General features: G+C 35.8%; 2 protein-coding genes across 6 annotated transcripts; one reads left to right on the forward strand and one right to left on the reverse strand.

Annotated features, from left to right (window-relative positions):
• Nucleotides 1–2,121: 2,121 nt before the first annotated feature.
• On the reverse strand, nucleotides 2,122–213,736 carry LOC149803284 (diacylglycerol kinase epsilon-like). Of its 4 annotated transcripts, XM_089952969.1 has the most exons (12): nucleotides 213,584–213,736; nucleotides 209,206–209,260; nucleotides 205,321–205,610; nucleotides 195,452–196,117; nucleotides 191,237–191,380; nucleotides 188,365–188,510; nucleotides 172,662–172,716; nucleotides 154,261–154,374; nucleotides 105,714–105,785; nucleotides 99,244–99,383; nucleotides 38,213–38,324; nucleotides 22,471–27,180 (listed from the first exon to the last, which is right to left on the reverse strand). In XM_089952969.1, the coding sequence occupies exons 4-12, from the start codon at nucleotides 196,115–196,117 to the stop codon at nucleotides 27,058–27,060; spliced, it is 1,572 nt and encodes a 523-aa protein (XP_089809095.1). In that variant the 5' UTR covers nucleotides 205,321–205,610; nucleotides 209,206–209,260; nucleotides 213,584–213,736; the 3' UTR covers nucleotides 22,471–27,057. The 4 variants fall into 4 exon arrangements, with proteins under 4 accessions (XP_089809097.1, XP_089809095.1, XP_089809094.1 ...); XM_089952971.1 differs by lacking the exons at nucleotides 22,471–27,180; nucleotides 209,206–209,260 and adding an exon at nucleotides 2,122–2,249; XM_089952968.1 differs by lacking the exon at nucleotides 209,206–209,260.
• A 7,239-nt stretch (nucleotides 213,737–220,975) lies between these two features.
• Nucleotides 220,976–229,264, forward strand: LOC149803285 (small COPII coat GTPase SAR1A-like). Of its 2 annotated transcripts, none has more exons than XM_089952973.1 (6): nucleotides 220,976–221,298; nucleotides 221,950–222,066; nucleotides 222,675–222,740; nucleotides 223,372–223,475; nucleotides 225,883–226,014; nucleotides 226,563–229,264. In XM_089952973.1, exons 2-6 carry the CDS (start codon nucleotides 222,012–222,014, stop codon nucleotides 226,680–226,682), a joined length of 477 nt encoding a protein of 158 aa, XP_089809099.1. In that variant the 5' UTR covers nucleotides 220,976–221,298; nucleotides 221,950–222,011; the 3' UTR covers nucleotides 226,683–229,264. The 2 variants fall into 2 exon arrangements, with proteins under 2 accessions (XP_089809099.1, XP_089809098.1); XM_089952972.1 differs by lacking the exon at nucleotides 220,976–221,298 and adding an exon at nucleotides 221,521–221,724.
• The last annotated feature ends 59,094 nt before the right edge of the window (nucleotides 229,265–288,358 follow it).

The following is a 288,358-nucleotide window of genomic DNA, read 5'->3' on the forward strand; positions in this document are numbered from 1 at the left end:
TCCATATTTCAAGATAGCTATCAAACAAAACTTGCGAACTTTCAAGAATGTGCTGTTCTTTTGCTAAACGTTTCGCAATCTTCTGAGGGAGGAGTTAATTGATTTGACATCCAAACCAGTCGGATCATTAAATACTCCTCGGGTGGTAAACTCTGGAAATTTTCAGATGAAATACGCAAATTGAAACCGAGACGAAGCCTCTTTCAAGTTTCAAAATGGTTTCAATCATTTGGGCCAGTTTGAAGATTTATTAACAATTATTGTCAGCCATGATCAGAAGGGGAACTTGCCAAGAAGCTGCACGGTACAAAAGTATGTGCAAGAAAACACATAAATAATATAAAATAGCTTTAAACACTCAACTTTGTCAGAATATTTTGTTTTACACCTGGCTCTGATGGTGTTTAAGTTTGGTTTGGTTTGCCATCTCTCTCTCTCTTGTAACCCCTAAATACACAGTGACCTTATGTTACAATAACTCTAGTCCCTGTTAGTGTCGATACGAATTTATGTTATGCATGAATTAATGTCATGTCTCGAAAGAACGCAAATTTTAGTATAAGTTGTAATACTTGTCATAATTAACAATCGCAAAAGCCATGAAATTTTGCAGATCATTGCATGTCGACTATTACTACCGTGCGAAATCCATTTCCGGCTGGAACTTACGAGCAAAGTTTAAGTTTAAAAGAATATCGGTTCAATGTGAAGGTCATGATGCAAGAAAAAAATCCAAATGATTAGAATTATTCAAGTCAGTGTGATGTGATGTGATTTGGATTTTTAACGTAGCTTTAACAATTTTTCAGTCATATCGCTACGATGTCTGCAATGTGGCAGTTTATAGTGATGTTTAGCACTGGGGCATCATGCCGCAGACATGTAGCATGATGTCCCACCCAGTCACATTATCCTGACACTGGGCCGACCAGTCCTAACACTAACTTCTTAATGCTGAGCGCCAAGCGAGGGAGCTGTTAGTACCATTTTTGTAAGTCTTTGGTATGACTCAGCCGGGGATCGAACCCACGTCCTCCCGCATCCGAGGCGGACGCTTATTCAAGTCAGATTATAGGTGATAATTAATTATCATGTAAAGAAAAACTATAGAAATAATTTTATATTTTGGACTAAAGTACGTTACTGATGATAAACTTTTAGAATTGGTGATATACTGTACAGGTATAACTGATAGCATTATAGGTATACTGATAGTATTATAGGTATACCATACAGGTATAACTTATAGCATTGGATGAATACTGTGCATGTATAACTGTTAGTATTGTTTAAATACTATACAGGTGTAACCGTTAGTATTGGTGGTATACTGTACAGGTATAACGATACTGGTAGTATATTATACCGGTAAAATTGTCATACAATCACAGAAAACCTCTGCCTAATGAAGAAAACTAATTTTAAACGTTAGCACCAAAGACGGTTACGTACCCGTCCGGATAAACATCTAGTGCTTATGAATTCATCCCAGGGGACTAATCATCCTGATAATTCAAATGAATACAGATTTGTATCATCACTGTCCTTTTTAATGATCAGTGATAGCAGTGGCTCGAAATCACGATTAAGCTTCTGCTGCTTATCGTTCATCAACATTCCCATTTGACCCGAACGATCTGGTGGCCTAAGTGGTTAGAGCGAAAGCCTCGGATGCGGGACGTCGCGGGTTCGAACACCAGTCAAGTCATACCAAAGACTTATAAAAATGGTACTAGCAACTGCCTCGCGTGGTGCTCAGCCTCAAGAGGTTATTATTAGGACTTGTCGACCCGATATGAGGTTAATGTGACTAGGTTTGGACATGATGCTACATGTCTGTGGCATAATGCCCCAGCGCTAGACAGCACTATAAACTGACACACGACAGAAATCGCTAAAAGTTGTTAAAGCTACGTTCGAAATCCAAATCTCTCTCTCTCTCTTTCACACACACACACACACACACACACACACAGATGTTTGACCCCACGTGAATCTACTTCCAGTTATGGTAAACAAGTATGATCCAAACTCGCGCATATTTAAGATGTGACTTTTAGGTCTATCAGACCGGGTAGTCGAAGACCTCTGCCCGATGGTATTTGACGACTTTTTCCTGTTAATCGAAGGCCGCTTTTTATGCAACAGCCAATCACTTTTTCAGCACCATCCCAGATGCGTTTCCGACTGTTCCTAACACCGCAGCTTTTGCAACCGTTGAACCGCTACAGACAACAACGTTGGAATCGCTGCAAAGAATGGAAATGTTTCAGCGATATTTTGCATTTGTATTACCTGAGAGTTGGATAATTTTAATGTCACCGAAGTGTTATTGTGTTTGGCCGCGTTATGCTGAGCGAGTTGTGTTTAGGACAGCCACACAGGGACATATACAATTAATGTTTGCCTGAGAAATAGGCATTGTGACCCAACAATCATTTTTAATTGCGTTTCTTCTTCTTCTTCTTCGCAGGCTGATGTTCACTAAGGCCGACCTTCGCTTCGTGACAGGGCATTTATGCTATGTAACATATTCAAGATTGTCTTTGAGAACATCCTATGAATTTTTCACTGGTGCATCGATGACGCTCATTCGGCCACCAACACCCTTCAATAACTGTCTTGTTGAAAGTATCACAGCATAATATATGTCATTAGATACAGCTGCATGAAAATAATTGTCAACGACGGACTGTCTGAACAACTCCAAGTGTTTCAGTGAAAATAATAAATCGGGTACATTGACGAAAGTCTTGTTGGGAAATGTGCAGACTCGTATCGATCTTTTGATAGCGGTCAATATACGAAGCACAATATGATATGCACGTTGCACGTGCAATATGAGGAGTGTCTGGTGCATAGTTAAGCAGAATTTCTTCAGAGGGTTCATGATGACCGTTTAATCGCAAAGAAACGTCAGTCACTCCTAAGGTGTAAAATATAATCTTACTATTGGTTTGACCATTATCTCGATTTTGAAACGCAACACCTATATGTGCTGGTGCAGTAAGGCCATGTTGAGTGCTTATTTGCCAAGTATCCCGCAATAACAGTTGGTGGGTGCAAACGAAAGCATTGACGTGGTTCCCGACTGCATAAACGATAACAAATGAGATTCTGTTGTCAGTGTAAGGTGACTGTATGTTTAGCTCCAAAAATAACTCTAAAGGTGTGTTACATCTGATTAAAATTGTTACTGCACGAGTTTGCGACATTTTGCCTATACCATTTTTACCTACCAATGCCTTGTATTCTGAGTTATTAGGAATATTTTGTTGGAGCAGGTGATTAGGCATTTTATTATCTCATTGTCAATTTCAACCCCAACGTTGCTAGCTTGTTTGCTTGTTTTCTGTAACAGGCTCTGCTGAGTGCTTGTAATATTACATTCCTGTACCTATAATCTTTTCCTTTCTAAGCAATTATTTTAATTTGTCTGCGTCTGATTGCCGTCTTTCTTTTACGGCGATGTTGGTTGTTGCGGCTCATGAATTACAACTATCAATGGCACACCATCAGTCGTAAGCTAAACTTTTCTTCCAGCAACGTTTGGATATCTTTTCAAGCCTCTTTGTAGCTTCCCGCAGTAGAAGAGTTAGATATTTCGTTCTCTCAAAATAGACTAAATATCTGGGTTCTCCCTTCTTTTTCTCTCACTATTTTGTGTTAAATTGAATTATTGCACATGTTGCTGTTTTTAACATACGTACTATATGTTTTGCTTTTTCCCTCAGCCATCTGCTCTACCCCAGAAAGAGCTGGAGTCAGATCTTGATCAATCTGGTTCATCAAAGTCTTCTGCGCTGTTCGACCCTCGATTATTACTGCTTCTTGTTATTTCAGAGTTTTGATAATTTTATCTTGTCTATCATTGTGCGCTGTCGTAGCCTTTTATATGCCTTTTTGTTACGGGCTTACATAATGTTTGTGCTACTTCTCGGTGAATTTTCTGTTCGCTTCTGCGAGGATGCGATTATGTAATAGTTGCTGCTGCTCCACGTACCTATCATAATTTCAGCTTTATTTTCTGGTGCTTTTGCTTGTACAAATGGCATGGTATACAAAGTGTTTGCTTAAAATACTGCTCCAGACACAAATGGTGTCTCAACACTTGGTTTGGATGTAACGTTTCCTGCGCCAGGGTTGTCAAAGATATCGTAGCATTTAATCTGGCATATAAAATTCACTATAACCATGACGATACATTTCAGGAATGTGTTCTGCATTTCTTTGAAAAGTCATAAAATCATGTTTGCTGCCGCCAGTTGCATGGACAATGATCACGTGAAACAGAATCCATGTCGTGGTTGTTCAAACCAAAAGAAAAAAACATCTGCTGTTATCTCTGTTGTGAAGTTTTCTGTCGTATTCTTAGTAAAAGCATTGTTTGTCGCGAGAGCACTTAAGAAAGATGGTGTCTACAAGCAGACTATACGAGGCTACAACTGAGACATCTAAACCTGACTTTACTTGTGGAAGATAATAATCATGTAGCTTGTCAACGTCTCTGTTGAACGGGAACTTAATTCCAGGGGCAAACTTTTATTGTTTACGACAGCGTAAGCGTCTGGACTGTATATAAAGCCGTCTATGGTTATTCTAATTGCAGTCATTGACTTTTCCGTTTATGGTGATCTCTATGTATCTTTTAATGATTAGCTTAAATAGTGTTCCCCATAGACATGGCAACGTTGTTTTGTTGTTTGACAAGTTTTATTCTGGCAATGCCCTTTGGTTTTGTAAACGAAGAAGACTCCAAGAATAGTAGTCAGCTCTGAGCCGCCAATCGTGGTTGGCAGAAATGACCACCATTCCAATGACTTTTGTTTCTAGTGTGCTTTCACAAATGACTCCAATATGGATTTCAGATCCATTATTATACAAAGAGGTTGTGTCCAGTTAAAGGTTCTAAGTAAACAGTGTGTGTGTGTGTGTGTGTGTGTGTGTGTGTGTGTGTGTGTGTGATTTGGATTTTTAACGTAGCCTTAAAAAAAATTTCAGCCATATCGCTACGATTCCGCAGTGTAACAGTTTATAGTGATGTCTAGCACTGGGCATGATTCCGCAGATATGTAGAATCATGTCCCACGTAATCACATTATACAAACAACAGGCCGACCAGTCCTAACACTAACCTCTTAATGCTGAGAGCCAAGCGAGGCAGCTGTTAGTACCATTTTTTATAAGTCTTTGGTAGGACTCTGCAGTGGTTCGAACCCGCGACCTCCCGCATCCGAGACTGACACTTTAACCGAAGCAGTCTCTAAGTAATCAGAGAATGTAGTACATATGTTTGTATTCAAATCTGATATGTTATTTAAACATAAAATACAGCACTTATCTTACTGCGTTGTGATGTAAATATAAAGTACAACACTAGTTTTATGTAAACATAGGTTATAATACCAGTTCTATGGAAACATAAAATATAGATCTCTCGAAGTTAATAGTATGTGAAAACACCGGGTCTGGTCACAAGGGTTGGTTCCACAGTAGAGGGCCCGAACGTTTTTGCCGTAGTAAAATTTGCAGCCAGTTAGTTGGGGCCTTATGAATGTCTTCCTCAAACTGGAGACAAACATGGAGGTCTCATTTACGGGCTACACAAGCTGACAACTTCAGAAAAGCGAGGTCCAAGACTGGGATGCATACTCCTTGCGTTCATACCTATGTTTTCACATTTCACCAACTACTCATTATGTAGTACCAACTCTGTGTTTACCCGCCTTATCCCGTTTTCGGACCTTGGCGGCTTGCGTCTGTGGTCATGTCTTATAAAGTAAATATATATCAATAATGGGCGTTGGCTATGGTCTCGACAGGGTTTGATGTCCGAAGGATATGTTACCGGGAATTAGTCAGCAGCAGTTTATGTCGAAACCACATTGGTGAAAAGTGATACATGGTAGTCAATTCTCCGACGGCAGCGGCGTCAACAGTTTCTTAAGGCTTTAGGTTAAAAATTGTCATTTGCATATATTTTCTAACACCCTTGATGGATTCTCATCATACCTGTTATGAATCATAATGAAACTAAGGTGGTGTATTATGCTAAAAAATTCTAGCCCTTCTGTGATATTAGAGTCAAGGTCTCACACATAGGAGATAAGGCTTTTCCTTGTTCTTATTTCCTAAACCCCTTGGTGGATGTTCTTTATACACGTGATAAATGATTTTAAAGCTAGATAAACAATTCTGCGACGAGCTTGCACCTCCGTTTGACCTTGGGGTCATGGACACAATTTTACAGCAACCCTTTAATCGTGGCCTCCACATGTAGGAAATCTTTTTTTACCTCATCAAGTGAGGATTCCTTTCAAAGTGTTGGCGCATTTAATGATACGATATGATGACTCAATTCTTCAAACAAACTGATTTTTTTGCATAAATTGTGAAAACTTCATAAAAATTACTTCTGTACTAAAACGCAAAATCGTCTTCACGAATAAAGTGTGTTTGCGTGAAAAATCACTAGTTAAGTATAAAGTAGAACGTAAACATCTTTGTGAAAAGTTATCTTTTCTTAACAAAGTGCAGTCTTCATAAATATATCACTGTCTGTATACGTTGAAACGAATTGACACACCGGAAACAGTTAATCATTTGTGAAAACGTGCTATCTTCAGGAAGAATGTAAAATAGTGTCGATGCATGTCTAAGCACTGTTCTAAGCTGCCTTTGTATGTCGATATAAACCATTCACGAAACAAGTTACCTTTTGTTTTACTCTTTCTTGAGGGGGCCCCGAGTGGCCAAGTGGTCTAAAGCGCTCTTCGTTACGGATCACTGCCATCTCACCTCTGTCTGCGGCGGTTCGAGTCTAGGATTCAGCCAATGTGGGTATGTGAGAAAGCTTGTCAGTAGCTTCTCGTGGGTCGGTGGTTCTTTCCGGTGTTTTCCCGGGTTCTTCCTCCACCATTAATACTGGCCGCCATGTATAGCCTATCGTGTGCTGAGAAATGGCGTTAAACCCCACAACAACAACAACAACAACTCTTTCTTGAAAAAGCACCTTTCATCGTCGAGGCAACAGTATCGATCAGTAAGTATCGATTAGTATCGACGCAACAGTATCGATTAGTAAGTTAAGTTGAGAAATATAAAGTTCAGTCTTTATGAAAATGGTAATTTTTTCACGAAAAATGTAAGAAATTACAGGAAGACGTAATTGTTTGTCTGAAAGGAAAAGAACTCATCAAAACAAGTTTCTTCGTCTATGCATTTGTCTCTCTTTTTTTTTGGCATCCATGTAACTTAAGGTCAGCTTTTCTTGGAGTTACCTTCGAACATCCAGAGGCAACACGGACACTGTTGGCTTAGTATTAGAATCAGTCTTAAAGAGTACGGACTTTCATACGTCTCCCTGGCCTAAAATGCATGGCTCCAACATTTCTTTAAAATTCAATCATATAAATCATTTTTCCTTTCAAGGAAAAGCTTTCAATTTTTACAGCTATATTGTACACGAAAACTATTGTCAAAACTGAAAATTGTTTCGCAGTTTTTATATCCCGAAGTTTTGAAGGATGAAGGTTGAAACAGGTTGGTCACTAGAAAGGAGTATGTAGTATGCGCTATCCATGAATAATTGATGGACGATTAGGTAGAATTTGCCGACTTTTAAATCCTTAACAAACGAACTTCATTGTTGTCATTAATCGGCATACTTTTACCTTTTGATCTGGATTCCATCTCATCAATACTTTGATAAGGAGTTGATGATCATTGTTGCATAGATATATAATGATATGTAAATTGTAATGTCTTTAATTTAGATTGCATCCACCGTGTGTAATACATTGGTACTAAGTTACATTATTGCAATCTATTACTTGTACCTCTTGCATTTCTCCTTCAATTATATGGAATATGTTTGGCAGGTTGCAACTTTTTTTTTTCTAGTTTTCTAAATATCATTTAGGCAGCCTTAGCTGGTGTAACCTTTCTGCAAACAGTTTCTGCAATACTTTGTAAATGCTCAAAGAATTTTAAATAAAATCTGTAGACTATCGATTCATGATCTTTGTGTATATATTTAATGTGAACACAAAATACTGATGGCATATATTTTGCAGTTTCTATTGTCCAAGATTAATTTAGTGACTTATGTGTTCCAGTGATACGTCACTTTGGCATACATATCAAGAGATGGAAATATTGCACCATCTTTTTTGAGGGTCGGACTTAGGGTTTTAAGTACTGAAAATTTATTGTAAAGAAATATTTTAAAACGAATTTGAGATATTTGAACTTTCAGCTGTTTAGACTTTTGTTGCAAATATTGTAATTCTTAAATAAGTATTGAATAATTTCACTTGTCATAACTATAGTTTATACGCTGTAAATTAAACAGGTAATATTTTAAAGATATTGAATTGCATTTCGAATTCCTAACAGTCTGACATACATTAAAATTTTGGTATGCAAATGTGTCGGTTGTATGAAAGCCAAACAAGTTGAACCATACTTTGCATGTAGTACTGTCTTTGCTTGCTTCCACTGGTGTTACATCTGTTGACAAGTGAAATGTGTTTTATATCGTACTTTGAGCTTAGAAAACAATGCCTTAACATTTTCTATTGTAAACTTCTTCCCCTCCATGGAACTGTACCTTCTATGGTAATTGTTCTTTAAAGATACTTTTAAATGCATCGTGTATGTCTGCCAACATTGAAAAATAACGTCATTTACATAAACTATTCTGCAGTGGAACCATATTTCTCAATCACGTATGGAATAGATGGGTAGGTAGGTTGTTAAGTCATTCGTTTTCAAAATGCATTATGTTTACTGTCATCTTGTTGAATCTGTTGATACATGCGAATGACATTAGTATAGGTACACAAGACTTTCTTGCTCATAGTACAAATACGTCATAATTCTTTATTTTTAAAAATAATTATTTCATTTTTAAGTAGGGATGTTTGTAATAAATTCATAGAATAATTTCATGATTTTAACAGCAAGGCAGCAATGTCGATATGCAAATTTTTAAAATTTATTTTCCAGTTTGGAAAGTCTAAAGATAAACAACATGCAAGAGAAAGATAAAATTAATTCACTCATTTCTGTCACTTATAAAGGTATCCCTATGTGCTTGTTGAGGTAAAAAAAAAAACAAAAAAAACAAAACAAACAAAACAGGTGATTTATAGATAACGTTCCAATATCACAACATATTGTTATCGAGCCAAGCACAACCACTGAAAGTGTAAAATACTAAACAGCTTTTAATTTCACATTTGATAATAAAGGTACCTGGACGTTTCGCCCCATGGACGTTTCGGCCCAAGACATCTCGCCCCACTTCAATGGACATTTCGCCCCACATGGTACATGGACGTTTCGGCCCAAGACATTTCGCCCCACTTCAATGGACATTTCTCCCCACATGGTACATGGACGTTTCGGCCCAGGACATTTCGCCCCACATTAATGGAAATATCGGACATTTATAGAAATTCATCAGCATTACACCACGTTCTTCATTTTACTTTAAAATGATCAAAAATATAATTAAGTGTCCCTTGTGATCTGAATTCTTTGGCATTATTCTATATAGTTAAAGAGACGGGAGAAGTACAATTAAATGAAGTATCAATCATACAAAACAATATGGTTTATTTTTGTCGTTTAAATATAATACACCATTCACCCAAATACCAAATTAAATTTAAAATAAAAATCCCAAATTAAATTTAAAATAATAAAACAATGACAAATTATCATTGGATGGATTGTATCCAATAAGAAAATATAATAATAAAACATGGATAATTTGATTTAGTGGCTGTCCCTTATTTTAGCCAAGGTCAACTTGAAATTATGGGGAGGGATTTTGAGTAAGGTGACAAAAACCGGACTAGGATGAACAACCCTATAGATTACACTAAGGATATACATAAATACCTCGACAAAATTTTGAAATTTTTTGTTCAAAAATCTTTTATAAAGTAAACAAACGACATACCTTTGGGGAAAACATACGCATATAAAACAACTTTATTTGTTTTTATAAGTAGGGGTGCATCTGTCTGGTGCCATAAGGAACAAAAAAGTTCTTGCGTTCACTATTGCTCCCAGCAAGTGTTAATAGGACTTAATTACAGACAGGTAACTTCTTTGATCTTCATATTTAAATAATCTACTAAATGTGGTATCAAGGTAATTAAGCTGCAGCCAGGGTTTTGAGTAAGTCGTGTAAGCTTTTATGAAAAGGAAATTACAATTTAGCACAGATGTTATGGCGTTCACTAATAACAAAAACAATGACATAAATAAACAACGTTTGATCTGAATATATCAAAATCTGAGTTTTAGGATAAAAATTATGATTCTTCAAGTGCATTGTCCGACAGATCGTTTAGTATAGAAGCTCGTGCTGGTGTTTGCATGGAAATTTATCAGTGGCTCTATAAATTGCAGTCTTTCCTTTTCTTGGTACTAGTTGTTTTAATATCACGTAAATCAATAGATAGAACAATGTCTTCGTGCATTTACTGCAGAAAACCAGTTACCCGTCGTCAGCAAGCCATAGATTGCGATATTTGCGGCCTACGGCAACACAAAGCATGTAGAAATACTGGTAAGTTTATTTATTTATTCATTTCTACGTCATATTACGATCATTCCGTAATTGAACGGGCATAACAAAATAAATACATTTCTTATAATAATTTTATGTATCTAGTGACCCTTTCTCGCATGTTGTTTTTGTTTCAGTATATCCAATGTCTTTCAAAATAAATCTTATCATAAGACGTCGATAGAATTAACTAAATGATACTAAGACATGGTTTCTATTTACAGGTTTATCAAGCTACAAGTAGGTCTCCTTAGACGTAAAAATTTATCTTTTCAGTTTGTGTGTGACCTGTGCAGTTCTAAACCACAGGTAAGATTTCATTACAAACAAAATATTTTAAGAATAAAGACATGCTACAGTAGCTGGTTCAGTCCAGTCATTTGTTGTTGACTTCGAAAAGGGTCTTTGGCAAGGGATCAGAGCGGCTTTTGAAACCCCGCAAATACACGGTTGCGCATTTCATTTTGGACAGGCCCTTTGGAGAAAGGTTCAGGAATTGGGATTACAGGTAAACACATTTCAGTCCACTCCTTTGAGCTGCCATGTTAATATTCATTAGTCTAGTTACGATGTCTTTAGACTTTGGATAGCTAGTTCAAAACAAGTTTCGAAATGCTGAAAATCACTTATAACTCAAAACGTTTTTGGGAAATTCAATATCTTGAGAAGTCAAAATCTTAATTAGTTAAGAAAATGTTTAAATCTGTTCATCCCAAATTTTTAAAATGTTCTTCACAAATAATTGTATTTTCGTTTCCAATTATAGCGGGTCTATCAGGAACACGACATTATGTACAAACTGCTGTGAAAGGTTTTCGCGCTCCTCCTATTACCAGCAGACGACATACTACCGTCATTTGCAGAATTACAACGAAGAGTTGATCAAGAGGCAGTGAATGTGTAGTCATTCCTACGATATGTGGAAGACAAGACACCTATTTTGCGGGCGACCACAAGTCTTTAATCATCGTAGTTTTTATGTTTCGCGAAAGGAATAAACCTAACTCCATATATACGATCTTGATATTGACTGTTAGAATTACAAAGCCCCCTTTTAAGTTGTGTCTAATTTACGCTCGCTGATTGGGTAAACGAACAGCATGATTGATAAGTGGCGATATGCCAATTTCCTACAAACGGCAAAAAAAGCGAAAATAAAAGTACGGCCGTATAGAAAATGATCACTGTAAACGATCGATTAATTTTCTGAGCAGTCATATTACATGAAGAAAAAAAGGAAAATATTGTTTGATATAACTGCACGCTGAATGTAATTAAAATGGATGAGAGTGATGGGATTATGGGGCATGAAATTAAATCTTAACGGTAGGCCCCTGAAGTAAAATGAAGACAATGGTGTAATGCTTGTGAATTTCTATAAATGTCTGATATTTCCATTGATGTGAGGCGAAATGTCCTGGGCCGAAACGTCCATGGGGCGAAACGTCCATATACCATATGGGGCGAAATGTCCATTGAAATGGGGCGAAATGTCCATTAAAGTGGGGCGAAATGTCCTGGGCCGAAACGTCCATGGGGCGAAACGTCCATAATCCGATAATAAACTACTGTAATGAGAAGGAAAAAAAAAACATGGATAGTAATTTTCGTTTCATATAAGCTAATTTTCGTTTCGTTAAAGTTTATGTTTGATTTTAAATGTTAGTGGGGTTTGTAGCATCGTCTAGAGGCTTAGTTTCTGGGGCACGTGATTCCGCCTGGGTATATATAAATGCCAACTTTGTCTGCAGTGGCTGTTTATTATGAAGCGGTATCTAGCGAAGATGTCCCCTTGCAAGTAAAGCAAGTACATTTTAACGTAGTTCGCCGGACAGGAAAGGGCTAGGTCGGGGAATTTAAAAAATTCAGGGACAAGGTCTTTCGTCGACCAGGATACAGTTGCTACAAGGCTCGTCAAAGAAACGCGGAAATCTTGCGACAATACACACAGTCAAAGATTCTTCGATTCACTTGGCGACCAAGGCGACGACTCTGCAACCAAGTCAGCGACCCAGTCGGCGACTTGGCGACCAAGTGGGTAGGGGCGGATCGAGGTACTGAGTACTGTCTTTATAAAACAACAACGTTGCCACTGCTAATAAAGAGATGAAACAACGATACGTGGATGTAAATATCAGAGAGATGCCGCCACCACAACACAACTTTGCTATATGGGGTCAATCCAATGAATATCAAAATGCGAAGGAGAGAAAAAATAATGTCATAACAAGTGGCCGATTTTGACTTTCTTTATTATGACCGGGCATTACTTTGATAAACCCGATGCTCACATCATAATGGTGCGCCAGTCTAGATCGTACCTCTTTATCTTAACTGGATACAGAGGCATATGAGGTAAAATAAAAATACTGGTAAATGAACAGCTGTGTACTTTCACATCATTAACTCATTCCGTTAAAGAAGGTTTCAAGAATTTTTCACTTATACAGTACCAAAGTCATTATTTGCCAGAGATGAAATTCAGCTCAAAGGACTCAGCATAAACCCGGAAGAGTATTTGTGCGTCTTTGGTTTATATCTAAGTGATGGGTTGTGAGCGCGGTGAAGAGATTGAGGAGTTTGAAGACGGGTGTTGGACCGTCTGACAGCGGATGCTAATACTGATAGCAATTTCGTGACACATGTCAATGGATATCTTCTTCAGAGTGGTGTTACCAGATCCTCGTATACGCACAAATATAATCTCCGCGAATGTAAGATAGAAATGGGCCGTTGTAACAACCGTGATGCAATACTTCCAACTCGAAGCCATTTTGAAGCCATATCATTGGCAAAAGGCAAGAACCGGGCGCTGCCACAAAACACGCCAAGATTGTTTCTACAACGATTAAGTAGATCACTGACAAATCCACCCTGGTTGCATTGCCCGTTGATTATGTTTCACCAGTATTGACGCAGACAAGAAAAGACAAATATTGACGGTCCGCGTAACATTTTTTTGGGCAAGGACGAAAACGATATTTTCAGAAACTATTCAATGGCGTAATTAGTTGGTTTTTATAGCAACATAATGCAAGGCCACAAACAAGTACATTCGCCAGATATTTAAATATTCCACCTAAAGATATTTTCTATGATTGTATGGCAGCTGTATCAGTAAGAATAATTGGGTTAGAACTACGTGTGTATGGTGCACATGTAGAAGACCAGCCTGTCGAGCAATTATACTTAGAGGTCATATTATCAATAGCAGAATTATGATAGACCAACATTGTTACGCCTGAAGAACGTAATCGAAATGGAACAGCATTTGAGAGATGAAATCATTAAAAGAACCTCGCTACTCATTGATGCTATTTGTGGACTCGACGCAGCAATAGCCATTGGCCTTGGTGATGTTGGAATTGTAACCATGGCAATCACCTTAAGCATACCAATCAGAATTGTTATCAGAGCTATATAAACAGCAACCGGTGTCTCGGCTGGTGTGAAATAATTTCGATACGATTACATTCACGAATACGTATTTATTCAGAACTTCTCACGGTGGCACAAAGTTGTCTCAGTAAGATAAAACAGTTAGTATAGGTGAGTTCGAAATGGTACTGGTAGAAATGGAAAAGAACCGACGTCTTCTCGCACAGATATGGAACTGTAACCAAAAACATGTCATTGAGACAGTAAAAATAGAGTAGCTATTTGCTAGGATATATTTATCAGTCTGCCAGCACATTTGTCATTGCACTGGCCTTACTGCGGAGAAATTTCACTAGTGTGCACATTCATGAATGCTCAGTACGGGTTTAATCGTACCCTTGTTTGTGATTTATGGGTAAAGTCTTGAAATACAGACGACGTTGACGTATCTCAGTAAGCCTGGTCCAAAAAACGCTCATTATGACATTACTCAAACATTTTTTCTCTGTCTTTGTGTCTCTATATCTCCAGTTTCATTTCATGGGGACAGTCATATATGATGATTTGGAGGATCGGGCTGTCCCCGAGGACAATATTCTTAAATTTCTTAAGGGGTATTGGGAGAGTTGTCACTGATTGGTCTCTTCCGTCAAACAGATGAGATGTTGCTTTGATCGCTTCAATTACACGTTTGAATTTAACCCTATTGAACCCCAAAACGAAAGGAAAGGCTATGAGATCCGGGTGTATTTCAAGCTTAAGATTTAGCAAAATAACCCGTAATAAATTTATGAAACATCCGTAGTTTCGTATGACGTGCAATTTGAACCTACCGGTACTCAAGTTCTTTGCACAGAGCTGATACGGCTCATGTCATTCTCCCAAACATCTCAGGACCTCAGTCCAATTACACGGTCATGTTCGCTATGACTATATGAGATAAGGCGTGCCAAATTAATACATATTTCTTTCAACAAATCAAGCAAGACTCACACCTATACTATTCGAGTAGTTTGGACCTGTAGTCGAAAAGATTGTCCGCTACAGCATGGTTCATTTCATGGAGAAATATAACTGCAACACTATCTGTATCTGTGTCTGTGGGCATGTTTCCTCTGATATCACATTTTGGAATAAGCAAAACCGTAAACGCGGGTGATTGTTTATTTCGCTCGCATGGATTGGAAGTGTTGATCAAAGCGGGAAATTCTTAAGTTGCAATCGGCTCTAATCGAGCATTTAGAAACGATGTCTCAACTCACTTAGTGTAACAGAGATAATCACCGATTCATGGTAAAGAAAAACGGAAAAGTACTATTTTATTCTAGACAATAACTATAATAAGCGTCCGAATGTAAATCCTCACTTCTTTAAGATGGCGTAGACTTCTACAATAACGGAATCCCTTCTAAAGGCCGTGGAATATTGTTAAGATTTAACGCGAGTCGGTAAATGAACAACACAAATTTCCAACACGTTGACCATTATATATATATATATATATATATATATATATATATATATATATATATATATATATATATATATATATATATATATATATATAAAATTTTAGAATAAATAGAGATAAACAGTTTTATTAATATTTATATTTTATTATGTATAATGCACATTTACAAAAGATATAAAATAAATCAAAAATGATTTTTTAAATATCAAATATTAATATATATCTTGATATATTATTGATGAAAAATGAAAGTGCATTTTTAAATTAATTCTCAATACATCATGATTTATTATTTATAAAATACTTGATCATATGTATTATGCACACCATAATTTTTTATTATATAAATGAGTTCGGATGAAATATTGAAAATTTGTCAATAATAAATCAAGATCTAATATATTATTATTTTTTTGTTTTGATTTGTTTTTAATTTTCAGATTTATTTATTTTATATCTTTTTAAATGTGCATTATACATAATAAAAATAAAAATATTAATAAAACTGTTTATCTCTATTTATTCATAAATTTTAGAGATAGTTGTCAATAAAGAAATATGTATCTATAAAATCCAGTTTTGTATTTTTATGTATTAAAATATAAATCTGTGTCAATTATTCGTTAAAGAATAAGACAATTAGCATAAAAATGTAAGTTATGACGTCATCTTGTTTATGTCATTGATCACTTAGAAACATAATATATTTAATGACGTAAGCAATGATATTGAATTCAGTTTGAATTCTGTCTGGTAAAGCAATAAAGCGAAACCGGTCACATTCTACGTGTTGGTGTTGTTTATATATATCTCTGTCATAAAACTTCACTCAACATTTCCACTAATGAATATATTTTTTAAACTTTTTGAAAATACTAGAAATTTTACTCGAAATTTAAAATGCAGCGTTCATTTTAATAAATCAATGCTGCTAATTTAGATATTTAGAAAAACGATAAATTGTTCTTGTTTTATGACAAAATAACCACCACATAAAAAATTATATTACACAATAGTCAGTGAATGAAGAAACAAAAATAGGGCATATGCAGTGCTCATCTCACTACATCGTAAACATAGATTAGATCTTATTAAGATGCATGTCGATAATTTCACAATTACATCATCCATGTCATTCAATCAATCGAAGACCGCTTTCTGGCTCATTCAAGTAGGTGATTGACTCATCCTTCTAGCCTGCTATTTTTGTTCTAAACCTAAATAGTTATGACCAGTAACATGTTAAAATGTATCCCCAACATTTTCTAAGATTGATTTTGAGGAATTATATGATGACGAAATTATACACTTGTAAAGCAAGCTGAAGGATATGATCCGAGTTAACCCAATGTTTTCACCTAACGGAACCCTGTGTCAAACCTGTTGTAGTCCGTTTGTTGAAATTATCAATATTATAGTATCTTTAATGACTGCTTTTATATTTACGTTATAAGCTCTAAGCATGAATAAAGTACAAATATAACTAAATTGTAACAACAATATGAATAACTTGTCGTTGACTATGTCTCGTAAGACTTTTGTCCCTACAGAACATTAAGATCTCATAAAATGCGAAACATTACCTGATGGATATAACGTTGTCAATAAAATAACTAGCTGACATATGTATCGATAGCAATGGTAGTAAGTGGCCCGAATGTTATTCAACCAACTCGTAAAAGAGCATAGCTTATACATGATTTAAGATGAAATAAAAAAGGAATAAGCGGCTCCGTTTCATTCCACACTTGTGCCGGTTGCTGAAAAACTCCAGACGCAGAATGACCATATGCCGATAATGGGTTTCATGTTCATTCATTCCCTGCGTGATGGCGCAAGATGAAAAGTTACAAGAACGTAAGATCATCTATCGGCTACAATATGTTGCTGATACATTGCACTGAAGCGAGAAAAACTTTCGTGGTCAACTTCTTTTCTTCTTCCAAAAACAAATGTTTCCGTTCAGACGTATCACATACCTGTTGCTAATCTGTCCACTAAAATGGGATCCTTGTGTAAACGATAAACAGATTTATTATCGGAAGACTGGAAACCTTTACCCTTTCACTTACACAACGCCTGTATGTTAGGACCTTTTTTCAAGACTTTCTTGAACCATCAATCAGCAACAATAAAAAAGGAAACATCGCGGAGCTAAAGAAACATTGCCCTTATACGTGGAAGGTTCTGAAAGTAATTTTCATTAGTCCCCATTTTCAAAATGACATATCATAGATGGCGCAATCTCATTTTCACTGAAGGCTCATATTTTGTGTATAAGGCAGTCAAAAGACTGAATGAAGTCATCTTCTGACACATAGCTTATCCCATTAATCATGTCCTGATACATGCTAACGAGTTTCCCTGAATTTCTTATCAGCTGTTTCTGTGGATTTTTTTTAAACACGGCTCTTTTCTACAAGTTGCATCATTTCAGATGTATCACTTCATCTTAGTAGAGAGATACATTCGGTCTTTAAACGATTCTGGTATTAAATAAGATGAAAATGGATAACTGGTAGATGATTAAACAGGACTTAAAATATCAAATTTTAAATAAATGGCTGTAAAAAGAGTAATTTACATGAATAGTACTTAAATTAAAAAAAGGAACAAATGGAAGAAAAGTGACATAAGATAAAATGCTAAATTAGTTTTGGAAGTAACTCTCTATGTTGTTTTATTTAATTGTGTGTTTCAAAAATCATTGCATTTTAACTGTCAACTTGCCTAGATATCACGAAAGATTTCCCATCGCGCAGTCCGTTATTTGAATTACCGACTAATTTTAATTAAACTTTATTTCTTGTCAATTTTTTCTGCAAACAGACGTAAACAAATATATTCAAAACAAGTCTAATATCTTCAAAGGTATCAATACATCTTGGTAGGTAGAAATACAAACCTTGAATGAGAGAGATGGAATATGATCATCGGTAGATAGATAGAATATTGCACAAACAATAAGTTGGACGTTGAAAGTTGTTTTTCTCCAAAGTCATATAGACAAATAGTAATAATTGAACCAACTAAATTCCAGCTCCAGTTTAAGTTGATCTTTTTCATTACGTGCTGTGTAAATAATATTTTTTACAGAAACAATTTTCTTTGTTAGCGCCATAGTGAATCTGAGCTTGGACCTTTTGATCCCCAAATAAATAAAAAAATGTCTTTCTCGCCCTGAAAGCAAGCTATCCGCAAAGTGTGATCAATGTATATTTTCTAAAACTAAACTTATCATGTGGAAAACATGTCTGTCCTCATTTTCACTCAATGTGAACTCAACCTTTGGTCTTTGATTAAAAAATTAATAGGTGTCTTTCTTACTCCAAATACAATCACTTGTTTTGTGTGTTGAAAGAACGTGGCATAGAACAGTTATTATGTATCAACTAATTTTATTCTTTGTGTCACAGTGACCTTGACTTTAGACCTTCCAACTTCCAATTCAACTAGTGTTTCCATTTCCGTACGTTTTTATCTTATGGATCATTTTCATGAGACTGACGGCAAAATCGTAAGGGTTGGCAGGTCTGCAATATTACCAATGTGAAAAAATAATCGAAGCAGAGAACAGCTGCAAGATGAAATGACCAAAAGAACCGCATTGATAGTGAAATGCAGATGTGCATGTTTGGTTGTAGATGGTATTTGTGGGCTTAATGTGACAGGAATCGCAGCCATAACAATCATCATAGGTGTACCAATGGCAGTTACTGTCAGGCTGTGTCGATATCAACAGGTGTCTCTGGTGCAGCTAGCAAAATTGATTTTAGCATGATTACATTCATGAATAAGTGTCTTTTTAGAAATGCTTTCAGTTACACAAAGTAGTCTCAGCATGATTACCAGTAGTGAACCATATTTAGTCACTACTGAGGATAAAATGATTAGTGCAGCTGAGTTGAAACTGTCTTGACGGAAATGGAAAATCACCAACCAGTCTGAGCACAAATTAGAAACTGTGTGGTTGCAGATTTACAGACAATAAAATTCTAGTCAAAACATCAACAACAAAAGAAAAAACAAATACAAAAACCAATTTGTCTTTGGCTATTTTGCAAGTTACTGATGTCACTACATCTATCTTGTTTGACCCTGGCTGTTTGTTTGGCTACTTAACTTTCATGGATTGTTAATATTTGCTATCCTAATAATCCACAGGTTGCACAAAGTATGTGGGTTGCTTGCTAAATAAGCAAAAGTCATGGGGGACTGAGGCTGTGACCTATATCACGAATAAAAAGGCAAAACACACAGAATGACACTACTGAAATAATTGAAAGACCCAGGTAAATTATTGATATTCAGCCCCCTGCTGTGGATCCATTTTGAGCTCCATCCCTGTTATGAAGATTGTCCACATAAATCTGTTGTAAGCTATAAATTTGTGTGCAAAGCAAAATACATTCATTATTAATAGGGGACAATATTATTACTGTATTCGGTATTTCATTAGTTACCAATATAATTGGCACTCACTTGTCCTGCATGAATAATAAGGAGCTCTTCCTTGCTCACACTAACTTGGTAATGCATCACTGGTTATACATATGAAACAACACCTATACTAAGCAAGAGAATGATGTTAAAAGCCTCCAACAAAATGGTTTTTTTTCGCCCTAAATGAACTGATATCCATTGAAGTTTAATCCATTTAGTTCAAATAGTAGCCATAGGTTTGATTAATATACAGAGTAAGTATTTTATGTAATTGCTACATATCCACAGTACTATTACCTGAACTAATTTTGAAAGTTAACATTACAGATGGAAAAATGTCAAGTTTTTGTACAGCATTCCGAAAATGAAGCTGCTGAGTACTGGTTTCCATCAGGATATGGAAAAACAATGATTTTAATGAAGTCAAATAAAAATTAAATTTTAGGCTACAAGGTCATAATTTTTTTTTAAAGTTACTATCTTTTAGAGGTAAATACACAGATGTAATTAATAAAGTTAAACATTTTTCTTTTAATATGAGCAGTTTGAACATGGTATGAAACAAATAGTAAAAGAAGAGTGTCTTGTAGGGACTGAAGCTCTAATGGCTGAAAATAATTTCCAGGAAACCAAAATAAGACCATTTCATCCTGATTGTATTCAGTGATAACAAGGTTTTCAAATTAGCTGCCATTGTGGACAAAATAGATGTCAGATTGGCAACCTTTTCACATAGGATCAACATGACATCCTAAGAAGATTTTCAAAATGGGCGCCATAGTGGCCAAAATTGATATCTGATTAGCACCATTTCTATCAAGTACAAACTAAAAATAAGAATTTGTTAGGTGAAAGGACAATGCTGATATGAACAGCCATCATAGAGATCAGTGATAACAAGATGGCCATTCTGGAAGCCATATTAGAAGTCGGATTGGCACTATTTTCATTAATGAACAACTAGACATGATAAGATGTCTTTCAGTGAAAACCCCATTCTTGCTTATATGACCTTTTATTTATGAGAAAAAGTAATAACATAATTTTCAAGATGGCTATTGTGGCAAGCATACTGAATGTCTGAATGGCTCCATTTTCAATCAAGACCAACTAGACGTCATTAGAAGCTGTATAGTAAAGACTCCATGTTGATATGACCATCCATTCATGAGGAGTAGCGATAATTTTTTTTCAAGATGGAGACTGTGACAGTTTTACTGACAATCAGACTGGTACTATTGTCATTTAGGACCTTCTAGACATCATAAAAGGTGAAAACCCCATGTCAATATAACTGTCAGTTCAGGAGTAGTGATGTGTGTGTGTGTGATTAGGATTTTTACTGTAGCTTTAACAATGTTTCAGTCATAGCACTATGGTGTCTGCAGTGTGGCAGTTTATAACCTCTTAATGCTGAGCGCCAAGCGAGGTAGCTGCAAGCACCATTTTTGTAAGTCTTTGGTATGACTTGGCCGGGGATCAAACCCACAACCTCCTGCTTCTGAGACGGACGCTCTAACCACTAAGCCACCAGAGCAGTCGAGGAGGTGTAGTGATAGCAAGATTTAATATTTATTAGATCAATTTCAATTAGGACTAACTGGACATCATAACAAGTCTTTTAGTTAAAACCTCATGCTGTTATGACCATCCATGCAGGAGGATTAGTGATAACAAAATTTTCAAAACTGGCCTCTTTTGTGGCCATAATTGGATTTCTGAGTGGCAGTTTTTATTTAGAACCAACTAGGCCATGGGATGAATGTGAGTGTAAAGTTTCATGGCAATTCTCCAAGTAGTTAAGAATGAGTAGCTATAACTTGAGCTAATGGATTGATATATCATGGACATATGACAATCTCATAAGCTCATCTGATCTATGACCAGCAAACTAAAAATATGGCCCTATTTAGGCAAGTGGATTTTGAGTCAGGTCAAGTGATTTTTTTTGCTTATTCCAATTGCCCAGGAGCTGTGTCGGAGAAAAAATTTCTTAAGCATAGATGTCTGCAGGATTATTTTTACCAAGAACTATTAATAGTGGTTCTGCCGATCTGGTGCATTAGTTGAAAACAGGTTTCTACTTCATTGCAATGGGAGCCACATCATGCTAGAAAACTATCTCTAGACAGTTAGGATGGAGTATGTCATAAAGGACAATACAACTATATTATCAAAACTTCCTGGACAAGTTAAATATATGTTTTCCACTGAGTTCTATTGAATGTACACAACTGTTTGGATAACAATGGTGGACATAATTTGGGTATATTAGATTTTAAGAAGTATTTCCACCAAGTATAATTTACTGAAATATTCTTTAAGACTGGTAAATTTTGTATGCATATAAGGTAAAAAAAGGTAACTTTAATGGTAAAAGCCAGACTTTTAATGCAGAGATTCAACTTGCAAACACACTCTCAAAGAGATTCAACTTGCAAACACACTCTCAAAGAGATTCAACTTGCAAACACACTCTCAGAGAGATTCAACTTGCAAACACACTCTCAAAGAGATTCAACTTGCAAACACACTCTCAGAGAGATTCAACTTGCAAACACACTCTCAAAGAGGGAGAAATGATTAAAACAAATTATTTTTATTTTGTATTTTATAGTCTCTGTAATAGGTTGACCATTGGGTCAGGGAACAATCCCAATGTCACCTTACATCTGACATAGTCTATAAGCAATAAATATAGTGTAGGAATTTTTTTTATAAAAAACCCCCCAAAAACCCCAAAACAAAACAAAAAAAAACAAAACACACACACACACACACAACACACACATATATGCAAGCACACATTCATATATTACACAATCTCTTATTAGACAATTTCAAATATACATCGTCAAGGTGACACGCTGTACACTGTAACATGATACTATTAAACATGCATTTTAATTAAACACTTCATTCTTAGTTACTGTGGAATAATGGTTCCCACTGTTCCCAAATCAACAAAAATGCTTCTTTCCTTTCAGATTTAATTGCAATACATTTTTCCAGAATATAGTGGTCTTTAACAAAATATTTCAAATCATCTGGTCAGGCATATTGCCTTTAATTTTACATATATAGATGTAGTATTTGGCTAAAAGAAAGCAAATATAAAAAGGTTGTTCATATATTCCATCTCTACTTGTATCTCCCAGCTTAACAGGCTTTGCACTTGGCACAGTATCCATATTCACTTTATTCTGAATTCAAAGGGACACATCATTCCACAGCTTGATTATCACATTACACTCCCATTGCAAATTTGTTTCCAGGGCATTTTTACAAAAAGTACATTTATCAGTACTGGACAATTTTATTTTATACAGAAAAAGTAATGCAAAATTGAAAACATTGAAATTTTGAGTTTCTTGTTATTTTAAAAACTTTTGTAAATTTGATTCCATTTATTTTCATAAGTTGGTTTAACACCCTTGCTTAAAAGTAAATTGTAATAGTCTTTACATCGTTTATTGTTATGAAATACAATTTCTAAATGGAAATAGATAAATTGTCTGACCAGTGTCATTTAACCTAACTGTAACTTTTTACACAAGGACTTTACACACTGAGTTATCCTTAAAAGGCAAGGAAATCAGTATTGAAAATATATCTAGCTATAGAAAATGGGTACCTTGTTCACCCTTATAAAGGAGTTCATCCATAAACTTTTTTTCATAACATCTCCTGTCCATGTTTTCTTTTTCTCTAGTAACAGCCTCCGTGCCAGTAAAACATCATACCAAAAAGCATTTGTTGTCTTTTTGGATAAGGTCATCACATTTTCATCTCCTAAAAGGAACAGGTATCTAATCTTGCATTTTTCATATTTGAATAAACTGACCATTTTATAGTGAGGTAGGAGAACTCTATGAATCCATGTTAATTTCAAAGCTAATGCAAATTTATCAATTTCTGTCATTGCCAAGCCACCTTTAGAGAAAGTCTGAATCATAAGCTCTCTTTTAACTTTGTTCACTTTTGACTTCCATATAAAGGTGAATGATTTTATAAAATGTAATTCTTTAATAAAATTTTGTAGAGGATATGGTAATGAGATGAACAAATGATTAAGCTTTGGAATAATTAAGGTTTTCAGAACTGTTATTTACTAACTGGTGTTAAGATATCACTTTTCCCAATGATTTAAACAAGTTGTAATCATTTGTGTTGTATTTTCAAAATTCATTTCTACCATTTTATCAAAATCCACCAATTTTTTATATCCAATGATTTAAATTCAGTCACCCACTGTAACTTTAACCTGTGATAAAACGTGTCTGCATTGTACTTTTTGTTTCCTATCCAAACTGCTTATGTTTTGGCAATATTAAGTTCTAGTCTTGAAATTCTTGCAAAGATGTTTAATACTTCAGTAGAGGATTCCAAGGATTCAAAAGAGCTATCAAGAATTAAAGTAGTGATAATGTCATCTGCAAACTGTGACAGTAAATATTCTGCTTCTCATAACTTGATATGTTTAATTTTTTTAATTATTTTTTAATAGTACAGACAGTATTTCTGCACATAATAAGAAGAGACTTGGGGATATTTGATCACCCTGTTGACAACCTCTGGAAATTTTGAAAAAATTCTTAAAGAAAGCCATTTTGTAAAACTGCTGATGAGATATTGCAATAAAGAGTTTAAGTCCAGTGCTTTATACTTAGTCCAAAATTTAAAAAAAGTAAGAACATTAGGAATAAATTTCCATGAAACAAAATCAAATGCTTTTTCAGAATCAATTAATAATGATATACTTGGAATTTTTAAGTCTTCTGTAGTGTGCATAATATCATATACAATCTTTGCATTTTCAGCAAAGTATCTTCCTTTCACAAAACCAGTTTGATCCTCAGGTATTACTTCATTCAGTACTGACCTAATTCTTTTGGCAATACATCCTGATGCTAGTTTGTATAGATCATTAAGTAGACAAATCAGATGCCAGTTCCTCAGGTACTGCTTGTGTTTATCCTCCTTAGGTATGCAAGTTATAATGCCTTGTCTCAAAACAGTTGAGAATAATCCAGTTTCATATGCTTCACTAAATATTCTAACTACAAGTTCCCCAATGTCAATCCAATAGATTTTTAAAAATTCAGTTGTGAAGCCATCTGATCCCAGGCTTTTGCTATTTTCATACTTTTTAAACAATCAAATATATATTTTGTTTGGCTAACTTTGCCTTCCAATCTTAAATATTGCTCTTGGTGAAGCCTAGGAATTTGAGAATGTCCTCTAAGTCTACTCCTGTACTCTATTTCCTCAATATACAGGTTATTATAATATTCTTTTACTTCCCCCAGAATATCAAATTGACCAGCAATAATTTCATTTTCATCTGTAATTAATTTTGTAATTGTTTTCGTTTTCCTCGTGGCAAAAGTATCTAGTTGGTTTCTCACTCTCTTCTATCCATTTTACTCTGGATCTAATAATATTTCCAAGAAGCTTTTCTTTTCTCAAACTTTTAAGCTCTTTCTTTTTAGACTCCAATGGGATGCCATGGAACATTCTCTATGGACTATATTTGCTGTACAAGTTCTATTTCCTGTTTTAATTTACATTTCTGTTTATATGAAGCATATGAAATAGTTTTTCCACAGATTTCCATCAACAATGTATCTAGAAGTAGTCAGTCTTAGATATAATTCAATACATTGTCAATATTTCCATTATAATCAGTTACAGCATAATGTAATTTTAATCTTTTTATGCCAATTTGTATTTTTTATCACTATAGTTTTTTTTTAAAACAATAAACTGTTATTAAATTTCCACAAACCTTTTCTGCTTATGAAATTACCTGAATTAAAATACAATGTTACCATTAAGTGGTCAGACCTATGAAAGAAAATTACCTTGCACGACTCTGCAATTACATGCATCTAAAGCAAAAAACAGTATCAGGTTTTGAAATTCAGAAGTCTGAATAGATTATACAGAAAAAATTTATACTGAGCGACTAAAACATTTTCACACTCCTACTAAAAATTTACTGTAATTTTCAATAGCTCTTTCTAAGAACAAGGTATATCTGTACACATCTTTATACATTTATCAGACACAAATTTGCCATTTATAGGACCAAGTGATGATATAAAAATGCAATACATAAATTATTAAATGGGATATAAACATGAATATGATTAATGCTCTAAAAATGAACATAATCTCTTACGTTCTACTTTATTTAAGATATAGACTTTCACCAAAAAAACTTTCATGAAAGTGAAACCCAAAGTGAGACTCATTATCAGCATTATTATTTGATACCAACAGCATCAATTTGTTTTTATGTTTATACAACCCTATTTGGGATACCATCCAAATTCATTTAAAAGTCGAGTCTAACTACATTCAACATCTGCCATAGCATAATGCACTGGTTTTATATTGTTTGTTCTATTGGTAACTCTTAACAAAATGCATGGACACAAATCTGCCAGTGCATTATGCAACAGCAGATCTGGATCTGTGCAGTTTGCAATTGGACTGAACATGTGAGCATATGGTATGTTCTCCCATCATTCTCATCCATTTAGGAAATTATCCATTCTCACATCATGTCTTCGTGTGATCTTTTATTTGTCACAAGGCAGCCTGTTTTAAAGTGCTAGCTAGTCTGAGCTCGGAAATAGTGGTACTTGTGATTTCATTTGTGAAGCCTCAAGTCCTTCAAAGGCAGCCCTGGTTTTCTTGTAAACAAATGTTTACCCATACAAGTCAAATAATTTATGTTATTTACCACTGTGTTCCAAGCTTGTGTTTCAAAATATGTCACTGATAAAGGTTATGCCCATTATCTCATGTACAGTGATGCCTCAAGATAGTGGTCTGTTGATGACAATTTTGAATATCATTATGTGGCAATATGTTTCACCAAAATTGTTAGTCAGGAAAGGTGATAATGTTTTTCCATCACAAAGCGACATCTTCTGTAAGAGACTCCCTTTTTATTCAGCCTGCCTTTAATTTAGCAAGTAAAAAACTTTAACACTGAACTTAATCTAAAAATATTTAACAATGACCGTAATCAAGGGTGTGGACATACATTTGGACATACAGACAGACAGGCATGCAAACAGATACAATGTGACTGTATGTCTAGCTTACATAAAAGCAGAGTCAAAAAATACTGCAGTCAATATGCAAATACAATGATGATGGTGATCTTTCAGCTAATGACACGTTCCAACATGGTGGCTTTTCCACGATGGGTGATGGTTATTTCTGCAGGATGCTGTTCCCATGGTTCCCCATCCACCTGCATTGGGGCATTACCACCAAATAAATTAATCTGTAAAAAAATTTTTTTTTTTAAAAAACACCATTAAAATTCCTATCCTAGAATTCTCTTTATCTACTGAAATTGAAGCAACCAACCTGAGTTTGTAACTGTGGTTATTTGAAGTGTTGACCTGACAATTAGTATAAGCATTTCAATATATGTTTTCTGATTCCCTTTCATGATAAAGTCTGAGACAAAACAAAAAATATCATCAGGTGCTACAAAAATAAACAAAGATACTGCAAACTGTTAGTTCTAACCTCTCTTCTTCTGCATGAACAGGATATGTAAGAAAGTCAATACATGTACTACCATTCACTGTTGTGAATAAATGTCATCAATAAGAAAGTCAATACTACCATTTGTTGTCGTGAAAGGATGTCCTCAGTAAGAAAGTAAATACTACCATTCATTCTTGTGAATAGATGTCTTCAATAAGAAAGTCAGTACATGTACTACTTACTATTCATTGTTGTGAATAGATGTCCTCAGTAAAATAGTCAATACTACCATTGATTGTTGTGAAGAGATGACCTCAGGAAGAAAGTCAATATTACCATTCACTGTTGTGATTATATTTCCTCAATAGGTAAGTCAATACTACCATTCATTGTTGTGAATAGATGTCCTCAATAAGGAAATCAATCCATATACTACTATTCATTGCTGTGAATAAATGTCCTCAGCAAAATAGTCAATACTACCATTCATTGTTGTGAATAAATGTCATCAGTAAGAAAGTTAATATTACAGTTAATTGTTGTGATTAGATGTCCTCAGTAAGATAGTCAATACTACCACTCATTATTGTGAACAAATGTCCTCAGTAAGATAGTCAATTCATTGCTGTGAATAGAGGTCCTCAACAAGATTACTCTGTTCAAGATTCATGACTATAAAAGCAACTAGGTCTAATAACTACTGCAGCTTAGTGCAACAAGAGTACCATGTGAAGGCATTAGTACAGTATGGTTGACTTGGGATGTTTCTGTGACCTTGACTTTTGATTAAAATATGCAGTCTTAAACTGAACTTAATGCAAAGAAACCATTATTTTCTTATTAGACTGCCCATGACTTTGACCTTATATACCTGCATACATACAATTCTTAACTATTCTAAGTGCAAACCATCCACAATGCACAGTCAAGAAACTTTTGAACAAAATTTTGTCTGCCATAAAAACTCAGTAAAAATCTTCAATGACATCAATGAATCAATAGGTTTCTTTATTACTGTAAGAGCAAGCCATTCACAAAGTATAGCCAAGAAACTTACCCTATAATAAAAATTATTCTTTAAAACTCATTCTTCTTTGAGCCATTATCTGCTAGGATAATAAGGATGCCTATGCTCCTTGCCTAACTGATTTTGATTCTTTGAATAAAGTAACAACACTACTGAGCCATATTAACTATGGGCCACTCAGTGATTTTTCTTCCCTCATTAATTTGAGAGGAGAGGTTACTCAGCTAACAGGACAATTTTTATAATTCGGAGAATTTTATCACTGTGGTTTCATCTCCCTCCATTAGAACTGTAGCCATAAAAGAGGTAGGCAACTTCCATGGTGTATATATGTACAGTAAAACCTTTCCTGAGCACTTTCTATTATGAGTGACCACCTCTCATTTACAACCACAATCATTATGCAAAGATCAATTTTATTAAATAAATGTACTGTTATGAGTGACCACCTGCAATTGTGACTCGCAATTATAATTATAATATTTATGACAAAATAATGGGATTTGATTCTGCTATAAATGACCGCATCATAAAAACAGAGGTAAACACTACTGACCTTTATTAATCCCTTATAACCATTACCACTCAGGATGGTCTGCAAGCAAAGTGAATGTTGTTCTAAACAACACTGCTATGAATAACAGCATTGCAAGAACAGAGAAAAACACACTGACCATTTTATTTGATCTGTGGTAAACATGATGACTTAGGAGGGTTTGTTCCAAACAAACAAAAGCTGAGCCTGGCTGCTGGTTTTCTAAAACTTAAGCATTGTATGCTATAGACTGTAAACCAGACTAAAGTACAAGTCACTAACCACCAATATAGTGCTGATATCATGTAAATTCCAATTATGATCAACCATTTCTTCCGCAAAGAGAGCAATCAATGAAGTACACAGCCAATTCAACAGTTCATATTGTTTCTTTATTGTTGGCAAAACCGGAGAACCCCAATAATGTCATATTTCAAAATCTTATTGAAGGGCTTCATGGTAGTGTTCATGTATACTTAAGTTACTGGAATCAATCTGTAATGCTTGGGGTGAATGAGGTCTTTGTCTTTAACAAGTGATTGTCAGCTTCAAGAGTTTACTGTCATCATCAATGTTGTGTGTTGTTAGTTGCATTTTTTTGATGTTACAGTTATTAAAATCCACACACCAAGCCATCATTCACTGTAATGCAGCTTGTTACACCCTTTGTTTACCAAGATCATCCCTTTATGCCATTTGTGAACTAAGCCTTTGGCTTTTGGCTCCCAATAAGTTTATTGTGTTTCTGGATGGTCATTGTTGTTGTTGTAGGGTTTAATGCCATTTTTCAGCACAAGATAGGCTATACATGGCAGCCAGTATTAATCGTGGAGGAAGAACCCGAGAAAATCCCGAAAAGAGCCACCGACCCACGAGAAGCTACTGGCAAACTTTCTCACATACCCACATTGGCTGAATCCGAGACTCAAACCCATGCAGACAGAGGTGAGATGGCAGTGATCTGTAATGGAGAGTGCTTTAGACCACTCAGTGTTTCTGGATGGGTTAATTCCATTGTTTTAATATTAAAAAAATTCATTGGTATGTACTGTTATGTATATTTAATTTATATAGTGAACTTAACCTTTGCCCATGATTCTAAGTTGTAAAAAGAATGTTTACATAGCATTTGAATTCAAGACCAGTTTCGTTTAGAATTAGACTAGGTTTTTCTGTTGGATTGCTTCAATTTCTTCTACTACTTAGGTAAAGTGAAAATGTGTACAATAAGTATTTTATAAATAATTAATTCCTGCTTTATCAGGACACTAAAAACAGAACAAAAATGCCACATGTTTTAGAAGATGTTAAGACACTAGGAGAAAAAAACAAAAGTTGAATGAGAATGATTTTAAAAAAGGAATAATGCTTATGAAAGTAAGAAGCATAAAGTAACATTTCAGTGGACATGGACAAAACATTTAATTCATGATGGAGAGAACAACATTTTGTGGCATAACTGGATATGGATGCAGAGAATGAATCTAGTCGTCCTGCAGTGATGATCTACTAGTTCTTCTGCTACAAAGAAATTTCTGTTCAATTCTAGAACTAGTCAACACAGAGCAATAAGTGATAAAACAATGTAATTTCTTGCCTTTCTGAATTTCTTTAATAATTTTTCCAAATCTGTTCAGTTCTCCCTCATTATAAGTCACCTCAGTATGAGGCATTCCCTTTTCTTTTTGCAGACATGTTCATGGTTTCCATCCATTTCATTGTTTAATGACCGCTCTGGTGGCCTAGTGGTTAAAGCATCCACCTTGGATGTGGGAGGTCATGGGTTCAATCCCCGGTCGAGTCATACCAAAGACTTACAAAAATGGTGCTAATAGCTGCCTGACTTGGTGCTCAGCATTAAGAGGTTAGTGTTAGGACTCATCTGCCTGGTATCAGGATAATGTGATTGGGTGGGACATCATGTTACATGTCTGTGGCATGATGCCCCAGTGCTAGACGTTAGTATAAACTGTCACACTGCAGACACCGTAGTGATATGACTGAATTTTTTTTAAAGCTACGTTAAAAATCCAAATCACACACACACACACACACACACACACACACACACACACACACACTCATTGTTTAATATTATGTATAAAATACCGTCATATAAGCTGATCTCACCTAACATGTGACCCATGTTTATGGCTGAGATGAACAATGTTTTAGTGAAGAGTAATATGTTTGATCACTGTGTTAGATTAATCATATATATGACTCCCCCATTATTCTGGAATCATGCCTGTACAAACAATGGTTGTTAAGAATATATATGGATGTTATTTTTCACCATGACCCTTTCAACACATTAGCGCTCCGAATAAAAGCAAAATGAAAACTGTAATTTATATTCCATTTAATCATTTGTCTTTTAAATGTCATTGGGCTACATAAGTCTGATAAGACTTTGGCTGGTTAATTGGATTAGTGGCTCACCCATCCATAATGAATTCAATATGGCTGAGAAGCCACAATCAGAGACACAGAAATGGACAGTAATTAATTGCTAACAGAAGTTCATTTTTGTCTTTATTGGATGGCAAGGGGAGAATTATATGTGACTAAATACGTGACAGTTAAAATATCGGTGATGCAATTAAACTTTACAGATTCAGCGGTAACCAATAAAAGACTTGGTCAAAATATTTGCCAGTGGTGGTGTTAGTGATTGCTACAGTGATCAACTGCTGCTGGTGATTTTGGTGATTGCTACAGTGATCAATTGCCAGTGGTGATTTTGGTGATTGCTACAGTAATAAATTGCCAGTTGTGGTTTTGGTGATTGCTACAGTGATCAATTACGACTGGTGATTTTGGTGATTGCTACAGTGATCAATTGCCAGTGTTGATTTTGGTGATTGCTACAGTGATCAATTGCCAGTGGTGATTTTGGTGATTGTTACAGTGATCAATTGCCAGTGGTGGTTTTGGTGTCGCTACTGTGATCAATTGCCAGTGGTGATTCTGGTGATTGTTACAGTGATCAATTGCCAGTGGTGGTTTTGGTGACTGCTACAGTAATAAATTGCCAGTTGTGGTTTTGGTGATTGCTACAGTGATCAATTACGACTGGTGATTTTGGTGATTGCTACAGTGATCAATTGCCAGTGTTAATTTTGGTGATTGCTACAGTGATCAATTGCCAGTGGTGATTTTGGTGATTGTTACAGTGATCAATTGCCAGTGGTGGTTTTGGTGCGCTACTGTGATCAATTGCCAGTGGTGATTCTGGTGATTGTTACAGTGATCAATTGCCAGTGGTGGTTTTGGTGATTGCTACAATAATCAAGTGCCAGTGGTGATTTTGGTGATTGCTACAGTGATCAATTGCTAGTGGTGGTTTTGGTGACTGCTACAGTGATCAATTGCCAGTGGTGGTTTTGGTGATTGCTAGAGTGAACTTGCAGCAATCATGAAATCCAAAAACATTTGAACCTAATGAATAAAATTGTTAATTCATATCATGCTCACTGCAATGGAAAATGCATAAAGAAAATGAGTTGGACTCAAAAAGATCTGATCTCCACATAAATTACTTTTCAAGCAACTAGAATCAAGCCCACCCAAAATATGTTATGGAAAGACAACTTCCTAACCACTGGGATAAAAACACATCTCCATGTGATAGACAAAATTTAATTTCTTATATTATTTTTGGGTGGTATCTGCCTCTGAAATGCTGAACTGCCTGAAATTGTTATTATTTGGCATTTGTCTGTTTTCTGTTTGCTTTTACAATATCTTAACTTATAAAAGCTAAGCAAAAAAACTGCAATCCTGTCTGACACCAAATAAATACTACTGCAAGTGTCATGTAAGGCAAAGACCTTGATGTTTGTTCAATTATCCAATCTCTATTTCTTTCTGCTAATTGAAGCCCTAACTAATTTACCATGGTTCATACATACTCTTGACATCTCAAACACTTATAACAGCTTTGTCAATTAGTTTTTAAACTGGCAGTGGATTTTTATACCAGACTGAAAAACCACAAGTCAAGTTATGCCAGACTTTTAACAGTTTATGCAAGACTGGTACACCTGCTATGTTCTCTAACTTCTTAACATTTGCCAAACATATGATCAAATTATTTAAGTAACAGTCAGCCTGTTCTTCAGCTCAAATTTATGGCATGATGGAAAGAAACAAGACATGTCAGAAGACAACATGTCTGTTTTGTTAATATGCATTGTATCAACCAAAATAAAGTAATAGGAAATAAAAAGATAAAAAAGTAAAAAGTAAAAATGAATGACATTTGAAGAAAAAGTCTGTGTGCTGATAATTTGAAATACAAGTTTTCCAACTTGAAAAGCTGTATAAGTACAATGAAGGATCTGTTATCTTCCCTTTAAACTTATAGGTGGCAGCATGGAATAAAGTGGTCCATGATTATTTCTGGTTTACTTCCTGCTTAAGAAACAAGCAATAAAAAGACAGCATCTTCATTTTGCTTACAAAATGTTTCAATTGTATTGATTATGGACATTATCAGCGGCAAGAAATGAGTTAAAAAATATAAGGAGCAAAGTTATCTGGGCAGAAAGAAGGAGCTAATCAAGAGATAAGCAAATATTGGACATAATTGTTCATATTGTTCCTGAAAAAGGAAAAAATCATATTTTCTCGTTTCTTCATAAGAATGAAATATTCACCATTTTCAAGCAATTAACTTTGTGATTCTTTTCTGAAATTATTTTTCAACAGATTTATATCAATTATGGACCATTCAGGAATTTTTTTCTGAATAATTTTTTAGATAGTTATTTGGTGGGGTAATTTAGTAAAAAATTTAGACTTTCTTTGAAATGATTTCAGATGTTTAGTTTGGAAATAAACAAGATTCTCATTGAATATTTTTTATGTTAAACATATATTTGATATATTTATAATGGTAAAATCATATCTGTATTATATTAAACTGTTTTTGTTCTTTTTATTGTCAGGTTTGAGGCCTATGACAATATGTGTTCAATCATGTTGCCCTAGACAAGTGTTTTCATGCGTCATATAAATGAAACAGTTGGCTATTTTACTGCTCCCTCCTCCAGAAAATAAATTTTGGTTAAAACAGACAGAGTATTATTATCTTTATTATGATGACTGTGCTTCTTATTTAAATCTGTTAGTAAAGCCCATACATAAGAGAGGGAGATGCACAGAGGGTGTGTGTGTGTGTGTGTCAGTGTGTGTGTGCATGTGTGTGTGTGTGTGTGTGTGTGTGTGTGTGTGTATGTGTGTGTGTGTGTGTGTGTATGAGTGTGTGTGATGATACATGTCAGATTTGCTGGAAGTGAAATGTTCTATTTTTTTTTTATTCAGACAACCTGTACCCAAATATTACTTGGGAGGGACAAAAGGAGAGGTATTATTATCATGGTCTAAATAAAGCTGTATTGGTGAGTTAAATTCAATTTTGCAATGACAGTTTGCAATAAGATTTATAAGTTTAGATTTGAATTTTTCGCTACAGAACATATATAATATTTTAAAATGGAATTGTTTCTGAGTAACACACACACACACACACACACACACACACACACACACACACACAAAAACATGTTCATGCATGCACACACACACACTCACTCACACATAAAAAATCTGTTCAATGATGTATTAATCATTTATTTATATGAAGCCTGGCTCTGTTCGATGAGGTAATCATAAATTTATACTGAGTCTATCTACCTCTTCATGATCATTTTATTTCACATTTGTTCACCTAATATATGACATTTTTACATTTTTTAATAAAGGTTTGAATACAAATCTGTTTTCTGGTCAACAATACGTTATTCTGGCTAATGAAAAGGTCTGAGGATAACCTAATATCAGGACTCGGTTTTTCTTTGGCTCCACCTATCAGAAAGATAATTGGCTACAATCTCTCATTGGAATCCATTTAAAGCATCCTTTGTGCTGATACGACTAATCTAACATAGATTACCAGGTAAATTTTCATAATTGTCAATAAGAGGATTAGGTATAGTATCAATAAGAGAATCCGATACAGTATCAATAAGAGGATTAGATACATTATCAACAAGAGGATTAGATACAGTATCAATACAAGGATTATATACAGTATCAATAAGAGGATTAGACACAGCATCAAAAAGAGGATTAGATACACTATCAATAAGAGGATTAGATACAGTATCAATACAAGGATTATATACAGTATAATAAGAGGATTAGATACAGCATCAATAAGAGGAATAGATACGCTATGAATAAGAGGATTATATACGCTATCAATAAGAGGATTATATATACTATCAATAAGAGGATTAGATACAGCATCAATAAGAGGATTAGATACACTATCAATATGAGGTTCAGATACAGTATCAATAAGAGGATTAGATACAGTATCAATAAGAGGTTTATATACAGTATCAATAAGAGAATTAGATACACTATCAATAAGAGGATTAGACACAGTATCAATAAGAGGATTAGATACAGTATCAATAAAATGATTAGATACAGTATCAATAAAAGGATTAGATACACTATCAATAAGAGGATTATATACAGTATTAATAAGAGGATTAGATACACTATCAATAAGAGGTTTAGATACAGTATCAATAAGAGAATTAGATACAGTATCAATACGAAGATTAGATACACTATCAATAAGAGGGTTAGATACAGTATCAATAAGAGGATTAGATACAGTATCAATAAGAGAATTATATACAGAATCAATAAAAGGATTAGATACACTATCAATAAGAGGATTAGATAGTAAATAGAAGGATTAGATACAGAATTAATAAGAGGATTAGATATAGTATCAATAAAATGATTAGATACAGTATCAATAAAAGGATTAGATACACTATCAATAAGAGGATAAAATACATTATCAATAAGAGGATTAGATACAGTATCAATAAGAGGATTAGATACAGTATCAATAAAATGATTAGATACAGTATGAATAAAAGGATTAGATACAGTATCAATAAAATGATTAGATACAGTATCAATAAAAGGATTAGATACACTATCAATAAAAGGATTAGATACAGTATCAATAAAAGGATTAGATACAGTATCAATAAAAGGATTAGATACACTATCAATAAAATGATTAGATACACTATCAATAAAAGGATTAGATACAGTATCAATAAAAGGATTAGACACAGTATCAATAAAAGGATTAGATACAGTATCAATAAAAGGATTAGATACACTATCAATAAAAGGATTAGATACAGTATCAATGAAATGATTAGATACACTATCAATAAAAGGATTAGATACAGTCTCAATAAAAGGATTCGATCAGTGATTGTCAAACTGTGTGCGAGATTTGCAGGTGTGCCGTGGGAGTTTTAAAAAATATCATAAACTGCTAGTGTTTTGAAACCTTGAACATATCAAAAAATTAAATAGTAAATAAATGTCACAAAATTTAAAAAGTAACATATATAAAAACGCAAACTCTGTCAGTCTGTCATTCATTGGTTCCTTTCATAACGCGAATATGAATATGGATGGGTGATCAATCCATTCGGAAACAATGAAACTACAAATCTTACAACTGAAGAAGAACAGCTCATTGATTTAAAAACACTATAAATTTTTTCAGTCAACATTTCCCGAAAAGAGCCTGGATGAATTTTGGATCTCAATCAAGAAGTCATATCCTGCAATCAGTTCAAAAGGAATCAAAGTAATTCTGCCATTTGTGTCTTCATGGTTTTGAGAGTTTGGATTTTCAGCATTGACTGAAATCAAATTGAAAAAGAGAGAGAGACTTCTTAAAATCAATGATGAAATGCGTACTTGTTTGTCGTCTTTGGAGCCTTGCTTCAACCTGATTTGCTCTTGAAAGCAGGCACATCCTTCACATTAAATTTAAAATTAATTATATATGTAAAAATAAATAAGTTCTTCACCACAAAAATTGTTAAATCTTTTCAGGTGTGCCGTGAAAGTTTTTTGATCATTTTGGTGTGCCGCAAGACAAAAAAGTTTGAGAAACACTGGATTAGATACACTATCAATAAAAGGATTAGATACAGTATCAATAAGAGGATTATATACATTACCATTAAGAGGATTAGATACAGTATCAATAAGAGGATTAAAGTATCAATAAGAGGATTATATACAGAAATTCCAGGCTTTTATTTAAAAGAAAACTTGCAGCTACTTTTAGTAAACACAAACAAAGTACAAGAATGGGCTTCCAATACAAAATGGGAATGACAATTACTTAAAACTGGCAAATCAAAAGAAAGGATCTGCAATGATAACTTGATAAACTATTCAAGCCATCAGATAGCATGGTGCTGGCCATGCTTGTAAATTGAATGATTGGTCCAAGTTACTGCATATGAGCTTAAATGGTCAAGTAGGCAGAACTTTCACTAATATTATCAAATGGTCTCAAACAACATGAAAAACAACAACTGAACACCTACCTACACGATGACCATGGGCTGAATAGATCTTAGATCTAAGAGTTATATAGTTACTGTCAGCAGACATTATATGATCAATCAGAGATCAAACTTCAAATGTCATTCCCTGTCAAGCAGACTCCAAGGCCAACCACTCAATCAGATCTTGAGATGGTGCAAGATTATGTGATGCCTTCTAAACTCTGAGCCAGGGGAAATCTATGCTTTTAAAGTAATGAAATAGTTTTAGTCTAGTCTCGCAATCTAGAAAACCAAGTCACATTTATTCAACTTTCGCTGATACCACCTCCACTTTAGTCTGACACAATCAATGGGTTAATTTACTGGTGATATGATAAACTTAAGATTAATTCATCCACTAAAAGGAGTAATTCAACATATTAATAGGTGAATTTGTGTGTGTGTGTGTGTGTGTGTGTGTGTGTGTGTGCATGTGTAATTTTGGATTTTTAACATAGCTTTAAAAAAAAAATCAGTCATATCACTATGATGTCTGCAGTGTGACAGTTTAAAGTGATGTCTAGCACTGGGCCATCATGACACAAACATATAGCATGATGTCCCACCCAGTCCCATTATTCTGACACCAATCCTAACACTAAATCTCTTAACGCTGAGCATCTTGTGAGGCAGCTGCTAGTACCCTTTTTATAAGTCTTTAGTATGGCAAACCTGCAACCACCTGCAACCAAGGTGGACGCTCCAACCACTAGCCCACCTGAGTAGTCATTGTGAAATTTTGTACTGGACAAACAAGAATAATTAGATAGCATTGCATTATAATAGTGATGTAAATTCATACCTTCACAGTTTTTGCTTGTCCAAGACAGACAGGTGAGCTTAGACCCACCTGTAACTGTGCAATATGAAAAGATGAGTAGATGGCTGCCACCTCCAGTAGTCCATCGTCATACCTGGAAGGGAAATATGATCTAATGAAGGAACCTAATGCATGCAAATCTTGAGTTTGGGAGCCCAGGTCATTAATTAGCCTCCTATTCACCCTTGTGCTACTTTTTTATTATTATCCACGAGTACTGTATCATATTAAAGATGCTAAATAACAATGAGTGTAACAGTGACCCACTGAGGGTAATTCAGGCTTTGCCTATTGGAAAAACGAATCGATAATTCTCTACATATACACTATTAAACTGTGCATAATACACACAAAACTGAAATGATTACAGACCCAGATCTATTATCACATAAATCTATCAAGTTTGCATTAACTCATTACAGACAAACTATAGATTCACCAACTATTGAATTGTCTGCCATTTTCTGAACACAAATAAGGGGAGATTACATAGTCAATTTTCACTGAAGGAATTAAAATGTAAAGGATGTCAGAAATAAATAAACAACCACCACTGCACATACTACTTAACTGACTGGCAATAGTAAGGGTGATTGTGTGTGTGTGTGTGTGTGTGTGTGTGTGTGTGTGTGTGTGGCTTTATGGACACTTTTAAGACATTATTTATTGACTTTATCATGCCACAAAAATGGGAGCTAAGAGCTTTTCCAAGGACACACCAAGGCATCTGACCAGGCTGGTCTACACACCAAGGCATCTGACCTGGCTGGTCTACACACCAAGGCATCTGACCTGGCTGGTCTACACACCAAGGCATCTGACCTGGCTGGTCTACACACCAAGGCATCTGACCTGGCTGGTCTACACAACAAGGCATCTGACCTGGCTGGTCTACACAACAAGGCATCTGACCTGGCTGGTCTACACAACAAGGCATCTGACCTGGCTGGTCTACACAACAAGGCATCTGACCTGGTTGGTCTAGGTGGGTGTGGATGAGATTTGGTGTTAAGAGTACATACATTACAGATGATACAGTAAGCTGTAGACTTGTAATAACTTTATAAAGATGTTTTACAGTAATTACAAAGCAATCAGTAGACTTAGGAATAACTTTATATAGTAAAGCTGTTTTACAGTAATTGGTGGCGCTATACAGTTTCGCATTTTGCATAGGGTTTAAGATTTTAAAGAAAAAGAATTTCCCTGGCTTTCCTCACTGGTTATACTGGCTATTTAAAAAAGACCTTGTATATCTTAGGTATAATTAAAAGATGTATGATTGACGGGTGTACTATGGGTTATAGAGTATACAGCTTGGCCTTACTTCAAATGTGAACCTTTCAAAAAAGTGCTAGCTCTACTTGGTCATTTTCACTTCCTGAAATTCAAAGGTAAATTGTATAAAAAAGAGCCGATAACTTTGTTTACATTTTACATATTTGGTAATTCATTCATTGCACATCCAGAAGCTAGTATTGTCTAGTCTGGCAAAATTCATTTTCCCTATTTTAATAGCTGCTATGTATAGTGTACTTTAGACTACTTCAGGCTGATTTTTTAACACAAGGGAGCAGTCATTTTAGTTAGCAGAGTGCTTAAATGATGTAAAATTTCCAAAAGTACAATATTTAAAGAAATATCATCCACATTACATTACTGTAGCATATAGGTATGCCAGCATTCTCTCCATTGTGCATGTTTTAAATGCAAACTACTTCACCTTACATACGTCACTCTCTCTAAAGTACATATTAATTGGTGAGCGCCCCCAATTACAGTAATCTGTAGATTTGTGCATAAATTTGTACAGCAAATATGTTTTACAGTAACTACAGAAAATACAATAAATTGTAAACTTTTGAATAACTTTTTATAGTAAACATGTTTTACAGTAATTACAGAGTAATCTGAGGACTTATGAATAACTTTATATATATCAAAGATGTTTTACAGTAATTACAGAGTAATCTGAGGACTTATGAATAACTTTATATATATATATATATATATTAAGGATGTTTTACAGTAATTATAGAGTAATCTGTAGACTTATGAATAACTTTATATACATTAAAGATCTTTTACAGCAATTACAGAGTAATCTGAAGATATATGAATAACTTTATATATATTAAAGATGTTTTACAGTAATTACAGAGTAATCTGTAGACTTATGAATAACTTTATATATATTAAAGATGTTTTACAGTAATTACAGAGTAATCTGTAGACTTATGAATAACTTTATATATATTAAAGATGTTTTACAGTAATTACAGAGTAATCTGTAGACTTATGAATAACTTTATATATATTAAAGATGTTTTACAGTAATTACAGAGTAATCTGTAGACTTATGAATAACTTTATATATATTAAAGATGTTTTACAGTAATTACAGAGTAATCTGTAGTCTTTTGAATAACTTTATATAGTAAAGATGTTTTACAGTAATTACAGAGTAATCTGTAGACTTATGAATAACTTTATATATATTAAATGTTTTACAGTAATTACAGAGTAATCTGTAGACTTGTGAAAAACCTTTTATAATGATAATGTTTTACAGTAGCTACAGACAATATGATAAACTGTAGACTTGTGAAAAAACTTATATAGTGAAGATATTTTTATGTTAATTGCTTAATTTCATTACTCTTTCAATTTCACAAGATATGGATGAAATTTGAGGACTCAGCTTGCTAGACATATCATGGTTACTGATGAACTATACCTCCAGAACCAATTTACTAACATTGAATATTCCATTATCATTTTTCAAATACCACTATCAGCAGGCCACTTGCTGAAATTGTGTGGTAACAGTCTCAACTTGACTGCTATGAACAATAATGATTTAAACTTTAAGATATTTGTGAGCAAAACAAGGCAACTGTGAACAATAACTAGGTAAAAACATGTGCATTACAAAGTCTTGTATTTTCTAAATGTGCCATAAAAACATTTTTATGGTTACATTTGAAATTTTTTAAGTAAAACTTATGTCTGTGAGAAAAACTAAGTGATTCCAGTGCCTGCACCTTACTCAAATTCTAGCCTGAAACTGATTTTGATGGTTCAATTCACCCTGTGATTTCATATCCTTATTCTTGAATTATAATCTGTCCAGAATTTAAACATATTTACCAATGCCATTATCTTTCAGTTGATCATTATTTTCAATTTTGGAGAAGTAAATCATACCTTGCATAGAACAATACAAAAGCAGAATCTTTAATATCATTTAATATAAAAAATGTTTTGAATAATCTGACTAGATGATGATTTTATTAAACTGCTATCCTTCAATCTTATCCCAATTAGTGGATAAAAAATTATGCACATTTTTACCATCATTGTGGTTGAAAGCCATTCCACAATACATATGACACAACTGCAGGATTACTTTGCTGATTTATCATTCAAGTTGATATAAGATGTGAAATATGACTGTATGCTGTCAAATAAAACCCTTTTCACACCCAAGCTGCCAAATAAAACCCTTTTCACACCCAAGCTGCCAAATAAAACCCTTTTCATACCCAAGCTGCCATATAAAACCCTTTTCACACCCAAACTGTCAAATAAAACCCTTTTCACACCTAAGCTGCCAAATAAAACCCTTTTCACACCCAATCTGTCAAATAAAACCCTTTTCACACCCAAGGTGCCAAATAAAACCATTTTCACACCCAAGCTGTCAAATAAAACCCTTTTCACACCCAAGCTGTCAAATAAAACCCTTTTCACACCCAAAGGTCTGGATCGCATTTAGAATAGGGTATGTTTCAAATAATTAATGGAATGAATACAATTCACTTCTTCATCATCCCAGACACAACAAGCGATTTACCTGAAAAGAGCTTTTGGTTACATAAAGAAGCCTCCTTTCTCTGTGCCTTTTACACACAGTACTTGACTAACAATAGGATGGCATTTTCAAGATTTTTAGTATTTTTATCAAACAAAGTTACTCATATAACACATTGTAAATACACCATTAAAATACTGTATATACTCACTTATAGATTGGGTAAAATTGCAAACAGCACAGACCCGGATATGCTGGTGAATAATGCATAATACATGTTGTTTGTTCCACTGATTACTTTTAACAGACTGCATAGATCCACATCTGCCAGTGCATTATGCGATGATAGATCTGAATCTATACAGTTTACAGTTAGACCTGCCTTATAAGCTAGAACATATGGTTGAGCTTATCCTAAAACACATACATCATCCTTAAGGTCGTATAAACTGTCTGATGTAAAGCCCAGTTCCATCAACAACTATGTTAACCCTTTTTAAAAAAATAAAATCATACAAAATCTGTCAGAATTTGTGATCTAACAAGTGAAGCAGTCTTCTCCATAAGGGGTTCACCCAACAAGCAATGTCAAGGGTCTTGCATGGGTAATGGGTAGATGTCAGCTGAAATAACTGATAGGAACATATGTCATGTCTCAAAATGACAGCAAATCAGTCCAAGAAATTTCAAGGCAGCTGACTGAAATCATGGTTAACTCAAACATAGAAGTCAGTAATAATGGAAACAACAGAGAAAAGTACATTTCAGATACAAATTTTACATTAGTCTATGGCACCATTTCTATGTAATCAAAAAAAAGACCCGTTTTGATCCATAATTGGGCAAATACCAAATTATATATGTACAGTATACGGAATTGGTCCAATCTGATTAAAGTCATATCTCTACAGTCCTATGTGAAGCTATGATGGACACCAATTAGAGGTCATGTTCTTTTTACCTTGTGTTTCACCAATCAAATCACAATTTTCATTCATATATGGCTTATATAAACTTTACAATAATAATAATAATAATAATAATAATAATGCAACAAATTCGTTAAGTTTTGTTAACATTTAATTGCACTTGATTCAGAGATAAGGACATTCATATCAAAAGAAATGAGATATAATTATTCCTGGACCCAATTTTGTCTACATTAGTCTTTAAGTTAAGTCTACACTTAAGATGAAATGATTGGTCAATAGGTCAATGATTGGTCAAGCTTAAATTAAAGTGAATCAAATCACTATATTATAAAGTTAAAGTTAAGATTTGATACCGAAGAGTTTCTTTTTAGGTTTATACATTTGTATCCTAGCTAGAGTATTTTTGTAAATTATTCAAATCATTAGTCTGAAAGTGCTCATTCTGCCCCACTCACCTCTTTAAGGTTCCTATCACCCATCTTAACTTCTACCTCCCCATGACATAGTTAGCCCATATGTGACCACTGCATGTTCATCAGTTTAAATTATGCCCACATGTGACCCAGTCATGGGATATAGAGTCTTTGACTGATGTCAGAGCCCCAAAAAAAGGGTAAAACCCCAGCCTTTGATATTGCTTATGCGTTTGGTTGCATACAGTACCAACTGATACTGCCAGGCAACTTACAATGGCAGCTGTTGTTTGGATCAGTAAACCAGTTCTCTGCATGAAAATTGTGGGTTGTTTTTATCGGACTTTAGCTTTTTGCAAATCCATGTTGTTCCTTATTTGTGCTTGTAACTGTCTGTGATTTTCCATTTCTGCCAGCATAGTCTCAAACTCGATCGCACTGATTCATTTTATCCTCGAATGCCACTGAGTACAATTTACTGATTCTATCGAGACTGCTCTGTATGGCTGCTAACAATTCAGAATATGTGTGTACTCATGAATGCAGTTGCATCAAAACTAATTCACAATAAAGCTAGTGTGATTTAAAGCCTATGCGATTCCTCAGCAGTCACAGGTGCAGAAAAAGTCACACTGAATTCTGGCTTTATGGATGAGATTGTAATCATTGAGGTAACACTCTCGGCTGTATTTTCAACTATCTGTTGCATAGTAGCATATATTTCATGTAGCACATGCACCATCTCAGCTCAGAGCTCATCATAGGCGAATGAACTTCATCATATACATCATGAGTATCACTGGTGAGCAACTGCTTACAAATCAATGTGGCTTCATTAATAACTTTAGTTGCATTGTTGCCCACATGAACTGATCATACAAGTGTTTCCAATCAAACTGCAAGGTTTTAAGTGTCACATAATTCACCAAGGCTGCTTCCTTTCTTTTCTTCTTCTTCCTCTGTGGGTGCAGGAGTAGATGGAGGTGCTGGGGCAACATATCTTTCTCACCTTTGTTATTGTCTTAGTTCCTCATTTGGTGAGGACGTGAAATACCTTTCTTGATATAAAAGATCATTCAAATTGGGTTAGTCTTGGTGGTGGTGGTTGGCTCATATAATAACATTCCCATTCTTGATCAGCTTCCTGACATGGTAGATAAAGGATACTTTTGTTTGGGCTGGTATTTTCCATTTTGCCAGTTTAACTAGACCACATCCCTTTTTGCTTGTGTTTTCCATGCAATTTTTGCATCGAACTCTTCACTTAATGGTTCTACATGTCTTTGTTATAATTGTTGCTCCAGTGTGGGTGCAGTACATCTTTCTGGTAGCTCATTTCTTTCCAGTAAACTCCCTAAATATTATTTGAGGCAATTCAATATTCATGTAACTAGCATGTGTCTTTGATGGCTTTTTTATCACGTACTGTTCCCAGTTTGGTGGTCTATTAAGAGCAACTTTTACAGGATTTGTGAAGATCGCCTGGCGAGCTACTTCATTAAAGTATTGAAGCTGTGTTTTCAACTGCAACTTTTATTCAGTTGGCACGTCTGGTATCCTAGCAACTGCCTCTCTAACATCTTCATCAAGTTCCTCTGTGCGTTTGACCAGTACAATAACAGCTTATCCAATATCACCAAGGTCTTCTTTGACTTCCTCAATCACCTGTGGCAAATGCATGATAGTCTCTGCAGTTGTTCTTGTAGCTTTTTTATATCTTTGGTACATTTGATGCACATTATGAATTAGACCAGGTGCTTCTTCTGTTCCTAATAGCTCTGTGACTTGTTCCACAGTGGCCTGTGTGGCCATTTTAATATCCTCAGCATGTTCACCTATTTCCTTTGTGCATTTAATCAGCAGTGCAAATGTCTGTACAAACCTGGCTGTGAAGTCATGCAGTCTGTCATGACTGTAACATATCTTTGACTTTTTTGCATCCTTCTATCACATTTTGAATCAATTCTCTCTGTTCTTGATCAGCTTTACATCGTTGCTTCCCAGACTCTGCTATGAAATCACTGCTGGTTGTTTTTTACTGTTAAATTGACACATCCAGACTCACTTGATATTTACCCTGACAAGTTCTGGTCAAAGCAATGGTAAAAAAAACTATATGGGTCTGAGGCTATCTGCACAAATATTTCACGAAATTTATCCCATATATGGTCAGTAGCACACCAAGTCCAATGAATATTTCCAAGACCATGTGCATCAATACTACAAAATATCATTAGCATAAGACAGTTGTCTTGGATTACTTTAGGTACACATGGTTATTGTTGAGTCAAATGGATGGCATCAGTGTTTTTCTTCCAGCATTGTAAAAATATCTGTGTAGGACCAACTTGATTTTCAAGCATCAAATCATTGTACACAACAAGATTGTTATTGTTTGCATCAAATCATGGATGGTAGGTGCTTTGTCAATGGTGGAAAAGAAATCAATGGTGGTAACACCACCGCTTTTTAATGCTTTATGAACATCCTTTAAAACATCATAATACGGATGATCATCAGCTGATGTTGCAATCAAGTACAACTGATCCCATATTAACAATCATAAAACCTATTCAAGAACAGTTGAGTTTTTCCTGATCTAGTGATTAGTGCACAAACTGAGTTTGAAAACAAGGTTCCGCCACCATGCTTAGATGGTTTAGGTGTTGCATGTGCAAAAAAGTCAATGACATTGAATGCTCTGCTTGTGCAGAAAAGTCAATGACGTTGACGCAGAGCTTTTCAAATCATTGATTTTTCTCAAATCTTTGCTCTTACCAAAAGCATCTGTGAATTTTCTTTTGCATGATGCCTTTGAATGAATACAGTGTTATTAATATGATCATGTCTTCATATTGTGTGCGATGCTGAGCCATCCAATGATATCCATTCCTGTCAACATGCTGACATGGATCTGCACCATGACTTAAATGTGATTAATCCAACTCTGGGAGAATAGATTGCAAGATAGGTCATTAAAGGAGGTATGAAAGCCAAGACTTCACTTGGAGGTTCCACCTCTCATAGACAAAGTCAACTTGGAGGCAGACACAGAAGTCCTTTCATTAAAAGTAAATTATACTGTAGAAATTATTTGCATGGACTAAGTAAACACCAAAATGAAAACAGCAAGAACTCACCCCTTCAAGGTGTTGTCTCATAGAATTAAAACATTCATTGATGTTTTAATGCAAAAAGGTAAGCAATGCTAAGATGAGTACTGATGATTGAAGAAATAAAATAATCAAATAATACTGAAAATTATTAAAAATAAACAAAAGGAAAAACTGGTATGTGACATGCTTTTCTGTGATACAAATAGCACAAGTCACATTATAAAAAATTAAAATTATTATCATTTATTATTGTAATAAAAAATAAGCAGAAAGTAAATGAGTCCACAGACCAAATTTGGCAAGGATAGGGATATTTTACTAAATACTACCCATGCAAGAAAATATTTCTCAGCAGTAATGGTTACACTAACATCTCTGTTGAGTAAGAACCTAGATGCAATGGTATACAAAATGTAACTGGTAAAAATACAAATAATGAGAGAGAGAGAGAGAGAAAGAGAGTGAGAGAGATAAATTTGTACGTAAAAATGCTTGATCAATGGTAATACCATATGATGAAAGTGAAGCACATAAGGAAAAATCTCAAACTGCAATGTTAATGCACAAAGCAAAGGCAATTTCTCTTCAGCATAAAATAAAACTGCTGTAATGTCTGCTGTAAGGACAGTGTGCATGGGCAATGTATGGGTTAGACCAGGGACATTCTGGTACACCATAACCTTCTAGTTCAATGTATGGGAGGATGAGATCTCATCATAAGGTCAAGGTCCAGAAAAGAGCCAGCCATTCAACAGCAACAGGTTATGTATTACTGACATTAAAACTTAAATCAAAATACTGAAGCACATAATATCACAGTGACCTAATTTTGTCTAAGTGGTGTAGTTCTCCTTCTGATGCATATATGAATAGCAAGTAAAACCTGTACAGAATAGTGATTCACAAAATTGGGCTAAACACACCAACTAAATGCAGATCACCTCAAAGTAGATTACAGGCCACTCTAACTTTTGTCCAAACCCTGATGATCTCATCAATGTGTCATCTACATACCAAGTAACATGACTTTTCAGTTAGAGCTATCTGAGAAACTGAGTCTACAAAGAGATCTTAAGTTTGATGATCTATCTGGCACTTAAGCACAACTGCCTTTAACAAAAGGCATGAATTGTCAGAATTTATTGAAACTACTGAGAGATATCAAGTGATGAATAACCTTTGTTTATTTTTGCTTTAAGCTCTTGACAAATCACAGTACTGTATTTGCTCATATAAAGGTTGAATCCAACTGCAAACTGCATAGAACCAGATCTGCTGTTGTATAATGTGCTGGCAGATCTGATCTATGCAGTTTGTAATCAGTAGAACAAACAACACAGACCCTGATATTTTGACGCATTATGCAATGTCAGACAAAGGTCTATGTACAGACCCTGATATTTTGATGCATTATGCATTGTCAGACAAAGGTCTATGTACAGACCATGATATGTTGATGCATTATGCAATGTCAGACAAAGGTCTATGTACAGACCCTGATATTTTGATGCATTATACAATGTCAGACAAAGGTCTATGTACAGACCATGATATGTTGATGCATTATGCAATGTCAAACAAAGGTCTATGTATAGACCCTGATATTTTGATGCATTATGCAATGTCAGACAAATGTCTATGTACAGACCCTGATATTCTGATGCATTATGCAATGTCAGACAAAGGTCTATGTACAGACCCTGATATCAGACAAAGGTATATGTACAGGCCCTGATATTTTGATGCATTATGCAATGACAGACAAATGTCTATGTACAGACCCTGATATTTTGATGCATTATGCAATGTCAGACAAAGGTCTATGTACAGACCATGATATGTTGATGCATTATGCAATGTCAGACAAAGGTCTATGTACAGACCATGATATCAGACAAAGGTCTATGTACAGACCCTGATATTTTGATGCATTATGCAATGTCAGACAAAGGTCTATGTACAGACCATGATATCAGACAAAGGTCTATGTACAGACCCTGATATGTTGATGCATTATGCAATGTCAGACAAAGGTCTATGTACAGACCATGATATCAGACAAAGGTCTATGTACAGACCATGATATCAGACAAAGGTCTATGTACAGACCCTGATATGTTGATGCATTATGCAATGTCAGACAAAGGTCTATGTTTTTGGAGTTGGACCTGGCTTATAAGTGAGTGCATCCAGTAACTTAATCTGCCATAAACCATTGCTTTAATTACCACTTTAACTTCCAAGTTTTGGCAGCTTTGTCCTTCAATATGTTAGTTTGCTGATACTCTGCTGAAAAGTCAGATTTGTAAGTGAGGTTCTGGTCTACACCTGCAACAATTGTTATATACCGGTACTCATGTACAAGTTGAATCCAACTGCAAACAACACTTACCCTTATTAGTCATTACATAATCCACCAGCAGATCAATGTCAATGTTGTTTGTTCTATTGATTACTCTGTAAACTTCACAAGCTTTGGTGTTTTTTAAAAGCAGCCACTTCTATTTAGGCACTATGGGATTGCAGACTACAGGTAAAAGAAACTTACCTCAGAAACTGAACAGCTTTACAATGTTCAAAATACACACCTCCAAAATAGAAAACCTGACAATGGAAGTCCTCCAATCAGCATGAGCAATTTTATGCTTTGCAAAAGTACACTTTAAAATACTTTTTATGAAAGAATTATGCTTAGTTTGAAATTACTACCAAGAGATAGATTGATTTCAGTAAGTAATGAAAATTAATAAAGTAAGGGGGCCATGCATTTGGAACTCCTAACATACATGCGTGACCTCAGAGTTGTTTGGCATAGGAATAATATCCAAATTTCTATAATAAATTGCCAGAAAGCAGAGTTGCTTAGTTAAAGGCTATGGCACAGTGATTACTGCTAACAAATTCCAAAGACCTAGATCTGCCAGCACATTATGTGACAGCAGGTCTAGTAGTTAGTGCAGTTGGACTTGACTTATATGCATGTACGTATGTGTGTGTGTCTGTATATATGTGTGTATATATATATATATATATATATATATATATATATATATATATATATATATATATATATATATATATATATAGTAGGTACACTGTATCATTCTAATAGTATATCAAAGATATAACATGCACATTATATATGTATTTTATTTATATCACATACAAATACACATACACATACACATACTACTTGCATTTCCAGCACAGATAAGACAGACTACAAGCAACTATGTATTGACAGAATGAGTGAACAGTGCACAGCCCTGTCCAGTGTGTTCACTACAAAATGTAGTTCTTTACCTTTTGCAAGGAATCACAATTTTGCAAATTAAAATGTTGCATCTTTTTTATCTTCTATTTTCATTCATATTGATTAAATAAATATAAGGCACTTATGACTTAAACATGAAAGATGGTTTTAAATGAAGAAAGTAGAGCACTACAAATAGATCAAAGTGAACTACTTAAATATTGAATGTAGCCATGCACATACCATCTAACATATTGAAATATAAACTAAGTGAAATGAGGAACCAACAAGAGGTAATTCAAACATTTAAATGTATTTACAGTTGATATAAGTTATTATTATGTTTTAATTAACATAGCTACCAAGAAAAAAAAATCTTTTCCATCCTCCTACTTTTCAGGTTTCCCCTTTCTGTAGGTTCATGTCACTACATTTTGCCGTCATTCATAGGCCCAGAGATATTGTTGCACAACACATGTATAAAATCCACCAAAATCAATTTTTTTTCATGGATTTTATAGTCCAGATAGTGAGAGAGATGTTGTAGAGGGGTTGAGGAGACATACCATAAAGATATTTAGTCATTGCTCATCCATATGTTTTCTTGGTCAATTACTGCAGCCTTACCAACCAACACAGTGAGACAGAAAGGCTCTGGGGGTGGGGTTGAGTGGCCTTCAGACATTTTGATATTAGATAATCTGTTTTTAGGCCCTTATTGATAGGTTTTATAAAACAGGAAGAAAAGAAAAGCCAACAAAGAATGAAACAGATTACAATATGTGTCTTCCTCACAGCTAATAAATGTATCATGCAGTCCTGACAGGCACATTGTGTCACTGGTATTGTGAACAATGTTTTATAAATCCCATGAAACATGAATAACTAATGATTATGAAGTCACAGGTTCTTGTAAATTACTTGGTGCAAATTCAGGTTTTTTTTTCTCCCTCTCACTCCACAGACTTCCTCACATTCTTTCTCTTAACCAAAAGAGATATCAAAGTGAAAGCAGAGAGTATATCACTACTGATTAAACAGTGGAAATTCATCATATATTTAGGTAATATGGAGTGTGTGTGATTTGGATTTTTAACGTAGCTTTAACAATTTTTCAGTCATATCGCTACGATGTCTGCAGTGTGGTAGTTTATAGTTATGTCTAGCGCTGGGGCATCATGTCGCAGACATGTAGCATGATGTCCCACCCAGTCACATTATCCTGACACCAGGCCAACCAGTCCTAACACTTACCTCTTAATGCAGGCAGCTGTTAAGTCTTTGGTATGACTCTCCCGCATCTGAGGTGGATGCTCTAACCACTAGGCCACTGGAGCGGTCTTAGATAATATGGAAGTAATATCCCACTGTTGAATTATAACCTTATGTTGAAAAAATATTTACATATGCGAATTAATGTGCCATGGGCAGATCACAATTTGGTATACCAACAGCAATTATATATCAAATTGCTTTTTACCAACGCTTTACAAGAAATGCTATTTTTAGTGTATGTGAGGGGTAAAAGTGTGCAGACAGATAAATAGCTAGATAGACAGACAGGTAGGTAGATAGATTGATAGATAGATAGATAAATAGATCAGACAGACAGGTAGGTAGATATAGATAGATAGATAGACAGACAGATAGGTAGGTAGGTAGATAGATAGAATTGTTATTTCCAGATTATGATGCTCATTTAATTAAGAAATTTTAAAAAATTGTCACAATTGCAAGTAGATGAAGCCATTGGATTTTCTTATTAATTCCAGAACTAGTATTCATAAAATTGAGGACTGAACAAATTATGCCAAATATAAAATAAAAGCAGAATCCTTGTTAAGTGCAAGACTACACTAATTCAGGAAAAAGTAGTTCTCCAAACACAGTTTATATTAAATGTAGCTCAACCTGATCACATGGTTTCATTCTGACCAATGGAATCCTTGTTGAATTTACCTACTTATGCTATTGCCTTGTGTTGCAATAACTTTTTCTTTTTCTTTTTTTATTATGTTATGGCTTGATCTGAAAAATAAACTGCACATTTGTTTTAACTGGTCAGAGACCTAGTGCTAAGCTGGTGATGACAAAATGTTAAGCTTATTGTAAATTTTCACACATAAACTTCCACCATTATCTGCAAAGTACAATTGTGAATCACTCTGATGTAGTCAGATTTGCTGACTTTGCTATAAATTTTAGCATGACTGTGAATCAGTCTTGTGTAAGAAATGTTATCAGTGTTGAATCAAATTTAGGAGACCATTTTTAAAATTGTAAACATTCAATTTATTGCAAAATGTAGATGCAAGGTACAATTATTTCAGTCATGTCTACCACTCATATCTACCAGTCATGTCTACCAGAGATGAAAATTATTTGGGAAAAGTGTCAAATTACACTGCAACTGAAGAATTCTATTTATTTTACATCAAACAGTTCTTATGCAACCTACATAAACAAGTAAGCAATGTCAAATGAAAAAGAAAGTCATTCAAAAAGAGAATTTTAGGAATGTCTGCAAAAGAAAGTTTGCAGCAAATAATTACTTCATTATTAGTGAAGGATTTATCCAAAATGGGTGGAAGGTTAGGATGGGGTTCATTTATATTTCTTCTAAGATAAGCAGTGGGACAAGTCCTACAGTGTTCTGAAAAGTAGGGAAGGATTTACCATCAAGCATTTGGGTTTACCATAAGAGAAGTAAGTATTGTGACAAAATTTTACTGTTTGTGTCCTGCAGCAAAGAAAGATCAAAATGTTAAAAACATGGGATGGCTGCTGGCAATGCAATCCTGTACTAAAAACAAAAAAAATACTTCTTTCTACCATATATCAAGTAAAAGCTGCTTTCAAGACCCCACCCTAGTCACTCATTAAGTAGAGTCAATTAAAAAGATAAAGCATCCTTTGAAAAAGTAAAGTAATTTCTAAAAATATGTTTTATAACTTAAAACTATAGATTTCAAAGTGATGTTGTAAAAATTTATCTCCATTTCAAGTTGTATTTGTGAAATGTATTGCAGTGTGTATCCATATAAAAGTAACAAAATATTATAAAATGGCCAGACAAACATTTTGGAGTTAAACAGGTGCCTATTGAGGTCTCAAGATCCTTATCTAAGGCAGCTGAAGACTTCTTTAACAACAATCCTTTTTAACATTTTGGGGGATTTCATGAGAATTAGGGGAAACAGGTTCACCATAACCTAAATAACAAATTGTCTGGGAAAATTAGTTCTCACAAAGTCCCAGAATAATAAATAACCAAGACATTCCCATGAAAAAAAGCTGAGCACAATACTTTAATCTTTCTGAGAGCAATTTTTGTCTTTCAAAAGAAATATCTTACCCAATTTCTCATGGCATGGAGACTACTGTAGATGGTCATATACATTAATGTACAAAATAATATGATACGTAATTGTGACATCAAGTCTCCAGGAGAATCTAGTTACTGAAAAATATAAATACTGTAAATTGAATTATTTCTAGAGAAATTCATAACTTCTGAGAAGTATACAGTAAAACATGTCCTAGCGTACACCTGATTTTAATAGACAATGATCACAATGGAGTACTGTTTATTACTATTATTCATATTATCTGATAATTTTATTTTAATTTTTTTAATCCAGATGCAAATGTCAAACTGCAACATTTGCAAATAGCTATGTAGGAATAACCAATATCTGCTTGCAAAGGTGTGATGGATTATGCAATAAGAGGCACATAAAATGCATGTTGGACACATGCAGAATGGATCACTCTATATTCTGTATCATATACTAATTTGAACAATCATAACATCAATATCTTAAAACCATTCTTCATGAAAATTTCAGGATATACTTAAAATTATTACCCATTCATACAGGGATAATAACTATTATACAACAAGTTCTGGACTGTTCCAGTGGTCTAGTAGTTAGAGCATCCACCTTAGATGTGGGAGGTCGCAGGTTTGTACCCCGGCCAAGTCATATCAAAGACTTATAAAAATGGTACCAGCAGCTGCCTCGCTAGGTGCAGCATTAAGAAGTTGGTGTTAGGACTGGTCGGCCTGGTGTCACGATAATGTAACTGGGTGGGACATCATGCTACACATCTGTGGCATGGTGACCCAGTGCAAGGCATCACTATAAACTGCCAAGCTGCAGATATTGAGGCTATATGACTGAAAAAATTGTTAAAGCAACGTTAAAAATCCGAATCACACACACAAATACACAAAGGTTCTGCTCATTAGTAAGTGTAGTCCCTTGAATGTCTGCTCTAGATCAAGTGGACAGCATGACTGACCCAGACCCTTGATTGTCTGCTCTATGTCAAGTGGACAGCATGACTGAGCCAGTGCCTTGATTGTCTGCTCTATGTCAAGTGGACAGCATGACTGAATCAGTCCCTTGAATGTCTGCTCTAGATCAAGTGGACAGCATGACTGAGCTGGTCACTTGACTGTATGCTCTAGATCAAGTGGACAGCATGACTGAGCCAGTCCCTTGATTGTCTGCTCCATATCAAGTGGACAGCATGACTGAGCCAGTGCCTTGATTGTCTGCTCTAGATCAAGTGGACAGCATGACTGAGCTGGTCACTTGACTGTATGCTCTAGATCAAGTGGACAGCATGACTGAGCCAGTCTCTTGATGGTGTGCTCTAGGTCAAGTGGACAGCTTGACTGAGCCAGTCCCTTGATTTTCTGCTCTAAATCAAGTGGACAGCATGACTGAGCTGGTCACTTGACTGTATGCTCTAGATCAAGTGGACAGCATGACTGAGCCAGTCTCTTGACTGTATGCTCTAGATCAAGTGGACAGCATGACTGAGCCAGTCCCTTGATTGTCTGCTCTAGATCAAGTGGACAGCATGACTGAGCTGGTCACTTGATTGTCTGCTCTAAATCAAGTGGACAACATGACTGAACTGGTCACTTGATTGTCTGGTCTAGAACAAATGGACAGCATGACTGAGCCAGTCCCTTGATTGTCTGTTCTAGATCAATTGGACAGAATGACTGAGCCAGTCCCTTGATTGTCTGCTCTAGGACAAGTGGACAGCATGACTGAGCCAGTCCCTTGATTGTCTGCTATGGATCAAGTGGACAGCATGACTGAGCCAGTCCCTTGATTGTCTGCTCTAAATCAAGTGGACAGCATGACTGAGCTGGTCACTAGATTGTCTGCTCTAAATCAAGTGGACAACATGATGAACTGGTCACTTGATTGTCTGGTCTAGAACAAATGGACAGCATGACTGAGCCAGTCCCTTGATTGTCTGTTCTAGATCAATTGGACAGAATGACTGAGCCAGTCCCTTGATTGTCTGCTCTAGGACAAGTGGACAGCATGATTGAGCCAGTCCCTTGATTGTCTGCTCTGGATCAAGTGGACAGCATGACTGAGCCAGTCCCTTGATTGCTCTAAATCAAGTGGACTGATTGTCTGCTCTAAATCAAGTGGACAGCATGACTGAGCTGGTCACTAGATTGTCTGCTCTAAATCAAGTGGACAACATGATGAACTGGTCACTTGATTGTCTGGTCTAGAACAAATGGACAGCATGACTGAGCCAGTCCCTTGATTGTCTGTTCTAGATCAATTGGACAGAATGACTGAGCCAGTCCCTTGATTGTCTGCTCTAGATAAAGTGGACAGCATGACTGAGCCAGTCCCTTGAATGTCTGCTCTAGATCAAGTGGACAGCATGACTGAATCAGTCCCTTGATTGTCTGCTTATGGTCAAGTGGACAGCATGATTGAGCCAGTCCCTTGATTGTCTGCTTATGGTCAAGTGGACAGCATGACTGAGCCAGTCCCTTGATTGTCTGCTCTAGATAAAGTGGACAGCATGACTGAGCCAGTCCCTTGAATGTCTGCTCTATATCAAGTGGACAGCATGACTGAATCAGTCCCTTGATTGTCTGCTTATGGTCAAGTGGACAGCATAACTGAGCCAGTCCCTTGATTGTCTGCTCTGGATCAAGTGGACAGCATGACTGAGCCAGTCCCTTGAATGTTGGCTCTATGTCAAGTGGACAGCATGACTGAGTCAATCTCTTGATTGGTTGCTCTAGGTCAAGTGGACAAGCATACCTGAGCCAGTCCCTTGATTATTTGATGTTGGTCAAGTGAAAAGAATTAGCCAGCTCATTGACTGTCTGCTCTAGGCCAAGTGGACAAGTATAACTCACCCAGTTCCTTCATGTTCACTCTAGGTCAAGTGGATAAGCATGACACGGCCAGTCCTTTGATTGTCAGTTTTAGGTCAAGTTGACAAGCATGATTGAGCCAGTCCCTTGACTATTTATTCCAGGTCAAGTGGACAAGCATGATTGAGTCAGTTCCTTAATTTTCTGCTCCAGGTTTAGTGGAACAGAACAGAACAAAGCAAAACTTTTAATAATAAAAATAAATCTCAGGCTACACATAGGTAGCATTTGAGAATACTACAACTGCTACAATATTGAAAGGCCACTTACATATAGAGATACAAATCACATCATAAAGTAACATGTACAATCATAGCAAGACTAAACATTCTGATGTTTGTGAGATCATTTGGGTACGTAAATGTAACATTGTTTTCATAGAGCACAATGTCTCTCATGGAGTGTACAAAAGTTGTAGGAGAAAGAAATTATGTTGTGAAGAATGGAAAATTTATGCTTCCACAGACAGCAGAAAGTTTAAGATATTGTTTTCATTATAACAGTAATAAACTAGGCAAGATTTTGGAGAATTGTGCAACTTTTGGTCCCAAGTAAGTTTTGTAACTTTCCAAAGGTTGGTTGCAGTAATAGAAACATACTCCATTCTTTGCGAAATTTGGGACCAATAACCAAATAATGGTATTTGTCCCCGGTGTAAATTTTATCACAGTATTGTGAATTAAATCCCAAACAGTCATAACAGCTCTGTCACAAGTCCAAATATAGAAGTTTCCAATTGAATTCCAGTGGTATTCCAAGCAAGTTCCAATACTTAAGGTTTTGATGTGCCTGAAGTCTCGGATATGCTAATGCTAATGTGCCAATGGTCTGGAGTGTGGTGATGTGCATAGACTTTTGATGTATCAAAATAATATAATCCAAAAATATCCTGGCACGAATTCATTATAATTCCAAATTAATGTTTCTGTCCACGACTGTTACTGATCAGCACTTTGTATTTGCAGTGAATAATAATTTGAATTAAGGATTCCACCCAATTGAAAAAATTTAACACAATAATAAGACTGATTCTACTTCAGGATGTTTTTTTGCAGTGAATAATAATTTGAATTAACCCTTTACTTCATATAGCATAACTACAAAGTGCAGCATGCTATAAATAGAACACCTGTTACCTATTCGACTCCATAGGCCTGCCTGTTATCTGTTAAGCAATGTAGTGTATGTTACGTTTAACAGCAATTTTAACCATTTGACATTTTTGGTACACATCTATTATGTGTGGAAAAATGTAAGAGTAAAGTCCGATTGTTATAGCTGTGTAATTATTTTTCATGGAAGAATTTTTTTATGTGCTTTAAAATCTTAAGAGAACTCATTCACTGTCATGCCAGTGAGGCCGCATGACCAACTGTAGCTGCCATTTCTTGTACTCGAAATTCACAAGTTTTTCATCTGTGTCTACATCACTAAGTCATCTGAATTTGATAATTTATAAAAACTAATTGCTGCCTACATCAATATCAGAGCCTTTATGTAAGTTATTGAATCTTTCATAGTTGTGATTCTAATCGTGAAAACTTTGTAAGTACTGAAGGAAATCCGTGACTGCCATTTTGGAGAGTGGAGATTATGATGAAGTTACTTTAAATAGCAGATATCGACCAGAGGATAAACATTGACCACGTGATCTGACATAATTGTCATTCACAGAAATGAATGTAGTATCTCATGGGGGGTTTTCCCCAAAGGTGGGGCTATGAAAAACCAGCTTAAAATGGCTGATGTTTACAGCAGGCGTCAAAAGGCGCTTCCATGTGAATGGAGTAGAGGTGTCAAAAGGCGCTTCCATGCGAATGGAGTAGAGGCGTCTAAGGGCGCTTGCATGAGGTAAAGGGTTAATGATTCCACTCAAGTGAAAAAATTTAACACAACAATAAGACTGATTCTACTTCAGGATGTTAAGGCAAGAATTAGCCATTTTTCAAGTAAACGACATTATAAAAATAACTAAGACAAACAAATACAACCAGGATAAGGGTCAAAAGTTCATTTCTAGAACATTCTAAATTGTCTGACAGCAAGATCAAGTCTATTATTGCGTGCGTGTGTTTTTTATTTTTAATTGAATTTTAAAAATTGAACCATGCATAGTCCAATAGTACAGAATCAGATGATCAATCAGACTTCATTTATAGACAAGAAAAACATTTCAATTGTACATGTGTATTTTTAATTATTTAACATGATAATAAACATTGTAATTGAAACTGCTTAAGTATTTAAGTTCCTCTGATTCTTGTTCCTGAACTCCTGGATTACAGTATAGTTAATAACACTAGAAACAGCAGAAAAAGGATTTTGTAAATTTCGTTTTCTTCACTTGTGAAAAAAATGCAAATAAATAAAAGTTAAATTCTAGCCCTGAAGGTACGGTTAAAGTTTTAAAAAGATCACTTAGGGAATGACAGCTATAGCTCTATGAATCTTTGAGTTATTTCAAGTAGCAGACAAGGATAGATCACAACCCCATCTTCTGATAATTTTCACTTTTAATCATTGCCAAATTACCACTAATGTTCTGCCAGAGAATGATGGCAAAAAATGGAGTGGTATTTTGTTGCCGTTGCTATGAATACATTTTGTACCTTTTAAAACATCTGCTTTTAGAGATATGACAAAAATATTTCAATTTAAATGCATTTTGTACTTGAAACTTTTTGTTGCAAAATCTCAACCAGTCTTATCAGCAAACCATTAGACTCTCCATGCATCTAGCTCCGACTGTCGCCTGCTCAAGTGCCAATTCCAATAATGTTCATTGCTATTTCATTCAAATAAAATGTGGGAATTTATATGATGTGAATAATGTCTGTCAACTGTCGTTCATTTGGAAATTAACAGTAGACAGAACAGTATATCCTGATCCATGAGAAAACTGTGACAGCAGATCTGGTTCTATGTTGTTTTCAGCTGGATGTATGTTTAATACACTAATAAATACTGTATTTAAAAGTGGAACTCTTTACACCAGGCATTTACTGTTTTAAAGTACTCTTAAAATAAAACTAAAACAAAATCTATGAATAATGACAATGAAAATGACAATGATGAAATTCTTAATTCTGTAATTATTCAGACAGAAATTATCAACTGTTTTAAAAGTCTTAGGAATAAACAAAACATGAATGTGTAAAATATAAAAATAATATCTTTATCCACTGGTCTGATTTTGGGTGCTTGGCATGAAGAAATTATTAGACCAGTATATAGGTGGACAGGTGACCCAAGCTCACCTGAAAATAATAGAACTATCATGATTTTGAGCTGCTTTAGTAAACTTTTTGAGTTTCTTCTTGAAAAAGGAGATGACATGAGATTTTTATGATGTTCATAATGATCCTTCAAAGGTGAAATCATGAACCAAACCAGATTCAGGCCATGCTATTCAACTATAGATCATATATTCTAACTTTACGCTTTTACTGAAATATTAAAAACTTGCCAGATGAAATTATTTTGTGCTTTTACTCATTTTAGTAGTGCTTCTGACAATGTTTGGAGGATAGGGCTGCAGATGAAGCTATTAGATAACTATGACAATGGAAAAATAGTAAAAATAATGTATCCAATGTATCATAAAATCAAATCTTGTGTCAGGTATGCAGGAGAGGTCCCTGCTTTCTTTCAGTGTAGTTTATTTATCACGAGTCCAAATGACTTAGAAACTATGCTAGAAAATGAGTGTACTAGTGTACAGTTGTTTTTATATAGCTTTATGCTGATGACACTGTAATGTTTGGTTCTGACAACAGATCTTTCCGACATAATTTAAATGTTTTTTTTAATGAATACTTGGAGCCATGGAAATTGAGTATCAATTTAGTAAAGACAAAGATTTTAAATTTTAGCATGCACAAAGATGATAAATATTGATTTACAACTGGCAATAACCTAAAAGATGCTGAATTTAAATATTTAAGTTATATTTTTGTTCTAAAAATTGTATGTTTGTTAAGTCAATTAAATACAACACTGATTAAGCTAGAATGGCTGTGCATTTACTTTACTGAAAAATCAGATACTTCGATCTTCATACAGACCTGCAATTACATCTTTTTGATCATGCTCTATTGCCCAATTTACTATATGGGTGTAATGTAATAGGATTCAAAAGTACCACAATAATTTAAAATATGGATATCAAATTTTTATGAGATGCTCAGAGGAAAATCACTCCCACTTACATTTTTATTCAAAACCAGGAAGGAAACCTATCTATATAATTATCATATCCCAAATGAAAGGAAGTAGTATAAAACTATGGATTTTGCCTTTTTATTACCCTTTGTGGCCTTTCCACCCACCCCTACCTCTACCCCCCCATGACAATTTAGCCCCACATGTGAAGGATGCCAGTTGACCACTTTTAATTTTGTCCACAAGGGTGCAAGCACCCCAAGCACACATGTGGCATAAGTGAACCAGTCGGGGGGGGGGGGGGGGGGGCAGGTAGAGTCTTGTCCAAATGGAAGTGCCCTGAAGGGTTTCCAAAAAAGGGTGAAACACCAGCCTTTGACATTATTCTTCTTCTGTGATTGTAGAAATGAAATCCCTCAGAGTGTACTTATTCAGGCAAGCATATGGTACTGATCATAAAAACACAATGAATAAATCTACTGCATACAGACAGGCTTGTATTACTATATCAACAAAAAGCTCTGTATTGATTTTTCTCCGCTGCTACGTATGCAATACCTCTATATCATGATTTTTGTACTGACAAAGAGAGAAATATTAAAGAAATATGTGGTGCTTTATATACCAATGTGAGTGGTAGCCAGGCCATTGACTCTCAAAGTATAATGAAGGAATTTTTGGAAGTCCTTAACAGTGGCATAAACCTGCCAAATGACTGGAATATGAAAAATATGACAGATAAACTATGACTGCTGCATCGTTTGAATGATTCATATTGGTTTATCAAAGAAGCATAGAAGATGTTGCATCCATTCTCTGAAACAAATTCAAGACACACTGTTAAGTTGGTTAATTTGGGAGTGACTCAGCAACTGCATCTCAAGTGAGTGACATTTTTGATGAGGTCAGTGATGAAGGAATTCAAGAGCAGGCTAATTAAACAAATGCTTTTTTTAAACAAATGGCATCCAAAGTCACTTCTCTTCAGTAGATTTATGGAAGGTATTATGAGGATGCAATAGAGGAGAGATGCAAAAATCAACAAAAAATTTCTGACACTACTGCCAAAATCAATGAGGCAAAAAGTATCAAAGAAATTTACAAGTGCTCCAGGACATTTAATGTCATTTGATTTCAATGTACAGAGTTTGGCTGCACTTGAGTTGGTGCAGCACTCTGTCATGACTGGTATATTCGAACATGTTTGGGCTGATGAGGTACTGGAATTGAACATATTAGGATTTGTAAATGACTTTGATGACACCAATGACAATAACAAGTTATTTTATGAGAAAGTATATTCTTAAATTTCGAGTTACCAGAGTCACATAATGGACTCTGTAAGGGTCATTATCCACCTAGCCTTGAACTTCATGTACCACCTGATCCAGGGGAAGAAATAAAAAAGCAGCAATCAGTCAATTGAAATGTGGGGCCCCGAGTGGCTGAGTGGACTAAAGCACTCTCCGTTATGGATCACTGCCATCTCACCTCTGTCCATGTGGGTTCGAGTCTCGGATTCGGCCAATGTGGGTATGTGAGAAAGCTTGCCAGCAGCTTCTCATGGGTCAGTGGTTCTTTCCGGGGGTTTTACCGGGTTCTTCCGACACCATTAATACTGGCCGCCATGTATAGCCTATTGTGTGCTCAAAAATGGCATTAAACCCAACAACAACAACAGAAATGTAGCAGTGTTTCTGCCAATCAGATAAAACTCGGAAGCTCCATTGTATTGGGATGCAACAAATGCAAAGCTGTCTGCTTTGGACAATACAAACTCTTTGGAAGAACATGCCATTATGAGTACTGTACATGCAGGTGTTACATGATGGCCCAGGTGCACGACCCTGCCTTAAATGTGACATCAGGGTCAAATCACATAATCAACTTTGCTGTTCACGAGTACTATGAAGCATGCTGAAACAAATCAAATTCACAAACACCTGTGGCTGCACAAGCACAGACAGACATAATAAAACAGAAATAAATGAAATAATAACCAGGACTGAAGCAGAATATACATACTAAAATGTATTAGAAAGGAAGACATACTTTAATTATCGAGACACATATTTGTACTGAATCCACCACCATCAGTTGCCACTGCAAAAACAACAATAACAATTACAAATAAAACAACAGTACAACAATGGATATGATTCCTGGATTCATAGTGGCGTTACGAAACGTTGGTCATGCTGGAGGGAAAGCAGGCAGTGTTGGTTCTTATTTGGTTATGCCACTTAGTGGTGAGAGTGATGGATTTAAAAATGATACTATATGGATCACAGTGGTGCTCATGTAATCCTGAATTGCAAAGACAGCATACCATCAGTGATTAAATTGGCAGAGGCACTGAAAAGATTCTTGAAACACTGGAGAAATATAATAATACAGGATCAGGATGAAGTCATAAAAGATGTGCACAAGTCAGGGTCCATCTTCCACTGTATCAGCTGTTTTGTGGATCCAGTTACATACCAACACCAGACTGGGTACTGCCAAGGTCACTTATAAGTATAAAAATATGTTGAGATGTTTTGAATAGGCAATTTTATCGGCATTATATTTGGGCAGAGATAACTAAGACCTGCCTTGAAAATATCAGCAACACCTGGGTGAACTAAACTTTGGTGATATCAAATTTCATGAGCAGGTTACTAAAGCCACACAAAACAAATCTGAAACAATTAATCCACGTATCACTGTTAATGCAAACTCAGATTGATTTGTTGTTGCTCAGTGTAATGAAAAAAACAAAATCAGAATCAGAATTGATATCACAATATGTATGGATAAAAAAATGACAGAGTAAGAACATGGGAAAGAAATATCCATGCGCACATTGTATGCATGTATTTACCGCACAAGAACTGCTCACCAGTCATGACTTTTAATGTGGTGGTATCAGTGAAAAACCACAATGAACAATTATGCCAAATCCTGGTAAAAACACTGTCACATTTAATGCAGTTCAACGAAAGATAAAGTCCCATATATTATCCATGAAGATTTTGAATGCCTGATTGTTTCAGTAGAAAACTCTGTACCCTGCACTGTAAACAAAGACACAAATGCATCCAATATTGATCATACAGTGCAAGTCACTGAACAAACCCCATGTGGGTTTTGTTATGTAGTAGTTCAATGTGATAGAATAACAAAGCTGCTAGTCCTTTATCATACCCAGAGTGTTAGTACATAAAACAGAGTTGAGGTATTTCTCAGATCAAATGAAGTTATGGCAAAACGGATTCAGCAACAGCTCTATTCACCAGCACAAATAATTATGATGGATGGTAACATTTGTGAGATTTCTGCAGCCACTCACTGCTTGATTTGTGAAAAAGAAGAGCAAAGCCCACCCTACGATGAAACTAAAAGTCCCAGTTCCAAAGTTCGTGATCATTGTCACTTCACTGGTGTGTACAGAGGTGCTGCATACAATGCATGCAATTTGCACCTGAGAATTTACCCCAACAAAACGAAAATCCCTGTGTGGTATGATGGCCATTTATAATAATGCAAGCAGTAGCCAGAGCATCAAAATCACCATTAAGCATGATCCCCAACAACATGCAAAAATACATGATGTTTCGGCTGGGATAATTGCCATTTACAGCTTCATAATAGTTCATGATTTTTGTGTGGACAAGTTAGTGAACAATCTGATGGCTAAAAATTTCAAAATCACTTGTCAATAATGTCGAACCAATACAGACCTGCTGATGAAAAAAGGTGTGTATCCATATGAGTACATGAACAACTGGAACAAATCTGATGAAACTCAGTTGTCACCAATCAAAGCATTTTATTGATTATTATCATGTGAAGGTATCTCAGAAGAAAATTATTATCAGTGATTATCTTGGTCTGTATCTGCACACAGACGTGTTGTTGCTCACTAATGTGTTTTGAGAAATTTCATGATACTGCCATGCACATGTACAAGCTCTATCTTATGTATTACTTCTTGTCACCGTGTATGGGTGTGGATGAATCCAACAGTTACATTATGTATCAAGATCCAAATAACTATTATGGATGGGCAATGATGCAACTAATTCTGGTTGATGGATTTTTTGGATTCTACACACACTGATCTACAAAAATATGTGCATGATCACATCATGAACAGTGATCATGGATACAGTTCTGGAATTGATCTGGAATATTCCAATCATTTACATGATGCACAAAATTATTATTCTCTGGCACCATAAACACTGTCAGTACCAAATACATGGTTTTCCCCATATCAGTGCTTGATAATTAATGAAGCTGGTCTCATATATACTGAATGCACCAAACTGGTACCAAATCATGGACCAAACACATTATGTATTACACATTCAAAATCTGCAGATGTACTTGTGATTGGGTATGCATGTAACCAAAGTCCATTGAGTGCTCAGATTATGTCAGCAATCTTGGATGGCACATTCAGATGAATACTGACCTATGCATAAAGGCCATCAAACTCATGAATAATGCCCTGTTTGGGAAAACAATTGAGAATCTGCACAAAGGAATCTGAGTCAAACTTGCCTGTGATAGTGAGCAAGACAAACTTCGAAGGCATAATGCAGACCCAGCCTTTGAATCCATAAAAATATTTGATGGTGGACTTATTGCCATTAAAAGTATAAAAAAAAATTAAAAAATAACCCTAACAAAACAAAACTATGTTGGTTTGTCTGTGCTGGACTTGTCAAAACTGCTCATGTACAAAGTTTAACATGACAAGATCAAACCATTTTATCAGGATTGGGTACAGATACTGTACACTGACACTGACTCTTTGCTGATAAAAATCATCACCTACGATGTGTATGTGGATGTGGCACAACCAAGTTTGATCAGTGAATTTGAACTTGCCAACCACCTTTTTATTGGTATTACTAAACAGTGGATGTTCTTTCGGATACTCACAGGTATCAAAGATGAATCCTTGGGTAAACCAATCAACTGCAACCTAAAATGTACAAAGTCAGTTCCTGTGCTGATCATTGGCCTTGCTGGACCAGGTAAAACTCAACTATTGATGAATATGGTTAACCTGGGATCAGTTGTATGTGACTGCACCAACAGCTGATGACCAACCATGTTGTGAGGTTTTAAAAGATGTTTAAAAAAGAGTTGAATAACAAAAGATCATTGAGAAGTGGTAACAACACTTCCATTGAAGTCTTTTCCATCATTGATGAAGCCTCTACCATTAGTGATTTAGATGCAAACAAAAACAATCCTGTGGTACATGATGATGTCATGCTTGAAAACCAAGTCAATTCTGCACAGATATTTTCATGAACCATGACAAAAAGATGAATAACATCTATCTGAATCAACAATATGACCATGTAACTAAAGTGATTTGTGACAACTGTAACATGCTGATATTTCATGGTATTGACATGCATGGTCTTGGAAATATTCTTTAGACTTGGTGTACCACTGACCACATGTGGGATGAATTTTGTTACATGTTTACAAGGATCACAAAGGACCCATATAGCTTTCTCACCACTGATTCAACTGGAACTTGTCAGAGTAAATACTGTGTGTCTCAAGTGGATGCGCCAATTTAGCAATAAAAACACAATTATATAAAAAATGTCTGGCAGTGATATCATAGAAGAATATGTGATGTTATAAAGCTGCTCAAAATGTGATAGAAGACCACAAGAGAGTCAAAGATATGTTACAGTAATGACAAACTTCACAAGACCTTACAGCAGGGTTCTGAACAAACATTTGCACCTCTTATTAAACCCAAAAATGAAATTGCAGAACATGCTGTGGATATTAAAAATGCTACAAAGACCATGGAACAAGTAGCAGTGCTCATGGGAACAGAAGAAGTACCTGGTTCAGTTAATAAGATAGCTAAACACACCAAGGATATAAGAAAAAGGCCATAAGACCAACTGCATAGATGATTACATGTTTGCCAGAGATGGTTGCTGAAGTCAAAGAAAGTGGTGGTGAGCTTAAAGAGGGATGCATCAAAGAACCACTTTCTCTACCACCCTGATACCAATGATGGAAACACTGAAACAAAATTTTAATAAAAAGGTTTCCAGTAGTTCTTTGAAGAGCCCATTCATGTAAGTTTGTATGTGTCTCCAAACTGGAAAAATGTAGTGATTAAAGCACCATCAGAGAAAATAAAAAAGACATGAGCCAAATGGGTATACAGAGAACTTACTGGGTCCAAAACAGCCTCTGGAGAAATATAATGACATACCCAATGTAGCTAAATTTGGAAGCCTTGATGAAGCAAAGTATATGATGGATGCTTTTATGAGAAACAGAAAAGAATCAATTTCTTGTGTTTTTTACAACTGAAACTGAGAAAGAGGAATGTATGGATTAAACAGCTGCACTTCACCCAAAATGTAAGCCTCCGCCAGTAAAAGTTACATGAAAAAAACAAGAACAACTCACACCTGCACCTGAATCTCCTGCACTGGAAAAACTGAATGGATAGATGAGCATTTTTAAATGTTGGCATAGGAACTGATATCAAGACAAACAACCCCAAAATAAGGAGAAGACCTTGGTGGATTGTGTCACACTAACAATCTTGCTGATTGATTGGAAATACTTGTGGGATCAGTTAGTGTGGGCAACACTGCACCTAAGTCATCAATGAAGTTACATCAATTTGTCAGTGATTGCTTACCAATGATCTTATGGACAGAGACATGTATCATCTGCTGATGCATGGACTTGTTAAAGATATTCATGATGTATACAACACCAATAATGAGTTCTAAAATGAATGAGACAGTGTGTATCTATGCATCAGTGCAACAGGTTGTTTTAAATACAACTCAGTGTTACTTTAATGATCACCATCTTATCCACAACAGCTGAATTCAGTGTAACCTTATCTGCACCTGTGACCAGTGGTTAATCACGCACACTTGAGATCACACTTGCTTCATTGTGAGTGTGTTACAGTTGGCCTAATATTCGATCCCAAAGATTTCATGGTCTGCCTGTGAATAACTCATTTGTGTTTTCAGCAGATGCTGCATGAACTGGTATACTACTGAACTTTCCTCTTGCATGTACGACATAAAATCATTCAATGAAGAATCAATTTGGTAACCAGTAAAGACTCCAAAATTTCTATACATGCTCATGAGCCCACACTCAGTTCTAAGACTCCAAAATTTCTATACATGCTCAGGAGCCCACACTTAGTTCTGTCATTGCAATAAAAATCTTAACTGTATGCGGTTGACACTGTATGGTTGTTAGTAAGATCCGTTTTAGGTTGGTTTGACAACATTCCAGGTGATGAGCAATTTTTATGAATGAGAGAGACATCATGTCAGCCTGACATTGTGAGAATGATTTCAACAACCTGGGTTAATTTAAATCATGATTCCATCAGTGGGCATTATGAAAGCACGTCTGAAATGACAGGCATACTTGTTCAGGGTTGTATAGTGTTGGGTTTCCACCAAACAGAGAACCATCCTGGTCACTTTGAGGCTGAATATGGCGACTAGTTACATAAGCATGATTTAAAAGCAATCACCAGAATCAATGCTGGATGCAATTAATATAGTAATTAATGAAGCCATTCGGCAAGGATTGTCAGATTCAACAATACAAATGTGGCAATGTGGACTGGATCTGGAAAGTAAGTGGAATTAAAGAAAATCAATCATGTGTAAGTGGAAACTAGAAGATTTGCCATGGCTCAGTTCAAAGATGTATTTGACTTAGCATTGGATATGGGAGTGCCTGTATCAGTAGACTGAAGTAAGAGAGATATTCAGTATTACTAAAATCCGGCTAGGGATCCCAATTAATTAAAAATACAATTACAAGTGAAGACACATCTAGGCTTTTACTTCCATGTGAGGCATTCTAGGAAGTTGAGGGAAAACTTAAACAGGCTGATGATGCTGATTACCATGCCAAGGTGGATTTATTAATAATGGCATCATGGCATTGTTCAACAGAGCATGTAATTCCATTGATGGAAAGGAAATCTAGTCAATTTTGGACAGCATTGACATGGCCATGATGATTCTTGGGCTCGCCAGATGCAGCAATGATTACACGAGAACTGCTGGCCCAACAACAATCTTTATGAAAGCTGTAACTAATAATACAAATCGTAGACAGTATACAATCAGGTGACCTTAAAAACATATTGCTGCTAATGATGATGCAGATGTAGAAGTGGTAGTCATTAGCAACAACCCAAATTTCAGCCTTGGATTTGAACTGTATTGATCACAACTCACTGGTGATTTACTGAGGTTTTCATGTGCAATTCCCCTCAGTCATGTCTTTGGATTTTGCAGAGAAGTTTGCAAGATTATATTTGGAGCTAAACACACTATCACTCTGTTTCATAAGAACAACTTCAGTGATGCAGTTTGGTGTGTATGTGGTGCTGATGGTAAAGCTGTATTAGAAACATTATGCCTGTGTTATCCTCTGAACTTTAGCAGAACAGCAAACTCTAGCAAAACTGCCAAACGCTACAACAACACAAAGAAGAAAGAAAGAGGGTAACACAGAATGAAGAAGGAGTAAAGAAGAAAATGGACATCGACTTTCAAATTGCCAATTTATATGAGGTTCTTCCTTTGGCTACTGAAGACCTCTTTCGATAAAAGCTCTATCCCCACAACCCTAACTCGATCCTTTGTATACCACCACAAAAGTGAAAGCTGAAAGTAAACACAGTGTGACCCAAACATGTACAGGGTGCCTGACACCCAGCTGATTGACAACATTTCAGAAAATCAAAAGTACACCAAGTACACCAAATTCCAACTTTAATTAAAAATAGTAATGAAATTACACAATTCAAAGGATTAGGAAAATTACACAAGTGGCTTACACACCATTTGAACAGATTTCTGTCCACTAGTACAACTGGACTTGATTTGATCTTATGCGCTTTGCCATTTCTGGGCGTACAGCTTTCCTGTGGCGTTTCTATCCCACAGGCTCCTTGTCTCCTTTCCTTGGCCGGACATGTTCATGAATTAAAAAGTGCGACATTTGCACATAAAAGTGGGACTGTAGTGGCTCCGTTCCTACAGTCCCACTCAACTGAAAATCTCAACCTTCGAGACTTAACCAGTCGCGAAAGCACTAGTTGCATAGGCGACTTAAATCCTTTAATTGATTGACTGACTGGGAACCAATTGAACATTGTAATTTCTCACACATCAGCCAGATGCCCACCCACCAACTGCTATTGTGGGACAATTTACTTGGCAAACAAGTACCCAACTTGGCCTTACTGCACCAAAACGTGTTTGTGGCATTTCAAAATGATGTACTTCAAGATAAATAGTCAAATCCAAAATAAAATGGCATTTGACACCTTGGTAGTGACTAAAGTTTAGTTGTGGCCTAATGGTCACCAGAAACCTTCTGAAGAAATCTGGCTTAACTAGCCAGAAGTCACTTCTCATATTGCACATGCATATCACAATGTATGGGTTATACACTGACCGACATCAAAACATCAACACTGGTCTGCATATTTTCCAAGACTTTTGTATGTTGTGCCGATATATTACTTTTCATTGGAAAAGTGACTGATATGCATTTTCTTGCATGTGCAGCTCCTGGTGGTGCTAATACAAATGTTACGCTGTGATACTTTCTGACAAGACTCTGTTGGTGGAAGGTGCTGGTGGCTGAATAAGGGTCATCAATGCACCTGTGGAAAATTCATAGAATTTATAATTAAACCTGTTATGTATTTTAATGTCCTGTCATGAAGTGAATGTCAGTCTTACTAAATTATAAACTTGCAGAAACACAAAACACAATAAAACACAATTGTGGGGTCACTCTGAAACTTTCTCCAGCAAAATTAACTGCAAATGTAGTCTTGTGGCTGACCCAAACACATCTCACTCAGATTAATGCAGCCAAACACAATAACATCTCAGAAACATTAAAATTATCCAAGATGATACAGATGCAAAAGATAGTCAGAATATTTCCATTCCTTGCAGCCATTCCAGTGTTGCTGACAGCAGCTCCAGTGTTAGCAAAACCTGCAACATTAGGGGCTGTCAGAACTGCATCAGGGGCTGTCAGAACTGCATTAGGGGCTGTAAGAACTGCATCAGAGGCTGTCAGAACTGCATCAAGAAAGGCAGCTGGAGGAAAAGCCTCTCATGGCCATGTAAATAAAGGAAGAGACTTTTGATTACCAATCATGAGGCAGAGGTCTTCAATTACCCAGTCTCAAGAAGGTCATGCTGTCCACTGACCAATCTTGATTTACTCACAATGGCCAAATCAATCAAATATTTTTGTGGTGTTTTATGCAAAATGAACTTGTCTTGATGGTGCCATGCACATGTGAAACTGAAATCATCAAATTGGATTCATCAACAGGCCCTGCACTCACTGGGTTGCATACACTGTATACCTCAACATAGTTTGTAATTTGAGTTATATCAACTTGCATCACCAGTTCAAATGAATAATTATTTATCCAAGCATGGCAAACAACTGCTGTTTTATTTGACTATATGAATGCAAACTCCATTGGATAGTCCCATAAGCAGTTATCTTGTCACTGATGCATTGTATGCACTGAAGCATTCACCAACATGTCAAGCACTTAATGATTTCACATGAAAGTACATTTAATATTATGCAAAAATGTTTGCTAACATTTATAGACATTATTCTGCCTAGTTGGATCTGAGCCGATCTGCAACTAAGGCAGATGTGTCATGCTGTTATCGGTGTCGATCCAGGTGAACCTGTGATTTTTGAAGATCAAACTAGTAAACTTTAAATGTCTAAGATACTACTGTCAAGTTGAACGGTGACTTTGTGGTAAAAAATCTCAATGAGCTCACTGACAACGTGGAATCAGAGATTCTGGTGTGTCAACTGCATTTATATATAAAAACTGTTGATACATCTAATACTGCCATAAGATAATACGTGCAAGAAGAAATTGCACTTGTGTCCATACCACATGTGGCAACATTTTGGAGCACAATTTTGAGAGTATCAATCAAAGAAGGAGAAAATCCAACTGAAATGACAACTTTAGAAAACAGACGACTTAATTTATCTTGATGGAAATAGTCTGACAGACCTAAAAGTCCCATCTTAAAGGTGAGTCTGGTCAAATGGGAATGTTCATAAATAGCAAGCAGCATTTTGGTACTGATTATGTACCATAAATATCATGAATTACCAGGCTGGACAGCATTCAAATAGAATTGTACACTGTTGTATTATCAAAATCATTACTTGCTGGACATGAAATTCAGTCAGAAGCACTCAGTGTTTATCCTGATGGGTTCTTAACCATCTTTGGTGTTTGTGTTTAAGATTGGATTTTATAATATTGATAAAATCCAGTGTTATCCAAAAATGGTGATGTGGATGCGGAATGAACCACTGGGATGTTGGGCCAACTGGCAGCGAATGTTAATACTGATAACAATTTTGATCCACTTCTCAAGGAATATTTGGGCCACAGTGGTGTTACCAAACCCTTGTATGAACTGTCATAAAATCTTGTTACGGGTCAAAAAGAAATTATCATCTGGAATCACCCTGATGTAGCACTAGCAACTTGAGGTCAGCTTGGAATCATCATACATGCATGTGAAAACCTCAAGCATTAACTCCAGGACTGTTTGTACAATGGCGACGTAGTATTCACTAATGTATCCATCCTCATTACATTCAGCAATAAATATTTTACTCCAACTGACAAAAAAAAAAAATCTTGACTTTCACTCAACAAGGATGCACTTGTTCACATAACAGTCATTGGGCAAAGACAATCGTTAAATGTAAAAGGTGCTGGCATAATTAGTGTTTTTGCAGGTGAAAAGGGCACTAAACAACTAGATCACATTTTAACAGGAAATTTAAATATTTCAGAGGCTGATATTTTCTGTAATTGTATTACAGTTGTACCATTAAAAAGGGGCAGTTTGTTAGAGGTGCTTCTGTGTATTGCACCTCCATGTGATGATGAGACCAGGCACGGTCTGCCTGTCATGCAAATAAAAAAGGTAATTGTATTATTAATACAAACTATGATGGATCCTCAATCTTACTTGAAACAATAACCAAACCAGAACAACTGCAAAATGAAATTACCAAGAGAATTATGCTGTTCATAAAATACAAACATGCTTGTTCGATTGTACATGCTATTTGTGGTCTTGCTGCAGCAGCTACTGTTGGTCTTGGTGTGACTGGAATCACAACAACATCAATTGGTATTATTGCTGGAGCTGTATCAATAGTAACTGTCTTTGATGGTATTAGCATATTAATTTTGATGCAACTGCATTTATGAGTACACATCTATTCCAAATTGTTAGCAGCTGCACAGAGCAGTCTCAGTATGATTAGTGAATTATATTCAGTGGCTAGTGAGATAAAATAATCAGTGTGGCTAAGTTTGAGACTTAAGGCAGAAATGGAAAAATCATTGACAGTTAAGAGAACAAATAAGAAACAGAAAAGAGAAAATGAAATTATAAAAAAACTTAATGCAGAGAACTGGTTTATCGATCAAAACAGCATCTGCCATTATGAGTTGCCAAGCAGTATCAATTGGTACCAGCTCCAAGTACTGGTAGTATCAAAAGCTGGGGTTTTGTCCATAAAGGAGTTCTTGGGACACTAATAATCCATACGAGACTCTACCCGATAACTGTTTCACATGTGTGCAAAATTAAAAGTGATAAACATGCATTGGTCACATATGGGCTAAATATGCCATGAGAGTAGAGTTGAGGCCTGTGGGGCAAAAAGCCAACTTTCATACTACTGAATTCATTTTAAACCCTTCTCATTCTAAAGTTCATGTTTCCCACCATGCTACAATTTTATTGCCATAAATATACAGTGCAGCTGTTATTTTTGTCTGGAATTTATTTCCCCAATATATGTTATCAGTCTTTTAACAAAAATATGAAAACTTCTTATGTGAAAGAAATGTTGGGAACATACAGTTCTTTCATATCAGAGGGCAGTTTGATTATGTTATTTGGGATTTGGATGCATTTACATCTATTGAAATAATAAGTAGATAATAAAGAATAACATCCAAAGGAAGCAATGCCATAAATACCATAAAAATATTGAAAGCTCAGAACTGCAAAAAAATTTCACCTTGGAAAATAACCTGCCAAACAGTATATTTTAAATGATGAATTATGCAGTATGCTATGTCTCGCCTGCTCCACAAAGGCATATTTCAAATATATATACAAAGCAAAGTCACTGCATCATGAAACATGTTCCTATCACCTTCTTTAGCCTGTAATGAGCACTACCTTCCATGATAAATACACACATTAAGTTTCATGACTGTACATGATATAGTTGCCACTACTTTCCATGATAAATACACACATTAAGTTTCATGACTGTACATGATATAGTTGCCACTACTTTCCATGATAAATACACACATTAAGTTTCATGACTGTACATGATATAGTTGCCACTACTTTCCATGATAAATACACAGATTAAGTTTCATGACTGTACATGATATAGTTGCCACTACTTTCCATGATAAATACACACATTAAGTTTCATGACTGTACATGATATAGTTTCCACTACCTTCCATGATAAATACACACATTAAATTTCATGACTAGACTGTACATGATATAGTTTCCATAGAAACTTTAAGCTAAATTCAACAAGAGTCACTTGATGAGACTGATGCTCAACTGGCCAAACACAAGTTCCAGGAATTCAAGATTCAGGAGAAGTAGCAATAACAAACCTGCACTAACAGACACAAGGATCATAGACAACAGGCCATAAGTTCTTCTGGTCAATGGCTAGTGAAGCTGGAAACTTAACAATAACAATGCTGCTAAGAAAGTGATATTTATGTCTTGCTGATGCGGGCAAGTCAAAGTGAACCTAGACAGTTTCCTCCCAAAATATGTGAACAAGTTCCAAGCAGGGATTGAAAGCCTACATTTGTGCTATCAAGTTCAAAAAGGCACAGATTCCAAAATGTAATTTATCAACTAGGCTGAAATTCTGTTTATAATGTTTGAGATTTAGTTTGCAGCAATGGAGAGATTTATATATTGCATGATGACATACAAAACAGCACAAATTTATCTTACCAGACGAGACAAATTTTTGGCACAGATTTTGTGATTAATCTGAGTTTAATTTATCAGTAATCATACAGAGCTAAAGTGTACAAATGTGGATGCATCTAACAGTCAGACTTCTCTTTATCATCAGCATTTATCGCATAGGAACACTACTCAGAAATTGTTGCACTGTTGCTTTGACAGCAATCAGCAAAATGTAAATCCATACTGCATCTAATCCCATCAGAACTTATTGCAGTGTGTTTAAACTTTATGGTCTTAAAATAGGTAACAACAAAGAGCAAAATGAACTAGTTTTGTATAATTGAAAATATAATTTATTTCCTAAAATACAAAATGAGAGAATTAAAAATAACTTACAGTATGGTGAATGAAATCCTAAAGTCCTAAATGCTCTATCAATTCCAAAAGGTATTCTGAATGAATGATGGTCAGTAATGTACTGATGTATCAACAGCAGAGAAGAATCACTATGATATAATCCCAAAATGTCTTTAAATGAATTTACAGTAATAAAATGACAGCTATTAAGTCCAAATGTCTTTGAATCAATTCACAGCAATCAAGTGACAGCTATTAAGTTTAAAAATGTCTTTGAATGAATTCACAGTAATCAAATGACAGCTGTTAAGTCCAAATGTCTTTGAATAAATTCACAGTAATCAAATGACAGCTGTTAGGTCCAAATGTCTTTGAATAAATTCACAGTAATCAAATGACAGCTGTTAGGTCCAAATGTCTTTGAATGAATTCACAGTAATCAAATGACAGCTATTAGGTCCAAATGTCTTTGAATGAATTCACAGTATTTCTGTGATAGCTATTAAGTCCAAACATCTTTGAATGAATTCACAGTAATCAGGTAATAGCAATTAGGTTCAAATGTCTTTGAATGAATTCTCAGTAACCAAGTAACAGCTATTAAGTCCAAATATCTTTGAATGAATTCACAGTAATCAAATGACACTATTAGGTCCAAATGTCTTTGAATGAACTCACAGTAATTCTGTGACAGCTAGTAAGTCCAAATGTCTTTGAATGAATTCACAGTAATCAAGTGACAGCTATGAAGTCCAAATGTCTCAATTCACATTATCTGTGACAGCTATTAAGTACAAATGTCTTTAACAGATTAACCCCTGATGATAAGTTTACATGGCAGGAGGTAGTAGCCTACTGCTGAGCTCTGTAGCGTCAAGGTCATGTATGATACACTAAAGTGGGTGGTATTATAGAAAGGCAGAGAGAAGTAGCTCTACAATTATACCAAATAATCTGGAAGTTCTAGTTGCATTACAAAATACAGAGGAAAAAATCTCATTTTTTGGACCCGATTTTTTCCAACCAAAATTAAATTCCCCTGTGGTCAGAATTTGATTTTGTGTCTGGATTTTAGACTTTTTGGTCTCAGATCTATGGCAGACCATTATAAGCTGCAAACAGACAGATGAATCTTTCCAAAAAGTAGGATAAGATGGGCATTTGGAATAAAGCGTGGTCTCAATACGAAAATAATGGGTCAGTTAAGATAAAAATAAATAAAAAAAGAACTCCAACTTTTACCCTTCTGCTCATGTGTGAGCCAAATAACCAAGGAAAAACAATGTTTCTAACACAACTAGGTATTAAGTTATTGGAAAATCACATGGAAGTTGATGTATTAGGATGTATTCAGAAATAGCTTTCAAAATGTGTTTCCTACTTGAATTTCAGGCGAAAACGACAAAAACCTCAAGGGGTTAATGTGTTAATGGGTACATTTTGATGACATCACCAAATTTGAATATTCCTTGCATATTTAACCACTTGTGCATCAACATTGCACATAAATTACAAATTTAGCCATTCCTAAAAAATCTCTGTTATCACATTAACCCCTGGCAACGAGTTTACATGGCAGGAGGTAGTAGCCTACTGCTGAGCTCTGTAGTGTCAAGGTCATGTAAGATACACTAAAGTGGGTGGTATTATAGAAAGTTAGACAGATGTAGCTCTACAATGATACCAAATAATCTGGAAGTTCTAGTTGCACTTCAAAATACAGAGCGAAAAACCTCATTTTTTGGACCTGATTTTGTTCCACCCAAAATTCGCCCATGGTCGGAATCCGATTTTGTGTCCAGATTTTAGACTTTTTGGTCTCAGATCTAAGGCAGACCAGTATGAACTGCAAACAGACAGATGAACCTTTGCAAAAAGTAGGATAAGATGGGCATTTGGAATAAAAAGTGGTGTCGATACGAAAATAATGGGTCTGTTAATCTATAAAAATAAAATTAAAAAAAAGAACTCCAACTTTTAACCTTCTGCTCATGCATAAGCCAAATAGCCAATTAAAAATGATGTTTCTAACACAACTAGGCATTAGGTTATTGTACTGGAAAATCATCTGGAAGTTGATGTATTAGGACGTGTTCAGAAATAGCTTTCAAAACTTGAATTTCAGGCGAAAATGACAAAAACCTCAAGGGGTTAATATGTTGAATGAATTCATAGCAGATCTGCGACAGCTATTAAGTCCAAATGTCTTTGAATGAATTCACAGTAGATCTGTGACAGCTATTAAGTCCAAATGTCTTTGAATGAATTCACAGCAATCAAGTTACAGCTCTTAAGTCCAAATGTCTTTGAATGAATTCACAGTAGATCTGTGATAGCTATTAAGTCCAAATGTCTTGGAATGAATTCAAAGTATTTCTTTGATAGCTATTATTATTATAAATATTAATTTTGAACACTAGTTCCAACAAATGATTAAATTAATTTGTAACAATACAAGTGAATAACTTCCAAGATTGGTGGTACATGTACTACTAAAAATGCCTAACTGTACATAATAATTGTTATATTTATGATGAATAAGCACTAGAGAGAATGCAATATGATTCTTGAATGAATCATTTTGGCATTACAAAATCACTCTATCAGTGAACAGATCAGCTGTTTTAACAATGACTAATAAGGACTTAGGTCAGCTTGGATTCTCACTAGAATTCATGTCCTTGTCAGATCACATGAAGTTTACTTGTACTAACAGTATGACTCAACTTGGAACTTTTATGAATGAATCTATGCACTAGATACACGACTCCTCTTTAAAGTGCAAATTATGAACATAGGATATCAGTATTACAATCAGGTTCTGGTATTCTTACTCATACAGGTACTGATCACTCTGGTGGCCTAGTGGTTAGCGATTTGACTGAAAAATTGTTAAAGCAATGTTAAAATTCCAAATCACACACACACACACACACAAGGGTACCCTATATACTAGAGGTGCACAGTTTTACCTGTATACCGGTTTACCATGGTATTTGTTCTTCTGGTGGTACATACCACTGTACTATTGACTGTACCAGTAATTTGGTAGTTTATGCCAATAATGAATGTACAGGAATTCCCAAGTAATCTCGTTATCAATTTGTCGATTATAATAATAGTACATTTTCATTTTTCATGACAAAATATATCCAACAATTAGTATTTTGTTTTACAAAAACATTTGTATTTGTAACAAATCAATTTGAATATTACAAATATAATTATATTTATTATCCTTTAATCCCATGTTTGACACATGTCACATGTACCAGCATGGTGGCCTAATGAGATATTGTGAAAGATATGGGAATCATTGTGAAAGATACATGTATTCAGGCTAAATCAAACTCTTGGAAAAATATCAGACTTATAAAAAGTTTACTGTAGGTTTCAGTGTCAGCACTTCATATCTTTTTGATCAACAAGCTCCCTAATATGAGAACAATGTCTTTCACAGGTGTCATTGTTGTTATTGTGGGGTTTAATGCCATTTTTCAGCAAACGATAGGCTATGCATGGCAGCCAGTATTAATGGTGGAGGAAGAACCCGGAAAAACCCCAGGAAGAACCACCAACCCACGAGAAGCTACTGGCAAGCTTTCTCACATATCCACATTGGCTGAATCCTAGACTCGAATGCACACAGACAGAGGTGAGATGGCAGTGATCTGTAATGGAGAGTGCTTTAGACCACTTGGCCACTCGGGGCCCCTTCACAGGTGTCAGCAATGGTGTAAGCTTGATCATTCCTTTTGAAGAAACTGAAAATCTACCAGTGTGAAGAACAATTAGATGGTTTACTTCTTACTTAAGTGAGAGAACACAATATGTTTACATAAATAATGTTCTGTCTGAACCTGGAACAATTAGATATGGAGTACCACAAGGCTCAATTCTAGGTCCATGACTATTTATTTATTAATGACTTACCACTTTTACTAAGAGACTCAATATCATCTACAGATCTCTATGCAGATGAGACAACATTGTCAGACATCCAAAACACAAAGCATGAACTCGAAATTTCTTTACAGAATGCCCTAAACAAACTGGAAAACTGGTGCACATGCAATGGCATGGTGGTAAATACTGGTAAAACTAAAATATTACTTATCTCAACACAGCAAAAAAGGACAAATCTTGATAGTGATGAACTATGTCTGACATGGAAGGATAAAAATTTGCAAATGGTCTGTCATGATAGACTACTTGGTGTTCTGGTAGATATTAACCTCCCATGGACTGAACATATCAAACATAACAGTAAAAAAGTCAATTCAAGTTTATGGCTTCTCAGTAGGATAAGACATTTTCTCCCTGAAAGGCACAGAAAACTATTTTATAACAGTTACATACAACCCTATTTAGACTACTGTAATACAGTATGGGGTAATTCAAATGATAAAAACATAGCAAAGCTGGCACATCTTCAAAAAAGAGCATTAGGGCTAATATCAATCCAGAAAGAAAGCAAGGACAATTAAGCTGGTAAGTTAAAAATATTACCTATTAAAGACCGAATCTGTTTGAGAAAAGCCAAAATAATGTATAGGATATCCTGTAATAGTGCTCCTGAATAATTACAATCACTATTCCAGTATAGGCTACCTGGTAATACTCCCCACCTGCGATCCATGTCTACCAAACAGTATAAAATTCCCAAACCAAATAAGAATTATTTTAAAAAAGTTTCCGATACTCTGGAATACTGTTCTGGAATACTATTCCAGTTGGGATTAGAAATGCCCACTCTATTTCCTTCTTCCAAACCCAGTATATCCAGTGGCTTCAGAGATGCAGCTAAAATAAATAAATTCCTTTGTATGAGGGCCTCAAGGTAGATTAGTTCTTAGCTAATTGTGTTAACCTCTTTAAATAAGGTCATTATTATTATTATTATTATTATTATTATTATTATTCCACTTTAATTACAGTTTTAGATTAAAACTTATACAATAATTAACATGCACATAGTAAATTCCTCTACTATAAGGTACTGGTCATTTCATTTGGGGGCAGAGGGAATGAAATGTTCTTTTGAGCTGTTTTATTTTCTCTTATCTCAAGATAATTATTTTTTTTTGTTCAAATAAAATAACAGATATAACATGGTGTTAATCTGCTATAAATCATAAGAAGATATTTTTTTTTCATCTATAAAGGTGAAAATAAGAAAAAGACATGTCAGACCCCTGTGCCAAAATATTAAATTGTTGGTCTTAATATGATTGTGGTACACCATGGTACATATCACGGTATGTTAAAAAATAGAGTGATACACATTTTTTTGTGGTAACTAGCTCTACCACATAATCACTTAAAAGTTGACTCCAACTACAAATTGCATAGACCCAGATCTGCAGTCACATAATGCACTAGCAGATTTGAGTATATGTAGTCTTTTAGGAGTAATCAATAGAATAACACAAGTCTTTACCTACTGGTGCATTGTGTGATGGCAGATCAGGGTCTGTGTTGTTTGCAGCTGGACCCTAACACATACAGTACTTGAAATCCACCAAGTGATCTGGTTTTGATTCATTGGTAAAGTCAGGGGCTGAACATTTTTCATTTTTGAGCACTGGATCCTGGACTTTAAACCCAATTTAATCTGGTGTAAGGTGGGATTGGATCGAGTAAATACACCAAAAGTGCAATTATGTTAATGAGATATTTAATTCATTTATTAATGCTTATGAATGATAAATGAATCTGACAAGTTACTCATTCACAACAAGTCCAACAATGGATATAACACAATGATGTGCATTGAGTCCAACAATGGATAAATGAAAATGAAATCATTCCTAAAACAGAATTTCAACAATTGAATAACAAACAATTTCATATGTCAATAGACATGATCAGCATATGAAACTTATAAACAAAAATACTGATATACGAGTCACCAGGTATGATCAATGTATGGAATTTACAAACAAATATGACCAATGTATGGTTCATCAACATATATGATGAATGTATCGTTGAGCAGCAGAGGGGGCGAACAGACCGACTTTGGGAGCATCCAAAAACCGAAATAAGGCTTCTAACTAAAAATATTTCGAGCTGAATATTTGCCTGAAATAAATGATTGAGGACTCCGGTTAATTAGAAAACTCGCGAGATTACAAAAAAAATGAACCAACTTGAGGTCATGCGCCCCTCTGCTGCTATAATTAAATCATTATGTTATAATAAAATGGTACATCCAGAATCTCATACTGCAAGGATAGTTCGAGAACGATTAGAAGCAATCAAAAAATTTCTTCCTGTTAGAGATTCATTCAGAAAAAACTACAAGCGCAGCAACAATCACAAGTTGAGTATGAAAAAGACACTGAAAAACTATTTAAACCCGTCACTACAGCTACTGAAAAAGCTTCAGCGGCTGTTGAAAAAATTATATGGGGGGATATTGAGGATGATGAGAAGAAAAAAAAGGGTATTCTTCCAGTATTAGAACAAACTGCAACGCAGACTGAAAAAATAGCAGCGAGAACTAAAACAACAAAAAGGATTTTACGAGACCTTCCAACTGACATAGCTGCAGCTCAACCTCCACCCGTTGGTGAAGAAATACTTGAAGGTATTGGAAAACTTCATACTGAGATAGGTGATATGAAAGATCATGAATTAATAAAACCACAAGAAGAGGAACACGATGAAAGGGAAATGATTATGTTGAGCAATAAATTTACCAAGGGGGGTATCAGATTCATAAAAGAAATTAGGGATATTGAAACGTTATCAAAACTTGCAGCAGAAAGTAAGGATAAAAAAGAACAACTTTTAAAACTCGAATATAGTTCTGCTCATATTAGTAATCACGAAATCTGGTATAAATGGATATATCGTATATATTACAATAAAGATAGAGTTTATTCCAATGATGAGGTATATAATGATTATCACAGAAAAATAGACATGTATCTTGCACAAAAAGAATCAAAAATATCACAATCTCTCAGAACAATAAGTGAGGAAGAAGAAGTATCGCCCTCAAGACTATTTAAGAAAACAACAGAAGAAAGATCACCCTTAAGACTATTTAAGAAAACAACAGAAAAAGGAGCAACGGGAAGTGGTCTGGGAAATAATTTTGTTTGTCCTGATAATATTCTCAATGACATATCACGGTTAGAAGTTCTCATAGGGGGAAAACGTGCTGGAAATAATTCACCAGAAATAACCAGTGAAGCAGCTGATATTTGTCAGCAATTATTTCAAGGTGGTATCATGGATATTGGTGTTTACCGAGAACTTATTGATGAGCTCGTTGATGATTAGTCACCGCGATTAGATAAATGGTAAATAAAATAGGATGATCGTACACAATAATCATCATAAATCCGTATCGGTCAGAACGGTAAACTCACGATTACGGAGATGGACTTGGTGATGTCATTCAGGGATTATTTACAAGGTTAGCCCCAAAAGCAGCGCCTATTGCAAAACAATTATCGATGAAAGCTATTGATATTGTTCGTGAAAAAGCTCCTGGTGCAATTGTCAATGTTGCTGGTAAGGTGTTCTCGGCGATCAAAGATAGACTAGCACGATTAATAAGACGAAAACAACAACCACCAGTGAAACTGGCAAGTACTGAAATTATGCCCGCAGACGTAAGTAAAATAATAAATCAAGCTGCAAATCAAAAACTAGCGGCGTTAGCAGATCATAACTCAGTGAATCGAGAAATAATATTTCAAGTTTGATATCCGGAAGTGGAATTTCCCGAAGTGGAACTTCCCGAGGTGGAATTTTCCGAACACGGTAATCAACATGTTAGACGAAAATAATTATAATAAAATGTTCAAGTGTATATCCGACACAGCATTTGACATGGAAGCACCTGTCCTTAAGGATGAATCGGTACGTGATTATCAATTTTATTTCTATGACGCATGAACAACAGATCAACGTGGAAGAATTGAACTACAAGTTCATGACACAAGTAGATATTTTCTACCCGCTGAGGCTTTTATTGAGGTAGAAGGTACAATTGTAAAAATGGATAATACTAATTACGGAAATGAAATAAAAATTGGTTTTGTCAACAACGGGATCATGGCATTATTTGATAGCGCCACGTATATGATTGATGGAAAAAATATTGAATCGATTGAGAAGGATGTCGACGTTGCTACAACAATAATAGGGTTGGCAAGATATTCTGATGATTATACAAGATCAGCAGGTCCCACAATGATGTTTATGAAAGATAATTCTGATAACCCTGAAAGCGATCAGTATAATATAAGACGACCAAGAAACAATGCCGATTACGCCGATGCTGATGTGTGGCCAGTAGTTCATGGTGCTAATGAAAATTTCAACTTGGGATTTGCAACACGTAGAAATATGTTGTCAGGAGACAATAGAAGTTTTTCATGTACAATTCCACTATCGCACATTTTTGGATTTTGTAGGAATGTTAAAAAGGATATTTTTGGAGCTAGACACACGGTTGTTCTTGCAAGAAAGAGTGATGATAACGATGCTCTGTGGAAACCTGCTGGTGATGTTGATAAAGTAGTATTATCGAAACTTTCACTGTGGATGCCGGTAATGACTCCAACGATCGCAGAAGAACAGAAATTGATTTCTTTCATGGACACAGGTGGTAAATCCTTGTTGTCATGGTTAACAACAAACACAGATAGTATGCAAACTAACGTTAACGGTCAGTTTACATGGCATATAGCATCACAACAAGGTGTTTCTGCACCACGGCATATTTTTTTTGCGTTTCAGAATCATAATCAATCAGGTGATCAAACTCGCTCTCATATGATATTTAACCAACTAGGTATCGCAAATATTTCCTTACGGATAAATGGACAACAAGAACCAACAGAAAATATACAACTAAATTATGGTCAAAATCATATAGGACGTGCATATCATCGTTTGATGTCATTCATGGGACATGATCAAAATGTAGATACTGGGCTGCAAATATCACAATATGATTTCAGAAAATTTTATCCAATTTATTATTTTTCACTGGAGCATCTTGATCTATCAAAACAATCTGTCATTGATATACATCTTAAAGCAGCGTTAAATACAAGTAATGTTAATTATAGAGCAATCGTGGTTATACTCAGCGATAAAGCCATGTTACTTGAAGGTGGTAGTGGTCGAATGAGGGTCATTGATGCACCAGTGGAAAATCTTCAATCACCATTTGGAGCATGGCAAGTATTTATCATAAAATGCCATATCATCACGTTAGTGTCAGTCTGACTCTGGTCAGATTAAAAACCTTCAATCAAATTCAGCAAAAAACTGCGGAATGAAAATATCACTAAAGCGAGATCAGATCACGGGTGGTCAAAATAAACTATCATTATCAGAAAGCCAGCTTAAACATTTCAACGGCACTAAACAATCAAAAACAGGTGTCGAATTTAATCTCTCTGCTGGTGTGGTTAAAGACTCAATTATTTTATTTTTCCACTTCTCGCGGCTATTCCAGCGTTAAATAGCTGCTGCCGCTCCAGCTGTAGCAAAAGCAGCCGCGTTAGGTGCTGTTGGAACAGCTGCTGGAATGGCTCTAAAGAAAGCAACAGGAAATGGATATAAAAAAAAGGGACGCGGCTTAAGATTGCCAGGATCTCGTTGGGGGAAAGGTCTAAGGCTTCCACGTTAGATGCTCCAGCATCAAATTTTGATTTACTTGATGCTGCTAAAAGAATAAAAATAAAAAATTTCAGAGGTGTTTTTATGTGAAATCAATTACCAAAACAACCAAACAAACTCGAAACAGGTATTATTAATCTCGACTCGAATTCAGGACCTGGTACTCCTTGGGTATCGTACGCGGTTGATCCACGTGGAATCGTTTATTTTGATTCATATGGGTTAGCTCCACCCAGTGAGTTTATCAAGTATGTTGCACCACTTCACGCAAGAACCTCTGGTTCCAGAGTTTGGTATTCAACGCTACCCACACAAACAATGACAGATCCGCCAATATGTGGCCATGAAGTAATTAATGTACTTAACGCTATATCAAAATCATCCAAACCACCACATAAAGTCATGAATGATTATACAAGCAACCGCTTCGTTGCGCGTAAAGCGTTTTAAACAGATCTTAGATTATAATGGTTGATATTTACGGAAGATCTTTTTCACGCGTTAAGAAAAAGTCCGATGACGTTGATCTGTCGAAGTACGCGACTAAAGATGACCTCGTTGATATTATGAACCTGGCTGGAGTTGACCCAGATGAGGTTGTTATTTTTCAGGACCGATACGGAAAACTAAAAACGAGCAATATCAAATGGAATGATATAATTCGACAAGTACTCGGTGCGGTTATGGATAATATACCTGTGTTTACTGACAGCGGCAGAATCAGGGATTCAAGTATATTGTTTACAACCATCAGAAATCAAATTACAGCAAGTGTTGCTAATCGCGTGAAAAACACTGGTGACACAATGATGGGTGAACTCAGCATGAATGGAAATAAGATAGTAGTTTTAAGAGATCCAACATCTGACGAAGACGCAGCAACAAAAAAATATGTCGACGTCAACTATGGCACCATTGACGGTAAATTATCCACGTTGCGGGCCGAGTATGATGTTCATGTAGGCGCTTTTGGAAGATTTCGAAGAAATTTTCAAAAAACCGATGAATCCATCGATAAATTCTTTGGCACTCCGCATGCCATTGACATAAAACTCGTTGATATCAAGACGAACATCGACATGATCAAACAAACACAGCAAAACATCGTAGTGGGCATTCATGAGATCGTTAATAAAACCAGTCTGATTAAAATCCCAGCCGGAATAACTCCCGGGCATATTACCAACATCGTATACATGGTATCATCGGGATGTGCAACATGGTCGCAGCAAAATAATACTTTCAAATATACCGCAAGAGTCACTGGCGTGTACAGGTTTTCTGTGTTTAGTGCTGCAAAATTTGAAATATTTACAACATATCCATGGCGTCATTCAACTGATAAGTTTTCCGGGGTTGTATCTGTTGTATTAAATAAAGGAACTGAAGAAATATTTACACTGGAAGTAGCTGATAAGAAATTAACCGCAACATCTTTCTTGTGGTGTTTGGAATTTGTAGCTGAAACACCTCAATTATATACTGCATAAAATATAATGAGTACCTCAATCAACGTTGCATTGCAACATTATAGGTACAATCAAGGGCGTGAATGGCAGACAGCATTGAAAGATCGAGTCGAACAATATACAGTAAAAATAAAAAAGTATCAACGACGATTAGTTATCATCGACGTTGTTGTTTATTCGGTATCTGCTGTTGTTGCTGGAGCTGGAATAATATTATCCGCAGTAACAATGATGGCACCAGTAGCTGTGACTATTTGTATTTCAGCAGCAACAACGATTGCGGGTGTACTTAATATCATTGCAAAAAAAATATGTACTTGCACGAATGAAAAATTATCCGATTACAAGATAAAATTACACATAGCAACTGTCGCATACTCTTATCTTCGTTGTTATCAGCGAGTCTCAGTGATGGAATTATATCCAATTTTGAGTTTTCAGAGATGATTAAAATATACAACTGCGCTGGTATTAAAGGTATGAGTATTAATAATGACAGAATTACTCCAGCAGATCGTGACGAACACAACCCCCCACAAGACCACGATGATCTCGGTAAGCTCGATTAATCCTGAATTTAACATCAATTTTCCAACTGCAATTCGCGCGAATGAAATTGCACTAGCGCAATTACGAGTATACTATAGTTGGCCAAATATCAGATCGAGATCATTTAATGGTACACCAGCAAATAATTCACTTGTATTTGCTAATAAAGACAAACCGATGGAACACCTGACTGGGTTGTTGTTGGAATACCAACTGGCAGTTATGAGATTGAACAAATCAATGATGAATTTGCTCATAGAATAAAATCAGTAACAGGAAAAGAAGCAAAAATATCGATTAATGTTCATGAGCCAACACTATCTTCTGCAATCGAAATAAACTCGCCTGATTATGCCATTGATATTTATCAGTCCACGATAAGATCCGTACTAGGTTGGCCTGATACTGCGCCAGAATATCATGGACCACCAGAACCAACTCGGGCTGATTTTACATCGACAAAAAGTTTTCATCATAATATTAAAATGAATTATACAAGTTTTTGGTGGAACATAGAAAAACGAGTATGGGATAAACGGGATCAATTTCATGTCAATAATATTGGTGAATACTATTGGCTTTTACACAACGCTGATAACGGTAATAACCTGTATAATTCATTTTATGATATAAATATCAATAATGTCATTAATATCATAAATTCAGACCATGAAGAACAACTAGATAATTTACGTGATCTTTTTCAAGAATATTTGTCTGATTTGACATCTGCGCATGAAGAAATTATTAAACGAATATAAATTTTAAATCATATAGCTGATACCATTGAATATTTTCATAATAGAATCATAAACCTGGTTTTTGAATCATTGGGCGATCATAGAAGGTTTTTCGCAACCAAATACAAAATACCTGAAGCTGACATTGTAACGTTTAAGTTCCCTGATTATAATCCAAATGGATTAAGAAAATCTGTCAATGATGTCATTGATAAGTTCTTTCCTAAAATACTTGATGCATGGAAAAAAAATAACCCCACCAGCAGCTGTTCTTAGATATAATAATGATCCACATGGCGGTGGCAGACAAGTATCTCCGGGAATCATTAAAATAACATCGACAATCGCGGTTAATCTAGTCTGTGATGTAATCGAAGGCAGTTATCAAATAGATCTTGGAAAATCAAATCAGGCTCAACAAGGATACATCCTATACACGTTCACACCAGAAGTTTCCCCTGGCGATTTGATCATGCAAGTACCAACCAATCCTGTTTATCTACGCACACATAATCAGTATTTGTCACAAATAAATTTCAAACTCACAGACCACATAGGATGATTAATTGACCTGCGTGGGGAGGAACTGATTGTCAATCTACATGTAAAATCATAGATTTCTGATCGTAGAAATACTTTTATCATAATAATAGATCTTTGATCAGAAATATTTTATTTTATTTTATCATAGATCTTTCATCTTAATAGTTTATTTTATTTTATCAGAAATATTTTATTTTATTTTATTTTATCAGAAATATTTTATTTTATCAGAAATATTTCAACATTTTTATTCAAATTTGTTATTTTTTCAGCTATTTTAGTCGATTTGTCAAGGAAAATTTGTCAAATTACAGTTTTTCGTCAGGTCAAACCTCGAGCGGTTTTCTAATTGATTTATCAATAAATCGTTAAAATCCTCATTTTTTTCGAAAATTACCTGAAAAATTAACAAAAATCACATGAAAAATCTCATTTTTTGAGCTAATTTTACTGATTTTTAACGATTTATCGATAAATCAATTAGAAAACCGCTCGAGGTTTGACCTGACGAAAAACTGTAATTTGACAAATTTTCCTTGACAAATCGACTAAAAATAACAAATGTTGAAATATTTTATTTTTTTCTGAAAATTTGATCATTTTACATAGTTCTGAGTACCAACTAGCCCATCAAAATTACGAAATTGATTGGTTTGCATGATTCTGAGTACCAACTAGCCTATCAAAATTACGAAATTGATTGGTTTGCATGATTCTGAGTATCAACTAGCCTATCAAAATTACGAAATTGATTGGTTTGCATGATTCTGAGTACCAACTAGCCTATCAATTTCAGAAAAAACAAAATATTTCAGAATAAATATATAATATTTCAGAAAAAATAAAATATAATCTCAGAATAATATTTCTGATCAAAGATCTACACATGGTCAGGCCAGTAATTTTCATTTTCACCAGAATTATTTTGTGCTACGTTTTCACAATCTAACATAATTTTTCTTAATATTCTTAAGCGAGTACTATTTGGTCTTTTTTTGCCTCGTACTCGTGGGATAACTCCAATTTAATTTTTTCTACTGCGGCAGAGAGAGGAACGAATTCCTTCACCTGATTATCTTCTACAGTAACTAGCAACTGAAACATCGCCGCCTGAATCCGTTTCATGAACTTGTATTCAGATGATAGTGTGTGTATTCCTTGGTTTTTACGTTCTTGTAAAATTTCAAAATCAGAAACTATTTTTTCAGGATTTAGTTCATTGGATATATTAATTTCATCTTTTTCCAAATTTTTAATAGCAACAATTACATCATTAATATTCTTGTAGTTCATTATTTAGCATATATATATTTAAAATAAAAAAAATATTTCCCCTATGATCTATTCGAGTGTTTTAGCAATTTCAGGAAGAGGTAAGGACAGTACAACCCAAGAACTCATAGCTTGCCACCACATTCTACCAAGTTCAATGGGCACACAAAATACTACCCTCTACGAGAGCCCCTAACCCATCAAACAACGGTCTAGAGGCCCAAGAGGGAGGACGGCACAAACATATATTATGAATGAACCTCTATTTGAGTCTTTTAGCAGGTTCAGTAAGTATGCAATGAATGAATGACAATCTTAATTAAGGACGGCACAAACATATATTATGAATGAACCTCTATTTGAGTCTTTTAGCAGGCTCATTAAGTATGAAATGAAATATATGTAATGAAATGAATATATGTAATGAGATGAAATGAGATGAGATGAGATTAAATGAAATGAATGAATGAAATGAAATGAGGCCATTTTCTACGCTCAACAGAACCCCCCCCCAATAATCAGCCCATGGGTGATACAAAACATGTATCAACCACCGGTGATATGTGGTTTGGAGGGTTCTGTTGAGCGTAGAGGGGCTGGCGGCGCCCCAATTCATTAGAAAAATCGCTAATATGCATAACCACCGACGGTTGTCAGTCATGGGATTCGATCCTACGGCCTCGAGCATCACGGCCAGATGCATTACCAATTGAGCTATCGAATTCATCTAACACTATAAGTTTCAAAGGTTATTATATAGCTATTGCATTTCTGAATAGATTGTAAATTTCTGTATTTCTGAAATAGATTGTAAATTTCTGTATTAAAACAGTGGTTCTGAAATAGATTGTAAATTTCTGTATTATAAACAGCGGTTCTGAAATAGATTGTAAATTTCTGCATTATAAACAGCGGTTATAAATAGATTGTAAATTTCTGCATTATAAACAGCGGTTATAAATAGATTGTAAATTTCTGTATTATAAACAGTGGTCATGAATAGATTGTAAATTTCTGTATTATAAACAGTGGTTATGAATAGATTGTAAATTTCTGCATTATAAACAGTGGTTATAAATAGATTGTAAATTTCTGTATTATAAACAGCGGTTCTGAAATAGATTGTAAATTTCTGTATTATAAACAGTGGTTCTGAATACTTGTGCATTAAAAACAGCGGTTTCTGCCAAGATCTTGCGCTAACAGCGTGTTTTGTATTACCACGGCACCACCACCTACAGATTGATTTAAATACTTGTGCAATTCTGAACAGATGGTAAATATCTGCATTAAAAACAGCGTGTTGTGCCTCGATTTTCTCATAACAGGTTTAAAAATAACTCGTGATGAAAAATATGTTTATTTTTAGTTAGAAACCATAAATATCTTTCTTTGGTATTAATTAACCAATTACGACCATAAAAATCGGAAATTTACGAAGAAAACTATATATTACAGAAGTAATCTCCCTTTTGCATAATTAAAAATTCGGTAGTATACGATTATACAATACTGGGTCCCCCCAAAAATATATATAATTCGAGGTAATGATGATAGTTTATCTCATTAACAATATTGGAAGGTGATTTTCTGCTTATATTTTTTTGAGAAAGTGGATTTGTATATATTTTCCGTGACAAAACGTACTGAAGGCATGCAGATATCAAAGTATTTTGAAGCCACGTTCATTGATTGAAATATAATTTCTTTGCCAGTTTCTGTATTTGTAGACTTTACCGCCCTCCTTGCAATTGTTTTACATCTCCCAGTATTACCATGTGTTAAGTTCTCGCTCTGTGTAACAGCTCGAAGATTGGATAAATTATTGTCAATTTTAACCCCACTGATATGATCGATTACAAGACCATCTTTGATCAACCCCTTGTGACACTTGTATGTGAAACGATGACAGAGATAAGTTTTCTTCCCAACAGTAAACAATAGATAACCATGATTATTAATAAAACCAACTGGTACTTTCATTGACAATTTCTGATCATACCATCAATATTTGATTCGTAGTTTGTTATTATAGGATGCTTTATAAACTCGTGGTTCATATTTTGCTCCATTATACAATAATATTATTTGTTTAAATCATAATTTGTCTGAAAACTTAGTTAGATAATCCTCCACGGATTTTATAGCTCCGTCATTGACGTTAATTTTTTTGTCATAATATCTTTTAAGCTCTCTGTATCGTTTACCACCACAACACGCACACAACTGTGTTTTTCCTCGCACTCCAGCACCACATTGCAGACATGGTATTGGTCCTAAGCTTCCACGATTAATGCACTGCATGTGTTGTCCGCAGAATTCCTTTTTACAGGATTTATTACAACAAGTCAATGAACCCAAAATGAGCCATTTGCATTGAGACATTGTATACATAATATTTTAATTTAAATATTTGTTTGAAATATAACATGAACTAATTCGATAGATTATCCCGAATAAAGCCCTTGAGCGGAGATAAATTTAATCTCGACAGAATATCTTCTAACCTACCGATGCAAGATCTAATTGATCCGAAAAACAATGGTTTGATTAATAAAATTCACGACGCCAAGAAAGAATTTCAAACGGATAGTGCATCTCATGTCTGGTCAACGTTCAAGATTATACGCAACAAAAATATCATTAACGCTATGATGAATGACAAACGAGCAGCAATTATCATTAACTATCTTGATAATCGCAAATATCTTTTCAGAATAAAATTTGTCGTGTTGACAGAAACAGATGATTGGATTATCCGTGATAAATATGATCCTGTCCATGGTAATAAAAAAATTGTCGTACTAAGTAGAGATTCCAAACCAGGTCTATTGACAGGTATTGACAAACCGTATTATGAACGAGCATATCCTGTGACAGTGGTTATTTATGGAATCTATGTGATAAATGAAAAACCTAGCATTGATAAACTAGCGCTGATGAAATTTTCAAAAATAAATTGTGTAGCTGAACGAGTAACAGAACATTTTACCATAGTGACTCGTGGAAATGGTCTAATGGATAAAAGACGTAAAATAATAAACATTTGGGAAGAAATGGTTAAAGATACCGGTGCGTCTATCAAAGATGTCGCTGAGTTAGGAAAAAAATTAAAATTTCCAATAACTGTAGCAACGATAACAGAAGAGATTTTGTATGAATCAAAATATAGATCAAAAGGAGCTTCGATCGAAAGTATTGATCATAACGCACATGCGTGGACTAACACAGTAACAATATTTCCACGAGATCGAACTGTTAAATGTTATCCCGGAGACATGTTTGATTTTATTAACGAAATAAGTAAAAACGATCTTGTGTCAGTATGGTTATTTCAGTCTTGCGTAGAAGAAAAAAATCAATTTGATCAGTTTGTGAGACCAAATGGCGTTATTTATCGAACAAATCCTCTTCACGAGAAAATGAAAAATCTTGCACTGCAATATACTGATGACAATTATTGAGCAACTGTTTTACTGTTCCGTCAGTTGCTGCTCATTTTGCTAGAAAGAAAAATTCGTGGAAACCAACTAGGTTTGATTTTCTTGATGACATAGTATCCAGTTGTGTCGAATATGGACACGGCGGATTGTGGAATACTAAATACAATCACAGAGATGTTATTTCAGTTGATATGGTTGCATGTTATCCTGAAGTTTTCTTGGATATGGAGATTGTTCTGTGTATTTTGAGCGATTCGGTCATCCGATGCACGAAATGATGCGAGTATCAATAAATGGACCATTACCGGATTTTGACCTAACTGGATTTGCTCGTATCAAGTCATTCGAAATGTCTAAAGGACTTCATCCAATTTGTTATGTTTGGTTTGGAAAACATTTTTCAGAAAAAATGTGGACACCAATAGTGTTATTACAGTATATGCTTGATTGTGCGATATTAATATCGCTGACGATCAGCAAAGCAATTATATCATACCGAAAACAAACCAAGGTTTGGTTACCACATTCGGATGAAACCGATTCAAAGGATCTTGGTAGAAAAATAATCAGCAAATTTACCCAAGGAGGAGCATATGATCACAGACGACATTGTACAAGACTGATCATGGACGATGCTGAGTTAGATTTCATAATCGCTGATACAATGAACAAGAACACGTTTATAAGTCGAGAAACAGTTTTCTTGTCAAATGGAAATAAACTAGGTACAATTGTGAGCTACATGGACGGTGAGTCACCTCAGTATACTCATTTAAGATCATCGATGTTAGCATATGTTTCAATAAATCTATTATCGATGATAAATAAGGTTTCCACACTAGCTGTCAGAGTTGCTACTGATTCGTTTTATATAAGTAAAAAACATTCAATACTGTTAGAAAGATTAAATATAGGCACTTATGCATCGTGGGGTTCGTGGAGAATAAAAAAGGAATATATACTCAATTATTCCAAATCCACTGATGTTGTGGTTAAAGATATTTACTGTAAAAAATATCAATTGTCGACAACTTCGTTGTTACCATTGATATACAATCCAATAACTAGACACAAAATGGTTTATCTAAACGGACCTGGCGGTTCTGGTAAAACCACTTGAGCTATCGAACTATTTCAGAATTCAGATATGATTGTGCTAACACCTACACATAGACTCATGCGAGAAATGAAACAACGAGGAGTACAATCATGTACTTATCACAGCTTTTTCCGATGGAAGGGTGATGCATGGACATCTTTAAGGATGGGCGAGAAATACATTCCAAGGATTATAATATGGGATGAAATATGCACTGTACCGCTAGAAACACTAAAAACGTTTCTTGATTGGTTATTAACAAGAAATACTGCTGTGATAATGTGCGGCGATCACGGTTAACCACCACCCGTAGCTGGACCATCTCCACATGGATGGCTGAAAAATTTCGTTGACCACTTCGAAGAAGTATCTAATGATCATAGAGCACTTGATGCAACGTTGAAGGAATTTAAAAAATTAATCAGACTACAACCGAATAAAATTCAGTGTGAAGTAATGCGCAAGATAATTTCAGAAACATCGTTGAAAGACTTTCTGCGCGCGTGGAGACCAAACGATTTGATAGTTGCAAGTAGAAAGATAGTTTGTGATACACTTCAGCGGGAGTTGTTTCAGTTACAACGAGAAAAGTTTCCAACGTTGCCAGTTCCATTATGTTATCGACCAGCAGATACGCAACGGCAAAATATTGACGTTGATATACCAGGACCCTTGACTCTGTCAAGGAGGAAACAGAATCTTGTACTAAATGATATTATCACAGTTGATGTTGATGTTGTTGAAGATGCTCTACGTGCTGATAAATCCCCGTGGACGCTTGGATACACAATGACAATTCATTCATCTCAGGGATTAAGTATTACTGATACAGTTGTTTGGATCGTTGATGATCGTATTGAATGGTCGAACTTGGTTTATCTTGCATTGTCTCAAGTTAGAAAAATATCTCAATTGAGACGAATCGTCATGGACTCATCGGTGATTAGTGATGACCTCGATTGTCGAGGCCCTGACAAATGTCAAAGCGACATAATAAGAAAAAAATTATCTGGCTATAAACAGTGTGATAAAAAAAACAAACGCGATTTTGATCTTGATGTTGATTTTATTAATGCGCTGAAACAACAACAGAATAATCATTGTGCAAGTTGTAATTGTATAATGTTATGGCGGTATCTGAAAAATAATCCAAAACAATTTACCGTAGATAGAAAAAATAACAATCTTGGTCATACACGAGAAAATATCATGTTGACCTGTCTTGAATGTAATCGACGTCAGGGTGCCAGCACCCTTGGAGCTAGTTAAGTGATTTGGGTGGTAATTGTGTGTTATCAGGAATTATCTGTAATTGTTCACGTACAAATCCACGTTGAGGAGCAGTTGAATCCAGTCTGTAGATTGCGGGTCTACCTGAGGATCTTGTCACAGTGGATATCTTATGTGTGGTAACACTCCAAATAGGATCAGTCGCTCTTTTTTTACCGCCTTCAAGTTCACCGGGCTCGTATAAATACCTGACAGTGATATTACCTAATAATGGTTGTGCTGAAAGATCACGTCGTTGTGTAGGTATGTATTTTTTTGTAATTGCATTAATAGGTTTCATGTTGGTCGTTCGAGTAATCTCATTATTTGACGCTGCTATCACATTTGGTAATCTTGCCACCCATTCACGACATCTCGTATCCTGAATCAATTCCTTCGCGTATTGATATCCAAATAACCGCTCAGCAAGTGTTCGATTAAATCGTTCAACAATTGCCTGATCACGATGAATCGCAGTATGTATTCGTCGTATTTTAGTATTATGTTGTTTCATCAATGATGATACTGGACCAAGAAATTCCTTGCCAGGATCAACTTGTAACAGCTGTGGCCACTGTAGACCACCTCGTTGATAAATTCGTTTAAAAGCATCGGCTACCTCAGATACTGTTTTCGTTGATAGCGGTTCTGCATCTTTATATCTACTTGCAACATCAACAACAGTTAGCGCGTATTTGTACGTTTTTTTACGCACAGTATCATGTGGTAAAAACAGAATATCAGCTTGATGAACCTCATTAGGAACACGGACACTGAAATGTGCAAATCGAATTTGCTTAGGACGCGGTAGATAAATTTGCCATATTGCCTGTTTGAATAACCACGCTTTAGCAGTAGAATGTTTAACCGCTGCTGCATCAGCGAGTTTACTAATTGCTGCTTTACCCTTCCAGTATCCAATTGGTGAATAATAAATCGATTCCATTTATATATTACCAGCGCCTAGTGCTAATTTACCTTTCATCGCGGATCTTACTAACCAATTAGCTAATTTTTCTTTGATATTTTTATTTTTTATAGAATCTAGCGCATGAATTAATTTCACATCTGCAATATGCCTATGTTGTAGATCATTGCTTTTATATGCAACATCATGAGCATGACATGCTTTATCAATAACGTTTATTGGTTCCTCGCCTGGTTTTGGTTGATCCTGATTATCAAGTCTAATATCGAGTCATTTACCAGGACCGCAATAATTATATCCTGGTAGGTGTTTTTCTCCTGGGTATTTGGCCCACGGAGTTCCGGGTAATTTTGTTAATTTTGCTGCAATATCACCTCCGCGTTGCTTTTCTTTTAACGCTGACTTTGCCCCTGAATTACCACCAGGAATAAATTTAAATTTTCTTGTACCACACCGCGTACACTTACCCATAACTGCTGATCTGTTATTTTTTGTGGTAATAGTTGTTAGTGCATCCGCCGGAGTACGCATCCTGCACTTCACACAATATAAATCCATGGATATTTTATACAGCATGGATATAATTGATTTCTCAGCGACAAGAAAACGAGAACCTGTCAAGCACCATCCTACGTTACCAAATTCAATTAGAATGATAATAATAGGACCATCTGGAAGTGGAAAGACACAGTTGTTACTCAGTCTTATAATGAGATGGTTAAAGTGGGATAAATTGTATTTGGTAGCCCCGTCAGTTGATGATCAACGATGTTATAATGTGCTTAAGGATTTTAATGAAAACGCGGATAACGATGTTATCGAGTTTATAACTGATATTGATGAAGCACCATCAGTTGATTCCATAGACGGATTTATTAATAATTTAGTTGTATACGATGATGTGATGCTGGACAAACAATCAAATCCAGCTAGGATTTTTTCTCGAGGTAGACATAAAAACACCAATGTTATTTATGTTACTCAATGATACACACAAATACCAAAAGTGATCAGAGATAACTGTAATATTTTAGTTGTGTTTAATGGAGTTGATACACACACGTTGCGAAATATTCATCAAACCTGGTGCAGCGGTGACATGGATATAATTAAATTCAGAAATTTCTTTTCACGAGCGCAAACTACTCCGCACGGGTTTATAACAATAAATCTGCACGATCCTAGAACAAGATATCGTATTGGACTTGATAAAATATTTGGATAAATTAATAGCAGCAGAGGGGCCATGACCTCAAGTTGGTTCATTTTTTTTGTAATCTCGCGAGTTTTCTAATTAACCGGAGTCCTCAATCATTTATTTCAAGCAAATATTCAGCTCGAAATATTTTTAGTTAGAAGCCTTATTTCGGTTTTTGGACGTTCCCAAAGTCGGTCTGTTCACCCCCCTCTGCTGCTCGTTGAATTTCACACATACGGTGACTCTCATATTTAGGTTCAAAACAGAATATCTAAGTTACAATAAAATTTCCCCATGAACAGCTCTATAGTTAAAGATTGCCTCCATAAAGTGGACAGCTTCTTAACAAAACTAGCCTGTATTGTGATGATACATCAAGAATTTGGGCTCTAAGTACATGGCTGTGGTCAACTCTGTGGCCAAAGAACATAAGGTTATTGCTTTTTATTCAACAGCATACTGAACTCATTTGTTTGTAATAGCTAAAACTACCAGTATATAGCCCTAGGTAATACTGTACTTGGAACAAAACCCATGCACATTTCAACATTTCATTCACATATTCAACAAAGCTATTTTAGTACACACAATTTCAGGACAGACAAGTCCAGTTCTATGGCACTACAGGTCCCAACATTTTACACAAGTCAAACTATGTCACACAGTATATATATATATATATATATATATATATATATATATATATATATATATATTCTCAGTACTTAGTTACTTATATCTTAGTTACTTACAGTGGTAAATATATATTCCTGTTAGAACCCACTATTTCGTTTCTCATTTATATCTATATCTTTATCTACATGATGCAAAAGATCACAGATGTGAGTCCCAGACCTCTGGGTCAAACAAATTTTCAACCCTTGTAAGTTTGCATTAGTGTTGCAATTGTTGCTGGATGCAAAACAAAAATAAGGTAAAATATAGTTCTTCTGTCATATAAATCTGCTGAAAAAAACCAGGAGTCCCTGTACAGCAGATTTAGTGTTAAAATGTAATAAAACTTCTTCCAGTGAATGTCAAAAGTATGCACAAGTTGCCACTATATTACACTTATCTATGTTCACATCTAAGTCCATCTTCCGCTTTTGTAAAACCCAATCCACACCCAAAAATTCAAAACATTTACAGGGATAGCACCCTAGTCTGAGAAACAAGATAGCTTAGTCAGCAGAGAGTTGGACATGATAACCTGCGGGTTGTTAATTAGAACCCTAGTGCAGATGGGCAGTTTCTTTACCCTCCCATGATATTATCCTCATATAAGGTGCATACATGTACCTATGTGAGGAGAACCTGTGATTGTAATCCGCATATATTACCTTGAGGCGCCATGCCTGAAAATAGTCATGTTGGGTAGAAGACTTCAACCTAGATCAGTAACCTAATAACACTGCTATTGTCATGCTACATGTATTCAGTACATATCTCCAAGACTGTCTGTCGTTCTAACAAATACAGGCACAGGTATGGTGCAGGAGCAACACATATACAACATGGGTATGATGCAAGTACACGTACTACTCAAGTACATGTACTACACAAGTACACGTACTACTCACGTACATGTACTACACAAGTACATACACATCAACATACATGTCTGTGTTCACATAAAACACGTCCATTTACAGCATCAATGTTCGTGTGGTAAAGAAACTGACCACTATTATCTGAATTGTACTGGGAACATTGACCAGACACATTGACCAGGCACAAGAGAATTAGTGGATTGCCTGGCTTGTGAGTTGGCTATTCAAACTCCATTTCTTCCTGGATTTCATGACAAAATATAGGAGGCATATTAATGGAAAATATTAGTATTTCAACAACTATACCTGAAACTGGTTTATGTACAGACATTGCCTTATTATATCCATCTCTAAAATACAGATAAAAATGAGACAATTTTAAAAAATATATATTTTAAAGTGCCAAGTCAAATTTATATCACATTAAACTTTGAGCACTATTTATCTGCCAGTCATTTTTAGCCCATCAGTTGGTGAAGTCAAAGTTGTTGGTAAACTGGTCTTTTACTTTTCAGTGGTAAATTTTGGGAATTTGATTTATATCTGTACTCATCTTTAAAGTGCCATATGTAAACTGAGAATGTGTTGATGCCAATACCAATACTGGATGAGGGTTTCTTTACTTTTAGTAGCAAATATGGAGTAGAGAAAAGTGACTATTGAGTTGAAAAAAGTTAGTATTGAGTTCACAAAAGTGAATATTAGGTTGAAAAAGTGAGTACTGAGTACAGAAGAGCAAGTACTGGGTTGTAAAAAATAAGTATTGGGTAGAAAAAAAATGGGTATGAAGTTGAAAAAGTGAGCATTGAGTTTATAAAGTGAATATTGAGTGGACAAAGCAAGTAGTGAATAGTAAAAAGTGAGTATCAAGGTGAAGAAACAATTATCTTTATTACACTATCACTATCAAACTGCAGAATAAGCAGGAGAGAAAACTCACCTGGCTGGTTGAAATATTTTCTGGTCCTCTTCCGCTCGAAGATCCCAGAGCCGGCAACCCCCTCCCCAACTGGCAATATTCAGTACCACTATGCTTTCTATTGGATCTGTCAGTGACACTGGCTTACCATCCAGTTCCAACTGCAACACAAGATGTGCAAAGCAGCAAAATACATTTATGATAATTCTGTTTTAACTAATTTTGGTTAAGGTTTTACTGCACTTATATTTTTCACAGTAATCATCTTAATATTCAAATGTATGTTGTAAGTATTTACCAACTGCAAGTGGAAGCATAATTTGTTATGTACAATGGACTGTGCATATAGCAGGAACAATATCCTGACAACTTTGGACTAAGTGCTTATAACTGAATTGCTTTGCATAACTTGAACAAACTGAAAAAATTTCTTTATGCACTTTTAGTTAAATTGTCTGTAAATTATGCAGACAGACTGATTATCAGATGGCCCTAAATGTGCAAATCAAGTGAAAGACTGATGGATGGATCTTTAGGCATGAATAATCTGTTCTGGACAATGTACTGACACTAAGCAATGGTGGTGGCTAAACACACAGTGTTATAATGGGTGTAACAACAATGGGAGGCAATAACTTACATAATACACAAACAGGAAAAATTTATTATAGATCTACCAATAACAGTTTATGGTAAAGAAAAAAAAATCATCTTTCCCACATTCTCCTTTGTTTTATTTGCAAAGAATGTTCAAAGACAGACAGATAGTACAGTTTATCACCAATCTTTATTCTTGATTGCTGAAATTTTAATCTTACTGAAACTGAACAATCTTATATGGCTTTATTTTTCTTCCATGATTTTTCCTGGCTGTCTGGTATTGAGGACTGGGGCCATCATTGTCGGACATTTTATCAATCGTTAATCAAATTTCTGGGAGTAAAGTGGTGAAATTATAAATAATGCCTGAGTTTGAAAATGTTTTTACACTGGGATGAGAGCTGGTATTTTCAATATGGTATGACTGTAGACAGATTAGATTGTGATTGGGACCCATTTCAAATGTGACTAAGGCCTATATTTGTCCCAATAAGGACTCATGATTAAATCCCTCATTATTAAATTGTTATATGATGAGAGCATTATAAGAACAAAATGATGCAAACAAGCTTCCAATGAATTCAGTGTGGTATGCCAATTCAAGCTGATATGCTGGAACACAATGAGGCAAACAAGCTTCCAATGAATTCAGTGTGGTATGCCAATTCAAGCTCATATGCTGGAACACAATGAGGCAAACAAGCTTCCATTGAACTCAGTGTGGTATGCCAATTCAAGCTGATATGCTGGAACACAATGAGGCAAACAAGCTTCCAGTGAACTCAGTGTGGTATGCCAATTCAAGCTGATATGCTGGAACACAATGACGCAAACAAGCTTCCAATGAATTCAGTGTGGTATGCCAATTCAAGCTGATATGCTGGAACACAATGAGGCAAACAAGCTTCCAATGGACTCACTGTAGTATGCCAATTCCAGCTGATATGCTGGATCAAAATGATGCAAACAAGCTTCCAGTGAACTCAGTGTGGTATGCCAATTCAAGCTGATATGATCCTGATATGTTCCTTCCCTTTCCAAACTGTAATATTTATTAATGATATCTCAGAAATATTTCTGGCTAGTTTCATGTTCCCGTCATTCAGCATAACATTGATTGCTATGTTGACAAAATGTAATATGCATTTTTAAAATAGCTCACTTTTTATCATTGGGCGCGGGGCTGGACTTGTTAGTGACTCTGACACTCATAAATACTGTTCTGTGGGGGGAGGCTGGACTTGTTAGTGACTCTGATACTCATAAATACTGTTCTGTGGGGGGAAATACAGGAGAATTATTCCAAAGGACTGTTTAGATGCTTGCAACATAAATGTTTCAGCCATGCAATCAAAATTAAATCATACAATAATAATACCTATGTTCTATTTAAGGGGGTGCTCAGTGTGTACTTTTGAGAGAGTGGCATATGTAAGGTGAAGTTGTTTGCATTTAAGACATGCACAATGGAGAGAATGTTGGCATACATGTATGCTGCATTAATGTAATTTGGATGATATTTCTTTGGATATTGTTTTTTTTGTAAATTGTACATGATCTATGCACGCTTAACTAAAATGACTGCTCGCTTGTATTAAAAAATCACCCTGAATTAGTCTAAATTACACTATCCATAGCAGCTATTAAAATAGGGAAAATGAACTTTGCCAGACTAGACAATACCAGCTTCTGAAAGTGTAATGAATGAATTACCAAATATATAAAACGTAAAAAAAGTTATCAGCTCTTTTTTATACAATTTACCTCTGAAGTTCAGGAAGTGAAAATGACCAAGTGGAGCAAACACTTTTCTGAAAGGTGCACATCTGGAGTAAGGACAAGCTGTATACTCTATAACCCAAATTACACCCAACAATCATACACCAAAATAAAGGGAATTTAAGGTTCCTTGAATTATACCCAAGATATACAAGGTCCTTTTAAAATAGCCAGTATAACCAGTGAGGAAAGCAGGGGAATTTTTTTTCTTTAAAATTCTAACCATTGCAAAATGCGAAACTGTAGAGTGCCAACTATGCTGGAACCAAATGATGTAAATAAGCTTCCAGTGAACTCAGTGTGGTATGCCAATTCAAGCTGATATGCTGGAACACAATGAGGCAAACAAGCTTCCAGTGAACTCAGTGTGGAATGCCAATTCAAGCTGATATGCTGGAACACAATGAGGCAAACAAGCTTCCAATGAACTCAGTGTGGTATGCCAATTCAAGCTGATATGCTGAAACCAATGAGGCAAACAAGCTTCCAGTGAACTCAGTGTGGAATGCCAATTCAAGCTGATATGCTGAAACCAAATGATCCAAACAAGCTTCCAATGAACTCAGTGTGGAATGCCAATTCAAGCTGATATGGTGGCGCTCACCAGATAATATGTACTTTTGAGAGAGTGACGTATGTAAGGTGAAGTAGTTCGCATTTAAAACATGCACAGTGGAGAGAATGTTTGCATACCTCTATGCTACATTAATGTAATGTGGATGATATTTCTTTTGGATATTGTACTTTTGGAAATTTTACATGATTTAAGCACACTGCTAACTAAAATGACTGCTCCCATGTGTTAAAAAATCAGTCTGAATTAGTCTAAAGTACACTATACATAGCAGCTATTAAAATAGGGAAAATGAATTTTGCCAGACTAGACAATACCAGCTTCTGAAAGTGCAATGAATGAATTACCAAATATATAAAATGTAAAAAAAGTTATCGGCTCTTTTTTATACAACTGACCTCTGAAGTTCAGGAAGTGAAAATGACCAAGTAGAGCTAGCACTTTTTTGAAAGGTGCACATTTAAAGTAAGGCCAAGCTGTATACTCTATAACCCATAGTACACCCATCAATCATACACCAAAATAAAGGGAATTAAAGGTTCTTTGCATTATACCTAAGATATACAAGGTCTTTTTTAAATAGCCAGTATAACCAGTGAGGAAAGCCGGGGACATTCTTTTTCTTTAAATTCCTAACCCTATGCAAAATGCGAAACTGTATAGCGCCACCTATGCTGGAACACAATGAGGCAAACAAGCTTCCAGTGAACTCAGTGTGGAATGCCAATTCAAGCTGATATGCTGGAACACAATGAGGCAAACAAGCTTCCAGTGAACTCAGTGTGGAATGCCAATTCAAGCTGATATGCTGAAACCAAATGATCCAAACAAGCTTCCAATGAACTCAGTGTGGTATGCCAATTCAAGCTGATATGCTGGAACACAATGAGGCAAACAAGCTTCCATTGAACTCAGTGTGGTATGCCAATTCAAGCTGATATGCTGAAACCAAATGATCCAAACAAGCTTCCAGTGAACTCAGTGTGGTATGCCAATTCAAGCTGATATGCTGAAACCAAATGATCCAAACAAGCTTCCAGTGAACTCAGTGTGGTATGCCAATTCAAGCTGATATGCTGAAACCAAATGATCCAAACAAGCTTCCAGTGAACTCAGTGTGGTATGCCAATTCAAGCTGATATGCTGGAACACAATGATGCAAACAAGCTTCCAGTGAACTCAATGTGGTATGCCAATTCAAGCTCATATATATATCAATTCAGATTGATATGCTGAAACGAAATGAAGCAAATAACCTTCCACTGAACTCAATGTGGTATGCCAATTCAAGCTATATATATATAGAAAGAGTGAGAGAGAGAAAGAGAGACTGACAGAGAGAGCAAGAGAGAGAGAGAAAGTGATTGAGTGATCCCGCTATAACATGATGGTTGGGGTCCAATTATTAGAACTCAACCGTGTTATGTGCCAAGCCATGTTATAACCAACCAAGTCAGTTAGCTGAAGAAAATGATGCATGTACCAAAAAATGTCAAAGAAATCCATGAATCAAGTATAGATCACATGTTATAAAATTCAAGTATCTTTCACTTCCCATTGGAAAACAAATAGCACATAAATAAATCTAAATCCCATTGTCAATATACATGCAATTAAATAATTCACTATGGCTATAGTTGTTTACATGTTACATGCACATGTACTTAAACTGGCCTAGATTCTGGTCATCTGGAGACATCTATCATCTTACCATGGCTACCCAGGGGACGAGGCCATTCATAGAGACATGACAATGTGAACAAATTAAAAAGTGAGTGGCCATATAACTAAGGTTGCAAAAGATTGGAAATTTAATTTGTGTTTTTTGCCACCATTGGTAGCGACTGTAAACAAACTTTTTTTCTGCAAAATGTAAACTTTTCAATTTTAGCTAGTATGGTAGCATGATTATTTGAGTATATCACAGCATACATTACTCAAACAAGACCTCAGCATCAGCAGATTATGATATAACAATGCACAGTTAAGACTGAGCAAATTTGAAGAAAAAAAAAAGATATTTTAATAGGTCTGTCCTGTTTCTTCCTGACAACAAATATTTAAACAAACCGAAGATACAGTCAGCTCCACTTAAATGCATATCACTTAAGTGCATAGCAAAACTATGGTCCAGTTTTTCCTTCATTAATATGCATAGTAATCAATATCGGATCATTGCTAACTTCAAGAAGCAATACTGATCACTAGTGTTGCATCAAGTTGTTAACATCATCGACAATGGAAGTGAAGGGCATGCTGCAGAAGTAGCAAAAAAACTGAGTTTACTGGATGCCTTGCATCTAGAGAATGAGGCATGGAATTGAATTTCAGGAGCAACCATCACCAACTTTTAATGACATGCAAGTTTTGTCAAAAGCACTGTGTCCACTGAAGATGTTACCGATGACGACAACGCTGAGGTTTTTATCCCACCCACTATGGCATTGGATGATTTCAATCACTATGTGACAGTGGATGAACACCTTCATACTGATGAAGAAAAAACAGATGCAGATATATGTTCACACGTCCAGCAAGAAGAAAAGGATTCAGACCCAGAAGATGTGGAGGACTCTACCAACGATTTGTCTACCCTGCCTCCAAACTTTGCTACTGTCATTAAAAGAGACTATTAGAGCATTTCTGGAAGCAAATGGGTGCGAATTGTATGACGGATTTTATAACTTGCAGACTATTGTCCACCAGATTGGCCATCCCAACTGTGTTCAAAAATCAATTAAGGACTTTTTTACCAAGTAACTTTCAAACTTTTTGCAATGACATTAATGTCTTTCTTTTTACGTAAACTTATTAAATGTACTTTACTGGGAACTAATTTCAGTAGTGACCCATATACTGTTTTGCTACCAAAGAGTAATACACAATGTCAATAATAATTTAGGAAAAAACAGTTTATAGTGTTTATCTGAATTTACATGCATTGTGGAATTAAATGTATATGTAGATATTTAATATACTGAAACACATTTATATAGCATATGGGCTTTGTATGACTTTCCATTTTACAAGAACATGTACATTGTAAAAAAACATGAATTCTGCTTAAATACATACTCTGTTTATATGCATAGCTTGGGTCCGGTCCTGAGGCTATGCATATAAGCGGAGTTGACTGCATTTCAATTTGTTTATACAGTTTGTGCTGTTACTACCTTTCAACTCAGAATGACTCAGAAATATGAGGAAAAAAAACTCTAGATATTTTTATATGTCTAAAGGATGACTGCCCTGTTACTTCTTGCTGACTTGGAACAATTCAAATTTTTTATCTTTTATATGTTGTTTTAATTGGGAGAATTTAACTCCTGTTTGGGACTGCTGGGTTTTCTACAAACAGACAGGAGACTCCTGCTTTAAGTGGGAGATATGGCATGTCTGATGATGACAAAAATCCAGGCATCCTCACATGAACTGCTATGCCAGTGTCAAGTTCCCCACATAAATCAGTGCTTCTGATTGCTATTTGAAAAAGAAAAAACTCTGATGGTGCAAAAGAAACATGCACATTCATTGTTACCTTTATCTTCTTATGTAAATCTTTACATTCTCTCTCCAGTACATCCTTGGTTCCATATGTAAGGTAACAAAGCTGGAAAACAAATTATAATGAAAAATAAAAAAAAAAGAAAGGTTTAAGAGTTTTATTCACAAGTGTCATGTACTCTTATTATTATCTGCATGTGCACAATATCACATATCTCACTGGCAATCAAATTTCTGTAAATTTAGCACAAAAGTGTACATGTGTGTATAGATGAGAATTAATTAATAGGTTGTCAAGCAAGTGTGTCTGCTACACACGAGTGCATATAACATCAATTGAATAACATCATTTTTTAGTGATGCAACTTAGTCAAGAGGGAATATGGACCTCATGTGTGCAGGAAAGGTGATGGGTGTAATTTACCTGCAGACCTGGGTTCGAATTTCATTAGAGTACGAAAAGTAATATATATATATATAGTTGTGATCTTCCTGTTGTTCTTTGGGCACCAGTTTTTATGGATTTCAGTTTTTACACATCACAAATTAAAAGACATGATGGACCTATATTCTTCTGTGTGAACCATGGTCACAACAAAATTTCAAACTGAAACAAAATTATCAAGTACATGTCTTGTATATATCAGCTTATAAACCTAGTTAAACTACAAATACCATAGACCCTGATCTACCATTGCATAGTGTGCCAGTGGATCAGGGTCTGAGTTGTTTCCTTTTTGCAGTTGTACTCAACTTACATGAGAGTACATACAGTACAATATGCATACTTCTGGCACTAAATATTCATGATGCATAAGTATATACTAGAAAGTTTATGGTGATAAACACTGAAAATATTTCTTCTACTCTTTCTACACTTTGTGTTCAAATTGCTGAAACACTGGCAATGCACGCAGTTGAATCCAACTTACATGTGAGTATATACAGTAGTTACTTCTGATGAATTTCTCTTCTCATATACAATATGTTGATGGCTCAATTTTGACTTGTATACTTTGTTGGAACTGCATCGAATGATTCATGTTGGAAGATGCCTTTTTTAAGTCATGTTCTCTGAGTGTTTTCCAGTTGTAGGACATACCTAGGCAGGTGCATGGATAGGAGTGCTATCAGTAACACAGAGAATAAATGAATAATGGGAACACCCTGTACTATGAAATACCAGGAAGCCAAAACATTTCCTTGTATCAAACTTTGAACAGATCTATTTTTCTCCTGGGTAAGTTAAGATTGCCCAAGATTTTAAAGTCATCATGTAAAAGGTCATGGTTACAAAATAAATCATTCAACTGTGACCTTTTGATCTTTGCAGCTCAAGGCAGCATGTATGAATAAAAATAAAACTTTCATGTGGGTCTTCAGATGAATAGGAAAAATAACATGCAGGGCCATGCCAATGTGTTTCTTTTGGTACAGTGATTTCTTATCTACAGTGGTGGGTGATTATTTTTGTGGTAAACAATAATGGACCAACTAACATCTTTGCTAGCCATGGTTCCAATATGTTAACCCTATTTACACCTTGGCATATTGAGTAGATATTTCTGTGCTTTGGGTCAGTGAATTTCACTGGATGCAGTGGCAAGCCACATGGTCAAAACTTGGCGGTGGCCATACTGCAAGCAACAACCTTGGCATGCACTTTAGTCTGATTACATGGTCTACATTCAAGGTCACTGACTCCCTTGAACTAGAGGTATATGTGAAGACTGACTGATTAACTGACTGACTGACTGCCTGAGTGACTGATACTGAAATGGAAGCAAAGAGCCTTACCAAGACACACACCACAGCAAAAAGCCTTACCAAGATACACACCACAGCAAATAGCTTTACCAAGATACACACCACAGCAAAGAGCCTTACCAAGACACACATCACAGCAGTCAAATAGGGTTAGTCATGCCAGCATAAAACTCATAACCCATCAATTGTGAACTCATAGCAATAACCAATGGACCATTGTGTTATTTACACATATTTTCCACCATGGAGTGTGTGTGTGTGTGCATGTGAGTGTGCATGTTTGTCTCTCAGGACAATATACATGCAGGTCCCACACCAAATTGCAATGTAAACAGAAACCAATCCAAAAAGTGAATATTTGAAAATTGTGAAAAATTCTACTAGTATTTATCTCTTCATTCCAAAATGCTATTTTTTTCCCCCTACAACAGAAATTCTAGGAGCTATTCCAAATTACTGCATGTGATGTGTGTGTGTGTGATTTGGATTTTTAACGTAGCTTTAACCATTTTTCAGTCATATCACTATGATGTCTGCAGTGTGACAGTTTATAGTGATGTCTAGCACTGAGGCATCATGCCACAGACATGTAGAATGATGTCCCAGCCAGTCACATTATCCTGACACCAGGCTGACCAGTCCTACCACTAACCTCTTAATGTTGAGCACCAAGCGAGGCAGCTGTTAGTACCATTTTTGTAGGTCATTGGTATCACTCGGCTGGGGTTCAAATCCACAACCTCTTACATCTGAAGCGGATGCTCTAACCACTGGGCCACCAAAGTGGTCCAAATTACTGCTATACCAATGATAACAATTTCACAGGCACATTTTGCAATGAGTACATATCTCATAACCCTTTTATGAAAAGAAATAAAAATAAACATCAAAGAAATAGAACAGTGGACCTCAGAAATGAGACCAAAATCATAAGCTGTTTCTTGTAACAAAATCATAAGCTGTTTCTTGTAACAAAATCATAAGCTGTTTCTTGTAACAAAATCATGAGCTGTTTCTTGTACCAAAATCATAGGCTGTTTCTTGTAACAAAATCATGAGTTGTTTCTTGTAACAAAATCATAAGCTGTTTCTTGTAACAAAATCATGAGCTGTTTCTTGTAACAAAATCATAAGCTATTTCTTGTAACAAAATTATGAGCTGTTTCTTGTACCAAAATCATAAGCTGTTTCTCATAACAAAATCATGAGCTGTTTCTCGTAACAAAATCATAAGCTGTTTCTTGTAACAAAATCATAAGCCGTTTCTTGTACCAAAATCATGATCTGTTTCTTGTACCAAAATCAAAAGCTGTTTCTTGTAACAAAGTCATAAGCTGTTTCTTGTACCAAGATCGTAATGTATTTCTTGCTAAATGATTGCTTCATATTAGGATAATAACACCAGTGTAATATTTCATTTCCCTAATAACTTCAAATGACATTGTTGCACTGATAAACTCAAGGACCTGGAATTTAAATTATTCAACACAGACTTTATATGTTCCAGATGTGCAACCCACCCTATCTCCTATGTTTCTAGAGAGAGGCCACTACTCTCTAATTAGCAGTTTCCAATACTGCTGTCACACTGACCTCCAAATGTTTAAAGCCATTTAATGTACATTATTTCATTTCAATTAAACATGCAAGCCTGATCAGTCCACACAATTCAATACAATAAATCTCACTCTATACTCAGTCTTTTAGCTCATTTGCCATAAAAAGTGAACCTATTCTTACATATGTATGGTATCAAATGTGAGAGGTGGATTGTACACTGAACATAGGAAAGCATAAACCATTTGCACTAAGTGCCAACATAGGGACCCTCCATGTCAAGAGGTGGTGGTGATGTGTGATCTCCCCCATTCCATATGGTTTTAGGTTATCATAATCTAGGAGACAATCCACCAGGTGTTATTGTCCCATCCAGTAAACAATAAAATATGAAATTAATGGATGGAATAACAGATCTGAGAAGAGATAAAGAATAGAACAACACAAGCCCCATTATGCAAAATACAACAATACATCCATTACATAAACAAAATGAAATCGAACATTACATGTGAATGAATCACTTTCTCTCAGAATTAAAATTATAAAAATTATGCAAAATTCAATTAACTGTTCTGTTATACTAAGAGAACAAAGATATGATCAAATGACTGATTGAACACAGATTGCCAGCATGACAGCATCACCCTGTTTCTTCCCTTCTCTCTCTCTCATTTCTAGCCTTTTTGGGTCATCAACCTCTGGGTTGCAGACTGTGCTCTTTTCCCACTGTGCAATACCATATGGAGCCATTCTCTTACTTCAAAATAAAATATAGTATCTGACCTAAATAGATGTCATTTTTTTCTTCTTCTGGGATGAACAATATTCCTGCTTTTCACCTCCAAAGAACTAGCTATGGTCATTTCACCCTTAATACACATTCTCAACCCTATTAATGTAAATTTATGTTCTGTCTAGCTTCTCTCACATTCCAAACGACCAAGACATAATCAGCCCTCTCAGATATTATTATTGGCCTGCTGTGGCTGTAAATTTACCAGCTGATCTATCTGTCAACACATGGTTCCTAATGCTGTAACACCATAACACCATCAATTCTCAGTTGGAAAGAATTCACAACTTTGCAAGTCATTGATTCATTGACAGATTTTCAGACATAGAAGAAAAAAAATCAATCCTCAGCATAAATTATACAAATAATTTAAGACAGATAACTTACAGAATGACACAATTTGTATCAGAAGAAATGTAAGAAATCTTACACTACATGTTTCTATTTGCATACAAACAACTGCATCCAAACTCAATATCAATGAAATATTGTATGACATTCTTACAAAACATGAATCATATTACATGCACAATTATTTCTGAACTCGAGGAAAACTGAAGCATGAATTTAAAATCAATTCAACAATACTTACAAACTTACATCAATGAACACTATGTGTCATTGAGACTAACCTTGCCCTTTTTCAAACCCTCACTCACTTATCATCAGAGAATTCCTTCTGTCTCTTCTCTGACTCCAGGACTTTCAAATTTCCAGACCCCTTTGTCCCTTGGCGACTCGTTTAATGAGAAGAGTACTCTCTACTGGAGTTAGAGCCCCTCAGTCTTCCCCATTGGCAAAAATTCTTAGACTGACTAATATTGGAAGGGAGATTATTTTAAAACCCTGAAATCCATCTGGGAACATACACATACTCATTTAGCTTACACAATCAGGATGACTACTTTAACTGCCAAACTTCCTAAGACTCCCACAAAAGTCAGAATAATCCATTCTAGTCTGCCTTAATTAATAACTAGTCTGAAAAATATCATTTTATGATACCTTTTTTAAATGGCCCCTAGCTTCCTAAAAATTTTCCCTTGGTTTGTCTCAACTCTTGTCATCTTACTGCTATCGCATTGCACTCTATCTAGCTCTAACTGTTAATCAAAGGATCCCTAATTAAAATTCAAGTCATGCCCCAGGCAGAACAGATTCCATCTCTCACAGTCAACAATTTATGGCGAGTCTAACCCATACATTAAACATAATGTTTACGTGTCACACTGAGCTTTTGGCAGCCGAGTGTGTCAATATGTGTTTTATCCAGATCAGTATTGTGATCTGTGAAGGGTGCTATCTGACTTTGGAAGAAAAATACAACTTTTATTTAATCTACCTTGAGAGAATAAATTTAAACAATTTATTTGCAGAAATGTTTTCTCCACTGCAAATATGCAAATACAGTTTGTCTCTGACATTTCACATATGACCATGTACACTGCTCAGCCATGTCAGCAATGGAAATTAAACCCAGGACTCCAAAAGGGCAAAGATCAAGTTATACCCCATCCAGCATACCAAATCACTTAGAAATACGGAGGGCAAACCAATGCTGGAGGAAACTTGCATGCATTGTAAAAACGATGATGACAGAAGTTAAAAATATATGTACTTTACCAACATCATTGTCATTTTTATTCAAAATGATACTGTGGGTTCCTTCCAAAATTGGTTTATCTCCATTAAAAGTTTTTGTGGTTTGGTATACAGAGTCTGTGATATGGTGTGTATATTTTGCTACTCAGTTTTGTTCCTGAGGAGACAGAAATTAGGTCACTTGCATTAAGACATCATAGATAGTTCCTGAATGACATCATCAGCAGCCATATTTGCGGTCTGCTGGCAGATTTACTGTTGAGTTTATAGGGAGTTTGGAAGTTGAAATAAATTTATTGAATCTCACAATACTGTTACTAAAAATACATAAATAAACAGAACGCAAATCAGGCTTTCTGTTAGTATCTATATTTGTAATTTATAAGTTGATTTTGCTTCAGTGTTACTTGTTAAAAATGATCAAAATTTGGTGGTCTCATATAGGAGAAACTGCCCGGTTGCCCATCGTCCAGGTAAAATGGGCAGACTATTGTATGCTAGTGACTTATCGGAAAGCATCTATTGTGTATTTTTTCATGTTTATATATTAAGAGACTTAATCAATACATACAGAAAATTTGAAAGTCTTTTGCAAATCTATAGCAAGATCAATAATAGGTATCTCACACAGATTTTGAACTTGAATCCTAAAAATCATAACTGCATTCAAGCTGTATGCTTCCATATTTACACAACTGTACCTTCACAATAAAATTTAGACAAATGTATATTCACAATAAAATTTAGACAATTGTATCTTCACAATCAAATTTACACAACTGTATCTTCACAATCAAATTTACACAACTATACCTTCACAATAAAATTTAGACAAATGTATATTCACAATAAAATTTAGACAACTGTATCTTCACAATCAAATTTACACAACTGTATCTTCACAATCAAATTTACACAACTGTATCTTCACAATCAAATTTACACAACTATACCTTCACAATCAAATTTACACAACTGTATCTTCACAATAAAATTTACACAATTGTATCTTCACAATCAAATTTACACAACTGTATCTTCACAATCAAATTTACACAACTATACCGTCACAATAAAATTTAGACAAATATATCTTCACAATAAAATTTACACAACTGTATCTTCACAATAAAATTTACACAACTGTATCTTCACAATCAAATTTACAAAACTATACCTTCACAATCAAATTTAGACAAATGTATCTTCACAATAAAATTTACACAACTGTATCTTCACAATCAAATTTACACAACTGTATCTTCACAATCAAATTTACACAACTGTATCTTCACAATCAAATTTACACAACTATACCTTCACAATCAAATTCAGACAAATGTATCTTCACAATAAAATTTAAACAACTGTATCTTCACAATCAAATTTACACAACTGTACCTTCACAATCAAATTTTGGTGATAATTTATTCCAGTTTGGTTTAGTATTTTATGGCACAGCAACTCAAGTAGGTTAAGTGCAGTGACATTTGGTTCAAAGTACCCTGCCTAAGGGAAAATCACAGCAGAGGACTGATCCAATGGTAGCATTTATACCCACACACTTTCAGTCATGAGCTTAGCACACTAATGACTAAGTTACCATGGCTTGTGCCTTCATTAGTCACATCTTACAACATGCAGGATGGTGCATTAAGCCTATTCTACATCCTTGAGCCTACAGGAACACTTTGGATGGAAAGTCTACATTTTCAAGCCTATTGTCTCTTAAATGTTTTAAGATACCTGTCTCCCCATATCCTAAAAAGCTATTAAGCTTAAATCTTAAACTATCTCAAAGTCCAAGAATGTTTGTCATTCTGTACAATTTACTATGATGAAGTAAAAATCATGGAACCTTTTGGGATAGTTGTAGCATTTGTTGACAGCAAACGGAATTTCACTTAACTTCATTTCACTATTATTACCTGATAAACTGGATGAAATGCTCAGCTTCCTGGCTAATAGTGACTTTTAATCCAATTATATATGTTGCCTAGCTATATTGTAAAAAAATTTTGATTGGTTTTTTAAATAAATTTCTTAAAATATAATGGTAACATACCAATTGTAATGAGTATGATTTTATTTTACTTAAAAAAATTAAAATTACAAATAAGATCTTGAACCAACAGATCTTCTACTGGGCAAAAAGAATTTCCAGGAATTCAAGATAATACCATTTCTTCCTTTAACACTGAAACCATCTACGATATTCTTCTGTGGTAACAAGATTTTCAAATTAGCTGCTGGAGTGGACATAATGGATATGAGATTGGCACCTCTTTTAATTTTTTGAACATCATCATAAGTCTTTTGGTGAAAACCCCGTGTTGTAATGATCATGCATTGAGGGAAGTAGTGACAGACAGATTTTCAAGACTGCCATCATGGAAGCCACAGTGAATATACAGCTGGACCAATTAGGTATCCTAGTAAATCTATGAGAGAAAACCCCATGTTGATATATCCATCTATTTAAGAGCAGAGTAGTAATATAACTGAGATAGCCACCATGGTGGCCAAACTGAGGGTTAGTCATTTTCATTTCAGACAAACTAGACTCAATGAAGCCCTTCTGATGAAAAATAACTTTCCATTTAACAGCAGTACTGAAAATAAGACTTTCAAGATGGTCACATATTCAACATCAGATTAACACCACTTAATTTAAAATCAACAAAACATTATAAGAAGTCTTTCACTGAAACTTCCATGCTGATATGACCATTCACTGAAAATTCCATGCTTGCTGATATGACCATTCACTGAAAATTCCATGCTGATATGACCATTCACTGAAAATTCCATGCTGATATGAACATTCACTGAAAATTCCATGCTGATATGACCATTCACTGAAAATTTCATGCTGATATGAACAGTCACTGAAAATTCCATGCTGATATGACCATTCATTCAGGAACAGTGATAACAAGACTTTCAAGTTCGCTGCTGTGGCAGCCAAATTCAAAACTGATCAGCACCATTTTTATTTAGGATTAACGAGACGTCATAAGAAGTTTTCTGGTGAAAACCTGATGACAATATGACTTTCCATTCAGGAGATGTGGTAATAACAAGGTTTACAAGATTGCTACTTAATGACAACCATGCTGGGTGTCATATCGACACCATTTTCATTTAAGACCAACTGGACATCATAAAGAAGACATCAATATGACCATCAATGTAGAAGGAGTAGCAATAATAAGATTTTCAAGATGGATGACAAATCAGTGTTATTTTCATTTCTGATCAACTAGACATCATAAAAAATCTTTCAGAAAACCCATGTTAGTTTGATCATTCAACAAGGAGAAGTAGCAATAAAATGATTTTCAATATGGCTGCTGTGGTGGCCATATTAGCCGTCTGAGCAGAACCAATTTTATTTAGGAACAACTTCAATGAAAGTGTTTGTAAAGTTTTATGGCACTCATCCAAGTAGTTTAGGAGGAGTTGCAATAACAAATGATTGATAAACAAAAGATCATCCCACAAGCTTTTTTGGTCAATGACCAGCAGAGCTAAATAAATACAAAAGTTGTATTTTATTATGAAATATACTTTTACTTAAGCCATAGAAAATGTTGAGAGAGAGATAGAGAGAGAAAGAGGTGTTTAATAAGTTTATGTGCTTTAATGTAAATATGTAAACAGTAGTGGGTCACCAGGTACTTTACTGGTAGTTCCAGAAAACTCTGTCACCCTCTATACATAAACCCATTATTATCGCTATTAACAACATAGATATATGATAAGTATTATATACAACAGATTCAAAGCTCTGGAGCTGAAGCTTCAGTTTAGAGATTATAGGTCAGGTTCAACTTTCAAAAAATGTCTCAACTTTAAGTAAAATCTTTGATAAAATTGTGTGTGCTGTTTATTTGTAAAGAAACAAGATAACTGCATTAAACCAATGTTAAGAAACAAGCTGGCAATTCATGGTCCTAATGCTGAGATACTGACCTTAAATCTGACTTTACAGAAAATTTATGAAGATGAGAAGATCCAAGATTATGGGGGTTAGTCAACTGATCAAAGTTAGACTCCAGTGCTCCAGTTACCAAATGAACATGACCAACCATCTCTGACACCAGTTTTTGAGGTTACTACAGCATCCTAGGAGACTAGAACTGCTCTCTTTCAATTTCTGTCTCACCCTTTTCAGTTACCATATATGCCTAATTTTTGGTGCATGCCAGTAAAACTTCCAAACTGTGCTAAGACATACTAAGTTTGCATTGTAAATCATGAGTGAAACAACCACTGTGGAATTATAATTTACCATAACAGTTAACCACTATCACATACCAATTCTTAAGAAGCAATTGGGGTAAAAAGAAAATGAAAAATTTATTAATATAAAGTTTTCTTGTAAAATATTGGGAAGCAATATTCATTTCATTCTGAAATGCATACATCTGAATCAAAGAATATCAGCATGGAGGCTTCATGAATTAGTTCTTCCCAGACATTTAATTTTTGTGCTTTTTTAGTAGCAGCTGAGCAAATGTTTTAGAGGATTAATGCATTCACCACATCATCCTTGATTACACAAATACACAAATGCTGCCCTAAGGAATATAGCCAAACATGCTGATTTCTAAACCCCAGTTTGCAATTGCATTTTTCCTACAATAGTGCATGTATGGTAGATCACAAATATTTAGCAGATGTTGTCTGGTGCAAGTTTCCCACAGAACTGAAAATTGCAAAACAACCAAACAAACCTATCTGTGTATGTATATATTTTTAATGGAAGCCTAGTGTGTCTAATTTGATGAATTTCCAACTAAAGTGGTTCCACTCTTGAGAAGTCCTTCAGGTCATCTTGCCCAGTACCAAAATAGCACATTTCGAAACATTCTGTCCCTCTCATGAGAGGTCAACCCTTTTTTAAAAGGGACACATATGCTGTGCAGAAATGGATGCATTATGAGAGGAAAAACAGTATTTAGAACCAGGTCATAACAAGTTATTTTGAAACATTATATTTCTTTTTTTTTTTTAATCAAACCCTTTAAATCTGACAGTATGAAGGTCTGATTACATCAAACTGTGTTTTTTTCTTCTATGTTTTAAAATTACATTTGTTTTCAAAGAAAACTTGAACTGTGTAAGTGTTATCATGGTGAATAAATAGCAAACAGCTAACAGAATTTCTTAATCAAAAATCTTATGCGGCTGGGAAAGAATCAGGTACAACAGTAAATTTAATGTCACAAGCCATAATTCTGTTACACCAATTACATATTAGAGTTGTTGTTGTTGTTGTTGTAGGGTTTAACACCATTTTTCAGCACACAATAGGCTATACATGGTGGCCAGTATTAATGGTGGAGGAAGAACCTGGAAAAAAACTGGAAAGAACCACCGACCCATGAGAAGCTACTGGCAAGCTTTCTCACATACCCACATTAGCCGAATCCGAGACTCGCACCCACGCAGACAGAGGTGAGATGGCAGTGATCCGTAATGGAGAGCGCTGTAGACCACTCAGCCACTTGGGGCCCCACATATTAGAGAGTGTGGTGGACTTTCACCCATGGCTTGTGACAATACTTTAAATCATAATTAGAGTTTTCATGAACATACATTTTGTATATATATATATAATTCAATAATTAATTTAAAAATTGTATGTTGTGAAGGCTGATTATAAAACACATTATATCCTTCTTTTAAACATGTGGTTATCATTTGGGATGAGTTAACTACAAAGTTAGAGAATTCAACTCATGCATTTAGGCTGGGATAGTGTAACAGAATGACTGATGGAAGTACAGATAGGTATCAGATATTCCTAATTCTTTGTTGTTTGTGGAATAAAAACAGATGAAGTCAATCAAAGCTTGGCATAACCAGTCATTTCCCATCAAACTGCAGTGACAGTACCAGGCAAAGGTGTGAAGTGGAGGTATCATTTCAATATATTCCAATTACATGATATTAATACATGACGGTGACATAATATGACAGTGACATTTCTCAACCTGCCATTCCCCATGACAGGCACTGTAGTGTTTTCTTGCCATTCACCATGACAGGCACTATTGTGTTTTCTTGCCATTCACCATGACAGGCACTGTTGTGTTTTCTTGCCATTCACCATGACAGGCACTGTTGTGTTTTCTTGCCATTCATCATGACAGGCACTGTTGTGCAGTAACAGATTAATAAATACACCATAAAAAAGACCATAATGCAAAGTAGATTTTGAATAGAAGACAAATGTCAGTGCTGAAAATAGCCACATAAAAGAATGAATGATGAAGAGATGTATGTGAATTTGCACATATAAATATAAAATAACAACCCCATATGTTTCAATTCCTAGTATACTTACATATATATATATATATATATATATATATATATATATATATATATATATATATATATATATATATATATATATATATATATATATATATATATAGCTTTACATATAAAGTAGAATTTTCCTTGTTCCTATTTTTTAAAAAATTATTCTCATGTGATGTAACATACTTTGTCTCCTAAAAGGCAAGTTCCTCCAGGGTTTGGGCCAGATAAAGGATTTTTACAACCACACCCTATGATGTAAAAAAGCAGATAAAATCAAGTCACAGGTGGCAGGATGGATACAACATAGTTTAACCTGTGATACAAAGAAATGCACATTAACTGTGGTTGATTGTATCAAAATAATATATTCTGTGCCCACAAAATATACATTAATTGATAATGCAAAGCTCTGACTAATCATTGTGAACCAGTGATTAACACCATGCAGTGATATATGCTGGAGGAATATATTTATTAGAACTGACTAATCACAGCAGTGTGTGCACTCACTAGATAATATTCTGATATGCAGGCAATTGGATATGATTAAAGGGATTATCTTTACCAATGTGAATGAGGGATAATAGTCAGTAATGTCCTTAAAGGTGGCAGCATCAGAACAAAGTGGCCCAACATTATTTCTGTTTTACTTTCTGCTTTAAAAACACAGAACCGATAGCATCTTCCTCTTGCTTTAAAAATGTTTCTGTCTTACAGATCATGAAAGTTATTGTCACTCACAGTTAAAAAAAACAAATGGGGGAACTAAGTTGTCTGGGTAAACAGGAGCTCTATGTGTGTGCATGTGTGTGTGTGTGTGATTTGGATTTTTAATGTACCTTTACAAATTTTCCAGTCAAATCACAACGATGTCTGCAGTGTGGCAGTTTATAGTAATGTCTAACACTGGGGCATCGTGCTGCAGACATGTAGCACCTTGTCTCACCAAAACACATCATCCCTACACCAGGCTGACCAGTCCTAACACTAACCTCATAATGCTGAGCACTAAGCAAGGCAACTGCAAGTACCAATTTTGTAAGTCTTTGGTATGACTCAGCCGGGGTTCGAACCCATGACCTGTATTCGAGGTGGACACTCTAACACTTATGCCACCGGAGCAGTCAAAAGAAAGTGCAAAAGAAAGTGTGTGTGTGTGTGTGCATGTGTGTGTGTGTGTGTTTGTGTGTGATTTGGATTTTTAATGTAGCTTTAAAAAAATTTCAGTCATATCGCTACAATGTCTGCAGTGTGACAGTTTATAGTGATGTCTAGCACTGCGGCATCATGCCACAGACATGTAGTATGATGTCCCAACCAGTCACATTATCCTGATACCAGGCCGACCAGTCCTAACACTAACCTAAATGCTGAATGCCAAGCAAGGCATCTGTCGCACCATTTTTGTAAGTCTTTGGTATGACTCGGCTGGGGACTGAACCCATGACCTCCTGCATCTGAGGCGGATGCTCTAACCACTAGGCCACAGAAGCAGTCCGTCAAAAGAAGGAGTTGATCAATCAGTAAGCAAATATTAAGCATAATCGGGGCCCCGAGTGGCCGAGTGGTCTAAAGCGCTCACCGTTACGGATCACTGCCATCTCACCTCTGTCTGCGTGAGTTTGAGTCTCAGCCTCGGCTAACGTTGGTACATGAGAAAGCTTGCCAGTAGCTTCTCGTTGGTCGGTGGTTCTTCCCGGGGTTTTCCAGGGTTCTTCCTCCACCAATTATACTGGCCGCCATGTATAGCCTATCTTGTGCTGAAAAATGGCGTTAAACCCTACAACAACATTAAGCATAATCAATGCTGACAATGGAAAATCATATACTCTCATATCTACATAAAAAAATGGAATGTGCATTATTTTCACACAATTACCTTTGTGATTCTTTTCCATAATTCTTTTTTAACATACACATTTCTCTAGAATTCTATAATCCAGGTAGCTTTCAATGATTTGTTGTTAATAATTCTTTAGATGTTTAGTGGGTGGGTGTAATTTAGTCTTTCAAAAAATTATTTTGGGGTTGTTTTTGCTTTTTCTAAGAATCTAATGTACACTTACCAAATACTGATACAAGTTTGAGATTGATAGCTTACTATAAAACACTGTTAAAAGTGACAGAGTGATCGTTTGCTATAAAACACTGATAAAAGTGACAGATTGATTGCTTGCTATAAAACATTGGTAAAAGTTAGAGTGACTGTTTACTATAAAACACTGAAAAAAGTGACAAAGTGATAGCTTGCTATAAAACATTGGTAAAAGTTAGAGTGATTGTTTGCTATAAAACACTGATAAAAGTGACAGAGTGATAGTTTGCTATTAAGCACTGATAGAAGTGACAAAGTGATGGCTTGCTATATAAAACACTGATAAAATTGACAAAGTGATAGCTTGCTATAAAACTGATAAAAGTGATAGTTTGCTATAAAACACTGATAAAACTGACAAAGTAATAGCTTGCTATAAAACACTGATAAAAATGATAAAGTGATGGCTTGCTATAAAACACTAATAAAAATGATAAAGTGATGGTTTGCTATAAAACACTGATAAAATTGATAGTGATAGTTTTCAATAAAACACTGATAAAAGTTTGAGAGTGATAGCTTGCTATAAAACACCGATAAAAGTGACAGTGATAGTTTTCTATAAAACACAATTAGAAGTGACAAGAGTGATAGATTGCTATAAAACACTGATAAAATGACAGTGATAGCTGGCTATAAAACACTGAAAGAAATGACAGTGATAGTTGGCTATAAAGCATTGATAAAAGTTACAGAGTTATAGCATGCCATAAAACACTGATAAAACTGACTGAGTGATAGCTTGCTATAAAACACTGATACAAGTGACATAGTGATAGCTTGCTATAAAACATTGGTAAAAGTTAGAGTGATTGTTTACTATAAAACACTGATAAAAGTGACAGAGTGATAGCGTGATATAAAACACTTATAAAAGTAACAGTGATAGCTTGCTACAAAACACTGACAAAAGTGACAGAACGACAGTTTGCAATAAAACACTGATAGAAGTGACAGTGTGATAGTTTGCTATAAAACCCAGGTAAAAGTGACAAAGTGATAGTTTGCAATAAAACAATGATAAAAGTAAGTGTGACAGTTTGCTATAAAACCCAGATAAAAGTGACAGTGATAGTTTGCTATAAAACACTAATAAAAGTGACAAAGTGATAGTTTGCTATAAAACCCTGATAAAAGTGACAGTGATAGTTTGTCATAAAACACTAATAAAAGTGACAGAGTGATAGTTTGCAATAAAACAATGATAAAAAAAACAGTGTGATAGTTTGCTATAAAACCCAGATAAAAGTGACAGTGATAGTTTGCAATAAAACAATGATAAAAGTAAGTGTGACAGTTTGCTATAAAACCCAGATAAAAGTGACAGTGACAGTTTGCTATAAAACACTAATAAAAGTGACAAAGTGATAGTTTGCTATAAAACACTGATAGAAGTCACTGATAGTTTGCTATAAAACACTGATAGAAGTGACTGATAGTTTGCTATAAAACACTGATAAAAGTGACAAAGTGATAGCTTGCTATATAAAACACTGATAAAATTGACAAAGTGATGGTTTGTTATAAAACACTGATAAAATTGACAAAGTGATAGCTTGTTATAAAACACTGATAAAACTGACAAAGTGATGGCTTGTTATAAAACACTGATAAAACTGACAAAGTGATGGCTTGTTATAAAACACTGATAAAATTGACAAAGTGATAGCTTGCTATAAAACACTGATAAAAGTGGCAGTGATAGCTTGCTATAAAACACTGATAAAAGTGGCAGTGATAGCTTGCTATAAAACACTGATAAAGTGATATAGTAATAGTTTGCTATCAAATATTGATAAAAGTGATACATATTCAAATGAAGAAGTCATGACTGCATACTTTCACTTTGTGTAAAAGAAAAGCATCACATTTTAATTCTGGAGTAGTAGACCATCTTCAAAGCTTTAATAAAAAAGTTAGTTTAATTGGAGAGATTATTTTTAGTGACATACATATTCAGAAGAAATAAAGTACATGCACTGTCAGCTTTGATATTCGGTCTTTTAATTTTTATTTCAGATACCAATAAATTTGTGTTTCTTGTTCAAATATATGTTTTTTTATTATGAGATGAACAAACAGTATCTTTTTTAATGACAATGGAATGTGCAATTTCATCAGGACTTCAAGTAATAAAAAGATATAAATTTTGTACAGAGATTTTTTTTGTTATTGATTTCTGAGTATATTGTTACAGAAGGCAGAACTCTGAGATTTTGAAAATAATTTTGGTAATTTTGGTATCTGAGTATAATTATTATTATTATGAAGGCCATGACTTCTTATTTGAAATGGGTGGATTGATTTGATATAAAGCCCATCCATATATATATATATATATATATATATATATATATATATATATATATATATGCTCTTAAATTCTTAATGAATTTTATTTTGATTTCATTTAATAGCATTTCAACACACTGCAGGTTATATAGAAAAGTTTTCCAGAGAGGATAAGGAAGAATCTGGGGCTTCTGTATCCTTTATAAACATTGTATATAAGAAATTGAAGTTAACAGCATTAAATTTTTATATATACTAGGTTGTAGAGGTAAGTGGTATTACTGGTATACCTATTTTCCACTGTATTTTTTTTCAGCAGAAAATATCACAGTACTTTTTCACTGTTCTGGTATGCTGGTTGTTTCTGTTAGTAAGGAATGTACAGAAATTGTTATGAATTACATTAACAAGCATGTTTTCATTATTCATGACAAAATAGTTTTAAAAAATTATTCATTTATTTCCAAAACAGTTTTATCTGTCACAATGTAATGCTGAATGTGACAAATATGCTTCTATTTATGATCCTTTATTTACATGTTTGACATGTGTCATGCATGTTAACATGGTGTCCAAATGGAATGTTGTGAAACATACTATTGACAAATCAAACTTTCATAAACACTTCTGATCAAAAAGATGAAAGACCCCATCATTTTCTTTATTAGCATATGGGGATGAGCTAAGTATACGTATTCCTTTGTAAGACTGAGAATCATTCTACAATTTTCAGAGGTGCACTTGTTTTCTATCTGATCTCCAGTAATTTTTAATGTCCACTAAATATTTTCTCATTCACCGAGTAAGTGTGTTTTATGTTTATGTTTGATGGCATCCCATTCAAACTTTCCCTGCCTATTATATGAATATTGTAACTAGAAGACTGTAGGCTTCGCTATCAAAACGTCTTATTCTTATCAATAGGCCCTTTAATTTCGTAAAGATGTTTTTCAGAGCATCTGCTAAACTGTAAGCTTAATCACCGCATTATAGATACAGTTTTTAGATTACAACTTATACAACAATTAACACAGCAAATTCATCTACTTAAAGGTACTGGTCATTTCATATTTATGGTGGGTGGGGGAAGGAGACTGATTTTCTTTTGAACTGAAATATTTCTTTATCTCAAGATAATTAATTTATTCCCAAAAATATCATGGATATACTTATATAATATCATGGATATAGTAATATAATAGCATGGATATTCTAATATAATATCATGGATATCCTAATATAATATCATGGATATAGTAATATAATATCATGGATATCCTAATATAATATCATGGATATAGTAATATAATATCATGGATATCCTAATATAATATCATGGATATCCTAATATAATATCATGGATATAGTAATATAATATCATGGATATCCTAATATAATATCATGGATATAGTAATATAATATCATGGATATCCTAATATAATATCATGGATATCCTAATATAATATCATGGATATACTACTATAATATCATGGATATACTAATATAATATCCTTTTTTTAAATTCTTTTTTTTTTATTAACCCCGTAATAGGTTGACCAATGGGTCGGGGAACCATCCCAAGGTCACCTTACAATCAAACATTTCTGGTTATCAGATAATTTAGGGATAATAAATATAATCTACAGAGAAAGAAAAAACACACACACTTATACACACATGCATATGGCACACAATCTAGGAGACATGGACTTTGTGATATTACAGTAATTTGTTCCTGTTTACCATCAAGTCAGATACAAGTTACATGTTCATTATTGAGGTCCATTTTTGAAGGAATTGGTCCTCTTTTTTATTTACCTTGGCAGTGTATTTTTCAATGTTCTTATGCATTGCAACTATTTGCTTAAAAGCAAAAATAGAAGGATTTTTCACATTGAATCTGCAAGTATAAATATAATATTTTGCCAAAATAAGCAGGAAATTACCCAAACTGTCCAGTTGTTCACTTCCTAAGAATGTTTCTTTTTTTAACAGATGTACAATATCTGGGCAAAAGGGTGCAAAATCTTCAATAAAACGGTAACAAAACTGTGAAATAATACTGCAGTAATAATATATTGGTCAGCTGAATGGGGATACAAATGTATATTTAGCCACTGCTCTAGTAATAGTGCTGGGGTTACAATATTTGTTAGAAATACTTTTGAATTTATAATTCATAGAGAAAGATGTGACAGTCAAGGGAGATTTATTATTTTAGATATTACAATTAATGGCAACAGAATAACCCTCGTGAATTTGTATGGTTATAATGATGATAATCCTAGCTTTCTTAGAAAGTTAAAGGAGATTTTATTTTTTGAGAACTCATCAACTATAATGTGTGGAGACTGGAATACTGTTCAAGACTAAGATTTGGATACTTATAATATTTTACATGACAAACACCAACACTCTAGGGCAGCGATTCAAGACCTGAAAAACAAATTGGAATTAATTGATCCCTGGCAAAATTCCAATCAAGACTTAAAGATGTATAGCTGGAGGCAAAAATCTCCCTTGAAACAAAGTAGATTAGATTACTTTCTTGTATCGGATGACATTCATATGAATACAGCTGATGTATGTATCTTACCAGGGTATAAGACTGATCATTCAGCTATTGTTTCGAGTGTGGCATTTTCAACATTTCCAAGGGGTAAAGGATATTGGAAATTTAATGCCCAACTGTTGAGGAACATTGAGTATACTGATTTGGTCAAAAAGTGTATAACTGACACTGTAAATGAATATTATGTAGGGGGAAATAAAGACGACTGTCTCCATGTTTCTCGTTCCTGTAATGACCAAATGTTCTTTGAAAACTATATGTTATTCTATTAGGAAAACAAAAGAGAAACGGGAAAAATTAAAGAAAATTGAGCAGGAAATAATAGAAATTCAGGGGGGATTGTCGAATAACATAGATGGGGAAACTCTGGAACATTTCGAGTGAAAAAAAAGCAGAATTAGAGGAATCTAGGAAAAGATACATAGAAGGTGTTATGTTAAGATCTAAAGCTAGATGGTATGAATTTGGAGAAAAAAGCACAAAGTACTTTTTAAATCTTGAAAAAATAAACTTTGTCAATAAGACAATAAAGGAAATTATTTTAGATGATGGGACACATATATCTGACCAAATAGATATTTTAGAAGCTCAAAAACAGTTTTATATGGAATTGTTCAAAAGTAGAATTGCTCAGCTTGATGACGAGGCTACTCAATAAACTCGAAATAGACTTTTTAATCACAATATTAAACTTAGTCAAGAGGAAAGAGAATCATGCGAGGGTCTGCTTACAATTAATGAATTCGGAATGTCTCTAAAACGGATGGAAAATGAAAAAGTTCTGGCTTGGATGGATTCACTGTAGAGTTCTATAAATTCTTTTGGAAGTCTCTTGGGGAATTTAAATGTAGATCAATAAATTATGGATATACTGTAGGAAAACTTTCAGATTTTCAGACTCAAGGAGTCATCACATGTCTACCAAAGGAAGAAAAAGACAGAAGATATTTTAAAAACTGGAGACCTATATCACTTTTAAATATTGACTATAAGATTGCTTTGGGAGCAATTGCAGCTTGGAATAAAAAGGTTCTTCCATCAATAATCAGTGATACTCAAAAAGAATATATGATGGGTAGATTCATTGGAGAAAACACCACAGGGCTCTCAAAACTCACTTATTTCGAGTGCAAGAACAAACTTAAAGACCTAATAATGTTTCCTACCTGAAATATTCTCAGTAGGTTTTTTATTTTTTAATGTTTTTCTAATTTCATGGTGTTTGTTTTTGCAATATTAATATTATATGTTTTTATCTTATAGGTGTTGTCTAATGTTGTAAAGCGCTTAGAGCTTCTAAAGATTAGGCGCTATACAAAGTCTTCATTATTATTATTATTATATGATATCATGGACCAACTTGAGAATGAAAACAGATATGGTTTATTATTGTTAATAGACTTCGAAAAAGCCTTTGACTCAATTAACTGGATCTTTGTGGAAGAAGCTTTACAATCTTTTAATTTTGGTGATTCCGTTTGTAAGTGGTTTAAACTGTTTTGTAATGACTCTAATAGTTGTGTTATAAATAATGGCCATATGTCATCTTTTTTAGACTTGAAAGAGGATGTTGTCAAGGAGATCCCCTTGCACCTTATTTGTTTATCATTGGGGTTGAGATTTTAGCTATAACTTTAAAGCAAAATGTGGATGTACGGGGAGTAATCTTTGACGCCAGAGAATATAAATTGGGTCAGTATGCCGATGACGCTTTTATTCTTCTTGATGCATCTCATTTTTCTCTTGAAGCAACTATGAATATCTTGCAAGGTTTTTTCCTATTATCTGGACTTAAATGTAACATAACTAATATAATATCATGGCCATACTAATATAATATCATGGATATACTAATATAATATTGTGTTATTTTGCTATAAATCTGAATTTTCCTCCAACTACTGACAGATGAAATTAAACAAAAAAGTGTCAGGCCCTTGCCCCAGAATATTAATTTGTTGGTAGTCATATAATTGCAGTATACCATGGTACATATCACACTACATTCAGAAATACCACGGTACACATTTCTTTGTGGTATCCATCTCCACTAGGGTGGTACTAAAGTTTGAACAGACAGTCCAAATTGATCTTCTGGATCACCTCAGAATAAAATAAGACATCATTTTATTTCATTTATATATGTAGTATGAATCAAGCATACTATGAGATAATACAAGAACTACAATTTGTTCTGGAAAATGATAAAATCAACGGAATGTCCAAATGTTGGGACCAGGTTTTTCTGTGGATCCACTTATTCGGAAGATGACTGGTTACAAACCCTCACTTTTTATTGCAGCCGATAGCAAGGTATGGTCAATTTATTTATTCTAAATGACAGACTGGTTACTGTCTAGTCATCTAAGTAGCTACAACACAGCAAAGCAGTCCATTGTTTATAGTCTGTCAGAAAAATGTGTTTTAAGGAAATAGTTTCAGATTGGTTTGAAAGCTGTCAGTTAATAATTTAATTACAATCAAGCAGTTTATTACTCCAAAATTCAAACTGAAAATCAAGTAGGAAATCAATGCCAATTTAGATGTATTACTCAATTCTCAATAGAACAAAATCCAAGAATATGCCAAATGCTCTTATTGGTTACAGCATTTATTAAAAGAAGACACAGCTAATGAACAAGTTTCATCCAAGGAATTTAAAGTAGTCATCATTTTTATTGATAAGATTTCTACTTTGTGCATGCAACTAACCATACATTAGATTTCCTTTCAAAGCATTATTGACATGTGTAAATTTTGTTAAGGAAAGAGAAAAAATGGGAAGAAAATTATTACTGAGAAACAGTGTATCTAGAATTTTACTCCTGCAAAAAGAAATTGTGGGGGGAGGCAGAATACATATGAACAGGGTTTTAACAATAGAACAAGTCAACTACTTTGCTTGCAGATTTCTCAAGTTTACAACAACAACACAATAAAAAAAACACTACTACTACTGCTAATAACAATAATAATAATAATGATAACAACAATTCATTACAAAATTAGGCCCCATTCTGTTCATATGTGTTTAAAGTGTCGTTTTGGAAGATAATTACCATGCTCTTTTTATCCTAGGGGAAACAATTGTTCTAGCACATTGTAAAGTGTCAAATTTTGAATTGTATTGAACCTTAAAGTTGAATGCGTTGAGCATTAAAATTTTATCACAATCAAACCAGAAAAGTCTTCAACCTTTCTTCATCCCCCCCTCCGTCAGTGTTAAAACTTGAAAGGCTAGAATTTATGACAGAGTGAGATTTGACCATGGCATTGATATATTGTCCTGAGAAAGAAAACATTTGAGATACCAACCATAGCCGCTTGATAGGAACCCATGTCAAGTTATCATTTTCAAAGGGAAATTGATATGCATCATAAGCTAAGATCTGACGAAAGAAATGATTATCTTGGGAAAAATTTTGAAACCGCTGCTTACAATTGGCCAGAGAAAATTAAGGCATACACTTTAGAAGTAATGTAAATTTAAACTGATGACTTTGGTCGAAATTCTTTAATCTGAAATACTGAAAGAGGAGTAGTTTGGCAATGAGGAAGCCTGAAAAGAATAGTGCTTTTCTCGTTAAACAAGAAAAGGGGACCAGGTGACTGTCTTGTAAGAAAAGACAGGGTTTAGTGCTAGGACACATAATTTCTGAAAGAGAACAGTATTAAGGTATTCAATTTTAATTTTCCTTGTAATTTTCTATTTTCATTTGTTTGTTTTATGCAAATGTGTTTGATATGACTAGGATTCATATTATGTATCGTTTATTCAATTTCATGGAAATCTGTTAATGCTAGCTTATTGATAGAATTGACGACTGCATGCTATCCAAGTTTTCATATGTGAAGGATTTCAAAGGGTTATATGAAATAATTTTCTTGGTCTGTTAGGACTTATCATGAGTTAATGATAATCACATATTTATATCTGATTTTGCAATGTTTAAATAATCTTGTAAGTTAGGGATTGTGGTGATCTAGAATTTTTTGAATTTTATGCAATAGTAATCGAGCATGTGGTAGCGTAGGCAAAGAGATATGGTAATGTTATATATACTGCTAATGTGTTAATTATGGCCTGTCGCTGTCAAGCGAGGCTTATGTTATATTGGATTAGTTCAGAATATAGGCAGTGTGGAAAGCTAGTATGCTTATGAGTAAAGTAAGTGAGGGTATTTTATGTACATGTAGAAAGTGGAACATACAGAGATTTAGGGGTAATTTTGTCTTTTAAGGAAACAGCTTTCTGGGGAGAGACGAGACAGTCAGAAGACAGAAGTCTGAAAAAAAAGGAGTGACAAATTCAGAATAAAGGACTAGGAAGTCCAGGAAGGGGTGAAGCATAGAGAATAGGAAGGCTCAAGGAAATAGGAAGACGATGATACACTGTAAAGGGAGAAAAGTGATGCAATCAGTCATAGACAATGCGCTCTTTTCACTACTCGTTATTATGATGAAATAAATCCAAATCAGACAATGCTATAAATTCTGGTGACATACTTACATTGAACAGGAGTTGCTGCTATTAATCATTATTGATTAAATTTGTTATTTTTCTTGTCTAAGGAGGCTCGTATTGCATTATTTCTTTCCAATATTCTTGCTCAGTTTTCCATTGAAATTCTATCTTTCCACTCCTACCGGGCTGTAATATCGATAGAGGTTATCCTCTAGATAATGCCAGCTAAATCCAATTAACCACCCCTCTTACAAAGAGGGCGATGTTACACATATTTTGATGTAACTGTACTAAGGGGAACTAGTCACAAGTGATAGGATTTTTCTTTTCCACATTTACTATAGACCTAATGCCTCCAATTCTACATGCTGACTTGCACTACTTTCTTTTCTTGGATTTAGGTTGCACACAAGACGCCGGGTGGGGATTTAAGCCATACACATGGCACCACCACGGTTCTGTGCATACATGCTCTTTGGGGCATTTGATTACTAGATAAGTGGAAATTGGCCCATACACTCGTCTTAGGGTCCAAGAAGGGTAGGGAAAAAGGGACTTAGCAAATGGCTCCTTGAGTAGACCTGAACACTCCCAATTGCCAGGGATGTACTTAAGATCAAATATCTGCCCACCTGTCTATTTCAGGGTTATCCTACTTACCAATTTAGTGTTAGCCACTTTCATAATCAAAGTCAAGCTTTTGAGTTGTACATCTTCCTGCACTTAAGATAATTAAGAAATTTTGAGTACAAAGTGTACATGACAGCATCATCAATAGTCAAAGTGTACATGACAGTATCATCAATGGAGTCAAAGTGTACATGACAGTATCAACAATTGAGTCAATGTGTACATGACAGTATCATCAATACAGTACAAAGTGTACAGGACAGTATCATCAATAGAGTCAGTGTGCATGACAGTATCGCCAATCGAGTCAAAGTGTACATGACAATGTCATCAATAGAGTCAAAGTTACTTTTTAATACTTTTGAGATCATGGCTGTAATTTGAGAATATTTTGGCCAGTGTACAAAAGAATCACATCTGAAAGTTCAATACAGAATTACACAATTAATTGTAAAATTTATCTTTATGAGCTAAATAATTCCAAATTAAACTGCAACTACCCAACTTTATTTTAAGCACTTTATATCTACTAAAAGAGATTCAAATTTCCCAACAACTGGTCACTAATTTAAATTTTAAAGTATTAAGTGAAACATGCTATCAATAATGACTTCTTTGTTTCCAATGCCTCAGCATGCACTATAACCTAACACCATTGCCCCTAAGTGGCTGCTGATAATATATGTACAGAACCCTAAATTTAACAGTAAATAAAGATATACTCCTCTATTATAGATATACCATTATTAAATTTATCAAGAGAATTTAGAAAAATTATACAGTAGACATGTCTTGAGAGACCACTGCTATCAGAGACCATCTGTCTTGAGAGACCAGGTTCTCCATGTACAGATTTATTGATTATATAGTATTATGACCTGTTATGAGAGACCACCTGTCATGAGAGACCATTAAGTTCTGGCAAAAAGGGTGGTCCTTCAGGAGAGCTTCCACTGTAAACAAATGTATCTTCTCTTCTAAAACTTATGTAAATACCACAGTACCTGAAATAACTATATTTAGCCTGATAATACTATATTAGAGACAACTTATTTTTGTTGAACCTATCCGGTCATGATGTTCAATGAGAAGGTCTTGAACTTTTTAATAGTGTTATACAGAAAATTTTAATTTTGCATTTTAAGGGTTTACCCTTTTTTGCCTTCATCTTTGTATTGTATGCCTTTTGGAATTTTTTTTTGGCATCATCTTTATCTTTCATCATTATCTCCACAGTGCATGCATATATGCATGTATTCACATTTTGTTGGAATGATTCGTGGGGCTCAGACAAAGATTTGGTCTCAATCAATTTTTGATTTAGCACTATATAGCTAGAATTATGCTATCATTATGCATATTTGATTTGTGTTGTGTGTTTAATTTTTGTCCATGATTCAGGGTTGTGGATGGAGTTTTTACATACCTGACTTTTTTCATGCCTTTAAACGTTAACAAGATCTTTACTAGAATCTGGGTTCAAGGCCTAAACTTATTTGCGAAATAGTGGGATTTTCCATTAGAATATTTACTGCAAAGGTCAAAGTGGGCATGTATATGAGGGGACTTGGTAAAAAAAATTTTTTATCAGTTTTAATAACAGTCTGTATCATCATCAGTTGTGTTTAGATATAATTTGAGAGGAATTTTTTTTCTCCAAATTATTTATTGGAATTGCTAAGTACTCACAGTTATTTTAAATAATACATTACTTTCATATTACTGTGAACTCCCTCAAAGACATTCTTGATTGCATCATTGTGGTACATCAGAACATTCAAGACTACTGGTACATGAGGACATTCAAGATTATTGGAATTCGTCTGGTACATTCTATACTTTTGGACTTGTAACATGACATTTAGGATTATTTGGGACTTACTTCACAATAATGTAAGTGTTTCTTAAATTTTCACCTTGTAGCTTCAAGAAATAAATAAAAATAACTTGCTGATTTGACTAAACTTGTTGGTTTTAATTTCTTTCTGTTACATAGTTTCAGACCAAGAGTCATAAGAGAAGCTGGAGGCTCATCTGGGATCTGAATTTCTTTTAAAACATTTCAGAGACATTAAAAATTGCCTTTAAAATTTAAATTGACTTTGTTCTGGAATTTTCCTTGACTCTGGTAAAGATTTTAATTTCACACATTTCAAAAATCTTTAGTGAGACCAGTAAGTACTCGCCTTGTCACCTAATGTTGAGAATGCTGTTTCAAATTCTATCCAGAAGGGGTTAGAGAGTATGGAAAATGGATAAGTTGCTTGAGCTTGCCAGACATTATGATCTGTCTGAAGCGAAAGCTTCTTTAATAAAGTAAGATATAAAGAATTTTTTATTCACTATTTGCTGACAAACACAATTTTGGATGATAAAGCTTTGGGTTTGATTAGTAAGTAATATTCTCAGCATGTTTTTTATAATTATTTTCTAATTTCATGGTGTTTGTTTTTGTAATCATATCATTATAAGTTTTTGATCTTATAGGTATTGTCTAATGTTGTAAAGCGCTTAGAGCTTCTAAAGATTAGGCGCTATACAAAGTCCTCATTATTATTATTATTATTATTATTAAGTGTATCCCATGTTTTGATAGGAAATTAATGGAATTACATATTTAAAAAAGCAGATGGAATTGGAATTAGCAAAGCTTCAGCTTCAGAAACAAATGATGGCATGCAGAGAGTCAGAGAAGAGAGAGAAATACAAAAGCAGACAGATGAAGAAGAGAAATAATCCAGATAGAGAGAGAAAAGGGAAGAGAGAAAAAGAATAATAGGAAATACCAATGCAAATGCAGAGAAAGGAAATGAAAAATAAATTAAATTAATCTGAACTGGCACATAGAACACACACACACACACACACGCACACTCAAGATTTGATTGGTAAAAAAATATTATGTTAGTACCCCCTTTTCTGGATAAAGAAGTTGATACATACTTTGTCCACTTTGAGAAAATTGATGATAGCTTGAAATGGCCAGGAGAACATTTGACTTTATTATTATAAAGTGTATTTATTGGCAAAGCTTGTGAAGTCTACACATCACTTTCAGTACAACAGAGTGCTGATTATGATGTGGTTCAGGAATATATGTTGAAGGATTATAAGTTGGCACCTGAGTCATATCAGCAAGCGTTTAGGAACTATAGAAAAGAAACAATTATTCTGTAAGTCCAGAAGAAAAAAGTTACTTATTGTTCTGCATTTCAGATCTAGAAATGTGTTAGCTGAATAAAATTGTTTTACCACAGTGACCTGTGTGAAAACTTGAATGGTAGGTATGTATGTACAGACAGACAAACATATGTATGGACTAGATTGATAAGGCTAAATTATTCTTCCCAGATTCATGATATAAAAAAAGCTTCCTCGAGATTTTAAATATCTCTTTACTTATTCTTAAATGTAAAATTCTTTAATATTTAATTTATTTATCATTTTATTGCTTTTCTCTGACTGGGCTTATATGTTGATGAATGCATAACGATCCAACATGCTGTTGGCAGGTCCGTCACGAATTCTGTTATTGCAGATTATGGTCATAAGTAACGTAAAATTCTTAATTCCAACAATTGATTTAATGCAAAGGTCCAAATCATGGACTATAATCGCCCTCATGTCACAATACTGATATTCTGAAGTAGGAATTATATGTGGGGTATAAATTTGTGTAGTTTTCAAAATACCATATATACTCACTTACAAGTCAAGTCCAACTGAAAAATGCACAGACCCAGATCTACCATTGCATACTGCATCAGCAAATCCAAGTCTATGCTGTTTGTTAATAGTTATCAATAGAACAAACAACACTGACCATGATCTGAAAACTAGATATATGATGGCAGATCAGTGTCTATGTTTTTTGCAGTTGGACTCAACTTATGAGTACATGGAGTTCTAAAACCATGAATTTTCAAGGCTCCATTAACACTGATTATGCCACAGAAACAAAAAGACATTATTTTCCAATCAACAAATGTGTGTGTGTGTGTGTGTGTGTGTGTGTGTGAGATCTGGATTTTTTAAAATTTTCAGTCATATCGCTAAAATGTCAGCAGTGTGGCAGTTTATTGTGATGTCTAGTACTGGGGCATCATGCCGCAGACATGTAGTATGATATCCCACCAAGTCACATTATCCTGACACTAGGCTCAACAGTCCTAAAACTAACCTCTTAATGGTGAGCACCAAGTGAGGCAGCTGCCAGTAACATATTTATAAGTCTTTGGTATGACTCAGCTGGGGTTTGAACCCATAACCTACTGCAACTAAGGCAGATGCTTATCCACTTAGGCCACTGGAGCAGTCCATCAACAAACATAAATAACAAAATTGTAACACTGAAAAACCACAAAAATAAATTCATATTATGTAGCAATTATTGGTTTTAATACGAAATGATTTCCCTAAAAAAATAAATTCAAAATTACAGTAGAAGCCATATGTAGTAAATTTATACAAATACATAGTTATGTGCTTGGTATGTATGTATGTATATCCATATATATATATATATATATATATATATATATATATATATATATATATATATATATATATATACACACACACATATACATATATATATACATATATAAAATACAAATTGTCATATGTGGTTTATTCTCATATTTTGACAAAGGGATAGATATTTTCCACACAGAAAAATAACATATGACAGTATTTTCAAAATAACTTCATCATGTTTTTGTGACCTTTCCTCAAAATCTTGATAAAATTAACTGCTTGGAAAGGGTAAACTTTCAAAGCATCACTAATATACAATGCTGCATTTCAAAACAAAACTGAATTCCACTAATAACTGCAGGCAGATAATTGGTTAGAATTTTAATCTCAATCATCAGATTCTGCTAATCAATTCAAAAACAATCAACAATAAATTATTTCAGATATATGACGTCTTGTGACCCCCACCAGGCTATTTTTTTTCCCTCATAATTTAAATATCCAATGAGCAGGAATATCAGAGAAATGAACTTTGATCAAATTCATTTACCAGAGCATAACTCACACTCAGCTAGTCAATTCATTAAAAGTGACCAATGCTCAACCAAATGGATTAATCAGAATAACACTATGATAAATTCAACCATTTTTAAAAAACGAAGAAAAAATTTAACTAAACAGTTTGCAGTTGAATAAGGCATCTTTAAACCAAACACACATACAAGGTTTTGAAGGATTTAGCTTGAGAAAAACATTGTAAAGAAAACTGTAAGAAAAGTTAAATTTGAAGAAAAGAAAAAAAGGTCTTATTTGACAAATTTAAATGCATGATGCCAATATGTGACTTAAAGATCAACTTTCGGAGAAAGGAATCAATATTTTTCCATATAAAAGATAACCCAACTTAAACATGTTGCTTTAAAGAATTTGTTTTAATGATTTGGGTTACTCTGACCACAGAATTTAAAAAAATGACTTTAAAGATGCTCATCTCTGTGGATAAGGTACTTTATAAGATTCCTATCTGAAACTTAAATAGCCACCACTGATCTATGTTGATAAGGTAATTTATAAGATTCCTCTCTGAAACTTAATTAACCACCACTAAGCTTAAAAGTATCAATTTTTCCAGAGATAAGTCAACCCATCAAACAAAATTATTTACAACTAGACTTGTCAGAACAAAGCAGGATTTAAAAAATTGACCTCACAAGTAGGAGGGAGATCAGGGAACACACTTGATCTGTCCCTCCTTGGATAAAGGTCATGAAATTCAGACAATTTGTGAGATTTTGACTCCCCTGAAGGACAAGAATAGTTACAGTTCTGGAACAGACACATCTTTCAATGAGAAATACTCTCCAGAATTGGAGAGCACAAATGCACATACTTGTTGCAGTCATTAAAATGTTCACAGACTGAACATGAAGGACAGTATAAAAACTCCAAAATTAAAGCAAGGCCATGGCTTACTGTCAGGCCCATGATCAAGTACACATCTGTCAGGCCCATGATCAAGTACACATCTGTCAGGCCCATGATCAAGTACACATCTGTCAGGCCCATGATCAAGTACATATTTGTCAGGCCCATGATCAAGTACACATCTGTCAGGCCCATGATCAAGTACACATCTGTCAAGCAGTGGATGAGTGTTTCCCAACTCTTATGGGCTTGACACTGAGGCACAGTAGTCCCTTGTAAACAAATCTCTCTAATGCACATTTTTAGATATTATCAAAATTATTTTTTAGACCCATGAAAACATATGTGCCCTTCAGCAGGTATGAAGAAAATAAAATCACTCTGGCAGAAATTGGTTATAATATTTTGATAACAGGCACTGCAACATTTCAGACTAATCTAAAATCACTCTGGCAGCAAGTGGTTATAATATGTTGATATGTTATGTATATCTGATTTAATATATATATATTAATTGTTTGTCAGATTTAAATTTTTATTTTTCTTATATGTTATTGTAATGTAAATGTATTCACTAGAGATGATACTTTTTCAGAAAATTGTTTGACCTTGACTGTTAGTTTACAAATAACAGGTGTTGATCTAAATTCTGACCTGGATTCAAAATTAGTATACAAAGTTCTATTTTATTTTAAAATGATTGGTTGTTGTCAAGGTCATGATGGGACTATGTGGGTTAAGAAGTAAACACTTTTTTTAATTTTTTCATTCTGGGAATAAAATCATTGGTCTAATCAAGGCCATATTCTATATATGTGATATAAACATGATCATGTCACCACCCCACCCCCCTATTTTGCAACTTGGGGGAATTTCAAAACTGCATCTTATGTTACAATATAATCTTTGTTTTGAGAGAGATTTCTCAGTTTTCAGGCTTTTACAGTTGGTATCAAGCTGTTTTCTTTGTTGTTGCCAGATTATGAGTTAATTATCTTCAGATCAGTTGGATTTCAAAAGGATTAATTCTTTGTTCTCTGGAAATATTTGAAGAGTGCTTACACAGATTTTGGAAAGACATTGTTTACAAATTTAATTTGGATTTCTACAAGGAACTGAAGATAAGCACAGTACTGACTACAGCATATGTCATCATCATCCATCTTGGATTTTACATCAGGATTCAAATTTGAAATTAGAACATTTATTACTAGGACTTTTGTAATTTAAGTCGTGGATTATTCTTAGATTATTTTTGGATTTGATTCTTGAAATCTTAAGTTCTTCTTTGTTCATTTTAACAGAATTTTCCAGGAAAATAACTTATTTGTTAAATTTTAAAAAGCTTGTTGTTTTCACTCTTTCTGTGTTACTGTTTATTCTAGCCTAAACACGTAACAGATAACAGACACTGCAACATTTCAGAATAATCTAAAATCACTCTGGCAGCAAGTGCTTATAATGTTTTGATAACAGACACTGCATCATTTCAGACTAATCTAAAATCACTCTGGCAGCAAGTGGTTATAATATTTTAATAACAGACACTGCATCATTTCAGGCTAATCTAAAATGACATCATGATATGTTATCACACATATTCCAAAACTTAAGGGCATATCTGTGTGATATCAAAATATGACATAGGTATCCCAAAACCTTCTAACAGTGACAACATGTAATTATTAATAATTCAAGAAAAGGGCAGAAATCAATAACAGTGGCAGTCAGAGGACTAAAAAACATTTCCCATTTCTTTTTACCTACATAGTGAGAAAGAGAGAGAGAGGTGGATCGTAATAGATGGATGGTAGTAGAAATGATGGATGGATAATTGGATGGATGAAATGGTAGAGAGACAGACTTTTTGTGTGGCATTATACAACACACCATAACACCTAGGTTACTTGTACCAAGCATTAAAGTATGTTTCCCTGAAGGACACACCATGGCAGCCAATGCAGGCTCTTGGATGGCAGGCAGGATTCACACAGATATACTCATTTACTGTTAATTCACCAACTTTTTTATATTTATGGATTGCTAGACACAACTTTATAGACACTATAAATAATTATCCATAGCCAATTTTTTTTCATAAGACCACAAAAATGTGTACCCCAAAAATAAACAAATTCACAGTATATAGATTGAATAGATAAATATTGAACAATATACATGTAAATGGATGGATAGAAGAACTGAAGGATGGATGGCATGACGAGAGTGGATGAATAGATGAACAAAAATAGAGAAACAGATGGGGAAAATAGAGACAGCTGGATAAATGGATGTGTGGATGGAAGAATGGATGTACCTATTGTACAAAAAAAGAACAAAAGAAAGAGATCTCAATTTTCTGAAAGAGAAAGACAGCAAATATATATAACATATATGTATATGTATTCATGAAAGGATTCAATTTTCCCAAAGTTACGGTCTGGCGTAAGACCCAAGGGCTGTATAGAAGAAAATTCTCTTTTGTAAAACAAGTAAGAAAGATTTGACCTTGATATGCATTATTCATATTTATCAGGGATATTAAACGATAAGAGGAAAATATTTCTAATTTTAAAAAATCCCCACAAAAAAGAATATTATTGTTGATCTTTTGCTTGAGCAGTAAGTATTCAACACTAACATAAACATTAACATTAGTGCTTTTTCTGACCATTCTCACTATGTGTTAGATATCTGGACAGTTGGGTTGGGTGATAGGTCCTCCCACTTAACATAATAAGTAGCCTATCCATCCACCCAACAGTAAAAGTATTTTACCTACCAATCAACCCAATATAACTGTCTGAATATCTTCCCTACCAATCTGTGTGTGTGTGTGTGTGTGTGTGTGAGATCTGGATTTTTAACGTAGCTTTAACAAGTTTTCGGTCATATCACTACAATGTCTGCAGTTTGGCAGTTTATAGTGATACCTAGCACTGGGGCATCATCTTGCAGACATGTAGCATGATGTCCAACCCAGTCACATTATCCTGACACCAGGCTGACCAGTCTTAACACTAACCTCAGCCAGGGATCAAACCCACAACGTCCTGCATCCAAGGTGGATGCTCTAACCACTAGGTCATTGGTGCGGTCCCTACCAATCTACCCAACATAACTGTATGAATATCTTACCTACCCAATCCACCCAACATCATAGCCCAAACTATTAAACTACTCATCCACCTACCATAACCATCCAAATATCTAACCCACCCCATGCACCCACTATAACCATCCAAATATCTAATCCACCCCATGCACCCAACATAACCATTCAAATATCTAACCCATCCCATCCACCCAATATAAATGTCCAATTATCTAATCTACACATCTACCGAACATTACTGTCTGTCACGTTATAAGTAAGGAACAATAGCCAGATTGCAACATGTATATGCTAGACCCTGAGGCTAATTATTCACTTCATAAATGTTGTGAGTGTCAGCTTTGCGAACAATGAGTGTCAAAGTGATGTGTACCCAGCTGGCCGGCCGGCTTATGTTACAATAGTGTAAGCCGACATCAAAAGGATGGGTGGGAAGCCTGTTTTGTACAACATGGCCAAAGGAACTTGTTACTGGCGCCTTATTTGGCTGCGTGCAATTCACAGGTAAGTGGCATGAATTGCCGGTCTTGGACTCAAGGGAACATCAAGTGGGGGTTGTAAATCCACCCTTGACAGACTGCCGGAAAGGGGGCAATGTCTGCTAATTATGTAGACCATGGGTGAATCGACATCCACTCGGAATTGAGCAAGGCGTGGCCACCATTGGAATCGCAAGTTTAAATCTAGTGTCTTGAAACTAAACGTCAGTAGTCACTAAACCATTTTGCGGGAATTACATAAGAAAGTTCTAAGCTACTCCGACGTCATTCGAAATTGGCGGGAAACATTGTTATTCTGGGAATTACAAAGAAGCTTCGGACAAGTCAGTGACTCATTTGCTCGATTGTCGCAATCTATTATGGCGAGGTAACATGTACTTTAAGTATGTGCAGTATGTATACTTCATTACTAGAATCATTAGTACGTAGAATTACCATTTGTAGGGTTTGATTCATTTGTAGTGTTTGATCTACATGCATATTTTGAGATATGAACAATGTTTATGCAAAGAATTAATATTGTAATTCACTATTTGGTTAATTTGTAGTAACCTTGTGCATTTATTCATGTGATATTCTAGATATGCATATGTTGAATTCAATTATAACTTTGTATAATGGTTGCAGTGTGCAACATTAGTTAATAGGGGTATTTGACTATTTGTATATACTTTGTAAGAGTATAATGTGTAAGGATATATCAGCGCATGGATATGTAAATATCTGTGTACACTTTGTAGAAGTGTAATGTACAGAAATGCATCTGATTATGTGATATTGTTCTGTATAAGATTGAGAATCTATATATACCGATGTATCGGGCAGTGGCAGATGCTTTATCTGCTCGGGAAATGGACGCACCCGCCCATCCATGAGTCTCCTGCTGCCTTGCAGGTCGGCTTTGGTTAGCCAAAGGCTAAGGGAGTAAACCCCAAAAGAAAATCCGGAGTGGAGACCCTAAGACAGCTGGACGATGTACTACATCCCCTTCTGGCAACTCCTTGGTCTGGAGAGGGATGGGCTCCACCAGACGACTTTTGCCCAAGACACACTGATAATGCTGGACAAATCTGAGCTTAAAATACCGGATCAGTCATCGCCCGGGTCAACAAGGACCGCGCCTGCCGTTGTCCACCAGGACGGAGGTGACAAGTGTGCTACTGGTACTATGCATACAATCAGAGCGAGAGACAACATTGCCATCGCCACCTGGAACATTAGAACTCTGGCACAAATTGGAAGACTCCAAGAGTTGACACATGAGCTGGAACACTACACATGGCACATTCTGGGACTATGTGAAGTTAGATGGAAGTCCCTAGAAGAACACCAAACTGAAGATGGGCATATATTATACTATAGTGGAGAGTGTGACAAGTCCATAAATGGAGTAGGCTTCCTTGTAAACAAAGCCATCAAGGGATCTTTGCTTGAATGCTGCCCCATATCTAGCAGAATCATTTCCATTCGTCTGAAAGCATCTCCCTTTAACATCACAATTATCCAAGTCTATGCTCCAACTATCAATCATGATGATGAAGAAATAGAGGAGTTTTACAACAAACTACAAGGTATTCTAAACATGGTCAGTAAGAAAGATATCCTCATCGTCCAAGGAGACTGGAATGCCAAAGTTGGCAAAGATGCTCTAAAAGACTGGGAAGTACATTGTGGACCTTCTTGCAATGAGCTTACCAATGAAAGAGGGAGATGGCTGCTCGAGTTCACAAGCTACAACAACTTGGTACTAGCCAACACCCTGGGACAACACAAAGCTTCACAATGCTGGACATGGCACTCACCAAATGGAACCCATCACAACCAGATCGACAACATACTGGTTCAAAACCGTTACCGATCTGGCATCAATAGAGCAAAAACAAGGACATTCCCAGGTGCTTATGTTGGGAGTGATCACGACCTCATGATTATGAACTTCCGAGTGAGGCTGAAGAAAATTAACAAGCCAAAGAACATCAGGCTCAAATTCAACCTTGAACAACTGAAGGACCCTAACATCTGCAAGTCATTCCAAGCCACAATTGGAGGAAAATTTGCTCCACTCCTTGTGATGGATGGTGATGTCAATGAGATGACAGACACCTTCAACACAGACATGACAGCAGCTGCCAAGAACATCATTGGTCTCCATCACCCGAAGAAAAATCCCTGGGTTACAGAAGAGATTCTGAAGTTGTGTGATGCCTGAAGAGAACTAAAAAACACCAGACACACAACAGGGGCACTGAAGTACCGAGAAATAAACAAGAATATCAGAAAAAACTTGAGCAAAGCAAAAGAAAATTGGATTGGACAAAAGTGCACAGAAATGAAGAACAGTCTGATAAAGAATAACAGCAAAAAGGCATTCCAAATTGTGAAAGACCTCACCAGACAGAAACAACCAAGAGTCAGTACCATTCAAGACAAAAATGGAAAATGCCTCACAGAAGCGAGTGACATTGCAGAAAGATGGACTGAGTATTGCAAAGAACTCTACAACCATCAGTCCACAGGAGACCCAGAGGTGCTTGAAGTTCCAAACTCCTCAAATGATGATGACTTCCCCATTCTCAAAGAAGAGGTGGAGTCAGCAATAAGAGCACTGAAGAATGGGAAGGCAGCTGGAGTAGACAACATCCCAGCTGAACTTATCAAGAATGGGGGAGAATCAGTGAAAGAGCTACTAACAAAAATCTGCAACAAGATCTGGCAGACAGGTGAATGGCCAACACAATGGACCCAGTCACTGATTATAACACTTCCCAAAAAAGGCAATCTCCAGCTGTGTCAAAATTACAGAACTACCAGTTTGATCAGCCATGCTAGTAAGGTAATGCTGAAGATCATCTTGAACAGACTGAAACCACAAGCAGAAGAAATAATCGCTGAAGAACAGGCCGGGTTCCGGAGTGGAAGAAGCACAACAGAACAAATATTCAATCTCAGGGTTCTGTATGAAAAGTACTCGCAACACCAACAAGACATCTATCATGTGTTCATAGATTTCAAAAAGGCCTTTGACAGAGTGTGAGGCATTGTGGGCCACATTGAAGAAGTATAACATGGGTCAAAAGTTAACCAATACCATCAAGCAGCTGTACGCCAAGGCTACCAGTGCAGTAATTGCCCAAGGTGCTGTGGGGGACTGGTTCCAGACAACAGTGGGAGTGTGTCATGGCTGTCTCCTGTCACCCATGCTTTTCAACATCTACTTAGAGCGCATCATGAGCGAAGCCCTGGAAAACCAATGTGGGACAGTCAGCATTGGAGGGCGTAACATCACCAACCTCCGCTTTGCAGACGACATTGATGGGCTGGCAGGCATTGAAGACGAGCTAGCCACCTTAGTGAAGAAACTGGATGAAACATCTTCCAGATTTGACATGGAGATAAGCGCTGAGAAGACAAAACTGATGACAAATAGTGGCAAACAAATCTTAGCCAAGATTAAAGTCAGAGGACCTGAACTGGAAACAGTGAGCCAGTTCAAATATCTTGGTTCCATAATCACTGAAGAGGGATCAAGAGCAGAAATTTTGTCAAGAGCAGCACAAACAATGGCAGCTATGTCAAAGCTAAGACCCATCTGGAGAGGCAAGAATATCTGTCTGAAAACTAAAATCAGACTATTGCGAGCTCTAGTCATCTCGGTCTTTTTGTACTCATGTGAGGCATGGACACTGACAGCAGAATTACAACAAAGAATCCAGTCACTTGAAATGAGATGCTACAGAACCATCCTTGGCATCTCTTACATGGACCACATCACAAATGAAGCAGTGTGTAACACCATCTGGCGCGAAGTAGGCCAATATGAGGACCTCCTCACCACCGTCAAAAAGAGAAAGCTGAAATGGTATGGCCATGTCACTAGAGCCAACAGTCTATCCACAACAGTCCTGCAGGGCAGCGTCCAGGGTGGCAGAAGGAGAGGTAGACAGAGAAAAAAGTGGACTGACAACATCACAGAATAGACCAGGAAAGGTTTTGCGGAGACACAGGCATTGACACATGATCGAGACAAGTGGAGGGAAATGGTCAGATGTTCAGCAGCACAGGGCCTCAACGACCACACTAGGTCATGAGACTGATGATGATGATGATATACCGATGTGATGAAATCTATTGATATATGCATGATAAGCAGTTGATACTGTGTATACCATACCAAAAAGTATGGGTATTTCGATGTGCACGAATGCGTAACCAAAGAAGGTACATGTAATGGCTTATCTGATGATAGATTGTTGTTTAGTGTGAGACTAGATAGCTAGAGGAATATACTAATGTCCTTGTGTGTGTTCGGACAGGAAGCTTTTAGGGACCGGAGGAGCTGTAGGAGACAGAGAAGGGAAATACCCTGGTGCAGTTGGCCCCCGAGTCTCTGGGAGACAAGAAAAGGAGAGAACGGAAGTGGAGGAAGTGGAAGGGTGAAGGACATGGTTGATGGACTGAAGTGGTACTGGGTACCAGTCAAGAAATACTACAGATGAGTAGAAACACAGGACAGGAGGAAAATCTATCACACTAAGTCATATGATGAAATAGGCCATCACTTGGTTGAGTGAAAGACAAGTGATAGGGTTTTGAATATTGAATTTCATTTGAGGAAGGACTATCTGTTATTGAATGGCATTAAATTTGTTGTTTATTTGACAACAACCTTTTGTGTATTCAGTAATTTAACTGTTGGCATCGCTGACTGGGAGATCGGAGCTTTGCATCTCTATCACTACTTCAATTTCTAACAAAAACGAGCCAGGGTGGATCTTCTGTAATAATTAAAGATAATACTGGGAACACCCCACCCCAACCTAAGGAAGTCTATGAGACCTTTACACTGTCCAAAAATACAAATATCTAACATGGAGTGGGAATGATAATAAGAAATTTGAACCTATCAACCCATTTTCATTTTATGGTATTTTTGTTGTAATCCATACTAACTTCTGAAAGAAAGCCTCTGAGATATAAAAGTGATGAGTTGATTTGTGTATGGGAAAATATGGCATGATCTTGAATGCCTAGACTTAATTTATCTCAAATACCATACATCAGAAAATTTCAGTTCTATTAGTTTTAAGTGATACAGTCAATTCAGTATATTAGTGACATAAACTCAAAGAGAGTACCTGATTCTTAATATTTTATTGCAAAATCTTAAATGTAGGTCTCATGTGTTCATTGATTGAGAAATGTAAAAATTCACTATTTATGCTGATTAGCCATACTGATCAGTATGACTACTTACAGGTTAAAAACAAAATGGAAGCAGAATGAAACTTACTTATGAATGATTATTCAAACAAATTTGTACTCTAAGACATATTTTATATTGTATACACATACATGTGCTTGATTTTGCTACAAAATATAACAGAGGGCATGTGTATGTTTACTTTCCCTATAATAGTGTTTCCCTTTACCCTCATTTGCACTTCAGAGACCCCCAAATTTTTAATTTGACCCCAAGTTTTGATACCAAAGTTTTATTTTTACTAAGTCTGACCCCCAGTTTTGACATCAAGGAGATTTTTGACTCTTAGTCTTGCACCCCTACGGGATACACTGCCTATAAATATTTTTTTTAAGATGCTTTTTTTCCCCATGCTTATTTTCCCTGAATGCTTAAATTCCCTGTGAGTTTATATTCTTGATACACTTATTTTCCCTATACTTAATTTTGCTACATGTTTCTTTTCCTTATATACTTATTTTCCCTATGCTTAGTTTTCCTATATACTTATTTTCTCTGTATGCTTAATTTCCCTATATGCTTATTTTACATATGCTTATTATTCCTATATGCTTATTTTTCTACATATGTATACTTATTTTCCTGTTGTGCCTATCTTCCCTGTATACTTAACTTCCCTATATGCTTATTTTCTAAATATGTTTGTTCATTTGATTATCTTCCTTACATGCTTAATTTCCCTATAATTATTCTTATTATGAACTTATTATCCAGATTTGATAATATTTATCATGTTTTCCAAAAAATATTTTGAAGAATATAGTTTTCTTGCTAAATTAACTCAAATTAAGTTATTTAAAATATTCAAACCTTATATATGTTCCACAAATATGCTTTTGGCACTACATAAACTGATCTCCTCCACCTGAAATCTTATTTATCCAATAATTGTTCGTGATCCATAATGAGATCAGATAACAAAATTTTATTCTATTTAATCTTATAATCTCAATGGATTGCCTTGAAAAGTTTCAGTTTAGAAATGCATCAACTGTCAGAAAAGTATCAATTTAAATTTTAGCTTAGCTTTTTAAATGTCTTTTTATTCTTATGTCCAAAATATTGTCTAAAATCTGTATTAAAAATGATCCAGATTAAAACAATCTTTATAACTTTAAAAGGTTTTTTCTGTTATGCACATAACCAAATTGAATTACACTAAAGAAGGCTCAACTTGGTACCTTCAGTTCAGGGAACTTCAATCAGGTCAGTTGATAGTGTCAGACTAATCCAAGGGTTGCAGGTTCAATAAACACTCAGGCTAGAGCAGGTCAGCTGCCTCAGTTTGTCCTCAGAATAGGTTGTTGTTGTTGTTGTTCTAGGGTTGAACACCATTTTTCAGCACAAGATAGGCTATACATGGTGGCCAGTATAACTGGTGGAGGAAGAACCCTGGAAAACCCAGGGAAGAACCACCAACCCATGAGAAGCTACTGGCAGGCTTTCCCATGTACCCATGCTAGCCAAGCCTTGGACTCGAACCCACGCAGACAGAGGTGAGATGGCAGTGATCCAGAACGGTGAGCACTTTAGACCACTCGGTGCTCCCTGGGAATAGGTAATTTGCTCCTATTTCCTTGGCACGAAAGTGATGGTTTAAACAACAACAGCCTCCCAATCACTAAATTATTAAATGGTTTTAAAATTAACTCTCTACTGGAGACTTCAAAAATAAAAATCTGAATGCTGAAGAACACTGTACCAAAATTTAGAAAGAATTTGAACTTGCACTTGTACAAATAAATAAATAATGCAAAGAAATAGAGACTATAACTAAAAGACCCCAAAAAATAATTGTGGCTCAAAGATGTTGTCATTCCATTTCTTAACAAAACTAAAATGATATATACACAAAAATCAGTGCTGTTCAAAATTAACTTGCACCACTTGTAGGCACATGTCATAAGATATGCCAACCACTATTAACATAAACAGGAATGTGTGCATTACAAGTTGGGTTCTAAACACAAAATTAGGAATATTTCAAACTTTATTCCAACAATTTTTTAAAGCAATAAATGTAACTGATTGAAAGTCATTTCTGGTTGAAATTGTACTTCCTCTAGTCTTTCCCAATATTTGTCATGCTATTCATCAAATCTTGATGCCTAGTACGTTCTGGGATGAATTTCTGAAGCACATAGGATTACCCAACATTACAGTATTTCAGTGATCTAGATATACCCACAGGGGCTCGTATCGTTGCTTACAATTGACCTGTCATACATGTACTATATAATAACTACAAGGGAGGACACTTGTCTCCTTGCTTGCATGACCTATTTAAGAATAAACGCTGATTAGAATACTGTCCTCTCATTGGTTAAAAAAAAAGACATTCTATATTTATTTATAGCTGATTTTCAGTTGGCCAATGAGAAAGTAGTATTCCATTCAGCGTGTTGTTCTTGTGGGCTCAATCAGGGCCACGTTAAGCAGTAGCGTGGGAAAATGATTTGGCATTCCTTAAAGTTATGATATTAAGTCAAACTTTGGATAGGGATACACAGTAAAATGCCTGAGCTAAATATCGGTACCAGACTTATTAAGCTACACAAAGTGTAGCTTGAAATATCAGCGTTTATTCTTAAATAAGTCATGCAAGCTAGGAGACACGTGTCCTTCCTTTGTAGTTATTTTATAGTATATGTATGATAGGTCAATTTTAGCAACAATACAAGCCCCAGTGGATTTCCCAATGTTTAAGTTGTGGTTCACCTATATAAAAGGTTACCCGATGAAATAATTGGAATCTGACAGAAGTAATAGTTATGATGCAATGTGAAGTTAAAAGTAGGAATGGTTTTAATAAAATTGAAATGGTTGGCATCTTTGTGTATGTGTCATGTGTACAAAAAACAGAAAGTCCGAAGTCAGTTACAAAACTTGCTAGAACCAGGTCATTAAGGACATTGCACTGAAGTGATTGCAGAAACTGACTCATTTGTTTTAAAAAAGTATCAGATATCTGCAGCCAAAACAAAAATATAGTGTTCCATATTCTGCTCAGTGGTTCACTCCCCAGTAGCCAAGATCCAAAAACTGCAATGCCCCTGTCCATGGGTAGTGGTGGCGTGGTGAACTCAAATTCTAAAACTGTTGTGCACATGTATAAACCCCTATTCTAAGATTTGAACTCCATCCTGAACAATGTAACGGTTGTGCTACATTACACATGCATTTACTGGTGATGCACACACATGCACACATGGACAGTTAGGCCACAAAACCATGGGGATAAAAACGTGTTGAACACATCACTTTACCACCCAATAGACAAATTGTGTATACTAAAAGTTACTCAAACTAAACCTACCAAAAAAACCTAATCTGTATGTAAAAAAAAAAGGCATTAAGTGGCACAGAGCTGAGTTTACATACTGTGTAAATTTTGCACCTCTAATAGATAAGCATTCCAGATCAGTCAATCAACAGGTCTCCATGTTTCAGACTAAACCCTCAGAGAGAAAAAAATCAACCAGATTCTGCAAATCTGGGGCACCAAAAATTTGATTACTTCAATATAGCCATGCCAAGAGTGCCAAGTATCAGTGATTTATGTAAAAACAGAAAAATGAGAGTAAAAGTCTTAAATCATTTTTAAATAAGATATTTTTTAAAAATCATGGTACTATCCAGCCATCATAGTTCAACACTTTGTCAACCCACAACTAAATAATTCTGTCCATGTCCACTTTAATTTTTTTTAAAAATGAGTTATTTATTTCAGGTAAACAAAAATAATTTTTAATTTGCTGAAAAATCAAGAAATCCAATCAGATGAGTTAGTCCAAGGAAATAATTTTTTTACATAAAGCTTTTATTTTTAAAATTTAAATATCTCTAAACTGAAAAGGCAACATAATATCCTTGAAAATGCATTAATGTATAAAACTATGAACAAGAAATGAGGGTCAGAATTGTATTAAATGCATACTGTATGTCTGCATGATTTGAAATACAGACAAAACAAAAGCCCCACTAGACAACTAAACATATAATAACATTATTACAAAAACAAACACCATGAAATTAGAAAAACATTAAAAAATAAAAAACATGCTGAGAATATTTCAGGTAGGAAACATTATTAGGTCTTTAAGTTTGTTCTTAAAGTCAAAATAAGTGAGTTTTGAGAGCCCTCTTGAATGTGATGACTGTGTCTTTGTGTTTTAGTTCAGTGGGCAATTCATTCCACGTTGCTGGGCCCTGGTATGCAAAAGAACGCTGTCCATATGACTTTGTTTTCATAGTGGGAATAATGAGTATACGATTGTCAGAAGAGGAGCGTAAGTATCTTGCTGGTGTGTACACATGGGTGATGTCGGATAGGTATGTTGGACTAGAGTCCGACAGTGAAACGTAGCACAGAGAACAAATTTTGTGTTTGATTCTGGATCGAATGGATAGCCAGTGTAGGGTACAGAGCAGCGGTGAGGTGTGCTCTGATCGTGGTACTCTAAGTATGATCCATGCAGCTGTGTTTTGAACTTTTTGAAGTTTCTGGAGTAGATATTGAGATGAACCAGACAGAACTGAGTTACAATAGTCCAGTCTTGAAAGAACTAATGAACACACAAGTGTTTTAGTGGCATCAACTGAAAGATATTTGCGAACTGAGCTGATGCATCTCAGCTCAAGATATGCAGCCTTGCATATGTTCATGACATCTTGGTGCAATGTGAGAGTACTGTCCAGAGTAACACCTAGGTTTCGTACTGATTGTGTGAATTTAATGTTGGCGTTGCTGATATTTATTGTTTGAGGTAAAGGATGTGAATGAGAAAGTCTTTGTGTTATGATCAGAATGGCCTCAGTTTTATCAACATTCATCTGCAACTTGTTACATGTCATCCATGATTTCACATCAGAAATGCACCTCTCTACACCTTGGATGGTAGCATCAACTTCAGCTGGGTGGCTAGATTTGTATATTTGGGTGTCATCAGCATACAACTGGTGAGACACTGGATGATGATCTATGAAACTTGAGAGCGACTGAGTGTACAGAATGAAGAAAACAGGTCCAAGAACAGACCCCTGTGGAACACCACAACATAGATCAACTGGGCTGGAGTGTATTCCATTTGCAGATACAATTTGTGTCCTGTTGACCAAGTAGGACTTGAACCACAGTAAGGTTGTATCATGAATGCCAAATACATGCTAGAGACGGTGAATTAATATATCATGGTCTATTGTGTCAAATGCTGCAGACAAATCAAGGAGGGTGAGGACTGTAATCTTTCCGCTATTCAACGCAGAGAGAATGTCATTAACTACTTTTAGAAGAGTAGTTTCAGTACTGTGGCAAGGGCGATATGCAGATTGTACGTTGCTAAAAAGACTGTTTGAATTTAGATGAGATACAAGCTGGGATAGAACAACCTTTTCTAAGATGTTTGACATGAAAGGGAGATTAGAAACTGGGTGGTAGTTCTTTAAATCGTAATGGTCTAGTGTTGGTTTATTCAGCAGAGGCTTTACAATGCCAGTTTTGAAAAATGATGGGAATTCACCGGATGAGAGAGAGGTATTAATAACATCAGTTAGTGAAGGCAATACTGGATCTAAGTACTCAAGCAGCAGTGATGTTGGAATTGGATCAAGTTCACATGACTCTGGTGCACTCTTCATCAGGATTGTACGTACGAAATCCATAGAGACAGGTTCAAATGCTGCTAATGGTTGCCGCTCAAATTCTGTATCCCAACTGTATGGTGTTGACAAGTCAATTGAAATTGTGGTGTCAAGCTTATCTCTGATGGTTTGTACTTTGTCATGGAAGAAATTAATGCATGTGTCTATTCATGCTCAATGCAGGTATATGCATCTATTTCATCTGCTACAAAAGTTCTTGACTCTCTTTCATGCACTATAAATGTACATGTATCTATTTTATGCATTATTCATGTACATGTATATATTTCACGTACATGCATCTATTTCCTTCATTACAAGTGTACATGTATCTGGTTCAGTGAAAGATGACATTATAAGGGAGGGTCAGAGATTGTTCCTTAAAGTATCAGTATTAACTGAAAATATGAACCTGGACATTTATGATGCTAATGAAGTACCAACACTGGTCACATTATCAAAAGACTAAACGAACTAACAAGCAAATTTTATCACTGAGTTAATTTCATTTATTTTCACACATGTTAATTTCTGTGGCATTGCAAATTCAAGTTCACGAATTGGTGAAGAAATTATTTTCTATCAAAACAAGGACTCCTAGTTCATTGGATCTTTCAATTTACATTCTTTAGCAGCCATAAAGTTGAAGAGAATTGGTATCTTACAAAAAGTATCAAATTTGCTATATATGTGGATGCTTTTACATCTTACGCTATTGAGAAATACATCATATTAGACAATTCAAATAAATTTAAAACAAATTATTTGACATATTAGTCTCTACTTTCATAAAACAAATTTCCTGTAAGAATTTTAAAGACTCCATCCTAAATATTAAAGAAGCTTAAAGATATAACTATATCAAAATTATGTAAAATGATCATCCAGCTGAACTGTACGTATACAGTAAAATGTGGAAACACAGGCTCTAAAATCTGAAAACTGAGATCACAAACTTGCATCAGTGAATCACCATTAGATATACTGTTCAGATAAGAAATGAAGATAATCACACACCATATGTCTGATACCAGTCAACCACGGTATCATAGTCCTTTAATCGACTACAACCTGACGGACGCTATAGCAGTTAAAGGGAGATAACCCTGAAAGCTTTATCTCTTGGAAGAACTGTTGGTTTGTTAAAGCATGAAAGAGAATTACATGCTCTGTTTAGCAAATTGAGATACCCTGCATCTGGGATTCTGGATTTTGTTATCCAATCTGCTTCCTTCAAGAGTGTGGTAAAGTTCAGTCAGTGCAGTCTACAAATGTCTGTCAAAGCTAATTCAGCCTAGTAGTAATTTTTTCCACATAGGATGTTGGTTCATCACTGCTTTTTTAAAATCTCACTTTCACTACATTACTTGCTGTATCAAAACATGCTAATGTGAGCCAAATGCCTTTCCTAAGGACATACTAAGGCAGCTGACCTTGGCTGGCTTGGATAGGTATCTACCTGTAACCTTTTTCCCTTGGATTACAAAGTCCAATGGTTCACCCATTGAGCTACCATGGCCACCCATTCAAAGGAAGTCAGAGAGATCACAAAGCATGCATCACTCCTATCTGTTCTGTACTTACAATATGTAAGAAATACCAGATGCTGGCAAATCCAACTAAACAGAATATAACCGTATTCACTTCTGCAATTCATTATGTGCTGGTAATCATGATTTTCAATGAAAAGCATAAACCCTGCATAAGCACTGCCAAACACATTCTACAACAACAGATCTGGATCTATGATATTCACAGTCTAGTGAACGTGGTATGTGGCTAAACAGAAAAAGAAAGTAAATCAATCCTGTCAATACTAAAAACTCATTGATTCATTCAAACAAGCTACTACAGTTATGTCAAGCTTACAGGCAGGAGAGATGGACATGGGTAATACGGTAAAACCTGTCTTGAGACCTCTGCTATGAGACCACCTGTCTTGAGAGGCCAGGTTCTCCATGTACAGATTTATTGATTATATAGTATTATAACTTGCTATGAGAGACCACCTGTCTTGAGAGACCATTATGTTCTGGCAAAAGGGATAGTCCTTCAAGACAGTTTCCACTGTACAATGTGTATATGTTTCTTCTTCTGATATGGCAGGGCATAAACAAGAAGGCTATGACCTGCATGTCAAGCCAATAATCAAACTGGTCCAAATGTGACATTGACCACCAGGTCAAAAGAGGCTGATTTTGATTTTTTTTTATGCAGCTTTAATAATTTTCCAGTCATATTGCTAAGATGTCTGCAGCGAGGCAGTTTAAAGTGATGTCTAGCACTGGGGCATCATGCCACAGACATGCAGCATGATGACCCACCCAGTCACATTATCCTGACACCAGGCCGACCAGTCCTACACTAACCTCTTAATGCTGAGAGACTAGCAAGGCAGCTGTTAGTAGCATTTTTAAAAGTCTTTGGTATGACTTGGCTGGTGTTCGAACCCAAGACCTCCCACCTGGGCAGATGCTCTAACCACTAGGCCACCGGAGCGGTCTTCAAAAGAGGGACAGAGAGCATAGAGGAGAATGAATTATGTTAGTTTCATAATAATAATCTGATGTAAGAATAAAATCCATCAAAGTGTTTAGAAAATATAAGGATATGAAAATAATTTACCCCAACAGTAATGCAAATTTTCTAGAACTATGACTTTGATCCCAAGATCAAAACAGGCAAGAGCACATGTCACTGAATAAATTGTCCTAATTTCACAATGATTCATCCCAAGCAGTGTCTTAATTTAGGAAACATATACAACTTTAAATTTTTTTTATTCAAAACACTAATTCAAATTTTTCTGACTGAGACCTTGAACCCTAAGGTAAAAAGGGCATGCAAGAATGTTGAAAAATGATTAGTTTTGGCTTCATCCATATAAATTATGATGATAATCTATCATTGGGTTTTGGAAACACATGCAAATTAACCAAAACCTAACAAAACGTCAACACTGGTGTCAATGCTGACAATGGAAAAGTGACTGCTGCTGCCTTTCTTCCTGAAAACATGGGCTTGACAAAATACTAAACACAGATTTTGCTCACATTCAGCTTCTGTGTAAGCATTTGGCAAACACCCTTATTTAATCTACATAATCAATTTGAGTGTTTTATTGTTCCAATGCATGGTATCAGTTAAGTGAAGACATGATTCTGCTGCATAATCTTGCACTCACAAGACCACTAAGTGATGTTTATCTATTTTAAGGTTTTAGGTTTCATTGCTTTCACTAGAAATTTTTTCTCATACTCTGGTTCTGAAGGGACAGACATTATTAAATTTTAGATGGGATTTGCACAATCATATGTCCAGGAGAAAACACATGACTCATTATTTTCAAATGTGCACATAATTAACTGCACTACTGAACTTCTGATGCTATCTTCCTGCCAAACTTATATATGTCCTACAATAGTGCACTTGGGATATGTAATGATAAAGAACCATTTGAGCTGTAGATCCTAAAAGACCAAATGTTCGTGCAATATTTGCTCAAATCTAATTTTTTCTCACATGCAATTCCTTAAGTGTTCTACATCTCATCGATTACCAACAAATAATTTCTAGCTCAGACACAATATACATATTTTGACTTATCAACCATGTTTTTAAATTAGATAATCTATCCCAGAAGCATGTGTGTACACATGTCAGCTTCAAAACAAAACAAAACAAAACAAACAATAGAGAAAACTAAGGTCCACATTGATAAGCAAAGGGGGATAACTCATCTTCCACAAGGAAATGAAATCTATTGATTGCCAGCCCTTTGTTTCAAAGCACTGCTAAAGCCTATCCCAAACATAAATAATTAAATCTATTTTCAAAAATGACTTTTATTTTTAGATGTCTGTGAGGAAGTAGGCTTATTCTGTAAAACATCCATAATTCAAATATTTATCATGAAATATTCATAAATGTGACATTTACAATTTGTTTTCTACATCATTAGTACTGGTTTATACAAACTTTATCTAGAAGAAAATCATAACAAGCAATGGATATTGGACACTTAACAAACTAACCTCTGTACAGAACACTTACCTTGTTTAAAAACCTATTAGTAAACAGCCATGGCCGATATTTCCTTTGTTTATGAAAGTTAAGGGTGACTAGAGCATCCACACCAATGGAGGCATAATTATTCATGATGCAAGTCTGAAAGATAGAGTTAATTATGCATATTATTCATATATCATACAGATTTATAGAAACAGGATAACTTCATTTATCCATAACAATGAATAATAAAATACATAAAAATAAACAAATCGACATTTTCTAGCCAACAATATATATGTAATAGTAATCAATTTGACAAATGAAGAAGCAAAATGAAATCAAAATTTGTGAGAGCTCTTAAACAAATCTAAATCAAAATGATCACAAAATCTGAACCAATTCAGCAAGGAATCTAAATGTGCAAAAATGTATTTTTAACCCAAAATTATAAAATCAGTTATTAAGCATCAGTCACCTGTTAAACTTTTAAGTCTTACACTGTTCATGAAAGTTTAATGAAGCTAAACTATAATGATTTATAGAAAATAAAGGACAATCCGAGTTTGCAGCATGTACCATGTATACTTGTAAGTCAGATCCGACTGCAAGTGTATAGACCAAGATCTAAATCACATAATGTACCAGCAGATCTGGGTCTATTTAACCCAGCTACATAAATACAGCAAAATTCTTGGAGAATTATCAAATAAAGCAAATGAGTATGGAGCTAATAGGACTGGGGAAAAAAATCCTTGCACCCCCCCTTTCAAGTGTCCTACATGAAAGTGAATTAAGTTTTCATAAAGTAATGCAATCAATCCGGTTTGTACTTCAGATTCAATAGATGGTTATGATCATATACAATAAAATTATACTTGCACATCAAACAAAAATTCAACTTGTCATGAGCAGCAAACTAATGACATTTCCATCTCTGAATAGGGTGAGTATTGCAAGATATAAACTGCTGAAATACTTATTTGCACTTTATCTTTTCTAGCAGATTGGTATGACATTATATACCAGCTCTACTGTGATAACATAAAGCCTCATTCATAATAACCCATTGATGTATGACATTATATACCAGCTCTACTGTGATAACATAAAGCCTCATTCATAATAACCCATTGATGTATGACATTATATACCAGCTCTACTGTGATAACATAAAGCCTCATTCATAATAACCCACTGATGTATGACATTATATACCAGCTCTACTGTGATAACATAAAGCCTCATTCATAATAACCCATTGATGTATGACATTATATACCAGCTCTACTGTGATAACATAAAGCCTCATTCATAATAACCCATTGATGTATGACATTATATACCAGCTCTACTGTGATAACATAAAGCCTCATTCATAATAACCCACTGATGTATGACATTATATACCAGCTCTACTGTGATAACATAAAGCCTCATTCATAATAATTCATTGTTGCATCTGTGATCCCATAGGTAGGATACCCTGAGCCCCCAAGTCCTCCAAATTTGCAGACGTTCAAAATTTCAAAGGGACAAAGAAATATACTATAAAATAATAATAATAATAATAATTACAATAATGTGTGTGTGTGATTTGGATTTTAACGTAGCTTTAACAATTTTTCAGTTTTATCGCTATGATGTCTGCAGTGTGACAGTTTATAGTGATGTCTAGCACTGGGGCATCATGCCGCAGACATGTAGCATGACGTCCCACCCAGTCACATTATCCTTACACCAGGCCAACCAATCCGAACACTAACCTCTTAATGCTGAGCGCCAAGCAAGGCAGCTGTTAGTACCATTTTGTAACTCTTTGGTATGATTCAGCTGGGGATCGAACCCACGACATCCCTTATCTGAGGCAGACACTCTAACCACTACGCCACCTCAGCTGTAAATAATAATAATAATAATAATCTCATTACTTCTGGTAGTTGTGCCATCTTTGTTGTCTTCACTGCATTTCCATTTCCTCCATGAATACTCACATCAATACTCACATCAATGTAATAAATGTTTTATCAAACACTCAAGTAATCAACTGAAACAAAGACATGTTCAAATATGTGGCTAACAGGAAAAGAGCTGCACTATGGAATTTTCCGTTCAAGATTTTACTCATATTTAATTCCACCCATGTATCCATGTGTTGAATAAAAGTAATTCCCTTTTCAATTATTTTTCTTTTAAAACTACTGGTTTATTATTTTAATGTAAAATGATGCACTTTTGCAAGTTTCTACCTTAAGAAATTGAGTCCACTTAGATGTTAATTCATCATCGAAATTACATTACACTATCAGTAAGCAGTAACTTTTGCATTAAAACGCGGCAAACAACTAAGCAAACTTGAAGGTTTCAATTAGTGAATCTGGTGTTTTAACTGAAATGAATGGCCATCTGAAACTTCTAATGATCTTTGGTAATTATGGCAATCACTACAAAATAAACGTGAAAGCTGATTTGTACAAACGAGTAATTACATGAACTGTGAATCACACAATTTTAGTTATTGCTACAATAAAGATGTGGAAGTCAATATGTTTGTAATTACATGAACTGTGAATCACACAATTTTATTTATTGCTACAATAAAGTTATGGAAATCAATATGTTTGTAATTACATGAACTGTGAATCACTCAATTTAGTAATTGCTACAATAAAGATGTGGAAGTCAGTATGTTTCTAATTACATGAACTGTGAAATCACGCAATTTTAGTTATTGCTACAATACAGATGTGGAAGTCAATATGTTTGTAATTACATGAACTGTAACTCACTCAATTTTAGTTATTGCTATAATAAAGATGTGGAAGTCAATATGTTTGTAATTACATGAACTGTGAATCACACAATTGTATTTATTGCTACAATAAAGATGTGGAAGTCAACAAGTCTGTAATTACATGAACTGTGACTCACTCAAGTTTAGTAATTGCTACAATAAAGATGTGGAAGTCAGTATGTTTCTAATTACATGAACTGTGAAATCACACAATTTTAGTTATTGCTACAATAAAGATGTGGAAGTCAATATGTTTGTAATTACATGAACTGTAAATCATACAATTTTATTTATTGCTACAATAAAGATTTGGAAGTCAATATGTTTGTAATTACATGAACTGTGGATCACACAATTTTAATTATTGCTACAATAAAGATGTGGAAGTCAATATGTCTGTAATTACATGAACTGTAACTCACTCAATTTTAATTACTGTTACAATAAAGATGTGGAAGTCAATATGTTTGTAATTACATGAACTGTGACTCACACAATTTTATTTATTGCTACAATAAAGATGTGAAGTCAATAAGTCTGTAATTACATGAACTGTAACTCACTCAATTTTAATTACTGTTACAATAAAAATGTGGAAGTCAATATGTTTGCAATTACATGAACTGTGAATCACACAATTTTATTTATTGCTACAATAAAGATGTGGAAGTCAATATGTCTGTAATTACATGAACTGTAACTCACTCAATTTTAATTACTGTTACAATAAAGATGTGGAAGTCAATATGTTTGTAATTACATGAACTGTGAATCACACAATTTTATTTATTGCTACAATAAAGATGTGAAGTCAATAAGTCTGTAATTACATGAACTGTAACTCACTCAATTTTAATTACTGTTACAATAAAAATGTGGAAGTCAATATGTTTGCAATTACATGAACTGTGAATCACACAATTTTATTTATTGCTACAATAAAGATGTGGAAGTCAATATGTCTGTAATTACATGAACTGTAACTCACTGAATTTTAATTACTGTTACAATAAAGACGTGGAAGTCAATATGTTTGCAATTACATGAACTGTGAATCACACAGTTTTATTTATTGCTACATTAAAGATGTGGAAGTCAATATGTCTGTAGTTACATGAACTGTAACTCACTCAATTTTAATTACTGTTACAATAAAATGTGGAAGTCAATATGTTTGTAATTACATGAACTGTGAATCACACAAATTTATTTATTGCTACGATAAAGATGTGGAAGTCAATATGTCTGTAATTACATGAACTGTAACTCACTCAATTTTAATTACTGTTACAATAAAGATGTGGAAGTCAATATGTTTGTAATTACATGAACTGTGAATCACACAATTTTATTTATTGCTACAATAAAGATGTGAAGTCAATAAGTCTGTAATTACATGAACTGTAACTCACTCAATTTTAATTACTGTTACAATAAAAATGTGGAAGTCAATATGTTTGCAATTACATGAACTGTGAATCACACAATTTTATTTATTGCTACAATAAAGATGTGGAAGTCAATATATCTGTAATTACATGAACTGTAACTCACTGAATTTTAATTACTGTTACAATAAAGATGTGGAAGTCAATATGTTTGTAATTACATGAACTGTGAATCACACAGTTTTATTTATTGCTACAATAAAGATGTGGAAGTCAATATGTCTGTAATTACATGAACTGTAACTCACTCAATTTTAATTACTGTTACAATAAAAATGTGGAAGTCAATATGTTTGCAATTACATGAACTGTGAATCACACAATTTTATTTATTGCTACAATAAAGATGTGGAAGTCAATATGTCTGTAATTACATGAACTGTAACTCACTGAATTTTAATTACTGTTACAATAAAGATGTGGAAGTCAATATGTTTGTAATTACATGAACTGTGAATCACACAATTTTAGTTATTGCTACAATAAAGATGTGGAATTCAATATGTTTGTGATTACATGAACTGTGACTCACACAATTTTATTTACTGCTACAATAAAGATGTGGAAGTCAGTATGTCTGTAATTACATGAACTAACTCACTCAATTTTAATTACTGTTACAATAAAAATGTGGAAGTCAATATGTTTGTAATTACATGAAATGTGAATCACACAATTGTATTTATTGCTACAATAAAGATGTGGAAGTCAATATGTCTGTAATTACATGAACTGTAACTCACTCAATTTTAATTACTGTTACAATAAAAATGTGGAAGTCAATATGTTTGTAATTACATGAACTGTGAATCACACAATTGTATTTATTGCTACGATAAAGATGTGGAAGTCAATATGTCTGTAATTACATGAACTGTAACTCACTCAATTTTAATTACTGTTACAATAAAGATGTGGAAGTCAATATGTTTGTAATTACATGAACTGTGAATCACACAAATTTATTTATTGCTACGATAAAGATGTGGAAGTCAATATGTCTGTAATTACATGAACTGTAACTCACTCAATTTTAATTACTGTTACAATAAAGATGTGGAAGTCAATATGTTTGTAATTACATGAACTGTGAATCACTCAATTTTAATTACTGTTACAATAAAAATGTGGACGTCAATATGTTTGTAATTACATGAAGTCTATATTGTACACTGTAAAGCACACAGCCTAGATATGGAAGTCTATATGTACACTGTAAAGCACACAGCCTAGATATGGAAGTCCATACGTACACTGTAAAGCACACGGCCTAGATATGGAAGTCTATATGTACACTGTAAAGCACACAGCCTAGATATGGAAGTCTATATGTACACTGTAAAGCACACAGCCTAGATATGGAAGTCTATATGTACACTGTAAAGCACACAGCCTAGATATGGAAGTCCATACGTACACTGTAAAGCACACAGCCTAGATATGGAAGTCTATATGTACACTGTAAAGCACACAGCCTAGATATGGAAGTCTATATGTACACTGTAAAGCACACAGCCTAGATATGGAAGTCTATATGTACACTGTAAAGCACACAGCCTAGATATGGAAGTCTATATGTACACTGTAAAGCACACAGCCTAGATATGGAAGTCTATATGTACACTGTAAAGCACACAGCCTAGATATGGAAGTCGATATGCATTAGTTCATTTGGTAAAACAAACATTTGTAAGTCAACATGTTTGTAGTTACATGAATTATAAATCACACAATTTTGATAATCTTCAACACAGATGTGTTAGTCAATATGCTTAAGGTGATCACTACTAGATGTGGAAGCTGACATGTACAAGTATGTAATTACATGAACTGTATATCACACAATTTTAGTAGGCATGAAATTTTAGCCAATTTAGAAAGCGTATTAATTTTCATAAAATTTAGATGGAAAGTTTTTAAATTTTACACTAAGTGAGCCATTTTGTCATTACTTTGAAGTGTATTGATTGAAGAGTCTTTTTCAAGTGAAAATACTGTTTACTGTGCATCATACTATCACAACCTGTAATAACAAGATGCCCAAAGGAGCCAGATATCACTCACCTGGGTAGCTGACAGACAGTGTGAATGTAAAAACTGACAAACATTGAGAATGTAAAAGAAAAAGAAAAGCATGGAACACATAACTGATACACTGTCTACTAATGTTGGCATCGTTTATCTTCTTTCCATATATGCCTAGAACAGAAGCTACACTTTCAAGATCTGATTCAATTTTTACCATGTGTAAATTATTTCTCTGTTTCAGTTCTGTCTCTGTGCAAGTACTTATGATCCATATTTGTGCAGAGTCAATGAAAGTTTTCCATTTCTGCCAACATGGTCTCAAGCTCTGCTATGGTAATGGTTTTATCTATGATGGCCACTGAAGTAGAGCTAGACAAATTTGCTGAGAATTCTTTGGGTGGCCATAAAAATAGACCCATGTTCACAAATGCAGCGATAATGAAATTATTTTGGCACTGCTACCCACAATGCCAGTTGCTATTCAAATAGCTCTAAAAACAGTACTGAATGCATACCTACAATTGTTCCCATGGTAGCAACTCCAGCAACACCAAGGCCAACAGAAGTCAGTGGTGAGTCCACATACTGCATATGCAATAACACAAGTGCACTTATATTCTACATGTATTACAGTTCTCTTGATGACTTAATCTTGCAGTTGTTCTGCTTGGAATATTTTCTTGTATCGGAGGATCCATCACATATCTTCTATTAATATTCTGATGACATAGTATAAATCCTCAGCAGGCTAGCCTCCAGGTGCAAAATATACATGGACTTCTACCCAATTACATTTCTTCCAATGGTACAATTGCCAGGCAATCAGAGAAAATATATTCCTAAGAAGCATTTAAAGCTCAGTTGATTGTGCTTTCTGGGGAGTCTGACACTTAAAACAGGGGTCTTAAACATGTAACACATGAAGTTTTTCCTGCAGCCCCACAGATACATCCAGAATTTGGAAAATAAGTAATAATGCAATTTTTGTCTTCACAGCCAGCCAGTTTGATAAAAATGCTATTGTTACATCATTTACTTCTTCTTTAAAACATTTCAACTGGCTACATTTTATACCAGCCACTTTCACTACATGAAGAGGTTTTTTTCTCAGTAATGTGGCCTCATGTGACCTTCCTGCTGATTTGAGTTGGAGAACCCTGACTTAGCACCATACTGAATGTGCCATTGATCAGTGTCTGAAACTTTTGTTCTCATTTTCATCCAAATAACCTTACATGGACAAGTGTGCTCTTGCTGACTAACAGTCAAGATCTTTCTCTTCTTAGTTGAGTCAATGTTGGTTCAATATCAGTGCTTGCTAGTATGGATTTGTCAATGAATTCTACTTCATCATTGCAGACACAATCCCTGGATGTTTTAATACCTAATGGTGGTGTTGTCAGTGACATGGTGTTTTCACATGCAAATGTGTTGATTCAAAACACACATATGGTGGCATATCAGGGTGATCCCATCAGTCAATTTCTATCTTGCCCTCATCTAGATTAAATTTGGTCTGGTATGGCATAACAGGGTGGTCCCATCTGTCAATTTCCATCTTGCCCTCATCTAGATTACATTTTTGGTCTGGTGTGGCATATCAGGGTGGTCCCATCTGTCAATTTCTATCTTGCCCTCATCTAGATTACAGTTGGTCTGGTGTGGCATATCAGGGTGATCCCATCTGTCAATTCCTATCTTGCCCTCATCTAGATTACATTTTTGATCTGGTGTGGCATATCAGGGTTGTCCCATCTGTCAATTTCTATCTTGCCCTCATCTAGATTACAGTTAGTCTGGTGTGGCATATCAGGGTGATCCCATCTGTCAATTCCTATCTTGCCCTCATCTAGATTACATTTTTGATCTGGTGTGGCATATCAGGGTTGTCCCATCTGTCAATTTCTATCTTGCCCTCATCTAGATTAAATCTGGTCTGGTGTGGGATATCAGGGTTGTCCCATCTGTCAATTTCTATCTTGCCCTCATCTAGATTACATCTGGTCTGGTGTGGCATATCAGGGTTGTCCCATCTGTCAATTTCTATCTTGCCCTCATCTAGATTACATCTGGTCTGGTGTGGCATATCAGGGTTGTCCCATCTGTCAATTTCTATCTTGCCCTCATCTAGATTACATCTGGTCTGGTGTGGCATATCAGGGTTGTCCCATCTGTCAATTTCTATCTTGCCCTCATCTAGATTAAATCTGGTCTGGTGTGGCATATCAGGGTGATCCCATCTGTCCATTTCAATCTTGCCCTCATCTAGATTAAATCTGGTCTGGTGTGGCATATCAGGGTTGTCCCATCTGTCAATTGCCTCCTCACCAGCTTCCATGGTTGCAATATTTTTGGAAGCCTGGTCTTTCATGTACGTTGAACATTTTTTCTGCAGCAGTCCCTTGAAAGGCTTATTTAGCTATACATCCAGTGGCTGTAGTTTACTTGTACATTCACCAGGGATTACTGCCATTGTTGCTCTGGATTTTATCGTGGAGTTTTTCACTTCATCAATCAGATGGCCATTGGAATGAATCCAACACTAGGAGAGAAGGTGCACGCTTCATGTGTACTTTCCAAACTTCTTCAATATAATCCAACATTAGGTGTTCATCCATCCATGCTTTTTGTTGAACTTTCACTACAACTCCCTTAGGAATTTTTAGATTTTTTAAGTTTCTTTTTCCCCGATAGATTATCGTGGGTGGCAACAAGTCACCAGATGCCAGGCAAGTCAATACACAAGTTAAATGGTGCTTGTCACTGCCTGTACCTCTAATATGCACCTCTCTCATTCCGACTTTATCAATTATCTTCCCTGGAACCAAGTTGAAATATACTGGTGTTTCGTCCATATTTCCAATTAAATGTTCATCAAATTCTGCATCTTCCCCCAGCCTTCTTATATGACTGGTAAAGCAGTCTATTTTTTCCTCTAGGCCTCGAGGTAGTTTTTGAGATATTGAAGTTCTACATCTCAGTGCAAGTCCATTTCACTTGAAAAAACCACCAACCCATCCTCTTGAGCCCTGAAACTTTCGATTTTCCTCCTGAATAACTGCATTCGCATAATTCTGTAACATCTCAATTGTTACAGGCACATGATGGTCCTGCATACAGAGTAACCAAGATAAAATATCCTGCTCCTTCTCATGCAAATACATCAAGGGTCGGCTGGCACCTGGGATAGATCCTTTCTTTGTCCTTTGAAATTTTTTAGAAAAATCCATTTTCATCCAGCTTGATAAAGTACTTGGTGTAAGGTGGTACTTTGCAGCTATGTGTCTAATTCCACATAGTTTTGCCTCCTCAACAATTCTTATTTTATCGTTAATGTCCCATTTCATACACTTTCCTCTTACTGGTGACTTTGCGGTACCAGGAAACTGGCTTATATCCCTCATATCTTTGCTGTAGTCCAGCTTGTCTAATGCAAGCTTGGGAAATATTTCAGCAACAATGGGCACCGTTTCAATAGTATCTTCTGGTATGATGGCATTATCTGCTGCATCAATATTTGATTTGTACAGTTCAGCATCATTTTTTACATTGGCAATCTTGGTAACTGCAGTCACAGACAGGTGATGGGCTTCACCGTTGTCTTTTCTGGGCCATCCAGGTCCAATTTTCTGCCTTCTGTTTGGTGATTCAGTGCATTTAAGTGGTGGTGGGATAAAAGTCTCTCCCTTTGGCGGGGGCTTTGAAGAAACTTAATAAAGAAGACATGACCAAGCACGAACAGACCAAGATCTTTGAAGATATTAAATACCAGTATATTAAATTGAACACACAGAGTCAATGACTTTTGCATTTATTATTAAAACTAGCTGGGTTTTTATAGTTTTTACTGCATTACTATATTGAGACAATAAGATTAATTGCCCAATGGTCTGTGGTCTTCGCATCTTCCTGTACTGAGATATTATTTTTACTGGATAAATAAACTCAAATGGCTTCTGTACTCATTTTCAAATGCGTGTGTTTCTTTGTTACACCGACTGAAGTAATCAAGAGCACTCATTAACAACGTTGTCCAGCTGTTAATGAATAGCGGTATATATTGTAATGACAACAACAGAACAAATACATCAATCATATTTTCTCACCAATACAAAAGACGAAGAAGGGCAATAAAATGAATGTGAATAGATTTTCAGTTAACCAAACAGTTGCCCTTTCTGAGTAAGCTGAGCAAAGGGCTTTCTACACACTTAAAATTGGTGAATATTTCTTTAGTTTTTTTTCTTTTTCATTATTAGATGCCTCAGATACACATTTACGCGAAGATAACAGATAATTCGGGTTTGTGTTTCACTGAGGAAACAAATATTTATATTTCTCATATGGGATTATACCAAATATACTCGGCAAAGAATAAATTGGTCGTTTTGCGTATATAAGTGATACATGAGCATTTTTTCTGATGCCGTTTGAAACGTGATGCAAACAAAAACTTAAAACTATGTAGTGAAATACAATAATAAAAGAAAGAAATTATCAATGACCTACATGCATGATTATAAACGACGATTGTTATATTGCGTGAATCTCCCATTTCACTATTCAATGCCGCAGTTAAGAACATGCCCAAAGTTAGTCACTACTCATAACTTGCTTAGCAAAATAATACCCTGGTCATTTGATGTACTTAAATCAAACTTTGGTATATTTTTTAATCCATTTGAACTGGGAACCTGTATTCAATGTTAACAAAATGAAATAAAAATAATAAATAAAAAAATTTCAACTAAAACAATGATTTTATCTCTTATTCCTAGCTGTAAAATTTAAAGGACCATACTTTTTTTATCACTTTGGCAAAAGTAAATCTTCACAGTAGATCATTTTATGTATGAAAAATAATAGGATGACTGAAAAAATATAAAATATTGTGTATGAAAAAATATGATAGAATTAATTATTATTTTATGGCTAGATGGTGTACGAAAAATTAAAGGGTATGAAAAATAACATGAAATAAGGTACACATGCTTTGATGAACTGCTTGTACAGAAAAAAGTAATAATCAGGGACAAATGACTTAAATTATGCTGGGAAATCTGCAGACCTGTATCCACATTTTAGTCCCTGCACAAGTATGACAATAGCTGGTGATATACATGAGCATCATGACTGTATGTTAAGTAGAATTTTTACTGGGGGTTTCTGATGACCTTTTAACCAAAGAGAAATCTCAGACACTCCTAACTGGTCAAATATCAACACATCATGTTTATCTGAGTCACATCTTGAAACCTCACATACACATGTCTTGGTGCGCCGATAACTTTTGGATAGTTATGTGCCATAATAACTGCTGAAAGTGGCCTTCTGTCAAGTCTGGTTAGAGCAAGAAATGACAGCACTGATGTGCCTCCAGACTCCATAAATGACAACAAACACGATTCTGTGTCAACAAAGGGATTAGTACAGGAATCAAACAATGTCAATTTCAGCAACAAAAATTTGCCATCATCACTGACACTGTCACCATGTGAAATTTCACCAATGATGTTGTCTTTTTGATAAAATGTGACTGTTGTAATTTTGGCTCCAAATATAACCTAATTTTGGCTCCAAATATAACCTTGCAGACTACTCTTGAAAACCCAAATACGTTACTGAGAGGAACTGCACAATGTTGAGTGTCCATTAAGTTGCCCTTTGCACTGATGAAATGCAAGGTTGCAATGTTCAGTGATGGCAATCACAGCAGATGCTTTAGAATTTCCTGCCATATTTCTTAAGTTTCCAATACTATAGTGGATATAATCAACATGGTTGTTTGTATCCTTATGAAATATCATAAACAGGCCAGCATTTTGTACGATCATCAATGTAATGGGTGAGTACAAGAATTATCATAGCAATGTCAGTTCAGTCAAGAACTGCTTTGATTTACTTTCCATCGAAAGAATACTGTGCAATGCTGAATAACACCATGATGCCATTGTTGACACTCTTACAACCATCTGCATAATTGGTACTAACATCACCATTATATTAAAGTTTTCTATCAATATCCAAGAAGGTGTCACAATGGAGAAAATACAGAGATGTGTGATGCACTTAAAATTCTATTCACCCCTCTTGATTAGGATATTTAGCCAGGTGGAATGTGGGATCAGGTACTTCTCTGAACTGAGCCACTATAAGATTTTATACATGATCGGTGTTGTCTAATACATTTTTGTGTCCTTTTTACCATCCAGGCCTTGTCTGTATGTCAACTGTAATCTGCTTCCCATTGCTGCATTTGCAATCATTAAATTGGCCAGACATTACTGATTATTTTACTGACAAACACACATGGGCACTGTTGCTATGGATGAAAGTGAAACTGGAACCTTCAGTTCTACCTTTAGAAGTATCAATGCCTTGACTGCCAAGTCACCAATCATTGAAGGTGAAAATGGAACCTTCAGTTCTACCTTTAGAAGTATCAATGCCTTGACTGCCAAGTCACCAATCATCGAAGGTGAAAATGGAACCTTCAGTTCTACCTTTAGAAGTATCAATGCCTTCACTGCCAAGTCACCAATCATCGAAGGTGAAAATGGAACCTTCAGTTCTACCTTTAGAAGCATCAATGCCTTCACTGCCAAGTCACCAATCATCGAAGGTGAAAATGGAACCTTCAGTTTTACCTTTGGAAGCATCCATGCCTTGACTGCCAAGTCACCACTCATTGAAGTCAGTTTCTAATCAACTGAAACACCCATGATCCCAGATTTTTCAACTAGTCCATGGCACTTCTTTTGATGCTATCAACAACTCACATTGCAACTTGTTTAGCAAAGGGTCCAATGTGCAATGCCATCCCTGTGAAAACCTTTGAGGCTCCTATGAACAATCTCTGGACAAAAAGGCCATTTCTGTAATACATTACACAATAGTCCAAAATTGTCAACTTTACCCCTCAAAAGTGGCGAAATTTAATTTAATCCATAATACATTTTCAAAACCAATAAGTAATTCATACTGTAAGGTAAGTAATTCATAATACATTTTCAAAACCAATAAGTAATTCATATAGTAAGGTAAGTAATTCATAAAACATTTTCAAAACCAATAAGTAATTCATATAGTAAGGTAAGTAATTCATACAGTAAGGTAAGTAATTCATTCAGTAAGGTAAGTAATTCATAATACATTTTCAAAACCAATAAGTAATTCATATAGTATGGTAAGTAATCTAATTATCTTTCTGGTGTCTGTTTCCAGAGGTCAGGTTTTCGTTACTGAGATAATTGCTGGCTAAAGTACAATATAACAAGTATCACCCAATGGTTAATATTATATCATTATCTAAAAACACAGATATTTATAGGAAATGGGCTGGACAATGTTATGATAGAGTTTAAGCTACAAACAGCAACTGAATTATTCATTTTGATGATTATGTTCTGAGGTTATTGTCAAGATCCTAACTCGGTTAACATAAGCTAAATAAAAAAAGTGTGGATTCACACAAAAAGAGAAAGGAACCTTGAATAAAACAGGTATAATGACTCTATGGTCTTGAAATAAATAATAGTAAAGAGTGAGAATCAACAAGTTTTGTAAAATTCAACAAATAATTTATTTCCCTACAATACAAAATGAAAAGTGTACAAAGAACTTATGGTCCTAATATTTAAAGCTCTGAATAAACTTTAGTGATATTCTAAAATAAATCCAATGGTGGAAGTCTTGATGTGCATGTGGTGGCCCATGTTATGGTGATGTGCCAAGTCTTTTGTTGGATCACAATAATACAGTCCTAGAATATATCCTTTTTTGAAATTTCAATATGAATTTAAGTCTTTATTTCCAAGAATGTTTTTTTTTTGTTGAGCACTTTGTATTTCCAGTAAATAAACAATTTAAATAAATTTCAGCCCAAATGAGGCACTGGATACAAAAATGATTCTGCCTCAAGATCTTATAGCATGAAGGAATAATTTCGTTAAAAACAAGATTATATAGTTCTATACTCAGGTCACAAGTAGCATTTTCTATAAAAAATATTACCTAATAGAAAATTTCATTCTGGAAGGTTCCACATGTTTACAAGATAAAATCTTAGTTATAATTAGAAAGTCTATTATGAAAAGGAATATAGTAAACACAATGTCTTTGACTCAGGCAAAGATAAAAATCCTAGTAGTTAATTCACAGAGAAAAATTTGGCTATATATTAGTTGTTTACAGAATTATTTTTACAAATCTATGATTCAGGTCAGGCATAAACAAACTTGATTGAAATTGGACAAGATCAAGTTCAAAATACAATTATCCAAATCAATAAAGAAATAGAAAAAAAAATATTTTTCTAAAACTAACTAACAATGCATATTAAATATAAATAACATAGGGTACAGACTGAAAAATCACATGAATGTACATGCATCACTTCCTTTACAAACAAGGCATTGTGCCTCTTCATCACTTCCTTTACAAACAAGGCATTGTGCCTCTTCATCACTTCCTTTACAAACAAGGCATTGTGCCTCTTCATCACTTCCTTTACAAACAAGGCATTGTGCCTCTTCATCACTTCCTTTACAAACAAGGCATTGTGCCTCTATAAAAGTCTTGTCTGTATGATTAAAGTGCAGTACATTTTGCAAGAACGAAATAAGTCATTACAAAAGCTTAACATATCATCACAAAAATGGAAAGTTCTTACTTTAAAAGAAAAAGGAAAAGTTATTATGCTCAGTGACAGTTGGAAGAGTTAAGGAATTCTTGCAGAATAATCTGATGATGGAAAGACTCAAAAAAACATTGGAACATATCAAGAATTAAGGACAACCAATGTATGTTCACTTGAAATAAAACTATTCTTAACACATTAACCCCTGGAGGTTTTTGTCATTTTTGCCTGAAAATCGAGTAGGAAACATATTTTGAAAGCTATTTCTGAACAGATCCCAAAACACCAAATCCCAGGTGATCTTTCAATAACATACTGCATAGTTGTGTTAGAAACATCGTTTTTTATTGGCTATTTGGCTCATGCATGAGCAGAAGGGTAAAAGTTGGAGTTCATTTTTATTTTTTTTTTGTTTGTTAAATGAAGCCATTATTTTTGTATCGAGACTACTCTTTATTCCAAATGCCCATCTTATCCTACTTTTTTGCAAAGGTTCATCTGTTTGTTTGCAGTTCATACCAGTTTGACTTAGATCTGAGATCAAAAAGTCTAAAATCCAGACACAAAATCAGATTCCGACCACGGGCGAATTTTGGGTAGAAAAAGTCAGGTCCAAAAAATGAGTTTTTCTTATCTGTATTTTGTAGTGCAACTTGATATTCCAGATTATTGGGTATCATTGTAGAGCTACATCTGTCTACCTTTCTATAATACCACCCATGTTAGTGTATCATGCATGACCATGACGCTACAGAGCTCGGCAGTAGGATACTAAGTCCTGCCATGTTAACTCGTTGCTAGGGGTTAATGTCTAAAGACAAGAAGAACCTTTTATAATTAATGTTACTTTTAAATGAAGATATTAAATGTTTTGAAGTTACATGTAGCTTAATAACTTCATGCATATACATATACTTCTCACAAATAGAGTCCCTTTCTGGAAAGGTGACCCCTATTATAAGGCCATTTTCCAATTACATAAGGGGTGGCTTTATAAGAGAGGGACCACTGTAAGAAATAATTACACTGATATGTTTGACTGTGCCATGTATGACTTTAACACCTTGACAAGCCTGTCTTCAGCTGATATAATGTATATTGCCATTCTTCATGTTGCTGTTAGATTTGTTTCAGTTTTTTCTTTACCATATTGATATTTAATTCTGGATGGAGATTATGATTGTTAATTTGTACATCTTTCATTTCATGAAGACTCAACGAGATATTGTCAGCATCCATGTTTGATATATTTTATATAACTTTAAATTGAATATTCATTGCAAAGTTTCGAAAATACCTGATATTCCCACATAAAGGTAAAAGGTCTCACTCAGGTTGTGTTTTGAACAGTATTTTTTTAGACTAAGGATGCTGCTGTCTGAAGCTGTTGAACATATTTTTCTATGGATGTTTTCTGGTCAGTGTTAATTACAGCATTGTAAATCAGCAACCCCAAATGACCTCCAAGAATGCCAAATGACATCCTGAATCAGAAGTTGTTTCAGACGAGACTAAGTCTCAAAGAATTATGTATGCTTTGTAGATAGTCATTGTCAAATACGACTTTCACATCATGAGCGAACAATATCACCTCAACTGTCTCCTTAATAAATAAGGAAACTTTTTTTTATCATGAGTGGGACTGAAATGTCTCAATCAACATTACTGCAAAGCACTCTAATCAATCAGGCCAAGGAGAACACTATTACACAAAATAAAAAGAATTTGTATATAAAGTTAACCAAGCTGGCTAGCAAACATATAATACACCCTCCCCCACCATGCCAACCTAAAGTTTAATCAGCATCTTAAATCAGTATGCTCAAAATACAATAATATAGATTTATTTTTATGTAGGCAGAGTATTGTGTTGGATTATTGTTGGGTGACACCTTAATCCAACAAATCTTATTAACTTTGAGAATCAAAAGGCATGCAGCATTCTGTCTGTAGAGCTGCAATTAATAATATAGTCTTTTATGGGGGCCATAATTACTGGCCATTTTTTCAGTGATTCTGGATATTTTTCTGTATTAGATTTTATGAGGTACATAGTTATGTTTTAACTGCTGCTCTTTATTTATTTATTTTAAAAAGATTCATCATACTGCATGATGTCTATTATCTTATAATGTATTCCATATAGCATGATACAATTCATGACTGCCTTCTTGACAATGATTGTCTGTGTCAAATCTTCTTTGTGCACTTAACACATCTGAGATTGTTTTTGCACCTATATCACGTGTTCTTTGATTTGCCCATTACAATATTTTATCTCAGATTCTTTCATGTTCACCATAATTAATATGTTGTATCATTTTATATTATTATTTCTTCTGCAAAGAGACCCTCAAGAGTGCCCATGAAACACACTTATCAAAAGTTGTCAGAACAGCCTAACAGGGTTGTAAAATTTACAAATGAGAATAAAGTTGCAACATACTGCAGAAAATAGTGGGATCACCTAAGGTTCTGCTGCTTCATCCTTATCTGAAGTACAAGCCATCCACATGGTTTCCTCAGGTACGTTATGGAGATCTACAATTACTGAGCAGAAACAATATTATCTTTCTTTCTGTCACAGAGACCATGACCTCTGACCTTCTGATACTAAAGTCAACAGGCTTCTTCCATGCCCCCAAGTTCTAGCAATTCAGAATTTCTGGTTGAAGAATGTGATATAGAAATGATGTTATTGTGTGAAAACTATTTTTATTCTTGAAGTCATTGTGATCTTGGCCTTGGGACCTTTTGACCAAACTTAATGGTTCCTCCCCACCAAAAGTGCAAACCAATCAAAAAGACTGGTAACTGTAAATCACGGAAAACTTAACGTATTGTACAGAAATCATTTTTCTGTTGACCCAATCATAGAATATTTCCCTTGATTAAGACTGGTACAGTGTGACATGTAAATATGTGATGATGTTATATTTTAAATACGAAGTGAACTTCAGCCAAAGCAATCTACCCCAAAAACCAAACACAGAAAACCAAAAATGATAAATACTGTCATCCGAGGGGCTTACAAAGTTGAAAAATGTGTAAAATATTGAAAAATTGCAAAATGGCCAGAAAATCTGATGAAGACATCTGACAAGCTCCTTCAGATAGACTGATGGATATAGATGGATGTAGAGGACAAAATCAACAGGCCCCACTTAATACGATAAAGGTGTACAAAAATGTATATAGGTATCAAAACAAACTAGCACTGTGAGAAAATACCAGGATAAACATTATATCTGGCAATATACCACATTAAAGCAATAAATTCTATTCTACATGTATATTTTTACATTTGACACCTCCCTTCAATAAATCTCTATGAAATATTTTAACCTTAAACAGGCATTGCTCTGTTTTAATCACATCCACATATCATTTATTGTTATAAACCATCAAAAGAAACGATGATGGATTCGTTAATCTAGAAAAGTATGATACATTAAAAAGAATAACAAAACTAGTTTGTGAATACAAATTATATAAGTTCAATCTTTAAAATACATGTATTTGCTATTGTTAGTCATACCTTTTTGGGCCTTGAAATTCCAAGGTGACTTTTGTGTTTAATGCATATGTTCCATCTGCAAAAGGAACAAACAAATATTTTTGTTTAAAAAAATCTTAATTCATCTTTTCTCAGCTATTCATTCATCTACTTCCCATCACCACCTCCTAGACCAACTTCCTGGGACAGACTGAAAACCCAAGTACATAATAGCAATAAACATATTCCAATCATCCCCTCTCAAATTTTAAGTCTGTATTGGACAGAATGCAGGAAATAATGTACTAAATTACAGATCATCATGCATGAATTTGCATATGGATGAAAATAACAACCTATCATCACCCATCTAACACTTTTGCCTTGAATATTACCTTGAGCAAGAGGCCAAAGATGGCCTGAGATCTCTCTCATCTAATATTTGTGTTGCAGCCCAATACTACTGTTATAGCAGCTTGCAAACAAAATCTTGATCATAGATTTTCTTCCAATGTTGTTATTTACATATATTACGAAAACAATTCTTTTAAAGTTTCTTAAGTTTTTATACCTTATTCCAGATCTAATGACACTAAACATCATACGTCAAATACTGAAAGGCCTCTTTGCCAGGATACTTTTGCCAGAGTTGGTAAAATTCAGTGACGCATTTTTTTAAAAAGGTTCTGACAATTTTTTTCTATTTTTTTTTAACAGCCACCTAATTTGATGGTGGATTGGCATCATTTATATAAATATATGCAAGACCTTCAATCAAATATGCTTTCCATCAAATCTGGTAAAATAAGTTAAGCAGCTTACATTATTAAAAGTAATTTTTTCCATTTCTAATATAAATATCTAGAAATGGGTGAACCTAAAATAGAATGTATATGGGTCTGGTAGGCCAAGATTGGTCAATAATAAAAAGCACTACTGTATTTTTAAAAAATCTTTTGACAGCTCATGCTATTTGTGACTGAAAAAACACATAGTGACAATGTTTTATTGATGAATTTCAGCCCTTTTACAGACTTAACTTTAAAACACTCATTAATGAAATTAGAACCCGATTCTTTAGGTGCAGAATTGAAGACACATGTATATATATAAAAAAATACCACAGGTCATATAGTTTTCTCCAAATAGAAAGCAGCAATGAGCAGGGGGCCCACCTCCAAAAAATGGTATTTTACAGCCTGATTGAACAAAGAATGGATCCTGCAAGACAAGATTTATCCCCTGGCAAACTGCTTATGGTTACTATACATCAAGGTATAAAAACACTAAACCATGACTGAGGAATATATTTTTTCAAGTAGGATCCATCTCCTGCCCAACCAAACAATAAAATAACACTGAGGGACACCCCCAGCTGCTCTTTCCCCATATGAAATTAAAAGGAACTATTATAATATTAATACATATGACCGGAAAAACAAATGTGCATGGCTTCTCATGGGAAAGACAACTTCTTGTGGTCAGCAAAGTGTCAACAAATACTGTTGGATAAATGCCAATTGTGTAAGCCAATGTGGTAGTCCTATTCTATGTAACCAACGCACACTGGTGTGCATGGAAAAGTTCACTGTGCAATGATATGCATATTTAATTTGTATTCTTTGCTGGCTTCTCTTCATGACTGTATGTTATGTATATCTGTATTTTGTACTTGACCTTTGCCCAAATCAAGCTAATGGTGTACCTGACTTGTGATATTTATTTTGTAAACAACCTAATACCATAGCTAATGTTTCCATGTGAATACAGATTAAATATTCAGATCATTCTCAATGGATGTAAATATGTTTACTTCTATTTGAATGTAGAATGTTAGTTTTCACTTGGAAATTCCTTAACTTGTTGACAACTTCCAATGTTTTAGGAAGGAACCTGACTTACATCCTTGCTCTATTACTGTGTCTTAGCATTAATATAATGTTGTTAACGAGAAAAATTATTCATTCTTGCCTTAACATCTGAAACAGATATAGTCTTATACTTGTGTTCAGATTTTAATTTTGTTGGATTTATCTATTCAAATTATTATATACTGGAATTATAAAGTGCTCAAAAATATTATTGGACTAAAAACAATAATTTGGAATTATAGTGAATTCAGACAAGAGCATCTTGGATTATATTACTATGATACATCAAAAGACTGTTAGCAAATCACCATATTCCAGGAAATTGGCACATTCGAGATTACATGCACATCAAAATATTCAATATTGGAATTTATCTGGAATACCACTGTAATTCAAGTGGAACTTCATACATTTGGACTTATGATAGAACTTTTAGGACTATTTGGGATTTCATTTTCACTAAGTAAGTTCTTTTAAAATGTTCAATTTGTATTCTGGGGAAATAAATTATTTGTTGAATTTTACAAAACTTGTTGGATTTTGCTCTTTTCTGTTACTTAATTTAAGACCATATAGTGATAATAGCAAGTAGCAAAGGTGGTTGCGAACTACGAAGGAAACTCTGGTATGAATAATCTAAGCTGAATTGGGGGAAGAAATCATGTTAGAGATATCATGACAATATCAAAATGTCAAAAAACTTGCACGTTAGTTAACAAGTGGTTTTAGCTTACTGGCATTAAATTTCCCTGGTCACATTCAAATTCACAACAAAATGGTCTCCATCAAAAACTGGAAAGATTCTTCAAAATCAAGAAATTGGCAAAATGTACACCAAGACAGAAATCCTATGACTGTCCCAAATATAATTTGTTGTTGAACCTGTGCTCAGTCTTGACAAAAAAGTTCCTTATGGTGTTATAAGTCCAAAGAATTTTCAGAGCTGCATCAATATTTTTGTGATACAAAAGATCAATTTGAGGTTGATGGTGCTTCCTGTGTGTATTCACTGTGGTACACTGAGTGTGAGGAACCATGTCAAATCAACAATGCTTGCAAGAATGATGTGCGGGCATATTGTATTATTGATTCACTATTCACCCCACAGAAACACATTCTCAGAATTAAATTTATTATTAGTGTCAATGTTGAATGGGTGATCAAAGACAAAATGGATCCAAATCATGGAAAACACAGCCTGGGTTCTGACAGGTATCAATGATGTTTACTACAACAATGCATGTCCGGTCACTGCAATTGTATACTGAATTTACATGAAGAATAAACTAAATCACGATGCACTGGCCCAAATGAGAACTGGTATAATTGTGTGACCTCGTGTGTTACTGAGCATTTTGCTGATGCATGTAGAAGTAGTTTAACTGAGCATCGATATGTGAAGACATCTCAATGGGAAGACCAAATAAGAGAAAAGGGAGAGAAGTTGGAAGATGCTGGTGAGCACAATGAAATCTCCAATTATTATCATGACAATAACCAACAAAGTTCTTCACAATTCTGGTAAATACAGGCATGGTAATGTCATCAACTTTATCAAAAACACAATTCTGGTAAATACAGGCATGGTAATGTCATCAACTTTATCAAAAACACAATGCTGGTAAATACAGGCATGGTAATGTCATCAACTTTATCAAAAACACAATGCTGCAATTTCCACTCTGATGCACAATTTAATTTTATTCTTGCAACATTTACAAAATAATAAACCTGTATCTGCTTGGTTGTTTAGCAGTGGTGATTGCCATGAAGGTGTTTTATATCAATCTCTGTTGCCCAATGGTTAAAGTTACCACAGTGAGGAATTTCAAAAAGGGCTGGTATCAACCACATCCAATACAATGAAGACCTTGACATCATCACTGAAATCATAACAAATTCATTTACAGAAGTAAGTGGTCTCAAATTTTGCATAAAAAAGTCTACTGGGAACCAACAAAAAAAATGTTTTCTCAAGGAATTCCACTCTAATCCTGTGCAGAATATGGTATGGTGGTCTTTGGAATATCAATTACAGCCCTGATGATGTTGTTTCCATTTAGATGGCTGTTCGCTATCCCATCAGTTTTCTTGGATGTGGTGAATGTAAACCCTACTGGAAACAATTTGGTCATCCCACACATGAACTATGAGTGTATCATTGAAATGGCCTCTACCTGACTTGACTGGATTTGATGCCAAGACTCGAGTTGAATGAGGGTATTCATCCTTTTATTCCAGCATGGTTCAGAAGACACTTTAAAGCACCATCAACCATTTATGGTTGCAATGAAAATTTAAGAAATGTACACTGATGGGCTCCTATTGTTCTTTTGCATGTTATGCCTGATGTGCATACAGCAACAAGTTTAACGTGTCTGAAGCAATTATCACATACAAGGCACAAAGACAAATTTGGCTTCCTGAGCCATCACCAGATTCAACACATGGAAATTGTATACGCTAAGGACCTCTGGCTGAAATTACTAGGTAAATTTACCTCCAGCAGACTATTAACGTCTGAGTAACAGCCTTGTTACTGGCCAAAATGTACTTGATTTTCACATCTAGGGCACTGTTAGCAGGAGTATATTTATTTCAAAAACCGCTGCTGACTGAAGAGATCAGAAGGCATATAATTTCCTACAGTGACCATGAATCTCCAGAATACACTCATATAACAGCCTAAATGTTTGCATATGCAAATATTAACTTGTTATCGATGATTAACTGATTTAGAGTTGCCACAGATTCATTTTATATCAATAAAAAACTCCTACCCCAAATTACAATAAACTTCCTGTGTTAAAATTGACTGAATGTTGGGGAAATAGCAACATCAGATGAATTTGTTCCATGTGGCCATTGTAGAATTAAAAAAGAAATTAGATGATCTCTGAATATAATTGCTCAGTAAGAAGCATTGGAAAATTATTTTCACAATGATAATCTTGCCTTGATATCACCATCACCACCAATTCTGGTAAAACAACACAGGTCATTAACCCGTTTAAAAATTTCACTGATTTTGTTGTGTTAACATCCATGCATATGTTTGCAACGGATATGAGCAAAACCAGACAAGTTAAATAACTAACTTATCAAGGTTTCTTTAAATGGCAGGATGATTTTATGTGGGAAATAAATATGTTCCTCATCCAATAATATGGGACAAAATCTGTACTGTGCTAAAGGCAACACTGGTTATGTATAAGACATGGCCGAGCAGCAAACCAACTGCAATTATCATGTGTTAGGTTCAAAGTCAACCACATCTGTCTGATGATGAATCTCCTCATGATTGGCTCTGGGACCATATTGATTATTACAAAGAGGTTTGATGATTTTCAAGCCAAAGATGAGCCACTGCCACAAATGAAGGCTACAATGAGTCTGAAATAAGACCAAGTACAGTGTGAAGAAATATGTAAGGATGAAACATCTTACAATGACTTTTTCGCTACATGGTCTCCCAATGACCTCATCAAGGTTTCTTGAAAACAAGTTCATCACAAGTTTCAGCAAGAATTATTTGAACTTCATGTGAAGAACTTTGCAAATAAACTTGACCCATTGACCAAAAAAACTTGACCCACTGACCAAACAAACTTGACCCATTGACCAAATAAACCTGACCCATTGACCAAATAAACTTGACCACTGACCAAATAAACTTGACCAACTGACCATTGATACATCAACCAGCGGATATCCGTCATCTAAACATTTCTGTAAAAATATCTGGCTGAGTCATTGTTGAAACTGACAAATCTCTTAAACTGATCCAAAATGAGACAGTTTATGTTCTGCTGTTTGAAGTTGAACACACATTAGTGCAAGTAGGCAACATGCCCAGTGATAAATCACTGTGGTGTCTTGGATATGCAATGACAGTTCATAGTTCACAGGGATTAATGACAAATTTTCTGAACACATCTGGATTATCAGTGGTCACATCGAATGGACAAATCTTGCATATCTAACTGTATCATGAGTCAAATATATGCCACAGCTATTATGAGTAATTTTCAACAACAAAGCACAGAGTCGCTTTTCACTGTTACCACAACAAATATGTACTTTTATCACAAAAAAATAGTATCATACTAAAGTGATGATAAGCAACATGGTCACTGCTGTGATCCCACCTTGATTTATATCACTGAGTGGTGATACAACAAAACGAGTATTGCCAACTATGTAACATCTAAATTTTATATGATTACTCCGCTGGTGATTTGAGAAAATTTACCATAGATCGTATTGATAATCAGCTTGAACATCTACATGGTAACATCATGCTGACATGTCTCGAGTTAAACTGATGAAGGGGTGCTAGCTTCTTCACTGCTGCATGACCCATGTGGGTGGTAACTGTGTTTCCAGTGGTATCACTTGCAATGCCTCAGCAACAAAGCCATGCAGGAGTGCTGGCACTTCAAAGTAATAAACTGCCAGTGCATTTCTGCGATAGGTCACATATAAAGTTTTATGGAATTGGCTCTTCCTGTTCCCCCTTCTAGTTCTCCAGGTGCATACAAATATCTCACAATAATGTCATGACCCAATATTGGTTCACGCACATAAATTCATTGTTCAACACAGCTATGACCACAGTAAGACTTGTTTCTCAGACGTGTGATTGTGCACTTCTCCCTGCATCAACATTTCCTGCCAGTATTGATGTCCAAATAATCATTCCGTGAGTGTATGGTTAAATCGTTTAACAATGGCAACACCCACATGTCCCTGGTGAATATTAACCCTGCTATGTTTTATCAACATGGTTACTTCTTTGAGAAATATTCGCATCCCAAATCAACTTGAAAAAGATTTAGCCAACTTAAAGGTCCCAGTTTGCATATGTCTGAATGCATTTGCAACCTTGGAGGCTAATTTGGATGTCAGTGGTTCGGCTTCTTGTATCAATTATCTATATACTCGTGTACTAAACAAGATGCAGGTTCAAGACAAAAGCAGGTATGTTTTGCCTGATGTTTGGAAATCGAAGGAACTTTAGTAAAGGAATAAGGTTATATACACCACTGGGGAAGACACTGGATTTGTTAACAATGAAATAATGGCTCTTTTTAACAGTCCCTGATACATCATCAATTCGAAGGAAATCGAAGCATGCCTTGACGATGTTGATGTCGCAATGACAATACTTGGATTTAAATGAAACTCTGATAATTATTCTCACAACACTGGCCCACCAATGATGTTCACCAAGGATATTACAGATAAGTCTGATGATAGACCATCTGAAATGTTGGTAACACTCCTTGTCGCTTCAGCTGCTGAAACTGCTGCTAAGGTGAACCAGCTAACCCCTTTGCTGTTTCATCCCCTCCCAATAGGATTTGTAGCATGTGGATCACAAATTAATGGCCAAGGTCAATTTAGTTGTGTAATTCCACTGTCACACATCTTTGGGTTTTCTAGAAATGTCAGAAAGGTTATATTTGGGGCCAAGCTGTTCTAACACAATGCAGCACTGATGACAAAGCCATCTGTAGGGAGGCCCATCGCCATGTGTCAAAACAGCATACAAAGCATATTTCAATTTTAAAAAATTATTTTATTTGATGAAGTCTTTTCAAAAAGATAAAATACTACAAAATATGCAACATTCTAAAACTCATGTGAAAAAATCAGAGTACTATCTTTTGAACTTTTTGAGATAATGCTTCCTAAAAATGACATATCATTGCAAAACATATCAGGAATATGCAAAATTTATCTTTTTTGCCATGTTTGTTGCTTTTCTAGAGCTTTGCATTTTATCCAAAGTCTATAAATTTCTCTTATTTTAATCTTGATATGCAGTACTATATATCTGAGAAAAAAGAACAACTCTGGTAACTTTACTTTTATATTTACAAACTGTGTTAAAATCCTGAAAAATGTCAAAATCTTTCAAAACATATAGCATGTTCATGAACCAAAATATTTTACTAATTGACACACCTTTGTAGGTTATCTTTAAACAGTTTCATCTATGCATACAATACTAAAGAAAATACTACTTTTATGATGTACAGCACTGCAAACAAATAGTCAAGATGGTCTTAAAAATACTACATTATGCATTTTTCATTCTATCAAAAATTGTCTAAGTGTCCATCACCAGAAAATAGAAAGACTCTGTTAATCAAAATAAACACTGTTTCAAAGTGATTTACATGTGGCCTTAATAATAAAACACCAAAAACATGTTTAAAAAATATCTACATTTCCTATATTATTAACTGAAAAATGATTTCAGTTTTCTCAGGCATTTACAGGGAGATAATCTCCAACAATCTGGACCCAACTTTTCTCGAAATTTAATATTTTTTCTTTGAATAATAAAAACCAAGATACTTATTTTTCTTAATACAAGCATAAAAAGATGCATGTACCAGTTCATTCAATTCAAATTAGAAAATATATACTAAATAATGTACAATGCAGCATTTTGTGCAATAATTTACAATCTTGTATTTCTCAAAAGGTTATAACATCCGATGCTGTCAGTTACAATCTTAAACGTATGCATATATATGTATAAAAGCAAACATTATTAATTTGCTAGAATAATAAAGAATAAAAATACAACAACAAAAAAGAATAACTGTCCAAATACTAGTCTTGCTTAATGCCCGACACAATGTCAAACTAGAAAGATAAAAGCTCAGTGCCTGAAAAAGCCTTAAACAAAATGTGACCAATGTATGATAAACTGACAGACAAGTGTAACAATATATGGTCTTACACAGCATCTGACTGAAAGTTTCAGGATTTTTCTCATGTCTCACTCATGCTCTGAATCTTTTTTACTAACTGTACATGCACTGTGGTACTTGGATGATTGTAACACATGAAGTTGTGACATATCTAATGTCTCCTCATCAGCTGAACTCCAGTCGCTTTCACCTGCAGGATTTACAACATTTATATTTGCCAGTGTATTTAGCTCTAGCTGGTAATTCCAAATTATAACTTGCTTCATGCATGAAATTCAATGGGACCTTGACATACTACTAAATCCTTTCATGCAATCGAGATTTTCAACACGACACAATCTACTGACTGCCCTCCACATTCAAATTTGATTCAACTGTTGCCGTTTGTTCATATTTTTCAAAGCTCTGTAGTCTCTACACAAGTGTGTTCTTGCTTTTAAAATTTGATCCTTCTCTTTTTGTTCGTGTTCCACACGCATTAGTCTACGTTTTTTAATTTTAGCACCCCTCTCAACCTTCCCTTCTTGAAATCTGAATGTAAATTCTTCTTTCTTGGAAGCACTATTTTCGAATTTAGAAATGAAATCATTGTATTCTTTACCGTCACCATGAACATGGAACCTCTTCTGTATTTCTGTGAAACACCTGTGACGCATATTGTACAAATTATGTACAGCCTTGCATTCTATCAGAGAATTTGTAAAATGACAAAGCCACATTGTTATAATTTTATACCATAATGACCCACAAGTAGATTTCTTCTTGACAGTGAGGCTATAGGCTATTGGCAGTATGGATGAGGCAAAGCACTTGTCCTGTTGTGAGATTCTTAAAATAATCCAAAGTTCCAGATGACACAGGTGGTTCAAGTGTGAGCAAACTTTCCAAAGACTGAAATGGCCAGTTTGAAATCAGATGACCCGAGTCTTCAAACTGAATATCAACTTCTAGCAACATTAGTTGTGCATACATATCTGAAAGACAATTTAGCTCAAAAATTAATTCAACTGTATGGAATTAGTAAACATAAATTTTTACCAAACATATTTAAAGTGTCCTCTGAGTTTTGTTGATAAATGAATGTTTGAAATTTATGCTGATATTCATATGTTTCTTTGTTTTCTTAAGGGCTTTAACATTATTTTAGCCATTTAAGGAAACATTAGGGACTGGGTTGGGGAAAATGCCATGTCCTTATAATTATTATAATTGTAAATGCTCTAAATACAAGGACATTTTCAAGTTTGTTTATATCATACTCACTGAAAATTCAATAATAAATTAGTAATGCTTACTAACACGTACTTTTGCCATTTAGTTAGATAAAAGTAGAGGGGTGGGGGGGCTGCAAAACGCCATCAAACCTTCAAGTACTGAAATTGGTATATATACCGGGTTTTAAAACTATAAACTAATGAATAACTGATTATATTAATTAAAATGACAGTAAATATTATAATAAAATAAAACAAAATAGAAGAGCCTTCACTCAGATTGATTATTCATAGTTATGTTAATTTATTGTGCAACACGTATTGCATTTTCCCAGTAAAGTCGCATCCCCAATTAAAGTTTAGAAACAACAACATTATTAATAACATAACTTTTAAGAGTTGTATGAATTGTTTCCATTTAATGCATGCTGAATTAAATACTCTGTGAAAATGTGTAATGTAGAAACCTATTATCAATGACCTACCATAAACATGTGATGAGCCATAGCAGCCATTTTACTCCGGGTGCCTAATTATCTTGGAATTTTTAATTCAATGTGCAGCATATTAACACTTGCAAAAGATATGATTTGGGGCTCATTCAATGCAGAAAGAAAAGTTTTATCTGAGACCACAAATAATCAGAAATACTGGAGTAAAAAGAAGAAAAAAACTTACCAATTGCTTTGTTATTGCTTGTTCTTCGTAGTGCGAACACTGTCGGAAAGGTCATAGCGTCAACTATACATTAAGCCCAATTTTATTGGTTAAAACTAACACAACTCCATGTACAGAGCAAATAAAATTGTCTGTTGTTTAAAAAATGTGAAGTATCAATAACCGTTCATTAGCGGATCACTGACCCGGCCACAATGGACAATCGTAGTGACCGAAAATAAAATAGCTGAGTACCTATTTCAAACACATCCTAATTTCTTTATTTTTAAATGGAAAACGATAACATTTAAAAGAGATAAAGAATGGAAAGAAAGCAAGATGGGGCGTAATTTTTATTATTTTGGTTCATGGGAAACCCATCAAAATTAAAGGTTAATTATTGGATTTCCACTGATCTGCCATTGATTACCTATTATGATATCCGTGGGCCTCTCTACCATCTGCTATGCTGAAGGTGCAAATGCATGAGAAACTGCAATGTTACATGTTAAAGTGAAAGTGTCAAATTGTTGCTATAGATGCCCACATTGGCACTGTTGCTCACAGAAGAACAATGACAACATAGTTTTATGTAAGGTTATGATCACTCTATGTTGTCACTGCTGTCAATGACTACAAATACAGCTCAAAGTTCAGTTTCTGGGTTATTTACATGGAAGACTTGAATCAGCATCAGTTGTATAAAATTGGAAGTCATCTATGCTAGGATGCTTTATGTAAAACAGGTCAAATTCTGTCAAATGGTTTTTAGAAGAAGCCATTCAATGGTTCATCTATTTTTAGCAATGGTGACCATATCTGATGGTAGATCAGAATAACCTGAACAAATCTGACAGACCATCATGCCAATGCTGTGATGCATCTTTGCACTTCAATTGGGAAATAAGACAAGTTAGATGGTTTTCTGTTTAAACATTTATTTTTACATGAATCCCTCTAGTTCTACATACTGACTGCCTGCAATATGGTTGATCTTTGCTTATAAATGAATCAGCAGAGAAAACATTCACTTATTACCTTTCTAAGCTTCATACTAAGCTAAACCAATAATCAAACTTCCAATTACAGCCATTTATATATCTCCAGTATATAAACCAAAATGCACAACGTCTAAATTCTTTAACCAAACTATATACATATATCCTCTCTCCAAACACTCACCTTAGAAACATTAATTAGTGTGTAACAGAATTCCCCAAAATGTGGAAAATTACTCATATCTTTTTATGAGTTTAATAACTGCAAATTACACTGTAACTACTTAACTCTATATTAAGCATTTTACACCTGCTAAAAGAGCTACAAATTTCACAACAAATCATCACAAAACTAAATGCCTGGATATAAAGGGGAGCCTGCTATCAGTGATTTATTGTAAGTCTACAAACACATCATTCCAACCAATAATAGGCTTCACTTTTTCAATGGGCTGACAACAGCTAACTGTATTCCTTGATGCTGAGACTTGAGTTAATAAAATTAACATTAAATGCAAATATACTCAGCTCTCACAGACAGTTATTCTATAAGATGAAATAATTAAATGTATCAAGGGAGTTTAGACAATGAAATAATTAAATGTATCAAGGGAGTTTAGACAATGAAATAATTAAATGTATCAAGGGAGTTTAGACAATTTTATATATATATATATATATATATATATATATATATATATATATATATATATATATATATATATATATATATATATCGTTTCATTTAGGGATAGCTAACTATAATACAACCTGAAATAACTAAATTTGACACAAAAAATACCAAGATACCTTTCATCAAATTTGGTCAAAGTATCTGAGAATTAACTGAAAGGTTTACTATTTGAGGTAATGGTAAACATATTTAAATTATTATCATCATCAATTAAACAAATGAAAAACCTTCATGCCTGTATGATTTCTATCAAATTAAATCAAATTCTGTTGAAATGTGTTTGAAAAGTTATAAAAAGCAAACGTAAGTGGTGAGAATCGTGGACAAAGCGCTGTATCACAAGGTTACTTGCCTTTATGGACAGAGGAGTTAACTAGAAAACTCTATCTTTGACTAAGGAGTACATAGTACTAAACTGAAACTGTGATAAATTACCTAACATACTAAAGTAAGCCCACATATCAAATGATGCAAACTAATACACATGACACAGATGATTTCATGCAATCTGAATGTCTCACAGTACATCTTTTCCATGTGATTTTATACACAGTAGTGAATTGGTTCTATATAATAATGTTGCTTTACTAGAATTTTTGCAGTTTTCAATCAGACCAATCCAACATCTGACCTGCACACAATTTTCCTTCAAGAATTCTGCATGTAAAGAACCAAGCTTCATTTCTGAAACAAATCTTATCTCTTATTTTTTAGACTCCCTGTCCACAACTAGATATGAAGAAGATTCTATTAGCCCCAATCATTCCTCTGAGAAGCATGAGGACAACAACTCTGTCTCTTTCTGCAATGAAGATAATCATATATATATATATATATATATATATATATATATATATATATATATATATATATATATATATATATGTCATACATGACACAGTCAAACATGCCAGTGTAATGTTTATTACAGTGGTCCCCCTTTCCCTTCTGTAATTGGAAATTGGCCTAATAAGAGGGGTGGCCTTTCCAGAAAGGGACTTGTTGGAGGCATATGCATGTGTATGAAGTTAGGAAACTACATGTAAGTTCAGAACAATTAATATCTTCATTTAAAAGTAACATTAATAATCAAGAGGTTCATCTGGTCTTAAGACGAGACTTATTTCAAGTGAAAATAAATTGGTAGTCCTTAATTCTTGATATGTTACAATGTTTTTTTGAGTCTTTCCATCATCAAATTATTCCGCAAGAACTCTTGAACTTTTCCAACTGTTGTTGAGCTGAATAACTTTAACATTTTTTTAAAGTAAGAATTTTCCATTTATGTGATGACATGTTAAACATTTGTAATTACTTATTTCAGTCTTGTGAATCATACTGCAATTTTAATCATGCAGAAAAAACTTTTATAGAAGAGACAAAATGCCTTGTTTATAAAGGAAGTGGTGCATGTATGTTCATGCGATTTTTCGGTCTTTGCCTGGTACCCTGTGTTATGTATTTTTAATTGGCACTGTTAGTTTTTTTAAAGACTTTTCTATTTTATTATATGATATGGATAATTGTATTTTGGACCTAATCTTGTTCAAAATGAAGTTCATTTTCTACCTGACCTGAATCACTGATTTTTTTTTATAGATTATTATTATTATTATTATTGGAAATTTATGTGGATCAACAAAAGATAATTACAATTCAGGTCATCACAGGCACATCAACACATCCAGTGTTTGATTTATTTTGGAATACCAATAACGTTTATTCAAAAAATTATTCATTAGGTGTTATGTTAGTCATTCTAGGATTATTTGGGATTTAATGTGAATACTGTTCATTCTTTTCTTCATATTTTCACTTTGTATTCTAGGGAATTAAATTATTTGTTCAATTTTACAAAACATGCTGGTGTTCACTCTTTTCTGTTACTTTAAGGCCATGGAGTTGTAATAAAATATACAGCTTAAAGTTTAACTGATTGAAAATTTAAATTATCAGTGGAGAAAGCAAATTTTTAGTAAATTGTGTTTCTCCAAGAATACTTATCCGATCACATTAATGTTAGGGATATAAGCCTGCTACCTTTCGAATTCAGCCCTACTAAAAGACGAAAATTCGTCTTTTCGGTCTATCTCATATAGACCAAAGGGCAGTAACTCTTGCCCCTTACTTCCCCTTGCCACCGCCAGGTGTCACTAGTTTTTTAAGCTGAGCGATATATATTATACGAGGATGCTTGCATAGCGGGGTGGTTGGGAGGTTTTTAAGTAATGTGATCGGGTAAGTATTCTCGGAGAAACACAATTTACTAAAAATTTGCTTTCTCCTTCAAATACGTTCCCCGATCACATTAACGTTAGGAGAATAAGTAATAGGAGGAGGGAACGCTGAGCATCCTACCTCCACCCCGGGTACCTTCTAGGGAATGATGGCTGGATTCCCCATTTGAACGATAACCCGTTCTCCTAATTTCATCAGCAACACAGCCTAGGGTCCCATGATATGTGACCCCTATATACGGTTAAGAAGATAGTTATTGAAATCTTCTTACCTACGAAATTTCACTCCCACGTGCCGCTGACTGTAGCGAAGTCCGGCAACAGGTGGGCACCCCAACCGTAGGTACTGGCATCGGTACATACCGTTATCTCCGCTTGGGGCATCTCCAGAGGAATCCCCGTGGACAGCCAACCAGGGTTGTGCCACTGATGCAGGAACGATCGTATCTCAGGCGTGATCATTATTGTTTGATTGAGGAGACTTGAAAAGGGGCGCCATTGTGCCAGTAACGTCATTTGTAATGGACGCATAAAAAGACAGCCAAGCAGGATCAAGTCCGCCGCCGCATTGAATAATCCGAGGAGTTGCAAGAATTCTCTTGCTGAAATCCACATCCTGTTGGAAACGGACTTGACAAGTTCGACGATCCGGATTACGCGAGCGCGAGGAAGCCGTACCAGATTCAGATCAGTGAGAAACTCCATACCCAGATGGACAAAACACTGGGATGGACGGAGATCGGACTTTTTCCAGCTCACCAGAAAGCCTAGATGATCTAAAAGTGCTAAAAGAACGTTTCTGCCTTTGAGCAGAATAGAACTTACCATATGTTTCTGGAGGATGTCGTCCAAGTACACTGCCATCCCTGTAGATGAAGTCGAGCGGAACAGGGTGACGACGCAATCCATAACCTTGGTAAAAGCCCAAGGGCTGATGTTGAGGCCAAAGGGTAGGACCTGGAACTGATAAACTGCATCGCGGTAAGCAAATCAGAGAAATTTCCATGACACAGGGTGGATAGGGACGTGAAAATTATGCGTCTGTCATATCTAGACTGACGGCATACTTGTCCCGACGGATGGAAAGACGGATTGATCTCGCCGTTTCCATCTTGAATTTCGGTGGTAAAATGTATTGGTTTCACAATCTCCACCGCTCGTTTTTCTATGAGCGACCGTATCTCCTGTTGTACAAAGGTATCCTTCTCCCGATCGGACAGTACATCCGTCAAGAGAGGAGAGGAGGACATGGGACGGGTTTGGATAAATGAGTCTTAAGTTTCTAAAGTACACATCAAGTCCAACTTATGATCATATTATTTCCCTTAAATTCTTCATACAATTACCTGTCTAAAGACGTAACTCTAGACTGGTTTATATTTTCTAGGATATTCATGACATCTACAGCATCATCATGTCCATCACCCCAGCCTAATACACGTGCTAGATCATTGCCAGTTCCCAGAGGCAAAATGCAGACTTCAACCTTTGTCTGAAATTAAAAAAAGCTTGGGGGTTTCGGTATACATTAATTATAATATAAAAAAAAAACATTAAAAAAAAACACAACAAAAACACAAACACCGAAAATTCTGTGCAACTAGTTTCACATTTAATTTATGCTTCTTCAGGCACAAAATGTTTTGAAAGTAACAGATGACATCTTTTATTTTAAAACAACAATTACATCATTACATAACATCATAAATGATATGCATCATCATAACAATTATATGACAGTATCTAAAAGATACACGAGTCTCTAATGAAACTTGAATTATTAAATTAATGAAATAAAATAGAGACAAACAGTCATACATATAATTATATTGTTATAAAGGATATACAATATATCAATTTAAATTATACAATTTTATATAGTGCATTAGCATTAAGTCATTTAGGATACAGAGTATCTAACTTATGTATAACTAGGGTATACATTAATGAATCTAATAAAACCTGATAACCATGCTACAAAATAAAATATATGTAACATTTCTTTTATAAACTTGAAAACCAAATCTTTACTGACAACACTGAAGTCAGAAAAGTGATAACTACATAAGGTACATACTGTATTTAAATATCATTAGAGTTAGTGAATCTTTCATTTCAGCACATTAGAACATAACAAAATGTTTGCTAACTACAAATATTCATAATAGGTGCATCAGAAAGGGCCCTGCACATTAAAATTTTCTCAGCAGAGAATTACACTGAAAACAAAAGAAAGTTAACAGAATAAGCGACCAAGGGATATTATTTCCTCTATATGTTGATGTGGAACATTGGAAATTCAAGTTATTCTAGGTCTCATAAAGATAAATTTGGCGGAAATTCAACATCCTTATGAAACCTGTGCTGCAGAAATCAGGCAAGCAGGGAACCCCAAAGAAAATGCAATACTGATATTTTCAAATGATCAAAACTGATGACCCCCCAAAAAAATAATCCACAAAATGTTGCCAAAACCACCAGCAAAAGTATCTTGATTTAGATTTATTTCTTGCCTGACCAGGGGTCAAGATCGAATCAGTTAGAAATATTTTAAACAAAGACATCACATTGTTAAAAAAGTAATAAAGAATACAAATTGTGGAAAAATAATCCACCAAAACCTTCACTATCCTAACAAATCTAACTGATATACAAAGTTTTAAATATGTCAAGCAACATTAACATGAAAACTTTACCCAGAAATGTAATGGTCTTTAATACAATCGGCAAAAGAGTATGCCTAAATATGCTGGAAGTGACTGGAGTGTACAGCATTCATAGTAACTAGTGTTTCAAATTGTGTTAAATATCTTCAAAATCTGCATGGTTACTATAAATCTGTAAAATATACAGAAGTGAATATAATTGATTCTCTCTAAGTTTACTGATCCTTTCCTTTTTTTGAAAATTATTAATTTTTTCTGACAATAAGCAGATACAATTTTCTTTATTCAGGTCCATAAACATTTTACCTGCCGTTTGCTCCCTCTTGTGCTTTGTGCTACAGAGTATTTAAACAAGTGAGAAAACATAATGGCCATATAATTGCATCGTATAATTTATAGACAAATTCTTTCTAATGTCCAACACATATATATGACACAGGTAGATAAAAAACACTGGAAGCACTGGTAAAGTGACCTTTCTTTACCACCATGATATATGCCAGTAACATGTAGCCTGTATAAAAAATACTGCTTTAGTGCTCAGGCAAAACTATCTTTGGAGTAGTTCATACTGTGATTGTCACACATGCAATTAAAATTAAGGACAGACAAAGCACCAACATTTCACAGATTAATTAACTGGCTGACAATAGCTAAATGTTAAGTCCTTTGAGCACTGCTGTGGGGGAGTCAATAAGGCTAATTAGCATACCTAATGTTCACTAATGTGAAACAACCCAATTCTTTGAAGTTAGGTAAAGCAAAGAGATGTGTGCTGAAGAAAAAAGGTATTACACACCATTCCCTTAAATAAGAATTTTTAAGCCAGCTTTATTAAAAATTATTGGCAAGTTCATGATCAGTCCATGTCAGGCATCAACTCACTGAAGAATCAAACATTTACTGCTTTTCAACAACATAAGTGTAGATTGGTAATTTATTACAACTCAATTGGTCCACATCATGTCTTGCCCAAACTGGGACTACTTTTTAAATAGCCTTAAGTCTAACAAGCAGCAATTGTACAGAACTCAATTTTTACCAAAACTCAATCATATAAATCATTATCAATTTTTTTATCATTTCATTTAAAGTGACCATGCAATGCTTGACCAAATCAACCGCCAGTAATTGGAACATAACTACATTAGTGTAAGACATATTTTACAGGTAGCAGGTGTCATACACTTAGTAGCAATTATTGTTCACTCTCTGGTCACTAAGTGTACCACTCAAAGTGATCCAGCCTATGAAGAAATTCAGGATATATGGTTGTCATACCATCTCATTATTACTAGCATTCTGCAGCATACACCTTCCAAATAAATGAATAACAATAATATTTCTCTAAGCATGGTTTTGCCCAAACCAATCCATATACCAAATGAAGGAATTAGATTTGTATGTGATCTGGATGCTTACTATTGACCAAACAAATCACAATACCAAGGGAAGGGATTAAATTTGTTTGTGCCACTGATGCTTACTACTGACCAAACAAATCACAATACCAAGGGAAGGAATTAGACTTTTACATGCCACTGATGCTTACCTTTAACTTGGCTTTCTCAATGGAATCAAGCACCCAACCAACAGTTCCATCTCCACCACTAACCAGAATCCGAAATGTGACATCAGGAAGTAGATGGCACCACTCTAGAGCATTTTCAGGAGACATGTCGTGAAGGTCAATAACCTAATAAATAAAACAAATCAGTGGTCACAATGTCTACATAAGAAAATCAATGAAACAAAACCTGAGGAGAGATAGTAAAACATACCTTGAAATAGCACACATGGGGAAATTTCTGTGTTGTTAGCTAGAGATAATTGCAAAAATTAAATTCTAAGAAATTCCATAATACTGTATGCATTAGGTTTAAATTCATATAATAGTGGTCTAAAGAATATACAGTACATACTAATTTAACAGTTGAGTCAAACTACAAATAACACAGACACTAATCTGCAGACAAATAATATGCCAGCAGATTAAGATCTATGTTGTTTGTTCTACTGATTATTCCTAACAAACGGCATAGACCCAGATCTGTTAGTGTATTATGCAAAGGCAGATCTGGGTCTTTGCAGTTTGCAACTGGACTGCACTTAAAAAGAAATATATATGGTACTACTGCATTAAGTTGAACAATCTGTGAAATTATCTAACAACTTTTAAAAGTGACCCTAGAATTTGTCTGTTAAATCTGGATTTCATGCAACATTGGAATAAATGACCATACTGTTTTTAGATATGGACTTAAACTGGAATTTTATTAAGATGTGGAAATTCTTTCAAGCCTACATGAAGTTTGCTATAACCAATTTCCAGTTATCTTTTCTTGACTTTACATAACAATCTTCACAGTAATGAAACCGAGAGGTGTTAGTGAACAGGAGCTCCCAGTATATTTAAGCAGTGTCAAAATAAACCTGGAGAATATGTGATATAATTTTAATCAAACTCTGATTTGATCCTAAAAGCAGGTCAAAGAGACTTGGAGGGGAATGTATCTTATTTACAAGATGCAAAAACATTGCATGTTTGTTCTGTAATAAAATAAAAGTTAAAACCTGGATAGGACTTACTGATGAAATAAATCACTCCACACCACCTTCTTATCAAAGACATAGTATCACAAGTAACAAAACAAGAGTCCCTCCACAGGACTGATGCTCCACTGTTCAAAAGAATTTCCAGGAATTCAAGATAAGACAATTTTTTATTTTTAACTATTGAGTGTTGAAACCATCTCTGATATTCTTGAGCAATAAGATTTCTAAATCCCATGTTCATATGACCATCCATTCAGAAGAAAAAGTGACAATATTTTCAATATGTTTATTATACCAGCCATATTTGAGGTCAGATAGGCACTCTCTTCATTCAGGACCAACAAGATATCACAATTAGTCTTCTACTGAAAACCCTGTGTTGATATGGCTTTCCATTTAGGAGGAGTAGCAAAAACGATATTTTCAAGATGGATGCCATACTGGATGTCAGACGCAGTTTTCAATTAGTATTGAATATGACATCTTCTGATGAAAACCTAATCTTGCTTTGACTTACAATCTCATCAGAGTAGTGACAAGATTTTCAAAATGGCCATTGGAGGGGATATATTGGATATCAGATCTGTCCAATATACATTTAAGATCAACTAGACACCATAAGAAATCCTCAGGTAAAAAAAAAATATGTTGATATTACTTTCCATTCAGAAGAAGAATCAATAACAAGATTTTCAAGAAGGCTGCTGTGGTGGCCACATTGGATGTCTGATTGGCACTATTTTCATTTAGGACCAACTAGACATCATAAGAAAGTCTTTTAGTGAAAACTACATGTTGACAACCCCATTTTGATATGACCTTAAAACCCCATTTTGATATGACCTTTCCTTCAATCAGATGAAGCAAAAAGAACAATTTACAAGATGTGGCCATCTGGACAGCAGCATTTTCAATTAAAATCAACTAGACATCGTGAGAAATCTTCTCGTGAAAACCTCAAGCCATTAAGGAGTAGAGATAGCTAGATTTTTAATATGGATGCAATGAAGGCCATATTGGATATCAGATCAGCACGATTCTGATTTAGAACCAAGTATAAAGTCTTGTACTGAAAACCCCATGTTAATACGGTAATCCATTCAGAAAGAACAGCGATAAAAAAAATTTCAACATAGCCAATGTGATGGACATATTGGATGTCAAGCAGAACTATTTTCATTGAGGACCTACTAGACATCATAGGATATCTTTTGGTTAAAACCCCATATTAATATGATATTCAGGTGGAGAAGCAAAAACAAGATTTTCCAGGTGGCTGTTGTGGCAGCCAATCCAAAGAATTTTTATTTAGAATAAACTAAATATCATAAGAAGTCTTTCAGAGAAACCCCCATGTTGATATAATATCCATTCAGGAAGAGTAGTGAAAAGATTTTCAAGATGGCTGTTGTAGTAGCCATACTGCATGTCAGAGCAGCACCGTTTTCATATAGAACTGACTAAACCTTGAGATGAATGTGTGTGTTAAGTTTCAATGCAATCCTCCAAGTAGTTTCATGGCAATCCTCAAAGTAATGGACAAACAGATATCAGATGATGGACGACAAACCAGAAGCCATCCCATAAGCTCTTCTACTCTTAGACTATAACCAATAGAGCTAATGATCCTAGTACATTAGGGGAGAGAGGCTAAAATAAGTATTTAATCCATAATCTTTTTAATGTTTCCAGTCAGTTCGTCAACTATGTTTCAGTAAATGAGAAAAGAATTTTCTATTAAAAATAAAATGACTTGCTCACTTTGTTTGCATTAATTCCAATGTCATTTCCATGTAATCGAATAATAATAATTTTAATGATAGATGCTACACTTCAGATGTGGCACCTAAATTCTGAACATGTACCCAAGTGAACTAAATTATATATTAATGAATATTAACCAACAATAAATGAAACTGAACAAGCAAAGGAATGAAAAATACCTAATAAGTTCTGAAAAATAATTGTTATTATTACATATTAAAAGATACTTATAACTGCTGAAAGCTACTACGAGTTAATTGCTAAGTGTAATTTAAATCAAGAGACCAAAACTCAGAAACCTCCTCTTACAATTTTCTTTTTCTCTCTTTCTTTGATAGCTTCAATTAAATTTACAAATAATGAAATTATTTTTCAAGTGATTAAACAATGGATTTGTACCTTTGACAACTGCTGGACGGACACCTCGAAGCATATAACTGGGATCGACCAGAGGTTTTCAGAAGGATGAAGATTTTATATGTAAAATGCTTTGCAATTCACCCCCCTCAACACTGCTTCTTAAAAATGATCAATCCACGAGAAACTAATTTAGTCAAAAATATTACCTTAAGAGAAATGTATTATTTCAAAATACATCATGTGATGTGATGTGATATGATCTGCATTTTTAACATAGCTTTAACAATTTGTCAGTCATATTGCTACAATGTCTGCAATGTGGCAACTTATAGTGATGTCTAGCACTGGGGCATCATGCCGCAGACATGTAGCATGATGTCCCACCCAGTCACATTATCCTGACACCAGGCCGACCAGTCCTAACACTAACCTCTTAATGCTGAATGCCAAGCAAGGCAGCTGTTAGTACCATTTTTGTAAGTCTTTGGTATGACTTGACCGGAGATCAAACCAACGACCTCCTGCATCCAAGGTGGAAGCTCCAACCACTAGGCTACCGGAGCGGTCCAAAATACATCATAATAACACAACATTAAGAATTCATAAAATACTGTTAGCTGACATTTAAATTAACATGTGTTCAGTAATAATTCATGTATGTTTTTTAGTTCATTTTCATGTCATATACAGTTTCAACTGCAATTAATTTATTTTAGATTCTGTTAATTCATTTCTGGTTAATTTCATTAATTTTTGCTTGTTTTTCTTTATCTGATCTGCCATACAATAATGTCTAAAAATGTAAAATGTTTTCAAAGTGTCCCCAGTAAATTAGTAGTTGCAATGCCAGTTTTGCAAGAAATCATAGATGAGTCTAACAACAAACTCAATAGTGGAACTGGGGGGTGGGGGTGGGGTGACCCCCAAGCCCCTGCAATAAAGATTACCAAGCAGGATTAAAATGTTCACATATCAAATTTATTCAATAAATTTTGTTTCAAAGTAATCTGGTATACTCATGAATCATTTCTCTAGTATGTAAATATTTAAAAAGAAGAGCAGAAAGGTTCAGATCTAAAAAGCTCACCTGAACTGGGTTTAAAAATTCTCGAAACTGACATAAAATCTCTTCTCCATCATTATTCCCACTCTTTCTATTGGCTACAACAATGAGAGGATGCCAGTTCTCTATACCAGGATGCCTTGCTTTAGCCACTATCAGGCGTTGTCGTCTTCTTAGCAGACCAATTCTTCTCAACTCAACACAATGAGGTGGAACAATAAACTTAGCAAGGGAACCAAAGTCACATGACTCGGAGCATAGTGGAATGCATTTTTCATGAACTGTTTGCTTACAATAGCAACATCGAAAGTCAGATATATCTGGTAGAACTCCACAGTTTTCATTACAAACACTGCATTTACTGTGCAGGGGATAATTACCACACATCCATAAGTGAGGAGTTACATCCCCTTTGAGTGACAATGGTTTACAGGCAATTGCTTTGTCTGCCACTTTCATGTTTTTATCATCTACACAAATACCACATGAATCACATTTTGCCCCATCTTTTATTCGGACATGACTAATGTTACAGAACGTAGACTCTGGGAAAAGGTCAACCATAATCCAGCGATGTCCTTTACTTATATCTCGAGCTGGCACCTCATAATGCATTTTTCTATATCTCCTGTACAACAGCATCAGTATGAACATAACAATCAGCATGCTGGCAATAATTAAAAAATCCATCTGAAAGAGACAAATGTGCACATATACTATGAAACTGCCTTGTTTCTGAACACCAATTTCAATGACACTGTTGATCCAACAAAAACGTAAAATTAAACATTCAACAAACAAAAATCCATTTGTGGAAACAAGCATTCCTTCCCAAAGTGACAAATTAATATGCTGATAGAAAAATATATTTATCTCCAAATAAATAATACCCACAAAACAAATGATTTCAAAGTATGCAAAAATGAAAATGGATGAGTTGTACAAAATTACACATTTACAAATATTATCATATAATCCCCATTTTTATGCACAAGTGACTACTGCTTCATAATATTTTCTAAAGCTTATTGTAATGCGTGTCACAGAAGCTGCAGAAAGTTAATCCATTCCAGCCAAAATGCCAAATTCAAACAAAGCCAATTAAGGCTATTCCATATTTGATACAGTTGTATGGTAGTTAAGTAGCATGATTATTCATTGTCCAGGACTCTCCCAAATTTGGGCCAACAGTTTTCAATCTTACACTCAAGTTCCAGTTTTTTTATAAAAGTAATAACTGTTATTATCTGAATACTTCTATGTCACACTCCTGAAATGAGACATGTTAATAGAAACTTAAGTTTTGGACACCTGGCTTGTAAATCATAAAACTTGAGCTTGAGATTTTATTTTGACCAATTACAACTTATGTTAACTTTGGAAAGGTAATTTTTGATTGGCTAAAAGAAGAAACTCAAACAACAAGTTTTATGACCCAAACCTGTTCCATTTTAGATATGAATAATGCAATGCAGAGAACACATTTGTAAAGAGTGGAAGCATTTTCGCCATTTATTGTTGAATACCTATAAAAAATTCTACTCATTAAGTGCCTCTGTTGCCTCTCTCAGTGTAGATGAGGAAGCTCAGAGATTACACAAGTGACCAGTAATCATCAAGCACAGCTAAATTCAAGGTGGTTTAATATCCATCCGCTTGGATTTCTAACCTATTTGAGCACATCCTTTAAAGTATTAATTTGGTTTTTGCTGAGATAAACATTTCACTTGGCAACGACCAACAGCTGACAAGTTAAAACATGGGGGATAATCTCTCTCTCTCTCTCATTTCAATGTAAATAGCTCACAGCAAAAATATTTAACATGTTTTATATCTTTGACGCAGACTTATAAATCAAGTTTGTCTATATCTATACTATTCTATCAAGTAATGCATTCCTTGTCTTTATATTCTGCTGTTCTGTATCAAACTTGAGTCCTACACTATGAAAAGGAGAGACAGAGATGACCAACCCCCACAACAAAAATGCAAGCTTTGAACTGAAATGCTTGGTAGAAGAAAGGATATTATAGAGTAATCTGAATATCTTTTATTCCACCAAAAAGGACCAAGTTCTTAAAGGCCTTTATTTGTTGGATTATCCAAAGAATAAAAAACCTATTTCAAGGGAAGCTTCCCATAATAGAATATACAAAGTAAAAGCAAACTGTCACTAGCTCTATCCGTTATGTACACATACTACTACTGTTATAAGAGAGAGAGAGACAGACAGAGACAGAGACAGAGAGAGATCCTTGATTCTTGAATACTGCACGTCAGTATAATTGGATATGGGATGTTTATATGGGAAGAGTTTTTTCTTGGGGGAATAATGCACCCAATGAACGGAGGCTTGTTTTCTTTCAATGAGATAGGGGTAAAACAACAGCAACCATGAAGAAAGTGTATAGCAGTTTTATTATGGTAAACTAATGTCAATAATGCTATCGCGTATTCTCTGTGGCAAGGATAAATATAGACATAATAATCCTAAAATTATCATCACTTTCTGCAACTGTAGCCTTCCAAAAATTTCCACTATTCTTTCTGAGACAGTATTGGCAGATTCAGTTGAAAATATCTGGCATGTTCAAGAATAAATACTGATGCCAAGTTAGAAGATAGAAATAATGAACCCAAATGAAAAGGTAATAGTTCAAAATTGCAACCTCTCCGATTTTTGTACGATGCTTTCCCATCAGATATTTTTGATTTTTTTTAATTCTAGCAACCCGTGGCTATGCCATGAGGTAACAGTAACTGGTATTCCATGGATGGACGTTACCAAGAGGAATTCTGATTAATGACATCAGCTGTTGTCTATGATAAAATAGGTCAATTCTTTCAATGAAAGAAAGAGTTCTGATATCAAATAATTTTGAAAGCAACACAAAAGGTAGACATTAAAAACAGCTTGTATTTATCATACCATGACAGAAAACACTATTGAAAAATCAATAAATGAAGCAAAACAAGGAATATTCTAGACTACAGTGAAAGAGAATGAATAGATTTTGGAAACTGATTCTGAGAATAAAAATGAAACGATTAAATACTGAAAATGGGCAGTATTTAGAGTACCATTTTGTAAATGAACAATGAAAGAAAACATCCAAATTCCAAATGGACACAAATAAATCAACTGGAGGGGATAAAAAAAACCATTAACCTTCTAGACCACTGCTCCCCATATGAAATCCATGTAACCCATACGCTGCAGGTCACAGGTACCTAGCATCAATAGCAACATAGCACAATTCTGCTGATCATGCAACATTCCTTTTGTTTACAGGTTTTACTGGAGATTATTTCCAAATTTTAAGTTAGTCCATTGATGAACTTATCTAGGAAACGGCAACCCAATCAAGTTTCTTGAGGCACATGTCAAGAAAGGTCTTTAAATGTTCTTAAAGAAAAATTTATTAGTGCAATCCTAAAGTTGCCAGAACTCAATGAGTCATTTGTTTGAGAACTGATGCATCTGCTACAGAAGAAAGAAGGGCTAAAGTCTCCATTGCTTACTCTATTATGAAACTGCTGCCTTGGGAACAAAACTATTCCATGTTTTGATTCTATTTTAAGGGGGCATGTATTGTCACTCAATTGTATTAATGTTTATGCATTATACATGAATGGAAATGCGCCTGGGTTTCGTTACCGCATACAGCGTTACCTGAGAGTGTTTGAGTTTTGTCTTTAGCTATTTTAAATATTGAGTTTTGTCCACCAATGCCGCACAAGCAAAGTACTTGAAGCGAGAAAGCAAATTTTTAGTAAATTGTGTTTCTTCGAGAATACTTACCCGATCACATTAACGTTAGGGATATAAGCCTGCTACCTCTCGAATCCAGCCCTACTAAAAGATGAAAATTCGTCTTTTCGGTCTATCTCATATAGACCAAAGGGCAATAACTCTTGCCCCTTACCTCCCCTTGCCACCGCCAGGTGTCACTAGTTTTTTTTAAGCTGAGCGATATTTATTATACAAGGATGCTCGCATAGCGGGGTGGATGGGAGGGTTTTTAAGTAATGTGATCGGGTAAGTATTCTCGAAGAAACACAATTTACTAAAAATTTGCTTTCTCCTTCAAATACGTTCCCCGATCACATTAACGTTAGGAGAATAAGTAATAGGAGGAGGGAATGCTGAGCATCCTACCTCCACCCCGGGTACCTTCTAGGGAATGATGGCTGGATTCCCCATTTGAACGACAACCCGTTCTCCTAATTTCATCAGCAACACAGCCTAGGGTCTCGTGATATGTGACCCCTATATACGGTTAAGAAGACAGTTATTGAAATCTTCTTACCTATGAAATTTCACTGGCGAATCCAGCGAAGCTGATAGGCTGTGCTGATTGTTTTAAATGGGTCTGGTGGTCATCTGGGCTGCCGACACCGGACCTACCAGATTCAAGGTTTGCCTCTGCGAAGCCAAATCTCTGAGATAAAAACTGGAGAAGGTTGACTCTGCATGCCAGCCAACAGCTTCTATTATATCTCGGATCGAAACATTGCGTTCGAATGCCAGGCTCGCCGAGATTCCTCTAATCTCATGAGCCGTATCTTCATGAGGCGACTCTGATCTTCTGAGACCTCAGAGTATGCTGAGCGTATAACCCACTTCAGCCATGAAGCAAGGGCTTGAGGGGTGATATCCCGTTTACCAGCTTTGACCAGAAGAAAAAGGCGCTTACGTGTGTCCCGACACGCCTCTGTACGTTTTAAATAGTGCTTGAGTGCACGAACAGGATCTTGCATGGCTGCTGCTCTTGACTTATCTATGGAAGAGTGCAAGCGAATGATGATTCTTTGATTGCCAATGGATGGTAACCTATTTTTGGCTACAAAGCCTGGTTGCATCAGGAGGACCACCGAACCATCTGATCTGAACTGAAGAAAGTTCGGGTCACTGGAAAGGGCATGTAACTCACTCACCCTGCATGCTGAAGCTAAGGCTATCAAGAAACATGTTTTGTATGATAATAGCTTTAACGAAGTGTGGGCTAAAGGTTCAAATTTGTCTGAATTGAGCCATGTTAAAACCCAGGACAGATTCCATTTTGGAAACAAGGTGAGGGATTTTGGTCGAACGAAATCAAAATTGGCAAAAAGATCTGATAGATCTTTGTTATGCCCAAAATCACATCTACCATGATGGCAGAATGTGTCTGATATCATGGAGCAGTAGCCTTTGATAGTAATTGGGGCCAACTGTTTCTCCTCGAAAAGCCAGAGAAAAAAGTCAGCCAGTTGAGGGATTGAGACACTCAAAGGGACGATGTTATTGATATGGCACCAGTCCCTGAAAACACGCCACTTTCCCTCGTAAGCCTTCAGAGCGGAGGGCCTTCTTGCTCTTGAGATTCTCTCCACAATAGAAGGTTTAAATTGTTTGTCTCACAAGGCTGCCCGGACAAGAGCCAAGCGTGAAGAAGAAGACGGCCCGGGCAGGGGTGGAACACCTGTGACCGCGGTTGTTTGAGAAGATTTGGGCTGGTTGGAATCTTCCTGGGTAGATCTATCGCTAGATTGAGTAGATCGGTGACCCAGGACTTGTTCCATCTGAGAGGGGCAATCAGAATCATCTGACAGTTCTGACCCCTTAACCTCTGGATTATTTTCGGTACCAAAACCGTGGGAGGGTAGGCGAATGCCCCAACCCCTCCCAGCTGATTGACAGAGCATCCACGGCCCAAGCCTCTGGGTCTGGAACCGGAGAGACGAAGGTGGACAACTTGCGATTCCACCTTGTCGCAAAAAGATCGATCATCGGACGCCCCCAAAGTGTGCAAATCCGAAGAAAGACTGATTGATGGAGTGACCATTCTGTGTGAATGACTTGACCTTTCCTTGATAGAGTGTCGGCCAAGACACTGAGTCTGCCGGGAATGTGTCTGATTTGTATGTTGATGTGGAGGTTGTCGCACCAACGTAGAAACTGCCAGATCAGAATGCACAGGTCTGGTGATGTGGTGCCCCCTTGTTTGAGGAGGTAAGTCACCACCACAGAGTTGTCTGACATAATAAGGACAGTTTTTCCTGAGAGTTGATCCTTCCAGAAATGAGAGGCATTGATGACAGCCCTCATTTCTAAAAGGTTGATGTGGAGAGGCCTCTCCCCTGGCTCCCACGTGCCGCTGACTGTAGTGAAGTCCGGCAACAGGTGGGCACCCCAACCATAAGTACTGGCGTCGGTACATACCGTTATCTCCGCTTGGGGCATCTCCAGAGGAATCCCCGTGGATAGCCAACCGGGGTTGTGCCACTGACGCAGGAACGATCGTATCTCGGGTGTGATCATTATTGTTTGATTAAGGAGACTTGAAAAGGGGCGCCATTGTGCCAGTAACGTCATTTGTAAGGGAGGCATAAAAAGACAGCCAAGCGAAATCAAGTCCGCCGCCACATTGAATAATCCGAGGAGTTGCAAGAATTCTCTCGCTGAAATCCACGTCCTGTTGGAAATGGACTCGACGAGTTCGACGATACGGATTACGCAAGCGCGAGGAAGCCGTACCAGATTCAGATCGGTGAGAAACTCCATACCCAGATGGACCAAACACTGGGATGGACGGAGATCGGACTTTTCCCAGTTCACGAGAAAGCCTAGATAATTTAAAAGTGCTAAAAGATCGTTTCTGCCTTTGAGCAGAATAGAACTTACCATGTTTCTGGAGGATGTCGTCCAAATACACTGCCATCCCTGTAGATGAAGTTGAGCGGAACAGGGTGACGACGCAATCCATAACCTTGGTAAAAGCCCAAGGGCTGATGTTGAGGCCAAAGGGTAGGACCTGGAACTGATAAACCGTGTCACGGTAAGCGAATCGGAGAAATTTCCGTGATGCGGGGTGGATAGGGACGTGAAAATATGCATCGGTCATATCTAGACCGACAGCATACTCGTCCCGCCGGATGGAAAGACGGATTGATCTCGCCGTTTCCATCTTGAATTTCTGTGGTAAAATGTATTGGTTGAGGCGACTCAGGTTGATGATCGGCCTCAACTTGCCTTTTGTCTTCTGGATAAGAAACAGCCTGGAATAAAACCCCGGTGATTGCGGGTTTTTTTTTCACAATCTCCACCGCCCATTTTTCTATGAGCGATCGTATCTCCTGTTGTAGAAAGGTATCCTTCTCCCAATCAGATGGTACGTCCGTGAAGAGAAGAGAGGAGGACAGGGGAGGGGGCTGGATAAATGAAATCCGAAGTCCCTCCGAAATGACCTGGATCACCCAATCATTCTGAGTAAAAAAGGTGGTCCAGTGGTCCTGAAATTGCAGGAGGCGACCGCCCACAGGTAGGCTGTCCGTGGGTGGTGGAGAGGGTATGTCAATTTTTAGAGTTAGGAGGCTTGAAGACGGAGAAACTTTGTTTCTTACCGCCTCTGCATGGCTGCCTCCTAGTTTGATTAGACTGTTGTCTCCTGGCATTGGGTTGGGATCTATACTGCACATTTGATTGTAAGGATCCCTTGTCCCTGGTCCGCCAATCATCCCTTCGCTGTGGCAGGGGCTGATTTTTTCTAAATGCCTGCGAGGGTTGGGCGGCGAGTCGGAGGGGCAGTTCCTGAGCTGCCTGCTTCCGAACTTCTTCAATTTTTCCTCCAAAGAGTAAAGGCGACCCAAACGGAGTCATCCATAAAGCCAGAGTATGATGGGGCTTGAGCGACGTGGACCGCAGACATGCATCACATCGTATCAGGTCTAAGTTGGCAGAAGCAGTCAACTCATTAGCCATGGAATGGTGAGCTGTCCTGTTAATAACTCTAGCAATCCGGGCCATCGCTTCCCAAGCGTGGTCATTGTCGGATTTTTCTGTGAGTCAGAAAAATGGCTAATGAAGCCAAGTCTAACATTGAAGACGTAGCGACTACGTTCCGGACTAGCTTTGACGTGGCATGGAACACATTTTTGTCCACTTTGTAAAACAGTGGAGCGGACATGTGACCTGCTGCCATATTTTTGTACAGGGCCGGAAGATCCGTACTGAAGGCATCTGAATGAGTTTTGTACTGAAAATAAAGCCTTAGCATTCCCCGGACCTATTCGTCCTGATAGACGATCATTGATCTCCTTAATTTTTGCCAACTGGGGAAGGAGCCGGAAGGACAGCGTCTCTTCCTCCCCGTCAAGATCTACAGACGTCTTAACTTTGTAGTCTTGAGTATCGATAGGAGGTGGAGGGCATTCTGAAGTTGCCAACACCCTATAAATTTCTTCCACTGCCGCCTTGAAGCCAAACTCAGTGTACGGCTGATTTGCAGGAGTTTCGCCACCCTCACTGTGTGCCGAGTCGTGTTCTGGAATAGCTTGCATTTCTGGATAGAGCATACCAGGTGGCATAGATGACGTGATTCCATCATCCTTAACACTGTCACTAACTCTCCCTTGTGGATAAGCCGTGAACATATGGACGGCCGGCCCTGCCGGCTGGTTTGTCCAGCTTGTGGTCAGTCTGAATGTTGGCGACGGTCCTGCTATCACCAGTACCGGCTGCTCCAATGGCCTGGCTGGACGGACAGATTTCTCACTAAAACCTTCGCCATAGTATTGGAATGTTGCCGGCTGTACAGCTTGACAGACGGATTTATCACTAAAATCCCCGTAAGTCATGTTTGGTCGGACCGTTTTAGCAATAGGGTCCCCATGCTGGGACAGCCGGACAGCCGGTGACGTAGAGGTTGTATAAATAAATACATCTGGTGGATCCGGTAAAAACCCCATGCGTCCTGACTTACAGGCCCGAAGGCCATGCTCGGACATGCGGGGGGACTTACGCCCACTGGGCAGCCTAAAATTGGGGGAACATTCCCCCAAAGAGTCAGAAAAAGCTGTGGAAGCGAGCAAGTGAAATAAGGGTAATATCTGGCCTGATGTCAATAGCTGCGTCATCGTTTCCTGGACCAAACGATGCATCTGTTCAAAGTTGGACTGTTGTACCCTGTCAACATTATTTTCCTCCATTGCCGCTGATGTTACTGTGGCTGACGGTTGCAAACGACGAACTTTTAGGTAAAGGGGGGACCCCAACGTCCCCCACAAGGCTCGCAATAGAGGCTGTCTTCAGAGGTATACCGAGGACATCAATGCTATCTTTCTTCAGCTTATTCCGTCTATCCCTCCCTTTTGCTGCCTTCTGGACTACATCAGCCCACGTTTGCTCTGTCCAAGTATTACACACGCTGCATGGTACAGATGATGTACACTTGGTACATACAATACAAGAGTCATGGTTGTCTTCTTTTGCTTTGAACTTTTTGCATTTCATGCATTTGGTTGACATTTCTACTGAAACGACACAAGAAAAGAAAACAAAGCACAAATTAGCAATTCAGCATGTTATTAATTCGCTAATACCACAACCATTACTAACGGAGTAAGCGAAATTAGTCAGTGTTGCGTTAACTCTTAATTGACAACACGAGTTCCACGATAGCATGTGTAACATGGCCTTCAGTAAACGAAATCCGTAAGGGTGAGACAAAGTCACTCAATTTTGAAAAAATTTGTTAAAATAATGTATACAACCTGTAGAAGAATGATTGTCCAACACAATAAATCCAAATTTAACTTCGGATGGTCCAATTTAACGCTAAGATGGCTTGGCCTGTTTGGAGGTATAATGTACGTGTTATCAGTACAAGCGAGGCTTAAAAACTAGTGACACCTGGCGGTGGCAAGGGGAGGTAAGGGGCAAGAGTTATTGCCCTTTGGTCTATATGAGATAGACCAAAATGACGAATTTTCGTCTTTTAGTAGGGCTGGATTCGAGAGGTAGCAGGCTTATATCCCTAACGTTAATGTGATCGGGGAACGTATCTGAAGGAGAAAACCAACTACATTGTGCTCTCTAGCCATAGATTTCACCATAACTGGAAGAGTCTTACTGTATTGTCACAATGGGAGTTTTATCAGGAAGTTGTCACTTTATGGGAGCAATCTTCAGCTGTAGGATGATTCTGGATGGTAAGTCGTAGAAATTGGTGGAGTTCCATGCAATCTTTATGTTGCTGTTGATTGTGACATTAGCTCGAAGGAAAGTATTGGTTTTCTTGCAGTGATGGACTAAAGCTTTGCACCAACATGTCGGCAGGGAACAGCGAGGCTCTTGAGGGATCCTTTGGCAGACTGGGCAGGGCTTGCCATGTGTGATGGCTCCCTGACCATTCAGTGACAGCTGTGAAAGCAGAAATACTTTGTGATTATTAAATGGATATCATGAGTTACATATGTTCCATACTTATTCAATATCACTATATATGTGAAATTAATAATTCAGTATCACAATGCTAGTAAAAATCATAAATCGGAAAGATTACAGTCCTCATCCTCCTTGATCTGTCTGCAACATTTGACACAATAAACCATGATATATTACTCCACCGTCTCTAGCATGTATTTGGCATTCATGATACAGCCTTACTGTGGTTCAAGTCCTACTTGGTCAACAGGACACAAATTGTATCTGCAAACGGAATACACTCCAGCCCAGTTAATCTATGTTGTGTGTTCCACAGGGGTCTGTTCTTGGACCTGTTCTCTTCATTCTATACACTCAGTCGCTCTCAAGTGTCATAGATCATCATCCAGTGTCTCACCAATTGTATGCTGATGACACCCAAATATACAAATCTAGCCACCCAACTGAAGTTGATGCTACCATCCAAGGTGGAGAGAGGTGCATTTCTGATGTGAAAACATGGATGACATGTAACAAGCTGCAGATGAATGATGATAAAACTGAGGCCATTCTGATTACAACACAAAGACTTTCTCATTCACATCCTTTACCTCAAACAATAAATATCAGCAACACCAACATTAAATTCACACAATCAGTACGAAACCTAGGAAAGCGCTCTCCATTACGGATCACTGCCATCTCACCTCTATCTGCATGGGTACGAGTCTCGGATTCAGCCAATGTGGGTATGTGAAGAGCTTGCCAGTAGCTTCTCGTGGGTCGGTGGTTCTTTCCGGGGTTTTCCCAGGTTCTTCCTCCACCGTTAATACTGGCCGCCATGTATAGCCTATCATGTGCTGAAAAATGGCGTTAAACCCAACAAAAACAACAAAACAAACAACGAAACCTAGGTGTTACTCTGGACAGTACTCTCACATTTCACCAACATGTCATGAACATATGCAAGGCTGCATATCTTGAGCTGTGACGCATCAGCTCCATTCGCAAATATCTTTCAGTTGATGCCACTAAAACACTTGTGTGTTCATTACTACTTTCAAGACTGGACTATTGTAACTCAGTTCTGTCTGGTTCATCACAATATCTACTCCAAAAACTTCAGAAAGTTCAAAACACAGCTGCTCGGATCATACTTAGAGTACCATGATCAGAGCACACCTCACCGCTGCTCTGTACCCTACACTGGCTATCCATTCGATCCAGAATCAAACACAAAATTTTTCTATGTACTGCCTTTCACTGACGGACTCTAGTCCAACATACCTATCTGACCTCGCCCATGTGTACACACCAGCAAGATACTTACGCTCCTCTTATGACAATCGTATATTCATTATTCCCACTATGAAAACAAAGTCATATGGACAGCATTCTTTTGCATACCAGGGCCCAGCAACGTGGAATGAATTGCCCACTGAACTTAGGCACAAAGACACAGTGATCACATTCAAGAATGTTCTCAAAACTCACTTATTTTGACTTTAAGAACAAACGTAAAGACCTAATAATGTTTCCTACCTTAAATATTCCCAGCATGTTTTATTTTTCTTCTAATTTCATGGTGTTTGTAATCATATAATTATATATGTTTTTTATCTTAATGGTGTTGTCTAATGTTGTAAAGCACTTGGAGCTTCTAAAGATTAGGCGCCATACAAAATCCTCATTATTATTATTATTATTATTATATATATATATATATATATATATATATATATATATATATATCTACATGTATATATACTGTTATGTGTTTAGGCTCAAATAAATAGTAACACAAGAAAGAGTGAAAACAAGAAGCTGTGAAGAATATAATAATTTATTTCCCTGGAAAAATTCTGTAAAAATGAAAAAATATGAACGTATGGGTTTTAAGAATCAAATCCAAAAAAAATAATCCACAAATAAAATTTTAGTAGTCCTAATAATAAAATGTTTTAATGATTTCAAGTTCGAGTCCGGACAAAGAATCCAAGATGGAAGACGATGACGTATGCTGTAACCTGTGGTGTTGAAGTCTACAGTTCCTTGTAGAAACAAGAAATATCAATCAGATGTTGGAAATCTGAATAAATTTTTTAAAAAGCTGTCCTTGTTCAACAATTTCATATGAGCACATGCATTTTCCTGGAAAAAAAAAGAATTAATGCTTTTGAATCCAAGTAATTTGAAATAACTCCAAACAGCACAACATACAACTTTCAATGTAAGAGCCCAACTGAGAATATCTCTCCAAACCAAAGGTTATATCGTATTCTAAAATGCAAAAAGTGGGTCATGTGATCATGTTCCAGAACCTCGTCAAAATTATTTACTTGTCAAAATACACATACACCCAGTGTGGCCCTGATGAAAACCAATCGTTTTACTCTAAGAAATAAAATAAAAATATATATATATATATCCTACTTTTATACTTTGATCACCCTTGGTGACAGAATCATACCTTATTCATAGTTGTGCTTGGATACACTTGCAGATAGATGAAACAGTGTTCATTTTTGTCTTTAAATTCTAAACACTGATCATCCAGGATGACAGATGAATATATCAACCCTATTTGTTTATAAGTTCCATATGTTGATTCTTGTTTGATGTTAACATACATGTTCTGATTAGTTCCTATTAGGAACAATATCACTTCCTTATATTGGCTGTCGAAATTGGTGCACATCATTCTGTTAAATCCATCATTGGACTTTATGTCAATGAGTATGGTGTCATATTCATTCAATAACTTTATGAACATCTCATTAACAAAACTGCTTTCAGTGTTGTCACTAAATCCAGTCCTAACCTGGCTTCATCCTGTTACACTACACAACATGAATATGTTCCAGAAAATAAAACAACATAATATTTACAGTTAAATTTAGGTTGAACTGTTAGGAAGTAATGCACTTTCAAATCATTTTCTTTTCAGATGTAATAATGAGTTTTCATTCAGAAGTAAAAGTTATCAAGAAGCAGTCAAATTTACATGTTGTACCGTCCACAAATATTCCTTAAATATGACATGCATTATCGTAGAAGATCTTAAGTATAAATCATGTCTTTACTTCCTGCCCTGCCTTCAAAATGGTCTGAAACACATGACAAAATGATATATAACAGACCAGTTTTCTTCAATATCACAGCACTCTCCATCATACACAAACAAATGACAAATTTTGGCAAGACTTGTATAATTATGTAAAAAGCTAAGAATGATTGGATGGATGATGCAACATTAAACAAAAACACAAAAACCTGGGATGCCAGGAAAGGAGGTGCATAAGGGAAATACAGGTGACCTGGTTGAAGAAAAAGATAAGAGCTAATCATAAAAGAAATTGGAAAGAAAGTCAGTTGTACAATAAATGAGGTTGGCAATATTCTCTCATGTGACACCAGTGATATCATAGGGTGCGGAATTCAATGGGTACTGGCAGAGATAACTCTGGTGCAAAAAAAGCACCCAATTTCTTTACCAACATCCTTTTGTCACCCCATCCTACAATATCTCTAGTTTCCTGATCATACAGTAGTCTAACTACTACTTATCCAGTATTCCAAATGTCACACATACCAGTTATGCCTCACTTCATGAACACCATCCGTCCACCCCTTTATGTTCTAGCCCACTGAAATAAAACCATACACAGCACCTGACAAATAACATCCAATTGTCATCTTAAATATAAAGTGTTATGAGTGCAAGAAATAAACCTAGTTTCTAGAATTTCCTCACATTTGCTAGCAAAGGTTTCTATATGATGATCCTATCTACACCTTGGTGGATCAAACAGATATTTTAGTGCTTTGTCCTAGCGACATCTGGATTTCACGAGTTGCCTCCCTTAGTATGTAATACCAAATTACCAATAGCGTATAACAGTGGTGCATTGTACATCCACTGAAAATGGTGGAGGCAACTGACTTAAAAAGGATACTTTGTAAGTTTAACATCAAATGTATGACTATGTGCCAGAGGGAAGCCATTGCAGGTGTATTCGAGTAAAAGGTATTTGTACAAACACATATCGGCAGTGGAAAATTGCTAATTTATCAGTCCATTCCAATTATGTGCTCCCCTTGCCTCGATCATGCAGGAACAGTGTTCAGATTTGAATAACTTAATTTTGACTGGATGCAGTGGCTTGCCACTGTTTCCAATGAAATTCACAGACCCAAAGCACAGAAATATCTGCAAGATATGCCAAGATGTAGATAGGATTATCATATCAGAACCTTGGCTAGCAAAGATGGAACTTCCTGGATTATATCAATGCCAACATATCCTTTAGCTCTGAAGCTGGACTTAATGACGCTGTTGGACAAAGTGAAGTCTCCCTCCAAACAGTATCTCCAACATCTAGGGAAAAAAAAAGAGATTGGTTGATTAAGTGAGTTAGTGAAAGAAAATCTGACAGAGTGTCACAAGAAAGTTAAATCATGGTATGACAAAAATGCTACCAAAAGGGAATTTAGGCCGAGAAATGAGGTTCTGGTTTTGCTTCCATCCAATGCATCGAAGATGAAAGCTCACTGGAAGGGACCTTTCCATGTCATTCGTAAAGTCAATGATGTGAATTACAAGATTAACATTGGTGGTAGGTGAGGACAAGTAACCTACCATAGTAACCTATTATGTCAGTACAAGACAGATGTACTGTTATCAGCAATTGTGTGTGATGAATTTGATGGAGGAGGACAAACTGACTTCCCACAGGCCGATATGGAGAGTTTGGACAAAATCAGTCTGAATGGCAGATTGACAAAACAACAGCGAGAACAAGTGTGAACATGATGCTCCAAGTTTGAAGATGTGCTAACTTTAAAACCAGGTCAAATCAACTTGATCACTCACAACATTCGAACAATAGACATTCTGATCACGCAGAAACCATATCGTATTCCCCATGCAGAAAGGGCTCAAGTCAGAGCTATAGTGGACGAAATGTTACAGCAAGAATTGATAAGGCTGCCTAAAAGCCACTGGAGTTCACCAAGAAAGATGGAAGTCTGTGACTTTGTGCTGATTACAGAAAATTGAACATTACAATCTCTGATGCCTATCCTACACCAAGGATAAACAAACTTTTTGAGAAGTTGGGAAATGCAAAATATATTAGTAAACTTGACATGACCAAAGGTTACTGGCAGGTACCTTTGTCTAAAGAAGCGCAGAAGAACTATGTTTTTGTGGCACCCTTTAGACTTAATGAATTTACTGTTATGCCTTTTGGGATGAAAACTTCACCTGCTATATTTCTGCGCATGGTGGACTTGTTGATGTCCAAATTACGTGATGCTGCATCTTACTTTGATGATATCAGTACATGTATTTATAATGAGACCTGGGATGACCACCTTCAGGATACACAAGCAGTCTTGGAGAGATTGCAAGAAAACAATCTGACAGTTAAACCTTCCAAGTGTGACACTGGAAAAGACACTATTGTTTGCCTTGGTCACATCGTTGGTGGAGGACAAATTAAACCAGATGATGCCAAAGTTAAAGCTATTGTTGACTTCCCACTCCCTACAACAAAGAAAGAGGTTTGATCCCTTCTATAAATGGTGGGCTATTATAGAAAATTCATCAAGAATATTGCTCAGCTCTTGGCTCCGCTTCGTATCTTTACAAGGATGGGACAGACAGCCAAATCATGTTAAATTAGATGAGACAGCTGTTAAGTCATTCATTGACTTGAAGGATGCGCTTGTAAAGGCACCTATCTGGATCAACCCTGTTTTTGAATGCCCATTTGTAATGCAAAGGGATGCATGTGATGTGAGCACTGGAGCTGTTTTGAGTCAGTACAATAAGGAAGAACATCCTATAGCGTATCTTAGCTGCAAACTATTGCAGAATTATCCAACAATTGAGAAAGAATGCCTTACAGTAGTATGGAATTAGAACCTCTTCACTACTACTTGTGTGGTGCTCTATTCATTGTCAAAACTAACCATAACCTGCTAACCTGGCTAAGCCAAAACAAAGGAAAATCCAACAGTTTCTGAGATGGTCCCTGTGTCTGCAACAATACGAGTTCAAGATCAAATGCCAGAGTCTAAGACTATTTGTTTTAGTGTTCATTCTTGTTGGACTTATCTGAATTAAGACCCATATGATGATGTGTATTACAGCTTGTGTACTAATTAAGTACTTTCATAATTTTTTCAGCCAAAATCAGAGCAATAGACCTTGCTCTGCAACATATAGCAAGCAAACCTATTTTAAACAGTATCATCTTCTCCGACTCACTATCAAAACTTCAGTCACTACACAATAGAAAACTGGAGAATCCATTATTGAAAAACATACTCGTCAAAAATACCAAGATGAGTGTCTCCCACAAGATAATATATTGCTGGTTACCTAGCCATATTGGTATTAAAGGTAACGAAAAAGCTGATCGCGCTGCTAAAATGGCCCTTACTTTAGAACCATCTGATTTTAAAATACCGTATACTGATTTTAAACCCTGTATCAGAAAGTTCTTACGTCAAAAGTGGCAGGCATCATGGAATGATGCTGTAAATAACAAACTTCATGCAATCAAGCCAACTCTAGGAGAATGGACTCCTTCCTACAGAACCATTCGTAGGGAGAAGATAGTCATTGCAAGAATCCGAATTGGTCATACATATATCACCCACACCCACATACTAAAAGGTGAAGACCCACCAGAGTGCGTTTCTTGCAATGAACCATTCACTGTCAGGCACTTTATGATAGAGTGCTTTGACCTGCAACCTACACGCGATCGTTATTACATTGTGCATGACATGAAAGAACTTTTTGATACTATAAACATCACTCGTATTATAGAGTTCCTGAAAGCCGTAAATATTTACTCTAAACTCTGACTTTTATGCTATCACCTTGTGCAGTTTTATGCAATATATATACTATCCCATTTTAATACCTTTTCATCTTTTTTCATTAACATAGAACATTTACATCTCCCGTTGATCGGGAAGCTTTATTTTGCACCGTTACCATCTTGCTGTTTTTAATTTCAACCATTTGTTCTTTTATATCGCTGGTCGATATAGGACCTTTTATAATTTTTAAAAGATTATACAAATAACACTTTTTGTGGTGCTAAATAGCCTAACAGTGCTGATGCGCCATTAAAAATCAATCAATCAATCAATCATAATGCAGATCAGTTTGATTTTATGTGAATCCAAAGTGTTTATTTTAGATGTTGTGCTAAATGTTGTATTTGGAATATGGAAATATTTAGTGAGTCATTGAATGCTTGCACTGTATATTATTTAACAGAACTCTAATTGCCAAGGTGATGCTAGAACACTACAATTTCATGAAGCAAGGTAATTGCATAGAACTGTATACAGCCAAATAGTGACTCTTCAATCTTGCTTATCCACCCTTTATAATTTTGTTTGAAAACAAAAGTTTTATCTTAAGTGGGAAGGTGTTGCCATCATATTAATGCTTAACATTTCCCTCCAATTTATTGTATAAATATTGATTATCATTAAGACGAGAGACATGGGTGCATATGTTAGTTTTAAAGTATTTTAAGCGGTTAGATATGGTAATGTTTGAAACAAATTTTACATGGTTCACACATCTGATACTGATAAAGATTCTAACCCATAGGACTTGGGAGTCTGTATTTGTCATCACTATAAAATCAAAAATTTGTACAGTTAATAAACCCTGACTTTGTCTCCCCTCTGTAATTTTGATCAACTATTGCCCTGGCGTAGAACGACCAACCTGTTCTCTGTAAAGGGCAGTCGTGTTGAGCCCTAGCTTGGGTGAACATTAAAAATTGGCTGGGAGTCTACTTTGTGTTGGATGTTATTGTTTGCAACGTTTGTAATCATAACATTAATGGTTTTACAAACATATTTGGAGAGAGAGCCGGCACCAACCGCTCGACTACTTTACAGTATAGAGATATGTCAAATGAATCCTACTACACCTGTCTTGGAGTGTTGGTAGACCCATATCAGTTAACATTTTTGTGACTGCTTCAGATGATTTCCCTATCGAACGACTTTAAGAATTGTTCTTGTTGATGTTTTATTCTTCTGTTCTTTAATTCTATTTTTGGTTCACAACCTCGGAAACTTAGGGGAGGTAATACTCTAAGAATTCAAAGATTTTATAATTGCGCAGACAGGGTCAGACATTTGCCGGTACAAGCCGGAGCAAACGAAAATATCGTTAAAAAATAATAATAATACCAGAATAAAGATTTTTTATAACAAATTATACTTACTTCTGTAAATTGTCATACCTTATTTCCAATAATTTAAATTAATTGCATAATGGCGTTGGTTATTATACTCTTTTTTTATATTTTGACGTAATAGGGGAACAAACTAAAATACCGGAACAAAAATAGATAATACGGGAAAAAATTATACACGTGTGTGTGTGTGTATGTGTGTGTGTGTGCTATGAACACTGAATTTTGTAAGCAAGATATCTGCAAGAATCAAATTAAGGCAACTTTGCATAATCTTAGGTGCGAAAACAAATGTATTGGAAATGAACCATTACTGTATATGTACAATAACTTGCAAAAAGAAGAAATAAGTGAAATAAGAAATCGTATTTTCTTTATTTCTTTATCAAATTCCAGTCTTCAAAATGACTTGCGAAAAATATAAATAAGAGCAAAACAAAATGCATTTTCTAGTAATTTCTTTCTTACTTGTTCAAATTATATTATTATTCTTTTTAAATGAAACATAAGGACAACGATTAAAAAAAACGTGTTTACAATGTATCCCATAAAAAACGTATTTACAGTATACCCAATATTAGAAAAAAAAGTTATATATAAAGGGCAGTACGAAACACGACACCTTTAAAATACGTGCAGAAGGAATATACAAGTGCAAAAATAATAAGTATTTCCTGTATTGCTTGATCAAATAAAATAGATATTTTAAGAAAGACAAAAATAAAATTACACTGATGTAAACTCTGCATAAATTTTCAAAATATCTTCCATATTTCCATACAACTTGAAACAGCCAGAAGCGGTATTTTAATGACTTGAAGAGAGAGAGAGAGAGAGAGAGAGAGAGAGAGGGGGGATGATACGTGCAGTAAAAGAACACATAGGTTTCTTATAACTTGATCTTAAATTAGTAAGTCTATCTTTGAGTAATAATGACGTCCATTACAGGGTCACTGGGTTATTATCACTTTCCTTTATGCTGAACGAGTTCTCGACCTTTCCAGCCTTTAACTTTTATATATATATATAGAGAGAGAGAGAGAGAGAGAGAGAGAGAGAGAGAGATAGATAGATAGATATATAGATAGATAGACCACATACATTAAAAATAGCATGGCTTTTAAAGTGTTGGTATGAAGCAATCTGATATACCAATACTTTTGGTATATCAAATTGTGATCCGCCCATGGCCCAATAATACACATATATAAACATTCTCGCGACCGTGTGTGGTTGATTCTAGATCAATGATGAATTTCCGCACATGATGAACATTAGTGACGTATGAAAATAACGATAAATATTATTAATAATCCCCGTTTTCTAAATTAATTTAATGTGATACACATTTTCATCGCAATCCTTCCTGCTTGTTGTTCCCCCTCCCCTCTCATGCATAACGGACAAACTACGCAGAAATGTGGAATGAGAGAGAAGAGGAATTTGGGCTGGATTAAATTCCTAAAATAGAAATTACACCGAGTTTCCTACAAGAATACGGTTCGTCGTAACCATATGTGTGCACTTTCCTTGGGATTTATCTACAGTGTTTATCAATGATACAAAGTTGCAAATCATGTCGACATTATACGGTAAATTTCTTGGTTACGTTGTACATATACTGTGATATTTTTAATGTTTTGTTGTTGTTGTTGTTTCTTAAACATAATATAATGTTCTAAAAATCGATTATCACTAATTAAATATGAAAATTTCCAAAGCCCCCCCCCCCCTCTCTCTCTCGACCATCGTAGCAAGATACGGGCTAAAATCTGAAATGATGAACGTAGAGGATTTTTGTTTGTGTCATACCACGATGTCTTTGGACTAATGAATGATGGTTAAAGTTAAGTCAAACCGATCAAACCGACCAAAGGATGAGAGAGAGAGAGAGAGAGAGAGAGAGAGAGAGAGAGAGAGAGAGTTTTAAAGTCAAACCGACCAGAAAGAGAGATACATGGGGAGTTTATGGTAGTCGGTAGTGTTACTAAAGGAGAATAATTACTTAGATCAACTGTAAATATATTAAAATATTTTAACTACCTCTTGTTGGTTCATCATTTCGCTTAGTTTATATTCCACATTAATATCCACGTGCCTGTACGCGAATGGCTAAGCGTTCATGTGAATGGCGTAGCTAACCAAGGGTTTGTAGTGATCTACTTTCATCATTAAAACAATCTTTCATGTATAAATCATAAGTATGTATTATATTGATTTAATTAATGCGAAGAAGAATAAAAACTAAAAAAGAAAACAATCAACTTATCAATATGCAAAGGTGATTGTGAATAGCCACAACAGGCATAGAATTATATTTTGTAGTGGGCACGTTGGGAGATGTGAGGAGTTCATTCACTCGGCCAAAGCACAGCTACCTGTAGTAAATCTTAACTCCGTTCAAAGGGTAAATATATGTATTTGTATGTGATATAAATAAAATATATGCATATTATGTGCGTTGTATCAATAATATACCACCCGTTGTATATATTTTTTATTAAAATGGTGTAAGTATCGACTGGAAATGATGGTACCATCTATATTCTATAGAATTAAGAATACAGCGTTAGTACAATGGTTTTGACATGCCCATCGTTCTCTCATATCAACTTTTCCTTATAAGTTGGAAGCATCTTGCCCCATTGTATTTTTTGTCCCGTCTTCTACTTATTCATTTTCCATCATCTTGGTCAAAATTATTCCATATGTACAGGCAGATCTTCCATGAGACACATTTATTCTTGTGGGATGTGCGTCTTTGACAGGATAGTCTTAATGTTTACTTAGAATCATATGCTGCTATGGCAACATCCGCAGTTGTTCGAATATGTAAAAATTATTATCACCAATGTGACTGTTGGGGTCAGAACACAATTCATTATATTTTCCACATTTGTTTCTCAGTACTAAATTTTCCACTGTGTGACAATCAATCCAGATCATATGTTAATCTAAAATATCTTCAAAGATGAATTCACGGTAAAGTTCTTGTCTTAGGTTCACCGGCATTTCTTTGAGAGGCTGCACTGTAAACAAACCAACGTGCAATGGAACACAGATTTCACTTCCGGATCATCACCAAGACCTTATTACTCACTGTACACTGTCGCAGAAACACAACAAAACTACACGCTCATATAATAAAGAATAAACAATTACCTTTAAATCCATACCAAGAATGCCTAAATCTAACTCTTGTATCACCACCAAAAGGAGACGGGGAAATAATGATCTAAAAATAGACTGGGACTACATTCGGGTACTGAACCGGAACTGTTAATTGTGATCTGGTTCCAGCTGTCTGTGCTTAACATTATGTTTCTTACCTAAGTCTGGTTGTCTCAATCAGGCCGTATCAGTCGGACACACGCTCGAACTACTTTAAAAAAGAAAAACCCTTGTTGTTTTCTGCTGTGCCTGACGGAGTTTATCTAAAATATAAAATAAACAACAGATATATAACACAAAACCGCATATAACAGGTTACGGTCTCTCCAGCTTGGAGAACACACCATCTAAAACATTTTGAGAGACAAACACACACACGCACACGAAGTCCAGCTATTTGGTATTATGATAGAAACCATTGTTTAGTTCCACACAGCATGCTGAATTTTATCCTAGCTGTATATATGTAGGCCTAACTCGGTAAATTTTCAGGTCAGCGCCATTAAATATAGCTAAAAGTACCAAGTTTTAAATACTTCGTGTGAAAAGAATTAGATACTATTAGCTACATTTAAAGACGCTGACCTGAAAATTTACTGAGCTTCAGATAGGATCAAATTCGCGGAGCTGTGTGGAACGAACTTTTACAGAAAATACCGTCTCAGGCACACAGACTGTACACATCACTGACTAGAAAAATGAAAAATCCAAACTTTCTAAAGAGATACCGCCAAGACCGCAACAACGAGAAATATGTTATATCAGACCTCCATTCTTTAAAATTTGTTAAGCAACCCCAAACAGCGCCATTTGAATTTTTAAAAAAATTGTACACAAAATGAAGATTCCTGCACTTACCAATCAGAGCGGTTCATTCATCAGTCCACAAGCTATTCCACAAAAAAATTTATATGTAGTGTATTGCACTAGTCATAGCAACATTTATGATATTTCAACGAAAGAAAATATTAATTTCCAGGAATATCATAAATTAGAAATCCTATCCGTCACTAGACATTTATTTTGAACTGTAAGGTAGTCTGTACCTGTATTGTCATGTATCGTACCGTTGCCTACCATAGAACTTTTTCCAAACTAGAGTTGATAAAAGTTTCAAGTTATCGGTATAAATGAAACGAATTACTGATTGTTCAGTAATTCGTTTCATTTATGACACCCATCGATTAAATGTGATCATACAGCAAGAACATCAGATAGTTTTATGTTTTTATTTTTCTTGTTTACTGAGGGTCGACAGGAATATTATCGTATATTATTCGTATAAATGAGCCTTAATATATGTTGAACAATAGTATCATGTGGCTCGAGAAGCTCGTTGCGCAATACTTCCAACACCTAACAATTATAACTTTTTCTTGATTTTCTTTCCCATGTCTAATAACAGCATATATATAGCTAGATTGTACTTAGATAATTATTGAGATTTTTCATAAAAGAGTACAAAACCTGATGACTTTTAGAATCATTAATAATACATAATTAATGATACTGAAATGGTACTAGCAGCTGCCGCACTAGGCGCTCACCATTAAATGGTTAGTGTTAGGACTGGTCGGCCTGCTGTCAGGATAATGTGACTGGGAGGAACATGATGATACATGTCTGCAGTATGATGCCCCATTGCTAGACATCACAATAAACTGCCACATTGCAGACATCGTAGCGATATGACTGAAAAATTGTTAAAGCTACGTTAAAAATCTAAAGCGCGCGCACGCACACACACACACACACACACTTGAATAATACTGTGTTTTGAATCTGTTAACTAAACTGCAAAAGTGCAGGGTTATTTTAACTGGGAAAAAATTGGGTGAGAAAAATAATCTATGTCGGTGTTTGTAACACGACGATGAAATCAGAGTCAAGGGGTTATATTATTTGTCTCCCCACTCGGCATATTTTGAAAGGGGGCGGGTATTATACAGTTTAATCGTTATGATCCCCAATTTGTTTCAAAGAACAACTAGCAACTGGAAAAGATTTTAATATTAAATTTCGGGATGTTATTTTTCTGTTAAAAATTGTGTTGCAGATTGATTTTGTGGGATATTATTTGTACATGAGTTTCATTGGACATTTTCCTTAAAGGTACTCTTAAGTACAGAGGCTTATATATATATATATATATATATATATATATATATATATATATATATATATATATACACGTGCCTATAAGTGGGGGGGGGGGGGCTCTGTGGGATTTCTACTGAAAAATCAGTTCATCATGCAAAGTAGGGATCCAGTTATAAGCGCGACATACCAACAGTCTGATAAATCTTGGAGAATTAGTTAAAATTCTAAATGCTTTAACCCATACAGAAAAAGAACTGTAAATTAAAATATCCTGATGTTGTCATGCCACTATTCGCATCCAGAAATGCACATATGGTATGCACTTTGTTTATCTATATAAAAAAGATGTTGTTACATTTGTCATGGTATCTTTTCTACAGTGATCAAACATAAGCAATCTAAAACCAGATATGCTATTCACAATTTGCTGAGAAGTAATGTATACTGATATACTGAACTTTCAACATATTAAACTAAAACAGTAATGTCCGACCCTCGATCTGTTAGGCCTTGCTTTAATTTGGGTACTTTTGTCTTGGGTACGTTTTGCCCTGCTTCCAGTTTTGCATGACCCTCATAACACATACGGACCATGGACTATTCACGCAAGACAAAACACGCCTCAGATGTGAGTCACCATCTCCACCAAGTAAGCGCTTCTTTTGCCTGACGATTTACTGTCCAGTTTTGGATATTATCTGTAAGCCCACCAGCCCAGAAGACATGTATGTATGTTTATATTAAAAAATAGTTCCATCTACTTGGCCACATTACTGTTATTTTTTCATGACTTGCAAAGGTAAATCTAATATGTACCTTAATTATAATTTTTAAAAAGTGATATTTTTCGTAAAAGAAATGTGTTAATTTTTGTTTTTGCTAAGCTTAAAGTTGCCCATAGTTCCCTGCTTCGAATGATTCATACGTTGCACAAACCTTATACGAATTGCGACATGCAATGCAGGGAGTGTTAGCATAGTTCCCGATAACTATGTAGTTACCGCAAATGCAAATAGGTACGGAAGGGGACCAATGGACGAGGCATCCAAAGTAGGTATCAATATTAGACTGGTACCGTGTTAAAATGATGAATAAAACATTCGGGTACCCTGGGTCGTCGGTTAAAATGACGGACGTGTTTTACAAATGACCCAAGGTACCACGGCGATACATACAGTTGGTTGTTGTATAGGTTATAGGAACCACGCTAATAAATAGAGTTGGTCCCCGATTTCCCCGATTTTCCTCACTGATTATACTGGCCATACAAAATTCCTTTTATATCTTAGATATAGTTAAAGGAACTTTTAATTCCCTTTATTTTGGTGTACGGTTGATTGGTATAATATGGTTATAGAAGTATATGGCTTTGGCCTTCAGATGTGTCTGTGCTTTAAAAAAAAAAAAAAGCTCCTCTTGGTCATTTTCACTTCAGTACTTCCTGGACTTTTTTCATAACTAAATAGACAAAATAAAAAAGCCTTTAACTTGTTTTACATTTATATATTTGGTCATTCATTCATTGCACTTTCAAAAGCTGGTGTTGTCAAGTCTGGCAAAAATTGTGTATCCTATCTTAGTAACAATTTTAATAACTGCTAAAGATAGTGTACTTAATACTAATTCAGACATTATTTTAGCACATTGGCGCGGTCATTTTGGTTAGCTGTGTTCTTAGATCATGTACAATATCCAAAGAAATTTCTGCCATAGTAGACGAAAGTTATATACAGGTATGCCATTGTGCATGTTGCAAATGTAAACAACTTCGCCTTACATACGTCACTCTCTCAAAAGCACATAATATTATTACTGGTAAGCGCCCCTATTCAAACGCGTGTTCATATTATCTGTACTATTATTTTACCCAATGAACTTATTTGGTAGACTGTTCCAATATTGCGGGTTTTACAAAGGTGATTTAAATAGGTTAGGTTTCTACGGGTTAAGAAACAGTCTACTTATCGGCATACATTCAAGGTAACAAGTTTCGTAAACCTCATAACTAGGATAAAAGAAACGGAGTACAGCCAGAGACCAGACTATTGCCTCAACCTTATAACGAAGAGCAACGTAGTAGGGAGTGGTCAACGAAACAAACTAATAAGAAACAACAAGCGATCGGAACATCACTGTCATTTCCGTCATGTCTTGATTTGACGCTAAAGGCCGAGGTAATTTCAATTAAGAGACAATTCACAATCGGATCATTTTCTGTTTTTTTTTTCCTGTGGCAACATACCTGGCAGACTGGTTCCCCGATCTCTTTGCACTCAATTACTATCCATTATGACGAAGAATAACGGAGTGGAGAGAGGTCAGGGAACCAGACTACATACTATGTACACTTCGCCACAACTTCCGTTTCTCGAATTGATTAGCAATGTTCCGATTGAATCCAAACACCATTACCGGGGCCAAAGTACGTGTTTTGGAACTCGCTGGCAGCATTGTATATTTTCCTGTCGTGTAGCTAATGACGTCAACATCGTTGAGTATAAATATCGTTGATGGGATAATGTAGGCAGATGTTTTAGAGTGAAGAAGATTAATCATGGGTTTTTTCTCGCAATGGATCAGGAATATTATCGCTTATTTTGGTATTTATAACATTTCTATTTTCATGCTCAGACTAGAATAATCGTATTTGTTTTTTCGAGGAACCTTAAATTGTCTTTGAGTAACTAATGATAAATATTTATCGTTTTCAGGAATATACTTTATATTATTATCAAACTTATTTATTTATATTCTTCTTCTTCTTGTTCTTCTTCTTGTTCTTCTTCTTCTTCTTATTATTATTATTATTATTATTATGTTGTCAGGTTTCGGTCGTCAGGCCAAGCTTCTTTTGATCGGCCTGGATAATGCTGGCAAATCTACTCTAATGGACAGACTGGCTAGTGGTCGCCTTATCCAACACCCGCCCACCAATCAAGCAAGTAAGCGACGTCCAAAGGCGGGGTGTGTGTGTCTGAAATATGTATAGTAATATAAAAGATTTTGTTTTTTTTTCTATAAATTAAAATTGTATTCATTTATACATCACCCCTTCGTAATCCCTATATATATATATATATATATATATATATATATATATATATATATATATATATATATATATATATATATAATAGCGAAAATAACATTTCTTCTGATGACAGTATTTTATTATTAAGCTTTCTACCCAAAAACATGCCCTGTTGGATAGATTTTCCATTATAGGTTCTTATTATTCCTGGTTTTCTGCGAAAGACTGATTCTAATGTTGATTCTTTTTTAATCGGTTATGGTTTGGAAAATATTTTTTGTTTCTAATACGATTAAGTGGTTCGCAAATATAATGCCAATTTATTGCATTAATTACTACTATCAAATAATTTCATCTAACAGTTTTAGTTTTTCACCTTTTGTTTTGTCTTTTTAATAAGGGTGGATCATATTATCAGATCATTTTGGGCGCATTTTCGGGACATTTGGTGTAGGTATGGAATTGGACTAAAAACAATTTTTGCATTCATCAATTGGCATAATCATTTATGTATTCCAGGATCAAAAGAGCTTCGACTCGGAGACATTACATTTACTGCATATGATCTTGGGGGACATTTTCAAGGTAAATCTCCCTCTCTCCCAGCACACACACACACACACACACACACACACGCATGGCAATGCGTCCAGTAGCAACATATAACTTTTATCTTGTATTCTAATTTGTAATCCATTATATAGGGTCCTCAGTATATAGTCACAAAATCATTAAATTTAAAATGACTGATATAGATAGGAACATACATATATGTACACCATAGTTTCTCCAACACTGACGAAGTGGAAATACAATAGATTTCTTTTATGTCTCATAAATCTATGTAGTCTACAGGTAGAGGCAAAACTACTGGGACAGAAAGGATTTAAAAATAACCTTAACTGGACATTTTCTAATTCATTGTGTCAGACGATACAACCACCTTCCTCTCCCTCTCTTTCTTTCTGATTGCTTATAATGAGGAATGATTATACCGTTTTACGGCTTCTTTGTACTCAGAATAAGGTACCTTGAATACTAACGTTAGTCGAATCCAGCTGCAAACTACAAAGACTCTGGTCTGTCAACACACTATGCGACAGAATATCGGAGTATGTGCTGCTTGCAGCTGCATTTGACTTATATGTGAGTATATACTGTTGATATATATAGTTAAGATTTCTTCATTGCTCAGTTTTTCGCTAAAATCTTTTAGCAAGAAGAGTTTGGAGAGATTATTTCCCTGCCGTGGATGGGATTGTTTTCTTGGTGGATGCTGCCGATTCTGCTAGATTCCAGGAGGCCATCATCGAATTGGATGTAACAATCTGTCTGTTTGTCTGTCTGTCTGTCAGTCACTCTCTCTCTCTCTGTGACACACACACACACACACACACACACATTATTATGAAAACCCATACAATGGATACCATCATTACCTTATCTGGGAAGAACTACGGTTTATATGAAATCGTTGTTATTATGATTATAACGATAATGTTGAGAGCGGCTAGTACGTAGGATCTACTGGCACATAGTTACATCAATCCAACTGTCCTGGCTGGATGCGGGAGGTCATGGGTTCGATCCTCGGCCGAGTCATACCAAAGACTTACAAAAATGGTACTAACAGCTGCCTCGCTTGGCACTCAACATTAGGAGGTTAGTGTTAGGACTGCTCGGCTTGGTGTCAGGATAATGTGACTGGGTGGGACATCATGCTACATGTCTGAGGCATGATGCCCCAGTGCTAGACATCACTATAAACTGTCACACTGCAGACATCGTAGCGATATGACTGAAAATTTGTTAAAGCTACGTTAAAAATCTAAATCACACACACACATCACATACAGTAATTTGGGATAGCTCTTGGAGTTTCTGTTGTAGGGAGAGAAAAAAATAGCATTTTGGAATGAAGAGATAAATACTGGTAGGAGAATTGTTCAGAATTTTTAAATATTCACTTTTTGGATTGGTTTCTGTTTAAAAATCCAAATCACACACACACACACACACACACACACACACACACACACACAGATACACACACATAACTGTCCTGGCCCGTTTCAGGTGTTAATTGTTGCATTCATCTCTTAGCGTAAAGGAAAAGTCCGTGACAATCCCCACCCTCTATTTGACAGATATTAACGTTGTAAATAAGAAGAGGAAAAAATGAAGCTTGGAAAAACTCAAGCGTAGGCAAATATTTTAGCTCATCAATATGTTTGAATGATCAAATACACAAGTTCCGGTTGGTTTGTTTATTTGTTGTTTTTTTTTTTTTGGGAAGGGTCTTCTTTTTTTTTCTTCTTCTTTTTCTTGGGGGTGTATGTTGTTGTTTTTGTGTCTTTTTTTGAAAAATCGCTTTAGCGAATATGTCGCTGAGTGATGAACGATATGAAAGTGTTAGTGGATATCTAAAATGGTTCGTCTTGTGTTTTCAGCATTATGCATCTGCGCCGCAAAGTATGTTGTTCTGAAAAACACTGCAACTTGTAAAGTTTTAAAGTTTTAACGTCAGTTTTTAGCTGACAACTGCGTCCTCTTGATTTTGACTAGCCAGTTTAGACAGGTACCAGTCAATGTAGGTTTATCACTGATGTTATAGTTACACCGTAAATTGTTCGAATTACTTTCACGAATTAAAAATATAATCATACTTAACCCTGAGTTATGTTTGCTTTAAATTCACTTCAACTGTTAATTCTTTTGCCAGCAAGAACTTAATTTTATCCCTATTGCCGACCATATTGAAAGTAAAATGACGATTCTGAAAGTATGACTTTAAAACATAATTCATGCTTTATTCGGACAAAACATTAAAAGCATCGGTTCCTATTTGAACTTCAGCATCAGCCATATTTAACTAGTAAGGTATGTTATGTTCAGGATGGAAGCACTGTAATCATAATTTCGAGCTGTGTTGTATATGAAACCATTGAAAACAAACTGACTTTGTGATGTGACCAAATGGCGGTCAAGTGTGACAGTGATAATAATGTACTTTAAATATTTGTTTGTTGTTTTTTCCCCTAGAAATACCACAGTATTTTGGTCTGGTGTACAGAATATGTAAAACATGTTTCTGACTACTATATCTTGTTAATGAAAAATGTATTTTCCGTTTAACATCACTTTATGATCATGACTTAAATATGTTTTATAAATACCGTATTTTTTATACTGTTTTACCCGTGGTCACGAAATACATGAAAGAAACTCCATTACGAGTTTCATGTCTCACACAGGAAAACTAGATCTCTTTATGTAAAATGTTCTCGACAGAATATTTTTTAAACATCATCTGTCCAGTAGTCTCATTCATTAATGGATGCCAAACTGGAATTACACATACTCGGGCATTTTATGTTTCTCTTTCAAAATCCGGACATTAATACGGTACATTTTTAATTGTTGGTTGAACTTATTGTGAGATTTATGTTCCTGAAGCTATCGCTTATTCAGCTGCTTCCACTTATGTTAGGAAATGTGGGTTTAGTTGCCTATAATAACTTTGTCACTGTGATCTCTTTCCCTTGCATTTCACAATTTTAGTAGCAACCAATATCTGACCGCCCACCTTTTGACAGTCGTATTAGTATCATTAACATAACAGAGTTAGTATTACTAATAATATTTGAATTCATTTGGTTTGCTTTGTATAGATTAGGCAAGTCAGTAAAGAGGGCATAATTTCATTTAAAGTGTTCCGATTTTACAGAGCATCCTTCAGGATGAAACAATCTCTCATGTTCCTATTGTTGTACTTGGCAACAAAAACGACAAGAGAGAAGCTGTGGAAGAGGAAAACCTGTCGCATATTTTGGGACTGACTATACACAGAACTGGAAAGGTATCGCAGTTTTTTCCCCTCTAAAACTGGATATGACAATGTTTCAGTAGGAATAACGTATTCGTTTTTTCTTCATCTAAATTTGCACTAAAATATTTTGTATACGGACGCCATTAAATCCCGAAAATAAGAAAATAAATAAAAACACCAGTACCAAGTATCTGTGGAAATTTATACAAATTTAAAATCAACATGAGTATACTTGAGTCTTTTATGACCACTTTCAAACATGAGTGAACAGGATTATTTACTTATTTATTTATTTATTTATTTACTTATTACAGTCAGTGTAAGATTTAACATGTTTCATAAGGAGCTTTGGTACTTCAAGTAAGAACAAAATATTTTTAGTAACAATTTATATATACATACTTACTTCAAATAACATAAGAAGGAAGGTGAAAAATACCACATCTGTTGTTTCTTCTTGTAATAATTAAACATCATCGCTAAATGTTCAAGTTCAATGGTTGATTACATTATTTATCTATTGCAGTTTCGTTAATCTCCATTTGTATTACCAAAATGCAATTTATTCATTTTTCTAGGACACAAATACCCAGTTAAATGGTCGACCGTGTGAGTTATTTATGTGCAGCGTGTTAAAGCAACAGGGATATGGAACAGCGTTCAGATGGCTCGCAAGCCAAGTGCAATCAACAACTTAATAATAATTTGAAATAGTAATAAACAGGGCCGTGTGTGTGTGTGTGTGTGTGTGTGCGTGCGTGCGTGCGTGTGTGTGTGCCTACGTGCGTGCGTGTGGTTTCTGCCCCCTCACTAAAAAAAATACACACACTCAAACGTACAATCACTTGTCGCTTGAAATTTGACCATCGTTTTATTCTTGCGCACGTTTATTGGGTATTATGCACACTCTGAGTAAAGAGAGACAGACTTTTGCTTTAGTGCCCTTTTCGGGAAAGTCAGGGCCCTTTTGAAAATTTGCCCCCCCCCCCACGTCAACACTTGACCCGATCCAACAGTGATAGCCGCGATATTTTCAAGTCACTGATATGTGATATATGGGGGGGGGGGGGGGGTATTACTTGCAGTTGAAACAATTGTCTTGCATTAATCCAAGTGCTGGATTATTTTTTCCTAATCTGTTTCTTAAATTTGTAAGCTTTACATTTTTAGAACTTTACTTTTTATTAACACCATAAAGCCTTTTGTTGTGCTTGTGTGTTGTTAAACCCTAATACATACAATTTTTATTTCATGTGTAGGGTGGGGAAGTCACTCACTAAACATGCATAAGCTCTGTTTCGCATGATGGTGTTTGCACATCATTATGATAGAAATTATACTTACGTCATGTACCTAATAACTAATACTCCAGCTGAAACTGGTTGTGAAAGCACTTTGCAGGGAAATTCATTATGTTTTGATGTACGTTTATGCACAGTTCATTATGTATATATTTTGTTGATAATACAAAAAATGTTTGAAATCCATATCTTATGTATGTCTCTATTTATATTTGAAAAGTGGGCTTTCGTAAATTTTCTTCTTTTTTCTGTCGTGTTGCCGACTAAACTTTATTTAAGTAAAGAGTTGATACATTTTAGCATAAATATCCCAAAAATTGAGCAGCAAGCTTCTTAGCATTATAAATTAATTTTATATTCACATGGTATCAGATTGCCCACATTTCTGTAAGATTTTACGTCACTCTGGGATGTACCATATGTAGGAATACTCTCTTCAATGTACATAATCATGTAATGCAGTAATACAGCTGCTGTGATAACTCATATTTTGTAAAACTGTCAGAACTATGTGGTGTGTGTGTGTGTGTGTGTGTGTGTGTGTGTGTGTGTGTGAGAGAGAGAGAGAGAGAGAGAGAGAGAGAGAGTTACTTCAGAATATCCATAACAGATGGAGGTGTTTTTTTTTAAATGACAAACGATTTACACTGAATGTTCTAGCTCATGTCTCAACTCAAAACATAAAATAAGTTATAACATAATTTAGCATGTCATGAAAACTGGTTAATATCTAGTTTCAAAGGTTTTTGATATAACTTTTATTACTTGTGTACTTTGGTCATAAAACTGAAGTGTTTTCTAGGCATACTAAGAAAAAGTCCAACTAAAAATTAATTTTGAACTTGTCAATAATTACTGTTTTGTGTACATATTCACTTGGCTTTTAATCATGAGTACGCATCTTACCACAGTTAACATTTCACAATATGATTAACTGATACTGATTATCACTATAACTTGCACACATTCAGCTGGTCATAATTTTAACATTTTTCAAAAATTGTATTAAAAATTTAGGTACAAATTGATAAATAATAATCATTAATTAGGTTTTGATTGTCGTCGTAAATTTTACAAGATTTGGTAATCTACTAGGTCATAGTGGACAAAGCTGTAGATAGTGATACATCAATTTATGCTCCCCCTGTAAACCACTTGGAGAGGAACAATGTTTGGTTTGATTTTGGTGTTATACACATCAATATAAGTTAGAAGGTTATTTAGCCAAGTAAAATACCCACATGACTGTAGCCGATCTGGGCTGATACACTTGGAGAATTTGCTAAACACCATGTCATAGTGGCTTCTTTCATTACTCGTCACGTACAAGGTGCGGAAGGGTGAGGCGGGCCTATTATACATCCCGAGCCTATGGGTTGTTGTTGTTGTTGTTGTAATGAAATATTTATAATTAACAATATCATATTAATTATTGATATTGATTTACACGGATCCTATAATACACATGAATTCTGTTCAAGCGTATTTTCAAAACGGACTATTCAAGAAAAGGGTTTCATACTACGCATGTTTTACAAATGGTCATATTGGCAATGTTTATTCACGCACAATCATGTGTACCAGTTAGTGTCGTACACATGTTGCAAGCTTCGGGCACCAGTTATGTATTGTAACAGGAGTAAACTTGCTGATACACTGTTTTCATTCTACGTCCTCTGCTGACATCATTATCCAGCCCATGCTTGACAATGACGGATTGTCTGACGTGTACATTTACAGATAACAATTTTCAAAGCGCTTTATCCTGGACACTTTGTTTTTAGCACTCTTATTATCTATGGGGAGCCTTATTACAGATCAAAAGTGGGTTGTTTGTTTTAATAAGTCTGAATAACTGAATTTATATTTCAAAATATTTTGTATTATATCAAATATTATGTGTAGTTTACATTTTGTGCAAATATTATTATTTACTTAAGCATGTTGTTATTTGTTGAAAATAAATACATTGTCTCTTATGACTGTTCTTGATGTTTTGTTTTGTTGGGGGGGGGGGTGTTGTTGTTTTTAAAAACAATGAAATGCTCTTTATATTATCAAAAGAATACAAAAAATAGAGGGGCCCCGAGTGGCCGAGTGGTCTAAAGCGGTCTTCGTTACGGATCACTGCCATCTCACCTCTGTCTGCGGCGGTTCGAGTCTAAGATTCAGCCAATGTGGGCATGTGAGAAAGCTTGCCAGTAGCTTCTCGTGGGTCGGTGGTTCTTTCCGGGGTTTTCCGGGTTCTTCCTCCACCATTAATACTGGCCGCCATGTATAGCCTATCGTGTGCTGAAAAATGGTGTTAAACCCCACAACAACAACAACAACAACAAAAAAAGATGTGAGCAAAGTGATAGATCAATATATGCATCTTTATGATATGGCTATAAATTATTTAGCAAGTTTTATGGCAATCCGTCAAAAACTGTAGACTGATCAGTTGCGCTAAGGAGAGTGTGTCCTACATTGAATTAAGGTGGCGCTCTACAGTTTCGTATTTTGCATAGGGTTAGAATTTTAAAGAAAAAGAATTTCCCCGGCTTTCCTTACTGGTTATATTGGCTATTGAAAAAAGACCTTGTATATCTTAGGTATAATTCAAAGAACCTTTAATTCCCTTTGTTTTAGTGTATTGTAATATGGGTTATAGAGTATATAGCTTGGTCTTACTCCAGATGTGCACCTTTCAAAAAAGTGCTAGATCCACTTGGTCTTTTTCACTTCGTGAACTTCAGAGGTAAATTGTATAAAAAAGAGCCGATAACTTGTTTTACATTTTATATATTTGGTAATTCATTAATTGCACTTTCAGAAGCTGGTATTGTCTACTCTGGAAAAATTCATTTTCCAATTTTAATAGCTGCTATGGATAGTGTATTTTAGACTAATTCAGGCTGATTGTTTAGCACAAGGGAGCAGTCATTTTAGTTAGCAGTGTGCTTAAATCATGTACAGTTTCCAAAAGTACAATATCCAAAGAAATATCTTCCACATTACATTAATGTAGCATAAACGTATGCCAACATTCTCTCCATTGTACATGTTTTAAATGCAAACAACTTCACCTTACATGCGTCACTCTCTCAAAAGAACATAATTACTGGTGAGCTACAGAACATCAAAGGGCAATAACTCCTAGAACATGTTGCAGCAGTGAGAGTGATATCTCGATATGCTAATCTTTCTCCTCTTTTAAGGAGGACAACAGTGTCGTGTTTGCTAAGCACCAGCTATAGAATCATGTACAAGTTATAATCTACCTATATTGGGAATATTACCGCAGCGTTGTGTTTGATCTCTAAACGTTGCCGCGGGGTTAGTGTTGAACTCTTACGCAAGGTTACCATGAACAGCCAGAGACTGGAAACTTGAGATGGAAAGGCGACCGATCGCATCACTTAACAAAGACTAGTCGTTATTATACCTATATGCTAAAAGTTGTTCAAGGATCAAAGAAAAGTCCACGAGGTGAAAGAAGGCGTGTTCTTACCCGTCCCCACGTTGACAGACAGCGAGAGGGACACTGTCCGCTAAGTTTGATTGGATCGGTCAACAGCGATATCCAATCAAAAACTGAGATATATGGCGTGTTTCAGACCCGAATGCTACCTTCCAGCTTGTAAGAGAAACTTTAGTATTCGCATAGACTGATTGCTGATTCTTCCGAGAAGAAGCCACTCGTAATTTGGCGGCAAAACTTAAGAGGTGGATTATAAGAAAAGACAAGGCTTCGAAGAGGTCAGTAAGTTATTTGCTCGATTTTGCATAATATTACGGCATCATAATTGTAATTATTTTGTATTATGTACACTTAATTATAAGGATCGTTTAGTATGTAGAATTACCTTTGTAGTGTTTCATTTACATGCGTATTGGAGAAATGGTATTGAACTTTTCGTAGAGAATTATTAGATACGAGGCGGAATTATGCAGGTTGGTAGCTTGTGGTAATTCGCTATTAGGTTACTTCGTATTAAACCAGTGCATTTATTGATGCATTATGTTAGAATTTGCACATGCTTGAATTGTGAATTTGGAAAATGGTTGAAGTATGCCAGAGCATGGATATTTGAATATTTGCATACTCAATGTGAGTTGTAAGGTAAAGAAATGCGTCTGATTATTGTGATATTGTTTAGTATAACGTGATTAGGAATATGTACTGATGTGACGCAGTTTATTGATGTATGTATAAGAAGTAATTGATACCGTGCTGTATTATGACGTTTGTTTTACCATACAAGAACGTATGGGTATCTCGATGTGAACGAATGCGTGACCGAAGAAATTTAATAGCTGTTATCTGACGATAGGCTGTGTGTAGTGCGATATGAGATGGCTAAGGAAAAATACTGTACCGTTCTTGTGTTTTCACCGGAAGCAATTATGGGGACACACAATTTCCGGTTCCATTGAGTCCCGAGTCTTCAAGAGTTGGAGACGGAAGTGAGACTAGCCGAAACAGTCGAAGTGGACAGAAGTACAGTCGTGGGGGATAAAGTGGAGGAGGAGGGGAAGGGGTCTAGATAAAGTCGAGGAGGAGGAGAAGGAGGAGAAGTAATATGGAGGATGGTCGGGGAGAAAAAGAAGGAATTGGGAGAAATAGGAGAGAGAAATGATACAACAGTTGAGTAGAAATACAAGGACATGTGGAAATCAGTCTCACATTGCTAATCAAGTGATGTAATAGTGATGTAATAGGCTTATTAAAGAGTCGAACGGAAGTAGTGTAATTGGGCATTTGAGTCATTTGATTATTGAATTGTTATTAAATTGTTATTCATTGAATTTCAACTCGACATCGCTGACTGGGGGCTCAGAGCTTTACATCTATCTTCCACTAAATTTAACTTCCAACAAAATAGAGCCTGGGTGGGACTTCTATATTAGTTCATATAAAATATTGGGAGCACCACACCCCAACCATAACAATAGTCACAAACACTAACATTAAAAGTCAAAGATTCATTGGGAACTCTCCGATACGGACCACTGCCATCTCACCTCTGTCTGCGTGGGTTCGAGTCTCGGATTCGGCCAATGTGGGTATGTGAGAAAGGTTGCCAGTAGCTTCTCGTGGGTCGGTGGTTCTTTCCGGGGTTTTCCCGGGTTCTTCCTCCACCATTAATACTGGCCGCCATGCATAGCCTATCGTGTGCTGAAAAATGGCGTTAAACCCAACAACAATAAAAATCATTGGGAACTAGCACAGTCAAACAGTAGAGTTAGCACTACTTTGAGATTATTTCTTTCTAATGGTACAAAAGCTACACTGTATTAATAAATTCAATAGTATTCAGACAGGTGATAGAACTATTTACGAGTTTAAAATGAAACCAACAATGTCTGTCTTTTTTTTAAATAGAGATAATGCATATTTGTTTACAAGTTAGGACGAGATAAGAATGTAGTCAAAACTTGCTGTGTTGAAGAATAACATTCAATACAATAAAAGTATCCATTTGTTGAATTCAAAGTTTGAGAAACCCTGAGGACAAGATGGATAAAACAGTGCCGTACGAGAACGGAATAAAATACTTATATGATTATAAACATCCCAACTTTTATATTTGGCTAAATGTGTAGTACAACTTAAAAATCTTGTAAACGTTACCTGATCAATCTATAATAGGATCCCCAAAACTGAGATATATAAAGACACCAAGCAATAAAAGGGGATTCAGTATATGAGGTAGCTGTTCTTTGATTCAACACCAGGAATGGCAAAATCTGATACATGACATTATCGATGCATTTGAAGAAACATTGCAAATTGGTGACAATAAAGGGTCCTGCTGTAAATGAATGTCCTACTGGATTTGTTGATTTTAGATAAAGTCACTTTATACATCATGAAGTATTCTCTGGGCGTTTTATTTAGTTTTAAATGACTGATAAAGAAAAGTATTACAGACATCCTTAATTCGGTCTAGAAAGTCCAGTTGCTTATACACGTATCGACTTATTCTGGTAATAAACTGAATGAGACTGAAAAAAGAAACTACACTGAATTGAAAGAACTTTTTACTGAATAATCTACCAATACATTACACAATCAAGTGGGAAACATATTTCCATATAGAATGGCCTATTTTATTCACCTGAATAACTAGTGGCAGGAAAACACTGTTTAAATACAGACACATGAAAAATAGAAAGCTAGATGTTGACCATGATAGATATTTTCTTCCTGGACTGAAAAAGTGAAAAAGAATAGGGAGATGAGATATACTATGCTTTTTAAAGAACTATTCACAAACAGTAGAACACCTGAAAATATGCAGTTTGATGAAGGAATCGAGTTTTATATGAGGAAAATTAAGGATTTGCTAGAAAAGGAAAACATTGAATACCTTCCAACTTAGTCAAGCGAGAAACGCATCTCTTGTGAAAATGTTTTATTATCGTTAATAAATAGGCAAAGCACAACTGGAATAATAATTAGGATTTGAGGAAGAGTAGTGAGTGCAAATAATAATTAAAATTAGTTATTACAATTTGAAACATGAAGACTTAACAGATCAAAATGTAACTTAAATAGGAGTTGGAGAATAAGAATGAAAAGTAAATGAACACGACATGAAATATTTGTTAATGTTGCTGCTGCAAAACTTTCCAAATCATTGTCAAATACTGTAATTTATACTTTAAAATCATTGATTATCAGATTTCTTCCAATCGACGATCTGAGTTTACAGAATGAACTGAAAGAGGATTACATCGCTTCATTTTAAAAAAATGTATTACTGTTAGAATTACCCAGCTATGCATTGAAAGAGAATGTATTAATTTTCGAACATATTAATTTCAAAATACCGACAAAATTAAGCAACAGAAAAAGAATAGACTGTTAAACAATACTTAATAAATGTGCACTGGTTACTTTGCTGCTGATGCGATGTGACTTTAACCTCAATTGTTACATTAATTACGTGTGCGTGATTTAGATTTTTGAACGTAACTTTAACAATTTTTCAGTCATATTGCTACGATGTCTGTAGTGGCAGTTTATAGGGATATCTAACACTCAGGCATTATGACGCAGACATGTAGCATGATGCCCCACCCAGTCACAATCCTGACACCTGGCAGACCAGTCATAACACTAACATCTTAATGCTGAGCGCCTAGCGAGGAAACAGCTAGTACCATTTTTATAAGTCTTCGGTATGACTCGGCTGGGTTTGTTGCTATTACAGGAGTAACAGATAGACAAGAGTGTTCAAAATTATTCTAGAGGCAATGCGTGCTAGCATACCGTTTATACTTGCTTACGAGTCGAGTCCAACTGCATACCGCACAAACCCAGATCTGCCATTACCATTGTAATTAGTAAAAGACTAGATACATCAAAGCCACCGAAAACAGATGGGTTGATAGAATGCATTCGAGGAAAGAAGTAGAAGAAAATAGCAAAACAATTGAATCATGGGATACCTTGATCATGAGGAGATTACAGTTTGTACTCAGCTTATAAGTCGAATCCATCTGCAAGCGGTATAGACCCTTATTCTATCGTCGCATAATGATCCGCCATATCTGAATCTGTTGTTTGTTTTACTGATTACTCCTTAGAAACTACATATACCCATATGTGAAAACGCACTTGACCTACAAAAGGGGGGGGGGGATATAGCGCCATTTATTTTTCAATGTAAAGTGGTGAATCCCGGATATTTGATGTTTCTGTAATATGAATGATGACCATAGCAATAATAACGCAAGGAAGAAGTACAAAAAAAAAAAAAAAATACAGTACCTATTAAACAAGCATTGTATATGGTGGATATGGCTCCCTTGTTTGGTTTTTATGTGATAATCAATAATCTCATAAAAACAAACATCACAAAAGCAACTCAAGCGAACCACTTCCACCACATACAGTCGCTTGTTTCCGTAGATGTCACATCTCGCAAACAGGAACAAGTTTTTGATCATTGAAATAATTTGTTTAAATAATTACGGTTTTGGGGAAATTTTTCGCCTGTGGATTAAACCAATATAAAAATATAATATCCAGAAATAATATTTAATGGGTCGTAAACGACGTTCTTCGAGATAGAAAGATCCGTAAGACAGAGCTGTCCCCTGTCCATATTACTCTTACTAATGTCAATTGAAATAATACGCAACAATATAAGCAAAAATATATTAGATATATAAAAGGGATAAGAATTCCAAACATAATATATGAACTTAAAATAATTTTAGATGCAGACGACTGTCTTAACTTTATTAAAGATGGCCATTCATATAAACATCTATTGAAGGAATTCAATTACTTTGGAAAGGACTCTGGGTCTCCGATAAACCATAACAAAAACCGGGATACTTTTAATAGGCAACTGGAGGGACCCCGCCACCAACATTTAATTAAGAACAACGTGAAAATGTTAAGAATAATGTATGGGGAACACCATGCAAGCTAAGCTACAAACAACTTTTAGAGAAATAACAACACTGATCGAAACTTGGTCGTACACTCACCTGAACCTGATTGATCGATTACATGTCGCTAACACACACACACACACACACACACACACACAAATACACACACAAACACACACGCATATACATACATGCATACATACATACGTACGTACATACATACACATATATTTTTTAAGGGACGTTTATTACACATTAAGATATACCACTGGCATATAATAAATGTATATTTTCCAGCTAACAGAAGTAAGAAAAAACAAGTCTTTACAGAAAACTTGATTACCTATTTGTTAAAGTTTTCAATGAAAAATCGGATCGGGGGGGGGATTTTAACTGGGTAGGTGATGAAAAAGATAGAACAACTGATTTAACAGTAAATGATAAACTTTTTAAATCTGAAATGTTACATTTAATCGACAAACACAATTTATATGATATATATAGGAAACTAAATTTAGTCCGACGAGAATACACATATGAATACAAACAAAAACAGGCAAGCAGGTTAGATAGATTTTATGGTACTAATTTTATACATTGATATATAAAAATGTTACAATAACCGATTTTAAATTATCTGATAACAAAATAGTTTATATTGAATTAAAAATTAGAAATAGGTGCAAGTGGAGTCCGGGACAATCGAAATTAAACAATACAATTTTGAACGATGCAGAATTTGTGAATATAATAAAAAATACAATTGAAGCTTTTAAAAAACGATGAAACTGTAGACATAATAAAAGAAGGGGGTAATTTAAAAGACACAATAAAAAGGAAAGCAATCCAGTTTCCTAATACAAGAGCAGAAAAATTAAAGAAAGACAAGAACCAACTAAAAACAACCCTATGTTTAACAACAAATGAAGAAAATAGAAAAATAATTGAAAAAATAATAAAAGAAATCGAGGAAGAAGAATCTCAAGGGAAAATAGACAGGGAAGGAAAATTTGCTGAAATATATAAAATAAAAAAGTCCAAAGTTTATACAAACGGGAAGAATTAAGAAGGGGGGGGGGGATAGTAGATAAAATTAGAGTTGGCAACGTTACGTACACGAAAAAATCCGATATCCTAAATAGTATCTATTCATATTATAAGGATCTATATACAACACAAAATATTGATCCTGACACAATGGACAACTACCTAAATGAAGTCGAATGTGAGATGATATCAACAGAACATAAAAACATGTGTGATGATCTCATCTCCGACTAAGAAATATCAAAGAGTATTGCTGCACTTACAAAGAAGAAATCACCATGGAAGGATGGACTCACCGCAGAATTCTATCAAAAATTCCACGTTGAGCTAACGCCGATCCTAAATGCTTTGTACAATAATATACTTTTAAGCAAAAGGAAACATATGTCAAAATCAATGCGGGAGGGAATCATAACAATTATTTATAAGGGGAAGGGTGATAGAGAAGATATTAAAAACTGGAGACCAAGTTCGCTTTTAAACACGGACTACAAACTTTTAAGTAGAATTTTAACTAATAGAGTAAGGGCGGGATTAGGAAAAATAATTAATGTAAATCAAACTTGCGGGGTAAAAGGGAGGGATATACAAAGTAACATTTTAAACATAAAAACAATATAAACGAAACAGGATCGAATTTGGTTTCGGAACAAATTTCCGTAAGTGGACCGAAATCCTTTACACTGGAATAACTTCATGTATACAGGTAAATGGAAAATGCACGAAAGAATTTGATATACAAAGATCAGTAAGGCAAGGATGCCCACTGTCAATGCTATTATATGTGATAGCAATTGAAATTCTAAGCCATAAAATCCGAAACAACTCACAAATACAAGGTATTCAAATTCGAAATCTCAAAGAAGAATTTAAAATGCTCCAACATGCTGATGATTGCACTAACTTTATAAGAGATGCTAAATTTTATGTTTATCTACAAGAATATTTTGAAAATTTTGGTAAAGCATCTGGTTCCAACAGAAATCTTGACAAAACCGAAATATTAAAAATAAGTAACTGGCGCGGAAACCACCCAGGTTTACCGTCGCACCTCCTGAGAGATAAAGTGGAAGCTCTAGGAGTTTTCTTTGGTAGAAATAATGAATTAGAGAACTATAAACACTTAATAAAAAAGATTAAAGACAATGCAAATATCTGGGCTTTAACGCCATTATGCATCATGGAGCATGCACAAGTAGCAAAAACGTACCTATACTCAAATATAAATTACACTATTAAATCAATTGATATAGAAAATAAAAAATGAATAACATTGATAGGTACATATTAAATTATATATGGAATTATAAAACGCACTACATTATTAAAGAAACCTTATATAGGACAAATAGTAGAGAGGGACTGGGGATCCCCAGCCCTCTACTACTAAAAGTCTCACATATAATTAATAGATTTATAAAAAGTAAAATCTGAACTCAAAACAACTTGGGAGGCATTATATATTTACTGGTTTGGATTTAGTATGAGAAACAGACCGGAAATTTATAGGAACATTAACCTTTAAAAAAAAACAGAAGTTCCGAGACGATTTAGATATATAAAGAAAATTTTACTAAAGTATAGGGATATAATAGAATTATGGCAATTGGACACAAAGAATACTTACGACTGGATAAGGGAAGACATAACTAAAAAATTAAAATGTAGAGTAGAACAGGATAACTGGGGGTAAACTGGACACAAACTTGGCTAAACTGGGCAAAAATAAGGTCTTTAAAAAAATACAACGTCTAATCTTCAAATACACAACGCTTGGCTTACGGGCGAAAAAGCCGTTAGGCGTAGCATGATTACAGCAATACCTAAATGTCCGCTATGCAAAATAGCAAATTTTACCAAACTACATGCGATAGCCCAATGTGACAAAACTAAAAATAATAAGTTAATGCTAATCATGGAAATATGCAAAAATACAAATATCATAAAGAATAATATTTTATATTTAGATGTAAAATATGAAAATACGATAATTTTAAAATAATAGATTACATTACTAAAACTATGCTATCCTTTGGTCAGGTAATACGAACAATAAAGTAATTATATGGCTCATACTATACGGGGGGGGGGGGAGATGAGGAGGAGGCTTCGGTTTACCGCTCATGTAGGGACGCGTTCCGTCAAGCACGGGCTGGAGCCTCAGTTCCATCTCTCTCCACATGGTACAAAATTTGTTATTTCCAGACTATAAAAAAGTCGCAGTTCTTCTAAATGTTTTAAATTTTTGTAAAATTTTCTTTACTATAAAATTTACATTTAATGGCTCAAAGTATACGGGGGGGGGGGGAAGGGGCTTCGGTTCACCGTCCACGTATGGGTGCGTTCCGTCAAGCACGGGCTGGAGCCACAGTTTCATCTCTCTCCTCATGGTTAAAATAAAGTTTCTTCATTATTTCCCAAATATTAAAAGGTCTCTCTCTCTCTCTCTCTCTCTCTCTCTCTCTCTCTGGCCTTTCTGTTTTTAAACTTAAAATCTAGAACAGCTCATAAATCTTTTAACAAATGACATAATAATTTTCAATACTGACTGGACTGAACATGGATGCTTCGATTTTAAGCAATGTTGAGTTTTGGAACTATAAGACCTCAAGTTATAAAATCACAATTACCAATACTGGGGTTTTTAAATATTCTTTTTTTTTTTTCTCCTAACCAACACAAAAATAACAGGGTAACTAAATTCTATTAGGAATACTAATATAATTTTTAATTTTTTTTTTATATGACGATGTATACAGCAACTTTCTTAAATTAGAAAGAATACAGGGTCCTTGATGAGGGTGAAGTAAGATGCACAGACGTCGCATGGCTATGTCACAAGGCGCCACGCGAAAGAGTGTCTAAAACCCTACGTGAAGCACATGGACAAACACAAAAACGGGAACTAAAAATATGTTACCCAAACTAACTTTTAATGATTAACGCAAAACTTAAACCCTTTTGAAATTTGATTAGCTGATTAAGATAACTAATAAGACGAGAAGGCCTAACCCGAGAAAGGTGAAACATAACGAATTAAAGGAAATGAGGACCCTTCACTCGGGTACAGCCTATCTCAGTTATGTTAGAACAAGTTTAACGAGAATGACACAGATATGAGCTTACACATAAAACGTTAGGTTTTCTTTTATTTAAATGACCTAAAACACCGTTCTCTCGTCGAAATTCTAAATTGATAATAAAAACTTAACTAATCATAACAATAACTTTAGACTTATGAAGTCGAAAACATCTAAGTAGTATATAGGGGCGCTTTACGGACAATGGGAATTAGCATTAAAAACACCCCTGGGTCACTTTACGGACAATGGAAATTTAACATGGCGAAAAATCGTGGGTCACTTTACGGACAAGGGGAATTTAACATGGCAATAAATCGTGGGTCACTCTACGGACAAGGGAATTTAACATGGAGAAAAATCGTGGGTCACTTTACGGACAAGGGGAATTTAACATGGCAATAAATCGTGGGTCACTCTACGGACAAGGGGAATTTAACATGGGATTTTTTTTTTTTAAAATTTAAAAAAAAATTTTTTTAAAAAGGGGTAGGCAATGGAAAGGCTATCTCTTTTCGAGAAATATGGCTGGCCCTGAAAAGGGCCTTTGGGTCTTCTTCTTCTTCTAATTTCTTCTTTTCCTCCACCAACTTCTTATTTTATCTCCAACACTCTTTCTCTTCTTTTTTTTCTCCTTCTCTTCTTTCTTCTCTTCCTCCTCTTCTTCTTTCTTCCTCTTCTCATTTTCCTCTTCTTTTTCAATTTTTTCGTTCCATGTTCTTATTCTTATCTTTTCCTCTTCATCCTCCTTCTCCTCCTTTATTTCCTTCATTACACCACTAATCTTGTCCTTTGCTTTTCTTAAATTGTTAATTTCCATCTTTACACGATGGGGACTATAGGAATAATGGTCTTCAACCAGTCTTATTAGCATCTGTTCCATTATTCCTAAGTTGTCTAAAACGTCTTGCAAGGTTTGCATCTTGTCCATTTGGTTTGACGCCATCTTCTTTTTATTCTTTGCAGAATGGTTTGAACGATGAATACTGTGGGTTCTTATACGAAAAGCGCGTACGTGAAGGAAAACATCCCCCTAAAACATAAAATGGATCTTACCTAGATGATGACCAAACATCGCGCGAACGTGAAGGAAAACATCCCCCTACTTTCTCATTTCATATAATATAACCCTAACTATACTCTCCACATTTGCTAAGAAACCCATAATCTACTATTCACACAAACATACCTGAGCTCTTATAAACACACAAACGCAAACACATACACTTCCACTATTAATAAAGAGTTAGTGTTTATTTTCACACTACTCTACCTACACTCACTGGCAAAATTGTTAGTTATTTCTTTTCTAGAGTATTGGGTAGCCCTGAAAAGGGCTGTTTTTTGAACTCCTGATGCACCTATCTAATGGTTGCACCTTCCTGGCCTGGCGCCGCACACGCATCTTCTTCCCCAGTCTTCTTTCACCTTTCTTTTGGGGAGCGCAGAGGGAGGATGATTCGCTTCAACACCCCAATCCTCTGTCTCGGGAATATTGAACGACATCCTCTCTTTTCTTTTCTTTTCCTCTTCTTCCCTCTCTCTTCTCTCCTTCTCTTCCTTCTTTACTCTTGCTTCTTCTACTATAGCCTTTGCTGATAGTTCGTTTACTATCCGCCTGGCATATTCCAGGTGCATCTTGAGTTCTAACAGTTTCACTATTCTGCTAGTCATTCTTCTGGCTGTGTTGATCAATCAACAAGGGTAGCTGGACTGCCGAACGAGTTTCAATTTATACTGAAAGCGCGGACGTGAAGGAAAACATCCCCCTAAAAACATAAAATTCATCTTACTCAGATCATGACCAAAAAACAACAACGCGCGGACCTAAAAGAAACACTCACTCACTTTTTTATGCTACCCATCACTTCAATAGACTATCCACATACGCAAAGCAATCCAATCTAACCCCAAATTTACACCTCAAACAGCCCAAAAAAACAAACATCTTTTTAATCTACTATCCACACCATCCCACTTTATCACTTACAAACACAAACTCAAACACATACCCTCACATTTTTTAAGAAAGAGTTAGTGTTTATTTTCACACTACTGTACCTACACACATTGGCAAATCGATCGTTATTTCTTTTCTAGAGTATTGGGTAGCCCTGAAAAGGGCTGTTTTTTTGTTTTGCTATGGCATTCTTTTTTAGTTTCTAAGAATGCGATGTCCTCTGAGGATAGACTTTCTGGCGATAGGTCTGCTTCTTCGGAAAGAGAAGAAGAATTCTTTGGTGTCGATACGACAATCGACAAAGCCTCTGTCAGCTTCAGGTTGCTGCTGCTGCTGCTGCTGTTGCTGTTGTTGCTGCTGTTGCTGCTGTCTCTGAAGTCTGTACTTCTCTGTCCATTCTTCTTTCTCCCTGTTCATTTCTTCTCGGAAGAGTTCTTCTATCAGGTCTTCAGTGATTTTTAACATTCTCACATTCTCTATTTCTTCTGGCTTCGGTATCAGACTGTGTCTGACCCTATGCAGATTCACGTAGGCTTCGTTGAGCTTAGCTAGTTTGGAGCACATCTTCTTAGGAGGATGAGTCGACAATGGATGGCTAGACTGGGAACAACCCGGTTCTTAAAGTTAAAGCGCGGACGTGAAGGAAAACATCCCCCACACGGTTTTCGAGCCGCAACGTTCATGAGAGGGATAGTAAGAAATGAAAGAGCATCAATCCAACATTCTTATAGCTAAACAAAAGACAAAGGCATTTTTTCTAAACACAACATTTTTATTCAAAAATCACTTAACACTAAACAACAACATTTTTAACAATAATCCAACACTATAACATCAAACAATTTTTTTCAAATCACTAACATTTTTTTCTTCAAATACAATCTACTTTAAACAAGGCTGACAACGTTGTGAATGAAATTGTGATTTCCACTGTTGGAAATCATTAGGCCATTGATGGACACTACGTTTCCTAGCTTGAGACAAAAGATAAGCATAATGGTCACAAAACCATCGATCTACTTTCACATCGTTTCTAGCAGAAGAACGAGGATCAAAATGAGTCACTAAATGTTCTAAGGAATAGCCCAGGCTGCGATGATGCAGAAAATACACACAGTACTGTCCACACACCAAGGAATCTGTGCCTTGTAATTTCACATTATTGAATCGGGTGGTTTGAGCATTTCTTCTCATAAAGTCGATGATATCGTCTTCCAAAGGGGGCAATCCGTACGAATCGAAATATTCCACACATCCTTCTTGAGGAAAGTAGACGGCTACCCAGTGGGTTCCTGGGAGATGACTGTCATCCGTGTTGATCACGTAAGCTTGATGGTCTTTAGGTTTGCGATGAGGGAGTTCATCTTTAGCACAGACGACGGGATTCCAAGAAGCCGTATACGAACTGTGGTTCAAAAGGTAATAAAGTTCCCAGGTATCCATTTGTGTTTGTGTGTTTTTCTTCTTCACAGGTAATAATAAGTCGTCAATTCGATTCTGACTTTTTGCTTGAAAATGTCTGACGAATAAACGGTTATTCGTTCTGTTTCCTCACTCTGATTCAGGAGAGCTTCGATACGATGGATCTCTTGAGTGGTTAATGGTGGACAAGAATGTTCACGCAAGTCTTTATACCACTGGTGCAACACGTCTTTGTTCGAGATGAGACTCCAAGCTTCGTCCAGATACTCGTCCAATTTTTCTTCTTGACTTAACATCAGGCATTTATCGTGTTGAATTTGACTGGGATGATCGTTTTGACATCCATAGCAATTTTTCTTGATCAATTCCGTCATTTTGTCAACCAAGTGTTTGGCAAAACAGCAGACTAAATGGGCTTCTTGTTCTGGCCATCTCGACTTCATTATGATATTTTCTTCGTCTTTGTCTTGAGATTCTTCTCCTTCCACGGTCTCCTTACATTCCATCTCCAAAGTTTCTCCACTAGGTAAAGAGGGATAACAGTCTTCCATGGCTTTCTAATAATCTAGAATGACTTCTCTCAAACTGTTGATTTCTATGGTATTATCGAATTCTGCATACAGGATGACGTTCACTGTCGCTGGCAGTGGTTCTTTAAACTGAAGTTCCACACGAATCTGGCCAGATTTTATAGGGTGGAAATGTCCCTCGTCGCTGCCCTGGTCAGGAGTGAAATCGAAAGCCCACAAAGCATAGCCTCCGTCATATTCGTCGTACGTAATGCCGTGACTGGTGTTGGTTCCTAACTGTCCGGTGGCTTCGTACAGGGACAAGTACGATCTCAAGTAATTCGACTTAGTCCTATCGGCGATATTAAAGTCTGGTTCGAAAGGTCGGGTACACAAGGTCTTGCCATCGCGACTGACTTCGATCTTGGACACTCTGTAATGTTGAAACTCAAAAGGATTTTCTTTATAGTCACCATTGAAAGCTGAATTCTTGACGATGCCAACAATCAAACGTTTGGGTAACTGTCCTTGGAAAAGATGATCTTCGATCTTGGATCGGAGTCCAGAGGCAATGGTGAACGTTTTCACTTCTACGCGTCGTATGGGATACTTGGCGGTTGTTCTGCTCAATGTCTGACTGATGTCGTTACCTACTTTAGGTAACACTTCCACACGACGCACGTAAAGTTTGGCTTCTTCGATGAAGGTTTTGTAAGTGGCATCAGCAGTACCAGTCATCAAATGGAAAGTGGCACTGCTACGATTCAGTCTCAGGCGGACATCCACTCCGTTCAGCAAATACTTTTCTTGTAACCACATGTCCAAATGCAAGCGATCCATCAGTTCTAAACTACGACTTAGATGAATTTTCTTTCGTCGTTCTACAAATCCCGTTGTATTTGGATCCTCCCCAGCAACAATTGTAACTTTGTTAAACCTAGTCGCTTGGTCAGGTTTCCATACCACGCAAGCATCTAGATGAGTGTTTTTGGCTTCTTTTCCGTACGTCAAGAGATTCTCCAGGTAGGCTCGGTAAGGGTAAGTATCCATGTTGCTGCTGACCAGTTTGTTATTCAAGTACAAGTCCACTTCGCTGAACAAGGAATGCATGAAATTGTTGACGGGAGCTACTACATCATCATTGTCTATGGCAACGTTGTTCGCTTCGGTTACTTTGACTTTCAAGTACAGGTAACTGCTATTCAGATCGATGTAATCTTCGGGCTGTCCTTTGATTTCAAATTCGATGGGAGCAGAATCGGTCAAAGAGGAGATGGGATTAAATTCCACCCACTGGGATTCTTGCATGGTCATCATCGTGGGGGGCATGGCAAACAGATCCAGTTCCGTCTTGGAACAAGCGCAAGACTCTCGGTGCATCATTTTTTTGTCTCTTTTCTCAATAATCGAAAACGTCTAAGTCTCGAACGGTTCTTCTTTTCTTGGCCTTTCTCGCTTGAAGTCTGGTGAAAGGGTGTTTTCTTCTTCGTCTCTTTCTGCCTTGTCCTTGCTGAATGCCTGACTCGGTAGCGTGCAGGGCATTTATAGGTGTGTCTCGTCGACCCAAAATGTCTTTGCCCGTTTGCAGCAAGACATTTTTGCCAGCCCTCATGAAGGCTTCTTTAGGGTTTTGTTTGTCGATGATGACATTTTGGAGAAATTCTTTGCCTTGCGTCAGTGCCGCATCTTTCAAGGCGTGCAATCCGCGTGTCACCATCGGTTTCAAGACTGGAGCCACCGAACGAAAGGCCGATTTTAACATGTCTCCTAAACCGTGTCCTCGCTGTCGAGCAACCCCTCGGTACACTGGATACATGACTTACTTACTTACGAGTCGTGAGAGAACCGTTTTCGAAAATGGAGTTTCACCGTGACTTTTCCTTTGGTGAATGGAATATTTTGTCCCAAATCTCCTTTTATAGTAATGTTGACCGTGTCCAAATACGACTTGCTGACCGGCAAATAGTGAGGATGGACAAATTCGCGGTGGACGTGGTAAGTGTTTCCACCTTCCTCGTCAGCGATTGCGGCAGAATCCACTTTGAAAGGAATGACACGCAGTAACGGTACGGAGGTGTGTCCCACCACGTTGTATTCCACCACATCGGAATACACAAAGATCAAATTCAGTCCTTGGTTCAGTTCTACCGGGGTATGAAAATACTGGCCAAAAGACTCGTTGCTGTAAATGACGGTTTTTTCTTTTAGTGTTTGTTCTACTTTCTTCCTCATCTTTACGTTACCACCCAACATGTCAAACAATTCATCACAGAAATAGAAACCCATGATTTTTTCCCCCTCAGGAAATTTCATCAGGAAGCGACGAGTTTTTTTGTGGTATTCCAGGGTGACAGGTTTGGCATTCTTGATATTCTTAAAAGCTTCCCCAAACACGCCATTAAACTTGGAGGCTATGGCGCTGACCAAATGTTGACCACTAAAATAATAGCCTGAGGGAATGAACAACTCATAGTCCATCCAATTTGGATTGACTTTGTTTTGTTTTTTATGGGGATATTTGCTATTGTCATTCATCCACTTTTTCAATGGTTCGTCATAGACTTCCACCGTAAATTTACTTTGATCGTCAATGACATTGAGGACTTGGGTCGGGTGAATCATTTCTACCAAAGCCACTTCCCAATGGGCTTCGTGATCTAAGGGGATGACCTGAGGTAATTTGGCCGTGTAACAGCACAACGTGTTATTGGGAAACACCTCCATGGAACTGTCACTGGGTAAGGTTAAGTAAAATTGGTTTTGGTGACTCATAATTCCAGAGTTCTGTGGCTGTCCGAGGGGTTAGTGGATGTCAGAGGCGTGTCTCCGCCCAAAATGGGGTTCTGGTTGTGGTTGTTGGAGTGGTGACTGGCACTGGCACTGGACACAACGTTCCCGTTCGAGGAGAATTTCAGGGAGGGATTGGGAAGCAGGTAACCGATGCAACTGCTCAATAAAATGGTCCACAATTGTTTGTCTCCTTGTTGCAAACTCAAATTGGCGATGGCTGCCCCGATGACACAATACACCACGAAGATTTGGCAGAAAAAGACGATTTGCGTTTTAGGCACACGTTCTCCACACCACACCCACAAGGGTTGTTTTTGTAAATCTTGCACAGAAGAACTAGGGGAAGAAGGACTGGTCGACGTAGCTGCGTCTGATGTGTGAAAGGGCATGATGGTCACTTCTTCTTTTTATAGTCGATGACTTGCGAAGCGTCGATCCAAGAATCGAAACTGGGTGGATATCCTTTCCAACGTACTTTGACTTCTTTGACACGTCGTTTGCCCACTTTACGGGTTCTGCGTTCGAGAATGCTTTCGATGTCGTACACGTCGTCTTCTTTTTTGGTGACACATTGTAACTCGGGCAAATAAAACGTTCCTTTGAGTACTTCTCCGTTCATGTCTTCCAATTTATAGACGGTAGGATGACGGCCATGCACTCGTCCAGTGACGCGAAACAATTCGGTCGTCCAGTTAGGTAAGTAACCTTTGTCGAAAGTGCGTTTGGTTTTGCCAATGCGCACCCAATCTCCTACGGTCAACTCTCCACTTTTCTTGGGGACAGCCCTCGTCGGGGACGTACCGAACAGACGCTCGAACACCAGCACTTCGTTGTCGGGAGTCACGTCTTGCGGGGCACGTCCGATGCTTCGATGGTAAGATTGGTTGTACGCTTGCACCAGGTGCGGTAAGATGTCGATGTACTTCAGAGTGTGGTGATGCGTAAAATATTTCCACATACGTTCTTTCAAAGTGCGTTGAAAACGTTCCACGATGCTGGCTTTGGTTTCGGGATTCTCGGTGGTAAAAAAATGAATGTCACGTTTCTTTAATTCTTTTTGGAAAGCTTGGTTCAGAAATTCGGTGCCTTTGTCCGTTTGCCATCGAAGAGGGTGACGACCGCTTTGTTTCAACACCCGTTGCAGGGCTCGTACTAACTCGCTGCTCGATTTGGAAGTCAAGGGCACGACCCAGGCAAATTTGGAAAAGACGTCGATGACACAAAACAAATATTTGTAGCCACGATTGTAGCTGGCCAAATGAGAGACATCGGCTAAATCGGCTTGCCATTGATGATCGATGCCTTCCACTCGGGTGCGACTTCTGGCAAACTTGCGTCGAATGGGTTTGTGTAAAGTGTAGGTAGCTTGTTCTTGTAACCATCGTTGCACTTGAGGTAAACGGAGACTTTTCAGTCGCGTTTTGGCAGCACGATACAATTTTTGAACTCCTGCGTAACCTGCAGGATGCGAGGGATCGTAGTAAATGCTGGCTAAGACTTTTTCCATTTTTTATTTTGTGTTGGTGTGTTAATAAGTCACCCACTCTTCGGTGATGCTACTTTGGGTGGGTCGAAAGGGTGGTTTGGAAACAGATTTACGTGTCCGATGGGCTACGGGAGTAGAAGTCGAAGGTAGTGGTGGAGGTGGCAATGGAATGGCTTTGGTTTTCTTTTCTTTTTTCGCTTCTGGTTTCCCTTCTTTCTTTTTCACTTCTGTCGAAGGAGGCGTGGACATCATCTTTTTAACCCAAGCTTTCATTTCTTCTCGTTGGGGTGTGGGGGACGGGGTCAACAAGGATGCTGCAATCTTACTCGAAATGGGAGCTGCTGACGGTGTTTGAAACACTTCGCGCATCTCTTCTTCCTCAGGTCTTTGTGGGGTAGCATCTCTGGTGACCCTTGGGGATGGAAGTGGTGGTGGTGGTGGTGGTGGTGGTGGTAATGATGATGATGGTGCTGGACTTTTCATCAAGGTCTTAAAATCTTTTAGAGTGGGTAAAGCTGTTTCGTCTAAAGCTTTCTGGTGAAAGAGTTGCAGTCTTTGCAAGAGTTGACCGTACTTTTGCGATTTTTCTGTTTCGGACAAATCTTGGCGATCCATCAAGGATTGCAATTCGTGTTGTAACTGGGACATTTCGCTCAAATTGGGATTGGGAGGTAAATGCGGGGTGCGTTGTTCTTGCCACCGATGGTATTCCATCCATCGTTTGTAAGGCACTAAAGCTAGTTTTCGTCCTTCCATGGGGTTGTCAGGGGTGAATTCTGAGATCTTGGGACTTCCGAAGGCCTTTTTATCTTGCTCCCACCAGTCCTCCCAACATGGTTCCCAAGACTCCTTTCAGTATGGGGCCTAACAAGAGAGGTAAAATGCCTCCACGTTGGACCAACATCTTCTTTTTCTGACGAATGGGAATTTTCTTTTGAACCATTTTCCGAAGAACGTGACGATGTTTGCCTAAGCATTGTTTCTGGTGTTTGGACAAAGGGATCGTACCTTTCAAAACGTTCAAACAACATTCGCACACGGTATCGATGACCTCTTTGGAGGCCGTTTGAATGAGTTTTTTTCGTAGGGGTGGAGAAGCTTTGGACAGGACAGATAACAGGTCCCCATGTTTGGCTAAACGTGGTGGTAGTCCTTTCCTTTTCTTTCCTTGGGGTTTTCTGGAGGGTGACATCTTTGAGTCTTTAGGAGCACCTAAAAACACTGATACCCTACTCGGTCACAGGCCTTTTTTATACTGGAACGCGTCGCCACTGATTGTCTTTACGTTTTATCAGTTTGAGGACAGGCATGACACGTCGTGCAGGGGTACGTAACGGACTAAATCGAGCCAGTTCTTGCTTGGATAAATCCAGTAAACTTTGTAACATGCCCGATCTTTCATGGACTTTGATTTTGGGAGAAGGTACTTTGTGAGCAGCAGCCACTGCCGCTAAATTGGAAGGTCCTGCCACTGGGGAAGTTCTTTTGGGGGTCATCAACGGAGAAGTTCTTGGTGTAATCAACGTCTCCAAGTACTCTTCAGTTCCTGGTGACATCAACGGAGAAGTGGACAAACGTGAGGCTGCCGGAGACGCTGTGGCAGGTCGTGGCTTGCGAGTGTAAGGTTGCGTCCTGGCCGAAGTGCCTCTCTTGCGACTAGTTTTCTTCTTCTGTGGACTTTTCTTTTTCTGAGGACTTTTTCTCTGTTTCTTTTTCTGGGGGCTTCTTTTCTTTTTCCGGGGTGATGGTGGTGGTGTCTGGTAAGAGGAGGGTCCCGCCACTGGAGAAGTTATTCTTCTTGGGGACCTGGTCTTTTTCTTTTTCTTCTTGGGGCTTCGTTGGACTTTTGTCTTGGGGATAACTTTGGGGGCATTAGGATCCCATCTTAAGAGTGAGCGAATGATGACCCCTCCTAGAGTACCGCTCCCTCCAGGTTTCAAAATGATTTGTTTTTTGGTTTGAGTGTCGATGCGGGGATCGGCCAGTTGGACCAAAGCGACTTTGTTTCGATCGAAAAAGCGTTGGGTTTGATGAGGAATCTGAATGATTCCTTGGAGTAATTGACGTGCCGTCACCGTGAACCATCGTAAGACTTCTTTGAGACTAGCTTCTAAGACACGGGCTCGTGTTTGTGGATCTTTTTCTCGACTGATGCCATACAAGGCACGAATCAATTTGACGGGAAGATGCGACTGAAGGGACGTCATGTTCACACTGTGTGAGACAGACGAAAAAGGGTCTGAGGTTTTTATAGATTTTTTTCATGGGGAGTGAATGAAGTCGAGGACGGAGACGTGTACAGGACAGGCCCTCCGTCTTGGCACCAGTGGTGAAACAAGTGGGTACGAAATCGCAAATCCTCGGGGGTCGTAGGTTTCAAATCGACGAGTAAATAGGCGTGTGGCGTTTGAGTGGCATCGTCGTACGCCTGAGTCAGCCAAGGCGTTCCTAACTGTTTGGCTAAGACTTGCACTTGCGATTTATCTCGAGGGCTTTTAAACAAGACCACGTAATGCGCATTGAGACTGATGGTGCGATGGGCTTTACTTTGTTGAAACAAATTTTGGGTGATGTAAACGACACTGGCATTACGGTGATGCCCTTTGCGCGTGAACCACAGTTTAATTTCTTCTTCGTCTTCTCCTAACATGTCGTCGAAAATGACCAAATGGGTTAGACGGGAGTCAGAGACGATGCCGTCGTCTTCTTTAGGAATGCCTTCCACAAACACGATGGAATCGCCTTGACTTTCTCGCAAGAGGCTGTACGCCGATTGCCACTCTTTGTAACACCACACGATCCGTTGAGGGGGCCGATCGATCAAATGATGTTTATGTTCGATCAAATGTTTGACGAATTCGGTTTTGCCTGAACCGCTAGGTCCAGCAATGAGCATGTTAAAGGGATGGCGAAGATACAAAGCCTCCCAACTGGCACGATCTAAGTGTTCGTCGATGACTTTGACAGTGGAGGAAGAGGGAGCAGAGACAGCACAGGTAGCCATGGTATGAGAAATGTCACTTGTGACACGAAAAACAAACAAGACAAGAGTTTATATACTTTTTCAGAACACGTTTATTGAATGTTTCAAATATGAACACGAAAGAGAAAAATACATACAACCCAAATAGTGATGTACAGGAATAAAAAACACATCATAACAATCAAAGTGAAATATAAACAAGTGTCTGTACAACATGTTTTGGGTAACCAAGATGTCCTAGGGACAGTGTGTAATGTTCTTACAGTCTCTACATGAGGTATTGTCACACAAGTGTCCTCCCGGAATGACCTTTCAGGCATGTCCATGACAGTCCTGTCCTGAAGCGAGTGGTTGTTCTCGGTGACAGGTTCTTCTGGCACCGTCACTAACACAGGTTGAAAAGTAACTTTTTTCCTTGAACAACTCTTGTGCATACTGGGCCACTTCTTGGGTCCAAGCTTCAAAACCCCCTTTTTTCCAATCACGAACATCTGTCCAATGGGGATGTAAGTCACAAGCTACACACACATCGTCATACACGTCTTGGGTAGCTAAAAGTTGACGAATCTTTTTTTCCTGTTGAGGTCGAGAAGTATCCAAATGAAAACGCAAGGCTTTGAGCAAAAGGAGTTTTTCGTGACCATTTAAGGCCATGGAGGTGGTAAGTACTGATCGTAAAGAGTCCACAAAGAATCGGCTGGTAAACGAAATCCCAGAAAACAAGTCACTAAGACACACACCACTTGTCGTCCCAAATTGAATGGATACAGTTCTTGTAATAATCGATGGTAATGATCCACGGTTTGAATATGGTCATTGAGTTCCTTCCACGGAATCTGTTGGATGACATGTGACATAAACCGTGGCATGGCAGCCTGTTTTTATATTCTCTTTTTTTCGGATGCAATAGACGTACTTTCTAGCCAGAGATCTTCGTTCTCCAGTAGGGAATCTAAATCTTGCATACTGTAACCGAAACGTCAGAGTTCGTTTAGGTGTTTCCTCTTCCTCTAAGTAGATTCCACGTAAAATATGTTGGTAATCCTTTAACTTGTCTTCCTCAATGTATTGCTGTAGGTGAATCTCGAAGTAACCATAATCATGAACATGTCGATCATTAGCGACCTCAAAGTTTTGAACAAGGTCTGACCATTGAAAGAATTTCTGACGAATCAGTTCTCTTATACCATTCAGGTACCAGTGGTTAAAGATCTGGTGACGTATCGGATGCAATTGTTCTTTACGTTTCACTTGTATTTTCACCAGCTCTCGGTAAATGCGTTCTCTCAACTCCACAGGCAAGCCCAAAATGTACTCTTGTAAAGTATCCATAAGTATATACACTGTTTTTGGAATCGTTGGGTGGTAGCCAATAGCCTCGTTTAACTTTGTGCCTAATGTAATATCCACTCATAATCAGTCTTCTTGTACTTTGGAACAGAGCATAATTTAAAAACGGATGAATCACTCTGAGTTTACGTTTCACTTGTATTTTGACCAACTCTCGGTAAATGCGTTCTCTCAACTCCACAGGCAAAGCACGAATGTTCTCTTGTAAAGTATCCATGAATAGGTCATACTAAATCCTCTTTGGTCTGACACAAGAAATGTACTCTTTGCACAAACATGGTTTCACTTCAGTGTCGAATTTAAATCGTTGAGTCACTAATCTACACATTACAATTCGTTCAGAAGTTTCCTCTTTCACCAAGTTGACATTGTGTTCAAGATGTTGGTAATTCGTTAACTCTTCCTCTGGAATTCGATGCAGTACGTTTACAATGATGTAACTACAATCGTCCATACCAAACCAATCCTTTTTAAAACTAGAGGATCGTTGATCAATGTCTGTCCAATGGAACACTTTCAATTGAATCAGTCCTTGTATAGCCTTCAGGTACCAATGGTTCAAAAACCGGTGACGTAACGGATGCAATTGTTCTTTACGTTTCACTTGTATTTTGACCAGCTCTCGATAAATGCGTTCTCTCAACTCCACAGACAAAGCACGAATGTTCTCTTGTAAAGTATCCATGAACAGATTATTATGGTAAAAAAAGTTACTTCAATGTCTCGGTCCCACTAAAGGTAAGTAATGACAATTCGGTGACCATCGAGCATGTTCAACGTAGGCCGAATCTTGCGGTTCCCAGTGGTGAAGTGACACACCACAACTGAAGCACTTGACTTTATCTCCTTCGCCCAAGTAGAAAAATCCGGCTCTGGCTAATTCTTCGGGAGTCGGTCCTCCCAGATACTTTGGCCATTTTCCTTTGAACGATTGAAGACGATTTTCAAAGTCGCAGTATTCCGACAAACGCACAGGGAACGAATATTCGTTTTTCACAGGTTCGTTTCGATGAGGGTTGGGTGACAGGAACAGGAGTTTGCTCAGGGCTGGATGACATCCGTAGGGGGGTAGACGTGAAGGTGAACATTCCCCTTTAAACCCGGTAAAATGTCTAAAAGGACGAGCGGCATCGCTTTCGCATCCCTCAGGTTTGACACGCACAGCATCACTTTCCATGACAGGGGCAGTGAGAACAAAGCTCCCATGATGCTTTACGGCATCGCTCAGGTCACAAGGTACAGCATCGTATCCATCGCAAGGCTCACAATCGCACTCATCTGCAAACTCCGTTACGCAATTACAATGGTAACCACATGGACAATCGCAGTTTCCTTCCGGACATTTTCCGTCGCAATGCATGGGTCTTATCCATCCAGTATTAGTCACACTAGAGGAAGATACAACTTTTTTACAATCCCCAAACTGGAACGATGTCTCTTTCAAAGTATTCATCTTGTTCGCTCGGTCTTGGTAGTCACAATGAACTATCGATCTTGCCTAGGGTTCCTTTTTTATATACAGACCAATACCGACGTGACCGTACGGTAAGGTGAAATGATTGGGAAGTCTCACTCGCTTCTGGTACACGATTTGATAGACTTTTTCCAAGGGTCGACTGACGATGTGGTGAGTGGGTAAACGTACAATCTTGTTAGGTTGGTGAGTGGTCACTTTAAAGTTTCCATCCTCTCCCGATTGCAAGGCTTCTTTCAATACCCCAAAGTTGACCACTCGACTGGTACGATAATTCAGAGTCAGTCCTTTCACTTTGCACGTCGTGTGCACTTCTCCTTGTTTGTCCCGGTATTCGTAGCCGTAATTTTTGGGACCGCCACTGACGAAACTTAGAATCTTGTCGTCGGGATGCTCGTCTGTCCAGGCTCCTAAACGGTCTCCTTCGATGTTAGGGTGATGTTGAATCGGGTGATGGATGTAAATGCAACTGTCCGTGTCAAAGTACAGGACGCGTTCTTCTAACAGTTCTAAAGCTTCGTACAATTTTAAGCGAGCATGGGCTGTCACGTAAGCCGCAATGATGACATTTCCAAAAGGGTCGTCTTGTACAAAGTCCAGATCTTCTTTGTAATTGACCAAGATCAAATTCTCTCGAACGACGTCCACGTGTTTCATGTATTTGGTTTTGTCGTGAATCATCTGGAAGTAGCGGGAAGGTTCTGTCAAATATTCCGTCTTGGGTAAACACGGTCGTTGTGCCATTTTACCCCACAAGCAATTTAACATCACTTTGGCAAACGATCGCCTGCCTTCGTTTTTTTCGATGTGGTCTAAAGTGATGCCTTCTTGTTCGTAGTATTTCTCTTTGAATTGTATTTGGTCTTCGGGAGTGTGACACCAGGAAGGATAGCCGCTGGCTTCTTGTTTCAGTTTCAAAAAGGCATCCACGTAGTCGGCGAAAATGCCTTTCTGCCTGGGATCACCCTTGTGGTATTGTTGTGTCTTGGGAAAGTGGCAAATTTCGTACACTTCTAACAGTTGGTATCCCATGTCCAGAGCTTTGAACAATTCTACGCTGACCCAGGTTCCCGTCAAGGCCCGTTCTTCCTGGCTGTGCTGACAAGGTTGGTCTTGGTTGCACGTTTCGGCACAAGTGCGACACAAGGGAAACATCAGTTTGCCTTGACAATGGTGAAGTAAGACGGGATGGTATAGGTTCGTGGGAGGCAAAACTTTGCACTTGATCAAGCCTTCGTATTGTCGAATGTTTTTCAGGTCGATGTGTTCCGTGAACAATTGTGGGTGCCCTACAGGAAAGCGACAATATTTGCACACGTACGGATACAGCGAACACACGTCCAAGTATTTGATTTCTTCTCCTTTCTTTTCGTCGGCTTGGTACAGCAAACAGGTGGCATTGGTCCTTCCTCCGTACAAACTATCCCTCGGGTTCAGCGGGTCCATGAACTGGTAACTTTCCACGAGGCGTTTAAACTCGGGATCGGTTTTCATACGGTGATCGTACTCGTGTTCCCACATTTCCACCACTTGGTATCCTTCCTGTTCTAACTTTAGGCGTCGCTGACAAGTGTCCTGGTACAAGTCTTCCATGGTTCGTTGCAAAAACTGATTTTTAGTGTCACGGTCAGGGTAGCAGACGGGACATCCGTGAAATAAGCAACCGTTAAACTCGTACACGATCTTGGGGTTTTCTAAGTCCCAACCATCGACCGAATACGTTCCGATGGTCTTTTCGCCCCCTCCGTTGCGGGCATGCTGAATCCACTTGTCTTCCTTGTCGCACAAGTAATGTAACCAACGTAGGGCTTTGACCGAGTATTGACGTTTGACAAAGTGGGTCGTTTGAGGGCTGATGACAGCCACGGTGTTTTCAGGCATGAATCGTTGTCGATACACTAAGGAACACGCTTTGGCAATGGTGCAAGCTTCTTTCAAAGGATCGACCCCTCCGTGTTCCATGAACAGTTCTCGAAATTTTCCACAGCAACGCCGTAAAATGTCCACGTCGGAACGACAATACTTTAGCATTTCTTCCTGAAAGTCGAAAGGGTCCGAGGCGTGAATCTGGTACCAAGCGTAGAAAGCTTCTCGTTGTTCGGTACGCATGTTGTCGGGGTCGTAATAGTGAGCCTCGGGCAAATGGGGTAGAACGGCGTGTTGATTGGCTTCCGTATTGAAAAAGTGTGGAAAGTACCCTTTAGCCATTTCTGTCATTCCAAACGTTTTAGGCATTCGACTCAAAGGCATGGCCAAATAGCTCATCGAATCTTTAAACTGTACTTGTCCCACTTGCATGAAAATGATTTTGGCTCCGTTCAAAGTCACTTTAGGACGCTCGGTGCCTTGTTCCGTATAGTATCTGAGAAGAAACTGTCCATCGTATCCGGAGAAATTGTGAGCCATCACCGTGGCATGACGATGACAATCTCCGTAACGTTCGATGTCCTCTTGGCTCCACGTCTTGTCGATGGGGTCTAAGACCCATCGAGCGAAATCGGCTAACGTGTTAGGTCCCCGAAAGATTTTTTCACGCCCTCCAGGAATCTTGCTGCAGTGAGGGCAATGACTGAAGATAGGTTCTTGAATGCACTTCTCGCACGCTCGATGAGCCACGCAGAAATTAGGAATGTGAATGCCGGTCTCTTGCATGCATTCGAAATCGAAAAAGATGAAATTGCCTTTATTCTTGTGACCGTCCTCTTTCTTCGGTGGGGGTTGGTATTTTTGCACGTAACATTGGTGTTCCAAGTCCACGATGTGGTGACAAATGTGACATTTTTTTTTTCCTCGACATACGTGTGCCTTGGCAGCATTGGTACATATGACTTGTTCACACGTAGGGCACAATCTCAGGAGTTGACAAGCACATTTCTTCTGTGAACCTTGCGTTTTCAGATGTTGTTGGTAACAGGTAGGGCTGACAAACGTGCGCAGACAAGTGGAACAAGGTACTGGTTCTTCGCTCAGACAGGGTGAAGAGGCCAAACATCCTGAGCATTTCGATCCGCAATGCTTGTGTTGCTCTCGATTGTTATAACCATGGTCACATTTCTCACAATAATAAACATATCTCAGGAATCCAGTGATACTGGTAATGGTATCGAAATGTTCATCGTGATGATAAAGGTGAATGTATTTTCCGTCCTTAAAGTCTTGCCCTTGAAACAATAGAGGTCCGCGCACTTCTTGAGGGTGCACTTTCAAGGTGTATCGTGGAGCTAGGGCATCTTGCAATTTTTGCATCTCAGGAATGCCACAGGGTGTGTCTTTGGACAGGCCAGCTTGTTGTAACAGGAGTTCTGCTTCGTTTCGTTGTTTGGCTCGGTCGGAACGTTGAATAGTGTCCCAGGTTCTTTTCCATTCTACCGTGTCGTTCTTGTTGGCATAGGTTCGTCCCACCACGATGGCACGGGCTAAACACATCTGGTCATGAGGGTTGTTAATTCGGACGAGACTCTTTTTGGTGTTGCGAAGGTCGTCCACCAATAACATCTTTTTGCGTCCTGTCCCTTGAGGAGGAGAGACGTGGGTCATGTCCAGTGTGGCTTTACCATCGGTGATGTCAAACTGATCATTAGATTGTTGTACGTGTTGAATCTTGTCCATGACTTTGGAAGCAGTCAATTCTGCAGGGGTGCTAAACTCGATCCAAACAGGGGATTTCAAACCGTCGTGTTGTATGGAAAGTCTCAAGCGATCGTCTTCTTTGGGTTGACATTGTCGCTTGAGTGCAGTGAGCAAAGAATCCCACACCTCAGTGATGAACACTTCTGCTTTCTCTAACGGCACTTCAGCCTTGAAATCTTTAAACTTCACCGTGTATTTGTAAGCCGTGGTTCTAAATTTTCTAGAGGAGCGCTTTTCCGTCTCTCGAATGGAATAGTACTTTTCAGGGTTGACTAAGGGTGATGAACTTGGTTTAGAGGGTTCGGATTCTGGTTCACTCATGTCCTCTTCAAAATCACTGGCATGAATTTGTGCCAAGATTTCAGCCCTGGTACGAGGCGATAAATCACGTTTCTGCCTCTTACTTTCTTCTTCTTTCTTCTCGAATGAATGGGATCGTTTCATCTTGAAAGCAAAAAGTCAAATGACTCAAGTTCAAACACCATAAACTACTTTATAGTCATAGCAGACCAGCGTATATAAAAGGGTGTGTGTCTTGTCCTTTCACTATTCATTTCACTCTCAAGCCGAGCACAACGATGGAAGAGACTAACCAGATGGAACGTTTCGTCAGAGCTTTGCGAGGGGTCATTAGAAAATTCTCTTCAGACCAGCCTACGGACTACTCTCCTTCCTTTCGAGATAAAAGTCAAGATACTTGCTATATCTGTCAGAAGAAAGGGCATTGGTCTTCAGAGTGTCCAGACCGTCAAAAAAGAAAAAAAACAGGGGATAAAAAAGACAAAAGTCAAGATACCTGTTATTATTGTAAAGAAAAAGGACATTGGTCTCCAGATTGCCCAAAAAAGAAACAAGAGGAGTCAGAAGAAAAGAGGAATTCTTCAGAAGAAGAGAGGGATTCTTCAGAGGAAGAAGAGTAAGAAAAAAGACAATTCTATTTAAATGAGGCAAAGAAACACGAGAAGAAAAGAAGAAGGGAAGAAAGCGAGGAGAAAGAAGAAGAGGAAAAGAGTGTGACGGTGAAGAAATTCAAAAAACAGAGAGACTAAACAAGGAGAAAAGAAGAAATCAATGAACTTTTTATTAAAGTGTTGTGTTGTGAATTGTGAATTGGATTGTAAAAAATGGAGAAAAGAATAAATGAATGATATAAGGTAAGAGTCTTTGAGTTTTGATTTTAAAATAAGAAGCTACACTCACGCACTCATACACAGACACGTACTATAAGGGTAACATGGGTGAGTTTTTTTTGAGTTATTGGCAAATTGAAATTGTATTTCTTTTCGAGAAATGTGGGTGGCCCTGAAAAGGGCCTTTTTTCTTCATGGTGTAGGGGTGAGTTTAAGCAATCAATTTTAACTGCCTTAAGCCTTTGCCACGGCCAAGGCCTACTTCTGGACTGCGTAATGTTGATGATGATTGGGTTGAAATCACTAAGGGTGGTACGGTAGGCTTAGTCACAGGGTTGACATGTTTGGCTCGGGAAGGTCGTATTCTCTTCGGTCGTGATAAAGAAGTCTGATACATTTGTTTCAGACTTCTTAACTCCGCTAAAATGTCCAACAGTACCGTGACCGTTTGATTTTCACCCTCTTGTTTCTTTGCTGCTACTTCTTCTTGCTGTTGTTTTTCTTGCGAGGAGAGAAAATCCACAAAATCCCAATTCACCTCTTCTGAAAGTAAGTCCGGGTTCCCTTGGGCGGTCTCCCCTGCTGGTGCACCCCACTGGATCGTTTTCTGAGTTTCCGTCATGTTGAATCACTTCGCATAGATTGACTGCACACAAGCGCTAGCGAATCTATATTGACTACGTGACGTCACAGACTGCTCTCTTCGGATTGGATGCGGGCTGACTGAATTCTGTAACGCGTGTTCGGATTGGTGAATGAACTCAATCCGTTTCAATCCTTTCTGTCCCTATAAATAAGCGCAGTTCACTGCATTGATTCACCTATTCTCGGAGCCTCAACATGTGGACCGACGTTGAATCTTCAACCCTTGTGTCAACAATGATGTTCAGGACGGACATGCTCATGTATGTCCGATCCAAGTGGACCGTTGTCCACAGGACCAACAGCAGCCTGTGGATAAGAAGAGTCTATATAGAGAGACAAGGTTGCCTCAAGAGGACTCTGATGTATGGCCCTGCTGTAAGACGAAGTTTGAGGAAAAGAAGATGTCGCAAATGCCCTTTATGTTAAGGGCATATTAACATAAACCAAAGGCCCTTTTCAGGGCCAGCCATATTTCTCGAAAAGAGATAGCCTTTCCATTGCCTACCCCTTTTTAAAAAAATTTTTTTTTAAATTTTAAAAAAAAAAAATCCCATGTTAAATTCCCCTTGTCCGTAGAGTGACCCACGATTTATTGCCATGTTAAATTCCCCTTGTCCGTAAAGTGACCCACGATTTTTCTCCATGTTAAATTCCCTTGTCCGTAGAGTGACCCACGATTTATTGCCATGTTAAATTCCCCTTGTCCGTAAAGTGACCCACGATTTTTCGCCATGTTAAATTTCCATTGTCCGTAAAGTGACCCAGGGGTGTTTTTAATGCTAATTCCCATTGTCCGTAAAGCGCCCCTATATACTACTCATCTATGTTAAGACAACTGGGATATAATTTGATGAAGATTGCCGTCCGTACATATAGACAATATAGCATACATACAATATAGCACTGATACACATATCACACATGGGATATAGGAGATCTCTGGCAAAGATCGCCAAAAACAAACAATGGAAGGAACTCTGATAGGGGCATCTGTCTGGTCCCCACCCCACCCACCAAAAAAAGATAGAATGGTCAGTCCCAAATGTAATATATATTCGTTATTCTATAAGGACGAGCTTATCCATGGTCAAACTGCATCCAATACAGTTCTGACTAAGAGCCGAAAATTGTTGTTTAAAATGTTCTTACCATTAGTAAGATGGTAGGTCCCTTATTGACACGTATAAAGTAAATATAAGGATTATTTGGTCAATGATTTACCCTCGCGTCAGGTAGTAATCCAAAATGCATTTGCTAATTCTTATTCTGAAAACCACTGTGTCATAATCTACAGCTTACCATTTACAGAGTAATTATGGTCAGAAATGTATTAATTCCTTGTTGTATTTTAAAACTTTATGCTTCAGATAAGCAACAGGGAGGGTGAACAGACCACTTTTTTTGAAGGGTTTAAAACTGAAATAAACCCTTGTAAAAAAAAAAAAAAGATGATTAAATAACGTAAATAACGCTAAACTTGAGCCTTCTAACCACTAGTGGAGGCTTCTCTAATTGGGTCATTTCATTTTATTAATTTTTTTCCCCGAACTGAAAATATATATAATGTGTATTTTGTTACAAAATTGGACTAAACTTGAGGTCTCACCCTCCCTGCTGCTATAATTAAATCATTATCATATCAGTAATGCCACCAGCTAAGGAATCTTACACAGCTAGGTTAGCTCGAGAGAGACTAGAAGCAATAAAGAAATTTCTTCCTGTTCGTGATTCTGTCCGGCGAAAACTACAAGAACGACAAGAATCACAAGTTGAATTTGCAGAAGGTTCAGAACAATTATTTAAGCCTGTTACAAAAGTTACTGAAAAGGTTATACAAGCCACTGAAGGTCTTCTTCCGACGTTGAAACAAACTGCTGAACAAACTGAAACGATAGCGAGAAGAACTAAACAAACGAAAAAGATTTTACCAGAACTTTCGGTTGAAATAGCTGCTGCTCAGCCTCTTGGTGAAGAAATACTTGAAGGTATTGTCAGAGATGGTGCTGATATAGGTGAAATGAAAAGTCGTGAATCAAAAACACCAGGACAAGATGATTATGGGACAATTACACTGAGTGATACATTTACCAGTGTGGGTATTAGTTTCATAAAAGAAATTAATAACGTTGATACATTATCAAAACTTGCCGCAGAAAGTGTTGATAAAAAGACAAATTTTTGAAACCTGGATACAATCCTTATTATATAAGTCGTGAAACCTGGTACAAATGGATATATCGTATATACTGCCATAAACACAATGTCTTCTCCGATGATCGAAGATATGATGATTATCGCGCAAAAATAGAAAAATATATTGCAGAGCAGGAACACGAACGACATCTCGGAACAATAAGTGAGGAAGAAGAAGGAGCAACTTGAACTGGTCTTTCTTCTATGATTACATCGGGAGGAAGTGGTCTTGTCGCTTGTATTAACAATGTTCTTTCTGACGTTGAACGGCTAGAAATTCTGAATGGAGGCAAACGTGCTGGAAGTAATTCTTCAGAAATCGTTAATGAAATCTCTGATATTTTCAGGCGATTATTTACCGGCGGCATCATGGACATTAATATTTATCGATCTCTCATCGATGAAATTACTGATGATTATTATAGCGATTAATATCGCTGCGATTAGATAAATGAATAACAAATAAGATGATTATACATAATGCTCAACTTATAATGCAACTTACGGAGATGGACTTGGTGATGTTGTTCAAGGTTTATTTAGAAGGATAGCTCTAAAAGCAATACCGATTGCAAAACAATTATGAACGAAGGCTATTGACGCTATTCGAGATAAGGGTATTGGTACTGTTGGTTATGTTGCCGGTAAAGCATTTTCAGCAATCAAAGAAGGATTAGCTCGATTAATGCGAAGAAAATCACAACCACCAGTAAAGTTACCCAGTACTGAAATTATGCCTGCAAATATCAGTAAAATAATAAATGAAGCCGCAAATCAAAAACTAGCAGAATTGGCTGTTAATGAAGTTGTTCGTACAAAATTGACTAATAAATCCCGATAAATACAAGTTTTATTTCAGGAAGTGGTTTTCGTGTTAGTTATAATAAAATGTTCAAGCGTATATCCGATCCAGCGTTTGACATGGACGCTCCGGTTCTCAAAGATGAATCTATACGCGATTATCAATATTATTCTTATGACGCACGTGTACCTAACGCACGAGGAAGAATCGAACTACAAGTTCAAGATATAAGCATATATTTCTTACCTGCTGAAGCATTTATTGAAGTAGTGGAGGGTTTGTAACAGATGTCCCTCTTAATACAGCATATGGAGCCGATGTTGTAGTTGGTTTTGTTAACAATTGTTAAGTATGGCGTTGTTTGATTGCGCTACGTACATGATTGATGGAAAAAATATTGAAACAGTTCAAAAATACGTTGATGTTGCTACAACGATAATAAATTTAGATATTCAGATGATTATACAAGATCAGTTGGTCCGTCAATGATGTTTCCCAAAGATAACGCGGATCATCCTGAAAGTAACCAGTATGATATAAGACGATCAAGAAACAATGCAGGCGCTGCTGATTTTGATGCTGAAAACATGATTATTAACACCAGACCAAATTATAACCTAGGTTTTGCTACACGTAAATTAATGCTGAAGGATGGTCGTAGAAGATTTTCATGCGCTATTCCATTATCACACATCTTTGGATTTTGTAGAAATGTCAGAAAAGTTATCTTTGGAGCGAAACATGCAGTTTTACATGTTAGAAAAGGTAACGATAATGATGCTATTTGGCGACCAGGTGCCGTTGCTGCTGGTGAAGTAATATTATTTAAACTTTCATTATGGATGCCAGTGATGGCTCCAACAACTGCTGAGGAACAACGATTACTTTCCTTTATGGATTGAGATGGTAAATCATCGTTATCATGGTTAACAATGATCACATATATCATTCAGAGTAATACTGCTGGGTTATTTACATGGCATATTGCATCACAACAAGGCGTTTCTGCGCCAAAATGCTGATCGATTAGATAATCAAAAACATAGTCATATGATATTTGACAACTTTTTAGTAAGTGAAGTTTCTTTACGGACCAATGAAAAACAAGAATCATCCGAAGATGTAACCTTAAATTTTGAAAATAATTACATAGCACGTTCATATCATCGTTTAGTGACAATTATGGGACGTGATCAAAATATATATACCAGTTTACAAATATTACAGTTAGATTTTAGAAATCTGTATCCGATGTATTACTTTTTACTGGAACATCTTGATTTATCTAGACAATCTGTTGTTGATATTCATTTTCAAGCTCGTGTAAATCCAGGAGCTGGTGTTAATTACAGAGCAGTTGCTGTTATACTCAGCGGCAAATCAATGTTACTTGAAGGTGTTGGTGGACAAATGATAGTTATTGATGCCCCAGTTGAAAATATGTAACATCGTTTACAAAATAATGTGTGATTAGATCACTCACGACATTTATAATGTCATATCATAATGTTAGTGTTAGCCTGACTCCTGGTCAGATTAAAAAACTTCAATCAAATTCAGCAAAGAACTGCAGAATGAAAATATCACTAAATTCGTTTGGTGGTCAAAATAAATTATCATTATCAGAACGTCAACTTAAACACTTTAATAAAGCCAAACAATCAAAGATAGGTGTTAAACTCAATCTTTCCTTGGGTGCGATTAAAGATATTGTTAAAACAGGTGGTCTATTTTCACTTCTCCCAGCTATTCCTGCATTAATTGCCACTTCCGCACCAGCCGTTGTAAATGCAGCCGCACTTGGTGCTGTTGGAACCGCTGCTTGAATGGCACTAAGGAAAGCAACAGGAAAAGGATTTTTTAAAAAGAGGGACAGGTCTAAGATTACCAGGAACAAGACACGGAAAAGGCCTGAGACTTCCAGGAACACTTCTTTAGACGCAAATCGTTATTTTCCAATGACAAATTTTGATTTTCTTGATGCTGCTAAAAAATTAAATATCAAAACTTTTAGGGATGTTTTTATGCGTGATTAGTTACCTTTCAAACCAAGTAAAATTGAAACCGGTATCATTATTTTGATGAAAGTTCTCGCCGCGGTACTCATTGGGTTGCATAAGCGATTGATCCACGTGGAATTGTTTATTTTGATTCGTATTAGTTTGCTCCACCAAAAGAATTTTTTAATTACGTAAACACAATAAAACAAAGACAAGAAAAAAAAGATGATATTGATCTGTCGAATTACGCGACTAAAGATGAACTTGCTGATATTATGGATATTTTTGGAGTTGATCCAGATGAGGTTGTTATTTTTCAAGATAAACATGGTGTTTTGAAGACGAGTAATATCAAATGGATTGATATAGTTCGTAGAGTTCTCGGAGCTACTACGGCTAATATTCCAGTATTTAAAGAAAGCGGTAGAATCAGGGACTCAAATATATCAATCGCAACTATTAGAAATGAAATTGTAAAAAGTGTTGCTAATCGTTTACGATCTACAGGTGATACAATGACAGGTGAACTTAGCATGAATGGAAATAAAATAGTTGTTTTAAGAGATAAAACATCTGCTGAAGATGCCGCAACAAAAAATATGTAGAGAATAACTATACTAGTGTAGATACTAAATTAACCACACTACGATCTGAGTAAGACGTTCATGCAAATATGTTTTCAAATCTTCCTTAGAAATTTTAGAATAATTAATGAAATCGCAGAAGAATTCTTTGGAAATCCGTTGACTGTTGACGTGAAACTCGTTGATATTAACATAAAACTTGGCGATATTAAAACAGCTATGTCAGACAATGAAAAGATTAATAAATGATTAGGTTTTATCGGAGATCCTAAATCATTCTCAGATTTAAGCACGATAACGCAGAGTAATATCGATGATATTAAAAAATACTAGAAGATGTTATAAGTGGAATTCCTGATATGGAAAAAAAATAACCTGTTTAAAATTCCCCACAAGTAGATTATCAACATGGTATATACAGTAGCGTCTGACCAAGCATTATGATCATCACTCAATAAAACCATTAAAAATCGCGCTGAGGTTACCGGTATATACAGGCTGTCAGTACTTGACGTTACAACATTTATAATACCTACCACAATTTCACGGCGTTATCCACTGACTCCATTAGGTGGATTTCCTGGATATATGTTAGTGATGTTAGATCACAACGACGAGGAAACATTTACTGTGGAACCGGAAGAAAAAACGTCGGCTTTATTTATTATTGACGCCTTGAATTAGTAGCTAAATTCCCACCTAATTAAATAATGAGCCTTCAACGTAATGTTACAGCGCAACATTTTAGATACAATCAAGTACGTATATGGTAAACAAAATTAAAAAATATCGTTGATCAATATACAATAAAAGTATTAAAAAAATACAATCGGCGTATAATTATTATTGACATGATCGTTTATTCGGCGTCTGCTGTTATTGCTGGAACCGGGGTATTGCTATCAACAATAGCACCATTGTCAGCAATGGCGATAATTATAACAATCTGTGTTTCGTCAGCAACAATAATAGCTGGAATTATCAATATCATTGCAAAGAAAATATCCACATGCACAAATCCAAAATTACATGAATACATAATAAAACTTCGTACAGCAACAGTGGCCTATTATAAATTATCTTTGCTAATATCTTCAGGCCTAAGCGATGGAATAATATCACATACCGAGTTCACACAGATGATTAAAATTTACCACGAAGGTACAAATGTGATAAAATCCACGTCTGATTTAGAAAATTATAATTTGGATAATTTGGATACTACTACTACTACTACTACTACTACTACTAATACTATTACTACTACTACTACTACTACTACTACTACTAATAATAATAATAATAATAATAATAATAATAATAATAATAATGTCAACCCGAAACGAGCTACTAGAACAGATTGTAAATAATACAGCTCCGTCAAAGACAACGATGATATCAGTAAGTTCGACTAATCCTGAATTTAATGTTTATTTTCCAACTGCAATTCCATTAAAAGAAATTGCATTAGCACAATTGCCAGTATATTACAGTTTGACAAACATCAGATCAAAATCATTCGGTGGATTACAGGCGAATAATTCGCTTGTATTTGCAAAAAAAAAAATAAACCAGATGGAACACCCGATTGGCAAGTTGTCGGCATATCTACAGGCATTTATCAAATCGAAAAAGTCAATGATGAATTTCAACGCAGAATAAAATTAATAATGGGAAAAGAATCGAAAATAGCTATCACAGTTCATGTATCATCCGCGATTGAAATATATTCGCAAGATTATGCCGTTGATATTTATCAATCATCAATCAAAAGTGTGTTAGGTTGGCCTGAAATAGCATCGCCAGCGCCTACAGCAATACTTGAGCCAACGCGGGTTGATTTTACTTCGGATAAACGCTCGTACTGGGGAATTACTACAAAATATGAAATCAATATTCCGTTGTGGAGATTTAAAAGAGCAAACCCGGACGGTGGCTATTAAGTTCAAAGTATCGATAAAATATTGTGGGTATATGATGAAAAAAATTACAGCAGGGTTTGCTACCGCAGATGAGAACAGATTTATTTTTAATTATATTAATCGTGAACATGAACAACAACGGGAAAAAAAGCGCCAATTATTTAACGAGTATCTTCTTGACATGACGTCAACAGAGGAAATCATCAAACAGATATAAATATGAAATCAAATTGTGTCTGATTTGAACTTGTTCACCACAGTGTTATACAAACAATAATCAAGTCGAAAAACATGAACAAACAATTATTTCTCATTGAAGATTCAATAACAGAAGCTGATCGACCGACTTTTAATTTTCCTGGATATATTAACGCGGCTGCGTTAAAGAAATCAGTCAATGATATCATCGATGAATATTTTCCTAAAATCGAAAATAAAAAAATAAACCCACCAGCAAATATTCTCTGATATAACAATAATCAGCTAGGCGAAGGCAGACATATTTCACCAGGAATTGTTAATATAACATCAACAATCGCAGTCAATCTTGTATGTGATGCAATTGATGGCAGCTATCAAATAGATCTTGAAAAATCTAGTCAGGCTCAACAAGGATATATTTTATATATATTTACACCACAAGTACCTCCTGGATATTTGATTGTACAAGAACATGTTAATCCTATTTATCTACGGTGTCATACTTTAGTATCGCGTATATATTTCAAACTTACTGGGGGCCCCGAGTGGCTGAGTGGTCTAAAGCGGTCTCCGTTACGGATCACTGCCATCTCACCACTGTTTACGTGGGTTCGAGTCTCGGATTTGGCCAATGTGGGTATGTGAGAAAGCTTGCCAGTAGCTTCTCGAGGGTCGGTGGTTCTTTCCGGGGATTTTCCGGGTTCTTCCTCCACCATTAATACTGGCCGCCATGTGTAGCCTATCGTGTGCTGAAAATGGCGTTAAACCCTACAACAGCAACAACATGAAATCAAACTTACTGACCAATCCGGACACTTAATTGATTTATGTGGAGAATTTCTTAATATAAATCTCTACGTAAAATCTTAAGGATTTTGAGATCATAGATATTCACGTTATTGATTGATTCATAATCAGGGGAAATAAGATATAACAGAATTTTTTTCTTTCTGATTCTCGTTCAGATTTCAGATAAGTTATAATCAACCTTTGACTGTCAAGGCAGTCAGATTTCATAATTTCATGGGGTATAATAGTACTAAAATAATGAAATTCCTACTGAAAACAGAAAAACAATTACATATTAATTTCACCCTTGAAAGTCAAAGAACAAATAAATATATTATAATAAAATTTATTTTTTAATGATCATTAGTTAGATTTTATAATTTGATGGGTATATTGCCCTTAATTTCAAGTTGATGGGTATTTTACCCATGATTTTCCAGATTCTCAAACAATTCATCAAGTTGATGGGTATATTACCCATACTTTTTCAGATTATCAAGCAATTTCATCAAGTTGATGGGTATATTACCCATGATTTTTCAGATTATCAAACAATTTCATCAAGTTGATGGGTATATTGCCCTTAATTTTTCAGATTATCAAGCAATTTCATCAAGTTGATGGGTATATTACTCATGATTTTTCAGATTATCAAACAATTTCATCAAGTTGATGAGTATATTGCCCTTAATTTTTCAGATTATCAAGCAATTTCATCAAGTTGATGGGTATATTACCCATGATTTTTCAGATTATCAAACAATTTCATCAAGTTGATGGGTATATTGCCCTTAATTTTTCAGATTATCAAGCAATTTCATCAAGTTGATGGGTATATTACCCATAATTTTTCAGATTATCAAACAATTTCATCAAGTTGATGGGTATATTACCCATGATTTTTCAGATTATCAAACAATTTCATCAAATTGATTGTGTAAGTAAAACTCAAAATAATAAAAATCTCACCGAAAACAATTTTTTTTTACATAATAATAATCCTTGAAAGTCAAGGAACAAAAAATATATTATAACATAACTTATTTTCCACCGATTCTCGTCCAGATTTTAGGTAAATGATACTCAACTTTGACAACTCAACGCAGTCAGATTTTGTAATTTGATAGGGTATATGGTACTCGTAATTGTGAAAATCCTACTGAAAAAACAGAAAATTACATAATCCCTTGATAGTCAAGGATAAATACTATTATCAGAATAAATATTATAATCTTAACCCTTTGATGGTCAAGGATAAATATTATTATCAGAATAAAAATAAAACTCTTAATCTTCATTAATTATCGAAGTTTATGGGGTATATAGCACTAAAATAATAATTATCTTACTTAAATAAGGAAAACCATTCAGATTTTATAATTTGATGGGGTAATAGATACTAAAATAATGAAAATCTTACTGAAAATAGAACCATTACATAATAAAAATAATCTGAATCCCTTCAACCTTGACAGTCAGGAGGATAAGTACTACAATCTGAATAATTATTTACTTTCACTTTCACAATCCTCTTTAGAAATGACGTTGTTAATAAAGTCACTGACGGCACGTTCAATTTCATTATCATCATGGTCATTTGTGACTTTGTCAATATTTTCACTTTCATTATGGGTCGTTTCACGATTTGATATAATCTTTCTTAATTGTCTAATACGAGTGTGAATAATCTTTTTTTTTTCGTCTTCGTGAGATAATTCTGATCTAATTTTTTCGATCACGCTTGAGAGGGGTACGAATTTTATAACTTCTGTTTCCTTGACTACAGTCAGAGATTGGAATATAGCTTGCTGAATAAGTTTAAAAACTTGTATTCTGATGGAAGTGTATATCTATCTTCAAATTTACGTTCATGTAATGATTCAAAATCAGAAATAATTTTGTCAGGATTAAGTACATCTGATATTTTATGCCGTCATGTTTTAATTTTTTTATTGCAGAAATAATAGCATTTATATTTTCATAGTTCATTACACACACACACACACACACACACACACACACACACACACATATATATATATATATATATATATATATATATATATATATATATATATATATATATATATATATATATATATATATATATATATATATATATATATATTTAACTAAAATATATAAGGTCGTCTTTGACCATTGTTTGTTTTGGACGGCACAACATATTTGTTTGATTTAATTCTATCACAGCACAACATACAATTTTGTTTGATTTAATTCTATCACAGCACAACATACAATTTTGTTTGATTTAATTCTATCACAGCACTACATACAATTTTGTTTGATTTAATTCTATCACAGCACAAGATTAACTTAATTCTATCGATATCACAACATATAATCTTAATTTTATGGACGGCACAACACATAGTAGCACATTTACAGCATCTGTATACTCTTAATTCTATGAACTGCACAAAGTACAATTTTATCTAACTTAATTATATAGACTGCACAATAAATAAAGTAGCATATTTACAGCGTATATATAATCTTAATTAACTTAATTCTATGGACAGCAAAACGTACAATTTTATCTAACTTAATTCTATAGACTGCACAGTACATATACGGGGCCTTATCTACGTTCAACACATGCATACACCCTCCCACAAAAGCAACCCATGGAGAGTGCCAAAGGGCATCCACCACGTGGTGAGTGTGGGGGAAGGTGTGCTTGATGTGTGCTTCTGTTGAATTTCGAACTGCGGACCTCGATTATGAGATTAAAGCACGTTAGCAATGTGCTACGTTCCAGTGTTACAATTATACGTTTTAGGAATTATTATAAAGTTACCTATTGCTGAATTGCACGAGATAGTCATTACAATGAATAAAATACAGCGTGGATTTGTTTGTATTTCTAGCCTTGGGGGGGGGGGGCACCAGACAGATGCCCCACCCCACCCCCGCCAAATAAGTGGAAATTGTTTATGTGTTGTTGTTTCCCCCACAGGCGTGTTGTATGTGTTATTTTTTATAAAAAGAATTTTGAAATGAAATATTTTTAAATTTAGACATTTGTTGGGGTATTTCTAAAAAGTCACTAGCGTATCTATAGGGAAGTTCGTCCGAGAATGGTTTCTATCACCTCCTCGGAGTTCCTTTCCTACTTCGTACAAGTTGACCTTTGCTAGGGGTCGTCCTATGTCCCATGTGTGCTATATGTGTATGCTATATGGTATGATTGCTATATATGTGTTTATGTTGGGACAGCAAATTATTGATCAAATTCCAGTACCCAGTTGTCCTATCTTTTCCTATGAGTAATGATCTCAAAAGGAAATTTGTGGCAATTTTGAATTTTGGCGAGTCAGCGATGTACTGTTATATAAATTAAAACCCTAGTGGTTTATATGTGTGCTATTTAGTGTTCGCTCTCGCTTTTTTTATCATGAGATTAACTGTGCTCGAAGTGGGGACCATACTTTTTTTATTAATTGTACTTCTCCCATCTCGAGCAGGTTGTCATTAATTTATTTAGTTGCCAAAGATCAAAAAAAAATTTTTTTTTAATATATGTATATATATATAAAGAAAAGTGAGATTTGTGAGGAAGATAATAGAATCCTATAGAAGGTGTTAAAGGCCTGGGGGTATGTAGTATAGTACGGGAGCTATACTGGTGTTAGTATTTCTAGAGGGATATAAAACTTTGTTTCTTTGGTTTGTACGTATTGATGTCACCTACAGGGTTGTTTTTCCGGACTCTTCCGTGGGCCTGTTCACTTCGCGTAGCGCCATGTGACATAGCCCCATGGCGTCATTATCTCGTACTTCCCCATAAGTGGTCCCTGTCCCCCTTGTTTAAAATCAAGTAATTTTCACAGAAATTTTTCATGAATTTTGATATATTACTATTAAATTTCCCAAAAGTTTAAACATTAGCGGGGGAGGGGGCTATGTCCCTTTTGGGTAACTATCCACTGGGGATAGTATCATTGCCCCTCCCCCATCCCCTTTAAACCATATCTTCCTATTACTATTATTTGGCCATATGTCCTCATTGTTGTGACAATATAGTCTGTTATCGCGTATAGTGTTCTTTTATTAAAGTTGCCATCTAAGTATAGAATCTTTTGTTTTCTATAATTATCCTTTTTATATATTTCTGCTATGACTTTTATTCTATTATCCTTAGATTTTTCACATTGTGTCATAGTGTGTATTTTGGTGAAGGGTCCTTTTTTGCACAGTGGACATTTTGGCGGTACTCTGACCATGTGCCGTCGCACTGCAACCTCTCCCGTCAACCATGCATCGTGCATGTATTTGAAGGAGAGGCTTTGAATTTGTAGGGAGCCTAATTTGGTCCAGTGCCCCCATGCTCTGTTCCAGTTTATGTGTAAGTTTTCTTTCTCTACTTTACTTTTTAGATTCTTTGTAATGTCTTCTCTTACCCAATTGTACGTTAATTTCTCCTCTATTTCCCAAAGATCTTTTTTGTCCCTATATTTAAGTAATAGCTCTTTGATATTTCTAAATTTTCTGGGTATTTCTAGTTTCTTGGTAAGTTTATTATTTTTATATATATCCATTGTGTTTCTTAATGTAACTCCATACCAGTATATGTAAATTCCTTCCCATGGCGACTAGGGTTCTACTTGTATCCTTTTAAATCTGTTTAAAATATTTGTAACTTTCAGTAGTATGGGGCTAGGCAGTACTATCCCTCCCCCCCCCTTCTCTGGCCCTATATAATGTTTCTTTATTTATATAATGCATTTTAAAATCCCAAATAGAGTCGATTATTTTATTATCGATTGTATTTAGTGTCGCGTTGCTTATATCTGTAGATTTTAAGATAAAGTTAGTATTAGCGTACATATATGTTTTTGCCACTTGGGCTCGTTCCATAAGGCATAATGGCGTTAGTGCCCAGATTTTCACATTTTTTTTTAATTGCTTCTTACAGTTTTCCTTCTAATCGCCTGCTCCAAAAGAGATTCCTAATGCTTTGACCTTTTTTTCTGATTAGATGTGGTGGGGGTAATCCTGAGTGATTTCCCCTCCAGTTTCCTCTTTTTAGGATTTCAGTTTTGTCATGATTGATTTGGGATCCTGATGCTTTTCCAAATTTTTCAAATTTCTTGATTAGGTGTTTAAAGGAATTTTGATCCCTTATAAAGTTAATGCAATCATCAGCATGTTGCAGCATTTTTACTTCTTCTTTTACATTGGGAAATTTTATACCTTCAATGTCTTTGTTTAGTTGAATTTTTATACTTAGAATTTCAATTGCTATTACGTATAATAGCATAGATAGTGGGCAGCCATGCCTCACTGATCTTTTAATATCAAATTTACCTGTCTTTGCTCCATTTACCTGCACTCTTGAGGTTATTTTATTGTACAGGAGTTTAGTCCATTTCCGGAAATAGTTTCCAAAACCAAATTTTTCTAGCACTTTCTGTATATAGTTGTGTTCCAATCTATTAAAAGCTTTTTCCTGATCAAAAAGTACCATAGCAGCTTTTTGTCCTCTTTCATTTATATATTCTATAATTGTTTTAATACTCAAAATATTGTTTTGGATGTCTCTGCCCTTCGGTCCACATGTCTGGTTTTTGTTTATAATTTTTCCCATTCCGTTCTTTATTCTCTCCGCTAGTACTTTAATTAATATTTTATAATCCATACTTAGGAGGGAGATGGGCCTCCAATTTTTAAGATCTTCCCTATCTCCCTTCCCTTTATACATTAAAGTTATAACCCCTTCCCTCATACTTTCTGTCATGGTATCATCTCTAAGTAGTATATTGTTGTACAACCATTATAATATGGGCGACAACTCACCACAGAATTTCATATAGAAATCCGTGGTGAGTCCATCTCCACCTGGGGATTTTCCTTTACTGAGAGTCTGGATACTTCTTACAATTTCTTCTTGCTAGATGAAATCATCACATAAGTCTTTATGTTCTGTTGATATCATCTCTCACTGAATTTCTTGTAGATATTCCTCTATTGTACCATCTACAATTTCCTGTGATGTATGTAAGTGGCTGTAAAATTCCTTAATGTACTGTACAATTTCCTGTTTGTCTGTTGTTCGCTTATTTCCATTTATTTTTAAACTATCAATGATCCCCCCTCCTAAACTCTTCACGTTTTGTATAATCTTCAAGTTTGTATAACCCCTCTGCATTTTTACATAAATGGATATATTTTCCTGCTCTTATTTCCCTACCCCTTCTCTTTTCTTCTATAATTGTATTAAGTCTATCTTTTAAATGTTTGTCTACTTCTGTTGTGTTGTTTTTCTTTAGCTGTAGTCCGATTGCTTCCAGTTCCATTTCCAGTTTTTTTATTTCTTATTTGTGATATTTTAATTGCATTTTTTTAAAATTTATTTTTTAAAAGGTCCCATTCACTATTTATATCCTTATTTCCTTTTTCCACAAAATTTTTTTTTCCTTTTTTTATTTTTTTTTTTACAAAATCTGGGTCTTCTAATATTGTTATTTAGCTTCCAACTTCCTTTGCCCCAGTTGCTTTTATTTTTAAATTTCAATCTTATATATATTAGTTTATGGTCGGAAACTTTGAAATCTGTTATCCCTGCTTCTCTATGTGTTTTTTCATCATAGTTAGTACATAAAACCTTGTCTAGTCTACTGCCTTTATTAAGTTTATATTCAAATGTGTATTCCTTCCGAGGCATATTTAATAGTCTATAAACGTCAGTAAATTTATGTTTTTCTATAAAATCCTCCATTTCTGGTTTGAACCTCATATCGTTGGTTATTAAATCCACTTCCCTATCTATATTGTCCCATACCCAGTTCAAGTCCCCTCCTAGTATAACATTTGCCATAGTATATTTTTCTAAGTATTTTGATAGTTTCCTCAGGAATTCGTGCATGTGGTACTTATTTGCAGGCATATACAGGTTTATAAAATGTATTTTTTCAATTACAATATGAATTAGTCTACCTTTAAAATCTTTTCCCTCTTCTATCCTTTCCCAGTTAATCCCCCGTTTATTTTTTATAAGGGTTGCCACTCTCCCTCTTGTATCTTCTCCTCCATAATCGTTTGTTATTAGTATCCCATTTAGGTGGTTCTCAAAATAAGCTTTTAAATCATTTGTAAACCCATTATGTGTTTCCTGCATAAATAATATGTCGTAATTTAAGTCTTTTCTGAATTTTGAGAGTTTCTCCTTGTTTACTCCGTTTACATTTATTGACAAAACTTGGAAGTTTTTTCCTTCCATTTTTGTCTCCCAGGTTGCCGCATTAATGGTTGTTAATAAGCTCTTTTAGATACTAGTTTCCCTTAAGCGGGTTTAGGATTTATTTAGAATTTAGTTTTCTTCAATGGAGGCACTGGTCTCAACACCCACCCACCCACCCCCAGTGGTGTTGTTGGGAGAGATCTCTTCCCCTGTGGCAGTGCTTTCTGTCTTATTTGTTTGGTCAATTGTGATTTCCGTTGTGTCGTTATTTGTTTCAATGTCTTGTGTGTCACTTTCGTATTCGTTTCCGGTTTCAAAATTTTCATCATCTTCTTCTTCGCCATTTTCATCATCATTTTCCTGTTCACTTCCTGTTTCGTTTTCTATCTCTCCTTCCTCATTTCCTTCCGCTCTTTTCTTTTTGGGTTTGGTGTTTATCTTCATGGTCACGTTTTTCTCTTGATCCGCATTTGGTGTATTATTTCTGGCCCCCTCCTCCTCTTTCTCTTGGGGAGATTCAAGGCCTGAGTCCGCTTTCCTCTTACTCCTAATCCTTTTGGGTATCGGAGTAGACGCTATTGGTTTAATCCCTATCAGGGCATTTTCTATTGTTTTTTTTCTGTTGGGTTCTCCTCTTTGTATTTCTTCCTCTCTCAAACCTTTGAATTTATTTTGTAGTGTCACAGTCTCTTCCTTGCCTGGAGTCTTTAACTTTCCCATTTTATTTGGGCTCAGATAGTTTCCCCATTCTGGTGTTCTTTGTTCATCTCCTTGTATCTCCGTCAAGTCAGTGCTTGGTAAGGAGTTAGCTGTGTCAGTTTCCTCATCATTGTTGATTTTTCCATTATTTCCTTTTCTTTCTCTGCTCTGATTGTTTGTATCAAGGTTAGTATCTAGTCTTGTACGTCTATCATCTGCGACTTTGCCGATGCATCAGCTTTACTCGCATACGTGGCTGTATTGGATGTTACAGGCTGTGCTGCTGGGCCGGGGCAGGGGCACTCTCTAGGTCCATGCCCTGTTTGGAAACATCGTGGGCATTTCCGTTCGTGCTCTGACCCCTTATACCAACTCTTAAGTCTAAATCCAAGTGCATAGAAGAACATGGGAATTTTCTTTGCATCTTCTCTATCTACATAGATCACCCTGATTCCAGACTTTACTGGTACGAAACCCCATATGGTAGCCATTTTATGGGTGATAACCTTGGCGTGGAATTTTTCCTCTATTTTCCTCACTACTTCTTCAGTTGTGACTTCGAGAAGTAGGCCTATTCGTGGACTTCTGTAGCCATGGGTTCAATTTCACGCATGAAAGGTTCTGTCTTCCGTACTGTCGCTGTCAGTCCTTTTATTTCAATAGATGCCATTTCTAGTAAAGGGGTTGGGTGTTTAGGGTAAATCACGTATTTGTTTAACCCCCCGTTTTGTAACCCATCTATTTTGCCAATATCAATGCCCACTGTATGTAAAGCCATAAGGATTTCTCCTTGTTTTGGTACTGATGCTGCGTTACCAAAGTCAAGTGTCTGACAACCTCTTAGGTGGCACATTATTAACTTCCTATCCTCTACTCTTATGTGAAAGTACTGATTTAATTTTGACATTCTCGGTATCGCTCTAGCGGGCATTGTTTCAGTTTCAACTTAACCCATCATAATAACTTGAGCAGTAATCACACAATGCAGATCGCACACCACTAATGAAGGTTTCCTATCTAACAAAACTATACTGATTCAAAAAACAAGGCGCTCACGCCCTATCGAATTTGCTTGCAAGGTATTCGCTAATCCCTTCCTACAAATATTACCTACAATCTTTATCAGGAGTGAAAGTCATTAACACAACAAAATGAAAATTTCAATCAAAAATGCAATTTGTGCAGCGTTTCCAAGCCGGGATAAGAACACAACACAAAAAAGAAAAGAAAAACTAAAGCAAGAAATAGCAATTAATCTACAAATTCTCACCACTTGCCCTTCTTGAGAGCGCACAAAAAACATTCCCGCTCTCCTCGACGTCCTGTTCAACATATTTTGTATTTCTAAACACGCTGTATAAAATAATTGTGGTAATAATCGTAGTAATATTTCTGCTTTGACAAAGTCAGAGTTGAAAGATAGTTATTTTCTGTATAACAAATAGATCTAAAAATAGTTCAGATAATGGTGTCTTTATTCGCTGTTTGTTTTTCTTAATTATAAAGCTGAAAAAATAAACCAAATAGATTTAGTAAAATAAGGATATTGTTTCTTTAAAAAAACACAATATTGTTTATTAGTAAATAAAAATTATTTGCTTGATTACAGACTATACCGTATCTATCTTATTATTTCCCTTGATAATCAAGGATCATATTAGTACAATGACTGTAATTGACGTTGAATTTCTCTGTCTTACATTAGATGTGTTTCGAAGTGAGATACCGAAATGTTATTTTGTGTTTGTATTGCTTTGAAATGCCGATTTGGTTATATTCAGCAACACGATGGGGAGAAAACCAACCCCCCAAAATATAACTTATTAATAAGCGAATAAAATACAGGGAGATAAGTCTATTCGCCCAACGTATCCTCGACAGAGTTATCTCCCTTCAATAACACTGAAATTTTTCACACCAACGATAAAAACTTCAGATTTGGCGATGTAGAATATAAATAAAAAATTAAATAAATACTAATTATAATATTAGTAGCAACTACTGGAGATAAGTAGCAACTACTGGAGATATATTCCTTCAACAATAATGACAATATATTTTCTGTTTATATTTCCTTGAAAACGCCGATTTAGTAATATTATCTGCGACTTCTGAACCGAGCGCTGGCAGATTTCAAAATATTTGACAGCTGAATTCACTGATTGAAATATTATTTCTTCACCAGTCTCTGTATTTACAGATTTAACCGCCTTCCTTGCAATTATTTTATATTTCCCAGTACCACCACATGCAGAATTCTGACTCTGTGTGATAGCTTGTAAATTATTTAGAGTTATGGAGTTTTATACCGGTGATATGATCGATCACAAGACCATCTTCGAGTACATCCCGAACCTGTGACAGAGATATCTTTTTTCCAACATTAAATCTAAGATAGACAGTATTTTAAACATTACCAACTGTTTTTTTTAGTCGACAGTGTCTGATGATACCATCACGAGAATTTTCGATAATGGGATGTTACATAAACTCATTTTGCTCCATTATATATAAAAGTATTATTTGTCTAAATCATTATTTTAAAATCTAGCTAGATAATCTTTCTCACTTCTTATAACCTTATCATTCTTGATTTTATCAAGTTCGTTATTTTTTTTATTATTTTAATATCATTTCAGCTCTCTGTATCTTTTACCACCACATTGCACACACAACTGCGTTTCTTCTCTGACCCCAACACAGTTATTCCGACTCGATTTGATTTTCTAGATGATATAACATCAAGTTGTGTCGAATACGGACACGGTTAATCATAGAATGGTAAATATAAAAATATGATATCACTCGATATGGTTGTATGTTATCCCAGAAGTTTTCTTGGAATGGGAGAATGTTCGAAATATTTTAACAGATTTGGACATCCAACCCATGAAATGACCAGAGTATCGATAAATGGACATCTACCAGATTTTGACATTACTGGATTTGCTTGTATCGAGTAATTTAAGTTTGCCGAAGATCTCCATGCCATTTGCTATGTCTGGTTTGGCAAACACTTTTCAGAAAAAATGTGGGTACCAACAGTATTATTACGATATCTGCTTGATTCAAAAATACTGATATCGTTGATTGTAAGTGAAGCAATTGTATCATATACTTCGCAGAAAGAAGTTTGGTTACCACCACATAAGAAGTATTCAGATGATGAAAATCCTGATACGACTGATTATGAGAATAAAATCGCAAAAGATCTTGGCAGAAAAATAATAGGTAAATTTACCCAAGGATGATCATATGATTATAAACGACATTGTACAAGATTAATTATAGACGATGCTGAACTAGATTTTATAACTGCTGATACAACGAAGAAAAATACGTTTATAAGTCGAAGTGATGTTAACTTATCAGACGGAACTAAATTAGGTACAATTATTGGTTATATTGATGGTGAGTCACCGCAGTTTACTCATTTAAGCTCTTCGATGTTAGCGTACGTTTCGATAAATTTATTATCGATGTTCCGCAGTTAGAGTCGCCACCGAATCATTTTATGTCAGTAAAGATACAGAATTGATAAATGTATACAATCATGCATCATGGGGTGAATGGAGAATAAAAAATGAGAAGATACTCAGTTATTCCGAATCTGCAGATATTTCGATTAAAGATATTTATTACAAAAGTAATAATATATCAAAACTATCATCAGCACCATCTGTATGTGATCCTTTGGCTAGACATGAAACTGTTTATCTCAACGGACCAGGTGTATCAGGAAAAACAACACCTGTGATCGAATTATTTCGTCGCAATACTTTGTATTGTGCTGACATGATTGTTTTAACACCCACACACAGACTCGCCAGATAAATGAACGAACGAGGAGTGAAATATTTTACTTATCACAGCTTTTTTTTCGATGGAAAGGAGATACATGGGCTCCTGAACGAATGGGTGAAAAATATTTTCCAAGGATTATTATTTGGGATGAAATATGCACAGTGCCGCTGGAGACATTAAAGATATTTTTTGATTGGCTATTGTTGAAGAACACTGCAGTAATAATGTGTGGCGATCATGGTCAACCACCACCTTTTGTTGGATTGTCTCCGAATGAATGGTTAAGGAGTTTTGTTGATTATCATGAAGAAAAAACTGATGATCATAGAGCACTTGATCCAGAATTAAGAGAGTTTAAGAAATTAATCAGACTACAACCAAATAAAATTCAATGTGAAATAATACGTAAAATGATTTTAGAAACTCCTGTAAGTGATTTTACGCAAATGTGGAAACCAAGGGATTTAATAGTTGCAAGTAGAAAGATAGTTCATGATACACTTCAACAACAATTTTTTATGTTATATAAAGAAAAGTTATAAAATCTACCTGCATCAATGTGTTATCGCCCAGCAGATACGCGACAGCAAAATATTGAAATTGAAATTCCAGGATCGTCAGAAAAGCAAAATCTTGTACTAAATGATAATGTTTTAGTTTCTGTCAGTGTTGTTAAGAGCACATTAACTCCTGACGGAGTTAGGAACAAAACTTCATGGACACTATGATATGCTATAACGATTCATTCATCGCAAGGATTAACTATTGCGGTTACTAATATTTGGATTACAGATGACCGTATCGAATGGTCAAATTTAGTTTATCTTGCAGTTTCTAGAGTTAGGAAAATATTTCAGCTACATAGGGTTATCATAAATTTTACAAAAATCTCGAAGACAACAACGAAGTTGCTGTTGATGATATAATAAGAAAAAAATTAGTTAATTATAAACAGTGTGATAAAAAAACAATTCCACGTTGAGGAGCAGTTGAATCTAATCTGTATATTGCAGGTTTACCTGTGGATCTTACCAAGTTAGAAATTTTATATGCCGTAATACTCCAAATAGGATCAGTCGCTCTTTTTTTTTAATGCCTTCAAGTTCACCAGGCTCATATAAATATCTTACAGTAACATTACCTAATACTGGTTGTTTTGAAAATTCGGGTCGCTGTATTGGCATGTGTTTTTTGTAATTGCATTAATAGGTTTCATGGTAGTTGTTCGAGTAATTTCATTATTTAACGCAGATACCACACTTGATAATCTTGCAACCCATTCGCGAGATCTTATATATTTCTGAATTATTTCCTTCGCATATTGATATCCAAATAACCGCTCAGCAAGTGTTCGATTAAATCGTTCAGCAATTGCCTGATCACGATGAATTGCAGTATGTACTCCTCTGATTTTGACATTATTTTGCTTCATCAACGATCATACTGCACCAAGAATACCTTTGCCAGGATCATCCTGTAGTAACTGTCCTCGGTGATAAATTCGTTCAAAAGCAAATACTTCCGTTGCTGTTTTAGTTGATAATGATCCTGCTTCTTTATACCTAAGCCGTAAATATTTACTCTAAACTCTGACTTTTATGCTATCACCTTGTGCAGTTTTATGCAATATACATACCGTCCCATTTTAATACCTATTCATCTTTTTTACATCTCCCGTTGATCGGGAAGCTTTATTTTGCACCGTTACCATCTTACCGTTTTTAATTTCAACCATTTGTTCTTTTATATCGCTGGTCGATATAGAACCTTTTATAAGTTTTAAAAGATTATACAAGCAACACTTTGTTTGGCGCTAAATAGCCTAAAAGTGCTGATGCGCCGTTAAAAAACAATCAATCAATCAATCAATCAATCAATCTTTATACCTACTTGCAACGTCAATGACAGTTAATGCGCATTTGAACGTTGATTGACGTCTACCAATTTTGATAGTATCTTGTCGTAAAAACAAACAAAATATCTGCTTGATGAACTCCATTGGGGGTGCTGACATCAAAATGCGCGTACTGAATTCGTTTCGGTGGTGGTTAATAAATTTTCCATGTTGCCTGTGGTGCTAACCACGCTGCAGCAACAGAACGTGTGACATTTGCTGCATCAGCTATTTTACTAATATCTGGTCTACCTTTCCAATATCATCTTGGGAATAATATATCCATTCCATTGTCATAATCGGCTGATTAATTACTAATAATAATTTACCTTTCATCGCAGATCTTATCAACCAATTAGATAATGATTCTTTTAAAGATTTATTTTTTATGGAATTGAATGCATGAATCAACTTCACATCTGCAATATGTCTTTGTTGTAAATCTTTACTTTTATAAGCTACATGATGAATATGACATGCTTTATCAATAGCATTTATTGGATATTCACCAGGTCTTGGTTGATCTTGTTCATCAAGTTAGATATTAAGTCGGGTACCAGGACCGCGATAATTATATCAAGGAATGTTTTTTTCTGCAGGGTATTTAGCCCATGGAGTTCCTGGTAATTTTCCTAATGAAGTAGCGATGTCACCACCGATTTTATTACTGGTAGAAATAAATATATATTTTTGTACCACATCGCAACATTTACCTGTAAGTGCACTTTTTTTATTTTTTTGTTATTATTGTTGCTAGTCCACGCGTGGATGTAAATACTCTACATCGAACACAATTTACGTCAATGTTATTTATTATATTTATATAACATGGATGTCATTGATTTCTTAGCGACACGAAAGCAAGAGCCAGTCAAACATCATCCAGCGCTACCAAATTCTATCAGAGCAATTATCATAGGTCCATCTGGAAGTGGTAAGACGCAATTATTACTTAATTTGATAATGATATGGCTCAAATGGGAAAGGTTGTATTTAGTAGCTCCGTCAGTTGATGATCAGAGATGCTACGATGAACTTAAAGATTTTAATGAAAGTGCAAATTGTTGGACGAAGATGGCGATGACATTATTAATTTTATAACCGATATTGATGAAGCACCATCCGTAGACGACCTTGATGGATTTCTTAATAATTCAGTTGTATACGATCGACGAACAATCAAATCCAGATCGGATATTTTCTGGAGGCAGACATAAAAAATACTAATGTGATTTATGTTACTCAGCGATACACACAAATACCTAAAGTGATCAGAGATAACTGTAATATATTAGTTGTGTTTAATGGAGTCGACACGCATACTCTGCGAAATATTCATCAGATTTGGTGAAGTGGGGATATGGACATGATTAAGTTTAAAAACTTCTTTTCAAAAGCGCAATCTACACCACACGGATTTACCACGATAAAATTACATGATCCTCGATGTCGATATCGTATAAGTCTCGATAAAATATTTGGTTGAGAGATTGATTTAATTACTTACATATTTACAGCAGCAGGGAGGGTATGACTACCGAGTTAATCAAATTATGTAACATACGAGTACACATTTATATTTTCAGTTCGAGAAGAAAAAATAATAAAATGAACTAACCCAGTTAGAGAAGCCTCCACTGGTGGTTAGAAGGCTCAAATTTAGCGTTATTTACGTTATTTCATCATCTTTTTTTACATTTTAGACCCTTAAAAACAGTGGTCTGTTCACCCTCCCTGCTGCTAGATATGATCGTTTAGGTCTTTACCACCATGCTTAATGGTGATGACCCCTCATGACTTCGTGTCCAACCAGTTTCGTTCCGTGAATGTTTTTAAATTTCGTATTTTGTAATGTTATTGACTTTCGCCTACCTTACTTTAGTTGTAAATGATACATGTACTGAGGAAATTTAGATTATGTCATTTAAATCCTCTTTCCTGTAGTAATACGTCACAATGACCTTTAAGTGAATTATTGCTTGATATGACATGGCTGGTAATATACCTCAATCTTAAATTGAAGAGAGATAAATGGTGATAGTAAAATGTGTAATTATTTTATTAGGGTATATATGTCAAGTTTAATATTTTTTCATGATTTTCTTAAATGAAGGTTAGATACTTAAACGTTGCCTGAATTTCACCATTGCTATGCTGGTGGATATGAACTTGCAATATAGTTTAATATTTACTAATGTAATTTTTGAGACGCATGTCTCTGCACATTGTTTACTTGTGCATTGAAAACTAGATCTAACTATAAAAATTTTTTAAAAATTGTTATATGCTCATTTTTTTCCCCGTTAACTTTACATTGTCAGAATCATTCAATATTCCCCTATACTGAACGCGCAATACACATATAGCATTCACGTGAATAAAGGAACTACTTTCTATTGTAAACAAACAATTACGCAGACGCCAGTACTTTTGAGTTGCAAACAAATCATATACACTCGCGTAAGAGGCTCTTTACGTCGTGGTTGTTTAAATTTGTTTCTGAATGAACTAAAACATGTTTCGTGGACTGCAAAAAAACCTAGCTGTTTTGGCACATTCCGCGTTGATACAATGTTACGGATTTAGGTTAGCTACATTATATAAAAGACGGAAGATTAGGTCCTTACAAATAACATACAAGTGACAAGGCATATACTGTCTTCTTTATCTGGTGACAAGAATGGCAAAATAAAATATACTTACAGTTTTACATCCTGAATTTCCTCAAAATGTTTTTTCTTAATTCTGCAAATCCGAATTACATAAGCCATTTCATAGGTTTTCAATCTGGATTACACATTTCGAAATTGTGCTGTAATTTCGATAAGTGCAATTGCATCCTCCTTACTGCACTCAAAATGAAATAAGCATTAAATTCCATAGCGTCTTTTTGATAATTGCAATTGAAAGACTTCATATTTTTCCCACGTTATGATTTCAAACATTCAATGACAGAAACAGAAACACATTTGCAGACGTAAACACGCTTCTCCCGCGCTACTTCAGTACGATGTATTTCATGTATAATTTGCACAGATGAATCCAGTCCAAAATCACAAACTTTCGTCGAATCGAAACAAAATACTACAATACATTCATTCCAGATCAAATGGAAAAGTTGTTGCAATGCGCATTCATTCACAATATGACTGCAAGTTTCAACTAGACACGCAATTTTCTTTCGAAAGTTATGTCGAGCGCGCGACTAAGTTGAAATTTATCTGGGCGGAGTTATGTGCGCATTAATAATGATGTCATTGTGTAATGACAAATCTGCGCTTGTGTATTTAGTTTGGAATACGGCATTCATTCATTTACGTTCTTTCTTGTAGTGTATTTTGTTTATATAATTAAACCTTAGGTAGAATTAAAAAAAAATGAGCATATAATAAAAAGGTTACTGCATTTGTATGGGAAAATATGAACTCGTTTTGTCGGAAGGATATACTGCACTCACAAGTTCGTGCAGTATTCCATCCCAAAACTCGTTCATATTTTCCATACAAATGCAGTAACCTATAAATACAACGCATTCCATTAACAGAATTGTGTTTAGAACACTCATTAGTTACATTTTTAGCACCAGATTCTTTGATATGAAATTGGGAGCACACGTTTCAAACACCCGTGGATCCCCAAAATGCAGTGGCTCCGATGGTTTTCTCTACACAGAATCTCTCATCCAGGATGCAAAATGCAGTGGCTCATACGGTTTTTTCTACACAGAATCTTTCATCCAGGATGCAAAATGCAGTGGCTCATACGGTTTTCTCCACACAGAATCCTTCATCCAGGATGCATCTATGCTGATAAATATATCTTGATCATGAGCACTCAGCATTTTAAAGTTACTCAGTTTGTAATGTGGTGTTTGCATAGGTGTACTATATAATAACGCACCTTCATGCGACTTTATGGCCTAGCTCGTTTGAGCTATTTTTCCGCGTAAAAACAGTGGTTTGATAGGCCTAACATTCTGTCAGTTTTTGTCTGCGTTCTTCTACGAGCAGAGGTGAGTCTATTTGCATGTATAAGTTAACGTTGAAATCACTATTTTATATAGGGCAAATTTCTTGTTACAGGATAATCGCTCCCCCTCCCCCCATGAACCAATACTCTTAATTTTATTGTTTTTGTTATTATTTGGGGTTTAACGCTCGTTTTTTTTTCAACGCACCTCAGTGGGGTAAACTCGCCATATTCTGAAAGACGTGATGTTTATTCTCAATTGCCTTTGAGCAGACGATTCGAAAAATGACCGCCAAAATATTAACAGTACAGTATTATTAAAAGAAAAAGTTCCATAAGGCGGGGTTAAGAAAATTTTCCCACGATCGCAACCAATCAGTAAAGAGAATACTGCGTTAGAATTTCATGGACTTATTTGGACCAATCAGAATAGCATAAAGTGTCATGTTAACGTGTGGTGATGTCAACCATTAATTGCACACATCATGTGTAAAGTATGCAGACTGATATTGATAACAGAATATCTCACCTAGACAAAGATTTTAGTTTGCAACAGTCACCACAGTAAACATTATTTATTTTGCAGAAAATAAGTGCTGACCAAAGAAATCTTGATAAGGAAATGGTGGTCCATTTATTAAATTTATTTTGAAGTTCTTCATTGCTACGCTTTGAATGTTGGTCTTTTTTCTTCTTCTCAAAACGGTTTAATAGGTAGTCTATAGCAAATATTGTGCTGATATTAAACCACAACCTATCTACCTACATTCTATGACAGCATACTAAATGTAAAACAATATAAAGAGCTTTCCTGTCTATAATATGCAAAAATAGGTACTATAATGATTTAATAAAAAACAGATTAATATTGATTCTGTAGTTGAAAATAATCATTATGCTTAAAATTAGCTTTAGAGGCTATTGTCATTGTATACCATCAGTAAAAACTCAAAGTAAAACCTTTTTTTACTGTGTTTTTGTAATGTCTAGTACATGTTCTGTATATACTTTAAATGTCTCTCCTGCAGCAGCAGAGAGGGCGATCAGACCACTTTAGGGAATGGTCACCCTTGTTTTTAGACAACAAAAAAATAGTGACCCTTCATAGAGGTCAATACCACGTCTACGATTATTGTTTGTCCCAAACAGAATTGTAGACAAGGCCCTCTCTGCTGCTATTAATTAAAAAATTGTTATATTAAAAATAATGGTACATGCAGAATCTCATACTGCAAGAATAGCATGAGAACGATTAGAAGCAATTAAAAAATATCTTCCCGTGCGAGATTCATTTAGAAGAAATCTACAAGCGCAGCAAGAAGCACAAGTTGAGTACGAAGAAGAAACTAAAAAACTGTTTAAACCCCTCACTACAGCTACTGAACAAGTTACAGCTGTCATCAAAGAAGATCTTCTTCCGGTATCAAAACAAACAGCAGAACAAACTGAAAAAATAGCAAGAAGAACTAAACAGACAAAGAAGATTTTACGAGATCTTCCAATTGATATAGCTGCGGCTCAACCTCCACCTGTTGGTGAGGAAATACTTGAAAGTATTGGAAAACTTCGTACTGAAGTCGCCGACGTGAGAAAAGAACATATACCTGAACCCAAATCAATAGAAGAAAACTTAGAATTGATTGCAAAATTTAGGGAAGGTTTTGTCGAAGATATTAGAAATACTAAAAGAGAACAATTACCCGAAGTAATATTAAATAGTATATTTAATAAATCTGATATTTTAAACCCCCGTCATGAAAAAGTAAATGATGATAATCTCATTAGATGGATATATCGCGTATATTACAACAAAAAACAAGCTAGAGGTCAAGAATATGAAATTATTAATGAAGAAGTAAAAAGACTTTATAGAGAGAGACTGAAACAACTAAAACAAGAACAACTCGCCCAGCAGAAACTTTCATATCAACTTCCTTCACATCTGCAACAAATAGAACAACAACAATCTTCTTCACCGCAGCAAAGGTTGATGTCAAAACTTAAAACAATTGAACAAACAAGAAAACAAAGGGAAAGGGAAGATCTGGAATTGGATGAAATTAGACGAACGAAAGGATTATACTCACCAGGTAAGGAAGAAGGAGCTACTGGTAGTGGTTTCGGAGGTAATTTTGTTTGTCCTGATAATATCATTAATGATGTGTCACGGTTAGAAGTTCTCATAGGAGGAGAACGTGCCGGAAATAATTCACCAGAAATAATTAATGAAGCATCTGATATTTGTCGGCAATTATTTCAAGGTGGTATCATGGATATCGGAGTTTACCGAGAACTTATCGATGAACTTGTTGATGACGAGTTGTTAAATAAATGGTAAATTAAAAAAGATGATCATACATAATAATCATCGTAAACCCGTGCAGGTCAGAGCGGTAAACTCACGATTACCAATCTACAGAGCTACTTACGGAGATGGACTTGGTGATGTTGTGCGGGGATTATTCACAAGGATGGCTCCAAAAGCAGCACCCGTTGTAAAACAATTATCGATGAAAGCTATTGATATTGTTCGTGATAAAGCCCCTGGAGCAATTGTCAATGTTGCTGGTAAGGCGTTTTCGGCAATCAAAGAAAGACTAGCACGATTATTGCGACGAAAACAACAACCGGTAAAATTACCAAGTACTGAAATTATGCCCGCAGACGTAAGTAAAATAATAAATCAGGCTGCAAATAAAAAACTAGCGGAATTATCTGAAGAGGCAGAAAGAAATATAACATCAAATTTGATAGCAGATCAAGGACTCGGTGAATCAGGGAATAATATTTCAAGCATGATATCAGGGAGTGGAGTTTCCAAACCCGGTTTTCTTGTTAGACGAAAATAATTATAATAAAATGTTTAAGCGTGAATCCGATGAAGCATTTGATATGGAGGCACCTGTCCTTAAGGATGAATCGGTACGTGATTATCAGTTTTATTCTTATGAAGCACGAATACCAAGATCAACGTGGAAGAATTGAACTACAAGTTCATGATACAAGTAGATACTTTTTACCCGCTGAGGCTTTTCTTGAGGTAGAAGGTACGATTGTAAAAACAGATGATACTAATTATTGAGGTGCAGTAAAAGTTGGTTTTGTCAACAAC

This window comes from Sinohyriopsis cumingii, chromosome 3 (genome assembly GCF_028554795.1).
Source record: "Sinohyriopsis cumingii isolate HCF-2022 chromosome 3, ASM2855479v2, whole genome shotgun sequence".
In the NCBI taxonomy this organism is placed as follows: Eukaryota; Metazoa; Mollusca; class Bivalvia; order Unionida; family Unionidae; genus Sinohyriopsis; species Sinohyriopsis cumingii.

What these genes read in the sequence shown, in the direction of transcription:
- LOC149803284 (XM_089952970.1), bottom strand. Translation starts at nt 196,117, where the DNA reads ATGGATTTTTTAATTATTGCCAGCATGCTGATTGTTATGTTCATACTG. An exon ending in TTGAGAAAGCCAAGTTAAAG is followed by an intron (nt 188,511 to 191,236) that starts GTAAGCATCAGT and finishes TTTTAATTTCAG; the next exon opens with ACAAAGGTTGAAGTCTGCAT. An exon ending in ATTTACATAAGAAGATAAAG is followed by an intron (nt 99,384 to 105,713) that starts GTAACAATGAAT and finishes CTTGTGTTGCAG; the next exon opens with TTGGAACTGGATGGTAAGCC.
- LOC149803285 (XM_089952972.1), top strand. Translation starts at nt 221,679, where the DNA reads ATGGGTTTTTTCTCGCAATGGATCAGGAATATTATCGCTTATTTTG. An exon ending in CCCGCCCACCAATCAAGCAA is followed by an intron (nt 222,067 to 222,674) that starts GTAAGCGACGTC and finishes TATGTATTCCAG; the next exon opens with GATCAAAAGAGCTTCGACTC. An exon ending in AGGCCATCATCGAATTGGAT is followed by an intron (nt 223,476 to 225,882) that starts GTAACAATCTGT and finishes CCGATTTTACAG; the next exon opens with AGCATCCTTCAGGATGAAAC.